Raw genomic sequence first — 288,358 nt, 5'->3', positions numbered from 1 at the left:
GACCATAGTGTATCAGGTGCAAAGAAATTTTCCTTTAAGCTCTGTCAGGGCCCTCAAGTGGGCACTACACAACCCTAAAGAGAAATCACGATGTACAGAAGAGCGAGTCACAGAAGCTCTCTATTGACACACATTTCATGGCAATAAACTGCAGTCGAGGCCCTGTGCAGTCCAGTGAACTGTGGTCAGGATACTGGGTTTTTATGATGTTTGCTTTGCCTGACTCAAAATCATTGAGCCATTTGAGAAAAACTAATGTTATAAAGGCATCAACCAGCCTCAAAATAGTAAGAAAAACAGAGTTGAGATATTCTGGGTAAACTTAACTTTCATGATTCTAGTAAATTTAATAGACGTTTGTTGCACTAGGAGATAAAACACAGTAAAGTAGATTTCAGGTGCTGGATATCAGGATAAGGAAAGCAAAATGCAAGAAACCAATGAAAATATATAAATTGCATTAGTCAAAGGCAAAAAGGACAGTGTCTCTAAAGATGGGAAAGTTTTATAAATACCATTAAGCTTGATTTCAAATGGAGGTAAAGTAGATGTGGGTTTTCCACTTCCACTACTGTCCACCTCCCACATTGCTGCTGCTCTTGCTGCTGCACTGAGTCCATGCTCTGCCTGGTTAGGAGCTGCTGGGTGCTGTTTTAACTCTGCATAAGCATTGGCTGGGGTATTTTACTTCTAGCCACAATGCTGTTCCTGTGCAAACTGCAGCAACATAAAAACTTTGAGCCCTTTACCTCTCTCAGTCTATGAGGACAATTGGCCAAGAAGTTCCGACATCACTAGAAGCGAGAGGACTGACAGATGGAAAGGCACTGCAGTTGTATTATGCCTCTTGCTCCTAAGAAAGTAAAAAAATAAATCAGAGAACACCTTACTAGCTCTGCCCAGTGATCATGGGCTTTTTTCTCACCAACAGACCGAATGTTTTTATATGGCTGTGTAACAACAGCATGAACCCAGGAAACCGTAACTCTTGGTACATGCAATGTATATAAGCTGTGTGGGCTTTTCTGACAGAATCACCAACAGACGGTTGGACATTCAGTAATTATCTCCAGCACACGACACTGCTGTGTTGCAGCTGACAGCTCCCCCCTGGGCTGTCTGCACCAGATGTGTTGTCACAAGAATGCTGTCCTTCAGAAACCCTAATGAGAGCTCTCATCCCCTCCTTACATGTGAGTGGTAAGATCAAGCCTTGTCAAGATTACTTTGTGTTTCTGGTAGTGCAAACCTTGCCATGGATACACCCTGTTTTCTACTAGTGTGATTCATGACCAGCCCACACTGCCCAATTCCTTTTTTATGCAGGTGCAAATGCATAAATACAGCAATATCACTGTTGTCTTTGAAGGAATTCCCATGAGTACTGGGGGGACAACAGGACAACTGATGATGGTGCGACCTGACTTTGATGACAGTTTAAATTCTGTAGCACTATTCTATGACGAGTACTATGGTCAAGGAAATGTTGGCAGACACTAATTCTCTCTCAGGTTATGGGCAGCAGCCTTATTGCCTGTGCAGTGAAATAGTGAGAGCTCATGGATTAACAGAACTGGTTCTAGTTAGACCCTGTATGTTTGCTGAGATGCTGTGGCAGCTGGTGACACAATAGGCAGCTCTCCTGCATGTAAGCCACTATCCCACAACGATTCCTTTGGTCGGGCTGATGGGATGCAAGTAGGTTCTTGGTTTTACAATAGTTAGAAATCCAAGGAGCTATTCACCGGAGCATCTAGGTCAAGCTGCATGTATTTGGACTGACTAAATCCCTAATTTGGACTAAATTAAAGTCCCTCTTAATTTTTAAGACATCATAGTATTTTTTTTTTTTTTTGACTCATTGTCTTGAACCAATGTGCAGCTGCTGTGCTCTCCAGAGCTGAATGTCTATGGTGTGTCAGCTGAGCCTTCTTTTTCCTTGGTTATATTAGCCGGTAGAGCTGATGCTCTTTATTATTTAGTGTTTGTAAAGCTCTTTCCAGCTCTTTGAAGGACACAAGCTGCTAATTACTCAAGCCATGGTTGTTATGGTGTCCAGTGATTCTGCAGGAGTAGGGTACTTGCTTGCTTGTTACTCAGAACAACTAAAGGTCCTATGAAAGAGTTTTTAGAAGAATCTAGTCATGGCATTTTGCTTATAGTTAGTCAGCAAGCAATGTTTCTGAAAGAAATGTCAAACTGTGCAAGATTTGACTTTTTGATATGAAAAAATAGACTGAAACCAGTAAATTGTTTGGAGGATGCTGTTTGTCTGCACTGCCCTGGGGTAATGTTGATAGAGATCATCTGTGGCAGGTGAATGTTAGAGAAACCCTGGCAGTCCGCAGAAAACTTGCACCAGATCCGCAAAAGTTCTTTGCATATGAGGCACTTCCAAAAAACACTTGTGTACAGGGTTCTGTGCCATTCAGCTGCTCTCCTGATCCCTGGCTCCACAGTGTGAACCTCCCCTTGGCCCTCATTACATGTGAAAAGAACTAACAACAGGAATAGAAATGACTTTTACTCACGGAAAGTACCTCAGTAAATGGACATTTTTCTGATCTGCCAAAAGTTCTCATAAAATGGTGCATTGATATAATGCAGAGAGTTTGAGAAAAAACCTTTAAGAGGGACATTCCCTAACCCCCCTGGATGCCTTATGGTTCAGGGCCTTTTCCTCAGGATTAGTGAGGGAGATATTTCCCCCATAAACTTTGAAGCAGAGAGGCAGAAGAGAAGGCAGTGAGAAGAACTTTACTGTCGCAGGCTTAAAGTTCACAGGGAAAGTGACAGAGCACAGAGTGGCACTGCTGAATGTGCTTAAACTGGATGCAGAGGGGACCACAGAAGCAGATGCACCCAAAGAGTGAACAGGTCTGTGAGAGGAGGCCAAGCAGGACATACTGGGTAAAAATGGAGGGCAGAAAGATGAAAAGGCAGAAAGCAGAGGTGGGGAGGATGGAGGCTGAGCTGGCTGCGTGCACTCCATGTCCACTGCCTTCACACACATGCAGGTCTGCAATGCTTGTGCAGTAGTATGAGAATTGACCTCTTCCTCACAGACCACTGTTTTCCCTTCTCTGAACTGTCAAAAACCTAAAATACATTCGTTTGTTTCTGCCCTTCTTTAAGTGCATTTGCACATAGGCTTTAAATTAACCCCTGCTGTTTCAGGATAAATCACTTCAGACCTGCAGACTTCAGCAGTCAGGAAGACTGAAAGCTCTTCTGGTGAGCAGGGCTCTAACAGGACACGTGCCTGAATAATATCAAGAAGCAAAACAATATAGTTATAAAAGGAGTAGAAATGCCATGTTATATTTGTATAAAACTTTATCTCCCTCTCCACCTTCCTTTCACAGCATGTATTTCTGGCCTGTAAGGAGTTGGCATGACCTTGGGGCGGTTTATGTGACGTAATATTGCCCTCTTCTGGCTACGTATGGAAATGACTTTTTGGGTTCAGGTTAACACAAAGTGCCAAGCCTTGCTCCTGCGGGAAAACGCAAGATGGCTTGAGCGACAGCAGCTACAAGACGCGTCATGTTCAGTGAGGCTTCAGAAACCTCCGTGATAACTGCAAAGTGCAGCAAGCAGCAAGCACTGCAGCAAGCTCTGCAACCCTGCGTGTAGATGCACTGGCAGGGATCACCACGTCTCCCTGTGGCTGGAAGTATCAAGCACTGGTGGTTCCTCAGCTCAGGCACTGATTTTCCTCAACCTCACCAATCTGGGATGCAGATAACTAGAAATGACTGCACTATGCTTTTTGCATGTATAAATGCAAGCACATGTTGCAAATAACCACTAATTAATGTTGCTGGACAAAAGTGCTGGGAAGTCTAAGTTAAGCTGCACAAAATCAAGACAGTGACAGTTTTATACAGAGAAGGTTTTTTTGTTTGTCTTTGTTTTCTTAAGAGAATTTTCTGAGGTATGCTTTCATAAAAAAATCTTCCTATCTTTTCACGGGAAAAGACCTTGTACTTCTATGAGAAAAAAAAAAAGGTCACAATGCTGTGTATTTTCTTGTTCTCCAGAAATCTGTCTTTATAGCGAAAATAAAATCTTGAAACTTGCATTAAAACTGGGAAAATTGACAGCACCATCTACTTGAAAAGCTTGAGCTGTTCATTTACACTTGAGGCCAGTTTGGCCCTGGCCATTCCCTTGTCTGTCCTTTGACTACAGAACACTCAATGTACTCTCTTATGATTACATTTAATATGCACAACCCATTTGGAGGCCATTTCCAAAATGCAGTGGAGCCCATTAGAGCTCATAACCAAATTCCACCTCCTTGTTTGTTTGTTTGTTTTGTTGTTTGGGTTTTTTCTAAGTCTATGAGAAAACATTACATGGAAAATAATTGTCATTGCATACAGTAGAACATGCCAGTTTCGGTGGATGAAGGTGAAGTTCTGATCTGTGTCTCACTTTTGGAGTACACAGCATAATTCGAATGTTTGGTAACAAAGAGTTTTTCTCACAGCAGTAGCAGAGGAAATCTTGGAAACAGAAATCAGATGCAACAGAGGTGTTTGTTTGCTCTGGACTGCAGCCATTCTGCAAGTATCTGAAGAAGGAAGTCCTCTCCTAGCGAGGGACCAAACTTAGGATTTCTTCTGCTATTGCAGTCAGACAGACAGTGCCACCCAGATGCTGCCAGGAGATGCTGAGGCTCTTGTCTCTCACAGAGGGCTGATGCTCTGCTGTTGCAAAGGCCTTTCATAAGCTCCTTAATTGGGGTGTTAGAGTGGCCAAGACTTTCACCACGCAGCTGAGGTGGGCTGCAGGTCCTGTATGAATAATGACTTCCACTGAGCTGCAGCTAAAATTCCACAGGGTTTAAATCCAGCCTTTTTCTATTTCCTCAGTAACTGTTTTGCAACTGTACCTGCTCAGTTATCAGAAACACGGGGTGAGTAGCATCTGACAGGGGGATTGCTTTGTGAAAATTAATATTAATACACATATCACAAGTCTTAAAAGCTCATGGCTATTACAACTCCCCTAGCAACCAGGCTTCCTCTGGCTTTGGTTTCAGAAAGGCTTTCTTGCATTGTTCATTCAGGTTTTAGCTCTTGAGGATTGGAGCTGTCCTTTTTTTTCAGCTAGATAAAAGTATGCTCACCAAATGATACGCAGTGCCCAGTGCACTGAGCAAGCAGGAGGCCTACAGGCATGTGAGATGAAGCCAGTGATGTACCTGGTCTCCTGCCACTGCTGTGTCAACTAAATAGCTTATCCCTTTGCATTCTGCTCAGGTTCTTTTACACCCAGTGTAAAAGGAAGTGCTGGGATAACTGTTCAGGCAAATAACGCTGTTGCATATGTTCAGATTTCTTAATCTGTGTCTGCTGTGTGCTACTGAGCAGCACTGGATTGCCATTTCACCCATCTTCCCAAAATCCTGAAGCAGAAGGCAGACATTCATTGCATCCATTCAGAAGCTGGGCTGTGTTGTGCAGGGCAGGACATTCTTTCAGCCAGCTTTGAAATTGCTTGAGACTCTGAATTACTTGTTCAGAGCCACTCAATGTGTTAAATATAGTGGAATTTTATTTGTTAGCTGTCAGAAGATATAAAGCTCTCACCATTAGGGTGGAATATACAATCTAAATGCAGAATTAGTAAGCTATTTGGTGGTTTAAATCACAATGTTCATATGGAGGTCACTACAGGCACATCTAAACAGCGAGACCTGAGAGAACATCTATTTTGAGCCCTCCTGTTATGGAGCTAGGACAAAATCTGGCATCTTTCCTCTCAAATTCTGATTTCCATGGAATCAAAACACAGTACAGAGCCAGGACTCATCCAGCCATCTCCACCCAAGCAGAGTCCTGAAGACAAACACTCAGCCTGTATGTAGGTCATTTGGTTTGCTTATATTTATTTATATTAATCCTGGCCTTCAAGCATACAGTGTGCAGAATTCCCACTAATGTTAACAGGCTTTTTGGGCTGGTGATGTCCTTCAGAATTGTATCTCAAAGGCCCCTCTCTGGAAAGAGCTTTGTGCCAAGTCTGATAGAATTTGTGAGGCTTCATTTGAACACAAGCGTCCCACCATGCGTTTGTATGTGCAGGTTAAAGAGATGTCTGCTACATGCAGTGACATGGTAACAGAGACAAAGTTCTTTTTTTCTGAGGGAAGGAAAACCAGTAACAACAGAGGGTCATGCTGCCATCCAGAAGGACATTGATATGCTGGGGAAATGGACTGACAGGAACCTCATCAAATTCAGTAAGGAGAACTGCAAAGTCTTGCATAACCCCTGGCACCAGCACAGGCTGGGGACCACCTAGCTGGAAAGCAGCTTTACAGAAAAAGAGCTGGTGGTCACCAACTTCAACATGAGCCAGCCATGTGCCCTTGCAGATGGTTAATGGTATCTCTATATAATGGTGTGTGTATATATATATATATATATATATATATATATAATGTCTGCATCAAAGGAGTGTTGCCAGTCATGGAGGGAAGTGATCCTGCTCCTTTACTCAGTACTGGTGAGGTCCCACCTGCAGTGCTGGGTCCAGGTCTGGGCTCCTCAGCACAAGAGAGGTATGGACATATTGGAGAGAGTCCAGCAAAGGACAACTAAGGTGACAAAGGGAACGGAGCATCTCTCCTGTAGGGAAAGGCTGAAGGAAAGGCTGAAACAGCTGGGATTGTTCAGCCTGAAGAATCACAGAATTGTAGAATTGTTTAGGTTGGAAAAGACCTTCAATATCATTGACTTCAACTGTTAATCTAGCACTGCCAAGTCTTCCACAAAACCATGTCCCTAAGTGCCATATATACACATCTTTTAAATGCTTCCAGGTATGATGACTCCACTACTTCCCCGGGCAGCTTGTGCCAGTGCATGACAAACCTTTCAGTGGAAAAAGATTTCATAATATCCAATTTAAACCTCCCCTGGCACAACTTGAGGCCATATCCTTATCCTATCACTTGTTACTTGGGAGAGTACACAGACACCCACCTCTCTCTATCCTCTTTTCAGGCAGTTATAGGGAGCAATAAATCCTCCCCTGAAACTCATTTTCTTCAGGCTAAATAACCCCAGTTCCCTCAGCTGCTCCTCATAAGACTTGCTCTCCAGGCCCTTCACTAGCTTTGTTGCCTTTCTTTGGACAGGCTTCAGCACCTCATACCCTCTTCCTTGTACTGAGGGGCCCAGAACCGAACACAGTACCCGAGGTGCAGCCTCACCAGTGCCAATGAACACCTCCCTGGTCCTGCTGGCTGTGCTGTTTCTGATACAGCCCAGAATGTCATTGGCCTTCTTGGCTGCCTGGGAGTACTGGTGGCTCCTATTCAGCTGTCTGTCGACCAACATCCCCAGGTCCTTTTCCACTGGGCAGCTTTCCAACCACTCTTCCCCAAGCTAGAAGCATTGCATGGGGTTGCATGGGAAGAGAAGGCTCAGGAGATCTCGTCAATGTATATAAATACCTGAAGGGAGGGTGCAAAGGGGATGGAACCTTTCCAGTGGTGCCCAGTGCCAGGACCAGAGGCAATGGGCACAATCTGAAACATGGGAGGTTCCCTCTGAACATCAGGAAACACTTTTGTACTGTGAGTGTGACCAAGCACTGGCACAGGTTGCTCAGAGGGGTTATGGATTCTCCCCCCTTGGAGATACTCAAAAGTCACCTGGACAACTCACTCTATATTGTCCCTGGTCGGACCAGATGACCTTCAGAAGTTCCTTCCCACCTCAGCCATTCTGTGATTCTTTGAACTTTCTCTGATTAAAGTCATAAGGCCTACAATATGTAATACCCTGATTCTTCAGAAGTTTTGGCTTATCCTGAAACCGTGGTACACTTTGTTGTAACTGTACTATTTTGAAGCTGGCCATGAGCCTGGCAGCACTGTTTGAACTGGTATGTGCAAACTTGTTTTAAAGGTCTATGGGCTTTAAGGCATGAACTTAATGTATGACATTCTTGAAGTGTTCACCTTTAAAAAATAATTCAGCCTTCACTGGCCTTTTTGGTATAAAGTAGAATGCTTCACTTGCAGTATGTGTTTTGTTAAAGTCTCAAAAACTGAGTTTCAAAGTGACTATTGCAGATTGCAATATTCATTAATCACAGATGGTGTCCTCTCTATGCAGGTGAAATAGGGTCACTGCACATCTCTATATATACTTTTTTTTTTTGGTGAAAATTAGGAATCCAAAGCTCTCCCCAGAACCAGTTGAAGATTTTCTTTTCACTCCAGCTGAGTCACTTGGTGTGGCTCCAACGACAACTTTGGTGCATGATTTCAGCTTGGGTTGACTTACTGGTATGAATAGCACATATAGGTAAGGCAGAAGATACGCAAGAAGATGTTCATATTCTTCAAACAGCAGAACAATATACAGCTGTTATGATTTTGAATTGTTACTCCAAGATCTCCCTTGATGATTTCCAGAATCATTCCTAATTCTTTTTTAAGTCAGAGGTATGAACATGGAAGCAATTTCCCCAGTAATCGTTTCTCTTTGCTGTTGTTTATGACATCCTCCCTGCAAATACCATCTTCTGAGGGCATTGCTTGCAGGTGAGTTGTATATAACAAACACAACAGCTGCAATCTGTTGTGCAAATGATTTGCTGAGAGCACTGTTACTGTTGTGTCACAGGCTGTGAATATAACATTTAGCAGTTCGCACCCGCATATTTCAGATTTCTAAGACTAGACTTCTGGGCCAGATGCCCAACACTATAGATTTAATATATGGCAAAATATAATAATAACTGGAATTTTGTCTGGTACATATTCCTGAATGGTGTTTGTACTAGTGAAAATCTAGTGCACAGCCTTCAAGAACAGTTAGCGATTGCAAACAAATGGCCCTCCTAAGAGCAGCTGCTGATTTTGTCAACAGATCTTTTCATGTCTTCATTTTCTTAGTCAGTTGTAGGACAGATGGTTCAAGTATTTAGCTGCAGGTACAATTGTAGCTGGGGTAGGAAGGGTATATATTTTAATGCCTAGTGCAAGCAACTTCCCAATCTATTTAAAGAGGGCTATCATTGTTACCAGTCAGCAAGAAGAGGAGATGAGCAGCACTTTCTGAAATAGAGCAGAAAATTGGGGTGGTTGTCTTCCTCCTATCCTGCTCTGCTCTACAGTGCACACTCAGGATACACTCAGTGAGCAGTGCACACGGTGCAGAAGTGCTCATATTTCTGGAATCCAACAAGGTATAGATTTAGAGCATATGAAATAATGGCACAATAATGTAATGTGTTGATAGGAAAGAGCTGTCGAAGTAATTAAGATGTGATTACAGACAGAATAGTGAAAGTCACCCACCATCTAAGCACAGAAAGGAGGAATTTTTATGAGGAAAACCCACATTTTTCCAATCTAGCTATAAACTTTTATATAAACAATATGGGCTACAATTTGCCTATTCGTATGTAATGTATGCATAATGAAAAAATTGACATGGGTTCTAGGCATATCTGTGAGCAGGCAAAAGATAACAGTTGTGAGGCACATACCTACATTTAGTTCTGAGATCAGATAGAGTATATATGCCATCAGTACACTGTAAAGAGACACGACTGCTCGGGCCATGTTCAGGATCTTTTTTCTAACTTGCTATCAATGAAGTATACATATGTGGGTGTGTGTTCATGTTCCCCTCATGTTCTCCCTAGCAGGTTTTGAATCCTGTCATGAGTTTTTGGCATGATTTGGTAGTGATCTCAGAGATTATGAAGACAGGTGTTGCCTAGAGAAGCCTAAACATGACAAAGCTATGCTGTGCCACATGTGCACAGTGAACTCGTAAGTGGAAAGACCAGCCAAGAAGACAGAAACCATAGGAGAATAACATGGAATAACACTGATGGTACTCAGTTTTAGGGCTTACCCCAGGGCTGGCAGGAGAGACTAGAGCAAGGCAGAAGGTACTGAAGTACAACTTGTCCAGCTGGGCAATGGAGCTGTCCATTTGTGTCTGTCCTTCCATTTTGCAAGGTTATCAAGAGTCCCATCTTATTTAGTTCATCTCTCCCTTTAAAAGTCAGTTGTGGCATCTAGATCCTAGCCAGAAGCAGGAAAGCATCTTCACAGGATGTGTTATCCTATCTTAAACTGAGCGCCTAAAGTAAAATGAACTGCCTTCCTCAAGTGCCTATTTCTTTCCACTGACTGACTAGGAAGTTCAGTAGCTCAGGCTGCAACCCTAACTTACAAATGAATCGAATTAGTCCTGTCTGGGCTAACAAAAGCAGGAATGACTGTGGTATGCAGACATGTCTTGCAGAGATTGCAAAGCCTGCAGAAAGTACTAGCAAAAGTTTGATCAATTCCTGTGCCAGAACCAGGTCCCTGATTACAGTCCAGCAGACAGTTAACTGCACTTAAAGTTCCTTCCTCATTAATATTTCAGAAGTAGGAAGTGTTGCTATAATGCTGTTTTTTAATGTTGATATAAATGATTCACAGCATTTACAAAGACCCTGTTTTGTCATTGCAGTTATTGACCAGTTATGTCTACCACACTACCACTGCCCTCTAAAAGATCACGGAAGGTTTTATTTTTAATGAAAATAAGCTTTAAAAATATCCTTTGAGAACCTGTCATTTTCCTTAATGCAGTCAGCTGAAAATACCCAGACTTTCCAAACATGTTCATTTCTGATTTCCCTCTCCTCCCCTCGCTGGGTCACGTTGAGACCTTAGGCCAGTACTTGGGTTGTGTAGAGTGGCCAGGGATGTCTCCCTCCTGCATGACATGGTGAGAGGCATTGCAGCAAAGAGACGTCGAACGCCAGTTGAGAGGGAGAGGTTTTGCTGGAAACACATTCCATGTGGCTCTTGCACATCTGATGCGCAGTGAAATGCAGGTTACAGTGAGTAAAATGTACAGTGTCCTCAAGTGTATTCTTTTTGTTGTTTTTTTTGCTGCACAAAGGCCCACACAGAATCGCTTTAAAAATTACATATGAAATTCTTAAATGTGTATGTATATACATTAAATGTAATTGTATGCTCCTGCTCTCTGCTTCCCAGGTAATGATCCAGTCTGAAGGCTACAATTAAGAGCACACACTGCCTCCTTACCTCCTCAGAGACCGCAAGAGAGGCTTACTGTTGTTTTTTCAAATGATCAAATCTCCTTTCTGCCTGTCAGCTGTGAGGCAGACCAGGAACTGCTTCAAAGTGACCAGCCTGCAATCCAGCTGAACCAAGAAAAGAATACAGAGTTCCTTTAGCACTGCAAACACAAGGCAAGACCCCGTGGGTGCCCCGTCACTGTAACTCTGACAGTTGCAGCAGAGATTAAGGGCAATGTCTGCGGCATCCTTGCAGGGATTGCAGAGGGATTTTCTTTGCCTGTGTGGGTTATTCACATCACAGCTTGTATGGGGTCTCTTCAGCTGTCACTATCATGACTCGGTACTCCTGTGAGGCAGATGGTGTCCAGATGGATGAGCTATCTGCCTCATCTCAGCCAGCTAGAACAGACAGGGAACTTGTGTGAGGGCAGTAACCGGTACTGAGGGAGGTCATTAAGGGATTGCTTTGTAGAAGATGAGCTTTGACATCCAGGACTTGCACATAGGTACCGTCTTTGACCACTCTGTCTACATGTGAAATATTCTGTTGTCTTACAAACATTGATAAAATAGGTACAAAGACTAAATCAGTAAAAAAGTACCAGCTGTTGTAATTAAAGGTTGTACAATTTTATTTTATTCTTTTTTTCAGATATAGACTTCATTTCCCATATGTTTTTCGCTATTCATCTTGGATCAGCTAGGTTAGGACCAAGTAGGAATTGCTATTCTTATCTGAGAAACAAAGAATTTATTGGCATTTCATATCATAACAGACTTTAACAATCATTAATAAAAATTAATTAACAATTATTTATTTGCAATTGTTTTGAAGAAATGACTATGAAACTGTGTTATTGTTGATGTTATTTTTCAAAGTAATACCTCCAAGGTTGTTTTGGGAACAGCTTGATTCAGTTTAGATGAACTGACTGCTGAAATCATAGCAGCACCCTGAGCTGCCTGTCAGAACCTGCCCTCACTGTGCCCAGTTCCTTGCATTCAGCCTCTTTCCAGAAGCTTTTTCCTCCTATTTCACATGCAAAAGCCCCTGACCCTGTGTACGTACAAGCCTGGGAGGAAGCGGTTGTTAGCAGGTGTCTGCCCTGGCCCTGCCCTGCTCTGCCCCAGGAGGCCAGGGACATCGACAGGGCAGCTCACCCCTGAATAATCCGTTATGGCTGCTTACTGCAGCAGAGTGTGAGGCAGCCCCTCACCTGGCTGACAGCAACAAGAGTATCCAGCAAAGTCCCTCTCTGCGCTGAAGTATTGACTTATTGGAGGCAGACTCCTGCAGTCCTGAAATACCTCTTTTGCTAATGTCCTCCCTCAATTCCCCAAGAGCCGTCAGGGTTATGGATACCCAAACTGATAGATGTCTGATACACGTTTTTTTTAACAACTGAATTATGAAATATTCAATAACCCCCAGGGCTACAGTGCCCAGTCTCTAGCCATGGCCTAGCATAATTGTCTTCTGAGCAGCTGCCTCTCAGGGCCTGAGGGCTTAATTTAGAGTCCAGTGAGGTGAGCAGGAGCTTACTTTTGGCACTGGTGATGCTGGATCTGGGCCCAGATCCTTTATTGTCTTATTGGTATAGGTGATCCTCAAGGAGCCTGTGGTAGGAGCATTAACTGTGTTACTGCTGTACCGCCGCCCCAAACATGAACAAATGTTTCCTGAATATCTTTCCTCTTCATGTATTTCTTCTGAAGGAATTTTGGGTGTTATTTTTGCTCTGAGGATTAGGATAGATAAGCAAAGGTAGAACATCCTGCTTTGGATCTGGTTTGAGCATCCCTAGGCAGCATCACGTCATGCAGAGCAGACCTATGAATTTTTGGGTTGTACCAGATCTATTAACAGGCCACATTTCAGCCTGCATTATCCATTACAGTTAGACAACCCTGTGTTACGTGGCCGATGAAACATGAAACACAGAGGGCTGCTACATAACCTTGAATAAACACTGGGACTAACTCTGCTCAGAGGACCGAGGAACAGCTTTCACTGGTATAAAAGTGATATATTCCTGTGTGAGCAATGAGTTAAAAATGCAGAATAGTTGTTTTCTCATAGTGGAAGCTCATATTATCTGATGCCAGAGAAAAGGGGATAAAGTTGGGCAAACTGCAGAAAAATTTCCCATGTCCTTCACAAATGTGCCTGTGATCCCTGGGCCCACGGTTTATTGGAGATAAGGCACTCTGGCTGAGTGACTGCAAGTGTGACATTGGACTCTGCATAGGGAAAAGCTGAAAGAGCAGCTGACAGAGAAGGGACAAGAAACAGTAAGGGAGGAAGGAAGATACAGGCCTTGCGGTGCATGAGGTCTCATTTCTTAGGGTTTAATCACCTACAGAAAAAAGGGGACAGGTTATCAGTCAAACCTGATCAGGCAAACCTGTCTCAGAGCTGCAGACTATTCAACTCTATCTGTGTAGCTTATGGCCTGGGGACTTTGGATCAAGCATCAAGACACACAGTTGCAGAGAAAATTCCCAATTTGAAACTTGCCAGTTGGCCCTGTTTGTGCAATTTTCAGCTGTGAATTCTTCTTTACTTGGTTCTTCTGTGTCTTTAGAGCATGTTCAGAGTCACTGACTTATTTGTGTCCTTCTTTATTATCACAGATCAGGTGAATGCTTTCTGGAAGGCATCATCCCTGAGGATACCAGCACCGAATCAGTCTTGCATGCTCTTGTAACACACCTGCAGCCAAGCACAAAAAGGATTCACAGCTACCAAAGCTTTTCTGGCCACTGGAGGAACAGCTTATCTCAAATGCTGTTCTTGGAAATGAGAGTGGCTTATAGCATCTGCCTTGTTGCTTTCACTGTAGCATTGCCGAAACGCACTGCCCATTAAACAGTGTATGACTAATACCCTTAATGGTTACATTAGAGGGAGCCTCTTACAACTATTTTTTCTTGATTCTTGGAGGTGAAGCTGTGGTATTAAATAGGGCAGCGAAAGCCAAGGGTATTGGGTCAACCTTCAAAACAGTGTATGGCAGAACTGCAGAGCAGAGCATGTTAGAGAGGTTACAGAGAAGAGAAAACTGGCTGCAGCTGGATCCGTTAAGTTCTGAATGTTTATCACTGTGCATTAATACAGTTTCTGTGTTTACTCAATATTTGGGCTGCTGAGAGTTGAACGGCCAGATTTATAGCTTAATTGATTGACACAGCTCCTATAAACTCAGCCAAGTTTGTACCACCTGACAGTCAAACACTGAGGAATATTTTTGAAGTGTAATCTTGATCATTACTTGCAATGAATACAAAGTAATCATCAGACCTAATGGGGAGATTGTCACAGATGCGAGCACAGAATAAATTCTTTTTGAGGCAACAATGAACATATATTGTTCCATATCTGACTCCAGATCTACTGTTTTCCTTTTTGTTCAAGAGGTCTGACAATTAACATAGTTTCCGCCGTCCCGATTACCATTTCTCTGAGACTCAAAGCGGAGTGCCACTGCAATGGGAAAACTCAGTGGGGGAAGCTCAGACAAAGCTCGTATTTTCTGATGTTCTATAACGAAATAAAGATCTTTGGTTAATTAATTAGTGTAAGAAGCACAATGAAGTATCAACACTCCTTTCCGAGCACTTATATTAAAGACTAAGCATTACTCAGACTGCCTCATTTTGGAGGGAAAGTTTGCTTCATTTCCATTCCTATTAACACACATTACAAACTCCCTGAGCAGAAGAGCAGGGAAGGATGAAGACACAAATGAAGCTAGACTGCTGCCCCATCCCCAAAGGACCAGGAGGATTTTGAGATTTATTGCCATGCTTTTTTTGTCCTCATTGTGTTCCTAAGTTAGGAGGAATACAAAATAAAAGACCAAAATCAAGGAACTTGCTGATCAAGGATCTATCCACTAGCATTACTGTGTCTTGTGAAGGGACAGGAATGAAGCCAGTACACTAGCTAGAAATTTGTGTGCTTGACCTCTTTATAGCTCAACTTCCAGTCTTGCAGCCCAGCCCTTACATTAGAATAAAGTTTGTCTGTTTCTAGAAAAATATCTAGCAATATAGATGTTCTTAATGCAATGTAACAAACATTTCAGGAGCAGCAAATCTACCTCCAAGCTGGCCTATCCTAAACTTCCTACCATCCAGCCTGGGGCAGAGAGAGGGACACAGTGAAAATACTCTATATCAGGCTGCTAGGGTGGCTTGGGGACCAATAAGGTCACACTCACACTGCTGAGAGCAAATCTTTCCTTGGCTGGCATCAGGCACTGGATTTGCAGTGACCAGCAAGAAGCTAGAAGGCAGATAGCTCTGAAAGCATCCATTATTGTGACAACCTGCTTCAGAGTAATTGTTCAAAGGTCCTGGGTGAAGATAGCAGAGAGAGAAGCACCCAGACTATGTTTTTAAATCCCGATAACCATACAACCACAGAATAAATGGAGTGGATGGTTTTCAATTTTTGTTGCTCCTGTTTCTGTGTTGCCATCAGCTGCGTGCTCTGCATGAAGCACATAGATGCCATGTCACCTTGTAGGGACAATCTTTGTCGGTGGTTAAATGAGGCTGAATTTCAGGTGGAGAGTTTTTATTCCCTTGTTGTGATCTGATTAGCAGAATATTCTCTAGGAAGAAAACACAAGTTGTAAGAATTAATCAGCTTTGATTTGTGATACGCAGTGAGTGGTGGTGCTGGACAAGCAAAAAGCCATCTATTATTTCTCCCTTTTTCTTCAGCTGTCCAGATTTGTTTGATGTTACGGAGACTAGCAAAACTAGTCAAAATTATAATTCCTTTCTGATGCCAAAGCGTGACAGGGGTATCCTCTGTCACTATCAACAGCTTGGCACATGAGAATGGGTGATCAATGCCCATCACACAGGTTTTATTTCATTTGATTATGTCATCTGTAGTTTCAGCACTTTCCCTAGAGGACTTCATCATCTTTATATTTAAAGGGTATTTAAAAAAAAAAAAATCTATTACTTCAGAGGTCTAGTCATAGCTAAGAAGGCAAAGCATTAACAAGAAGGGCAGAGACAGTAATTTGTTTTAAATACTGATTCCCTTTTGCAGCTGTCTTTGACAGCGACCTACTAAAAAGTCATTGCATGGAGTTAGAGTGTAGCAATACGTTAGGTAGGACTCCTGAGATCTCTTTCAGGCTGTTTTCCATGATTTTACACACAGATCAGTTTCTTTCAGGCAGTTTTCGAACACACAAGATGTCCTGTTTTGGGCTGCGTGTAGGAAGGGAAACACAGCTGTCAGGGGCCAGGGGTTGTCTTTTAATTTAATCTTTCTTGCTCTAATTCACTGAAGTATGTTGTTTATGTTTGCATGCATGGGGGAATAACCTTATTTGTGTTCTGACAGTCGTGCTGTTTTTCTGGAGGGGTTGATTGCCTCTTAGAGAGGCACCAGGGTCAGCAAATAGCTACATTTAAATATATAGTTATTTTACATTTAAAATAGTCAACATACATGTAGACAAAGCAGGCACAACAGAGGCAGTCAGCTGGCTTTAACTCTGCCCTGTCATAGCACTATACAGTAACCACAAAATAACGATGATTGCATGGCTGGATTTTTTATAGTCAGTTCCTTGACACTCAGTTTCCCAGTTTATATTGCTTGAGCTTTGGATAGTTACAGTAGCCCCTTAATGTATTTTACCTTTGAATTATTGACAAGTGCTTTCAACCGTAAATCCACTTACATGTAGAATAGATTTCTGAAGCGATCATTATACTGTCTTATGTGTCTCTCTTATTACCCTTCAGAGACAATGTAATATTTGCATAGTTAAATTTATGCAAGAGTCTGAAGAAAACCTTGACTATGGACTCATAATAAAGTATCTAAAATGGGATTGTTACCTGGCTTCCTCCTACATTTTTTACATTTTGCTTACTATATCACGTCTAGATTAGTCTTGCTTTTTTCTGCCTTTTTTAATTGATGTTTCTCCTAAGAAGGAATTTTACACATATTTAATATGGCATGCAATAGTAGTGGGTACAAAAATAAACCTGACACTTTTTATTTAGAGAGAGAGTTGATAACAATGCAATCATCACATTTTTCTGGCTGACAAGGGCAGGATGATTCCTCTTACAGTGTCAGGCTGGGTTATTTAGTTGATTCTGGTAAGAATTTTGGTCAGTCAATTTTTCTTAACCCTGTATTAATTTTAATGTAGTTTTGATTTGATTTCAAGGTATTGGAAATTATTCTAACTACCAATGTTCAGGGTCTGGGTCATCTCTTGGAGAAGTCATTCTCCTGCTTTGGACTATCAGGAATTTCAGGAGATTTTACTGCTAGATATTTATAGGTGAAAAATGAGACTAACCCCTGTATTTCTGGTGAAATAACATGTACTGTCCTGTCACTATAAGAAATCATCAAATAAGCACAGTGTGCTTGTTCCAGGCACAGCTACTGCCTGATTCCCATTACTGCCTGATTTCCTGGGGTCCCAGGAAAGGATATTTCCCTCTTCTCCTCCACAAGCCTGGAAGATGCACCCTGGGCAGCTAGCAGAGCCTTCAAGGTCTACAGCCAGGTGTGCTGCTGGGCCTGATGTAACAGTGCCTAAAATACAGTTTAGAGCTATAAATGTTCTTGACTTGCCTTCTTCCAGAGTAGGGAAGCAGAGCCAGATGTGGGAGTGAGCAGAGTCCCCATCAGTCCAGCTGAGCTCCATGGATGCTCTGCCTGCCCAGCTGTAGTTCCCCAATTATTGAGGTCTCCATGTGCAAAAAGGTCTCATCCACACATCTGGAATCCACACATCTCATCCACTCATGTCTGGCATACACAGCTCAGGGAATACCCTACACACATTTTGCTGTTTCTAGTCTTATGGGTGAATATAATTCCCAAAGGACTATTTTTAAACCTAGTCCTGTATATTTGGTGCTTCAGCATCAGCTTTTATAGAAGTGCAAAACATGGTCTTGATGTAACTACGCTGTGTTATGTATTTTCAAGCTTAGAAGAACCTGGATTTAGACGCAGGATCACTGAATGGGTGAAACTCTTCATGCTAAAAAGCATATGAGTACACTTAGAAACTAGTTAATCTTGTGTCAGCTGAGTTGCTTGCTGGGAATCCTTTGACAAAGGCCTGAGGACCATTGTGTCTCATGTTTATGCTTCTCTGTAAATTGTTTTCCCCACTGTAAATGTGAAATTACATAAACCCCTGCCAGTGATGACTGATTGCATCTACTTTGGGAATGCTTTTAAGGGTACGTTAGGTTTTCCAAAGTTACCTATAATAAGTGATACTTGGAAAGGAAAAGAATAGCTTCTTACATCAACTGCTGCAAGTGACTGCTCTGAGATGTTAGATCCTAATTCACTCTTCTCCTTCCTTTCCTCCCTCCCAAAGGACTCCCAAATAATTTAAATTGTTGTGCTGGTGACTGATCCATTTGGTCTACTACTTCATCTGCTTCATTCTTCTCCCTTCCCAAGCAGTGTCAGTATCTGGATTTAGGTCTGTGATCCTTAAATGGATGAAACTCTGCACACTCAGCAACAGGCGAAAATGCATTTATAAATGGGTTAATCTCTTTGCCAGCTGAGTTTATTTTCAGGGAATCTCAGCCCTCTCCCCTCCTGGATTTCACAATACACAAGCCCATGTAAAGCTAATGATACAAATCAGGTCAGCTCTGAGATTAGAGGTGTGGGAGCAAGGCAGAGAGAACAAAATCAGTGCCTGCATGCTGTTATGATGCTAATGACATGGTTACAAAGGGTGATTTTAATCCCAAGTGTCCTGTGTGTTCTGCAAAAACGTGCCAAGCCAACCTGCCAGGATTTAAGAAAAATCCACTGAAATGAAGTGAACCATGGCCTTTGCCTTTCTGTCTTTTAAGTGGCAGATGTGAGTTTAAAAAAACACAGCCAAACAAAAAACAAACACAAAACCACCCAAACCGAAAACTCATTCAATGCAGAGATTTAAAAATAGAAGCTAAACCAGCTCTTGGCTAGAGGGCAGATAGCCTGGCTATAAAAAATAATAATACTCCCCCCCCCCAAGCAACTATAGCCAGAATATATTTTAGAAAAAAGAAAATGTTCCATCTTATCAGTGAAAAAGGAAAGCTAGAGAAAACCCATCATGTTTCTGCAGGATGATCAGCGTCACACAGGTTCTGGCCTTCACTGCCTACAACTATTTTAATTCAGCATATGCAAAGCTGTGAGCTGGCTAGTTGTGCAGTTCCATGCTGTAATTATTACAAGCATGAATAATTAATATCTGGGGAGAGCATTCTTGGTAAAAATGCCGTTTTAAAATTCTTTCCCAAGGTGCTTTTTTATGTAAGTGCATGAATCCCAGATTGCTACTTCTAATTAAATCAGAGGTTTCTTCCAAGGTGAGCACGTTAGATAACAGGGACAGAAAGCAGGGTGGCCAAGCACGCAAATCTCTGAGCTTATTTTTAACTTCTTCATCACACTTGGTCCATCTTTTCCTCAAATAGATCAGCTACTAATAGTAACAGTAGGATATTTTTGTAGGATCAGTTTGGATCAGACTGTCAGCCAGTTTATATTGGGAGGCCAAGTTTTTAACACTGATGGGGGATTTGGCTTGAAAATGACAGCCACAGCTCCAGGACTAGGATATAATCAAATGCAGCAGACAGCACAGCACAAGTAAGAAGCTCCCACTAGGTATTTCAACCTTACTGGATACTACCAATGTTTGGGTCCTACTAGCTCCTGCTGCTCAGGTGCTTTTGTTCTTTTGCACTTAAGTTCGTAGTGTATTTATGCGCTTTATTAACAGTGTTTTGCTGATTTAAAATAGACATGTAGTGCAAAATTATACTGATGGTTGTCAAAAGCTGAGAGATGCCATGTATTTGGCTAATAATAAAATCTAAGAAACAACCTGATATTTCACTGAAACAGGTAAATTAAAATTATTAGTCCTCTTATAGTCCTCTACCAAATGGGTACAAATCAGCTCAGGAGCAATGGGGGACTGTTCTACTGCTGCAAGATGAGAACTGTGCTTCTGGGTCAAGACTCTGTTGTTTGTGGGGCAGTGGTTTTAGTGGTCCCAGGTGGGAGGAAGGCAATACGGGGTGGGGCCAGGAAGTACCTCTGGGATGAGGGGAGATCAGGACCTGCAGGGAGAAGGTGAGTTGTGGGTCAGACCCCAGAACCTATGGCTTCTAGCATAGCTGGCAGAGCAGTGGGACATACCTTTGTAGAAGGCTGGATGAAGAAGAGGATGGGAACAGACAGGAGGAATGGAGAATGTAAGCCAGGCTGACACTAGTTTTTGCAACATTTCTGACTAAATAGGAGTAGGAAAATGCACAGATGTACAAATTGTGTGTGGGGATTTTACTATATTTATCAGAGATAAAATGGAAATTTTCCTCTATGTGCTTATGTTTTCTGTCTTCTAGAGCTGCAAAAGGAGTAATTAACTAGCAAAAGAGAAAAATACCACAGGCTGACGTCACATGAATGATGACATCTTCAGCTGATGACAGCCTACTGATAGGTATGTTTCAGGAAAAACAGGAAAGGAAGGGAAAGGAGAGGAAAGGGAAGGGAAAAGAAAGGGAAGGGAAAGGAGAGGAGAGGAGAGGAAAGGAAAGGACACAAGGGAAAAGGAAATAAAAAATTTAAATAATGACTTGGCTCAGCTCTTGATTATATTCTATATTCTGCTTAAAGTTGGGCTGTAAAGGTGTCCATTTAATGAAACAAATGGGCTTCTCGCTATACAGTGACTGCTCCAACTTCTTTAAATCAGTGGAGCTACATCTCTGTAACCTCATTTTGGTGACAAAATATAGTGTTTATGCCAGTGATACTGCAAATATGAGTATACCGAAACTGGCAACTCAAAACAAACAGTACTGAAGGCCTTAATATGGAAATCTTCTGTCTTTCAGTATCCACAGTTTTAATTTTGCATGTTGAGGTTTTAAAATTCGTTAAACTATTCTTTGCCTTATTCATTTGAGTCATTCTTCTACCTCTTTCCAGCATTCTGTTTCTGATTAATAGTTATTAAGTAGTAACAGCAATGATGGGAAAATGACTATTTTGTCCTGCAAAATTCAGCAGTCCTAATAACTGTTAGTATTTCCACAGTTGAATGGGAAGATGCAGAATACAATCTGAAGCAATGCTCACCTTTTAAAATCTCTCTCTAAAGATTATTGTGTTTCTTGTTCATTTTCATTATAACTGTGAGCTACTATGTTTTCTCAATAGTTTATTTTAATAGAGCTACTATTTCTTTGTGTGCAGCAAACAATAAAGCTGATCTTTCTGCTTCAGAAGCAATCTATGCTGTAGAAATAATTAAAGCTATAATTGCACAATATGCCAAAAAGAAGGGTAAATTGGATAATTCAAGCATCTGGTTTTGTTCACAAATGCAGTGCAGAGATCCATAAACCCATTTAGGGCAAATACAGCCTGCTTTGTATTTAAATTCAAATGTACAGAAGAGGATGGCTATTTTTTTGTTAGAATGATTGGGTTTCAAGGTTCTTAACAATGAGGCTCAGTACATATTTCAGGTGAAACCATGGAAACAGCAGGAGCCATTTTACTCAAAATAGAAATACCACAAATGACCTTGACATTTATAAGTTGATGCTGCACATTGTCATTTAGACTGTGAACGATGGGCATATTATCATGTCATCTTTTCCAGAAGTGTCTTCCACAGAGTATTTGAAAACTGGGGACTTCTCTCATCCTCCCTTTTTATGAGTGCAAGGTAGGAAAGTAGGGAATATGCAGGAAGACATGACTAATTGTAAATGATGGCAGTGGAGCTTGAAAGAGTGCCAGTTGAAGGAATTTATTTGCAACTGAAAACTGTAGTTTGAATTCTGTCTGAAGACCCACCACGCAAAACTTGTCCCCTAACGTAACTGAGTGTGAATGGCTCTTTGCCGTCTACTGCTGTCTCTCTGCTGTCTGTGAAAAGAGACAGAAACTTTCTGCTTTACATATCTGAACACTATTAAACATTCCAAAATACTGCTGAATTCAAGGATTTCACCTGTTCAAGGATTGCTGGACAGCATGGTTCCTTAGTCTACAACCCCTGCACAAAACCCTAACTTCTACCGTCTTTAAACAGTTAAAAACTGCAAAGGTATTTTGGCTTTTTGCTGTCATCCTTCTGGGAGCCATATTTCTCTTCATGTTTGAATTATATGCTTGTTGCTGGAACATAATTGCTGACCCAAGGCCAGTGGGGGATGGGGGTGTCAAACTCCTCAGCACAGGGCCCCTATTAACAGGGTCCTACTGGAAATCACATCTTCTGAGAGGTGCTGTCTGCCACCGCTTGTCCCTGTTGTAGGACCCGCTGCCAGGGACAGGCACCTCAAGTGGTGGTCAGCACATATGCTCTGGCATCTGCACACTGTGACCTGGCTCTTGCCAGTGAGGAAGAGTGAGGCAATGCTGTGTTTGAGTGCGGTTGATGTTTTGAGACCACTGGGTTAAGTTCTTTGCTGGCACTACTTCAGAGGCACTGACTGGAGGTCATGTTTGGGAGGATGGGACTGGCCCTCCCAGTTCTCCAGCCTGTTCTCCTTTGAAAAGTCTGGACCACATATTTTTTCCCCAGGTATTCAGGATTCCACAGATATAGAGTCGAAGACATTCCTAAAGAGGTTTCAGATGCATATAGTTTTTTTATTTCTCAGGAGACAGTAAGGGGCTTGAAGGAGGCAATAACCTGGAGGGTACCCTCTGACTTTGGACAGCATTTCATCTCTTTGGTGTAGCTAACACTTAAAAAAATCCCCTTGTTGAATTCACCACTTCTCCCATCTGCTAATTCACAGAACACAAGCACGTGTCAGTGGTAATTTCTGCTTACACAATGAGCAGTAAAGGAGCTAGCATTGGGGACCTTATAAGGAGAGAATTGAAATGCCTTCTGCAGCTTGGATTGCTTTCTCTAGTGGTTTTATACAGCTCAATTGAATTCACACCCTTTCTTTCAGTCTTCAGTTCAAACCTCTCTTTATTTATTTCTAGTGTGAGTGCAGTCTCCATGTGTGTGTGTACACATGTGCATGTGTTTTTAATGGTCTTCTTTTTCACTTTGTTGAGTATTATTTCTACTTCTAAATAAGAGTTTTAATACTTAAAGAAGCCTGCTAATACTGCCCTTGAAGCTTTACTTCATCTTGTCCTCATGCTGAAAGCAACTCTTCCTTTAGGTGACAGATAGGAAGCCCATTTTCTGACATTTCAGATGCATCGACAATAGCTGCAGCGGCAACAGTGACAGACAAAAAGCATCTGAGTGAAAATCTGCTTTCGAAGCATCATTTTAAGCAGGATTTCCCTTTAATTAATCCTTATTTAGGATTAATTTTACATAGCCATTTTATATGTAAAATAATTTAATTCTATTCACCACAGGTAATATTATATATTGAAAGTGAACACACTGCAGCTCTGCAGTGTGTCCTCGAGCACTGCACAACACCCGGGACATAACGGTCCACATAGACATTACTGTCTGGGTGAGAGGAGGACTATAGTGCCTGGCTTTGCCTGGATGGATTCATTCTCCAGAGCACACTTGGGTCAACAGTCTTCCCACCCTGCTGGGTCCCTAACTTTTTTGCAACTTGTATTATTTTTCACAGATACAACAGACAAAATAGCACTTAGTACCCTGGCCACAATCATGTTGCAAACCAGGGTGAGTGGAGGAAGGGACCAAACAGAGCCTTCTCCCTCCACAGGAGAGTGGAAACAGCATTTGCAGAAGAAGGAACTTCAGTCCCTGAGCCCCTCTTACAATTCCATTTCTGGCAATGCCTTGCTCTATTCTAACCAGTATTTCTAATGAAAATTTCTCATCTTCCTGTTATGATTTTACCTGCTAATTAAAGCTAAAATGAGAATAGGTCTTCCTCAGTATGTCATGACACTAAGTATCTTACTAGTATCTGTGATTCTAAGCTGAAGAGCTGCACAGGCTGGTGACTTGGCTTATCTGATAGAGAATATAATAATTTAAAGAAGCACTGCAACAGTCACCTTTCTCTTACTGACAGCAGCAAGGCATTTGAATCACATCTGGAGGCACCAGTAGAGCCTGCAGTAGGAGACTGAGGGAGAAAAAGTGGCGCTAGCTTGCTTTCCCCCTTTGAGAAAGTGCCCTCTCAGCCTGTCTCTCCTCTCCACCTGTCTGATGACACTTGGGAAATACTAGAAACACCAACCCTGCTGTGTACAGGACCCACCAGGTCAATGGTCACCACATCTCCACTCTGCTGCCATTGCCCAGACAATGGATACTGGATTAGAGTCAATGTTCATCCTTGGTGGCGGCTCAATCCTATGGGTAGAACAAACCCAATAGTATTGTCCTGAACATGGGAGAATGACTTTGTCCTACAACTCAGATGAGAACTTGAGCCACCGAGATTATTGCTCAGGGCAATAGTAGGGTGATCTTAAACATGGAATGGGAGGCTGAAATTTATCACTGGATTTTGTACATAAGCCTCTATGACTGCCATGCCTGAAAGCTTCTTTGGCTCAGCAGCTGCAGAGGCTATTGGTTGCTGAAATAAGCTTTCACAGTGCCCACATTAAAAACATGTTTTTAAGGATAAAAGGTGAATAATGTTTCAGCATATGGTTCCTCTTAGAGCATTTCCTTTGGTTCTTTTTTCAGCCTTATAAAAATAAATACATAACTTCAGGATAATTTTGCATGCATTCCTTTAAGAGATCTGCAAGCTTTATTTGTATAGGGACCCTAAGGCTGTAAAACATGCCTTGATGAGCAAAATATTTATTCCTAAAACCCAACAAAGCCCTGCTCTCATATCTGGTATAAATCTGTTTTGAACTTTGGTGCATATTTACCAGCTGCTTTCCTGGCTACTTTTTTGTATCTCTGATTTTTACACTGTATTGCTTCAGACCAGACAATTGTGAATAGGTCACTACATTCGTTTCTGGTTTTCATATTCAAAGTAGAGAACTTGGTTTAAGTGCTGGAGATGTACAGTAGCCCCAGGGCTTTGAAATGGCTTTACCACTCCAGACGTAGGGAGTAGAAGTCTTACGGACTTATCTCAGAGTATAATTCTCTTCACCTCAGCGGTTTTCTCCCTTTTCAGGCCTACTGAAACAGGAGGAACCTAGCCTCTGTACTCACAACTGAAGAACATTTTTAATATTCTCAGGTTTACTGAACCAATTACAATGCCACATTTTAGATGGCAATGTATTTCATGAGAGTCTATTCTCATCACTCCTTCTTCTGTTACTCTTATTTTGTGCTGTCTTTCTCTATATTATTCTAGGTTCAATAACTTTATTGCCACTTACCAATTACACTCCCTCATGAATTTATTTAAAATTATCAGTTCTGAATTACATGCCCTTTCACTGGACAAATGCTCTTTCCCTTTCTGTGAAGGCACAGTCCAGAAAGGTATATTTTAATGTGACTACCCCTGGATACACAGTGATTTACTTAGAAGCTTGCAATGAGATTGATTTTTTTTCTTGTACTCTGTTTAATGGTGTATTATAGATTTTGTGGGATTTTTGGTGGTTTGGATTAAACTCTACATTCTGCAGTTAGTGTTTGTGGTCAGGGCACACTGCGGTACACAGCAGACTAAAAGTCTACGGTGTCACAGTAACTGGGATTGGGGGATGATGACCCAGGAGTTCCCAGACATTTTTATGCTCTTGTGTACTGACTTTTGGAGAGGATATTTTTACTCAGTGGCATTCTTCCATGTTTCTTCTATTGTGGCACTAATATTTTATCATTTTGCCAGTGTGTTTCCCCTGAAACTAATGAGCAGGTGGGGGAAAAAACAATGATCAAATGTTCTATTTTAATTCATAATTTTGAATTTGTATATGGGCAAGGAATTCATACAGATTCAAACTGTTATTTCAAAGCATTTTGACTTTGTCACTTAACATTTAAAACTAGCACGCTTAAAGGCATATAAGTGTAGAGAGGAGAATGATGTTTAAGGATGGTTAAGGTCATAATGCATATATTAACCAAATATAAATGCATTAGCTTATACATGAATACAGAATTCTTGCCAAAAGGCCACTGAAAGATGACATTGAAATAAATCAGCAGATGCTGAGAAATGAGGTCTCTATGAATGAGAGTGAGAGGGAAATCTGGTTTAGTCTTTATTCATGGTTTTGATCCTGGGTTCAAACAGGCTTCCACAGTTTCAGATGAATGCTTGTATCATTTTAAAAGCAGGGTGTGGAAGAGGAACTGGGACTTTTGAGGAAAAAATGTGAACATGAAGAATGAAATGGCATAGAAAGGCACAGTACAACTCCCTTCTTCCTCTCCCACGTAGATTGGGTAAGTATCTCATGTGTCCTTAATGCCTGATACTGCTGTGGCAGTAGGGAAAAAAAAACAAAAAGACTTAAAACCATAGGCATAGATCTTAGGAAACAATTATAAGCACTAAAAGTGCTTTTGCATTCAAGGCATATAGCATATCTCATTTTACTGCCGCTGGGCTATGACAGCCCTGTATACATTCCTAACAAAATACTCTGGTGTTTAATAATCTGGTATATCTTACTTGTAAATAACTTGTGGGAAAAAAAGATACCTTTGATGATTAGGTGGTGGATTATCTGCTTTTAGATATTCCTTGCTTAGGGGAAGAGTGCAGCACTTAGAGCACTGTGCTGCAGGGTGAACGGCGGCTCAAAGCTGCCCAGAGCCCCAGAACCCTGAGGTGTTTGAATGAGGGGCTCCAGTCCTGCTCCAGAGTGGAGGAAAGGGCCTGCTCCTCTTCTCAGCACAAGGACAGAGAGAGCCTTCACAGCTCTCCTTGGAACTGAGAGACTGCTCATACAGAGGTCCTGTGCTGACTCTGAAAGCTTCCTGCATCCCCCCTCTTCCCTCTGCCCTACTAGACAAATTCCTAGCACAGTCTGACATGTTGCAGGAGTGGGAATTCTTTTGCCTCCTAGTTTGTCACTTTGATACAATCTCCAGAGGTTAATGTCATGTAGTGAAAGAAAACATGCTTTAGTCTCTCCTTGTTTCTTCTATGCCCTCTTCTATTTTTTTTTTTTAATTTTATTCCTTATGTATAGGAACAACTGAGACATTTTACACTTAAATTTATTTTTCAAAATATGAGTTTTTCTGTGTGTATTTGCATAGGAGACAAACATAATCGCAAGTTAGACCCATTTTTCAGATGCTCAACTAGCTTTTTCAGACAAACACACTTAAACGTTGGGTTTTTGCTTACACAGTTATCTCAAGCAGATTCCCTGTAACTTACCTTGGCATCTTCTAAAAGATAACAGTAAGCCTCTGAGAAACATCACTATGACTAATACAGGTGGCATGGCCTTTATCCTGCTACTCTGCTACCACCACCCTGGCTCCACTGTAGATCATGATGCTGCTCCCTGGGTGGGAGGGCATGGCACAGAGGAACCTATAATGTAGAATAATGACTTCCATGAGAAAAGGTAGCTCTTTCTTCTCTGATACGTACAGTTTCAAAGCTGACAGCTGTCACCCCTGAATCTAACCATTATTTCTGAGACTGCCTTTTCTTTTCTTCCTTTCCCCTATTGCTTTGCACCTCCCTGGCATTCATGGTTTCTTTATTTCATTCATGAACTGTAGCTAGCTCTTCTCTGGAGACCAACAAACGTTAAGGTGAATTTATCTAAATGGTATCTAACTGTGGTTAAGCTCATTTCTCATACTAAATGAGCTCTTTAGTTTAGGATCTGCTGTTATGAGTGTTCTCTCCGACAGCCCAAATAAAAATAATGAGCTGCTGCCTCCCAGCAGTGAGCTGCCCTTGGGAGTTCATTAGGACACAAACTTGGTGAGGGTCCCTGAGGGGTGAAGTCACTTGTCCTTTCACTTCATGCTTCCCAATGCTCATGCTCCAGGAGGACATAAAGCCCATTAAACTCCTAATGCACATCCTGTTTTGCTTATTGCTTTATTAATATTAGGCTGGGAATGAAGAGCAGATGTTGCCCCAAAATGGCAGCAGTGTTAGGTAAAAGGGGAAGGAAGATAAGTGTGTTGATTTATTGCACCTGTGGCATGGCATCGAGTGGAAAACCTGTTGGGAAATGTGAAATACTAAAGGAAAAGCAGAGCCATCGACTCACACCCCCTTCAGCTGAGTTCTTCCCTCTCTTTGTGGCCTGGAATAGATCAGGCTGAGGCACCACGTTGGGTGTCAACAGCTCCCTGGATTAGCAAGGACATTTAAAGCATCAAATTCATCACAACTGAAGTGTGACCTTAAAAAGATGGTGCCTTTGTAGATATTTTCTTCTCTTCTGAAACTGGCATAGCTCGTGAGACCAAGACAGCCTGCATTAAGGAACTGGTCTTCCCCTCTGCTCGTGGTTACTACCCCTCTGATGAGAGGTCATGTCCCCCAAAGAACAGCAGCTGAGAGTGCTGTGCAAGTGCTCACCACTGCAGCAGGGGCAGCCCACATAAGTGGGAAGAAGGTTGTCAGCTGGGAACATAGGAACTGTTAAGGTGAAGGGTCTGTCTTCCAGTAGTCCTGACTTAATAATGTCTTTCACTAACACATAGAAACCAAAAGTAGGATGTCAGCCCATGTCCTTAATCTAGCAAAATAGGAACTATGTTCTTTTGCAGTTGTAGCAATAAACAGACCATTCTGCAACACTGATTGCTTTGTGCTTGAGTGATACCATATATTTTGAATTCACTATGGTGAAATTTTAAAAGCAGAAAGTTTGCATAATAAGTCTTATACATTTGTATTTTATTGTGAAGTTGGGTACCATAATTGCACCTTCTGTAATTAACCTGTCAAGTGAAGATAGTAATAATGATTTCCCATTCATCACTTGGCACTGGATGCTCATACCCACTGCAGACTACAAATACTCTTTGCTGAACTAACCTGTTATTTAAGTATTCAGAGCCAAAAGTAAGCAGGGAAGCCATGCATTTTGGCACCTGTACTCAGCTGAAGTAAATTCCTGAGACAAACAACTTCACCTAGTCTTAAGCACAATTTTATCTCTTGATAGGTTTGCTACTGTGGAAAGATTTGAAATTGTACCTGTTTTCAGGCTTTAGTGTTTGCAACTGCTACGTTATTCTGCAATAAACTCTTCCCTGAGCCTCCTTTTCTGCAGGCTAAACAACCCCAACTCCTTCACTGCTCCTCATAAGACTTGTTCTCTAGAGCCTTCACCAGCTTCATTGACCCTCTTTGGATGCACCTTTATGTCTTTCTTGGAGTGAGGGGCTCAGAACTGAACACAGTGCAGCCTCACCAGAGCCAAGCACAGTGGGATGTTCACTTTCCTGGTCCTGCTGGCCACACTATTTCTGATACAAGCCAGGATGCTGTTGACCTTCTTGGTTACCTCAGCATACTGATGATTCATATTCAACCTAGGAAAAACGAAGTATTGTTTTGGCTGTGTTGAGTTTAGCTGTTTGAGTGCTGAGCAAACACAAAGAGGTATCAAGCAGAAGCTTGATAAAAATTCAAAATAGTATCCTATGAAACTATCTTATCCATCAGGATTATAAATAAGTAAACAAATGTAGTGAGTCTCTTTTTTTTTTTTTCTTCTCTTTTTTTAAAGGAGGGGAAACAAATCAAGGGTAAATCCTCAATCCTGCCAGAAAGCACTAGCTGTCCAGAAATGTCTAGGATATTGTACTTCTTTGGTGTATTCCTTGGCATTATTTTATGGTAAAACTTGGAGCAAAAAGAGGAATACCTCATCAGCTCACCTTGCATCAAACCACAACAAATGTCACCATTTGCAGGAATATCTAGATTTAGTACTAGATCTTAAAAATCAGAGTTGGGAGAAAAAACAGTGCAATTCATAACACTAACAAACTGAGAAGGGGAGTAAGAAGAAACTCTGTGGGGAGTAAACACCAAACTTTTCCTGCACGAGCACAGGTTTTGTGCATGTTTCCCATTTTCGGAGATAGTCTACCTTGGAGACAGGACCCTGGATAAAATGGATCATCAGGTGGCCCAGCTTCCTATTTTCATAAATCATTAGGTAAATAAAATAATCACTGTGTCCTTTCTTCTCACTTTGCAGCAGACGCTGTAACTGAGGTCTCGTCTCCCGAATACTTCATGACCACGGTGTGTACCGCAGACACCCCGAACGCTGCCTGGGGCTGACCACTGTCCCTATATCTCTTGGGGCACTCCGCTGACTTTTCTCAGCCACCGCCACGAAGCTGCGGCGCTGCGCTCGGCAGCTCCCAGGGCAGGGAGAACCCCGACGCTGGGCAGCCGCTCGCAAAGCCAGCCCTGCCCCCGGGCTCACCCTCCAGCAGGGGCTCCGCAGGCTCTTGCCGGGGGGGTGTTACTAGGGCTGCCGCTCTGCCCTGTCGGTGCAGGTCGCGAGTGTCCCGGAGCCGGGGAGACTGGAAGAAGGGTGAGTACCAGGCGGCATCGCCCAGCCTTGCCCGGCCCGGCGGCGGTAGCCGCCGCGCCTGCGCTCCACTGAACCGCCCGGGGAGGCGGAGGCGGCCGAGGGGGACCTGGCGTTGGGTGACGGGCGCGGGGCCCCGGTGGTTACCAGGCTCTGCCGCCTGCAGCTCCGCAGGCACGGTGAGTAGCCCCGTCTTTCCGCGCCGCCACAGCCTGGAGGAGGGAGCCCGATACGCCCCGCGGCTCCCCTCTCTGCCCACACCGGCGGTCGGGGGAGAGCAGCCTCTGGGGCCCGGCTGCCCGGTCTGCCGCTACCTCCCCTGCCCGCCCTTCCATGCGGCCGCACCGAGCAGAAGGCTGCGGGGAGACAAAAGCGGACAAAGGAAGCAAAACGCGTGTTTCGCTGCGGGGTGGGCAGGGCTGCGCATCACTGGTCGCTCGGCGGTCCCGCGTGTCCGCGGGCTCGGGGGACACCCAGAAAAGCTTGGGCGGCGAGGTCGGCTCCGTGGTGCTGGCTCCTGGGATGCCCGCCTCCGGTGCCCGGTATCGGCTTTGTTCCCCTCTCCTCCGCCCGCTGCCGCTCCCCGGGCCGCCGAGTTGTAGCGGAGTATTTATTTCAGCGTGTTTATTTTTAGGCTGGAAAATAAAAGGCTTGGCACGGCGACCTCTGGTTGTCGCATCCGGCGCCCAATAAAAGGGTCGCACTCTGGTCGAGGCCCAAGGACGTGTGTGTCAGCCCCCGTTCTTATGTAAATCCGTGTGCTGACCCCAAGGACGCCGTCCCTGGGACACTCCCGCGACCCTCCTCCCCGTGTGGGCAGCGGGCGCTCCCCGGAGCTCAGCGCAGCCCCTGGGGTCGGGTCGGCAGAGACCGGGGCTGCGGTGGTGGGGCAAAGGGCGGTGGGGCCGGCGCCGCTGACCTCCCGTGCTTGCTCTCCGCCCCGCAGATCGGCAGCACGCCCCGCAGATCGGAGCTCTGACACCGGTGTCGGCGGCGCGGAGAGAGGAGGATGCGGCCGGCGGAGCGGCAGCAGCGGCGGCGGGCGGCACTCCCCCGCGGCGGGCGGGCTGCCCGCGAGGCCCCGGCGGGCAGCTGCTGAGCGCGGCGCCGCGGGCATGCTGCGGCGGGGGGCAGGAGCCGGAGGCAGCGGAGCGAGCCTGAGGAAGGATGGAGCCACAAAGGACTTGGGCTGACACGTGCGGCTAGGGCCACCCCTTTCCCTCCCTCCTCCCCTCCCCGCTATGTTGCGCTCCTGCCGGGCCCCTCAGCGCGCTCGACGCACGGCGGCGATGGAGCCTGCTAGGCTCCTCTGAGGCCGCGGCCGGACCCAGCATGGCCTCTGCAGGGACCCCGGCGCAGCGGCGCTCCGGGGCGGAGCGGCCGGCGGTGGCGGCGGGGGGCCGGACGGAGGCGCCGCGGGGCCGCAGCTCTCCCGCGGCCGGCGGGGCGGCGCCGCTGGGCCGCGGGGCCGCGCTCGGCTCCCCCCTGGCGGCCGGGGGGGGCGGCGGCGGCGGCGGGACTCCGCCGGGCCCCGCCGCGGGACCGGCTCCCGAGGACGAGCGGGGCGGAAGCGCCAGCGGGAGCTTCCCCGGGAGGACGGAGCGCGGGCGGCCGGCGGTGCCCGGGCGCGGGCTGTCCCCGGGGCCCCCGCTGCCGCTGCCCCCGGTGCTGCTGGCGGGCCCCCCGGGCAGAGCGTGCCTGCGGGCCGTGCTGGCGGACTCGCGCTTCTTCCTGGTGTGCATGTGCTTCCTGACCTTCATCCAGTCCCTCATGGTCTCCGGCTACCTGAGCAGCGTCATCACCACCATCGAGCGGAGATACAGCCTCAAGAGCTCGGAGTCGGGGCTGCTGGTCAGCTGCTTTGACATTGGGAGCCTGGTGGTGGTGGTCTTCATCAGCTACTTTGGGGGGCGTGGACGGAGGCCGCTCTGGCTGGCTGTAGGGGGGTTTTTCATCGCCCTTGGGGCTGCACTCTTCTCCTTACCTCATTTCATCTCTCCGCCATACCAGATCCAGGAATTGAACTCCTCTGTCAGTAACGAGGGCTTGTGTGTGACTGGCAATGGCACCGCCAAAGAGCAGTGGGAGTCGCCAGCCTGCGTCAAGGACTCCGGCGGAAACGACCACTCTCTCTATGTAGCTTTATTCATTTGTGCCCAAATCCTCATTGGCATGGGCTCCACACCCATCTATACCTTGGGACCAACCTACTTAGATGACAATGTCAAGAAAGAAAACGCCTCGCTTTACCTAGGTAAGGCATCTAAGAACCAGGGTGCTTTGAAGGCTGAGCCCCAGAGCTCTCTGAGGGACCAGTCGCAGGTGCTGCTGCCCTGTGCTTTCTGAACAACAACCCTGCTAAGCTTTCCTTCCAAAGTGAACTGTTGAAGTAAAATTGCCATGCTTTCCTGTTTTTAAAATGTTTCGTGGAGTGGTGAACCACAGTGACAAGTGGAGCTAAGGTAGTGTGTGTAGAGGCTGCTGGGCTCTCACACTCCTGCATGGGGAGCAGAACGCCAGAGAAGGTTGGCTTCCCTGACACTTTTCAGCACTTGAAATTAGCAGGTGATGTGTTCAGAAAGCAATGTTAAAGTTTGCCATGCCCCTTCAAGTTCCTTTTTGCTAATGCAGAAGCTGTATATTCCTAAATTTTGGTCAGAGTGCCTCAAGCCTGGAGTCTCTATGATGTTAATGTTTTATGAGCACTTTGAGAGATTTTGGCATGCTTTGTTTTACTTTCCCAGCATTTGTTTAGCTAGCAGTGAATTTCGGCTGGCATTGATAAGTAATCTGGCAACTCAAAAAGAATTGATAAGCGTTGATAAAACAGCAAGTAAAACCTTTAAGAGCTCGGTTACGAGACCTCAAGGGACACAACAAAATGACAGTCCAGTCTGGCACCTGGCTTTCGAGAGGTACAGACAGGTCTTACTGATAGTTGTGTTTTTATCACAGGAGAAAGGGGTTTCTCAGAGAACTGTATACTCAACTTTTTTGGAGTTTCAACATGATAATGAACACCATACATTTTTGATAGCTTGTACAATACGTAAGAAGATTGACTGTTCTATGACTTTGCATTAGTATCCTGCAGGATTCTGTAAGAAATGAACCTCACATTCTCCTTCAAATTCTTTTCCATTAAGGAGAGGCACTTGCGGGGCTGAGAGCTGCCAAGGGCTTTTGGATGCTCAGCATTACCATCATATGCAGTTCAGCTTACTTTGATTTAATGATAACAGTGGAGATAATCATTCCATGTAAAACAGACATGCATGAAAGGAATACACTCAGGAGTGTGTGTGTGTAATTACTTTATTAAGTGAAAGTAGTGATCCAGATGAGTATTTTTATTCTTTTTGACCTGTTGTTCAGCAATTTGTCTGTTCCCTGAACCGTTTTAAAGCCATGCATGGTCTATGTGCCGTGTGTTGAGGGAGCCTGAGGCACTTTTGGTTTTCAGAAGGAGGGAGAAGTATTAATCTGGTTTTTTTCTGGTGTTTTCACAGCTTTGCTAATCTGCCCAGTGAAATACTTGTCAAAGTGTTTTTCCTCTCTTCCCTCTGAGAAAGGTTAAGTGGTATGGAAATATAGATTAACCTAGAATCAACTTTGTTGGCAGTATGAAAAAGCAAAGCGTCTCATTGGTGAGGTTAGTAATTGTAATTTGGAGCAACAGAGATGAGACTGAAACTTTTGCAAATAGATGATTTCATACCATCCTCAAGCACATGGGAGAAAATGAAATGGAAAAGCTGTAGGTGAGAAAGAAGGTTAAAAGTGATAAACTGTGGAGAGGAGGAGGAAGTCTTTACCAAAGGGATCAGAAAGGTCAGTGGTTAGAAATCCTCACTGTGCCAGCTACTGAAGGGCTTCTAGAACAGGAAATCGTAATAAAGTGACTCAGGTAACTTTTAATTGCATCAAAGACCAGCCTTAAAGTTAACAAAGGTAAAAGACACCAGCAGCTGTTGGAAGGCTATATGTGACCCTTTACCAGCCAGGCACTGAAGGCAGCTTTGATCTATACTGAGAGTCCCCTTGTGGAGTTGAAGTTTATATGTTGTGATTCAGAAGAGTGAAGCTGAGGTACCTGGCTACAGTATACATGAAAAATTGGTGTCTGATTGTAACCACAGGGAGAGGAATTAAAATAAACACAAAGCATGTTTAAACATTGAGTAAAATGTACCATCACATCTGTTCAGACTTTAAGCTACTCAGGGCTAGAAGTGATGTTGCTTCCCATTGGAAATCTTTTTTAAATAGTGTGAAATTCGAAGTAAACTTGTAACTTGTTCAGATTTGAATATTTGCCTCACTATAGACTTAGGCAAATGACTCAGGGGCAGGAGTAAAGTCTGAGATCTGTAGGAATAAAAAAAAAGAGCGTTGTTTGCCGTGTTGATGTGAGCAAACATGTTTTTTTGGAGCTTCTCAGTGGTTTGGAATGCTTCCTGTTCTCAAGGAGAGGGATTTGTGGACGGCTGTCAGCCCAGCTGTGTACAAGGATAGGATAGAGGTGACTAGGGCATGGCTCTGCAGGCCAGCTACCATGGTATGATTTTATTACTGGGGCAAGCTATGCACATGATGTCAAAATGTAAAATGTGAGCTAACAAGAAGTCTTGGAGTGGGCCATGGGAGCTGAAGTTTTGAAAAGAGAAGAAAGCCTGTTGAAACAGATCCCAGTCACACTGATACATGTGTCTGAGTGAGGAGAGTGCATTTAAAAAAAGTAACCTCTAACACAAAGTGGAAGGTCACTAGCATGTTTGTAATCATGCTGGCATTGCATTCTATGGCTTTCTTATATCGAAGAAAAGTAGCATATATAAACATGTGTTCAGATGAGAAACATTTGTTTACAAGCGTGCACATGATGAAAGTTCCATTGAGCTGCAGAACTGGAGAGCTCTTCAGTCCTGAGAGTGTGTCCACTAAGGGTAGGTCAGTAAAGCCGCCCTGAGTATTACTAATCCTGATTCTACAAAAACTCACCTTATGTGGCTGTGGAAGCTATCTTATTTATTTTCCAAGTTAATCCAGCTCAGGGTTCGAGTGGCAATAGCATATCCTCTTAAGTGGAGGCATGCAAGCTCCATGTGGACAGCTGTTTTAACATTCCTGGCTGGAAGTCCTGCTCTCAAAAAACATATTTGATGCTTATACATAGTCTCTTGGCTGGCTACACTAAAGTCCATCTGTCAGGGTGGCACAGGGCCAGTTTACAAGGTGTTATGTCATTTTTAGTAAGACAGAGGTGCCAAGCAGGGATGTGTATTTGGGCTGCCTGCATAGCAATGTGCAAGCTCGCTCTTCTGTGGCATGTTTCTTCCTTGTGAAGGCAGTGCCATCTCCAGGTCCTCCTGCCCCTTAAACCTGGCGGTACTTTGATGCCTCGATGCTAACTTTGAGAAAATGTATGACATCAGGCTTGGAAGCAAGTGGTGGTTGTAACAGGTGCCTAGGAAATACAAGAACCGGCTCCCTTAATCACAGATAATCCAAAATGGAAGTTATACACTTTCTATAAAAACTGGGCAATCACTAAATTGTCCTTGTCCTCACCTAAGGTCTCTTCCTTCTGTGCTCAGTTGTACCATAGCATGTCTGTTGTCGGCTGCCTGACGTGTGCAAGTTTTCCTTTTGATTAACTAAATTAATTTAATTGCAATTTAATTAGGAGTTGAATTGGACTTTGCAAGTCTTGGTGTTTCTGCTACTTGTCAGATTCTAGCACTTAAAACAAAGCATGTTTTTCCTAAAAACTGTGTGTTTTTTTTTTTTTTTTTTGTAGGGAGCCAGTAGTTTGTCTGGAATGTGAGTTTTCCCTGTGATTGTATCATGACTTTTAAAAGCAGTTCCTTAAAATTAATTGTGGCACTTGGAAAGGGAAGTTTTATTAGTGGCATTACAGTGCCTGAATAATTTTTAGTTATTTTGCTTCTTTTGCAAGTGGGTATTGTAAAAAAGGTATTGACTTTGAAAATTTATCCATAGAAAGGCAATATTTAGTTTTACAGAAATATTTTAGCTTTCAGGAGCGGCTTTCACCAGTACCCCAAGAATGACTAGTGGATAAATTAGTCATTGTGCTAAGGATGTTTTATTTCAGTTTCCAGAACATCGTAGGTTAGGATATGGTATGAGAAAGCGTCTAAGTTGGTTTAATTTCATGCAAACTCTCCATAGTTTTGGGAGCAAACTGTAATTACAAAATGCAAAGATAAAGCTTTTATGGGATCAGAGCTGGAAAATTGCATAAACCTGTGTAAGTGGGTTTGCTACAGATAATGGCTTGAGAGCCAGCGAGGTAAAATGCTTTCCTGACCCGGAAAAAGAATAAATATTTAGACTAGCTCCAAAAATATTTTGGACTCTGGCTCTGTTTTCATGAGGATCATTTGTGGGTTGCTGTTTATAGCATTAGGTAAACTGTTTCACTGTGACTGTATTCTGCTTGGAAATCACCTTCTAACCAGTGTTTTTCAGCTGGGTACCCCACACATCTTTTACAGACTTACCCGTAGCCTGTATATATGTGTATATGTTGATTGTATTTATTGTATTTCTAGTTAAATCTACCCCTATATCCATGTCCCACCTGGAAGGAGAGGGCAGGAGTAATTTCACATACTCCTTAAGAAACCCACGATCTGTGCCTGCTGGGTCTCAGGGCAGAGTCCAGCTGCTACAGAGCTGGGCCATAACATGCCATTGTCTGCATATTTGCACAGGAAGCACTGGATATTTGATTCACTTCAATTCGTTTTGGTCGGGCCACTTCTGGGGTTACAGATGCCACTGGAGGACAGGAGCTGGAACCTGCTGAGGGCATCTCAGTCCTCTGGATGGATGCTGCAAGATCACTGAGGATTTCCAAGGCAGGATCAACTTTCTGCCTGAGCAGAAGGGACTGCCTGGAAGCAGTGAAATGGCCGATCAGCATTTCATTTTGTTCTCATTATTTAGCCTATGACCACTTGTGGTTTACATTGAATATGCTTCCTGCTACCTGATACCCGAAAAGGCTAGTTTCCTACAGGGTTTTCTCAGCATTGATCTCTATAATTGGTAAACCATACAGACATAGTATATTTATTTTTACAGCATGCCTGTGAGGAGGCAGGATTTTATGAAACAAAAATTGAAGCAAAAGGGCATGTTTTTTCGTTTGCTGTATTTCCCTTGTAAAAGAGCAGTGTGCTGAGCTTATTCCTCAAATACAGGATCTGAGCTTATTTGGTTGAAAGCCACATCTTCGTGTATCTGTACGCTAACACTAAGACTTGGCCTATCAGCAGTCTTTTTTGTACAAGCACATGCTTGCTTCGTTTGCACACTGCTGGGCAGAGGTAGTTTCAGGCTGAGCGCACTGTGCTCTTGCCTGGGCATAGAGAGCATCATGACGTGCAGGTGAATTGACTGCAGGTCTGTTTGTGCACACCGGTTGTACTGTTTTCCTACACAAGATGATTTAGAGGGTTCAATATTGTGCTTCTCTGGCATTTCTGTAACATCTGTTTGTTAAAACACTGATCAGGCACCAGACTTGGTTCCTAATAATTATTTAAAGTAGCACTATGCAGTTTTGTTGCCCTTTCCTATAGCTGAGGAAATAGAGAGGGTAAGTTTTACTTCTCCACTTTAGTCACCTGCTCCATAGGTGGACTCACACTTCTTTTCTTTTTCATAGTATAATCCTAGATACCATTTTCTTAAGCATTTAGAGAAGGTGGGTTTCTATGTCTAAGTAGTGTGTGCATACAATGAGTTCAGTGAAAGGTTGGGGCAGCCTTTCCTCTGGTTTTCTGCCTGAGGGATTTAGTGTCATGAGTGATATACCTTCCCTTGCCCTGCCAGTGTCATGTCCTTTAGGGATGATTTCTGCATCTCTTGCATTGTGACCTTGCCATGAGCTATGTCATTGTTCACAAGCAGCTGTATTGACAAAACATCGCTTGAAGCAAATAGCAAAATGTGCTTTGCCTTTCATAGGAGCAAGAAGAGACTTATGCACATCCTTTCCTGTTAGTCCCTTTCTTTTATGTTGAAGAAGAAAAACTGAGTTGGATCCAGGGGTCTGAAACTCACTGAAGTCCCAGGCTCAGCTGTTTTCTTTGCTTAGCACTTGTCTAAATGCTTCACATATCATTTCTGAGGCTGACAATACCTTGAACTTGGGAATGTTGTTTTCTTGGGAAGCATCTCCTTTCTTCTTTGGTGAGCTCTGCAGCAGGGCTGGTTTGGGCAGACAAGCATCTGAACCTGCCGTGGTCCCCAGAGAAGCTTGGAAATTTAGATGTGAGAGTGGCTGTTGACTAACAGCTTGCTTGTACCTTCTCCCAGGAGCTGAAGGCTTGGGATCTAGTGTCTGATTACCCTAGGGCTGGAAACTTTAGCTGTCTGCTGGATACACTGACTATTTTGTAAAGGGTCACTGTAACTACTCCTCTTGCAAGCGGATTAGAGATGCTTTGTGTTTCATGTATTTCCACTTTCATTCAGTGACTGCCTCACCTGGGAGGGCTTAATTGCAGTGAGAAGTGCTTATGCAGTCAAAAGAGAGGAGACCGGATTTCTCTCTACGTACCGTCATTCAAAGGTACATAAGTTTCTGTCTTGGCTGTGCAGGGAGCGCAGGCCATTATATAACTGAGGCTTGACCTGCTGTTTCATCCTGAAGGCCAACAGCTAAAAATTCCAGTTTTAAAAATAGGTAAATGGATTTCATCCATGGATTTTAAAAGAGAAGTAATCAACCGTATTAGACTCGAGTCTCACGCTGTCTTTTTAATCCTATTTTAGGTCTTTTTTACCCTGGTAGCACTTTCAAAACCCCTTCTTACTTGGGAAACATGAACTCAGCTTTCATTTTTTGTTGTTTTTACATGTGTTTCCTGTTTCTTTTGAAAAGAGTTGAGAAGTTATGGTGCAGAAGTGGCGCAAACTTGTACTGGTCCCCCCTGGCAGTTGTTGCCTATGGGGGGTCAAAGTAAGTGTTAGTGCTGTCTGGCACTGCTGATGGATGTGGTGGTGCCAGATGGACTCTGAGGGCAGGGCAAGCCATCGCCTGCCTTCCTATGAATCCTTGCCAGACCTGTCAATTTCATCTCCAAGTCCAAGTGTGCCTCTGCAGCATCCCATAGCAGCTACAGGGGATGCTGGGAGTCATTGGAGCTGTAATCTGAAGGCACTGAAGCGACACAGTCAGAAGAGGGAAATGTTTTCCCCAGGAAGCCTCTAGGAGGGAGGGCTCTGCACATGGAGCAAACATCTGAGTCCTGGTGTCCATGCTTTTATTCAAGCGCAGTTGTGCTTTTAACACAGCTCACTTGGACTACCTGGGCACGTGGGCAGGAGCTAGCAAAGTTGACAACAGACAGCTCTGCAGTGTGCATGCAAGCTGATTTCACTTGTGTCAGTCAGATCCATACCCCAACTCCTTCCAAGTGCCGAGAATGTTATGGGACATTTCCTGTGATGGGAAAGAATATGTCAGCATCTGGCAGCTTGGAGAAGTATAGGCTGTGTCCCTCTTTGCTGCTGAAGAGTTAAGAGTTTGGGCACCTGTTGTGCTGTCACAAGGCCAGAAATTCATTCACACTGCATGGCATTAAACGGGAGAGCTAGGAAACCCCAGTCTGTCCTCTTCCCTTCTCTTCTGCCACAGGGAATTTGTTCCTACCTGAGGAACTGGGAAGTGTGAACTCAGAAACTCGAGTGCTGTTTTATGGTGCCGTTACACCCAATAGTCTAATCTGAAAGTACTAATTCTCATGTTGGTAAACAACTTACTTGGCAACAAACACAAATTACACCAGTGAAAAACATCATACTCTGGTATGAATTGCATTTTATGGTGAGTTTGGAGGAGACACAGGAGGAAACATGTTTATTTTTACTTGTGATTTGAACAAGTAGATATGAAAATTATTCAAAGAAAATAAACAAACTGTATCACGTGAAGTATTTGCAAAGCAGTACTGTATGTCTGCTAATGATATGCTGCTGTGCTTTTTCTATTTCAACACAGGTTCTTTTTCAGCAGCTTGCTTTCTTTTTGTTAGTTTGCTGGGGTGTTTTTTGGGTGCTTCCTTTTACGTGCATATATTGATGTTGAAACTTTCTTTACATTGCACCATGCACAGTAGGACCTGAATCTGATGGTTACCCCTTTTGTCTTTTATCACTGATGCTTACAGAATTAGAATGAAAGCTTCAAGAATGTCTCAGCATTGATTTTCTTAAAATCTAGTGCTCCACTGAAACCAGCTACCAGCTCTTCAATTCTTTGAATTCAGTAAACTTTTGTAAATTAGCAGCTACTTTCCATGTTTATGTCTGTTTTGAATCAGCTTCTTCTAAGTGATGAAAAGTAGATTCTGGATGGATTCTCCTGTGATTGTATACTTTCCTTCTGGATTAATTAAGATATTCTCTAGAGTCAGAATATTTCAGATAATCCATATATTAGGTAGGTGGATCTTCTGATAACTTCTGATTTGCTGTTTGATACTCAAGCTGTAGCTTACACTGGTGTTTGTCACAGATTTGTGCACAGCAGTTGACTTCAGGTGTCATATAGGCACTGCTGAAGTCGCGTGCTCTCAGTCACACCTTGGTTCCCACTTCTCTTTTTTTTTCCATCCCTCATTAGATGAAAGTCTGAATATCTGACCTTCCCGGAAGTCATTTTAAGCAATGTGTTTTTATAGATAAACCAAAGTAGACAGGGAAATAGTTGTGAGTACACTGTGGTGGTTGTTAACCTATAATTACTCAAACAGAATGTGTCAAACAAGCCTCATTTGTGTCTAAGAATGTCTAAAGGAAATACTGTTTAAGATAATATCAGATGTTGCTATGTGTTAAGCTTTCCCTGTACTTAAAGAGATACTGGTGTAAGCAGGTGAGCTGTTGGCTCAGTAGACTTTGCTATGTGTAAGACAACTGAAAACACTACCTTTTCCATTAAACGTCCCCAGGGAATCAGCTCATAGACTCAGAGGTCAAAACCACATGAAATTCATGAACAGAATACCCTGAGGATGCTGGTTAGGTGGGATTTTTCAGCTGAAGAAAAACAAGGAAATGTGAAGGACGAGGGGAGGTATAGTGCCAGTGGTGTAGGACCAGCAGTGCCGGGGTGGTGGTGGGCAGAGCCAGAAGGGGCTCAGGGCCATGGGCATCTGCTGGGACCACTTCCAGGTGTAATCCTTGGGAAGGACTGAAGCTGCTGTAGGTGTCTGTGAAGTCCAGGAAAGGCCCTGGCAAGGGTGGGGAGTTTTGGGGAGAACAGAGAAGCTTTGCCTTTGCCTATTTTTTTTCTCACCGGCCCAGCATTTCCTGCTCTTGCCCAACATGCCTCTCCACACTGTTCAGTCCCTGCCATTGCAGTAGATGCAGTTTAAAAATAATAACAGAAGAATTTGCCACATTGTGATTTTTCTGTTTGTAGCTTCATCCTGGTGAATGAAAAAGAGGCTTAATAGAGAGTGCAACCTTCTGGGGTGCAAATAGCTTCAGTAATAACCCTCCCATTTAAATTAAGTAAAAAATTTGCAGAAGACCAATACATAGTATTAGAGTCTGTAATGCTGTAAACACGATGAGCAATTTATCTTAACTTGATTTAATACAGCTGCCTAGTGACAGAAATAGAGGGTATCCCTAAGGAATTTTATAGTCGTGGGGGAATTTAGATTACACATGAGCTTTTGAGTCTGCAGTATTGTAGTGGTGAGGCACACGAATTCAGGCATTTATTTGGTAAGTTATATAATTGGCCTAAAATAGGAATTTCAGAAAACTGTATTTCTTCTGCTTATAGCATGACTGAGGGAAGGAATTGGCGTTTTTGGGTTGTTTGAAAAAAGTACGTGTTAGTTTGCTACTAAACCTGCATTGTGTTATTGGAGGAATATAAGTCCTGTTACACAAGGAGAATAAAAAGGCTCAGAACTCACCACTGTACCACTGTAATGTGATGGCATGCTGTAAATAATTTTTCAAAAACATAGGACTGAATTGATGCTTAAGGGTAGTAATTGAAATTATAATTAATAAGTAGGAATTGCACTTTTCTGATATGTGGAAACTCTGTATATTGACTGAATATTTTAATGGGACAGTGATTATAACGGCAAAGATATAGCTGGCTGGTGAATTCCTTTGGCTGCAGAAGCAAAGTAGGCAGTAGTATCTGCATGTTTACTTCCATAGCTTCTCCAGATGCTCTGGGAGAAAGAAGATGATAATTTCTGAGAGTACCTTCTACATTTAGGACTACCTCTGCAACTGGGCCTATGAAGAAGTATAAACCTTTCCTCATTAGCTTTTGCTCCTTGCCTTACTTGAGATTTGTTAGCAATTGATTTTTGCTTAGATGTGGACACTTATTATGCTTACTGAGTTTACAGATAATTGCACTGACTTTGGGCACTCAGAAGCAAGTAGGACACTGACAGCAAGTAAGGAGGCATTTTACCTTGAAAGCAAAATAAAAAGAGTGGGTAAGACTACCACATCCATGCATTTGTGATGATTAAAATAATGTCAGCCTACTGTAAGAAATGAAGTAAACCTGATTGATTAGTATTTGCCAGACCAGCTAATGGGAAGAGTGTTGAAAAATGCTTTTAAACGTGGCGAGTCAGAAGCCTTGGGTGCATATATGCCTTCTCAGCCTAACATAAAGGTAAGAGGTTCAATTTACTAGAGAAAAATAGAGGAATATGTGAACTAATTTGGAGAGTTCCTGCACTGATATTTTTAAAGCAGCCTTTACTCCTTTGGGTAAGTAGTCATATTTTAAGTATTTGGAAAAGTAAAAGCAAGCTGTTTATGATCAGAAAGATCTATAATTAACTTTCCTTCAGCTTTATTTCCCTCTTCATCCTCCCCCGCATCCCCACACTCCAAAATTAAATCCTACAAAAAAGAAGAGCTTCCCATGGGCCTGATGTAGTGCAGTGCTTTCAAGAAAACCCGATGTTTTAATTTTCAGAGTTGTGCTGTGTATTTATACCTATTTTGAGTCTTGCCGAGACTGAAGGAGGGATTTATCTTATGTCACAGTTTCAGGGTATGTGAGAAATAACATCTCATTGTTTGCCCAAGCTGGCATACTGACATCTTATACTAACTGTTGGGTCAAGATTTACCACTTTCCTCTAGGAGGAGAAGATATAACTGATGCAGACAGTGAGAGGAGTGCTGGATGGACATGGTAGAAGAGTTTGATAGCCATGAGGTTTGTATTAGCAGATAAGCATCCTACACTATGAGCCAGCTGCTTTTTGTTTGAATTGTGCCTGACAGGAAAAAAATGGTGCAGTGTGTAAGAAATGTAGTGAATTTCCTTTGTCTAGTTTAATAAGATGCTCAGAACAGTTATTTTGTGGTCTGAGCATTAGGATTTCTCCAAAGAACAACTGCTGTACTAAGCAACTCTTTGAGTTTAGTGATGAATTAATCCCAGTTTGCATGGCCTGTCCAGAGATACTAGAATTAGTTGCATAGCACTAGAATAGATTGTAGTGTAACCCTTGTGTCAGAGAGTCCGTGCATGCTCTTAGGACTGCTGTCTGCTGCTTCTTGGGATGTGGAGTGTGTGGAGCAGCGTGATGCTTATTTTTTGTATGCAGTTCTGCCCTTAATTTAGGCTGTGTTGCACTCCTGTTATATTGAAAACAAAAGACTTTTGACATTTTTTGCTTCTCCCCCATTTTCTTGAGCTACAAAACGGCGTGGAGCTCAGGGAGCTGGCAGCTGGTGCCTTTCTGATGTGGGAAGTTTGACTTGAAGAATATATGTGTGGGTGTGATGATACGAGGCAGCCTCCTGGTACAACCCCTTGGTGATGTGATGCATAGTCGTCTTGTACATAGTGCCAAACTAGACAGTAATCCTCTTACGTGGGATTCTGAAGCAAGTAATAATAGAGTGTAAGTCAGTGCCATCAGTTCAGAGCTGCTTTTTTGGTAAACATTATCTGTCACTTATATCTTCTTGATTCTTTAGTACTTCTTAAACTGTATATTAACTGAGTCCTTCTCTCCAGCTGCATATGTTAATGCTTCACAATAGTAATGTCAGCTGCAATCAAGACCTTTCTATTAATCTTTCTAATTGATGCACTTGCTTTAAAAAGGCCACAGAGATTTTGAGTTCTGTAATTCAACTCATATCCTCATATGAAAAAGTCAGATGAGGAAATAGTGTGAGATTAGTCTGCATAAAATGTGTCCGTTGTCTTATGAGGCACCCTGAAAGCAATCAGAGTTACTATCTGCAGGCTGTTCATCCCATTTAGAGAACACGAAGTTGGCTGCTGTGAAGCAGGGCAGACACGACAGGCGTGTGCCGGAGGAGAGAAGCAATTAGCGCTGCAGCAAGCACAGTCAGAGCAGAAAGGAAGGTCTGGAGGTGTTTAATTAATACTAATGTTTTTGTACTGATGAGGGCCAGAGTCATGGTAGGTTACTGCTGCCTTGGTCTTGTCGTTCCCAGGTCTGGCTTCTAATGAACATTACATTTAGAAAAGCTTTTCAGAAAAGTTAATAAATCACACTACCTATGGCGCATTCCCAGGCCCCCTGAAGATAAGGAGGTACACCTAGTATTGAATGAGAGTGGGATCCAATCTGTAACCTTTTTCACTTTTAGACAGATAATAAGTTCTCTTGGGATTTTTGTACCAAATTTATTTAAGTAATCTGAAATAATGAAAATTCATGTAGTTTATTAAACATTTTTTAAGTCACCAATCCAATTAGGGAAAAATAAAACAAGGTTTCTTTGCCGTTGTGAAAACAGTTTGGGAGCAGGTATCATTTTCATTAATCTGAGTTTGATGGCAGAAGTACTTCCAGTGGAAAAATGTTTATCCATCAGTGTATACTTTTTTTCGTAATTTGACATTTTGAGATGCATTTTTTCTCTTTAATTCTAATTTTTTACTATTCATTTCATCTTCCATTCATTCTTGAGTGGAAAGTACTAATAATATCCCATTTGGTTTCAAGACTGGTCTCTGTGCAACTCCTCTTGCTCCTGTTTTCATCTAGCACATTGTTCAAGACACATTTAGACTCTGGAAGGCTGGAGAGGATGAATTTTTCCATTTGGTTCCACTGAGGATACTAGCTCTGCGGCTTCAGGCTTACCCAGTCTGACATTTTGTAAATGTTTCCCTGGTGGGTTTCAGTAATGTGTGTTAATAAAAGGATGATCTCTGTGGTGATTCCCTCTTTGTGCAGGGGCACTAATGACCAGTTTGAGTTGTAATCACAGACAATTTGGATGACTCCCAGGGGCCATCCACAAACTTTTCAGTTTTGTTTAGACATTGCATGTGTTTAGGTAACCCTGTGTCACCTCTTCTACCAATGGTTATCTGTACAGACAGTTTTATTGTTCCATTTTGGGAGCAAACTTCCATATCACATTGATGCTAATATATTGTCGTATTGTGCTGAGCGCCTGTTGCTACATATATTCATATATTGTGGGCTTTGTGTGGTTAAAGTATTCTCACCATACATTACTATATGGTTCAAGAGTTATGTATCAAGGTAATTAGTCTGTACTTTCTATGAGGAATAAATCAGAAGTACTGGATTAGAGTCACAAAGTTTAATGATTGTTTGCATCACAAGAAAAAAAGGAATATAAACATTTGGATTTTTCTGGTTTGATGGATTTTTAAGTGTATAGCACTTAATTTCCTTAGTCATCTGGGATTCCCCAGCTGAATGTTTTTAGTACAGTGGTAATAGCTTACAGGTCTGGTAAACGAATATAACAAGTTGAATTGTGAATTACAGGCTTCCGAATCCCCTTAATAGGATCAATATGCTTTTAATATAAAGAAAAAAAAAACCCCACAAAAAAAAAAACAACCAACCAAAACCAAAAGGCGAGTGTTAACTTGAATTGGATCTGGATGCCATGTTCTCTGAAGGCTGTCCTTTAGTTTCTGTCAGTCAGTAGATGTGCTTTCTCCTCAGCATGGCTCAGCAGGTCTTCTACTGCACCGCTGTTTTCCTTCCACTGTGGGTGTGTATTGCTGCTGCTTCCCTGGCGCTGGGTTGAAGGATTCTGTCACTCAGTGTGGGTCAGACCTGCTGCTGCTCTGACACAGAGCTCCCTCACCACCACGGACCAGGTTCACCCCGGATCTGCTCCCTTGCCTTGCTGGCCCTTATGGGAAGGGGGAGGACAGCTGGGGCAGCCAGAAAACAGCTCATATAGCTCATGTATTTTTAGTCTTCGGAAGAGAGGATTTTTCTTTTATATCATCTTTGGAATGATGGCTTCCTCATTGCACATCTGTCAGTGCAATATTTTCTCTGCAGGTTTTTTCCCCTCTATTGTTGAAAATGTTTGAAGCTCACACACTGTAGTTAACAGTACATTAGACATTGATGCTCTTTTTAGACACTTGTAAATACAAATTTTCAAGGTAATGTTGTAACTAATAGTAATACATTACTCATTAATGTGGTGCTTATGTAGAATAGCAACCAAATATAAAACTTACTTGTTTTTATGGAACACTGGATAGTGAAAATAAACGATCAAATAAATAAAAGAAAAATGATGAGAATTCATCATTCCTGTAACAGACATGCTTCATTTCTTTCCTCTGTAGTAGGATATTTTTTCTCACAGCATCTTGCGTAGACAAGCATATATCTCCCGAGGACTGCTGCCAGGCTCACCTTGTGCTCCCTACCTGAAACATTTCAGTTTCACTTCTGAAAACCAGGAGACATTAGACTCATGCTGAAGTCTGCCTATTGTAATTGGCTTTCAGATGCTGTGACGATGAGTCTAATAATAAATAAATAAATAAATAAATAAATAGCGTAGAGTAAGTAACCTTTGAGATTAAAGTGCTGCCCTTTCACTGAGTAGCCCATAGGGAGACTGATGTTAAAGCCTAATAAGGTGTTTGATTCAGAATAGATTATTCTTACAATGAAAGGTCAAAGATTTTTAATTTAAAATTAATAAAAGAGGAAGGTAAAGGAAATGCAGTAACATTTTTTTGTTGTTGCCTTAAAAATGGCAGTAAATGGGAGTAAGTGGTTTTGCACAAGTGTTAGCTGGTAAAGCTGTGTGAGGGCGCAAGGCAGGACACCACACACGAGTGAGAAAGGGAACCTGCCTTGAACCCCACCAGTGGGGAAGGGCTTATTTTCAAGACTGACTTGTTCCCCAAGTCAGTGCTCCCGTTTTCCACCCAAAGGTCTTCAGGATGTTCCTGAAACTAGGCAATAAGGAGGAAAAAAATGTTTCATAATTTTGTTTCTTCCTGCAACAACCTGCAGATATTTCACTGATTTCTGGGGATTTTTTTCCCCTGTATCACATCAATGTAATGGAGAATATAGTGTGATCTAAGCTTTTTACTTTTTGGTTGCTTTTTTAGGGCTATGCAGACAGTTTATTTTTTACTTCATCTCCTGAGCCAGTTCTTCTACGACTGAAACATCATATATTTTCTGTGATTATATGAAAACTAAAAAAAACCAAAACCAAACCAAAATGAAACGCACTGTTAAATACAAGATTTTGTTTCTGGACACTTGTAAAGGTACAGCTGAAATGAAGGGGTGGATTCATAAAAATGGCTAGGGAAGGCAGTGTCAATCAGCCGTGTGCTGCATATCTCAGAGATAAAAGCCAGGGATGGTAACTCTGAATTGTGCATCCTCTGGAAAAGGAGTTGTGTGTTGTTAATAGTTTTCTACACATTTTTCATATGTGTGAAACTGCGAAGTAACATTTTAGTTTGGTTACTCTGTTATATTTGCTAAGAACAAATGTCAGATTCTGCTCTGGTATCTCTGCTGGTTTGTCACTGCAGTGTTTTGATCTTTTAGGTGCTAGTTTATTCCCAACGTTTTTAGTATTTGAAAAGCATAATACTCTGTTATTATCATTTGCCTGTTTTGAAGGAAACATTTGCCTGTGTGTTTTATTATATGACTTAGCAGATGGTGATTTAACTGCACTTAATCCAGCAAGAATCCTCGTTCTGTAAGTATGTTTCTGGCTCAGAAAATCTCTGCAAAGCACTTAGAAAGCAGTGAGCAAATTTGGGAGTACAAATGGAGTAGCCGTGATGTGTTTGACAAGGGTTTACACAGTTTTGTGGGTTATAATTGGCAGCTAGACAAGGATCTGTCACTGCAGTGTAGCACTTGGTGACCTCAGTGATGCAGCGGGTGAACTGCTTGATTTAGGGGAGGAGGAAATTGTGTCAAGAGGTATCTCAAACTGAATTTACTGTGCAGTGTTTGATTCCTGTATTCTGTGTATGAGTGTTACCATGATATACCTTATAAAACAGCTGAAGAACTGTACCTGTATAAAAGGCTACAGTAGATGAAGATCTGTATTTCTCAGAAGGTCTGTATTTCTTTCTCCAAAGACCCTTTTATCATAGAATCATAGAATCATAGAATAGTTAGGGTTGAAAGGACCTCAAGATCATCTAGTTCCAACCCCCCTGCCATGGGCAGGGACACCTCACACTAAACCATGTCACCCAAGGCTCTGTCCAGCCTGCCTTTGAACACTGCCAGGGACGGAGCCTTCACAACTTCCCTGGGCAACCGATTCCAGTGTCTCATCAGCCTAACAGGAAAGAATTTCCTCCTTATATCCAATCTAAAGTTCCCCTGTTTAAGTTTTAACCCATTACCCCTTGTCCTGTCACTACAGTCCCTGACGAAGAGTCCCTCCCCAGCATCCCTATAGGCCCCCTTCAGGTACTGGAAGGCTGCTATGAGGTCCTCACGCAGCCTTCTCTTCTCCAGGCTGAACAGCCCCAACTTCCTCAGCCTGTCTTCATACAGGAGGTGCTCCAGTCCCCTGATCATCCTCGTGGCCCTCCTCTGGACTTGTTCCAGCAGTTCCATGTCCTTTTTATGTTGAGGACACCAGAACTGCACACAATACTGCAGGTGAGGTCTCACAAGAGCAGAGTAGAGGGGCAGGATCTCCTCCTTTGACCTGCTGGTCACGCTCCTTTTGATGCAGCCCAGGATACGGTTGGCTTTCTGGGCTGCGAGCGCACACTGCCGGCTCATGTGCAGTTTCTCATTGACCAACACCCCCAAGTCCTTCTCCGCAGGGCCGCTCTGAATCTCTTCTTTGCCCAATCTGTAGCCGTGCCTGGGATTGCTCCCACCCAGGTGTAGGACCTTGCACTTGTCATGGTTGAACTTTATAAGGTTGGCATCAACCCACCTCACAAGCATGTCAAGGTCCCTCTGGATGGCATCCCTTCCCTCCAGCGTATCAACCGGACCACACAGCTTATAACCTGTTCTGTTTTGTCTGAGCCATTTGTGGTCTGAGTGTAGAGTCAGCACTGATGGCAGAAGTAGACTTTACCAGTATGACCTGTAATTAAGGGTCCAGTAGCGTGTGAAGACAATCTCTCTTCTACAACTGCCTTACAGTGGAAGGACGCCAGATCGATTTTCATTAGACTTGGAACAGCTCTGACAACAGCAGAGACCACTGGTAACACTTGCAATCACGATTATTCCAGGTAACTCCAGTATCATTCTGTCAGGACCTCCCTGTCAATCTCTCTCTTTCTCTGTGAAAAGAATTTAATAACCGAGGTTAGGATTTCCCAAGGAGCCTAAGGAAGTCAGGGGGTCTGACTTTCACTGAATTTCAGTGGGATTTAGGGCTCAAATTTAATTTTCTTTGCAAACACAAGCCTAAAGTTTCAACAGGTAACTTGCTTGTGGTAAGCTGGTGGAAAGCTGTGGTAGTTCGCAGATTATATACATAAGTATAATCAACTGAATTTTCCTAATGTAAATAACAAAAACCATGTTTCCTATGAGAAGGGATGCAAATGGCTGAAGAAACTAAAAAAAAAAAAGTCACTGAATTGCTTGAGAAAACAAATCTGTTATGAAATCTATTTTATTTTCATAGGTACTTAATACTTTTTCCTAACCCTGGCTGAGCAGTCTCTGTGTCTTCAGGCATCAGTACCAGCTCCTGTTTTTTTGGGATGTTCCTGCTTTTTGGTCAGCCTAGCAGAGATGCCTCAGGGTGGCTCAGGACAGCCTGGAGCTCCCCCACCTGCCTCAGTCTGTGTCAAGACCACCTATTCTGGGTCTCTCTCTGCTAAATGGTCAACTGATACAGCAGTGAAATATGTAAAGGGCAGGGGGCCAGCTCTCATCCTTCTCTTATCTGGGTAAAGACTTTGGAGACTTCTTGAGGCAGCATGGCCAAGAAAGGAAGGTGAAGAGGTTTCTTGTCTCTTGGCATCCTTCTTCGCAAAGGATGATGACTTTTTGCAAGATCTACTGTTAGAGATGAAAAGAGAATTTATAGGACAATTTCATGCTTTATTGAGCCAGAAAGGACTTTTAATGTTCATTTACTCTGATATCTGTGTTGAATCAGATTTCATGAGGGCATTGTCCCTATGCAAAGCTCTATTTATATAAAAACATTTAGCTTAAAATGAACCACTTACAATTAACATAAAGTCAGCCACATTCATAAGAATATAATGTAGTCAATTATCCTGTTAAAAAGTTACTGCCATGAGAGTGTGCCTTAAGTTGGAGAAAAGTCATTTGTATGTAGCCTCTAGCCACCACATCTGTCTGCTAAATGCAAAAGCATCTTTTACTATTGGAGAATAACAATATGCCTAATAATCTGCTAAACTAAGTAGCTGAAAACCAAAGCTGTCATGCCTAGTTCTACTCATGGAAGACAGAAAGACACAGGAATTAACACTAATTATTTAAAAAAATCACAGACTAAATAGAAGGATATTGGCCAATTTTCCACAAAACGTGTCAGCTGAGTAATTAAATTGCCTAATTAGTGTAAGTAAGTATAGCTGATTTGGAATTTTTCAGGTTGTGTAAATAAACCATGCATGGTGTTTGGAAATGTATTTTTGAACATCAGGAAGAATCCCTATAGTATAAATACATTTCTCTTGGAAATGCTAACACCGCAAGTTAGTAATACTTACATAATTTATTAACATATGAACATAATTTACTGTGACTGGGAATAAGCTGCAAATGGAGCCCTAAATCACAGTGACAATTTATATCTTAAAAAGGAAGACAAATGTAATTATGATATTAACAGGAACTTTTTATAAGAGCAATAAATTTTTCAATGCTACACTTGGTGTTTAAACTATGCTATTTACTAGCACTGATAAAGATGTTCTGATGGTTTTGCCCTGGCAAATTATGATTCAGTTAAATATTGATTTTGGGGATATATTGGTTTAATATTTTTACTTGTGTAGATTTATTCTTTATATTTATACTTGACTTACATGGTATTATTTTGACCTTAATGTAGGAATACAGCTTAGTATTTAAAAAAAATCAAGTTTTTTTTTCTTGACACCACAAAACCAAACCAAAAGAAACTTAACAAAACTTCACATCCTTTGATCTAGGGGGTTTAGCAGGGCCTTTTCAGGGATCAACAACAGCAGCTCTGTGCTTCTGTATTCTGTATCATCCACTGTGTCTAGAGTACTAGGGTCATTTGGGAACTATTTGTTTCTTCATGGGGCACCCATTAGCTCCTTAACTATGGGGAAGGAGGTGCTGGGGCATTTCTTGTTGACATTTCTCTGTAGTCTGGGATATCTGCACAAGGGTGAAGATAACCCTTTCCTTAATGTAGGGTTATTTCTTCTTTAATTCAAAGTATTAAATCCCATGAGTCTTAGTTCAGTGAATCCAAGTCAGGACTTAGAAGCTCACAGTGGTCTTGGTATGTGGTGTTGCCACAGGGATATATGGAACTTTCTTTTGCTTTGCGGATGCTAAGGCCATCTGGTCTGTGGTTAGGCTTGTTGTGGCCTGAGTTTCCTGCCAAACGTGTTATTTAGATAGTATCAAACTAGATATCTAACATTGGCTATTGAAGATCTGGCTAAGCACTGTTTTCTTCTAGGTGGTTTTAATTATCCTGTCCTAATTCTATTAGAAGTTGTGATCAGAGTCATTAAGAACATTTTGCTGTTGCATCAAACCCAGAAGCTTTTTTGTAGTGGGCAGTGGTGGAGAAGGAAGGGGAAGCCTTTTATTTCCATCATCAATCTGTGGTTGATAAGGAGACTGCTTGAATGGTAAAGAAATTAATGCTGGTGCTGCAGAAAAATCTTTGTTGTCTCCAAGCAGAACATGAAATTGGATAATCTCTCATGTCTATCTTATGATCCCTCTATGGAGACACAGAGAAGTAGAGACCCCTTGCCCAGTACCCAAAGCTCAAGTTTTTTTTTCTAGACCTAATTCCAATATCATGAAAATGCCCAAATAATGTTTGTTCCTTTGAGAATAAAGAGCAAATTTTGAAACTTTGGAGGTTTTCATAACATAGCCTCTGCTATTTATAACTGTTACAAATAAATGGAAATGTTTTTCAGCCTCTTTGACCTGTAATAATATTTTCAATATGGTTTCAAATATGGCTATATGACTCTGCATTTTACTTTGCCAATTTTTTTTTTTTTTTTTTTTCAATTGAGTCTATTGCAGCATTCAGCCTTTTTGAATGTAGAAGAATAACTTCTTAAGCAATACAATAAATGTTTATAAAACTAACAGGGTCATCTGCAAATTACTGGAATAATGTGCTTTTGCTTACAGGCAGATTGTCAGATACAAGTAATGAACTGTAATTCCTGTTGTTTCAGTTGAAAGATGAAAATGTAAGTGCAATTTGCAAAGAAAACAAGAAGATATGCTATTTGGCTTGCTTTGCAATCTTTTAGCAAGAGGTAGTCAAGGGAAAAACAATCACCATTTTCAATAATTAATCTGTGCCTTCTAGACAGAAACAAATTTTTAAAAGGAAATTAATTCTGAGAACATGATTGAAGTAATTTCCCCCTTTACTTCTTTCTTCCGTTGTCTTGCTGGTGGGACAAAGGCAAAGTCAATATATATAGAAACTCTCTGACTATCACACCTAACCTTCCCTTTCAGCAGATATTTGGTCTATCTCCATTTCTTCCTCACAGTTTCTTTCCTAGTCACAAAAAGTCTGATTTTGGATAATGCTGACGTATGTAAAATGTGTATCAATCCTGCCTCTGAAAATCAGATATTTACCAGTGCCATTACCTGGTTTATGAACAATAGCCAGTAAATCCCAGATCCATAGACATTAGGTATTTAATGTACATAGATTTTGCTAAGGAATTGGTACTTATTCCTGGTTCTTCCCATGGGGCATGATGGCATACTCTTAACATCTGGTCCTGTGCCTGATATATCTCACCAGGCCCTTCTCTGCCTTTCTTCCAGGAGTGTGTGCATTCTCCCGGTTCAAAGACAACCTAAATTATATATTCCTGTCTGCTTACGCTGTTAGACTGCCTGAATGTGATAGAAATCTAGGACAGATAGAAACTCTCTGAAATACTCTTCTGGGTTAGGTTCTGCTGCTCTTGTAGTTATGGACCTGGGCTTTCTCACTGCAATTTTAAGTTCATAGGATTTAAAAATACTTCAATATCTTTCATTTGCTTATTTATGGTCTGCGTAGTAAGAGACCTTGCAGAAGCTTGGAGGCCAAATTTCAGATTTCACAGCTTGATATATCTCAGTTATGATAACCTAAAGAAAAAGGTATCAGATGCAAATGAACAACCCAGCCTCACTTCAGTTTAATTAGAAGTAATGCTAAAGAAATGAAAATTAGTTTGAAGAAGTTGAGATCAACAGATTCCATAAGCACGTGCCTGGGGATAGTCCCTAATGAAAATTAAGTGTAAATGTGGCCTCAACTGCCAAAGCATTAAAAAAAAACAAAGCCAAGCAATTAATAGGCAGAGATCGAGGTATTCCCATTTGACATGACTTAACAGAAAGAGTAAGTGTGAGTAAACAGGCTGCTTCAGTATCTCTTAAAGACAGCCAACAGCTTCATAGAATCATAGAGTGGTTTGGGTTGGAAGGGACCTTAAAGCTCATCCAGTTCCAACTCCCTGCCATGGGCAGGAACATCTTCCACTAGACCAGGTAGCTCAAAGCCCCATCCGACCTGCCTTTGAACAGTGCCAGGGATGGGGCATCCACAGCTTCTTGGGGAGCCACCTGTTCCAGAGCCTCACCACCCTCACAGTAAAGAATTTCTTCCTAATATCTAACCTATTTCTACCTCCTTCTAGTTTAAAGCTATTCCTCCTTGTCCTATCACTACATGCCTTTGTAAAATGTCCCTCTCCAGATTTCTCACAGTCTCCCTTTCGACACTGGAAAATGCTCTGAGGTCTCCTCAGAGCCATCTCTTCTCCAGGATGAAAAAGCCCAACTCTCTCAGCCTGTCTTCATAGGAGAGGTGCTCCAGCCCTTGGATCATCTTCGTGGCCTCCTGTGGACTCGCTTCAATGGGTCCATGTCTTTCTTCTGTTGGGGACCCCAGGGCTGGGTGCTGTACGACAGGTGGGGTCTCATGAGAGCAGAGTAGACGGGGAGAATCATTTCCCTCTATCTGCTGGTCATGTTCCTTTTGATGCAGCTCAGCAAATGGTTGGATTTCTGGGCTGCAAGCACACATTGCTGGGTCATGTTGAGCTTCTTGTCAACAAGCATCCTCAGGTCTTTCTCCTCAGGGCTGCTCTCAATCCGTTCTCTGCCCAGCTCGTATTTCTGCTTGGGATTGCCCAGAAACCACGTGCAGGACCCTGCACTTGGCCTTGTTGAACTTAATGAGCTTAATCAAAAAAAGATTTCTTCACCTGATCTCTGGCTGCTTGGACAATTTCTCAGTATTCCTCCCAGTCTACCCATCCTTGCTTCCACCCTGTGGAGATGAATTGCTGTATAGGCACTGTGACTCCACAGCAAAGCAGGTGACTTGGAGCAGCATTGCAGTGACAGTAAGTATGAGTGGTACACTTCGGGACAGGAAGCCTATTTTAGCTTTCTTGTTTGGGTTTATTTTCCTGTGGGTTTTTTTTTTTTTTTTGTGATATTAGAATTGGATCCTGTGAAAATGGTTGCAATGTTTTAGAATATGACCACAAATGGAGAATACAAAGCATAAAGCTGCTTAGCTGTTTAAGCCAGGGAGTGATCCAAATGATATTTTAGTAATAAATCTGTAAGAGAAAAGTGAAAATGTAATGCTTTTCACCTGGCATTGGCAAGTCAACTGGACATACTTGGATTTCAGCATTTTTAATGGAGTGGTAAGATGGACCATTCATTTTAGGTATTTATTCATAGTAGGAATGTAAAATTATGCTGTGGTTGTGCTCCTCTAAAAATTTGTCTCCTAAATCTGTGGAATCTGCTTGGGAAAATAGAAAGATCAAGGGAGGCTGCTGGGGTAGTTTTGTTGCTCTGTTTATTGTTTTGAGTGGAGCACTGGATCTAAGAGACTTTTAAAGTCATGGTAACATTAAAACATTTTGAAAGGAAGTGATTTAGAGATTTGAGCTGTACATTATCATCTGAACTACAATAATGCTCAAAGCATTGTTATTTCCTGAGCAAATAACCACATTAAAGAAGAAAATCCTGAAGCATGTATAGATAGGCTTGGCTGTGTGCTCATGAAGAAAAGCGGGAAGTAAACTGAATTCCTGACTTAAAACCTTTTCAGAAGTCTGCCTGACTTCTGCTCGCAATTCTCTGTTTTGTGTCCTCAGGCTCAAAAGAGTGGTTAAAACTTATGGTTTTTGGGGTAGGTTCTGTGTGAGTGAATTTCGACAGGATGAAGTAAATATGCTGTTATGAATGAGACCAATGTTTCTTTGAAAGCTGCTTTATGTTTGTTCTTTGCTATCCCATCACGGTGCTGGGACATGAGAGGGACAGGGGAGAGCCAAGACATGTTCCCCATTGAAACCTCTTCCTGTCAGCTTTGTTCTGTGGGGAAATTAAAACCTGCTTTACACCCTAAAGAAACATCCTGCTGTTTATTCTCCAGTGACGGCATAGCTCAGCTTTCAAGAGAATGTGCTGGTAGCAGGACTAGAGAATATGCTATGGTACCATAGCATGGTGATGTTTCTTTTGCTTGCAAAATCCTGTGGTAACCCCACGTAGCTATAAGTGTGGGGCTCTTCTTGTGAATTCATATGAATGTTTTCTTCTTTTGTTGTTTTTATTCTCCCTTGTGCTGTGTCTTTCAGGATGAGTGTAGGACATTGAGTTATGGCTTTGATGAAATAAATTATTCTCCGGGACTTCCCAGTCTATAACTATGGGAGATTCATTTTATCTTTTATATCTCTTGATTTCCCAATCAACACCCTCATACTAACGACAGTTAAGTTTTTGGAGGAAAAAATTGAAATCTGCAGATATAGAAGGATTATACTTCTCTGTCACTGCAAAATCTACTAAAATTGCCATCCTATTCTGACAGAAAAACCCATGCATATCTATCTGTCTGTCTGTCTATCTGTCTATCTATGTATATAGATATAAACTCCTCCAGAATGCACACTGTAGCTTTTGCAGGATTTTACGAATTCTAAAATTTCCATTGAAAATAGAATAAAGGTCAAATTCTGCTTGCCTTACACATGTATGAAATGGACAGTTGTACTACAGTGGTGCGCTGCCAAGATTTGAACAGTGAGACCTTTCAGAAATGTTCCTCCTCATCCAGTGATAAACTCTGTGTGGTGACATGTGTGTACACACAGAGGAGATGAGAGGAGCTGAGCAATTATTGTCTTTGTTTTTACTTTTTACACCAAAGTGGACTTTTAAGAGCCCAGAGGCCAGAAGGCCTGTTCTAGCTCACTAATGTTGTATACTTTCTGTTCATCTAAGCATAATATGATGCTTATAACTGTTTGGTTCTAGCATTACTAATCTAAAAAGTCACAGTCAGAGGCTTAACTTTGTATGCACTTGAGGATGCCATAGGCACATATGTTACATATTGCCATATGCAAAATGTATTGAAGTTGTCATTTGGTGTGATTGGAGGAGGAAGAGGACATTCAAAGTATTTTTATGACCTCTGTCTCAGTGTATTTTTATTGTGTGGGTAGATTAAAAAAAAAAAAAAAAGTCAATCTTTGGCAGCAAAGTTATTTCATGCATGTGATGAGAACACAGGGATTTCCAGACTTACAGAGTATGTGGCCCATCTTATTGCAGTTGTAGAGACTTTGCTGCAGTAGTCTCCACGTAAAGCTTTCATCTGTTGAAGAAGAATCTCCTATGAACAGAAGCAATTGACAATATTATAATTTTGTCAAATGTTGTCGGAATGGCAGCATTGCAGATGTCAGAATGTCAGAATTTCAGCATGTCCCAGGATAAATTTTCAGTGGAGAAGAATGGTATTGATTAATCTTATTTCACTTTGGTAGGTAAATTCCATATGTAATTCAATTACTGTTGCGTTGACTCCCTCTCTCTCTCCCATCCGACATCTTTGCTGCGATGGATGTTTGTGGCTAAGCCTGGCTAGCCATAGCCAGCTGCAGTTTTGAAACTGAACAGCTAGAAGTGGGTGATCTGTAGGTATTCTTTCCTAGAGAAGTGTACGTGGTGACTTGCCAGCCTTAAACATGCATGGCTGATGCAGTAACTCTGAGGGGTATATTTTTTCATTTCAATTAAGACTAATCAGAAGAGAATCAGATGCATGTTGTAGCCCATATGTCTATGTTAACAATAGTTTCTTCATTCAACCTTTTGAAGATGACTTATTCTTTGGAGTATAGCTAGAATATGTAGCGTATACATAATTTCTATTTTATCATGGGAAGGGGGATATTGATGCTATTTTATAGCATACTTTTTTATGACTTAAGAAATTTGAAGGCAACTTGCAAATCTAAGCACCAGTCAAGGTTATGGCTGAGAGGTTAAAAGACAAATCCTGGATTTCCTTAAGTGCATTTTAAGAAAGCATCTAGATACTGTGTGGCCTGCCTCTGCATTACAATATTCCAGCTATATGTCCCTGATAAAAATATTTGTTTTGTTGTTGAAACCTGTCAGCTGTTGAGTCAGTGCAACTCCCTAGATCAAGATCGTAGATCGTGGCCCAAAGAGACGGGACCAAAAAGAGCTATCTGAAATGGCAGGTAGGGGGCTGAAACGAAGGTGCTCCTACATTATCTACATGTTTCAGAACTTTTTTCATCCAGAAGCTGGAGACCTCCTAGTGACCAGAGTGGAAAATTTATGCAACAGCTCTCCATAGAATTTTTCATTTGTGAAGTGGGTTCAGTTTTAATGATGCCCTGATTGAACCTTTCCATATAGTTTTTTTTTTCCTGTATTATCCAGTAATCTTGGTAGCCTGTTTGGGAATCAGGAACCTCTTTATTCCTAGACATTGGGGTGCATAGCTGTGAGGTCTGTGACCAGAATTTCAAGGGTTCAGGAGTCTAGAGCAGCCTGCCAGAGTGACTCTTGGAGATGGTTCTCTCTTCATTTCCAGCAAGGTTTGGAGGTTTGGGGCCGATTTTTCAAGTACATAATTTTGACATATCTATCTTTAGTCCTATTTAGAAGTCCAAATCAGTTTATTACCCTCATTGTCTGGGTTCTGATAGTGGCCAGTACTATGTGCTGAGGAAGATGCTGTAAAGTGTCTTAAAATTTCAACTGTGGAACTAATCTGCTCACAGGTTTTATCCTGCCCTGGACCAGGCACATGGGGGCTCTCTGTTTTCTGAAAGATCCAGAAAGTTACATGTTGTCTGTTAGTTATATTACAAAATCCCTTGAAGCCTGAACAGCATATAGTAATTTTAAAATGCTATTGAAATTGTCAACAGCACTCCCCTGTCTAATGGAGCACGGTGAACACTGTTTTATATTTACTGTACAGTATTTCTGCTTATGAAGGAAACCCTCTGAAGTTACGTTGCTAGGTGTACAAAATACAGTGGGTAGTCCTTCTAAACCTAAGCAGTTGCTGCATTTTGCCTGTTTCAGTGGTGGAATTGAAGCTGAATAAATGCAGCACAAGTATTTTTTCTGAATACTGAAATGAATGGATTAGGTCACTCTTTTACTCTCTTTGTGTTTCCTCTGCAAACTTTGGAGCTCTGAATTTGCTGTAGTTGTTTGAATCAATCTTCCAAGCAAACATTTGTAAAACAAAATTTATTATAGTGGATAGAAGTTGTTTGGTTTTTTTTTTTTTTTTCCTTTTTCCCATCCTTATGGATGTGGATTTTGCAAGTAAAGTTACTGTGGGGTTTACTAACCACTTACTGCGAAGGAGCAGTGTTACAATGCCTGATGAAACATTTGAGGCATACAGAAATTGTTTACAATCAGTCCAGAAGGGAACATGGCTGGAACAAATTTAAATAGTGAACATGGTTCTGGAAACCATTCTACAAAAAGGACTTCAGCAAAATCCAATTATTTGAAATTGCAGTTTCATGAAAACTGAAAGTGTGTTTAAGAAGGACTAACTTAAAAGTAGTAAGTGTGTTTAATTGTTCTGTAGTCTGGAAGCATTTTTTGCTATAGGCAGTTTACTTTTTGTGGCAGCTTTTGTGATTTTGTTCCTTTTGCAATACAGCTCTCAGATAGCAGCCCCTTTTTACTCATGAGGATATCCTTTTTCTTCTTTCTCTTATTTCAAAATGTAAGATGAAAATGTATTAGTTCTTTTCATTTAATCATGCAAATTTAGTGATTTCATTTTGCTTATTTTGTGAGATATAATTTACTATAACTGGTAATGCAGAAACCTAAGCTCTAGCAACTCAGTTATGCTTTCTCAGCTGCTGCAGTCCAGGGTGCAGCATGTCTGATTGACGTTTGGACCAAAAAGGATGGAGGCTGCATACTACCGTGGAGGATGACTGGTCCACAGAAACCATGTGGAAATAAAGAGATTTTGTGGTGAAGACTTTCCCTTCGTTGCCCTTTCTGTAGATCGGAATAACATTGGGTAGCTTCCAGTCATCAGGAACCTCCCCAGACTCCCAAGACCTTTGGTAGATGATCAAGAGGGTTCCTGTCATACCATCTGCTATCTCTTTCAGTACTCTGGGGTGAATCCTATCAGGATTGTGAACTTGTGAACATTCAGCTGATACAACTGGTTCCTTACAATACAACAGTCTTTGCAAAATGGCTGTGGTCATGATTTTGTGGTCAGGATCATATGGATCTTGTAAAAGGCGTCTGAATTTAAAGTTGTGATAACCGACCTTGGCTTAGGTAAAAAATTGATTTGGGATTTACAGACGTAGAAGAGGAAAGGAGCAGAACTGGCAAGGCTTAAGGGCAAGGCTAGTGACAACAGCCTTAAAATTATCTGCCTTTCAAAACCTGGAATTTAGAGTGGGATTCCTAATTCTCAGCAATCAGTTCTTGTCAGCAAACAGACCAGATGTTTTTAGCTGCTCCTGCTGGTGTCTCACAACTATGCCTCTACTGGGAGATGCAGAAAGGTTTCCTGTATCCCAGGTACAGCTGTGTCCTGCCCCCATTCTGAGATGTAGTCTCCCTGCCTCATTTTACTTGCCTTTTAAATTAGGACATCTCTTTTAAAATAGCAGTAAGATTTTAAATCTAAAAGATCAGATATTCTAAATAAGGCAGACGTCTTTCAGGAAATACAGTATATATGGTCGTGTGGTATCAGTATGTGAAACAGTGATAAATCTGTGGCTACATAAGTAAAATCGTAATTCTGTCGATCTCTGAAATAAGAATATTTGATTTTATAATTTGGATTGTTCTTTTAAACCCAGTAACTAAGATGGTTTGTTGTACTTTGTTCTTTGGTGTCTTACACAGTTTTTATCCTTTGCTTTTCTGTTTGCTTACCATTAATTATGTTTTTTTCTATGTATGTATTAAGTTTTGTTTTGATTCAAAGGAAATGTTATCAAATATGAGAAATGCTGAAGTCAAGTGTGCTTTCCCTCCAAAATGCCAAAGTATATACTTCAATCCGTAATTTGACTGAAAATACACATAAAAATTTCTAGTCAATATGCTACTTACGCAAAAGTTGTTATCTTTGAAGGCTGTTTTTAGCGTACAAAGCTTCCTGTTTTAAGAAGCATCTTTTACTTTTGGATTTTATGTGTAAATTACCAATGAAACATTCATTTTACTGATGTACGACCCTGATCTTTTATTTCCTCAGCCATCATGTACGTAATGGGAGCACTTGGTCCTGCAGCTGGATACTTGCTAGGAGGACTTCTTATTGGTTTCTATGTTGATCCTAGGACAACCGTTTATATTGACCAGAGTGACCCAAGATTCATTGGAAACTGGTAAGGATCAAGCATTTTTCAAAACTAATCTCTAAATGGCCAGGAGGGAAGTGAGACAGGTTGGGAAAACATATCCCTTGAGGGCTTGTTTAAGGCTGTAGAAGGAGGCCCAGGAAGAGGAGGCTTCTGTTGGTTACTACAAACTAGTCTCTGACAGAGAGGAAATGCTTGCCACAGAAGCTCATAGGCACATTGCATGGAAAATCTTCTGCTTCTAGCTGCTTCTGGACTGCCTCTGACCACTGTGAGGGCTGACTGATGGCAGGACAGGATATTGGTATTGCAGGAGGCCATCAGGGATCACAGCTGACCAGGGCTGAGCCCTTCCTGCTGGAAGATGGATTAATCCCTTATTTGATATTCCATAGCAGACAGCATGTAACGCTGATCTCTGCTGCCTGGATGGGAAACACTAGACTTAATTTACCCTGGTACAGAAGAAGGAGATAGGATGGCATCAGAACATGGCCTTTCCAGTCTTGCTTCTCAAGGTGATATCTTGTGTTTAGGCAGCAGATGATGTAAACCGTCACATTACTTTCTAGTAAATAGTATGCTTCAAGCAGCACTGAGATGTGACAGCTATAGTTGTTGACTGATATCTTCAGGCAGTCTTTGAGATATGCCTCCTTGTAAATGTTTCTTTGAAGAAGCACATCTTAAGGAGGCTTTAACTGTCTTTTCTCAGATAATTCATAAATCTGCCTAGAAGTGTTCATGGAAGCCCAGGAAACACTTAAGTTCATTTTCCCTGAAGGAGACTTTCGGTTTGTAGTTGTGGAGTGTAGCATTCATTCTTGTACACTGAATTAGTGTTTGTCACTGAGCCATTGCAGTCAGATCATCTCCATTTCTGTTTATCCTGCAGTGATGTCTCCTGACAGTTTGATGTGAAAAATTCTCTCTTTGTAGTGTTCATAATAAACTTTTGAAGATTTAGTCCTGCTTTATTTGTCTTAGTCAAAGAGCATTACTTTTCAACAGAAACTGTGAACAGACCCATAAATATATTTGTTAATTGAAATCACTGAGTCTAAACAAATGTGGGTTAAGCTTTGACTTTATCTATAATGCAACCACTGATACAACTGCCTTATCATCTGGGCATACCTGTGTGAGTTAACAGCTTAAACAGCTCTGGTGAAGGTAAAGTAACTAAAGCAGCGTGGACACATCAGTTTGATGCTTCTTGGGCCGTTTGCACCAGGCTTTGTGGATGGCCAATACTGGTTGTTTAAAGCTAGCTTTGATAAACATCCAATGGTGTCATAGTCAAATGTGTAAGAGAGATGGGACAAAAAATATGCCTGTCCTTGCTCATGAATTACAAGTTTAACTACACTTCATCAAAAGCAGTGAGTGGCATGGCCAGTGCCAGGGATGGATCCCCAGCATCCTGTGGAAATACTGTAACTGCTGAGCTCCATGGCAAAAATGGTGAGAAGTCACCTATTGCAACCGCTTCTCTAGGCAGGCTTACAAAACATCTACTATGCAAGGCCTTGCAAGGAAAATAGGGAAAAGAGCCTAATTTGTGCATTCAGATTTTATGCGAAATTGCTAAATACATTTTATATATCTCCAAGGTTTAATGTCACCTGAACAAATGTGTTGGTGATTTTAACTTCGCATGGGGGTGCCAGCAGAAGTGATGGAAATATGACTGAAGCAAGGGCATGAAATCAGCTGTCATAGCCTTTCAGCAGGCAAATTATATCCTAACCAGCATAGACAAGTAAAAGCCATTCGAAGTTTCCTTTTTCCATCATGTTGATTATAGAGTCTAGCTTTCCCTGAAGGGTGTTCCAGGTGCTTGTATTACTGTCTTAATTTTGGCTATCTCTATTTTTATTCTTAAATTTCTGAAGACTGTCCCCTGCTCAGATCTCTGGCAATTTGTTTCACAGTCTGTGGTGGCCTCTCATAAAAGTTTGGTGGTGTTCATACCATCTGCACCTCATTCTCTTTTCTGTTTCTGAAGCTTTGCCTACCCATTAAAACAAAGACCATCATGGTGTAAGGATTGATCTTTTGTCCTTAACCACTCACTGCCTGGTTGCAGAGAACTCTGGAAGTATAGACTTTCCTATTTTTCAGTGGTAAATAGATTTCCACTAAAATCTATTTTCAGAGACCATGGCATTTTCTACTTTTATTTATGTAATCTAACAATTTGAAATATAAGAGTAGCCTCGCACTCACTTCAGATGACACACTTTTAAAAAGTAGGGTGCAGTTGAGATAGGTTAATGGGCAGTTGTATTGAGATTTCTCAGCCTTGTCTCCTATGAAGTGAATTAGTGTCTTTTGTTACCATCTTTTCTTTATTATAGCTGTAAGGTTTCTAATGTAACTTATTGCAGGGACCCAGTAAAAAAACCCCACCGTATTATTAAATCAGGTAATGATGCCAGACAAAATAGTGAGTACAGTAACTATGATATATGGCAACAAAAATTGCAGTAAAACCTGTTTTTTACTTAAGTTGTTCCTTTGTCAGAAGTATATTGCATGTATGCAGGGTAGTTAACTTGGTTTATCTTTTGTGAAACTTGATAAACAAAGTAAGTAGTTATTTCTCAGGGTTATTTCTGATCTGAGTCTTCCCTGATTTTCAGAGAACTTGTGCTCCTGGGTTTTACACACCGGGGCTTCCTGTAGGTGCTCTGGGCTTTTACATTCCAGCCATCTGTGCCAGCCCATCAAATGTTTAAAATCACTTTTATTCAAATGTGGTAACTGTAGGGATATCTGTTAGAAATCATCCATCACAAGGCCAAGTGTAAGTTGTCTTTGAGAATTGTTAATATGCTATATAGGGACCTCATTAGTTGTGAAGTAGCCCTTGGCAGTCTGTCAGCTGCTTTGAATCAAATTTTCTTTTGCTGACACTTCTCTGAGTGTTTGCCTGGTTCTGAATCTGTTTAATACTTGGATCTTCCCATATAGTCTTTCATCAGCATTCCACACAAGAAGTTTAAAGGAATTCCTCCAGCACTATCCAGTCCTTGCTTAGCTTTAATTGCTTTTATTTGAGGTCCTAGGGCTTGTGCATATGCCTTTGAGGTATTCTCCTGCATATTTTCTTTAACTCTAGAAGACAGAAAATCAGGGGCTTTTTATTAATACAGATCCTGTTCTGACCTCTCATTTCCTGTTGTAGGTGTCCTTATTACAGAATTATAGAATAGTTTGGGTTGGAAGGGACCTTCAAAGGTCATATTATTTTTGATAATGTCTTTTGTCTGTTTTCTAATTCTTTAATATGTGAAGGAATATGTGAAGTGTAGACAGCACAGGTAATTTCATCCAGTGCTGCATTTGTGACATCTCCAGCACTTGGTATGCTACCATAACAGTCCCTGTGGTTTTAAATTTCATCTTGTGCTATATCAGCCCCGTCTCCTTTGCTGTTTCCTCCTGAGTGGGTGGTTTCAGATTTCTGTGTATTATTGCCACAGTTTGTTTCTTTGATCAGTGCCATTTCAGCTTCTGACTTTGAGATCCTAAAAGGGATGTTAGTTCATTTTTATACAGTTTAGTGATTTATTCCCTGTCTGATAGTGCTGAATAATCCTCCTAAAAGTCTGCTTTCTAATCCATGTATGTTATCAGCTAAAATGAATGGAGGATTTTCTGTTTACATAATATCAAAACTAGTCAAAACTTTCAGTCACTTAGATTTGCCTTGCAGAAGCTTCCCCTGCAATATTTCTAACAAAACTGGCAATACACATGGCTGTTTATTTGGTGTTTCTCTTTGCATTTATTTTTGCTGTTTACCACACAAACCATTACACATGCATATGAATTTCATGGAGCAGATTCTCCTGGAAACGATGCTAGAGCACATGAAAAACAATGAGGTGGTTGGTGGCAGCCAACATGGCTTCACTAAGGGCAAATCATACCTGACCAATTTGGTGGCCTATCATGGAGCTACAGAACTGATGGATAGGGACAAAGCAGTTGATGATGTCTACCTGGATTTTTGCAAAGCATTTGACACTGTCCCACATGACATCCTTGTCTCTAAACTGGAAAGACATCAATTTGATGGATGAACCATTCGGTGGATAAAGAATTGGCTGAATGGCCGCATGCAGGGAGTTGCAGTTAACAGCTCAGTGTCTAACTGGAGACCAGTAATGAGTGGTGTCCCCCAGGGGTCAGTGTTGGGACCAGTCTTGTTCAACATCTTTGCCAGTGACATGGACAGTGGGATTGAGTGTGCCCTCAGCAAGTTGCTGATGACACCAAGCTGTGTGGTCTGGTTGGTACACTGGAGGGGAGGGATGCCATCCAGAGGGACCTTGACACGCTTGTGAGGTGGGCTGATGCCAACCTTATGAAGTTTAAGCCTGCCAAGTGCAAGGTCCTACACCTGGGTTGGGGCAATCCCAGGCACAGCTACAGGTTGGGCAGAGAAGTGATTCAGAACGGCCCTGTGGAGAAGGACTTGGGTGTGCTGGTTGATGAGAAACTTAACATGAGCCGGCTTCAGTGTGCACTCGCAGCCCAGAAGGTCAACCGTATCCTGGTCTGCATCAAAAGGAGCATGACCAGCAGGTCGAAGAAGGTGATCCTGCCACCCAGTTCTGCTCTTCAAAAGAAGAAGGATGTGGACACGTTGGAGCGAGTCCAGAGGAGGGCCAGGAAGATGATCCAAGGACTGGAGCACCTCTCCTATGGAGACAGGCTGAGAGAGTTGACCTTATTCAGCCTGGAGAGGAGAAGGCTCTGGAGAGACATTACAGAAGCCTTCCAGTGCGTAATGGGGTCTAACAGGAAATGTGGAGAGGGACTTTTTGTAAGGGCATGTAGTGATTGGACAAGGGAGAATGATTAAACTGACGGAGGGGAGATTTAGATTAGATATTAGGAATAAGTTCTTTACTGTGAGGGTGTTGAGACTCTGGAACAGGCTGCCCAGAGAAGCTGTGGCTGCCCCATCCTTGGAAGTGTTCAAGGCCAGGTTGGATGGGGCATTGAGCAACCTGGTTTAGTGGAAGGTGTCCCTGCCCATGGCAGCATGGTTGGAACTAGATGATCTTTAAGGTCCCTTCCAACTCAAAGCATTCTATGATTCTATAACTCTAGAATTCTATATTCTCTAGATAATACAGTATCACTTTACTGGAAATTACCCTAGAAAGGGAAAGTAAAAGCAAGTATCTACTTCAGCACTTGGTATTACTGTATAATTTCCAAAAGTGAAAAATTAGGGGAACTCAAAGCTGACACTGTTTCATAACATTTGGTAGGTTCTGGATGAATACCTTTATGAGTAGACATGCCAACAGAAACATCTTCTAATTAAGGGTTTTAGTGCAATGAAGGCTCTCACCCACTCCAATCCTTTACTCTTAATGTCAATGTTCCATATTTCGCGAATATGTCTTTCCAGCCAGTACAGCCTATAAGAATCACTTTGGTTTTTTTTTCATTTCTTGTAATGCATTAGCTTTCGTTTCTGTTCCTGTCTCCTGGCATTAGGTGGAGTGGATTTCTCCTTTGTGCCATTGCAATGCTCCTTGTGATATTTCCCATGTTTACCTTTCCGAAAAAACTCCCTCCTCGACATAAAAAAAGGAAAAAGAAAAAGAAGATGAACTCTGATGATGTTTCAAGTGATGATGAAGTGATGAAAGAGAAAACAAATAGTAAAATACAAGCAGACAGTGCAGTTCCTGCCTCTATGGGATTTGGAGAGAATGTTAAAGGTGAAGTTTGCTTTTAATTTTTAAATACTTTACATTTTATATACAAGGTTATCTAGAATTATACAAGTGTAACTGAAGGCAGAGTTAACGTTCTGTATTTAATAGCATGTTTTGCTATCGAGGTTTTAATAGGTGGTCATCATCTAAAATTACAAAATGCAGTGATGAGTGTAAGACATCCATTTACTTAAATTATTGAAATGTTTAGTGTGCACCTGTAACAAACAAGTAGCCTATTTCCTCTAGGTATAGGACCTCTATTACTAGACATAATTATGCACCTTACAGTTTGTAACTGTCATACTTCCTTTAAGTTGCCCTTCACAGAATAAAGTGAAACAAGTGAAAAGAACTCTAGTATGTGAGTTCGATTGCATTCACATATTTGGGTAAGCTAATTAAGAAAGATTATTTGTTTCATACAGCTTTCCTGGCTATTTTGCACTGCAAGCTATTTATTTGCAGAAGGCTATGACAGATGAAACCTGTGCAAATTCTGAAACATGAAGAGACTAAAAGACTGACAAGTAATAGAGATTTTTATTTTACTCAAGAAGTAAACCATTAATGTAAAATCTAACAGAAAGTATTAAAAATTAATAAAATGCTGCAGGAGGAAGGGTAGTGTTGTTAAAAGTTAATTACTGTGAGGCATATACATTTGGAGTTGACAATATAGGCTTAACAGTGTCATAATATTGAACAGCACAGGACAAGAATGAACGTGCCTTAATGCTGTTGTGTCCTCCCTGGATTCCATGATACAAATGCTGGTTGTGCCATTTTGTGGTAGCCAGATGAATGCAATGGGACTAAGAAAAACCATGAAATGTCCTTTGTACCACTAGATGTAATTTAAACTCAAAACTTCAAGTGTTTCTTTGATGACATGAACACTAGTGTATCTTTTTCATTGGTTATCAGTCCAGGATATAGTCATTGGTAGATGACTGTAGATGGAAAACATACAGGTATTCTGCATCTGAATGAGTTTGCTGGTGCTAGTTCTCTGTTTCTGTACATAGTTTCACCTTCCAGGTCGTGTTGTGTCACTATAGGCACAATAGATACACAGAAAACAAGTATTCTTTTAGGAGAACGTTTCCCAGTACTTTTTTTTTTTTTTCACAGAAATTAAAACTTCTGTATGTCTCATTTTAGATCTTTCTTTGATATGTAACTGCCTAAATGTGTACCGTACCTTCAACAAAATCCTATACTAATATATTAAAGGATCTACCAAGTTAGAGCTTTTCATACATGAAACTTCATTTTCTCTAGAGGAAACACTTCACCAGTGAAGCAGCCTTATATTCCACATGTCAGAAAGATATTAAACGAGTCGAGATAACGCAGACAAAAGTATTTTGCTGTAAGCTGATAACAGCTTTCCCATTAGGTGTCATTTACCCTAGCAAAGGGGGCCTGCAGCAAGAATGCACTATCATTTAATTATTTTTCAAGTTTAAGCGGGCTTTTTGGCATGAGATCATGCCTCAGGCTTCTCAGTTGAGGTAATTTCATTTATAATGAGAAAGAAAAAAGGATCGCATGTGTCTTAAGTCATTTAGCATTGCTTATTCTGAGATGCAATGTACATTTTATACTTCCCATTGAATTTCAGGGCTTCATCTTTTTATAGCACGGTGGACAGAAATTTCACTTAGGCAGTAGCCGGGAGACTGGTGATTTAGTAGGTCATGTCTTCTGTTCTGTATTAATAAGTATCAGTGATGTTGTAGTCTGTCATGACAGAGGTCAGTGCCATCCCTGAAAATCCGTGCAGCTTTAGTAAGGGAAGTCTCAGGGAAGAAACTGTTTTGATCTTCTGATATGGTGTCATCTTACTGGGAAGCCTGGCAGAATGATTCATGGCCTGCTGTCACTTGTCCTAATTTCACATGGGTTAGTTCTCAAGATGAATGAAAAGGAATCAAAAAAGTATGACACATGTATACGTTACCTAAAATGTACTCATCTAATGTGAAGGGTATTGAGTATTTTGTAGTAGGTTGTTTGTTTGTTTATATATATATATATATTTTGAGTTTTGTCCTTATATACAGCCTTTACTTAAACATGGAATATGAAATATGTCTGTCTTTTCGTGTCTACCAGCTGTCATATGCGCTTCCCACTGAGTCCCTGTCAGGGACAGAGACAGGTTAATAACACTTGTCAGGGCATCAGCAAAGGTAAAAGAAACTCCTGAAGGGGCTGGTGGCTGTAGGGTAAGCCCACTGCAATGCTTTCCCAAGGATCTGGACTGGAGTTTCTGTAGTATCTGGAGATTAGTTGAGTCAGAAGAGGAGGAGAAGACAGTGGTCTGTGTGCGGGGCTCCTGGTGAGCACTTTAAATGTCAGGGAGTTCAGCAGTCTGTGGGCTGGAGATCCTGCTGTGACACTGACCTTGAGCAAGTTGCTCCCCCCTTACCCTTTCTTAGGCTGTCTTGAAGAGCTTGAAATAGAAAAGGCTGGCATGACTCCATGCAGTGATGAGCAGCGTTAGTTGGAGCCTGGAGAAGCTGCTCTAAATCAAGTAACAATCAGATCAAACTTGCTCTGAAACTCCTTACTTTTGATGGGATATTAGGGGCTGTTCAGCGATTTGGCCACCATCCAGGTACTTAAGGCATGTCCTTAAAATGCTTGAGGAATCAAGCTGAATGCAGTTGTTTAAATGGTATGTTTGTAGATAATGAAATTAAATACATGGGAAAATATTATTCTAGAATTCAGTGATTAGCCCCATGCAGGATCTATTTGAAGTAGTCGTGTGTGACTAAAAAATGCTCATTTCCATTCTGATAAACAAACCAGAAATTCTGTTTCAAATCTTGGCTCTGCTTTGTACTCCAAAAGAACGGAAGCTAGCCCTGAGACCTTGGTGCAGAGGCAGCCTCCTTCAAAGGCTGTAGACATGGATAGTATTGTCCAGGCTTGGAGCATCAACAGAAAGGAGGTCCTTTAGCTAATAGCTGTGTCACCCTTACAAGGAGCTTAAGTGATGGACAACAAGAGGACAGTGCTGTAGACTGGGATGGTTTAGTCCTTTGGTTGTATTCATTGCATCACCTTGGGCTGGATGCACAAGAACAGGGATAAAAGAAAATACGTAAAATGATGAAAAAAGATGAAGTCAGAATTACTTCATTTTTTATTGGAATTCTGTTTATAGTGCTTCAAAAGTTTTGTTTAGAGCAGTATTTATGAATATTTCTATTGCTTGCAGATTTTTCTCATGCTTTTCTGTTACCATGAATCAAGCAGTGGTCCAGCACATGAATGAAAGAAAATGTATTCTGACTAGAGAAAGAATATTGTCAAAGGCTCTGAAAGGAAGAAAATTGCTGGTAGACTGGCAAACTAGTCCATCAAGGCAGGTTTTAATATACTCTTAGTTACATAGGAAAGGAAAGGAAAAAGGAAAGGAAAGGAAAGGAAAGGAAAATGGGAAGGGAAGGGAAGGGAAGGAAAGGAAAGGAAAGGAAAGGAAAGGAAAATGGGAAGGGAAGGGAAGGGAAGGGAAGGGAAGGAAAGGAAAGGAAAGGAAAGGAAAGGAAAGGAAAGGAAAGGAAAGGAAAGGAAAGGAAAGGAAAGGAAAGGAAAGGAAAGGAAAGGAAAGGAAAGGAAAGGAAAGGAAAGGAAAGGAAAGGAAAGGAAAGGAAAGGAGGAAAGGAAAGGAAAGGAAAGGAAAGGAAAGGAAAGGAAAGGAAAGGAAAGGAAAAAGGAAAGGAAAGGAATAAGGAAAGGAAAGGATGTTTTAAGACTGGAATTACTACACAGAAGTGTAAATAAGTTTACAGACATACTAAATGATCATTTCAGTTTTAGGAATGTAGTTGATAGAGATTTGTTTGTTCAAATGACAGAACGAGGGAAACTGCAAATTCTCATTGGTTTGTTTCTGGTGCACACTTGCAAAAAAAAGAAGAGATGTTTCTTTAAGACCTAAAAATCAGAACCTGGCAGGTTTAATAGTGGCCTTGAAATCAAAACCTAGCCCTATGTCTAGTCACACAAACATAATATGACATTGGAATGTTTTAAATCCATGATTGATTATGTAGTACAAAAGATCCTTGAAGTTTTTAGTGTTCTTGTTTTTTTGCTAGAATTAGTATGGTTGAAAGATATGAGACACTTATAACGCCTTTTTATTACAGGTTTCTGAATTCAGAAGTGTAATACAGATTTTGTCACACAGGATTTGACTGTAATCATAGGAGGAAAGCAGGGAAAACCTGATTCTGAATAATTATTTTTTACTGGAGAATTTCTTACCATACAGCACTTTTCCATGTATAGCCAGACAGTTGCTGTGTATAAATCACAAAGAGCTTCAAGTCTCAACTGCTTCAGGTGGTGTCTGTTAGTGCAGCATGCACGAATAAGCTGTTCCATTTCATACCAAAAATGATAGTGATCAGCAGAGCTGTTCCCTGAAGAATCCTTCACATGGGTGTAAGAGAACTTGTGCTTATTCTAAGACACTGAGTTTTATCTATTTATCAGTAGAAATCCAATTTCAAAATACTAATTAGTTTTGAAATTAATAATGACCTTTAGACTGAGTGCTCAGATAAGATGCAAGTAGGAGTCAACAGAAGGTACAGCTCTACATCCAAACACCAGAGCAAAATGTTTGTTAACTCTGCAGTTCATTACCTTATTAGTTCTTCAGTATCTTTAGATCAAAAACACTAAACCAGACATTTTCCTGAAGCTCAGTTTTACCAGGAAGTGCTAAACTTTCCCAGGTATTACGATATTAGGGCCATGCCCTGTAAAGTAACGGATTTAGCAAAGGTCTTTAATTTACCCCTTGGCCAAGGACTTCCAGTTCATTTCTACAAAGAGCACTTAGTTCATCATACTAGTGAAATTATAGTTCTCTTTCTAATACCCAGTCTTCTGAAAGTTACTATCTTAATTTTATTCCACATTTTCAGCACTGGTGAGCAGCTGCCACCAAATAGCTCAGTTTAAATCCTGGCATTCCCTCTTTCTGCTTCCTGACTCCTTTCTTGCAGCAGCAGCAGCAGTATGGTCATAAGCTCTTGCTTCTGCTAGAGAGGGAGAAGCACTCAATCCTGCACCTTGTCCCTGTGGAAATCCTGCTACAGCTGCCCTGCTGCAGCCCTGTGGCAGCCGTTTAAAACTTCATGTAGCCCCATGAGAGGCTTTGCAAAAGCTGGGTTAGAGCGTCTTGGCTGTTACCCTTTGATTTCTTTTCCCATCTAAGTCCCCATCAGCTAACCCAACCCAACCCCAAAATAGACACAAAGCTGAAGCTGGTGAGATTTGAGGGCTGACATCTGATGGTATTTTAGATCTTTCTTTTTTTTCTCTCTCTCTTTCATTTCCTTTTGAACAATGAGATGAATTTTGAGCACCTCTATTTTAAACATTCAGCATATTTGCCAACAGTTACTGATAGTATTTTATCTACACTTGCCACTGTAATGTAGTTTCTGAAGGTATACAGTTGTGTTACAGTTTCCATATATTCATGTTGACTATATTGTCTCATTCTCCTGTTATCTTGTTTCTTTCTGTTCTTCTACTGCAAGCAGACGCATATATTTGTAAAAAAAGCTGTAGGCGGTAAAACCCATGAAGATTCTAATATATGAATACTTCTTAATGATTTATTTATTACTTATTTCCAAGTTTTGTATTTAACATTTAATACATTTCTTCATAGGGAGCAGTAAGGGAGCATTTGACTGCATTAAAATTATAAACCCTGTACTCATAATGAACTCAATATAAATTTTGACAACTGGCATAAGCTAAGACTGAATGCAGTAAGACAACTTATGTGCTAATTTGCAGCCTGACAAGTTTTGACATGATAAGAGTCTAAATTCTGTTTGCTTTAATACATATAGCCTACTGGAATCAATATAGAAAGTAAGACAGATTTTTGACTTGACAACTTTTAACATCATTGAAATTCTCACTCCAGAGCTCTTACTCAACGTGTTACACTTCTAATGGGTGCTGTTGTCATTGAATTCAATGGGCTTTGATTCAAGCAGCATTCAGTTTTTGTACGAAGTGAAAAGCAAATAAAAAACCCCAAACCACAGTAGGTTAGATATAATACTTGAAGAGAAAAGATCTGATCTTGGTATAAGCTCAAGGAAAAAGAAAAAAGTTTAAAATCACACTGTCTAATCTGAAAAAAGTTGTCTTGAATAGAGATATCATCTTGTGACAGGAAGAACTTCTTTACTGTAAGAGTGACAGAGCACTGGAACAGGTTGCCCAGGGGGGTTGTGGAGTCTCCTACACTGGAGATATTCAAGGCCCACCTGGACAAGTTCCTGTGTGATGTACTGTAGGTTACCCTGCTCTTGCAGGGGGGTTGGACTAGATGATCTTTTTAGGTCCCTTCCAACCCTTGGGATTCTGTGATTCTGTGATGATAATTTGACATCACTACAAGACTCACTTAGAATTATTTAGGAGTTTCTTTTAACTACAGTGCCGAATTTCATGGGGTTTTGATATTCAATTTGAGAATTATTGCAACATCTGTGAATACTTCTTCAATTTAAGTTAATGATGTGTTCTCATTTTTAATTGTTTTACCCCTTCTGAGAATATTAAATGAGTTGTGTGTAAGCTGTGTTGAGATTCAGTGATATCACTGACATAATTTTTCAGTATGCTTTGTCTGCATTTACAGTAGATACTTCTAAATTGTATAGAAAAATATTTACTTAAAAATATTTTTGTTCTTTTTTAAAATTTTGATATTATTATCTCAGTTTTCAAGCATGGTCCTCGAAGCAGAGTTACAGGACGGGGAGTATGCGATCTGTTTTCCTCCTGTGGAGTGCAAAACTCAGTGCCGTTGGTTCACAAGTGTGACATGTTATCTCAGAGAGAATTTCAAACTGAGACATCAGAATACCTCCAAAATTGCTACATTTTATTGCTGTTTTGTTTTTTTTTTTCTTTTAGAGTGTTACTATGTAGACCCTGTTTCTTCAGATGGTTTCGTTAAAACAGACTTCAGTTGCCTGCGTGAAAAGTAGGACTACAGCCCTGGGGCGATGCAGTGAGATAGGGTAAAAGCAGACAGTGAAGACTGCAACCTGAAATATGCAGTCTCCCTTCCACTTAGCAAATGTAGCCAGATGCTAGCAAGCCATTCTTGCCAGTCCATCTCAGAGAAAATGAAGTTGATTTCAGTTTACTTTTGTTTCTAGCTCGTTATTGATAACATTTGTTTGTAATTTTTGTCATTTTATAGAACTTCCAAGAGCAGCTGTCAGGATCTTAAGCAACATGACATTCCTTTTTGTGAGTTTGTCATACACAGCTGAGAGTGCCATTGTCACAGCTTTTATTACCTTCATTCCCAAGTTCATCGAGTCACAGTTTGGCATCCCAGCTTCCAATGCCAGCATCTACACTGGTAAGGCATTGCCACATAGTATAACCTTGCAAGGGTTGGTTTTCTTCAACTAATGAAATGAATCAATGTAGGAATGAACCAAAAATATGCTTGTTGGAACAGGTGATTGGGTACAGCTTTGTGTATTCTGTTAGATATTCAGGCAATTTTTTATGTTTGTTATATGTGTTTAGTAAAATGTGAACCCATTTATATTGTTAAAGGGCTGGGGGTTTTTACATAAGCCTAGGCAGACGTTTTCTAATACACTAATGGTCTTCAAGGAGGGGAAAAAGCAATAAAAACAGGCTAGAGACCCAACAGGCATTACGGCAATTTGTGATTTTTGAAGATTTTTGAAGGCTGTTCTTATTTTCTGCGAATTTTACTTCCTCTTTGATCTTTAAAATGCCCTAATCTTTTTTTCTTCCCCAGTGACGAGTTAAGATTTATCTGTCCCAACCTTCAGTTATCTCTCCCCTCCAGACTGGTGGTTTTCTCCTTATTTACTTTTTCTCACTGAGTGCATAACAATCCAGTCTAGCCCAGAGAGCTCCACAGATCCTTTCCCACCTGTGTTTCTAGGTCTGAGACCCCTGTTCTGCAGGTGTGGTTCTTTCCCTGCTGCTGCAGCAGCAATGTACAGCCAAGCACAGCTTCCAACAGAGCTATAAAGTACCAAATTTTAAGCTTTGTATTGCTCTGCGGGAGGGCAAGGTGCGAACTTCCCTACGGAAAGGGGCCAAAATATTGTGCAGAATTGGGGCCCATGTCATGTAGACCATCTTCCCTCTCTCCTAGGGGCATCAAAGACACTTATCTTTGTAAGCATCTTTTTGACTTCTCCGTAGTACTTCCCACGTAGAATAGCTGCTAATTGCAAAGCATGTTAGTTCTTTGCTCCTCCATGTTTCCAGATACTCTGTGTGGAAGGAGTGGTGGAATGAATAGTGAGTTGTGGGAACAGGGGTTAAGTATGGGGTGAAGCTGCCCAGGGGCATCAGTCAAGGAAAAGACAAAAAGTAGCAGAAGAAAGAGAGAAGGCGCACAGACCGCACGTGGGAATCATGTGTCATCTGCAGTGGCTGGAAGAAATATGAGTCTCTCTAGACTGCAGAGGGGAAACATCAAAAAAGCACCATATAGTGACTTCTGTTTGAGAGCTTGTTGAGATTTTCTTCAGGGCATGAAATCCGTGTGTACTGCATATAGGGAGGAAACATTGATTGATGGGAACCTGATTCTATCAGAAGTTTAGGGTAGCTACACATGTGCTGTAATGAGTCTTGATGGGTTTGATACTCCATAAGTTGCTTTGTTCTCAGGATAAACCAAAAACATTATTGTTAGACAAGATATTCAACAAGCCAGTACATTAAAAGAGAAAAAAGTGATGCGACCCTTTCCAGAGTGTGAAGCTATGTTGTTTTCCCTATTATAAATTACTTGATAAAGACTATTGTAATGAACCAGAAGCAGAAGACGGAATAGCTTAGGCTGGATGTGCAATATGGACAAGTGAGCGCTGCTTCCACAACCCCAACTCCTAAACTTAGCATTAAAATCAACAGTTGTAACTAGTTTTATAAACTCTTTTTGTAGCTACTGGCTAATTAGTTAAAGACATGTCCAGTTTACAAACTTCTAGCTAATAAAAGGAGGACTTAACATGTTATTTATATTACTGCATCTACACTTGTATGTGCATTGCCAGCTGAGTACATGTGTTTGCTGAATCCCTTCATGTGAGTAATGTGAAGTTATTATTTGTCATTTTCTATCTCAATTCGTAAGCAGCAATTCTTTCATTAAGTCTCAATTTCTTTCTGTTTTTTTAAACAAACCTGGCATTAATCATCAGCAAAAATGCCATGAGCCAAACTTTATGTCTTGAACTTGTGCAGCTTGTGCTCCAGTCTTGTCTTGCTTGGAGTTTTGTTTATTGTGTGTAGAGAAGGTGGCATTTAGCCTCCAGGCTTTAAGTCCAAGAAAAATGTAAAAAGAACTCTGACTTTATAGAGTACAGGTAGATCTTAGACAAATCCAGGTTAAAATTTCAGGTGCTTTGTTAGCAGATTTACATGTGAAAGAGAGAATTATGATTCAAATAATTTGTAATTGAAAGAACTGCGCACTGTATGTCATAGAGCACTGTTCTGGGAACATCTGCTAAAATGGTTACAAATGTATGGGATCTACCTTTAGCTTTAGAAAAGGTATAATATATACCCCAGACAGAATTAGTTTGAAAATGTCCATTATGTTCCCTTTGGAAGTGTAGCCTGCTTAGCAGATATCGCAGTTTTCTGTTGCCAGACTATTAGTGGCTGTTAAGATCATCTCTTGCTGCTGTGGCAAACCTCAAGTGCTGCAGTATCCTGACAACAGCAAAAAGGACAAAGCTTGAAAATTGCTGACTGAAAGCCGATATTGCCTTGGAGCACTGTATCCAGGAGTGTATTTAGCACACGCACGATTCCTGTAAGCCAAGCTGTCATTATAAAATGAAGGAGAGTTCAGTGCAACAGCTTAGTATCGGATCTTAAGCTTTATTCCTCTAAATGCCTTTGCAAAAGAAGAATGTGTGTCCTGATTAGATGTACATGCTTTGCTTTGCCCTGGAAACTCGCCTGGAAGTGCTGCATTCCTTTGACAGTACATCACTTCTGATTTCACATTCTCTGTGGAAAGAGAGGGGCATAAGGATGAAGAGTTTGTACTTGGGGCAAAAGAACCTGCCAGGCTTCCTGACAGGAAGGGAATGAGTGCCTCTCTTTACGGCCTTCACCACAAACAACAAAATCTGTTCTTGCCCTTCCAGTTTCTCCCAGAGAGAGAGCTCCATCACCATGCCTACTTTGCATGGAGAATTGGTCTTTATACATCTTGTGTGTAGGCTTTCATCCGACCTTTCCATCTTCCTGAACGAAAGCGAGCCTTGGTGGGCAATTTGCTCGTGTTCTTCTCATGTTTAATGTTCTGATCTTCATGGTGTGGCAGAAGATGGATGAAAACAGCAGTGCAGGGTAACTCACTAATAGAAGAACCACTAACCTAATGCCTAGCAAAATACTGACATGCTCAGTTTTTACAAGGTACTAGACACAGACACAGAGTCTCAGTTCTAGTGAAAGGCTTTTCCAATATCCATGCCTTCAAGAGAATAAGAAAGAAAATGTAAATTCAGGTCCAAAAGAGGTTAAGCACTCAAGCCCAAGCTATAAGGTGGAAGAAAGAATAAAACACTGAGGTTAATTTATTGTCAATAAGCTCTTACCTTGGCCTAGGTCATTAGTTCATATAACTGATATAGCCATGGATTAGGTCCATGGTATTTGATTCACCTAACAGAGGTGTTTTAGAAGACATTGCAAGTGTTCCTGGTCTGCCTTTGGTATGGATGTCAGCTTCTCTGACACAGATTTCATAGAGCAGGGCATGCCTGGTAGACTCAGATGGCTGAGTTACAATTCTTACCCAGAGAGAATATTCTCAGAGCAAGTAAAAGGATTTGCATTATTTCTCTTCCTTGTTCATATTCAGTCATTGAATGTGAGAGATATAACAGCTCAAGGGAGATAACAGCTTTGAACTTTGTGAAAATCATTTAATTCTCCTAGGAGGACTTAAACATCTAATTTCTGCTCTATGAGAAAGACTGGTTTTGATTCTGTGGAGGGTTATTATTAAGTATCTTCCTCATGAAATGACATTTTATTTTATAATGCCATTGGTGATGGCAGTATAATTAAAGCAGCAGCTATTTTTACCTCTTATTTGTATTTTCATGATCTCAACATTTTTATGAAAATAATGTCCCCTTCAACTTTAGACAAATTGTCAGGGAATGAGAATACTTTGCAATAATATTAAGGTTACTTGCAAATTATAGTCCTGATGGCTTCTTTAAAAAGAAGATCAACATCTTTAAGTTTGGATTATAAAGTACAGCTCCTTCCAAGTAGATGAAACTGCCAAAAGTTGTTCAAATTCCATACTTACGGGGAATGCATCATTATTAGCAAAGACCTAATTTAAAGACCTTCTTACATGTCAGTGAAAAGCAAAAGCTAAGCTAAGTGAAGATGTGCAAGACATTCACAGATTTAATGCCTCCTTAGGCCCTGACAAATGAGGATGGACTGGTGATGTGCTGCTGAACTGCTACCTTATAACTACAGCAGCAGAGCAAGAGGAATTTCATAGGCACATCTTTTGTGTCTTAAACTTATGCAAATACTAATTCTGGTATCTTAATTTCTCTAATTGTGTTTGATCAATTTATACTCGATGTGGCTGTGCCAAGATGAATGAGGGTGCTGATGTAGGAAAGCTTAAGTAAAGTATTTAGAAGACAGAATTAGCAGCCTGGCTCATGTGTGCACTCCCAGGTGGGCAGACTTCTGGGGTATGGCCTGAGGTTAGCACTTGTGATTCACTGGCATTAATTGTGAGAGTAGGGAGAAGAAGATTTGTGTCCAAATCTGGATTTCATCAAGTTTTCAGTACTTAAACTGAAGCAATATGTAGCCCTTCTCCCCATTCTAAAATAAACACAAAGCAATGTTTCTGCTTGTCAGTACAATAGTTCTCTTATAGCGCTTTGGCTGCTGGTAATATTATAAGGAGGCTTTTATTAATTCTTTGACAACACTCCAGAGGTTTGAAAAGTCTGACTCAGTTTGCTAACAGAGAATTAGACAATGGAGATCTTAGTGCAGCATTTGCAGTCATCTAATTAGGGAATGAAACCAATATTTATGTTTTATACGATTTCTATAGGTCCTGTTTTAATGTTGCTTGAATTTCTTCCTGGCAGGTGTGATTATTGTTCCGAGTGCTGGTGTTGGTATTGTCCTTGGTGGCTACATTATAAAAAAATTGAAACTTGGTGCAAGAGAGTCTGCAAAGTTGGCTATGATCTGCAGTGGTGTATCTCTGCTGTGCTTTTCAACTCTCTTCATTGTTGGATGTGAAAGCATTAATCTAGGGGGAATAAATATACCTTACACTACTGGGTAAGTATCTTGGAATCATCTGTGGCAAACCCATCATTTTCCAATAAAAAAAATGATAAAGAAATATAAAAATGCTGATGGCTGATATACTGAAGAATCCACGTTGTTCAAATGAGAATTTGGTGAGTATCGTGATACAAGCACACACTGTTACTGTGTGTGGTCCTTTTCTTTTTACATCTGATTTATAGTGAAGGTTATGTAATGACTCACCTTTTTGAGGGGTGGGAAAATGCAGCAGAATGGGCTTCAGTGGTTTTTGCAGGAAAGAAGGAATAGTGTCCCATAGAGTGCTCAGACTTTAGCTGGTCTTTCAAAATGTTTTCTGACCATGAAAATTGTGCAAATACTAAAGGGATTATAAAGATTATTTCTGAATAGGTTTGTTTATTATCACCATAATAGCATCTTAGGTCTACACTCCCTGTTTGAGAGGAAACACTTGGGCATGTGCTATCAATGTTAGCGGTGTGAGCTGCTTCTGAACCACTTACTAGTTTTATGAATGCCCTCAGCACTTGCTGGGTCATCATCAAGAAAGCAACTAAATCAGAACCCTGAAAGTTATATTGAGAAGGAGGAAGCCTCTAATGAAGAAAAAGTTGTGGAGGGAGGAAAGTATTTGGAGTGAGGGATTTAAACTGAGACATTAAGAAATGCATGGAAGGGCGTTTGGAAAAAAAATTGGGGATATTTGGAAGGAAGACAGTGTCATAGAAGTTGTAAGAAGGTGTTTTGCTGGAAAGTAATTCCTCAGAAGCCTGATCATGATCGTTAATTTTCTTGCTTATTTTGTTCATTACCTTTTCCCCCAAACTGCTGCCTTCACGTAGCTTAAACACTAGAACAGAGTAAGCATTTGAAGAGCACGAACTTACCTGAAGCAATTTATCCCTTTGCTTTTAGATCTGAGACATCTGCCTTTTATTTATGGCCAGGTGCCAGGTATCAGATCCATGTGAATATCTTGCTTTTAAGGGCCAGCTCTGGACTCTTAAAATTTTGAGGTTTGGAGGAGAATGTAGAAGTGTGAAGCAGGAAAAGATATGATCAAATGGGGAAAAGAACTGCAGTGGGGCACTGAGTAAGCCAAGTGAAAAACAAAGAGACAAAATGGGAAGCAAGAGCAGAAGAAAATAGGCATTGTTTAGACAGAGAATATTTCGCATTGCGTGTTGCTGGGTGTTATTACATTGCTGTCAAACCTTAATCCTAGGACAAAGAAAAACAGCAACTGAAAGTCATGAAATGATGGAAAGCTGGTTTATTCCTTTGTATTCTTAATAACCTAGATTTAAAGCTTGGTGCTGAGAGGCTGATTGTAGAGGGGAGTAGCATGGTGATATATTCTCATCTCAGCATACTGGCCTGAAGAAGGAGAGAACGAGGTTGAGAAGGGGTTGGAATGCTTTGATTGTCCACCTGCTATGATGCTGGTGGCAGCCTTTGGGTGTAGATGAAGAAATGAAAATTATGAGGAATTATAACATAATTTCAGATAGCAGTTAACTGAACTGTGTGGTAAGTCAGAATGTCCCTGCCTGGCTAATGAGAAGGCTGTAGTCTTCTGATTGTGAAAAAATGCTATGTAATTTAAATCTATTTTGCAATTGAAGACAAGGCAAACTATTGCTATGTAACACATACCCTTCACACTGGAACTGTAAGAGTATCTAATTTTTTTTTTCCAGTAAGTAATAACATTTCCAGTAAATACATAGCATGAATTGAAATAGGCACTTAATTCACAGCTGTTCTGAAATTCTGCAGTAGCATTACTTTACCACCTTCATCTAATTGTTCTTAGCGAGAAAAGAGGCGAGACATGATTATGACAAAATTCGCGAAGGTGTTGAGGTATATCAGTTCTTTCAAATCAGTATGCAGAGTATCATGTCATCAGAAATACCAGGATGTTATATAGCATGGTATATAGCATGGTTCAGGAGTTTGCAGCCCCAGCCCTACAGGATTTTTTAATGCAGGATCAAATCCAAATTTATTATCAAAATGATAATACAGAAGTAGCACTACACATCAATTCAGCTTGAATATCTGACAAGATAGACATTCTCTAAATCCTCATGATCAATCATTTGATAGCTTCAAATCATTTACTTGGTAAGCTCTTTAACTCAGACATCAAAGAATGGTATTGTTCATGTAGCAAAAAAGCATGCTTTCATTTTGAGGTTTAATAAAACACATGCTTCATTCTCTAGTTCCAATGAAGTGCAGTGTATGGACATCAGAGACAGTTCAACAGGCTAGATTGAATAGAAGAAGCTGTACAGCTCTTGGTTCAGAGAAATGCCATGCATGATGCTCTACCTTAACATGTCTTTGCCAGTTTGATCTGAACTACCTCTGCTGACAGCACCCCAGAGATGTTAGCTACATTGGGCAGTGTAGACATACCCTGCAGGAGAATTGTCTCTGGACAAACATGTTCACTTCTACTGTCCTTTTCTTTTACATTCAGAATACAGGGTTTGTTTTTTCTTTAGATGAGCTGAAATGTAAACCAGTTCAGAGGAGAAGGATAAGCTGGGGTATAGTTAACATAAAAGTATGTACATGCTGGTACTTAACAAAGTAGGCAATGATAATTCATAATTCAGTGTGTTTCATAACTCAATATTTTTCTAACTGCAATGAAGTGGATAGGACCTAGAGGCATGCACAGATTAGAATACATTTGCAAGGATTTTCTGCTGGTTTATGTTAGAAACAAGCAGTTTTGCTGTTATTGGTGTGTCATCAGCAGTTCTGCATCATCAGGAAGGTGAAGGGCATCTCCGTATTATACATCTCAACACTTCAGAACCTGCTTGGAGGATTGCCTCTGAAGGTGTGTTTGGTATTTGAACACAGTGTAAGGAGCCTTACAAACCACAATACAGCATCCCTTTTCTTGCACCATAATCATTTGAATGGGGATTCCTGAATCGGTGAATTGTCTTCTTGTCCAGACAGCTTTTGAGTACCTCTGAGGAGGGTAGCTCCACAGCCTCTCTGGACGACCTGTGCCATTCACTTCTCAGTTACCCTCACAGTGAAAAAGTGTTTCTTATTCAGAGGAAACCTCCTGTGTTTCAGGTTGTGCCCATTGCCTCTGGTCCTGTCACTGGCCACCACTGGAAAAAGCCCAACCCAGTCCTCTTTGCACCCTCCCTTCAGGCATTTAAATACATTGGTGAGATCCCTGAACCTTCTCTCCTCCAGCCGGACAGTCTCAGCTCTCTCCGTTTTTCTTGAGAGGATGGATGCTCCAGTTCTTTCAGCACCTTAGTGGCCCTTTGCTGGATTCTCTCCAGTATGTCCATGATTCTCTTTTACTGGGAAGCCCAGAACTGGACCTAGCACTGCAGGTGTGGCCTCACCAGTGCTGAATAAAGAGGAAATAGCAGTGATCAGCTCCTTTGGTTGTTTGTAGATCTGTCTTTTCCATGTTTTGTGATATAGGGCAACTAAAACAGGCTTAATTGGGAGCTCACTCACAGTGACAGATTACTGAATTAGTTCAGTTTCATTTCTTATGTTTCTGGTATGTGATGAATCAAAGCAGACTCTTTTTGATTGCTTTCTGTTGATTTGGTGCATTTAAGGTTTAGTTAAAGTGTACAGTTGATTTACTGAGGTACTTTATGTAGAAAAAAATAATTCTGTTCTTCCTTTTGTACCACCAGTTTGGGTTTCTGTTATTCTTGTATCTCTTTCAGTCCAATCAGCCAGTTGGATCCCCTAACTTGAAAGCAATGACTAATTGGATCAGAACAATAACAATAAAGGAGTCCAACTAATACAGTGAGAGGGTCCCTTGTTTGACAGCTACACAAAAATTGCATCACTGCTGCAATTCCAGCTGCTTGCCAAGAAGGAGACTGCAAATCTCTGTCATCAGAAAGTCCTTCAATACCAATCCAAAAATATTGCTATCAAATTAAGATAATCTTTTTAATCATATAGCCAAATATTGTTACAAAAATTCTGTGGTGAGGGCTTGTCTCCTTTCCTTTTTATTTCCTTGGTCCTGTAGGATACTACATTAATAAAAAAAAATATGAACAAAACCATGTGCAAACCAATTCTTTGTTTAGCTGTTACCAAAATATAGTCAGTCACTGTGGGGTTTTGTTTTTTTCCTAAACTCCATTTCATTTAGATTATGGCATCATGGGAAGAGAGTCTACCTTTTTGTTTTCCAATATGCGTACATTGACTGACAGCACAATGAGATTTCAGTCCAAGCCTGAGTATCTGAAATAACAAGTCACAGTTCTAAAAATTCCAGGCAATAAATCTTACCCTATACTTTTCCTTTTCTTATTTTACTCCCATACCATAAGCCTTCCACAGAGTAGCAGTTGAAGAAGAAAACAGGATTTAGAAACAAAATGTTAGGAATTAGAGTAATTTTTATTGTTAGTCACACCTAATAAAGCTCTTCTCTTTATTAGCTTTACTAGCATCATGTCATGGAGACAAAGAACAGTCTCCCTGAGAAGTGAACAAATGCAATTTGTCAGTTGGGATTCTGGGTTTTGTCCCAGCACACGTTTAGCAAACTTGCAGTTGAACCTTGTTAATGAAAGAAGCTGTGTCATTGTTTGCAATTGAAAGAGTAATTCAGGAAATGCTGTTGTTTGGGTCTGGTTTTTGTCAGTGTGCTTATGCATGCCGGCTATCCTTGGCTGCTCAGGTGCAGTATCTGTACCCTCTGAAACAAGCAGGGCAGCTATTTCTTTGACATTCTATGTGTCTAGAGCAGTGGGTGCATTGAAACTAAGCTGTTTTTCCCACAGGCTACAGTTCACAAGCAGGACTTACTAGCTTAGGTGCAATTTCCATAAGACCGATAACGGATAACTCTACAATGTGCAGATTTCAAGTGTCAAAGCTCTGGTTTTCTTTGTGGAGAGCAGGTAGCCTCCCAGTGTGAGGAGGCAGGATTAGTAGAGTACTCTGGTTTATTTTACTGCTGGAAAAAATTATGCCCTCCTGAGAGAGGTGTTAATAGAAATCTGTTATAGTATGTTCTAAATGGTAGACTAGTGTGATGAGAATGGGGTTACATAGATATGTGTAAGTAAAGATTTCATGTTCCCAGCATCTGAATTCCTTCATTATTTTCTCATCATTGGCAAAGGAGTGAACAAGGAGTAAAAAGTGAAGGTAATAAAGATGAAAATATGAACCTATTACAACTTTTACTCTTCTTCACCCAACCTGTAGCTGTGCCTGGGATTGCTCTGAGTGAGGTGTAGGACCTTTCACTTGGCATGGTTAAACCTCCTAAGGTTGGCATCAGCCCACCTCACAAGTGTGTCAAGGTCAAGCTTTTGGAAACAGAGCTAATAGGTAATTTTTGTATCATGTGCTCTTGAAAGGTTGGAAAAAATACGCCTATGCAAGGCATTTGCTGTAAACAACAAAAAAATCCCCCTTACAGTGATGTGCAGAGGTACAAAAAGTGATGAAAGATGGAGAGACACAGCTTGCAGTAGCTTGTTAGTAATCTGAGCATATTTGCTTTGCGTATCATAAACGTAAGGCTTCTTCTGGGACAAACAAAAAAATGCCCCAGAGATTAAATTATCACAGTGGCCTTATTTTAGTTTCCAGTTTCGTGCTTCTCATTTCTTGCATGCCTGATTTCATTCACCTTTATTTTTAAGCTGATTTCCTAAGCTCTGTGTCATGGTAATGTTCAGCAGTGCAGCTGAAGCGAGTGTAAGTGGAGCAAGCCAGGGAGTTCTGTTTCCTGCCTGTGGAACAGCACAACCCATCTGCCACTGAGAATGGGTTTGGGTGGTGGTGGAATGATAGGTCAGAAGAATGTATTTCGCAAAGTGGGAGAGGTTGGGGAGGGCAACCCAAGCTGTACCTTTCCTGGCAGCCTGGGTTGTCCCTGAACTTGTCTATGTGCAGGGTGGCAGAGCTCTGCTGGCAGCCAGGATGTGGGCACAAGGGTCTCTCAGCCAGGCTGGGGAGTCCCTGCTTACCCCAAGTATTCAGGCATCTGGGACATCCAGTTCATCAGGCTGCTGAGGGGTGTGTGAAATTCCAAAAATGCTGCCTCTCCTGTTGGTGTGAAAAAATTCTGTCACTGTGCTGCTGAAATCAGTATGTTCTCGAGGAATGTTTTGATGATGTGGTGTTTTCCGTTGGAGAAGAGGTTCTGTTGAGAGATTACTGGAAGAGTCTGCCTGTTGCTATATGGTGTGTTGATGTGTATTGCTTTCTGGAATCCAATGTGATATAATAAGACAAGTTTCAGCTGGTAGCTGAGAAGGCAACACAACTAATATCAATCCTGGATATTTAATTTCTTGGTCAAGCTGCAACTTGTTTCTAAAACTGTGCCTTGTTTGTTTATGGCACAAGAAAGAAAACAGAAAGGCTTTGGTTAACATCAGCAAAAGCAAATAGTAGTGTATAAATACATTAAAAATGAGTCAAATGGAAGCCACTAAGCAGCGGTCATACTTTTTAGTGTCACTAATGACAGGAGATGATGTGACGGATGACACAGGTGACAGTTGTCTTATGTAGAATGTCTCCCAAGCCAAGTCTCTGGTCTAGCAGGGTGTAAAAGATGGGAGCAAAAGAATATCATTTATGGTCCATGGGATAGTTGGGGTGCAGCAAGTCTGATGCTAGCTGTTTACCTTTACAGTGGTCCTGCCCACACATTGCAGATGTGAAGGCAAGCAAACGGCAACCCTCATGGGGCTCCCCAGCCATGACAGTCTGAGCATGTGTACAGGATTTTGGCATTGCAGCCACCAACCCAAACCAGATTCCTGTTCAGCTCCTGCATGGCTGAAGAGGAGCTAAAATTCTCTGGATATCTACTGATGTGCTTAGAGCAGAGACACTTGAGGTAGTTTTAAACAGCAGTGGTCATTGAACAATACTGAGAGCAGGATGAAACAAGGCAGCATAGTTAATTCAGTATTAAGTGAAGTTGTTGTGCATACCAACATAATTCCCAAGACAAGATATGATATGCTTATCAACTACTTCCTCATTAATGAGGACCTTCTAGATAATAGAGATTGATAGCTTACATCCTCTGATATTAGCTCTATATACACTGGGTCCAGTTATGCCAGTCTGTTTTTAATTTGGAAACAAATTAGTATCCATTTTCTCTTTAACTCTCTCTGTTTCTCTGTAACCAAAATTTGCATATACAGTTACATAGGGGTTTTTAACTATTCTTTTCTTTCAGTGAGGTTGCCTTTGTGCCTGTTGATGCTTTTCCTCCTTTGGTACTCAAGCCCTTACCCAACCTAGGAATGTTACAAATCCAGTATCACCGTGCGCTTTCCTTCAGCACGGGGAGTAGCTGGGTGTCTCTTCTATGGTTTGTGCCTGAAGCTGGACATTTTTAAGTGACCTGAGAGTTGCTTTGAGCAGGGCTGAAGTGACATGGTTTGTAAGACAGGAGTTGGTTAATTTGGTGACTGTGTGACTTAGCCTGTGTCAAAACCTGTGGTGGTGACAGCCAGTGATCACTTGTAACCAGAGCTGATTTCTTCCTAGTGGCAATAAAAAGCACCATTTTGTTGGGGAAGCAAAACTGCTTCCAAATGACTTGCTCTCTGCAGACAGGGCCAGGATGTGCCATGCAGAGGTCGTAGCTTAGCTGGAGGAGAGGGTGAGTCAGGAGGGACTTGGAGCTGTCCCAGTTCAGTGCTTCATTTGGCCCTTGTTGCACAAGCCACTGAGCTCAGATGAGTGCCATGAGCTGCTGCCTTGGTGGCGTCCCTTTGCACCTTCGTCCTGTATGAGGATGTGCCCAAGCTAGCATGGCACTTGCCAGTGAAGAGTTGATACAGTTCTCTGCTGTGACAGATGAGATATGCTCAACTGCCTGTTTGGAGCAACAGTGATAGATAGCCAAGGCCAGGTTGGATGGGGCTTTGAGCCACCTAGACTAGTGGAAGGTGTCCCTGGGGAGGTTGGAATAAGATGATTTTTAAGGTCCCTTCTAAACCAAACCAGTCTGTGATTCTGTGATAGTGAAGAGCCTACTTTTTGGGGTGTATGTGTCCTTCAGCTTTGAAATTTCCTTTAGTTCCTTCTGAGTATACTGCCAAACCCTTCTGGGGAGGACAAAGAAAGTTGGGCTTTGGCAAGATTTTTGGGAATCATCTAGGGAAGTGGAGTAGTGGTTCTCTTACAGACATTCAATCAAAGCACAGCATTCCTCCAGATCTAGAGAGCTTCCCGTAGGTTTCATATGAATAATACAAGCATTAAGTTTTCTGAGCAGTTGTTGGTATGTGGGCAGAGACGCCTATTAGTTCACATAATGCTTACATCTTGTCACTGAGCCTTTCACTAGTAATCAACAACAAATGGCTGCATCTCAGGATAGATATATAAGATAACTCTTAAAGGGCAAAAAAAAGGAAAAATTCAACTATTACCTAGGCAAATAAGGTACAAGTTTTAAACTTTGGTATTATTTTTGTATAATGTTTTTAGTTAATGGCAAGAATGCCTTGGTTGTTCTTCTGTATAGTTTTAAGTCATGGATACAACTAGAGTTAATGCAGTCTTTCTGTGATAATAAATTCTCAGTTGCAGCATTAATGAGTAGGATGTTTTCTGCCTCTGAACAGGAGGATATCTTTGCTTTCTCTACTAGCATGTTCTTTTTCCTTTCTTCAGTCCCACTCTTGCCATGGCCCACAGGAATCTGACTGGGAGCTGTAATGTTAACTGTGGATGTAAGATTCATGAGTACGAGCCTGTCTGTGGATCAGATGGAATAACATATTTTAATCCTTGCCTAGCTGGCTGCATCAGTGGTGGAAATCATAGCACAGGGGTAAGTGCTTCACCCTCCCAAACACCCGCAACCTGCAAGTAGCCCCTTGGGACTGATGGGGATCAAAGACTGCTCTGTTTCTGGCTCAGACATCCCCCTTCTAATCTTCAGAGGAGTTGCTCTAAAACTGACTAGTCCATGAGTATTTCCATGTTCTGAGAGGCTGGTAATGCTATTACTGCATGGTCTCCCCCCTCTTCCTTTTAGTTATGTACAAATGTGAGGCACAAGTTTATTTGTACTAAGTAAATCCTCCAGCCAAGTGAGTGTAAAGTGCCACAGCGTAGGGAAGGTTGGTGTTTCCATTACAGACTTGGATGTCCTCGATGGCAGTGGCCTGTGTGTCTGCTGTTTCTGCAGGAACTCTCCTTTCCTGTTCCTGCACGAACAGTACTTGGAGAGGCTTGTTCCTGCAGGGGTTGGAGCAGGGACCTTGAGTCAATGTCATCTAATTCAGCTTTCTGCTAGGCATAGGCAGCCATGACATACTGCCTTTCTGCAATCTCATCAGTGTTACTCATAAGACCTGTTTTGGGTTTTTTTGGCTCCCTCAGTGCATGGAAGGAAAAATTTGACTCTTCAGGTAGTTGAGAGTGTTTAAAGCTCCTGTTTAAGTTGAGCAATGGGCTGTAAAGGCATTGGTGTTTGTGACAGCCTTGTCATTTTTCCTGTGTAGCTGTTTCACCTGCAACAGTGTGTTGATAGGTTTTTTGTTTGTGTAGACTGCCAGTGTGTTCTGCTCTGGTAAAATAGTTCGGCCATTCTCATAACTTTCTTTAAACCTCTCCCAGGCTAAATGAAGTGTCATTGAACTCAAGTAACCAGAATGTAAAGGAGTTAATAATCTACTTTCTTTCTTGGAAATACATTGCCTGTTACAGCCCAGTTTTCCAGTTATGCTGGACTCAGAGGGGCATCCTGCTGGGAAAATCACACCGCAGAAATTTGGCAGTTTCTAGGAGTGGGCAAAAGAAAACAGCTGAAATGTAGAATCTGACCTAAATAACAATAGAGCATTATATTTGTACAAACCCCAAACCTTAAAATTCTGTTACAGAACCATCCTTTAATAAAGAATAATTATGACAAGAAGTAATGTAGATAACGGATTTTCTCAGGACTTGACTGTGCTTTCCAGAAAGCTTATTTATAATGCTTTATAAATAAGGATTTGCAGTCCTGAGCCAGCCTGTGAAGCAGAAGGTTGTTAGGTGCAGTGCTCTGCTTTCTAAGTTGAATAAATAATGGTCTGAAATGGCAGGTTCATACACAGATGCCACAGAACAGATTATTTTCCTTTATATTTTTGTTTGTTAAAAGTATCTTGCTGTTTTTTAGCAGAAAATTGCTTTGGCCCAATTGGAAAAGTCTGTGATGTGAGCCTGTGGTTAACTTTCAGTGTCTATACAAATCTTATTTGTACTTTGGTGGACTGAGACATAGGTTTGATCTTTGCTATATTTCACCTGATATCGAACTGGCACTATTAATACATTTAGTAGGGAGGTAATTTGGGAGTGCTTTTCACTACAGATTTTGAAACAAACTGTCTCCCCTTACAACTTAATAAGAAATGCTTCATGGCCTGAAGTTTTAACTTGGTAGCTAGCAATGAATAGAATAGGGCCAACACTGGTAGGAAAATATGTATCTTCATTAAATAATGCTTTATGTAGAGTACTTTTGGAAAACCATAATAACACACAAACCGTATAACACATGTCACCATATAACACACAAACTGTTGCTAACCTGTAACATGTGGATTTAAGTTTAGAATATACAGTGTTTTCAGAATTAGCCATTTAAAAATTAGAAATGGGAGAAAAAGATGCCAGTGTGCAGTTCTTACTGGGTTTTATATGTATTCCCCTACTGTATTGTTTCCGTTGTGCCATGACTTTTTTATTTACTGCATGGACTTGGTTTCTCTGGTGATAAACCCAGATTGTGAATTAAAGATGGCTATTTTCTGTATGATGTATGATGCCTATTTGGCATTTGCATTTGGAAGCAGTAAGATTAAGGTGAGGGACTGTAGGGAGGAAGCAGGTACTCACTTGATATTAGAGTGGAGCCTTTGGAAACTGGGTTCTGTCATTGCCTTCATTGCTAAGTGATGTTGGGCAAGTCACTTAAGCAAAACATTTCCCAGTTGCTCATTAATCTTGTATTTTTCATATTCCAGAATGAGGGACATGAGCGATAACCAGAAATGTCATTTGTAGAAGCACTGACTGCCTAAATTATATGTGAAGGCACAAAAAATTATGTTTAGAATATAGAAAGTTATATATAATGGAAAATGTTCTGCAAAAAAATGATTCTAATTGTTTCAAATTAGTCACCCACATTTATGAAACTTTTGATCTGTTTCAGTTACTTAGCTACAAAACAGAGATAACAGCATAAGTGCTTCATCTCATAACTGTTTGGAAGATAAGTTACTCCTTTTTGAAAAAGTTAAGCTATAATGGTGAGTGTGATAGAAAAATACATATGAAAAATGAGTCATTCTGTATTTGTAGAGGAATATGTTTAGTGTGAGGAGAAAAATACCTGGAGCCACATTTTGAAAGTGGGAGGTAAAAATTGATAAATTGTTATGCTAACTCCCATGGGGAAAAAATGTGAGGCTATGTCAGAGCACAAATACAAAGGTATACATTAAAGTTGACAAGCAACCATAATTTGGATATTTCCTTGTGTCCAAGTGCTTAAATTTGCAACCTTAAGATGGTGTCATAATGCATCTTCTGTGCATATGTGGTCTTAGGTTTTATGATTGAAAACATTGAAAGGAAAATCTCCTTTGTGTAACATCACAAGACCTGTTTCTTCTCTAGTGACAGAGTATTCTGATCTGCTGCACACCCCTTTGCAATTAGATTTGTTGAAAACAGTAGTAAAATAAGTATGACAGGAGGCTATTACTGATCTAGCTCTTTGTCATGGTTTACGCCCACTCTTCCTCACCTTACTTAAATCATGATCCCCTTTGCCAATAAAATGCTACTTCTTTATTCGGTCTCTTTATCCTAATTTCAGCCTCTCTGTTCATTTAGGAGTTTTTCCTGTCCTCCGGTCTCACTGTTTAAATCTCTGTTTTCCCCTTATTCTCTGGTTTCGTTCCTGTGCACATCCCATCCACATCCACTCCTACATCCAGCTGGAAGGTCCTGAGCTCCAAGTGTGAAGTGGAGCTTGTTGCTCTTTAGTTTAATTTGGGTGTACTTCCACTGAAATGGCAGAAGACACTTCCTAAATATGAAGGTCAACAGCCTGCCAAATTCCAGAAAATGGCATTGCTAGTGTTGCTTAAAATGGCATTGCTAGTGTTGCTTAAAGAGTGTTTCCTCACAGTTTTTGTAATACAGTAAAAACACACGTTTTCTCCAACCTCCCTGTCAGAAGTGATTGAATTGTTTGGCAGAATTATCCAAAAATCTTCCAGATTGGGTTTCTTTTTCATGAAGCCTAACTGAAACAATGGTAGTGCAATCTCATTATGGAGAGTCCTGTCCAGCTTTAAAAATTCTTGGATGGTAACTTCACTTGTACTTGTGGTAATGATGCTAGAGACAGAAGATTGGGATGTACCGTGGGACTGTTATACCATGTCTCTGCGCAGTGTCTTTCTTGCATGGTTTTTTAATGTGGAGATGTTCTTTTCACTCTCCCCAGGTAAGAAATTACACAGAATGTGCCTGTGTCCAGAGTCGCCAGGTGATCACTCCACCAACGGTGGGCCAGCGTAGTCAGCTCCGGCTGGTTATTGTCAAAACCTACCTGAATGAGAATGGCTATGCTGTTTCTGGGAAGTGTGATCGAACCTGCAACACGCTTATCCCGTTCTTAATATTTCTCTTCATTGTTACCCTCATAACAGCATGTGCCCAGCCATCAGCAATCATAGTGACACTCAGGTGAGAGCTCAGTTATGGTTTTTTTGCTGTGCCTGCTATCACCAGTGCTTGTGTCAGAAGAGGCTGGGGCAATGCAGCCGAACTCCTTCAAGCTTATGTATCCTTAAGAAGTGAATAGAATAGGGCTGACAAGGATAGGGTGGAACTTGCTTGTATTTAGAATATGTAACAGGATAATCCACTTTAGGAAACATGCAGTGCCCAGCAAATTTCAGGCACTATAAAGAGACAACAAGTAAAAACATCAAGTAAGAAAAGAATTACTCCTGAAGAAGTTTTCAGCCTTCTTAAAGCAATGGTTTGGATTTTCAAGTACAAATGAAAATTAGTTCCTAAAATTATCAGGAGTGGGCACTTCAGACTTCCAGTTGCTCATGCAGCCTTAGTTCAACTGCCATGTGCACGGCACTGGCATAATTCAGAGACTTCTGACTTTATTCCTTCTGATTCCGGGTTTTCCACCTGTATAATAATTACTATAAAACCATTGTTATTACGCTGAAATTACGCAAAAGTAAACTACAGTCAGTGAACATTAATGTTGCACTGAGTCTAACAATAGAGAGGTGCATAATGGACATATCCAGCAGGATTTTGTAATGTTCAGAGAAAAAAAAAGATGGCCCACACACATGAACAGTGACACCCACTGTCTCAGACCACGTATTGTGCACAGTGCTTCCGTCCAAGTCCTGTGACCCAAGTTGGTTCTCTGATTTCTCAGTTTCTGAGTGAGTGCTTGACTCCAAAACCTTGATTTTACAGCTGCACACACTTGTGTGTTTTTATCTTATATTTCAATGTCATTAGAAACTGCCTAACATTAATTTCAGACCTTTAGGTTAAGATTTAGAAATATTTTTTAATTAGAAGAAAATTTGTGGTTTACTAAAGTTGTAATTGCATTGTGGAATATCATCACTTTGTATCTGGTCTTTTGAAAGGTTGACATTTTCCCTTGGAAACCAATGGAAGACGTCTTATATTACTCGTACTGAAAAGGAACAGTGTTCAAAGAGACTGGATGTTTCTAACAATATTTTCCCTGAAGCAGCTCAGAAGTACTTAATGCTGCACAGAGATCTGTTACATTCAGAAGCTGAGTCCAGCTTTCTGCAAGTTAATTCTCCATTAAGTCTAATTTATCTAAAAAAAAAAAAGAAAGTAAAGCAAGGCATTATATGAAATAATAGGAAATTATAATGAGAAGCCATAAACATTTTGGATGGATTCTCTAAATTTCCTTAATGGGTTTGAATCAAATTCTTCAGGCTTTACACAAGTAAAGAAAGGTTAAAAGGCATGATTGAGATTTTGATTAAACAGGAGCAGGAGGGGTTGGCAGCATTTTTTTCCTAGCAATAAGAGTTAACAATATTAAAAGCTAAATGGAAGAAATTTAAACAAGGATCTTTTTATAGCTCAGAAAAGAAACAGGACATCCCACAATGATTATCTGTTATGACTGTTTCTTCAGAGGAATTTTTGTTTTGCCTGCTAGGTCTGTAGAAGATGGGGAGCGGCCCTTTGCACTAGGAATGCAGTTTGTTTTATTACGAACTCTTGGTAAGTTTTACAGTTATTCAGCATTTCAATAAAGGTTCCCTGTATTCAGCTTAAATGTACCAGAAAAATACCAAAATTCCATAAATCCTCAAATAATTGTCTAATTTTATTAGGAACTTAAAATTACTAGCTTCTAAAAATATTGTAACTAGTAATATATTTAGTTTTCTTTTTTTAATCAATTACTGACTTTCTGGAACATTTTTGTCCCAGAAATATTTTTACAGTTTCAAATTTTATTTAAAAATTAATAGTTACTAAATTTAATAAGGATTTTTTTTTAAGAAACCAATTCTTACTGCTTTTAGCAAGAACAATAGCTTTTTTGCATTTTTTTAAATAAGAAGCAATTATTGCTTAGTGTCTAATTTCAAATGTTTCAAATCAAAAAGAGTACATGTTAAAAGTCTATTCCACTGAAGTAGTTTCTTTCAAGCTATTGAACTTCTATAAGGAAACACTCTGAAAAGAGCGCTCTGGGTTCATCTACTACAAAGCATATGACTAGAGCAAGCAAGGACTCTTATAAGAGAACAAGAGGAAAAGCCTGTATAACTGCATCTGGAAGTTTCCTTCGAGGAAGGGCATTTTGGACTTGTCTTAAAGGTGTTGTGTTTCTGGAGAAAGCAGGAGCCTTCAGTGGGCTGGCTGCCTTTTTAGCAGTCTTAGAAAAGTCCATTTCTATAGAAGATTGATTTGAAAGAAAATATTTATAACAATTTTAGTGGGCTTACTGCTTCCATGCATCTTTAGTAAGACATTTTGTAGTCTTTGGGGCATTTTCACCTAATCTAAAGCAGCAACCTCAGCCCTTTCCTAGCTCATGGTCAATGGATGTTCAGCAAGGAATGCTCTGAAGACAATTGTATTTTGGTCTTTTCCTGCATTTTATTTCCTGAGAGTATTATTGGATTTTCTTTTGGGGGACACATAGCTCAAGAAGAGGTGTATGTGGACAGCAGGTTGCTTGTAAGTGCTGCTACATTGTCTTCTTTGCTTGACTTCTCTCCCATTTGTGGTTCAGTTCATGTGTAGGATACGTAGTGTTGGTGGGAAGATTGGCTGACCAGTTTTCCATATCCTACACTTCATGAGAACAGTGATACAGAAATCTCAAAAATTATTAACCTACACTGTTCAACTAAGGCAAATAGATTCTTTAGAAGCCCTCCACTATATGCTAACACATTATTTCTGTTGCTGTTTTCTTTCAGCTTACATTCCCACTCCAATTTATTTTGGGGCTGTTATTGACACCACGTGCATGCTTTGGCAACAGGATTGCGGCGTACAAGGATCTTGTTGGGAATACGATGTCACCTCGTTTCGTTTTGTCTACTTTGGGCTGGCAGCTGCTCTCAAGTTTGTGGGATTCTTTTTTATTTTCCTGGCCTGGTATTCCATTAAGTGTAAAGAAGAGCAGCTTCAGAGACAGAGATGGAGGGCTTCACCGGTGAACACTGTGAGTGAGATGGTTGGCCAAACTGGACCCCAACAAAACTATGCACGAACTAGATCCTGCCCTACCTTCAGCTCCCGAGGGGACATCAGTGTGGCACAACGAATGAATTGCGTAGCACAGACATACCCTGGCCCTTTTTCAGAAGCAATAAACTCCTCGTATGAAAATGCATTGGAAGAAGTCACCGCTGAGATATAGACCCCTGGCTTGGTAATGTAGTGTTTAGTTTTGTTGGTTGACTTACTTATGGCGCCTTGTAAAACACCTGTGCCTTCTATTTTTAACCTAGATGTAACATATGATAAAACCAACAAAGCTTAATGCAAACAACTATAGTATGTTCCTGAGGGCTGGATACCTCATACCAACCTAAGCTCTTATTTCTCCCCTCCCAACAATGGACTTTTAAAAATTGTGTTTGTAATTATTTCAGATGTGTCCATTAAATGTCCATGCTCTGATCTAATATCAGTGTAAGGGTGAGGTACTATGGACAACAGAAGTCAGTGAAAGAGTGACAAAAACTCATATCATTAATGTCTAGACGTCACAAAATTGCTTAAACTTATCGTCAACATCATATCCACAAATTGTATTTTTAAGAGATGAGTAATTACTGTGAGTTCTGCTACAGAGCACAACTGAACTTGTTTAAACTATGCAACTTATTTGGACAGTTGTATGTGCAGCAAATTATGTTTAAAGTTTGCTTTTAAAGACATTACTGCAACTGAACTGAAAGGGGCTACTTTCAGACATAAGCATTAAATTTTAAAAGAACGTAAGTTTTAAAGTACTGTTACTAACATGTTAAGCCATACAAAAGTTATGCATCAGGTAACGTTTGCAAAAGTTGAGTCATAATATTTTTATCCTGTCAAAATGTGCATTAATTTTCAATGTAGTTATTCTTCACAAAGTACACAGGTTAGGAAAATATAATGCTTGGAGTAAAAAACTTCAGTATTAATTTATAGTAACATTAAGATGTAGGAATCACACACACATACCAGAGCAAATATGGGCATATTTCTCTCATGTTATCTAGGGAGCTGTTACTAGCATCAGATCCATACTTTTCCTGAAGAAGAAAATAACCAGGTATAGCTTGATAAGAACTTGGCTGTGCTTCAGAAACACGTGCCAGTCTACTCCAGCTTCAGTGAACAACTGTTTAGGAGAGCTAAGAGCCTCATTTCATGTTTGAGTGGCCACCTGGGATGCAGCAGGCCCCTTGCAGCCTGTGACGGCATGGGGTTTGGGCTGTCATCGCTTGCTGCCCTGCTGTGGGAGTGAGCAGAGAGCCTTTAAGTGGCTTCGAGCAGCCTGCCCATTGTGGTGCCTGGTATGAGCATGGCGGGACAGGCCTGGAGGTCCTAGCTGAATGGTTTGTCCAACAAGTGGACACCTTTCCTTTTCCCAGCTTCATTAAAAGCTTCTGTGAAGGCAAAGGGCGAGTCATGTCTTCTTTGCCCTTCCAAGGGAAGAGCTAACAATAGAAATTGTCTGCAAGCGTGGACCTGCAGGGTGTGACGTGGCCTTTGCATATTCCTAATTACTGTAGTGTGCTTTCTGCGCAGGAGGTGCTGAGACTTTCTAATCAAATGTACTTGGCATTTCATTTCTTACCCTGGAGGCTTTGCAGTGGCATGCACATGATGTACTAATGATGTCTCAAAGGGCAGAGAATGATTTCAGGTGGACAGTAGGATATCAAAGTTGTAATTTGCCCTGCAGGGAAAGTCTCAAAAGTTTAGGAAGTTAAAAGCACTCTTTCAAGAAGACTCATTGATAGTCAGGTTTGGATTTTGCCATGTAGAGAGCTTGCATGAAAATAAATAGAAAAGAGCAGAACTTCTATGTATTTTTGAACAGAGTTATTCCTGGTTTAATTTTTAGTTGAAATGTGATCAAATGTTACACGGAACCAAGTCCTTGAAATTAAAGGCAATACTCTCCTTGGTATCCATTGAATTGTCTCGGGAAAAGCAGATTTCCCTCTCTTCCTTTGCTGACAGCCTTTCCTAATCCCATGGCTCTTTTTGACTGGCATATGGGACTACCCATGGGGCTGTTTTCCTTGCTTTGAAACAGCAGCTGCTTATTTCAGAGTATCTCAGTCCATTTATATGGCTTGGAATAATTTCCACTCACTCTGTCTGCAAACTCAGATGCTTCTACCCCAAACTACAACATAGAGGAATATTGTTCTAATCACCTCCTCCTATTAAATACATACTAATAGCTTTCTGGGATCAAGCCTGAGAATTTTTTCTCTTGTGCAGCCACCAGATACAATACGTCCTCAGTCAGCATGTGCCACCTGAGATGTTACCTTCTGTACTTCTCAGCCTGAGAAATAAATTTCCTTACCTCAAATGTATTTGGCATATTTCTTTTCGCCATAGGAGGACAGAATAGATGATAAAAATGTTACCTTTTTTTCTAGTCTCAAATGCTTCTTGCACCAGGAATTTCCTGCCATTGCAAAAATTGAAGCAAAGTAGTAGGACAAAATGTAATTGCAGCCCGTCACCTATCCCTCTTAATCACTTGCCCATTTTAATCATGGGGTGAGATAAGAACAACAGTCTTCTCAAATACCTCAGAAACATTTAGGAAATTGTAAAAGGCTGGAGATGAATCATCTATCCTGATCTATTTTATTTCATTCCTTGTATGTGCTTCTTTTCCATGTAAATAACAAAGGAGAGAAGATTAGTCTTGTAGGATTGTCAGGAGCTGACACTGATGGCAAAGAATGAGAGTGATAGAAGTGACACATCTGCAACTGCTGCTGCTTCTGAGCTGATTTCAGGGGAATTCAAAGCTTGTTGGAATGGTGGCCACCTGTTTTCTTTAGGAAATACTGACACTTCAGCTTCTAAAAACATATTTTTTTTTTTAAATGTTTGAGAAACTGAATGTAGAAGGAAAGATGTTCAGTTTGGAAATACCAAAAAAGCCTTGTTTAGATACTTTCAATAGCCTTTTAATTTTCCTTTCAAAATCATATGCAAAACAAAAAGTAATTTGTTACTTTTCAAACAAATTTGCTAGTGTTTTTTGAGATAGATGATTTTGACAATATGAATATATTTCCACAAAATCGTTTAATGAAATCAGCATCCTCTGAAAGAAAGAAAACCCGAACTCTGGTCTGTTGTCGATTGATTCCTGGAAGAGGTTTTAGCTGTAACAGTCTAAACCAAGCCAGTAAAGCGCACAGGGGAAGCGCATTAACTTCTTAGAGAACTCAATTTCAGCATTGTCAACACTGACTGAAATGTGGGCTGAGACCTGCTGAACGAACACTGTTTTCTGAGGTTGTCATTGCTGAAGGAAGAAGCACAGTTGCTAGAGAAACTGTGTGCATCCCTAGCAGTAGTCATGGTTGATGTATGGTGATAAACCAACTCACAAGAAGAAAAAAGGAACTTTATCTATCACCTAGTGAAAGTGGCCATGCTATCTTCCTGCTGTGAAATCCTCTTGACCATAGAATATATAATTCCATTAACTTGTAATTTCTGTCACCTGCCCTCTCTACCCCCAAATACTAAAGGCTGCATAGTAGCCATAGAATACTCACAGGATGCTATTGGTAGTAGCAAACCCAAGTCACCTACCTGAAGTTAACCAGACAGGGATAGTATGGAGCAATCATATTTTTGTCATTATCTGTAAGTCCACAAATTTGTTGTCATTATCTACAAGTCCATCATGCGAAGGCACAATGCTCAAGAACAGACTGATTTCCTTTTACACCACTTATTCCTGATTTAGGGTGAGGGACATGAGAGGAGAAGTAGCCCCATGGGCTACTTTTAGAGGGAATTACTTAGAGAAAACTAGCCCCCTATGGACCTGACTGAACAGGTCCCTGCTTAGCTTCCCATTCATCCTTGTTTCCCCAAAAAAGGGGAAAATCTCAGAAAGGGCATAGCCATTTCCTTGGATGCTTATGAGTTCAGCAGCCTACGGAGAATGGTTCACAGATCTTTTGGAGGTTGGAATACGTGGAGAGTTGGACTCTCCGTGTTTCCAGTTCTAGGCAAAAGCCCTGTGGTTTTGTTCTCTGGTCTTCTCCATGAGCATATTGGATGGAATATGGCATAATTTGTAGCTGGTGGCATTTTGTATCTTTTCAGTACAGTGTGAGAGCTGCAAGAAACACATTGAATATTATGTGCAATTTATACTTAATTGGAAACATTTTGTTCTTTAAGCAGACATTATATCTTTAAAAGTGCACGTAGTAACATGAAAATCTTCAGAACTTGCTGTTCTATAAGTGAAGAAGAGGCACAAATCTCCTCCTAAGTATTAGAACTATAAACTTGAAAAGCCCCAGATTAGTTACAAACACCTGAGTGTAGTGTTTTGAAAAATACTGATTCTTCTTTTTAATAAAATATAGCTTATTTATTCTTATCATTAACTCTCCAAGCATTATGGCTCTGATCCAGCAGAACACTCAAGTATGTGTGTAAGTTTATATACTTAAGTAGTGCACTTAAAAATAATGCATATATGTAAGTATTGGACTGAATCCCATTTTCATTTTCATGCAAAAAAGGGATCCTGTACCCAAAGAGGAATTTCCGTGCTGAGGTTTTTTCACCATGGTTTCAGTGATCATTATAACCAGAACAGCACAAAGTAGCACTTGAGTACTCCCTGGAGGCATTCATGTGTGGCTACTTTTGTATCTGGCAGTGGAGGAAAGCCTTCATTTTCAAATAGAATTCAAATTTAAAATATTTTGTGGACATGCTCAAAGATACATTCTAGCCTTTCCTGTCATTTTTTTCTCAATTTCTGGCTGAAAATGTGTGTTAGGTGGGGAGATAGATTAAATAAGGGCATCTTTCTGACCTTAAAGCTAATGAAATTGCTTCAAGTAACGCTTTAGATTGTGCACTTTCACAGAATTTGGACTAAAGCTTCAGATGGCAAATTTTCAGTATCCGACACAAACAGAGCAGAGCACTGTCTGCTCAGTGTAACTCAGAATGGCTGAGAAGAGGGGTCAGCAGGTCCTGTACTGTTCTTGCAGGTTTCCCCCCAAATGCCTGAATTATTGCTGCCTTATTACACTTCCTGTGTGTGTAATATCACAACTCTTCATGGTGTTATATTGACATAAAACTGATGATAAATAGTCCAAAGTGTCTTACTTCTATTTTGGAGGCAGATTCTCAGTCTCACCAGTGTGATGATGAGGCTGAAGTATTGGACCAGTAACTTGGGTTGGACATTACCAAGCTGGTGCTTTAGCAAGCATGTGTGAGCTAAGACATATTAAGTGCTTGTTTAGCATTTATACTCTGTTCACTGGTTGTTACTACTCTGTTACCAGTTGTTAGATCAAAGACAAACTATTTCCTAAATAAGTTTATCTTTTTCTGTTTTCTCAATAATATGTAATTTATAGCAGCATAAGAGATGCTATGCTGCATGCTGCAGTGTCGGGGTTCCCCCAACAGAAGCCATCCAGCTGTGGTTTCCTTCCAGGGGCTTTAATACACCTGGCACTAGAGATTTACCTGAACTGCAGTCTGAATCAGCATTGCTTTGGACAGTGTTTGCCCATTGTAGATTAAACCTGTATCAACACATTTCAGGTTCTTCACATTGAAAACATTTTGTTTTATGAGTAACAATTCAAAAAGGTTACATATGTACACTGTTGCAGAGTAGAGATGTGGAGCCTTCAGCTTGGGCACTAGGCATGGCCAGGGTTCACATGATTTGTCTTCTTTACACTGAATATCACAAATACATGTTATTATGTGGCCAAAAGTTTGAAAGCCTACCTGATTATCAGGAAGGAATTTTTTCTTATCCTTTCCACAGAATATATTACATAAATTAAGGAGGACAGCTAATACTATCTATAGCTATATCCTTTATGTTCACTATGGTAAATAACTGTACTTAACAATCCCCCCCCTCCAGTCCTTTAGATAAGCTATTTTCATTTGACTTAATACAGCCTTTTAAATACAGATAGCTCTGCAAGTTCAAAGTAACTACAGACATTTATCGGTTTCAAGTGTTATGAAACAGATGGCTATTTATTCAGGTTTCATTCTACACTTCTGACATTATCTTCTATGTATTCTTCTACTTACATTATCTGTTGTGTGTACTGTGTTGTCTTAACAAACCAGTTGTCACAATGTTATCCTGTAACAACATTTTGTTCATGATATAGAACAAGTGAAAAGCTGTGGAATTCATGAAGGGCTACAAAAAGCATCCAAAACATTGTTCACCTCAAGGAAGGATGAGACAGCTTGATAATCTTTGGACAAATGACTAAACAACACTGTGGTGCTACTAGGTACTGAAGTATTTTACGATGTATTCACTATGACTTAAATGACATATTCAAGGCATGTCAGTGATGCAACTGCATGTGTTTTTGTTCTTAAAGTCTGTACTGCTCCAGCAAAGACAGTGTTTGTAATTCCTGGTGGGCCAATTCCTGCCTAGCTCTTCTGTGGGAAAGTCATTTCAGGAGGCTATATAGGATTTGGCCCAGTGCTAACAGCTAAGGTAAAAGCTGACCACAGAAATCTAATATAGGATGTATTCATACTGCTGTAGCATGTTATTTCATTTAGTGGCTTTGCTTATGCAGAGGCTGCAAATAAATTCTATAGTAATGACAAGAAACATCAGGATAAATTCTGGGACCCATTAACCGAGCAATGTTAGTAAGCAATTCTTTTTTGTTGGTAAGCATTGAACCGAGGATTCAGATCTGAAATACTAATGTTTTTCCATGGAATACCAAAAAAGAGAGGGGTAGATTAAGAGCAAATTCTACCTTTAGCAATTGAAAAAGGTCAAACCTGGCCAACTTTAAAGTGAGCTATGGTTTAAAAAGAATTTCTTTTTCATATTGAACTCTAAAAGGTAATTACTTTATGTTACTGTGCCTGGACTGCTCATACAGAAGAGGTATCTCTATTGCAAATAGCACTAAGAGGTACACCTCTGACTGACAGGTCAGAAATGTTACCTCTGTAGCAAACCCTGTATTTGAAGACAGGGAGGGTAATTTCAAAACAAAACAAAAAGTGCACAAAATCATCTGGAACTGAGCTTTGATAAAAAAAAAAAAAGAGTGAATTTGGAGTCAGTGAGATCCATGGTTGAGTGAAGGGTTTTCTCCAAGAAGAAACTGCTCTTTTTCCCAGTTGAGCAAACAGGAGTTTTGCCCTTGGCTGCAGTGCATACTCCTACCAAACGATTTAAGCAGAACGGCAAAGGTCTGGGTAGTATGTTAGGAGCATGGAGTGGGCACACCGCCTGTAACTGTTTAGTTTTTAAAAAAGCTCATTATTAAGCAAATGTGTAGAGTATTAAGGAAATTTGTAGAGTATGTCTGACCGTATGAGTGTGTGGGTGCTGTGCTGTGGTAAAAAGAGACTAATTGGTTTATGCGGTTTGTTTTGCATACTTTAGGCTCTTGTATGGGGTTTTTTTAATTGGTATTTATTTCTTGGCAGAGCTTAGAATAATTTTAAAGCTGTGTAACACCTCATTTAATGAAATCTGTTGTCAACAGCTGTTGTAAACATGTGTTTACAAAACAAACTCTTGAATACTTGATATTTGGAAATAAAAAATAGCATATCATGTGTGTTTTATTTCTGACCAAAAAAAGCAAGCAGCAAAAAAGGTACGTTGGTAGCAGTGCAGTCATTCTGGATCAGGTGATGAAGTATTTGGTCTTTTAATGAGTCGTCAGACAAAACCAAATCTTACCACTGAATTCAGTGACCACTGAATCCCAACTAAGTACTGGTCATGCAGAAATAAACTGTAAAATTCCCCCATTTCCTCTTTCCTCTAGCACTAAATTTGATTGATACTAGTTACATGCTGAAAAATACAGATTTGTTTCAAATAGATATTGACAGTTAGAAAAAATACATAAGGTACAAGTCCCTGTGCATCTATGCTACTCAATACAAGAGGGATAGGACATGAATCCAAGGACTGGACTCTGGATGTCCACACTGCTAAGTGCTTAGTTCACTCCTGGGCTCTGATTTGGACCACACCAACAAACTACCTCCATGTGGTTTGTGGGTAAGTGTTATACCCAGGTTTCCTACTCTCTGGACTCACTTTAATTTAAAAGTGTAGGTGTATCCATGGATGGAAATTCTGTCCCAAGGCAGCCGTGTCTTTCAAGATCAAAAGAAAAGCAGGTTGAAGTTGAAAGTGTCTTTCTAGACATGTTTCATTACTGGGCCTTTATACTCAAACTGTTTTGACCTGCTGTGCTCATCACGGCTGGATGAGCTGTGACTTGTTTCTATTAAATGTTCTCACTTCTTGGTGTACTGTGAATATTACGAGCCCCCACACCCTTGCAATGACCAAGCAAAACTTTGTTGCCACAGGGAAGCTGAATTCGCATTGGTTCAGGACATGGCTTGCCTTTTGGAGGTATCTAAGTGCATTTGGTTTTAGAATATAGGCAAAAACTGTGGTGGTGCACAGCACCTACCAGAATCAAACCCTCAGCCAGCAGCGCAGCTTCAGCCAATGTATGTGACGAGGGAGGAGCTACTGTTTTCATGAATGGTAGAGAAATCTATGGGGTCCAGATCCTCTCAGACTTCTAAGTTCAAAGTAAGTCTTAACAGTTTTAATTTCCAATACATAAAAGCACACAAAAAAAGCACCTTGCAGATCCCCCTGAATGTCACTTGTGTCCAAGACTAGAACTGGTAAACCAAGGAATGTGCTGTGGATGAAATTATCATCAGTATAGTTCACGGGTATCATTGCTAGTTGAAAACTGAATAAATGAGCTACCTTGGCAGGGGCTGGAAGCACAGCAGGGTGGTACAGAGGTCAAGGAGAGGCACCGTTGTGCTGCTCTGCACTGACATCTGCTGCCTGAGCAGGAGTAAAATTACCCAGGGCAGCTCCAAGGGGGCTCAGGCTGTGATTGTGTCCCTTCAGGTGGGACATTATGTTTTTGAAGTAACCCTGTGGATTGCACCCCACTTACTGCACATTGGTTCTCACTGAAAAAAGGTGTCAAAGCACACAAACTGCATTGGGTTTTGCTGAAACCAAAAAGGGATGTTTTATTACAGCATAACACCCATTGGGCACCAGCCACCCATGGGTGCTCAGACCTCAAGACTATTCCCGATCAGATCCTCCCTGAACAGGGCCGTTGCAGCTATTGCCTTCTCAGCCATCACTGTTTTACACACAGATGCTCTCTTGTGCCGCTTGCATGACTTCCAATGTAGACAGCTGCAGGCATCTAAAGAGATTTTGGTGGAGACAGTGGCGGTGGTCTATGCTCAGACCTGCACTCTGAAAAAACCCTTCAATCGACTGCCACATAAACCTAGAGGTGACTGAACTCCAGACTGATGCTGTGATCCAAATGTGTGAGGTTTTTTGTTTTGGTTTCTGTTTGTGTGCATTAACACCTCAGGAACAACAGGATTTGCCAACCCATAAGACCACTAAGTCATGTCTGAAGTTCTGGAAATTAAACATGCCTGTCTCTGAGGGCTTTTCTTGAGGGCTTTCAGTTGGTAGGTCTCAGAAAATGTCTCACACAGACCAAGGGTGTAAGGACAGTACTTGCTGCTTTCTTTGAAACCCCAGAAGAACAATGGCACCACCCAGAGCTGTGCAAGCCTTAAAGTTACTCCATTCCAGCTCCCGGCCTTCTTTAGAACCTAACTGTGTACTGCTTTTCAAAATAGACACACCTGCCACTATTCTTGCTTCCTGCTCTCTGCTTGCTTCCTGTGAGGAGCATTTGCCTATAAAGTCAGATTTAGGCATCTGTTTTCTTCCTGAGCCTGCAACTGCCTAATGCCTGGAAGAGGCTGACAATCAGCATGTGCTGCACATGGACTCATATGCCTTAGCTACAAGACAAGTACTGTACAGAAAGAAATCCAAAATGTATTAGGATAGCAACTCACTGTTTAGGACACTTACTTAAGGATATGACAGCTTTTGGCTTCTTTCATTTGGTCTGGTTTTATATTTGGTGCATGTTTCCAGAGAGCAAAGTGCAGAGCTCATTGCTCCCTGTACCTCTTAGCTGCAGAGTAAGTCTCTCTTATATTTTTCCCCCTCTATATTTCTGTAAGTGAGCTTAGAAAAGGCTCCCACCTGGTTTAGAAAATAGATAGGACACTAAGCTTCTGATAGTCTAGAAGACTGGGCACCTTCCTGGAAGAAGGAAGGTTGACCATTTTCAACCCGAGGAAGATGTGATCTCTTCCATTTCCTGAGTATTTTAAGCTCTCATGTAAGGAGGAAGGACAAGTAGGATGAATGGGCGGACCACACTATTGCACAATTCCCTTCTTTATCTCTAACCAAGCATTAAAAGAGAAGAAAGTATCTTGCTTTCAAAGTGCGCTTTTAAATAATGGAGGGCACGTGGTTGGTGCTGACTAACTCCCTGCACAAAGGTATGACAGGGAATTGTATGGGACCTTGCTTCGACTTGCCTTTGTCCTTGAAGTCCTCCCAAACTTGCTGGCTCAGCCTGCTCTACATGCTGCTTTGAAGTGCATCCTGTGTTTGTCAGTGTGCTTTCCAGAGGTAGACATCTCTCAGGGGTCTATCTGGCACTGCAACAACTGCTTTTTGAATACTTAAGTTGATCCACTTTCCTGATTCCCACAAAGATCACCTGTAACTTCATGTCTGCAGGAGCACCAGTGTCCAGGGACTGTGTAGAAGAAAGAAGAGTTCATGAAGCATAGCTTCAGAGGCTGATTTTAGCTATTAAGCGAATCTTACTCATAGGCCTTGGAGCAAATACAGAGTGCAAGTAAGAGACAGTTTACCTTGAAACCCGTTCCCTTTTGTTATAACTCTTGCACAAGGAGACACTCCTCCTGACTAGAGATCTGTGGTCCACCCTTGTTAAATCCTGTGAGTCTGGTTTGCTGTGCTTTGCTGTCACAGGGAGAGCACTGCAGGGAGGAGGGAAAGGTGGCACAGGGTAACTTTATTTCTGGGAACTGCAGTTTGTGCAGCTCAGTGCATAGACTTCAAGGAATAAAGGACTCGGTGAACTGGGGATTAAAAAAAAAAATCACAGCATGTCTTACACAAAAAGTATGTATTATTCACATCCTCAGGAATAATTTATAAGTAACAGAATGTAGTGTGTTATTTCGTTACCCATTGCTTTAAATGTGGATGGATTCTTAAAACTGAAACTCAACATATTTTTAAAATAAATCTCAATTAGGAGGAAAACTGGATCACCTGGACTGCTCTGGAGCAGGTAAAGTAAAACACCTTTTATTTCAAGAAATATTGCTTCTAGACTTTCCCGAAGCCAGAATTGTACTATAAAAGTATCACAGAAATATTATACAAGATTTAAAAACACAGTCTGTATCCTAGTAACTTAAAACCTATGTACAAATAGCATCATTCATGACCATAAATACGTTTTCTATCAATCAGCCCGTGACACATACATCAGACAAAGAGCTAGTAATTTTAACATATTTACAGAGTCCATCAAAAAGACTGCTTCTTAAAATTATTAAAATCCTACTAAAAGAATCTCCTTTTTAAAAAGTTTCAACTTAAAATACAATGCGATGAATGTAAGTTTAATCTGGAGTGCTTGCAACAGCCAAAAAATAGTACACTAAATAACATGTAACAGATAGGAAACACACCCATGAATTTGACACTATGGAATTACATCGGTTTGAGGTAATTCTCTTTTGTTGTTGTTGTGCTAATTGTTTAGAAACTCATCAAGAAGGAAGGGAAGATACTAAGTTTTGAGTAATACAGATTTTCAGTCATTTTTGTATTATACTTTATAAAATTTAATGTTTGGTAAAGTTGAAGAAAAATTTAGAATACAACAACAAAAATTATCTAAACTACTATTTTCTCATGTGCCTTTTTTTTTTTTTTTACCTAAAATAACGTAAATCTAACATGATTTTATCGTTCCCTTTAATACCTGTTGAAAAGAAAATGTAAGCCTCAAAAATGATAATAATGCTTTCAAGATATTGTTCAGGATAATAAAAATCAAATGTGGTGACAAAAGCATATATGTATTGATGTAAACCTTTTTACCAGTATCAGAAAAAAAAAGTCAAAAAACCTCACAGATTTTTTAATACTGACAATACCAACATATAGGGAAACAATCCAATTTAAACAAATCCTTCTACAGTTAAACAATCATTAGCCATACCTTTTTGAGAGTAAATTTAATTAAAGTAACAAAAACATGCAATACTTTTGCTAAAATAATATTCAAAGCATCTTTTTCTTCAATCCATGCTGTTTACCTTCTTCTTGTCAACCTATTTATTGGTTTCCCAATTACACGAGAGAATGAGCAAGCTAACACATAAGGTATTAGGTTCATATATGGTACGGCATACAGATTTTAAAAGTGCATTTTACTTAAAAGCATGACATTAGGAATTTCCAGTGGTTAAAATAACTTATGAAAAAGACATTATGCAGAGAGACTGCATAGACTGAGACACTCATTCATGGTGGGATCATTTGGAAATGAAGTAGCTTGAACATCTTCTTCATAGAAGTAACTTTTAGCTTTTGGAGAATGTGCTGTTGCCTTTGAACGTTAACACTGTTTCTTGTAATAAATACTGGAAATCTTACTTCCCAGTGGGAAGAATTACTGTGAGTATGTGTGTGTTGAATAAAAACAAATGCACACAGACAAATACTGAACTGGGCTCAATTTAGCTGCGAAACGTATCTACAATAAACCTGGAATGTCAGTTGTCATGATTACCTTTATTAGTTTGCTAATAAGAAAAGGGAGAACTTATTTAATGGTTTACAACTTGATCTAATCCAAGGAGAGTGGAGCTGAGGCACTGCCTTCTACATTTAGGATTTGTGAAGTTTCCCCTGCAAGACTCTGTTCTGTTTTTTTTAAGGAAGTTCTTGTTTTCTGGGTACCGACAGATGAATCCCTAATGGATACATTTACAGCCTGATGAATGAGGGGTTCATCAGACCTTATGGGGAGATACATTTGATCTTCAAATATATCTTCCACAGCATCACTGTTCTGATGAGTGTCTTTTTGAGGAATGCTGATGGGTTGTAGCATGAAGCTATGCCGGGACTCCAACTCCATCAAACCATTTCCACTGAAATCCATATCAAAACGGTCTGATTCTTTATCCTCCATCCATTTTTCAGCTTGATGATTATTTCTCCAGTGTGCATCATTCAAACGACTTTTCTCAGGGATATCATTGTTTAATTCAAGTTTCCTCTCCTGGCTTACATCCACCGTGCTCAAAGTGAAGGCTGCAAAGTCTGTTGGCACAATAAGCTGCAACTCTTCTGCAGGCAGGCCGCTCGATTCTTCAGCAGAAGTCATTTCCACTGAGGTAGATGGAGTGGATGATTCATCCCCATCCTCATTGGTTCGAGCAGTGTTAGCCCTGTCTGTTTTATTTTGCTGGTAGTAACTGTTCAGCAGTGCAAACATTCTATCTACATCCTTCAAGTAATTAGTCCAGTCAGCAAGACTAAGTCTATAGTTGTATCTGTATTCATATACACTTTCATTCACACTGTACAAGTCTTCCAGTCCTTGCCAGTTGATGTCACCAGTGAAACTGGGCAGGTTAGCCTTCCCATCCATCCCATAATTGTCCTCTGTTGAAAGAAGGAATAAAGCCTAATGGTGAACATCAGCTTAAAAGAGCAAGGAAAATTTCCACATGTGTTTCTACTCCAATTTGCTCAAAAGTACCACTACTCATACTGTAACTAGCTCAAAACGATGCTCCATGTCTTCTGCCATCAGATTAATTAATTTAGCTCCTACTAAACACACAGCAAGAAACTCCCTGTCTTCTGCTGCATCTTTGGACCAAGTGAAAAAGAACAAAACCTGGTCTAATGGACCTTTGTGATGACATTCAGAGACAAGTTATTTCAAGCCAGGAAAGTTGCTTCAATACGTAAATAATCCATTCACCTTTCCTGAAGACTCCACCAAAACGTGCAATAACTGAATTATGGTTAAGTATGAAAAATGGGACTAATTCTGAAAGCCATCAGTAACCTGAACTTCAACAATGCCCACAGGAATCTGTTTTTTGGGTAGCTTGAAACATATGTCTACAAAACAACCAGCCGCATTTTATTTAATAAATGATAGCTGAAGGTAAGCTTTTATTTACTTTGTAAACATTCGCTTTTAATTTACATTGAGCAATTAGGAGAAATAAAAGCTGCAAAAATGTGGTGTGAATTAATTTTTAGCACTGCACAACTCTGTAAAATAGTGTTAAACTATGCATAGAGATGGAATCTTCTAAAGGTTTTGTCTGGTTGGCTGGCTGGGTTTTTTTTATAAAAAAGCTTTCGAAGAAAACATCTAACAGCTTTATCAAATAATAAGTCTGAATGAAGGGCACAGATATAAGTCTATAAGTATCTGCATTTTATAGTGATCACAGCCAGAAAAAGCAGAGACATAAAGGAAAGTCTTTTCCAAAAGACTTTTGAAGTACTACAGTGACTACAGCGGCTCAGCTTATCAGCTGTAGTGTGAAGCCCATTTTATCTTGACAAGTAACACTGAACACCACTATTTCATTTAAATCACTGTGCAGACTGTGTTCAGTCCAAAGATTTTACCAACAAAGTGGACTACAAGGAAAAACTAATCAGGTAATGCAAAAGCCTGTCAGGGGAAGTGGCCAACTTGTTCTCACAGAAGATGTTGTAGGCAATATTTATTAATCAGCCCTCTGAAATGACTTGCATCTTTTCTGGAAATGGTACAGGCAGGTAGGCTGGTAGCAATTACCTCTGAAGTTGAAGTGCCTATAGTCAAACAGACTGAACTGAGCATAGATATTTATCTATATTGAGTCCTCCATCCCTACAGTGGCATCTCTGTTAATTTGTTTGTATTTTAACTTGCCCTTTCTCATTATTCAAGTAAAACAGAAGATATAATGTTTCCTATTACAGCTTATATTCTTTGCTTCCTCACTTGCTTGGGATTTCACAGTAGAAAGAATTTCTCCACTATTAGTCCATCATACGGAATGTCAGAAAAATACCATTATGGTCAGAACAAAGAAGATTTTCTCCCACCAAAAGGATATCACTGCTCTTACTTGGAAACACCTGGATCTTTGCTCTTAACTGATATTTTTTTCACTTAATACAAAAGCTGTAAATACTTAAAAACATAACATTTAAATATTTTTTTGCAAACACTTGGCAATCTTCCTGTTACAGGAAGCAATGCATGCTTTTTGGATTCGGTAGGACAGCTACGACAGAGCATCTTCCTTCTTTCTTTTCCTGAGGTAGATGAGAAACAAAATCATGGCATGGCCACATGAGAGCCATCTTTTAAGTTGACTTACAGATAATTTGTTTCCTGAAATAAAAAATAATTAAATCGTGCAGAGGTTTCAAGAAAGAAGTTTCACAATTCCAGCACTTAGAGGCATAAAGGGCCCTAGAAAACATCGTAGGAAGGGATGCATTTTTCAGGAACTGAGTCACCAAACCCTGTAGGATATTAACCACACTGCAAATGCGACAATGTTTAAATTCTGCTCTGTTATTATTTTTACTGATGGTTTCGTATTTTTTTTTCTTTGCCAAATCAGATCCTGTATAGGAATACAAACTGCTGTAGCAAGTCAGTGGCCAAAGTGGTTTAGCATGTGATGGCACAAACTGAACGAGGAGTGCTGCCATTTGACCAGTAACAGGTTTGGGGATGGACCAGGGCAGTGGGGGGCAAAGCAGGAGTTAGATGCCTTTGGGCCCAGAGGAACCTTTTCTGCCTGTCCCAGGCAGTGGGACAGAGGGTTGAGCTGAGCAAGCTGGGGTGGCAGGGTAGGCAGTGGGGAAGTCTGGGGAGCAGCCAAGATCAGGGTTTCTCAGCAGCCTCAGCAGAGGGGCAATGGGGCTGTGCTACAGAGAAATGAGATCAGCAAGGAGCTGAATTCCTACAAAACAGCTCAAAGACTGCGTCAGAGCTACACGGTCCTTCACGCTGAATCTATTTTTTACTCTCTAATTCTGGCATTGTTTCTGCACTCTCAGGAGTCTTCACAGCTGGGAAGGCACTGGAAATTCTTTCCGTGATCTTCATGTCAAGCAGAAGAACTTGTTTAAACACATGTATTCATACATGTTAAACAAATAGGAAAACAAAATCTTAAGATCCTAGGCCTGACTGTAAGTTGGTTGGGTCAGCAAGTTGCCTCACAGCTTAATTCCACAGCTTAGCAGTAAGCATGAAAAGTTTCCCACTGAAATTGAAGTATACAGGGGGGAAGGAGAGAGGAAAGAAAAGGTTTTCCCCTGTAAGAAATCTCATTAAAAATAGATGTGAAACAGGAAAGTGCAGATGAGTGCATGTGAGTAACAGCATGTCAGAGGCTTCCTCGATCAGTATTTTGGAATTCCTTAGTTAGACCCAAAAGAGAGAAGTTGTTGCTATCTGTTCACAGCAAAACTCCCTCAGATTATTTAAAAATCACGCAGTAGCTAAGCTTTACTCTCCAGTTATCATACTCTGAAGTCACATGATGCCATCTGCATCTGTGTTGCCTCAAAACTAGTAAGAGATTTGGATATATCTTCACTGAGACTAAAGACTAGTAGGTACAATCATCTCCTTGGTGGCTTTGAAAAACCTCTGACTAGCAGGAGAGGAGGGAGGAGTGTGCAATTCCCACATCCTGTTGCCAGCCATGTCTGGAGAGACATCTGTCCATTTAAGGGCATGGATGACACCAGCTCTTCCCTGCTGAAGCCTTCTCCCTGTGTGCTAAGGCAAAAGCAATATACTGGCTGTTTCCACACAGGCCTCTTGTCCCAGCAGCGTGCTTGCAACACAGTTTGGGCTGTACTAATGCAGAGCATTTTGAATGGGAACAGGTCTGAGTGGAGAAAACACATGATCTGAAGGAAGCCTGAGGGTAGTTCAATGACTTGGCAGCATAGGGCTTTTTCTTTCTTATTCCACTGGCTTCTCTGCAGGCATCAAGAAAAGAGATAATTTTGATGATTCCTGATAAATTGTGTTTATTCATTTAATTTTCTTTTGTTTGTTTTAGAAAAGAAAACCAATTTTCACAAAGATGGCAGTTGAACCAAAATGCTGAACTTAGGAACCTGTATATATTGAGAAACTGGGTGTATATTGCACTGGCACAGAGCAGCATCACTTCTGTTATACCTGCTAATTATCCCAGTAGCACAGTATTTATTGACGTGGTATCATAAGTTAAAATGTTTCCACTGCTAAACATTGTAACAAGATACAATTTAAGGATTAATCCTGTGTGTTCTACTGTTTAATGCAATTCTACAATTCAAAAATGCCATTTCTGTTAGATCCGTAGTTAAAATGAGGAATGCTTACAAAGATATCTTCTAATGAAAGGCTTAAAATCATAATTACAGGGATTACTTTCTATCATTGTAGTAACCAGTCCCCACCAGGCTGAAACAAGCAATGCAAACAACTGGGATATATCCAAACAAAAACATCATTTTCCTAGATCCTAAAATTACTCAAGTAAGAAAATACAAAATTGGCTGCAAGGAAAAATTAGCTGCTTAAATTGGAGATCTATAAAACATTGAAATACATTATCTTTCATTGTTCACTGGCTGCTGAGAGTTAATGACAAGGTTCTATTCAGTAGACCCTGTGAAAAAAAGGTTTATGCAGACTTGTATACTCCCTGGAGCCAGTTTACTTCTCAGGTAAACAGTGTATACGAGGAGCTACTCCACCAAAATGAATAGAGATGAAAATGTATAAACTTGATATACTGTGAAAAGGTATCAAATCTAAATATGACACAACAAACTTTAATCTGTTTTTCACCATGAGCACAGGTGTCGCTCAATAAACAGCAAGCCCAATCCTGTTAAAACCTGAGGTTTTTGAGTCTCTTCAGGCTTTTGCTTTATGATTGACTGGTCCCTCCACCAGGAGAAACTGGGCTCTGCATGACAAACATGTAGGTATGATATAGCTGCAAACAGATAAATATACTTGCAAACAGCAGTCTTTCATGTATTCCTCAGGTTCAAGAATTAGGCATAAAAAAACCCTCACGTGGTGCCCTTCCTCAGTTCAAATAGTACAACCTTTAAAAGAAATTTTGTTTCATGCTTGTGTGATCTAGCCTGAAAGTAACACCCCCAGCGAAAAGGTGCCTCTTCTTTCTGCTGCACTTATACTGTATGGTCTCCTGCTGGTTTCTAAGCACATACTGCTCCTATTGAGCATTGCTTTTGTTTAAAACACCATAATAAAGCCAGTGGGAAGATTTTACTTCATTTCCATAGGTCTCATTAGGCTCTTTGGATACATATACCTCCAAAAGGTTTTTAAGCACGTTTGGTTTATGTTTAAAAAGCAGCTGCACAGACTTCCTAAATAAAAGCAGAAAAAAACCCCAACCCAATAACAGGAAAACAACCCAAAAGAGGTGATACTTCTTGTGTAATTTTCCCCAGGTAAACATCTAAGGAATACAGGCATGAAGTATGAGCTGTATGAAGTCTTGCTATGACAATGAGCTACGTTAAATGCAGAATGGTACAGCTAAAAAATAAATGGCCAGGTTCAGTGTAAAGTAGTTAGAAAATGCATGCATCAAAAGCTATGCTGTGTGCAACATGGCAGGGTACAGACATTAGTTGAAATGAACTGGAGTCATGCAATTATTTGGAAAGAAGCTGCTGAGGAGAATAAAAAAGTGTGAATACCTGTGTGGATCATAGCTTCCTCCATCTTTATTTCCTGATATAGGAAAATACAAGAGTAACTTTTGTTAGTGTTTAGAACTTGTAAAACCATTCACAATGTAGTTTTCCATGCACAGCATCTAATTCCTAAAAAGAAATGTACTGTGTTAAATAAAGACAGAGCTGTAGTCCAACAAAGATTTCCTGGAAGTTTTTTATAAAAGAATGGAAAACCCACAGTTTTTCAAAAATAATAAAACCCCCAAACAATTAGATATTGTAAAAGAGAGAAACATTTGTAGCTGAAGAAAAAGATACAAAGATGCAATACCATAAATGATGCAGAAGGGAATATTCCTGTAAAAAAAATCACAATATTCAATTAACCAAATTCAAGCGCAGTGAATTCCAGAGTCATGAAGTATAATACCAGCTATTTTCATACTCAGAGTCTCTTGTAAAGAAATATTGCTTTCCTCAAAAATGGAGGAGACTACTGCTGTTGAGAAGTTTGCAATGTTAAGTCTCAATTGTGGTGCAGAGCTTCCTGAAGTTGTTCATATAGGCAGACAGCAGTTGGGATAAACACAAGATTTAGTACCTCACCTGCTACTGGGAGGCAAAACCTAACCAAATAAACCCTGCAAGAGAGAAAAGTTATGATTGTGAAGACCTGCATATGCTTGTTATCAATAAGCTAAAATAACATGATCAACTTTCTGCAGCATTTCTGTCAAATGTTTTTTGTCTAGTATAACCTGTGCCAACTTGCAAAGGAGCTTCCTAGTCATGCAGCTGTGCAGGATGTTGTATGTGGATCATCCCAAACTATTCAAAGCAACACTTAGGAGAGTGACACTTCATGGATTTCATTGGTATTTAAGCAGATAAAAATACATATCTGAATAAAATAGAAATAAACACTTTTATTTTTCTTGTACCTGTTTCAAGTCCTTTTGGCCTTGGATTGCACTGCTTATAACCTTGACAACTTCGCAGTTCCATGAGCTGTATGTGTAGTTGATTCAAAATGCCTCTTTCCACTGTGTGTACTGTATTCGTCAGCTGAGAGATGGAGAAATGGAAATAAAAAATGCTTGTTAACAGAAAAAAACCCCACCAACCCATAGAGGAGTCTGGTGAAGCAGTATTTTGTAACAGGGAAAGGGGTTTACCTGATATGGATCGGTGTTCATATCAAAATACTCCAAGAAGCCAGTTGCAAACTCACAAAATAGAAAGTTGTGGGTGTCATTAACTGTTCGCAGACACCAGTAAGTGTTGTTATTCGAGCTTGTGCAAGCACAGAAAGAGCCCACTATAAGTTAAAGAAACACATTATTAATTTTGTGAAAAATGCTCTGATTGCATGAAGCAGAAACATGTTACATAGCAGAGGATAACCTAGACCACATCTGCACATGGACATGAGACTTACAGTTCCAGAATGGTGCTGTTTGCCAGTGGTTGTTGTCGTGGGTAAAACACGTCAGTCCAGGAAGGCTACACTCATCTCCTTTCTTCTGGCGCCTTTTCCCCTTCCTTTCTTTCTTCCTTCTCCGGTTCTCTTTGAACAGCTGCAGTTTGCCATCCACTTCCTGCGCTGCTTCTCTGTTTACAGAGAAAGTTGGGCATGCTGACAGAGAACAGTCTCTATTTGGCTAACAACAGCACTAGCAGTTTTTATATATTTCTGGCTTTTTTAAAGATGGACTGATGAGAGTATGCCCCTCTTCTAGCTCATCTTCCACCCCAGCTGTTATGACAAGGCATTCTCTTCAGTAAGCATGAGAAATAATGCATAAATATTATCCATAAAATTTCACAAGTCTGTTCAAAACTAATGAGGGTTTCTTGTGAGTGCTTGTTATATGTAACCTTTTATTTCCCTCCTCTCTTCCCTTCCCCTATCCACAAAAAAAAAGAAACCCAGCCCTCTCCCAGATGTATTTCTCTGGTCACCAAAAAGCCAGCTGAGAGGGTGAGAAGTTAATAACAAGCTTACTTGAAGGGATGAAGATGGCTCTTGAGTTTCTCTTGGGCCTTTACTCCTTTCTCTTTGTTGTAATAACTACAGGGAAAATTATTAGGAATTATCAAGTCATGAAACCATTTTCAACATAAAACCAAACCAGAAACATTCCGTCTACAACAATCGCTTAGGGAAATACACAGAATGATTTTCACTTCATTTGAAGAACATGCGAGTGATTGTATGCTAATTTATAGCAAAACTACAGCTGGATTCAAATATGTCAGTAGAATGCAAACATATTTAATCTGAAAATGTTAAAATGTTTTTTAATTCACAGTAACTTCTACTCTTCAAAGGATCTAACTAAAATTAGTACCTACAGTGGTTATAAATATCGATAAAGCTTATGTTCTTTCTTTGCCATCTCAAAAAACTTAGAAAATGTGTAAGCCTTACCAATCAGCGTAGCTTTTGGCTTTGAAAGCTGTCTCTCTTACCTCTGTTTACTACAATCACATTCGTCTGGTTTTCTTCTTTTTAGGTGTCCTCTAACTTCCCTCAAATTCTTAATTTTGTCTTGGAGAGCTTCAATCTGAAGAGAATATATCTGAGTCAGAATTATTCTTTGGACAGGTAGCAGTGCAAAGACTTCACTCAGATTTTAAAATACCTCTTACCTCCTTATCAATGTAAGCCTTGTGGTCCTTCCAGGCTCTGGCGGATTGGTACAGCTCCCTCTCACAGTGAATAGTGTCATTTGGAAGAATAAAACATCTGTAGCCATGAGTTTAACAAACAGGAAAAAGAAGGTCAGTGCTTTCCCAGTTGCCTACCCATTTCTTTTTTCTTCCAACATTCCTAACCAATTCTTTGTGATATTATGTTAAGAAATAAAGAAACTCTTCTCCTGTTGACTTAACAATATTAACAATTGCTTCAATCTGTTTTCTCTGCAAATTAATAACTAAAAATAATCCTCAACCATGACAGATGCTCTGTGCCTGCTAAGCAAAAATGCAATGGCAATGTCATCTTGGAGATTCTTAATCCAATTAGAAATTAAATTGAACCTGACATAAAAACCTGTTCAGAAGTTAAAGCCTCTTGTTAACCAAATGTACCATTGCTTATTTAATCACCAGCTTCTGAGAAATATACTTCTCTTGCCACATGAATGTGACCCATCTTCCAACTATGCAAAATAGTCAAGAAAAGAACATATAGTTGGTGGGCTGAAGATCAATATAATCAATATAATCAATATAATCAATATAATCAATAAAGAGTAATAAAAACCAAAGTTAGAGCAAAGAGTTCGAACAACTGGCTTAAAAAACGCCAACAGAAAAAGTGTTCAGAAACATTCATATGTGTGTTTGAAAACAACAGCTCTACCAAGAGAAAAACACACACACGGAAGACCAAGGAGATGGACTGAGATGGCAAATCCAACAGACTGCAGGCTGGGGTTCCAAACTTATCATGGTGACAAACAGAAATTCCTTAATTGTGGAAATATTCCAATTTTATAGATGGAACTTTTCTTGGGTCCTGCTTCATCAGAACCCTTCTTGCAACTTTTGAGAAGAACAGCAGAAAGGAAGATGTAGATGCTTATCTCTCTGCACGTTATCCCATTATGTGTTTTTCTTCACTCAAAGAATTCTGAAAGCAATACTGTATTCAGTAAAGGTCAAAACACTTCATGGAGAAATAGTAACTTTCACAGAAAACTAAAATCATTGTGGGTCTTTTCAGGGATAAACAGGTCTATTGTATTTTAGCTACTGTTAGTGGCTGCAAACAACTAAGCATTAAGAAAGATGATGTAACTGGTCTAATCTTTCCTCATCTAGAGTGGGATTTCAGTCATCTCAAATTTAGGCCTCTCTGCTAAGCTGGTAGCCTAGGCTTCTTTATAAAGAACAGCAGGAGTTGTCAGCTTCACAGAGTGATTAATCCATCATAAGATGCACATTTCGATATGGAGGATGAATCTCCCTCTGGAGATGCCTACTCCTCCTCAGAAATTAAACCCAAACTAAATGCCTCCCTTTAAAATACACATGCTAAAGTTAAACTATTCCACCTACTAACAAATACAACCCAGGTTTATCTAAAATCTACAATGATGTTTTTCAATTCCTAAACATTGTAACTATAAAATCATTAAAAATTGAGAGAAAACAAATAGAAATTTAAAATTCTTTCATTTTAAGAAAAATAAAAACACAGAAAAGCAATCATACTTGTGTGTCACTCTGACAGAGTTGGGTTGACCTATAGCATCAGCACCATCAGCGATCATTGAGTCACCAGCAGCACCACCAGTTTCCTCTGCTTCTCCTTCGTTTTCAGCATTGTGACGCTTGGTGATACTTTTGGTCTTTAACACCTGCAGTTCTTCCTCTTCCAGATTTATGTCATAGATTTCACCTTCAAATTCCACAGACAAGGACCGGGTTTGGCGAGTGTGAACAAATCGGGGTTTGTATTCTGAAGCAGAAGAAAGAAACATTCCCGTATGTTGCATATATATATCTACATGACCTATGCCATGAACACAAAACATATTCCAAACAGCATGGATGTTTTGCAGTAAAAGCAGTGGTGGTGAGGTGGGTTTGTGTCTTTACAGAAACTTTTTAAATGATTTTTCGACACATCAGAGCCCATGCTTTCATGAGTAGCATGAAATTTTGATAGCTTCAAGGTTTGCATTTCAAGCTAGTTTGACCTTATGCCACAGTAAGCATCTGTATCTCCAAATACAATCAGTATCTCAGAAATCAGATGTCTAGAAAGAGACTCAAAAAATCAGAGACCACTTTAGAAAATGAAAACATTCAGTACTGTGAAATAAAGTCACCACCTGTAAATTGGCATGTGACATGTTTGACTTATGTTTTAGAATAAAAAAGAGTTTTTAAAAGGATAACACTTTTTTCTTTTTCAATATAGGCACCAAAAGAGAAAGAATCCATCATGCATCAGTGTGTATATATATATATATATATATACATATATTTTGACTTGCACATCATCCATATTTATGTGCACAAGTCACAGACCACCAAAAACTTGTTGCACTATAGAGCTACAGTGAGATTTATTAGGTCACTTTTACCCGTTGAAAGCTCTGAGCTTAGTAGGGTTACAGCTCTTTTAGTTACTATGCATGTGAGTCAGATTAACTAAAACAACTCTGAGGGGTTTTTGACGTTATATACAATAATATGTTTGTCTGGGCTCAGTCTGGAAGACCTTACAATTTTTGCTTCTTATGCTAAATGTACTTGTTGCAAATCAAGCTGGTAAACTCCACAGTTGATACCACACCAAATCATGCTCTGTCTAGCAAACACACTCACACAGAGGCCTGGAAATACGTAACTGCTTGTAAAAATCAGTTGTAGGGCATTTCCATTGTTACATCTATGCTGACTACACCTCTGTCACCTAAGAGTATGTATTCATGCAGCAGAATAAAATGGAAACTGTAAGAAAGTACTGCCTTTGGCCAGTAGTGTCAGTTCTACTGCAGGTTTTATGTTAGTGTCTTTGAGAGACTCACACGGAGCCTTTCCTGCAGGAATCTTTTAGAAGTGCAAATAGTGATCCTCATCCAACTCTTCATTCAAACCACCCTGTCCTAAACTGTTTCAGTGATTGCCTGCTGTCAGGTGAAAAAAAGGCTTCCCAGCCAAGACATTCATCTTCCTAAAGAAAGCCCCTCATTTCAAAGCATCTTTCTCATCTAACCTCTTTAATAAAATAATGTAGAAAGATTCATAGGATCAGATGGGACAATTTCTGGCATCTTAACAGACTCTGATGATAGTACTTACGAATCAAGATTAGAAAATATAAGTAACTTATGTAAGTATAATCTAAAAATTGAGGCCTGAACTCATCATTCTGTTAACAATGTCTCATCATCATAAGTCTTTCCCTGCTCTGCTCAGAGGAGTGCTAAGGTAGATTTGGAGAAGGAGGAGGGAAGAGGTGTAAGAATGCTGTAAAGGAGAAAAGTATGACAAACGGACTTTTTCTGATGCCTTCTTCAGTTATTTTCTATCCTTTCTCTACCTACTCTCCCAAGTAATTTTCCCCAGTCGCAATCCTCATTCAGCCCTTGCTGGTGCCCTGGCAACACCTCTTTCCAAGACCTCTTTCCAAGGTGCCTGACAGGTACTTTGAAAATATCACTTGGGGTAACATTCCATGGGGTGAGAATCACCCTGTCAGTCTGTGACATGCAAACTTTTCAGCAGAGGTCTGCCTGTACGCGCTGTGAGGTTCCTTAGATCATACCGAACAAATGGAAAAAATTATATTAAGGCAGCATTTAGTCTGAACAATGAGACAACTCAAGACAGACAATATTGTGGTTGAATGTACAAAGAATACCAGGGATTCCTGTTCACCTCCAGAGAGGGGGAGGCTTTAAATCAGGAAATATTTGGAATTATATTGACATTATTTTCTTATTTCATAGACATCTGTGCAGCATCTTTTAAATTTTGTGTTTCTCATACCACTTCAGTGTCTTCCCGTTTTAAACACCAGCCTTTATTTCGTTCCCCAGTCTAGTATTCTATATAGAAAGCAGGAGAATACAGCCTGCTCTTGGACAAAGTCTGAAATCAGGGTCTGGTTGCATTGCTGTAGCTGCAGAACTTCATCCCTGGGCAGACAGAAGAAAATACTTGTTCCATTTAGAATAATGGCTTTTTAAAATAGGCTTATTTTGTAGAAATCGTTAGCAGAAATAAATCCTGTCCTAAAACCTGCTTGTACATTCCATTCAGCTCATGCTCCACTAGAGGACACTGCTACCTCACTAGTGTCCCCGCCGGAGAGTAGCAGCTGAGCAGTTATTTCAGTGCGAAAGCGGCCGCAGCATTGCAGTGTCTCATGTAAAAGACGTCTTTGGAGTATCACGGAGCAGAGTGTGAGTTCGGTGTTAGCGATGTAAGAAACCCCTTGCACTGGCCATCTTGACATGTACTGGTACCGATTCATCCGCAGGTGCCACGGGGTTGTCACCACCACCATTGCTGCTACCACCACAGCCATCACTACCACCACCGCCACCACTACCACCACTGCCACCACTACTGGCAGCATTAGCACCAGCACCACTACCACCACCATCATTACTGCCATCACCACCTCCATCATCATGACTACTACCACCACCGCAACCATCACCACCACCAGCCTAAACACTATTCCTCATTGTGATCCAAAGGACAAATACTCTTCTTATTATTACTACTACCATTATTAATGTTATTCCCAAGGCAATTATGTAAAACCTGCCAATTACAGGTGTATTCATTAGACACAAAGCTGAAAGCAAGGGTATACCAATAAGCCATTTCCTCCTGCTCTTTGCCTCAAAGTCCAAGAGATCAGATTAACACTTACTTTGCGCATTAGGGTTTCTCAAGAACTGTCTTTGATTTTTTCTTTGGGTCCTGCTGTTCCGGTAATCAGTGTCTCCACAGTTGCAGTCTTTGTCTTTACTGCTGTATCCCCGGGAGTGAATGCTGCGGGTCCTTTTCCTGATGGCAAGTATGTCGCCAGATACCTTACACTTGTGAATTCGAAGTTTGCCAGAAGCATCCTCTGTGCACTGCCACTTCTGTGAGAGAAAGAAACAAAGATGATTTCCCAGCAGCCTTCCAAACCCCTGCTACTTTTGGATGGATTATAAAACAAGACAGGCAAATTTCTTTAAAAATTAAGCAGTCCCTTAAATAACAAACTGAGAAGAGAAGCTAAATTTTAAGGACTAAATTCACTCATATTCTTCTCAACATCTCTCTCATGCTGGGCAAACATAAGCTTGAATGAAATCACTGCAAATCTGCATAAGAAAATACAACTGAGCCAAAAAAGATATATAAATCAAGAGTATCTAGACTAAACACATCCCTGAAAGGAGCAAGTAAAAAGTCTTAATTTACTGAGCCAGGGAGTACAGCTGGCAGGGCTGTTTTCACCAACTCTTTCATTTCTTCGAAAAAACAAACTTTTTCTTTGTTCTGTGACTTGGAATTTCTAACACAGTTGAGGGGAAAATTAAAGATCTCCACAGATGAAGAAAAACTGGCTTAATTTTAGAGTTCCTTGGAAAGAGAAAAACAAATTGTGGGTGTGATTTATAGAAAAATACATAAATTACTAACAGCGTGTAATATATTACCTTTCCAGTGGCCAGAATTAGGACCTGCACCCTAAGACATGCCCCTGCAAATCATGACACTCACACTTGCAACCATTGCTGGCTCTTTATGTTTCATATGAGAAGGGAAAAGCCTGAGAGCACGATACCCTCAGCCAGCCTCCCTATGCCCAGCAGGTGCAAGTGAGGTGAAAACCTTAGGGATGGACAAATAAATTAGCTTATCCAACTCCTTTGGATACCAGAGTCTTGAGATTTGTATCAGACATGGTAGGAAAAGGTGCAGTCTTGAAGGAGTGCCTGTAAAAGGCATTGGACACATGCTGAATATCAGAGCAACCGTGGAAGAATGAGATGAAACAGAGCTTTTTCAGCTTGTCTGCACTGTATCTGTCTGACTTGATTATCAACACCACTGAACCAGATGGAAGATTCCAGGTGGATTTTTCCAGTGGATCCCACCATCTTCACATTTCAAATTAAAACGCAACTGGGACTTTCATTTCCTTTCCATACTGAACCACCTTCAAGAAGCTGAATATCATTATTTTAAAAACACGGCTAGGTGCTGACAGACCAGAGCTCCTTCGGCTGTGCCCAGAGCTTGCCATATACAGTGCTCGTAACACCCTACACAAGCTAAGCAGCCTGTGAAGTTTTTAAGTCAGTTGTAGCCTGGATAATGAAACAGAGAACTAGAAATAGCTATGCTTATTTATAATTTTAGTACAACTATAGATGACTATTACCCAGTGAGTTTTGTTCATTTTTGTTCACATCTTTAGCCCAAATGACCAGAGTCTGCATACAAAGCACGTAAGTTTGGCTGGATAGCATAGAGAACAAACCTCAGTAATGTTACTGATAACTGGAAATTTCTAGTTGCAGTTTCAGCTCTTTCCCTATAATGTGTCATTTTTTGGTTCCCATGACTGAATAGAGTAGCTTTCTTGTGCCTCATTAATAATAGCCAGACAGCTAGACGCTGGCCCTAATGGAGTCCCCAGTTTAACTTTGAAATGGATGCTGATATCAGAGCATACACATTTCAGTAAGTCTCTTCATTAACTAAGGGCTGCTCTGGACTGGTTTTGAGGTGCTGTCTAGATGCCTGAGGAAGGAATTAAAAAACTGAGCTGCAGGTATATTTGCTGACCTGATAACCCAAGGAGTGAGCTGATGTGGCCCTGAACAGCAGCACTGTGAGAGCACTCTCTGTCCTAACATGTGGGCTGAGTTAAAAGACAAATCCAGTGCTGCCTGTGGATTGGCATGATTGATCCCAGAACAGTAAAGCATGTGTAAAAGGCCATAGACTGGCACAAGTCTGATGGCTGCCTGAGAAATCACACTCGTGCCTGGACTTTCAGCGTAAACATACACCTACAAGTGACAGGGTGACTTTCTACAAGTAAAGGTGCCTGAGAGCTATAACACTTTGCAGGATTTTGTTCTGCAACAGCATGTGCACTCTTCCTACCACAGCAAGAGAAGATTGTTACAGGATAAGAACTAACTGCACCACTATATTTCGTGTTTATTAGGTACATATTACATTTATAAACATATGGCACTAGTTTTTTAATTATAGCAAGAGGTTCCAGGAGTGGCTTCAGTAGTCATTTAGATCATTTTCAACAGTATTATGACTAACGTTGAAACAAGACTCTCTGTGTCTACTACAAGCCAATAATAGTTCTCTATTTAAAACAGGGATTAAATGTGATTCAGTGATTCAGTTACTCTTTTTTTTTCTTTTTTTTTTTTTTTTTTTTTTTAACTTTAAAAGATGTCATTATAAAGATGCTTCAGAGTTCTAAGACGGAATTTTTAGACTATCCTGAATCTTTGCCCATGCCAGTGTAATCGGGCATTGAGCATGCATTATGCAGTAAGTCATAATGGTCCTTCTGCTCATCCTTAAATCTATAAAATGCATTAATGAAGAAGGTTCTGGCTGATGCACTGCCCCTTCCCCTCCTCTGTTTTCTACCTTCCTTCCTGCTATGAATACCAAAATATTGTTTAATGTCCAGGACTATTAGGTTTAATTTCTGGGTCTCCATTTCTCCTTCAATTAAAAAAAAATTGGCACATACACAACTAAATATGTCTTCATTAAATTTTAATTTGCATCTGTGTTCTTATTTTCCTTCTGACGGTGATGTTTCACAAGATACCTAAGCCCATCTAACAATTCACTGTTGCCATAGGAATATGGGATAGTTCTTGCTTCTGGCTGCATGTTGACTGCACTGATTTATTCTCTCCTCAGTAAGAGAAAAGGGAACTAACTCAGAGTTAAAAAACCAAAACAAACAGTGGAGAAAAAGCAGGATCCTGCCATTTGGCTGCAAAAAGCTGCTATATCATTTCAGTCATGTTGTGAAACTTAACCTGTGTCAGCCTTTTCCCTGTCATTGACTTATCATGTCCTTCTTTCATTTTATTTCATCACCTACTCTCCAGCAACTATTTCCCTCTCACGTTAGTTCCCCAACTTCATTTTTCCTTCTGCCTCAATTTAACTTCAGAGGGCAAGCAAAACATGGAAGAAAATACCCCTCTTCCCCCCTGCCCCCTGGCAGAAAACTGCAGAGGCAACTCAGGAGATGTTAATGTGTAAAAGGACTAAGCATCTCTGAAGAGTGGGCAAAGACTTTGGGTTTGTCTAATTTGAAAGAAAGAGTCTAAGGGGCAACCTCATTGCTCTCTACAGCTTCCTAAGGAGGGGAAGTGCAGAGGGAGGTGCAGGTCTCTTTCCCCTGGGATCCAGTGACAGGACAAGGGAATGGTTCAAAGCTGGGCTAAGGGAGGTTTAGACTGGACGTTAGGAAGTATTTCTTTATTAAGACAGTGGTCAAACACTGGAACAGGCTTCCTACAGAGGTGGTCAACACCACATAGCCCAAGCCTACCAGTGTTTAAGAGTCATTTGGACAATGCCCTTAATAACAGACTTTAACTGCTGGTCAGCCCTGAAGTGGTCAGGCATTTGGACTAGATGACTGTTGTGTGTCCCTTCCAACTGAACTATTATTTCTTCTCCCCTCCCCTCCCCTCCCCTCCCCTCCCCTCCCCTCCCCTCCCCTCTCCTCTCCTCTCCTCTCCTCTCCTCTCCTCTCCTCTCCTCTCCTCTCCTGTCATTCAGAAGCTCAGGATGCTTTAAACTGTCAAGCCTGAAGCTCAAACACATATGTACACACACCTGCCCCTCCATGGGGAGGCAAGCACTGGACTGCAGCATGACTGCAGCAGGAGCTTTTCCTTGGATGATGTGATCCCCATGATGCATTTTCTTCTGTGGATAGAAGTTTGCCCTTATAAAGTCATTTCAAAGGCAAAGGGGAGCAATGGGGTCATTAAAATGGTATTGTTTGTACTTGGTTGCTTTGCATTGTGTTGCTACTGGCATGCTTCCAGTTGCAACTTACTGCTACATGAGCAAGACAACAGTAAATGACTTCGTAACTACCTTGGGTCTCAATTTTCTGGTATTAATCAGAAATCAGGTATTAATTTGTGCACAGCCTTAAAATTTAGTAAGTCTATTTCATTACTGAATATAATTAAGACATAAAATATGCATTTGGCATGAATCATTGTGATGTGCTGCCCTGTAAATATCTACTTAAGCACGATTTCAAATCAACTTTGTTTAGTTAATAGGTTGTGACAGCTTTGAGAGAGTTGCTGCTCCCTTATATAGAGGGGAAGTTAATTAGTTCATGAAAGGTGTCTTAACGGTAGGCAAGCTAAGGGTTTCTATGAAATGTAATTACTGGGTATTTGCAGTAGACACTTCAGTGTTAAACATCTTGTCAGATTTTATCACGAAGCTATGAAACCCTGAAAAACATGCAACCGGAAATATAACACAGCCACAATATTTTTACAGGTGCTTTTTCATTTTCGTAATGTATGACTGACTTTGAGTATTATTGCTCAGCCTAGGGAATGTTAAGATATGAAAAGGAAGACTTCATGAATTTAAACATGTCCTCAAGATCTCATTTCCCTTTTCTCCTGTCTTGAAAGGTATGATCTAAATTGCAAAACAGTTTAGATGAAAATGCCATTGTGGGTTGTGTATGTTTATACCATTTTCCTCTATTAGCAGTAACCAGATCTGGGGGAGTGTCAGGGGACCTGATGAGATAATACTGGTAAGGGAGTCTGGTTTAGGGCTGTGCTACTGCTGTAAGAAACGAGTCCTGGTTTTGCTTTCTCTGTGCCATTCAAAGAGGCCATGTCACACAGCACATTGAAAAGTGCCCTATAATTATTTGGCTATGGTAAATAGCACAGTGTATTTCTGCTGACCTGAATACTGAGAAATGTTTACAGGCTAAGGCCATGTCCTCTATGCACTCTCGCAGAGCAGTCATGAACCCTGATCCAGACTGAGGCTCCTAAATGCTCCTGGAAATATTAATTTGTGTTGTTACAACTCAGCAGTATTTGAACGCTGCATGACAGTGCAGCTGTTTAGCAGGGCTGGTGTGCCAGGTTAGCTCAGTGGATTTGGAATTGCTGCATTTTTGTGGAACAAAAATCTTGTCCTTCATTTTAGAACAGTGTTGACAATGCTCATAAGGGCAGATCCCAGTTTTTGCACCACTCCCTCATAACTGGACCATGCACTATTGAATCATGCACAGCTCCAAAGTCTACTGACATGAATATATTCAAAGACGGCTATTTATATACAGCCTTACCCCCCTGAGAAAGTGTTCCCAAAAAGTGCAATAGTCAGTGGTTCAATAGATAAGGAAGCAATTTTTCCTATAAGAACCGATGTAATATAAGGGGAAAAGTATGACAGTCTTTAGAAATACATTCAGTTAAATGTACAGTTAAATTACAGAACTGGAAGAAAAAAGAAAGAAGAAATTAATCACTGTATAACAGAAATAACCATGAAAATTGCTGATTTTGAGCTACGGTGTTTAAGAAATAGAAGAAAGAGAAATTAGCCTAGGAAGACTACACAATTTTTTCATTCTTGATGCATAGACAAGATTTATTTTAAGTGTCACAGTTATAGCAGTTCTATAGCTATAAAAAATGCATAGGCTGCACTGTCAGCTCCAAAAGTGTAGGCACTTAAGTCAAGGCATCAAATATTTCACTTCCATAGCATTCCCCACCAAATCTGTTATCTTGTCTGAAGTTACAACTCAACATCAACAGACTTTAGTTATCATCCAATAAATGTCCATTCTCAGGTACAAACAAATAGGAGCCAATGCAGAGGATAAATTCAGCTTTTCAGTTATAAATAGCAATACCAATAATAATCCATTACTATTTGGTTATATATATATAATTTGCAGAGGACTTAATTTATATTATATTTCACTGGATACTTTAAAATAGAAACCATGTAAGAAGAGAAAGAAGTACTACAGAAAGTGCTAAAAATTATTCTTGTGTAACCTATGTTTTCTGTCTAAACATTTTCAGTATATAGAATTGTTTTTAAAGGTACCATCCTACCATTTCTGTTAGAGAACATTGATAAGATAGTGGCAAAAATGTGAACACAGTTGTGCATCCAATGAAACCAGTAATCTTCCCACACTGAAATATTTATGGATTTTATCCAGAATGGAGATGGTATTTCAGATTAAGAATTGCTTAAATTTGAAGAATTGTCAAATCTGGAAAAAGCTGCCTTCTGTTTAACAGGAAATTTAAATATTTAGGCTGAAATATGAAATATTTAGGCTGAAATATGAAATGCTGTGCTTGGAAGAATTATTTTTAGAGATAAAGGACCGTATCTTCATATTTGGTTTTAAGTCATAAACAGTGGGATTTTAACAAGGGATATCACAATTCTGGCAATTCCTATGAATTCTTGAGCAACTAGGTTTCAGGCATGTTTCTGTCAACTATGAGGGATGAATCTGCAGCGCCTAAAGTGAGCAATAGCTGCAAGAGCTGCTCGTGAAAGCACTGAAATATGTACTTAGTTTTAAGCACGACTGGTCCCAAACACATATGCTTCCAGTTAAGCCTCTGTATAGATGGTCTGCTAAATGATGTCTAAGAATAGGTGGTATCAGTGGGCAGATGGCAAAGAAGAGCCAGATTTGAATCAATGTTCTGGTAAAACTGGTTGACCACCAGTGCCTTTTGAATCCTGCAAGCACCAGGGGGTTGTTCTGAAACTGGGAGGATCTATGAGTGATGTTTATATGCTATATCATAATTTTAGTTAGGTTTTAGTGGGTGCTTGGGGTCTGGCTGTCAGTGGCTGGCCAGCCATCTCACACTTCTGGCCAGCTATTACCGGCTTATGTGTTTTTATTCATACTCCACAGCTGGTCATAAAGCTGACCTTTACAAATGTATGGTCTATGATATTTATTTTATGAGAACATAGATACTTGAGCCAAACCAGACTACACCTAATAAGCCCCATTCTAATTTCCTTTACAATATTATCTGTAAGCTGATTGATGGCAAGTATTGCTTTAACGCTACAAATAGACATGCTTTCAACTGAATGCTGATATGATAATGTGATAAATATGAATATGAACATGAACAATAAACTTACATCCTTACACTAGATTTTTAAATGATGAAGGATATGTGAGAAAAAAAAGAGGTATGTACAGATGACATAACCTGCTCTTTGGATCAGAGCCAGAAGAATCTTGCACATTTACCACAGAGCTGATATGTGGATTCAGCAATATGTCTCCAGTGACTACCTGTAAAGCCTTAAATCACTGTAAAATACATTGAGATCTAATTCACTAAATTCTCACTGCACTGTTTTGAGGCGTATTCTCCAAATAGAACATTATTTCTTTAGGGAGTTTTGGGGATACACTTCCTCAGGAGGAAACACAATATTCTGCACCTCTAAAGCTGAGATGCATAAAAAAAGAGCACGAGGAAGGTTAGCTGCTTCGGCATTATACCTGTCTCGTTCAGTTCGTGTTCATGGGTATGCATGTCATACAAACACAGGCAGCATGACACGTTTTTCCATTCTGCCCACTGTCAGTGCTCGTTGGAGCTGGCAGCAGACCACAGATCTTTACAAGTTTCAGACCTTTGCTGTTCAGAAACTGGCAGGTAGTGCTGAGCAGATGGTAGGAGATGTATGCCCATAAAATAAACAGACTTGCGTCTGGGTTTGGTTTCTGAGTCATCCAGCCTAAGAGCTGAAACGTTAAACACAAAGCTTCACAGTCCTCATTTTGGGTGGGTTGTTGGGTTTTTTTCCCTGTTGGGAAAATTTTAAAATAAAGCTGTGGGTTGTGTAGTTTTTGTAAGAGGATAAAAACACGTGTTTGGCTACGGATTGAACAGTACACTGGAGACACCCGGCCTGTCGGTCACAAGAGCTCAAAAGGTAACTGCTATCTGGGAAACAGCGTTAAGCCCCAGAAGTCAAAATTATGCCTCAGGAAAATCTTTTATGACTCAGACTGGTGGAGAGAAAAAGAATAGATACTTAGGAATTAACTCATTATTTACATGTTCAGGTAAGCAAAGAGAGAAATAAAAAGTATAAATTAAAACACAGTTAGCATGGTTTTGTTTGATACTTGCTAAGTATCCAGAAAAATTTCATGGGTGAGAAGATGGAATGAGTTCAACAAAAATAGTTGCCAGAAGACTTAAGAGCAGCTTGCCTCTAAACCTCCTGAACTAACATATATTCTCATCTTAGGTTATTTCAGTTGAAATCTGAGAGGAGATGTGTGTCATGATAAGGTTGCATTAATCTAGAGAAACACTTGTTCACATGCTATTATTTCTGCTCTACTGGAAAATTAAAGAAGTTTTAGTTGAAACCTTGCATCAATTGTTTCCCATTTTAAAATGACAGGGAAGGAAGCAATGTTACAGACGAGTAGATATTTTTGTACTGTATAGCTTATTACAGTAAAGCTTAGAGGGGAAAAATGTACCACTGAAATATAAAAAAGCCCTGCAAACAATTCAAATGTTAAACCTCATCAATAGTCACTACTAAACCAACAGGGCTCAATCAGGTGACCTCAGTAAGTTACACTACATAAACTGGTGACAAATTTGGCATATAAACTATGAAGGAAAACTCCTGTTTCCATTATAATTTCTAGAGCACTCTCTGCGATGTGAAGGAGGGACTGCAAAGGAAACTTCTACCCTGCCCTGAGGCCCAGAGCTGAGCAGAGAACCCGCCCCGCTGATGCTCCCTTTGCAGGGGGAGTGAACCTGGCCTGGGTGTGATGGGACTGGCTGTGCTGTGAGTGAGTGCAGGTCAACAGCTGGGTCAGGGCGGGAGCTGAAATCTAGTCTGTAAGTGAATACAACATGGGCAGGTGACCCATAACTCACAAGATGGACAAAACTAATAGCACTTCCCAAGTTATGAAGCAGAGGGGAAAGAAGAAAATGTGAAATCCTCAAGCTCAGGTATTAAGCAAGCAAAAATTAAGAGCATGCGCAATTGCTGGAAGCAACATCTGGAGGTCATTTAGACCAACTCCTCTTCAAAGTAGGAACAACATTATTAGGTTTGAAAATATCCCTGGATGGACATTCCACAGCCTCTTTGGGCTCCAGTGCCTAATCACTCTTACGGTAACATTTCTTTTTCCACACACCTAGTCAGATTTTCCCTTACTGCTACTTGTCTGTTGCTGATACCCGTTTTGCTGTGCACTTTCAAGAAGTGCTTGGCTCTGTCTTCTTTCTAATTAGCCATTAGTTGGGGGAAGCAATTAGATTCCCCTTTTGCTTTCTGTTCTGCTGGCTAAACAAAGCTCTGCCTCTCCTCAGTACTTCCTCGCCGCCTCTGAGGTCTTCCAGTGGACTTACCAAAGTCCCACTGCTAACGGAGGTCCCAACACAAATGCAGCACTCCAGCTGCAGCCCACAAGCACCAAGGATAGGAGAGTACTCACTTCCCATGACCTGTTGGCTGTTCTCTTGTTAATGCAGCTCAGCAGGCACGGTCCTCACCTCCAGGAGGACTCACTGCTGGCCCAAGTTAATGACTGTTTAAAAGTAACTCAAAAGTAAACATTTCCATGCAATTGTGCATATCTCATTTCTGATATGTTCTCATGGAGGGGAGTGAACTTTGGGAAACCGTCCTCCTGTAAAGGGGATTATAGAAAAATAGCCAGGGGAGAATGCGAGACCTGGACAGGCTGGAGAGTTGGGCGGGGAGAAACTGGATGAAATTTAACAAGGGCAAGTGTAGAGTCTTGCATCTGGGGAAGAACAACCCCATGTACCAGTACAGGTTGGGGGTTGACCTGCTGGAAAGTAGCGAAGGGGAAAGGGACCTGGGGGTCCTAGTGGATAGGAGGATGACCATGAGCCAGCAATGTGCTCTTGTGGCCAAGAAGGCAAATGGCATCTTAGGGTGCATTAGAAAGGAAGTGGTTAGTAGGTCAAGAGAGGTTCTCCTCCCCCTCTACTCAGCCTCGGTGAGGCCGCATCTGGAATATTGCGTCCAGTTCTGGGCCCCTCTGTTCAAGAAGGACAGGGAATTGCTTGAAGGAGTCCAGCGCAGAGCCACAAAGATGATTAAGGGAGTGGAACATCTCCCTTATGAGGAGAGGCTGAGGGAGCTGGGTCTCTTTAGCTTGCAAAAGAGGAGACTGAGGGGTGACCTCATCAATGTTTACAAATATGTAAAGGGTAGGTGTCAGGATGATGGAGCTAGGCTTTTTTCAGTGATATCCAGTGATAGGACAAGGGGCAATGGGTGTAAACTGGAACATAGGAAGTTCCACGTTAACATCAGGAAGAACTTCTTTACTGTAAGAGTGACAGAGCACTGGAACAGGTTGCCCAGGGGGGTTGTGGAGTCTCCTACACTGGAGATATTCAAGGCCCGCCTGGACAAGTTCCTGTGTGATGTACTGTAGGTTACCCTGCTCTTGCAGGGGGGTTGGACTAGATGATCTTTTTAGGTCCCTTCCAACCCTTGGGATTCTGTGATTCTGTGATTCTGTGAAGTGATGAAATCTGTCAATAATGCTAAAAAATGTACATTAAAAAAAAAATCATAGTGAAAATAGTTTAACTCAGCTTTACATATGCAATTTATACCTACATTTTCTTAATGAAACAAAACTTTATTTATTTAGTTATTCTGGTCATTCAAAGCCTTGCTGATCTGCAGCTAAATGTAACCCATAATCTAAATTTCCTATATCTTTTTGGCAAACAGCCATTTAGAACTTACAAAATTATGGAATAATGATAGCAATTATACAGAGATTTAAGATTTCCTTTTTTTTTTTTCCACTTTTTATGTTTACCTATATTCAGATAGCCATTGAACATAGAAAAAATTAAATTTCAAAACCTGTAATTTAAAAATGTCTTTACTATGCCAGCAGGGTTTTCTTCTCTTTTATTTTTTTTCTAATTTTTTAAATTTATTTAGAAGTTACTAATGAAATAGAAAATAAGTTGAAGCAATTATGAGTACCACATCCTTGGCGGTTTTAAAACTCATAGGTCTCAGGATTACACCTCATTTTAATACAGGAAAAACAAATTTTCTTCCTTTTCAACTTCCATTTGTGTTCTCCATTTCAAATATACTAGACATTGACCAAAGTAAATTAAATCGCAGATCAAGCTCTAAATGTACTAGACAGTACATTGGTGTATTAATTCCCCAAATGCTTAATCTTAGTTCCATACATTTAGCAGCTGCTTCCCACAGACCAGTAATTTCACTATTTAAAAATCTGTCAGCAATCACTCATTCTGTGAAGGTAGGTTTAATTTAAGTGATGTTAACTGCAACTGGCTAGAGTAAATGTAGGAAGTATTATAAACCATCATAATTAAAATGAAGATTTCTTTTGAATATATTCATCTATGTAATTGAAATTAAACAAACTAATCTCATAAGATAAAATTAAGTTAAGACCCACATAATAGTACTTCCTCTTTCTCTTTTCCAAGAAGTGCGAAATGACTAGGAGAAATGTGCTGGAGGAACATCATAGTAAACCATGATGCCTCATATTACACACTGGAAATTATCTGGGCTAAAGTAAAATTATTTGGATTATTAAATTACACTTTTTTAAAAGAACTTTTTTACATGGAATAAATACTGTGGAGACTTATTTCACACTGCAATGCCTCACTGAAGTTCATGTTATTCCAGTGTTGCTCTTTAAATTCACACCCTTCCTATTCATAGAATCTTAGAATCACAGAATGGTTTGGGTTGGAAGGGACCTTCAAGATCATCTAGTTCCAACCCGCTGCCATGGGCAGTGACACCTTCCACTAGACCAAGTTGCTCAAAGTTCCATTCAACCTGGCCTATTCTACTTTAACTTCCCTGCAAGTACCTCATGTAGTCCATCCCTGAGAAAGAAACTGCCCTTGCTTCTCAGGGCTGGTGAAGGAGGAAATAGGGCAGGAGAAGTGGCTCCATTCACCATGGGTTGAACAAATCCAGAGGATGCATTATCACCCCTCATGATGCTCTGTCTGACAGAAGGTTTCTGTAGACACATCTAACTCCAGCATCCCTGCAGGAATCCTTCAGGATGTTAGAAGTATCAGGGGCAACTTTGATCTCTCTGCTTTAAAAAAATAATTTATGAACACCAATGCTGGGTCTGAAAATCGGTCTGAAAGAGATCAGTTCAGCCCTGTCCTTCATTCAGCTGTGAGGGATGGCTGCTGGGCTCTAAGTGCATCTTCCGCACTTAAAGGAGCTCAATGGGAGTTTGTAGATGCATGAGCCAATACCAAACAGCATGGCTCTCATAAGCTCCTTGCTGGCTCAAGGCCTTCTGCTTCCTTTGATCAAACAGGATTCACCAATATGGGATGGAAAGACAAGTCTACCACAGTAGGCTGGGAACAGGGCTGTGAGCAGTGTTTCCTGCTGCTTCAGGTGTGATATCTGGTCAGGACACTTAACCTCTTCTATTCACATGTTGAAAAGTAAAGTTGTCCAAAACCTGGGGTTTGCCATAAGAGGTAATAAATATAAGAAATAACTGCAAAGAAAATATTTCGGTATTTTAAAACTAAACATTTTAGCGTCTAACAGTCTAAATGACTCCATTGATCTCCTTTAGTTTTTATAAAAATACACAGTTTTTCAAATTTAATCTGTGTTTACAATGGCAGTGTTTAAACTCCTGAAAACTTTGCCCTTGGGTGAGACTGTGATATTGTGTATATCCCTTCAAAAGTGGCTGCGTTTAAGGAGCATGTGTGAAGTGAGAGCTGTGGCAGAGGACCTGACCGAGCATATGCCAGCCAAAACATATTCCAGTCCAATCTGGGATTAACTGAGATTCACTGTAACACTACACTCGAATGAACGAGAAGGGGAAAGGTAGAGACAGAGCATTTCTCTAAGTGAGTAAGCTCTCCTCAGCACCCTCAGGTTTGCTGTGAAGAGCTCTACCTGCCATGAGCGAAGCACCATGGGTGGCTGCAGATGGAAGCAGAGCACAGTGAATGCTTTATGCCCCCGTTCAAAACAGTTTACCAATATTTCAGCACCAGGTTTATAGCTGCCTGCCATGGTCTGAGCAAACATCTGAGGGAAAGGCACAAGCGCCTGCCTGGGAGAAATCAGCTCACACTCCAGTGGGGAGGTGTGTGGGGATGGGGATGGAGGGGGAGGATGGCAGGGCAAGCACAAGACGCTGCCTGGGGCCCCTAGCATGTGCCTGGTTGTAGGTGGTGTCAGTGGGAAGGCATGCAGCTCCATTACACACCTCCCCAGTAAATTCATCTTCATATGTTACCATAGGTATAGCATTAATTCAGAATGGATTGAAAAGAACTGGAGACAGACTCACTTTTTCTTAATTTAGCTCCCTCCCTGTATACACACTACACAGCTGCAGGTGTAAGCAAAGCAGTCAGTGGTGCAGTAACTTCAGGTTTTATGAGCAGGCAACTACACCTTTGTATCAGAGTCGGGAGTTATACTGAAATCATTAAGTCTACAAGAGGGAAAAGCAAGGATTCGGTATGGATATCACTGTCTGAATCCTTACTGTGACCTTAAACGGCAAGTGTATTTGAGCAAGGAGCCCTTCTATTAAAGGTGTTTCAATAAGTAATAAAGTATGATGATTACCAAGTGTGCTGTCCACTTTATCCCAGCAAACAAAATCATGTGCAACCATAGGACTAGCCAGTTTGCTTCAGTAATTCTGAATTATCCCAGTGAGCACAAGTTTTCACTGCTTGAGAAGTTTATCTCCCTTATTTATAATTATCATTGAATTATCTTGCATATTGAGCTATACACTGAATAAAATTAAAATTAGTTATCCCATGTTATCTTTGAGCATGGGAGTTTTACCACAAGCCCTGTACTGAGACAGCAAACTATGGACCAGCACTCCAACATCTTAAATTGGACCATTGCTTAGAACAATTTGTGTCTGGTTTTCTTTGCTGTGAAGGTATTGAGAAGACTAGTCTTTTAGCTATCCTCCAAATGCATATTCTTTGAATTCTTTTCACCCATAGAGAAAATATGTATTTCTCTGTGGCACCAAAAAGACTGCAGTTGCTTGTGGCTTACCTGCCCTGGTTGTTCACAGGCTGTCTGGTATTTTGCTTGCTGGCATAATTCTTTTACTCTCTCATATTTTGGTAGCTGATTAGACTGCTGAGTGTTTTTGTTGGGTTCCTCCTTCTTTCGCAGAAATTTGCTTTAAAAAAAATAAAGTCGAATATTTTAGATACATTCTTCTAAACTCTGGAGATAATGAATTTAACTGGAAAAGCAAAGCTACTTGAAGATTTTACATCTTCTCAGGGGAAAAAAAAACAACACATTTCTGTTACTGACCTTAAAGGTAGGTCATGTAGTGAAAAAAAAGACTCAGGTGCTTCGCTGGAAATTACCCAAACAGAAATAAGAGAAATAAGGGCTGCTGAAATATGTCTAAGTGATTCAGTTCAGCACCATTCATATACAAATGGACGTTCTTTCACAAAGCAAAACATGTTGAATCAGTACTTGCCTGTCTGAAAAGCCCAGCTGAAGACACTGCAGGGCTCCCATACTAATCAGCTTTAGCCTGGCTATATCTTATACATTACAATGTGCTTTATATGCACCATTTTGTACTAAATCACCCCAAACTTCCATAGTCTGTAAAGCCATAAAGTGCCATGAGGAAATTGCTGTAAAATTTTAACCCAGAGAAAAATTTCACAGCAGTAATTGTCAAGATGAGAGTAAAGAGTGTAAAGAGGTATCAGTGAAATGAGGAACAGTTATAGATCTCATTTACACATAAACCTTTTCTTAGCTAGAACAAAAATGAAGAATGCTTTGGATATATGATAGAAAATACAAAACTACTTGATAAAAGGATTCTGCTGGATTTGAAACAGAGATTTTGCAAGACAATGAGTCAGATAATGAGACATAAATGGGCATAAGTACAATGTTAAAGAAATAGGAGGTACAAGTTAAGAAGTCACCAGAAAAGCATGCTTTCAAATTTCTTCAGAGACAGGGATTTGGGAGCACAGCAGCCTGCAAAGCCAGTGGTGGGAAAATAGGAAACAAGTCAGGCCTGTAAGTTTGCTTGCAAAATTTACTACTTTGCTGACCATAAAAAAGAAGAGGAGGGAGCAGAAGGGAAAACATGTACAGGAGAATGTTCCCAGCAGGCAGGCTGTCCCAAAACTCTCTCACCCCTAATAATTACCCTCTTTCCACCAGAAATGTGTCACGCCAAATTTTGGTCCTCTTGTTTGTTCGAAATCTGAAAGCAAAATAATAATATTTACTGCTGCCACCTAAGTATAGCACTGCCAGTGTTAACAATATCTTTTTGAGAAAAACCCACCTCTCCACTTATATATACACCAGCAATTTTATAGATGTGCTATTTAAGAGACTCTTCAAATGCAAAAGCTGTGGTCATTGCCATGACACAGCTCATTCTCACAGAATCTCTTTTTCCACTCTGTTGGTTTACTTAGGTGTTAGCTTCCTAACTGGTTAAAAAGATATAGTGCTGGGACTCACCTGTTTCCTGGTCTCTCCAAGTCCAGAAGCTTTAGGACGGATTTGCCATCCATATCTGGAGGCGTGTCAAGTCCTGCTATATCCAGAATTGTTGGAGCAAGATCAATATTCAGAACTATCTGAGGCACCCTGCAAATCAACAGAAAAGGTCATAGTTGTCATATGTTCAATATGTAAGTCTTCACATTCTCTTGGAAACAGAATGGTAATTAATGTTTATCAGGGCTTTGAAGAGGTAAAGCTCTACAGAAGTGCTAAGTTTAGAAAATCCGCTTTGAAGTGTACAACTCAGAATGACAGGCCAGCACTGTAGACTCTTATCATAAAGTTAAGCCCAATAAAACATGGAGGAGCAGTAGCCATACTACTCTTATCTCACCGACAATGACGGCATGATGCCATCCATTTTGATAAACCGGAAGGTGAGCAATAAAGATGAGCACCTAATTTTTAAAAGCAAAACCCAAAACCTAATCCTACAGTACCACACATCATACAATTTTCTCTTCTGCATTGTAACTTAATACTATGCAAAATGAAAGACATTCCTCTTTATTAGACTCATTGGTCTGCAAAAATATGACATCCTTTATGAATTGAAACTGCTCAAAGCAATAATTCCATGCTCTTAAAAACATTTTACATTAGGCTCAACAGCTGTGCTAGAGACATAAGAGAACATACACTGATCCCGGCTCTACACTTGGACCACGAATAAAGAAAGGAACTCGAATATCAAAGTCATATGGCATTGACTTCCCCTTCACCAGTCCAAACTGTCCGATATGGTAACCATGGTCAGCAGTGTAAATAATGTAGGTATTCTCCAGTTCTCCCATCTCTGCAAGCATTTGGTATAACTGCAACAGAACACAGGAAAAAATCTGAATTAAATGTAGCAAAACAAGTTTTGTGCATAATCAGGTATAACCATCATTTTACTCCCTTAAATTTACTGAACCAAATACGGCCTTGATGAAGTTGCTGAAGTGGTCGTTCTCGGGATGGACACTTTTACATCTCGTCTTTAGTGTGCTGCCAAAAATATCAACTTACAAGTTTAATTTCGCATTTGTCAGATGGGAAAATTAAACAGGTCTGGAAAATTAGAGTAGCAAAATATGGTAATACTGGTGAAGTTGCATTAGTGTGTCCAAAAGTCATTCTGTACTCAAACAGCTCAAACACACTCAAACAGCTTGGGAAAAAAGTCTGCTACAGCTTTAGGGCAAATGGTACTTAGATTTGATTTACTGTGTTAGTCTACAACTTTCTCATTCCTTACAGTTGTGGGCTTGGGAAAAGGCTGTAAATTTTTATTAAAGTTTAAAAAAGTCTCTCTGGGGAAGATCTTTGGTCATGGTGCTTGATTTTGGAACAAAAAGTCGTGCAAAGTACACCTAACAGTTTGTGTATCATGTTACCTATAATTAGCTGTACGCTGCATTGCCTAACTTTTGCAAACACTAGCAGACTGACACCTGAGTTGCTGTGATTTGCCAATTCCCAGATTTCAGCTGAAGGACGAACTGTGAAGGGAGTGTGTGAAATGAATAGAAGTTGTCATATGTGCACCTGTGTCTATCCACGTGTACATGCAGGTAATGCATCTTCTCTAAATACCAGGCTTTATATTAGGCCCAGTGACTTTTCCCTTTAAAAAAAAAAATCATCAGTTTATCCATCGGGCAATTAAAAGAAACAAGCCAGGAGCTTGGCACTATGTTGCAGAGAACCAGAATTCATTTCTACTGGGGATACATGGAGTAATTCTTTGTAGCTCAAGGTCTTTTCCCAGGCTGTAGTTGGTGAAGGTAAAGAAGGAAATAGTTTAATTTTGTTACCAACTAAAAAGTTTGTATTCACAGCAGTTTCTCGAACTCACTCTTTCCATAGAGTCGTCAACAGACATCAGGGTCTGAAGCCTTTTGCGCTGCAAGACATTTGTAAACTCCATGTGGATAGGCAGCATGGGCCCTGTATACTGCATGATCCAGTGCTTATCCATGTTTGGTGCATAGTTATAGCTGGGAGTGCTGGGAGGAAAAGAAAGGATCACAGGCATCAGAGGAAGGTGGCAACTTCCCTAATACAGGAATAGCCAACAAACAGTTAAACCACAGATTCTATGTTGTATCTGATATTTCCAATGTGAAATATCAACAAACATCACTTCAGTGGCTTCCCAGCTTCATTGGTTCATACATCACTTCCTCAAAATTTTTAACCACTTGCTTTCTGAGCTTTCTTTCAGGCTCAAAGACCACTACAGATCCATATTAATATTTAAGATATGCCCAAATGTATTTCTCAAAGTAATGTGTACACATTAAAAATGCTTATCTGAATAGTGCATCCCATAACAACAAGCAGAAAAATGAAGGAAAGTCGGAGATCAAAGATGACTACTTCCCCTTAGTATTAAGGTAAACTGCCCTGATCTTCTAGTGGGGAAATTACCTTTGTATTAGCACAAGTTAGACAAAAGTCACAAGGAAGATGTTTTTTTGACAGATGAAGAAATTCAGCAGTCAGTTCTAAAGAACAGCAACACTCGTGTTATCAGAGAGCTGAGAAAGTGCTGCAGCCAGTGACATTGACCCCAGACTCATGTTCTGTCTCCAAGACAGGCCCTCACCTGAGCTACGTCCCAGCGACACCCAAAGATGTGCAAATTCCATTCATACCAAAATAACATTTATTTATACATTGAATACTGTTGAAGTGTTATTTTTATAATGTGAATGCAAAGCACAGTGCTTTACCAGCATAACGTGAACTGTGATAACAATGTTGAACTAATACCGGTAGTGATACTATAGTACTAAGAAGTATGTCGCAGAGTCCTACTGAGGCAAAGAATGATGCTTAAGGAGTTTGCATAGACATAAAAGGAAGATATAAGAGGTGTTCTATCCACAGCCAGTGAATTTTTGAAGGACATCATGTAAGAAACAAGAATCCATTCACAGATATATCATCTTTAAAGAAAAGGTACTGCAAAAAATATGCCAAGTAATTTTGCTGTATATATTTGCACATTACAAAAGTTCTCCATTAATCCTGCTTTTATACCTAACATACATGATAACTTAAAGGTGAAAATAAACCAAAAAAACCCCTGTCCTGTAACAGTTTCATCTGTGGATGAGCATTTTCCTTCTCTACAAGTTGCAGAATCTAGGCTTTGCCATTTTGATTTCCAATACACTGCAGTATATGATAGAGGCATTGCAGCCTTACCTTTGAAAAATAAACATAAATAGAAAATGAAAAAATGCTGTTGTGTGAATTAATTTGATTTCTGCAGTTCTCTTTTCAGTTTATAACACAAATTCAATTCAATATTGAGTTATTGTTTAGATACTGATAATTCTAATACGTGCATTACCCAAAGGTACATTTTCCCCACATAAGTGTTTATGTGTAGCTGTCTTTTCATAAGAGGTAGCACGAACACTATCAAAACATTGTATATTGCTAACTTAAAGTCACACCTTTGACCAGTCCTTCATTTAGCTTTCATTTTTCTTGTCATGGTTGTATACGACCACAGAATGGTGGAAAGTATTTATTTTAGTGAAGCAGCTGATTTTACTTTATCAGCTATCCTATGCATAACCTATAACTATATATTCTGAGGATAAAAGCTCAATGGACAACACTGATAGTCAACTGCAATAATTTAATGGAGTCCATACTTTAATTGGAGACTGGTTTTGAGAATCTAGGTAGAATGTGAGAAATATGTGTGTGTCTAGTATATACAGCTAGTTTTGTCTAACCTATTTAACCATTAGCCCTGGGCAAAACAGAAGTGAGACAGTGGTATCACAGGATATGTGAACTTTTGCTTAATATTAAGAAATATGGAAAGGTTAGATTCCTACTTAGCAAAGACAAAACATAAACTACAACTACTCTTCTGCTGGAAAGTCTCTTATTTCAGGTTGAAAAGTAAAAAATTTTTACATTTCCCACGGTTAAAATCTGATTTTTAAAAGAAGTGTTTCTACTACCACAAAATTAATGAAATTGAGCCCAGGAGCACAGCCCTCTAGGCTGCTGGCCAGCCAGCAGCCCTAGCAGATGGACTTATGGAGCCCTAGACCTTGAAGAAGAGGCAAGTCTTCAGAGTTTTGAGGTATTAGGCACACTGACAGTGCAAACTTTCCTCTGTTTCTGTGTAATTTTGTCAAACAAGATGCTTTCCCATGAAAGAGCTCAGTTTTGATTAACCAGCGTTTTCCAGCAAAAGCCTGGGTTTTTTTAGTAGACTCCTGAGTGCGCCTGCCACAGAGGGATGAGGTGGCTGTGAGCCGCACTCAGCCAGCAGCACTGTGACAGCCTGCCCCTGTGCCAGGAAGGAGAGCCAGCTGCTGAAGCAAGCTCAGGTCTCATGTTCCCAGGCCATTGTGAGAAGCCTCCTCCACATAATGGATAGTCTCTAAAAGCAGCACTCAAGAGTTTAGCAGGGCGGTTACAACCTTTCACAGACACTTTCCAAATGCATTGTGAATTTTCTGGGTGAGAAATGCAGTAGGCAGAGAGTGAGCAGAATTTTCCTCCCAGACACTTCAAGGAACAGGACCTTCTGAGAAATATCTAGTACCTGTGGTTGATGGAGAAATGTGACACAGGGGTCCAAAGTAGAGGAGAAAGAGTACTAAGGAAGAGACAGAAAGGAATACGGATCATCTATATTCTCTGCATACACCTTTTGTTGTGCCTTGCAGAAATCCACCAGACCAGCACTACTTGCCAGGCACAAGATCTGACATTGCCTTCAGATTTGTCTACCTTTTTGTGTGTAAAACAAACAAACCCAACAGAGGTGAATTCTGGGGAGAACATTGCTGATTTTTGAAAACCTTTCCAAGCAGACAGACATCTTCCCTGTCAGTGATAACTGTTTATCACAACATTTTTTCTTGAAGCAGTTGGAGATATCAACTAAATGTTCAACTGTCATAAGCCCTTGAAAGTCATCATGGCACAGTCTGTCACTGTTTCTATTCTTCCATTTTTGGGAACAACATTACTGCGTATTGACAAGTACTGCTGTAAAGTAACATCGACATCTGCCTTTCCTTGATTCCTCTTTGCACTGGGAATATGAGATTGCAGATGTGTCTTCTATTGCCTCTTCTCACTATTGCCTCTTCTCAGTAATGGAGCCTATCTTGCTTTGAGCACATTTTGTTGATCCATGATCAGCAGACAATGCCAGGTACCCCATTATTTTCAGGTTATCCATGGCCTGTAAGTCTGGCAAGGAACTATTGCTCACCTGCCTTTTGATCTTTGCTGGCTGCTCTGAATAGCTCTCAGATGCTGCCCCAGAGTGCAGTTTCTGATTTCAAGGTCATTCTTGCTAGTTGATCAGCAAATAGTAAAGCACTTAAAATTCTGAATGTGTGCCCGGAGACTGTCTGAGAGTTCATTTTACATGTTACAAAAATAGATACAGGAAAAAGTGCTCCACCTCATGTAACTCTGTTCTAAAAACATACTACACGAATATTAAATTTGTAGAGAGGGTAAGGACTGAGAGAGCAAATGATTAGTTTACAAAAAAGGTACAGTATTTAGCATTCATACAGGCTATACTAGCTTGGACAAATCTAGATCACTCAGTTGCTCACTTACATTTGTCCAACACATACTGTGCAGAACGTACTACACAGAGACTTCTTGAAACTCCATGATTGGGCAGGACACTGGAACATGCCAGGTTCATAAAATTTCAAATTGCTGCCCTTAGTTTAACTAACAAAAAATATCCAAAGACTTAACAATAACAACTGCTGAACCCAGGCAATTTCCCATAAACACATGCTCAGTATGATAACAATAAATAAACCCTGAGATTTCATAATCATTCACCTATGTGAATAAATTTACAGAGAAATCATCCCATTTCATGTGTACATTTGTAAAAAAAAACAGAAAAGCAAATTAGTATTAGCCTTCTCCAGTCTCCTCAGGAAAGTAATAACTTGTGGTTTGGGTTCTGTTAGCACTTAATGTCTCTGTATCAACATGTATTATTTTTGTTCATGCTACACCATGGAAATTGTACTTCCTGTCTATTTACCACCTGTTAAACTGCAACAGGAAAACCCCCAGTGGTGATATTAGGTGTTCTGTAGGTTACAGAGGGAATAAATGCCTGTAAGTACTAGTGCACTTTTCTCTTTAAAGAAAGATTCACGATGAGATCTATCATTTGTTTATCTGTAAGCATCGGTTCAAACAGATAATTAAAGTTATAACGAGAGGAAAGGAATTATATTAGCACTCAGCTTTGTGGGCTGAATCCAAAAGCCCTCAATACCCTTTAGATATATGAACAATCAGCATTTCATATCACACATTTTAATTACTCTGACAGCATATTTGTATTTAAATTTTAACTTCAAAATAGAGAATGCATCTTATTTGGCTTCTAAGGTATCGCAATAACTTCAAGTTTGACAAGAAACAAAAAATCCTCAACAACACAAAAGAACGGATGTTCGTACTTGAGAACCTATTGAAATGGGGTCCTCAAATAGCAAACCATTCAGGAATGATTTACACTATCTTCTACTAGTAACTGAATTGCTTTTTGTGTGATATTCCCTGAGTCAAATGGAATACAATCCTTCTGCAAATCATTACTACAAAAAAAGTATTTTACAAGTTAAGCAAAGAATGGGAGATTCGTCTTGGCTAATTCTGTTTACACAGTTGTGGTATCTGTGTGGAAAAGAAAGAAAGAAGAGTACAGCATGTTTCAAAAGCTCCCAGAATTCAGTGCAACTTTAAATTAACATTTGTTTTCTAAAAATTTGATCCAAATATATACACGTCCCTTATAGATGGGTTAATGTGGAAAGAAACAAGGATGTTTGCAAACATTTGTTAAATTGCTCACACTAAAAATCTGTATTTGCCTCTATTTACAATCTCCTAATTCCCTCCTGTTCCTATTCAACAAAAGAAAATTCTGCCCACAAAAATACTGCCTAAAAATGTTGGTTTTGATTAATTCCATAGAGCTCTCAGGGGTTTTTATCCCAAAAGTGTTTGGCTAATCTTCTGTTTGGATTGGGAGTCCTCCAGTTCGTGAAAATAATACAGTACTTGTACACCCCAGGAACATTTTCATTTCATGAAAATAGAAGTCAACAAATCTTTAAAATAATATCCATGTTAAAACTCATTGTTAAAATTAATTGGCTTTGTTCAAAATTAACATCTATATTATTCCTTGAGATATGATTAACAAACACTGCATCAGTGATCATGTTTCTTGGGAAAAAGTGTAAATAAACAAAGGAAGCAAATCCTTTGTTTCCAGGGAAAGTAGACTTCCAGACTTTGACAATGTTCTTGGAAAGCAGGAAGCCTTGGTTCTGGGCAGAATTAAAAGTCAAAAAAACACGATCAGTGGCATGGTCAGTATTAATGGGAAGCTGAATTTCATCACTCTTGGTCTATTTTTTCTGCCTTTTAAATGGAGAATCTTTGAAACCCAGGGATATTTATATATTTGGGGATGTGAGGTATGAAAGTTTCACTCTTTAAGTGTAAACAACGGCTATATTTCACAATGAAGAAGAAAAAAAGTTGCTACCCATTAAATATAAAACCTTTTTATTTTGGGAAAAAATATTTGTTGCTGATACAGAAGTTAATTGTGTAACTAGAATCTTACTGCATTTCTGTATCACACTGTTTCTTCTAGTCCTGTACGCTGGCAATGATGTGTGCTATGATTTTAATCATTAATCTCTAAGTTGGGACTCCAAGTAGGCCTCAGGCCAGCAGTGGCAACATAGACTAACATGTGAAGAAGATTTATTACTGATTCAAATGTACAATCCTACTCTAATGGGTAAGTGCCCACAATACAAGAAGTACCATCATAACTGGTGGATGTGTGTGTCTCAGACTCAGCAATTAGAAGGCACCCTGAACGCAGCCATCTCACACCCCAGATTCACAGCTAATACTGTGAATGGGATGCAGAGGTGCAACAGAACTGTTCTGCATGCTTCACTACTGCAAACACACGGCTACAGCCAGACGTGGTCAATCAGCACCCTTCACAGTATCTTTAAATATAAAGCTTTGCCTCTCGAATTGTCTACATTTTCTCACATTATCTTGGGAAACTTTCCAGTCTCTTCCAAGATACTACTTGTAGCTGCTCCTCCTTAGATTTTCAGCTTGGCAACAGTATAGCTTCCAGTCTATCTAATCTGGCTGTCAGTCCCCCTGCCAGCCCAAGGATCTTTAACTCAGCACAGACATCAGTGTTTCAGATTTCCATTTTTTACATTCTTCAGTAAACCTGCCTCCTGCAGATTTTTGCTTCTAATGTTTGTTTACTTCACAGCTTACAAACAGCTTAGGTATGATTCACAGTTCCCCCAAGACTGGTTCACACTGGAAGGTAAAGGGAAGCTAAAGTGCCAGAGGCCCTGAACATAACTGGGAATTCAGGTTTTCATTAGACCATCTTTTTGGGTCAGTGCTTTCCCACTCAGCTGTCTGATGGAACAAGACTGCCCTGTAACAGCTGCCAGGGGTACCTAGAGAGCCATCTCTTGTGTCATAACAAATATTTAGCAATATTTCTAAAGGTCTACCAACCCTGCTCCCCAACAGATGATGTTCATTACCACAGCAAAAATCTAGGTATTGCTTTCATCTAGTACATCTCCTCAAATCCCATTTTCTTCCACAGAAATGACTTCTAGAGCCATAGCTAGAGCAGATGCATTAGTATCATTTCTTTTCAGACAATATATCACTCATTATGGTGATAGTAGCCAGGATAAATTTTCAGAAATATTTTTAGGTGTCACAAATAGGACATATTTCAGGTGGGAGGGTGAGAGAGAGAGCATGGATGCTTAAAAACAGTAGAGTGTCTGCTGCTTCCAGGATGATATAGTCTGTGTTTCATGTTAAACTGGAGCTAATGAGAATTAGCAGGAACCACTTAAAATTAATGATTAAGCAGTGTATACATCATTACCTTTCTTGTCCTTGCAAGACTCTTCATGCCACTCAAGCAGGCTGTTTTTGCTGAGGAGGATAGGACTGTAAGGTAACACTGGTTTGTAATTCTTCCTTTTCTTTTTGTCTTTCATGATTTTTCATAAATCTTACTGACTTTGCTGCTGCTTTCATTTGATTTTCTTTTTTCCACATTGTTAAGTGGAGAAACGAGACCAACAGACGCCTGCATTTGAGGGCAGAAATACTTTCCCTGAGCTGGAGCATTTCCTGCTGCAGCTTCTCCCCTCTTCATATGGGCAAGTGGAAAACTTCTTCTAGACAAATATTTTATTTGCATTTGGGTTTGGTTTATTTTAATTTATAAAGGCAATATTTCAATCACATGACAGCTACTTTACCAGCAAAGAGACATCATGTAATTTAAGGGTCTGCTTCAGCTACTGTCCTTTTAAGCAAAACTTCCCCTCACAAGTGGTTGACAGGCTATCTTAATCCTTGGTTTGTAGGTATAACCTTCCATCTCAGTTTTTAAAGCCAGCAAGCAGCTTTTGACCTGGTTTCCCTTCTTTGTTGGAGGTAGGCGTTACAGTAACATGATATAGCAACTACATTTTTAAAAACAAAATCCAAGGTCAGATGGCTGCCACCCAAGGTCAGAAAGGGATTCAAATGTTGCTTGACCACCAAGGAAGAAAACCTAAGGGTTAAACGTTCAAATTACACAAACCTTGGCAGGAGAGATTTTATTGTTCTTGTGCTATTTTCACAGGGAACACAGAATATTTCCATGAGAACTAAACTTCCTATATCTTTTAGAGCATGTCGATACTATTTCTTGCTAGGGAAATCAGTTATTCGGAGGCCTCAGCCACTCAGATTGGCAGTTTATCTTCAATTTGTCTCGTTTCTTAGTCTGCAGACACATGCAGTCAGTCAATGAAATAAGAAACACAAAACAACCCAGCAAGGATCTCTTAAGGTCATGAGAGAAGAAAAAACTCTGCAAGAAGGTTGCCAAAAAATCAGCAACACCAGAAGACAAGAAGCAGCACAGCTGAGTCTCATATTCTGGGCTATCTCACAAACAGCCTAGCAGAACAAGGTATTCAGACCCCAGTAGTCCACGCAAAAAATTAAGTACAAATGAAACTAAGCCTGCAAACAGATAATTAGGATCTTTACTTGATATTTGCAGATAGCATCCAACCTGTAAGGTGGAGATGGCGTTATAATTTTGGACACTAGCTAAACCCTTGGTTCTAGCAGCACAAGCTAGAAAACAAGTAGGGTGAAAACACAAAGCAGTAGAAAGTGCCAGGAGCATGATAAACCAATGCAAGTTCCTACAAGCACTCTTTTATCAGAGGACACTGAGCCTAAAATGAGTTGCTTTGGCCTCAGGAGAGGTAGGGTGAGATACAATGATTCAGTGCTTTTCTTCCAGACACAGTCCCCACAGCTAAGCGGAAACAGTTTCAATTCTACCCTCCTGAATGATGGATAGTCCCCCAGCAGACAGGATGGCTTGCCTGAGGCCAGGCAATCTGTGCCACTAAATGGGAAGCAATCTGTTGAACAGAGCGACAACTAGATATAACTCTCTTCCTATGAAAAGGGGTGATTGAAAGAAGACATGGGAGAGGTCCATTAAATTTGATGTAGTGACTTCCATTATTCTTCACAAGATGGGAAGCAGGGGACACCCTGCATGGGCAAGCTCCAGGTTAGAAGGAAAGAAAAGGCAGTCCTTTGTCCCCAGTGCATGGGGTGACACCATGGAACTTGTTGCCACAAGATGTGGGGCTGCCACTGCAGTTCAAATAGTGATCAGGCTGATACAGAGGGAAAGGGGAACACTGGCCTGATGCTTTCCCTGATGCTTTGCCTGAACTGGTGATTTTCAGAAGCTGGAAAAACAGTGAAAATTAATCTCTCCCAGTTTTTTGGTGAGGTTTTGTCTGAGTGTTGTCCCCCCCCGCTCCTCAAACAATCCCTGCTGCTTTCTGCTGAATCACGTAAGTCAGGATACTGAGTTAGAAAGTTCTTTCATACAACCCAATACGGCAGGTTTTATGTGTTCATATCTATCTTATTTTACCTTTTGGATATAAAAAGGTGATAATAATTCATCAGCATGATTACCTGACAACCAGTTTAAAGTGAATATATACAAACTTGAATCTCGTCATTTCTGTACACAGGTAGAAATTATCGTGAGCATCTAAATAGCTATGAAACTGCTGGCTGGTTTGCTTTACTTGCAAAGTCTAGATTCAGGAATGTGGGATCATTAAGAATATAGGATAAGAAAAATACAGTTAAGTATGTAAGGTCAGGGAAAGTGGCATATCTAGAAAGTAGCAGCCAATAAGAGGACAAAAAAGTACAAACTAACAAATATTTAACCATGTGCCATGAACGATGTCTTTCTGGCCATAACTAGTGATGAGTTTATGCATGCAGTTTATGCAGTGACTACTACTCCTTGCAATTTTAAAGTAGTTAATGTAACTATGAAAAACATCCCCTAGTGTGAGCTAGAAAGTCCAAATTGCAATTTGTAGATCAAAGAGCTTTTTCACTGTGTGATGAAGGTGATTTCTCCTTATTCTCAGAGGTCAAATCAATGTACAGTCCAGGTAAAGTATTTTATTAGACTTTTTTTCTGTGTGGAAACAGGTGCAAAGACATCGTTTAAGCACAAATGGAAAAAGTGGTCTACATGCCCATGGTAGACAGAAAGGCAGTGGAAAGCTTCCATAACACCTCACTATGAGGAAAAGAACCCAGAATATGCTTAAGAAGGTATTAAGCAAGATGTGGAATCTAGGACTATCCACAGATTTTTACCTGGAGTTGGTTTCAGTTCTAGAAACAAAATTAAGAATTCTTCAAAAATTATTATTGTAGCTCAGTGACCAGAAAAGATTAAGCATATTTAATTTAAAAATGCAGTCTTTAAAAGGCTGTTTTGGGAACCTGCTGGCATCTAGTCTATAAACAAATCTCCTGCACTCAAAAGCTACAAAAGGGTGTTTTTACTCTCAGTGTGTTCACTTGGTTAGAGCCCAGGAAGCACATATCTTGGAGGAAGACGAAGGAACTAATATCTTTCCAACAGATCCTGACCTGTGTCTACATATTTTCAGGGTATTTTAAGAAGCTGCCCTTACAAAGCCAAATACTGACCTTTTAATCTCCCACAACTTCCCAGGAGGAAAAGAGCTTCTCTCTGCTTTAATAATGGCCAGAGCTGTCACTCTTCTCCCCGAGAGGAGCAAGCATGGCAAAAGAAACAAGCAAACATTCGCTGCTTACTATGAGTTTCTTACATTTGAATTCACTGTTCCTGCAACGTCTCCATAAACAAGTATCTCAAAAGAACCAGCTACAAGGAGTGGGTCTGGCAGCATGTGAATTTGACTTACATATGCTGTGAAGCATTGGGGTAGAGCTCTGAGAACTGTGGTGCAGAATCCTCGGGGCCGTGGGGCGCAGCGTGGCTGATGACCATCATTATGGGCCTATGGGGATATATCCTCTTAGACATTCTGAAGTAATTAATGCTCTCATTAGTGATTAGGTCTGTGAAGTAGTCCTGGAACATACGATTAACACAAAGCAAAAGTTACAAAGTGCAAGATTAATTAGATCACATACTATCATGTTATTATGCTATTTTCAAGCCCTCATTAAAGCTCAGATCAGGAAGTAAAAACATGCCATCAAAGAGATGTATGATTCAAGGGAGCATAGAGGAGACTGAGCAGTAATTACTTTCTTAAGCAGGCGATGCCATATAAAATGAGACAGTATTTTGCAGATCAGATACAACAGAAGGCATTAAGTAAATATGATTACCAGATTTTGTAATATAATGCCAGGTAACATTTAAAAATAACAGACTATACTGACAAAGATATGCTTCTTGAATTTCACTGAGAAAACACTTTCACAAGGTAATGGCTCCTAACTGCAAGAAATCATTGATGCTTGCATTAGTTTTCTGTTTACATAAACATGTCTTGCCCACATTTTGTTTGGAGTGTGCTTTTACATATGTACAAAGTGGAAGAAAGCTACAACAGGCAGCAGATTGCAAAAATCTTTACCAAAGAAATTGAAAAAGCCAATGCAGGGAGCAGTTGAATTCCTGCAGGCTCTGTTAATTTAATTGTGCAACTTTAAGAAGTGCAGCTGCTGAGATTAAGGTTGTGACTCGCTAATAAACTGGCTTAACCTACAGCTAAGGTGGCAAATGGAAGCCTACAAGGGGAAGGGAGGAAATGGAACTAAGAAAAAAAGATGAAAACTTAAATTAAACCACCTGCCACCTTGGAGTATTCACTGTTGGCCTGGAGGTCTAGCGCGAGCTTCATTGAGAAAGTCCTGAGACAATGTTTGTAATTTCAAGCACTTCCAGGCATGACTAATCTTATGTTGTGGATTCGAGGCCCCAAACAGCTGCAAAAGCAGAGCCTGAGGGACAAGGTCTGTGTCGCATGTCAGTACTAGGACAAGCCAACCAGCTGTGACCTCCATGCTCACCCGTTCCCTGTCCCCTCTGCCCCTTCCCCTGTCCTGTAGCATGCTTGGAGCACACCCGGTAGCCCTGGCTGCTAAAATCTCTGCAAGGATATGGAAGAGACAGTGAGTCACCTTTTGGTTTCCCCTTTTGGTTTTCAACGAATGCGAGGCACCAGGGTTGTGATAATTTGGGTTTGTGGTCTGTTCAAGTGAAATGCCTGTATGACTGTTCTCCAAAAGCATTTACTCCCCTCCTATTTCCCTATTTATTCTAGCTACGTACGCAGGGTGTATAAGGAATGTATAACTAACCAATATTCTTTATTTCTTTTTTTTTTTTTACTCTATATACATATATAATCATGTAATTTCTACGTGTGGGGAAATCAGAAACAGGCATTGCAAGCTTCCAATAAAATCTCATTACATGGGTCAGAAACCGCAGCTGCAACATCTGTATCATCTTCCGTAAGCTACAGTCTGAGGAAATTCCACATTGCTTTCTCCAGGCTGGAAAGTCTGTGATCTGCACTCCTAAGCCTTTCTGAGAAACTTCACAGCAGTGGGCAGGTTACCTTGGCATACTTTCCAAACTTCGTCAAGAGCATAAACAAGCTCTGAAGTTTTCCAATGGCTGTATTCTCATGCTTATCTTTTCTCATAGTCACACCCAGCATCTGACACCAAAGGCTCACAGCCTTTTTTTGGTGTCCACTGTATAATGGAAAGCAACATTAACCGAGGTCTCTTATGTGGGCAGTAACTGACAACACTCAGCTCCATTTAGATTTCAGTAGTGCAAGGAGCACAATTATTTTGGGGAAAGGTCTTTATTTCCTATTTGGTTCTGCCACCAAACCCTCACTTTCTAGTAGAGGGAGGAGGAAGGGAGAAAGGAAGGGATGAATCACCAGGCTCTATTGAAGAGCCCCTGTAAACTTTCTTCCATTGTGTGATTAATATTCTTATGTAGAAATTGATCTGCTGTGACATGGAAAGAAAATGACATCTCAATTTCATGGTTGTAATTGGTTAATTAATTATCTGGTTAATAAACTATCTGAAAGTTATCTTAATATGGATTAATGATGTGACATTTATGTGTCTGGAAAATACCTTTGCATAATCAAATCCATGCTTCTCTTTGTTACCATTGCGAGAAATGGTGTAATTATAGAAGCGAGAGTTCTTCACTAATCCAACCCACTCTCTCCACCCAGGAGGGATGTAGCTGCCATTGTATTCATTGAGGTATTTTCCAAAAAAAGCTGTGAAGGTAAAAAAAAAAAACACAAAAAAACACACACACACATGAGGCTTTGCAATCCAAGACACAGTCTGCGTCAAAAGCATGCATGAATGAAGACAAAATGTGTTAGAATGAGTCAGAGCTGCTTTATCAAAAATGTTCCTTTTATACCTCAGAGGATTTTGAAGTTAAAATTAAATTATTTCCAGAGCTTTTATGAGAGTTGAAAGCCTTCGTGACTCTTAATCTTTTGGAATCTAGTGCTCACGCGAAATATTTTCAGTTTTCTCTTTTTTTTATTTTTTTTTTTTGGAATAAGTGTGTTTCTCTTGGTTTCCACTTGAAAATGGAATAAAAACGCATTGCCCAGAGGAAACATCTGAGAAACACCTTGTGTTTTTAAGCTAGTTCTGTGATGTTTTGGAGCTGTGTCTGACTTTTGAAAGTTTGGGCTTGGCAGCCTGGCTGCATTTCCTGGTTTGATAAAAGGCCTGGGAAGTCCAGATCTGCATCGCACCAGGCCATGTTTGTGTAGAGCAAGAGGGAATGCCCACCCTGCTTTGCTGCCACAGCTTCTCTAAAGCAAAACTAACAAAGAGACGAATACTTGGAGGTCAAGCACCTCTACCTGGCCTGCCAAACTAAGTGTATTTTTTTCCATTAGCTCCAGGTGACAAGTCAGAACCCACTCAGACTGAACCTTTCAGCTTTCTCTGTTGGGCCCAGGAGGGTTTGCAGGTGACCCTGCCAATTCCTCTAGAAGGAAGTAAAAAGAAAAACAACATCATGGTGCAGTGGGCTCCCAGCTATCTGGGAGCTGTGAATTGCTTATGCCAAAGATACACAGACATCAAAAGCCAGCCAACTGGCTTTGGAAGGGAAGATTAATGCTGGCATGGCACCCTGGCAATTACAGCCGCATTGCTTCTAGGGACAGATGGGTATGAAAGCTCTTTAGCTGCTTGTGTATAGTCTTTGGCCTGGATAAAATAGTCTGGATGGCTCTGCCCTGGTTTTCCACTGCCTGGGAAGTGCAGTGACAAAACACCTGACAGGGCCTTCAGCTTGGGTTTTTAGGGATTTATTAGCTCCAGCTCCGTCCCACTAAGTTAACGGGGTGTCCGAGTAGCTCCACTGTTTGCATTCTTCATTTTCTTGTGGTTTACAAGAACCTGGAAGGTCACCTGTGACAGCAGTTCTGCTGTGCGTGCCCCAGCAGTCAGGACAAAGGTACTCACAAAATGAGACACCCCTGGATAGGAGGGAATGACAGAGACCTCTCCCTTTCCAGCGACAGAGCTCCTCTGGGTGATTGACAGCTGCCCACCTCTCTGCACCTCTCATGGTGGACAGCCCCTGCCCTCACTGCCAGACCTGGCTCGACCAGCCCGGCCTGACTGCAGAGAGGTGCTATCTCCTGGGCATTGGGACACACATCAAGCCCCCACACTTCTTTCATACTAGGAAATGAAGTCACTTTGGAAAACCTCGCATTCAACCTAGACACATTCAGTCTAACCAAAAAGGCACATTGTTGGAAGGGCTTAAATAAAGCAGATCTGATTGATGTGGGCATGGTGAACTTCCTGGGAAAACTGGTGGAAAAATCAGAATGTTCATAATTAAGACTTGCCTGAGGCAACATAAATATGGTGCAATCAAACCATATAACTGCCAAATGTCACTAACCAGAGGTTACGGTCATATATAATGTTACTTTCCTATACCACGTGGAATGCGACATATAAACAAGTCCTACAGATACTAGACCAGGCTTCCAGCTCTTCCTCCCACAGCTACCAAGAAAGCAATCCAGCCCATCTTTTTTCTCTGGAGGCCAAACAGAAGTCAAGAAGCTTGAGGTGAAGAGGGTGAATGTGGGGAGAGAATATGTACCCAGCTCTGTTGCCTGATGGAATGGAAACCATACCTCTCCTTGAAGGCAGCCAAACTGGGTTAAACTCTCAAGGAGTCAGATGTCCAGGGGAAGTGTAAGGGTAAATGCTGAAATACTGTGAGATCGGAAGCCAAGGAAATTGTAGAAAGGGAAGACAGAGACAACAGTGAAGAAAAGTATGGGAAAGTGATGTGACCAAGACAGAGGAAGCATTACCAACCCAAACAAAATCAAGGACAGTCTGTGGTTATAGCAGAGATCTGAGGTCAGCCCTCCTGAATGCCATCCCAGATCCACCAGCAGCTACTACGTGACCTTGGGGAACCTCCGCATGCTTTACTCCTCTCTAAGGGACTCTACTGCCAATCAACCTCCCACAAAGATCAGAGGTTTGCAGGCTGTGAAATGGCAATTTATCATGTAGAATGGTTTGATAGCCCCACTTATAATTAACATTGACTAATCCAGAGACCTGAACTATTTACAGTCTTGCCAAACTTTGATCATTAGTGATGATAGTTTCCATGCTATCTGACTCAGGCTGTATTTTGCTCTGTGGAACGTTTTAGCTCAACAGTTCAGCAATTTCCAAGAAATTGGCTAAGGAAAAATAAATGGATTTGCCCATTTAAAAATCACTGGCAAGCTTTTTTCTCTCCTTCTTTCCTCTCTCTTTTTGATATTCAGGCATTACCTGAGAGAAAGCCACCAGTATAAAATGCAGAGATGAAATGACCTGGGGCATAAGGACGAGAAAAGATAAACTGAATTTAGAAAAGGAAAGGGAAGCTTGGAGCTGGTGAAGGTCAATTCATCTTGGAATTTCCTTGCTTTAGATTACTAAGTTTTCTAACTTTAATAATGTTTTGTTAGCTCCCCTGTGGCCCCCTGAACTCCAGATTTTGGTCCATGTTATGAGACTTTGGATTGACAGCCTGAACAATTCACCTTTGTGTTGGCAACAATTTAGTATTTTATCATAAAAATAATCTCAGAACTGTCAAGTTTTAAGCAGCCTCTGGAGTGACGGTTTGCAGAATTAGATGTTTCCCTCTGCTGCAGAATAAAGCAGTTCCCATGTCAAACATATAGTAAAGCCCTGCACACTAATAGGAGCAGGGGTAGCCATGATAATGTATCATCACATTTGCCACAGTGATTTAACCAAGAGTGGTTTGTTGGTCAAAAGCTCAGGAAGATATGAGCTTTTGATAGATGAAGGGAAAAACTAGGTTTTTACTGAAACAAGATTTGAGTCCCTCCATGGTGGGGTTTTCTGAGTACCATTGAGTATAAGATAGGGCAAATGAGTCAGAGCTGGAGCCCTGTGCCAGCAGTTAGTGTCTGGCTGTTCACGCTCTGAATGAAGACAAGTGCCACAGTAAAGGGAAAGCACAGTAGTGCCCATGGGGACAAATAATAACAGCATGTAATCATGGTGGGTGTTCTGGTTGTTTTTTGTTAACCAGAGGATTGTAAACAATTAAAGTGCTACAGAATATGTTGCAGAACTGCCTAGAAGCCAAGACCATGATGTGTAAACGTCCTTGCTGGATCTTCACATGCTTGGCTTGTAAAGACAACCCACATCTTTAACTTAGCTGTAGCCCAACACTTGCTGAATTGTCCAAGTCTGACTGGGAATGCTCAGCTTTAGAAGCCACTTGAACTCAGCAGTTACAGGGTTTAGGAAATAATTTCTGCTTGTAATTAATAAAATGGAGATTATGGCTCAATGAGTAAAAGCCTCATTAAAAAGTAATGCCATTTCAAGGGACATCTTTTCATTATTGCATTTAATGGCCCCCACAGGGATAACAAGAAAGATAAATACCGATTTTTGCATTTTAATAAGGCAGTTTTTATCTGCATTCTGGCAGTTTTGCTAACTGTTCCCAGGACACATTGTTAGTTTTTAATAACATGTAGAGTAGCTTAGTATATCAGAATAATTGTATTCTGCATGAGTATGTTCAATTAAGTTTATGCAAACAACAACATGGTGAACAGTTATACAGACATCGATGCGTCTCAGGAGTGGTTGCGGAATATACATGTTTGGTACCTAACATGAATAGACACCTTCATAGAGGCTTTGTTTTCTCTTTGGCCATCATCTGATGATTCCTGAACTGGTCTGAGAGTTATAGGGGTTCCAATGGATGGAACAAAAGGAGAATTTGACCCAGAGGATCTCTGGAGTTTGAAGTCAGGGTATTTATAGACAAATGTGATTCAAATTTTCATAATTTCCAGATTCCCAGTATTTTTTTCCCCAGTATCTTCTACAAGCATTTATGACTAATGTTTACAGTATTACACAATAGAATTAGTCCTGTAACTCCTGCTGGCATTAGTGGATTAGAGTACAGGTGGACTGGGCTACATCTACTTGGTGAGACATCGCTGCACTCCCATGGATCAAAGGATATATATTATGTTCTACGCCCTTGTTATTTGTTGAGGCTTACGGGAATGTTTCCAATTTAAAACAAACCCAAGCCTTTAAAAAAGCATGCTGCAGTAAGGTTTAGTCACCGTGACCCAGACGAGAGCTTTAAGTAGACAGCCCACTTCCTTTAACAAAGTCAGGAAACCATTTACAGGAGTTGCGAAGCACTGTTTATATGACATTTCAGGGCTGACACACAGTGATTCTGTGCTTCTGGGGACAGAGCCCAGCAAAACTGCAACTTCCGGATTATTCCAGTAAATTCCTCCTTGCTTTCTTCCCATTATACAAGTGGGAGATTCAAAGCCGAGAAGTTTGATTTTCCCTTCTGTGAGAAATTACAGAGGATTAGTGTATCACGTCATTAAAGTGCAGAAAGCCAGTTCAGGATGCCAGCACTGCCTAGGAAATGGAATAAGCACTGTCCCAAAAATGTGGTGAGGAAACTGAGGCACCAAGAGGTTAACCTTCAGCTAGACCTAAGTCATGCAGGAAGCTTGTGGCGTTGCCAAGAATATTATTCAGATTTCGCAGTTCCCAGTCTTGTAACTTAACCGCAGGAGAAAACCTCAGGTTTTCTACTTCTTCTCCAGCTTTGTAAGTCTTTCCCAGTTGCTGCCAGGTTTACCATTATAACCAAAAAGAGCATTAAAGATTTTATAACTCAGCAGTTGCAAAAGGCATTAGCCTATAACTTGATACAGCACTCGTTAGACTGGGTGATGTCTTTAACAAAGCCTGTATTATGGGCCAAGCTGGTAGCACTTTCCAGCACTGATGTTGTCTGACACTTCTCATTATAAGACCCTGTTTTCAGTTGCTTATAACTTTCTCATAGTTGGACTGAAATTTTCCACACTGGATGTCTGCCTCAGGCTGATTTTTTTTTGAAACTTCTTAGCCCAAACAGTAGCCATCTTTGAGAACAGCAGTAACGGAAAATGAATTACGTTTAACATCTGAAAAATATTAAGTGAGCTTTCATTTGATAGCACTTCCATGCTCTGCACTGAGAGCACGAACCCTGTCAAAGACATGACGGACTCTCTGTCAAGGAGGTATCTTTTATCATCCTGGTGAGAACTGTCCAAAGTTTTCTGTTTTCAAAAAAGCCCTGCAGTATGCTTGCACTGGAGATCTGGGCACCTCAGGGCTTTATTTCTTGTCCACCTGTGAGCGGTGTCAGTAGTGGGGAGAAAGTTGATTGAAATGCAGAGGGCAGGAGGTAACCAGATAAGGACAAGCAGTTTGGGGAATGGCAGGAGACCCAGCAAAGGAGCTGGGTAGGGCAAGCAAAAGGGGCAGTGGAGGCCTGGGGGCCCAGGACTGGTAATGTCAATAATAAGAAACTGGACAGTGAGTGCAGAAAGGAGAAAGATGCTGACTGACAAGGCAAGGGGGGTGGGAGAGGAAGATTTGCTGATCAGGTCGCCAAAGGACATTGCTAATAGTAAGCAGTGGAAACAGGACATGTCTGTCCAGGACTGACTGGACCCAGGAGGGGATGGTGGGTGGGAACATCCTGAGGACATACAAGCATGGGGGCAGGAGCAGAGGCTGAGGTGAATGAAGTTCTGCAGGGCCAGAAAACTGGGGTGAGAGAACCAAGGAGTAGAGACTGCAGCACCTAACAAGGTAGGAAGGAGCCAGAATTGCTTTTGGATAGTAGAGAGGCCACAGCAATGCCTGAAAGGACTCCTGAGTCTCACTGGTACCTTCCTTTCAGCATACTTAAGAAAACATACAGCTTCCTTCCCTCACACCCATATATGTTATAAAAACCCATCTTGCTTAGTTACTTAGTAAGAAAGCAGTAGAGATTTTGCAGAGGGGATCTGAGACCCCCATCCTTGCTGACGCAGATGCCAGCATCATGCCTTTTGATAAAGCTGGTCTATCTTTCTAAACCAAGGAAATTTCACCCTCCCAAAAGTGGTTTATTGTCATGTAGTTATTCAACCACGTGAATAAGAGATGCAATTGTTGCACAGTGTTCTACCCAGATTTTCCTAAATGAAGCACTTGAATGCATACATTTGCTAAAAATCTTTTAGTGTACAGTTTTCTGTACAATATTTAATAGTACAGAATTCTGTTTTAAGCCTAAGTAGGCAAAAGCGATGTGGGTTTTGATGAGGTCCTAGACAGAAACCAAAGTAAGTTTCACTTCACATGATACTATAGAACTAGAAAATCCTGCATGTTATTTTTTTTTTGCCTTTTCCTTCTTCTATATTTCACTTTTTGTGGACTATCTGAATATGTTCAGTATATTTCATTTTTATGGATACATTTCTTAGTTTGACTGAAAGTGCAATTTTATTCTGTAAAGTGAGGCCCATTTTTAATAATTTAAAATATTTACAAGTTAAATTGTATTTGATGCTTCCCAGCCTCTTTTATATCAATTAAGAAAGAATCTGAAAGCTCAGAGTTTTCTCTCCCTTCCTTTATTTTCACTTTCGGAATATTCTGAAAACCAGGACTCACCCCCTGCTCACTCATCCCCACTCCTGTACCATATTTTGTCACTCTGTTTTGAAAGGGTGCATGAGGCAGGATACAAATTAGGTCACTGAAACGATGCAGACTAAAAATAGCATGCGCTGGCACTGAATTATACTGTAAAGCTGTGAACAGGAAACACACTGGCTTTGCCTCCAGAGGAAACATATTGTCTGCCCACACCTTCAGCAGGCATAGTTTTTGCTCCCTCTGTGAAAGATTAACTTTCCCCTGTGTGTCAGAAGGGAATGGTGCACAGTTTAAATACTCCTTAGCATTCAGTTTCCTGTCATCGTGGCATTTTATTGGTCACTACACTAAGAAATGTACCCATAAGTGACAGATGTCAACTGACACACATCAGAAGCTGACATGTACTGTGGAACATATTAACTAGATGTCAACCAAGTGACCATTTCTGTTCATCACTACACAGAAGTCCATGAACAATGTCCAAATGTGTCAGACAGTGACATCCTGCTGTCAAGTCACTTCCTGAGTTCTGAGTTTTACAAAAGCAAGTAGTTAGAAATTTTTGAGTTGCTCAATTTTTGTCCCACAGAAGGCTGAGAATACCATCAGGACACCTTCATGCATGAATCCTGAAAGTTGTTCTGCTTGGTTGATATTTCCGAGCAAGAAATAAAATATTGGGAAAGAAATCTTCCCAAAGGCAATTCTAAAAAAAAAAGTAAGCAAATAATTGCCTGCTTTGGTGATCTCATCTCTTTCAAGACAGATTCCATAAGGGGAGAGCCTGGTCTTGAGTCTGGCATGTTGCTGTGAGGCTGTCAGCAGTTGCTGAGCCTGGGCAGACTCCTGTTCTCTCCTGCACAGTTACGCTCGCCGTGAAGGGCTAAGAGGAGTGCGGATTAGAAGGTAGTAATTCTACAAAGTAACACTAAGCAGAGAGGGCTCTGAACACATAAACATGTTCAGTCAAGGTGAGATTTTTAAAGTTGCATTTCTCTTCGTATCTGCAAAGGGATGAAACTTCAGCAAGTAAAAATCCTGCAGTATACAAAGTGTGACATACTGTTTAACGACAACATGATTGTCATATTTATGTCTCCTGACTATTGGCTGCGTTGCTGTCATATCTTCATTTTCTAAAATACTAAGATAATGCTTAGCTACTGCTTGGTTATTAAAACGGAGGAAGCCAAGGTTGAGGTAGTGCATTCCTGAAGTTTTCCTTTGTGTTTGTGTAGGTGAATGGCAGTGTGAACTGGCACCACTAAAGCACACATCTGAGAGGCAAAGCTATGTGCTGTAGGGCTGGCAGAGAACAGTAGAAGGCAAGGAAAGTAAGGGACTTCAACAGAACCACAGGGAGGACTGGAAGAACAGCAAATAACCAGCCGATACTTTTGAAAAGCGCAAAGCAAACTCTCTGAATCCTGCATCTAATAATCTTATGAATGAAATTTCTGAATCTAAATAGCTGAGGGGATGCCTACTGACATTAACAGCTATAAGGTGAAAGAAAACTTCCCAAGCTTTCCTCAGTTTCCACAAAATTTGAAAGTGATTACAGAATGACTCTTTTTCCTTCCCAGTATGAGCAGCTAGAGCCTATGTAATTGAAACAAATATTTCCTCCCTCTGAAGCTCTCCAGAATTGCTTTGTTTTCTCTTTCTACTTACTTACTGTGTCTTCCCTTCTATTTCCTACGAATACCAGTTTCATATTACCAATTTCGTGAACTTCCAACAATCAGGAAGCTGTGCAGTTGACTCATCGCTGCACTCTAGCATACAGCTTGTGAGTAAGGGAAACCATAAACATTGAAACATCCTTAACTGTTTTGGGATTTTTTTAAAATGATGATTAGAAGCAAAAGTGATTTTGGTTTGGCAGTGTTGTTTCTGAATATTGTATGCCCCGACAGTACCTGACACAGTCCCTGTTTATGATTTAGCAGTGACAATCACCCTTAAAATGGAATATTTTACATTAAATGCAACATCTCCATTAGGTCACATCAGAGTAGAACAGAAGTAGAAGAGTAAAACAGAAATGGGGAAGAAAAACCCATTCTGTTCTTTGTGAGGTTTTCCCAATGGGCTCTAATTACTGCTGTAGTTTATTAGAGCACATTTCAGACCTCTCTTTAAATGCCCTGCTGTGCTTGTGTGGAGTCCTCGTGGCTTCAGCAGGACTCCCCTCACAAGCAGTCTGCTCACATGTGATCAATTGCAATATAGAGGGTTTAGTTGAGGCTGTGGCAGGTTTAAACAGCAGATGCTTTATAGATGTTGGAAACTATTTGGAGTGAACAGAAGTAAGGGTATTATATAAACACTCTCCCAGTCCTTTACTTCTATCCACGTATATAATAATTTCATCCTATGTAAGAAGTAAGAGCTAAATTCTCAACATTTCAGACACTGAACCAGGTTGGAGGTATTGCACATTGCCTCTTCTGGACTGGAGCTCTCTGGACCAGTGCCTAATTAGGACTGTCACCGAACTGAGTGGCCTTGGGTCACCCACGTCTTTTTCTCCTCCTCAGTTTCCAACTGAGGAGGATGATGACTTCCTCTTAAAACAAACAGAAATGTACAGGAAAAATACCCATATCGTCTGGAATATCATCACAGAGTCACCAGTAGCCTATGTGGCATGTAGCTACTTTCTCTCCCCAGTTCCCTCTTTTTCATTCCCAATTATTCTTCACTCCCAGGTATTCTTGAGTCATTACAACTTTACCAGACTTTATCGCGGTGAAATGTGGATTATTAGTTGGTTGGTGAACTTTTGATGGTTTCTTAATGAGGCAACACTGTCCTTGAAAAATGTATTATACGATCTGCTGATAATTAAGCCGCTATTTCAAAAAATAATTGTGAGGTAATTAGAAAGTATGCTCATCTTGCAAGGAGTAAATGGTTAAATTCTTTGGGGCCATGTTATTATAGGGTTGGACAATGTACTTGGTCAGAATTGGAGTTTCACACAAATATTCTCATTTGTTTCCATTTCCTTTTTCTCTTTCCTGCCCCTTGTTAAAACTCACCTACCCTGACAGGTTTAGGACTAATGTTCTCTGCCTACTTTTGGAAAGGGATTTTTTCCCCTTTTCCTTTTCTTTTGATCTTTTTTTTCTTTTCCATTTAATAGGGCCAAGTCTGTATTTAGCAGACATCCACACATGGCTTCATAATACAAGGCAGTGCAGAAGATATGCCCAAAGCAGAGTGTTTCCCCCCAGCAGTGCAGAGAGGGCTAGTGACAGAGCTATCTAGTTAATGCATGAAGCCTTCAGTTGTGCAAATATTAGATTACAAATCAACAAGATAATAACTTTTTAAAGAAAGAAATCCACATGAAGCGGATCAAACAGAAAGGATTTCTGAGACATAAGCCATGAGACAGTGCTTATATTTTAGGGTGAATTCAGCACCTTTTTTAGCAGTGATTGCCAATTCTCTCTTGTTCTCCAAAGCCTTGATGCTTACCCTTACTTGGGTTTAGCAGTGCTGTATTCAGATGGAAACTTCACTAAAACCAGCTTAATAGAGATTGAAATATTATTCCGCACATGTCCAGCACCAGGTTCAAAGAAGTTAAGTATTTGTCTGTTTTTGCTTTTTACACAGAGCAAAAGCTTTCCAGAACTACAGATGCAGAGGCACAGAATTAAGAAGAGTGAACTGTCTGTGTAGTGAAGATGGCAAATAGGCAGATAAATTAGAGGTTTTGGATATAGCAGCATTAGAAGAATTAGGACAAGCAGACACCACGGAGACATTCGCCTGCTCTATGTTTTGAAAGAGATCCGTTCTTGTGCCTAAGTCACCGATAGAGACAAATTTCTTTGCTGCCAATTACATTGTGAAAAACACAGTTGGCACCAAGATCTGTGCCTCGTTGGTCCTGTAAAGAGGAGTCTTTGTAGTCAAGCGGTGCTTCTGGACAAATTGCACTCTGATGACCTCGCACTACTCCTTTACCTTATGAAGGGGAAGTCAGGCTGGAGCCTAACGTGTCTACAGATTGAATCTTAGGGGATAGGTGATGCAGAAATGAATCAGGTTTTACATCAAGCTGAAGCACAGACGAGAGGAATAAGAAGAGTTCTTTGTAGACAGGAAAGGGATCTCCTGACCACGGAAAACCACCAGGAATTTACAAGAAAACTATCAAATCTTATTGGTGCACAGTAGACAATCCTTTTTAAAGACATGTTTCTATTCCTTTGCAGAAAATGCAAATGAAATATCACCCCATGGCAAAGTTTAAATTATACCATTCACCTTGTTTCACTCCCATGACAGGCACTTCACTCCTGTGAGGTCTTTGGCACCAGTCTCCAGCCTGGCCCTGGCATCTTCTATAACAGTTAGCAGCTGTCCACAAGCAGACCATAATACTGACCATAATCATGGCTGGAACTGCCAGTTCAGACCCACAATACCACTAAAAAGCACCTCTTTCACACTAGGTTTAACTGCTCAACAGCTAATTTCCCACCTGGGACATCCAAATGTGAAAATATGCTGCTCATTACAAGTGAGCTTCTTTACATGGATGTTAGTTGCGGATCTGGACCAGCAGGCAGCACTACCCTCCCTCTCCATAACACTAAATCTATGCTCTGTAAACTCAGTTTGGGACAACAGTTGCTTCATTTTAGGCAGTGATTTGAGACCCGCTGCTGAATATCTGTCATTTTCGCTTTAAACAAAAAAACTATTGTTGTTTTGTTTCTTACCTGTTCTATACCCAGTGTTATTGAGATACACAGCAAAGGTACGTGGCTCATGAGTAGCCTGCCATGAGGGAGAAGAGCAGTTTTCATTGTTGGTGTATATGTTGTGGTTGTGCACATACTTCCCAGTCAGCATGGAAGAACGCGATGGGCAGCACATTGGGGTGGTTACAAATGCATTGATAAAAGTGGCCCCTCCATTCTCCATAATCCTCCTGGTTTTATTCATCACTTGCAAAGACCCTGCAATAAGAGGTACTGATCATCACTGTGCTGCAAAAAAAAAATAGTTAGAATATATTGGCTGCTATTATGCTATTAAAAGTAAAGTTTCAGTGATTAGCTTGCCTTTGGACATCAGTCTGTTCTATTCTGTAGCTTAGGTAATTTTAGAAGATAAGGGTTTTATTATATCACCAAAAATATTTTTCAGGATTCCAGAAATACAGAGTTCTTTTAGCTCAGGCTTCAAAACACTAATGTAGAAACAGAATGTTAAACTTTAAAGCTCCATCAGATTTATAGGTGCATAGTTCTTCAAACATGGTTGTAGGAAAACAGTGTGTCACAGAGGTTGTGTCATTAGTCAATGCACCAGTAAAATACGTAAAATGCTGCGATTACCAATGAATCTGCTACAATTCTTTCCATTTTATCAAATAATATGAGAGAGAGAGAGAGAGGAAGGAGGTAAAAGGAGTGAAAGATGGTGGGAGGAGAGACACAGAATTCAGCAACAATTTTCTAGAGGAAGGTTTATGTGGACGCAGGATCAGCATGTCTGGCTCCAATGCCAAAGCGCTGTGCTCAAAATCAGCTTCTGGGGATAAATCTGTGTACAAAATATTGGCAAAATTCATCACCTTTCTCAGGAAATTACATTGATCCAGTTTAAAGTACAAAGACTTTTTTGCATCCTTCAAAACATTTTAATGAACAGCAAGGAGACAAGCAGGGCTTGCAGACTTCTGATTGCAGAAACACCGAGCAGCTCCTGATAGGGCCTGTCAGTATTTGCTGACAGCTGTCAAACTTTGATTTCTGTTATCTAACAGAGCAGAGATTGAAGGGTGAGGGTGAACCAAGGATATGTCAGTGTGTGCCCAGGAAACGTATTGACATTGTGAATTGTGATACTTGCAAAATTTTGGTGGTAAAAAGAGGTTTCAGGAATTTTACTTTTTTTTTTTTTTTCTTTTCTCCTTAGTTTTACAATTAATTTTGCACAGTTAACTATTGCAGGTTTAAGTTTAAGTCCATTGGTGCCACTGATAGAGTGAGAGTTTTTCTTGATAGTTTTGTTTGGGTAACTTGAAAATAAAATTCTAAAAAAGTTAGAATTTATCTTAGTGGTTAAAGTTAAGCATGCCCTGTTTTGCCTTTGGACTAAGGAGTCAGTGCTAAATACAAAATCTTTTGCATCAAAATTATTTGGTTAAAAAGAGGAAGAGACAGCTCTTCAGCATTTCCCTTGCAGTGCCAATGTCTGTGTTTTTAAGGATACATTTAATACCCTGCATGTAAGTCACCATCATTTTGGACTCTTCCTCTTTCACAGCCCTTCCTTTCCAAATGCAGAGCATCTTCATTCATGCTTTCCTGAACTTAATACATACAAAAGCCTTGTGTTTAAAAATATAGAGAAGTAGAGGAGTAAATGAGAGGTCATTGAACACAAAAATCGATTTGTATGAGTGGGTGCATTTCAATGAGTTGTTGAGTAAAAGTCAAATGAGAGATCATCCTCATTCTACCTGTCTTTGTCTTGGATCACAAGCTGGCTTTTTCTTTTCAGTTTTTGTTCTGTTTTGTCTTGTTCTGTTTTTGCCATACCTCTCCTGTTTTTGAAATGTCACAGTTTATTGCTGAGAGCTTAGCTGTGAAGTGCTTCGAGGTCCTCAGATGGAAAGTGCACTGTTCAGGTACAGTAATGCACAGTAACAGCAGAAGAGCTGATATGCACTTTCATGCCTCTATGCATTATAAATGACCAGCTGTTAGAGTGCTTCCTCATTCCTCTGCTTGGTCAGCCTTCTGCTCATGCAAACCTGCTGTTTATGCGTAAGTTTTTCTTCCAGGCATGCACTCACTAGCACTGATAATAGATTTAACCCCTCTGGAAATTCTAGAATAGGCACTTTGAAGCAGGTGAGACTTCCTCATTTGGAAAATAAAACACAACTAGGAGATAAAACTTGCTGATATAAGTTATAGCCCTTTGCTGTCTGTAGCTCTCGTCACAGCTTGTGCTCTTTACCATCTGGTCCCCAGTCTTCAGGGCACACGTACCCAGGCACTGTCTGACAGAAGGAAACTTGTGCTCTACCTGACCAATTGGGGAGCACCTGAGGGGAACCAAGTACCTGGAATGGCCGCTTTGGACACAGAAGTTAGCAAATTTTGTTAAGCAAGAAATTCAGCGTCACTTCTCAGGGGATTTTCATATATCAAGAAATATGTTTAGTAACCAAGGTTTCACAGCAAGACCTAAAGTAGCTATGGATTTTTATCCACGTGCATCACAGGTGGGCATCTCTACAAAGAGACAGTTAGAGCCACCTTGTCTTTACATAGGTTGTATGCAAGGCTCCAGAAAGGTGATGGACTTTCTCATGTCACAGCACATATCCCCATTTTGTCATTTTATGTTTTCTGGTGCTTTAGTTCTAGTGAAGATGGAAAGCAAACCGAGCAAATTATGCCTCGTCTGATGTATCCAGATTATGCTGTGATCTCTTCAGCCAGTGCTGTACTCAGTGGATGGTTTATATGGATTTCACTGGGTGGTGCATTGGGCTGTGAACAAGGGTACAGAAAAAAGTAGTTGTCTCAAATGGACTTCTCCCTCTTTTTTTTCCTAACCTTTTCCCACTTCCCTGCAATCTCAAAGGCCTCTAGGTTGGAAACACTGAAACTACCAATGTACTCATTAATTTTGACTCCTTTCTGACAAGTTGCTATTTACAGTGAGGATTGTAAAAGTGTTTTGGGGATCATGGTTTGAGTACTGATATGTGCAAGTGATAGAGAATCTGGAGAGGAGAGGAAGAGTGAGCAAAATGCTGGAAATACCTGTCCTCAGGCCTGAACAGAGTATAGACCTGACCCCAGTGGGAGTTGGGGCCACTGCCCTGAAGAGCAGCAATTTGTTTTCTAGAGGGAGGCAGTAGTTCTGGTCAGTTCTGGTTCCTGAGAGCTGGTGCTCTGCCTTGAGCAAGATGCCCATCTGTCTCAGTGCTGGGCAGTTATTTCTCTACCCTCAGGATCCTGGCAGGGCAGAGAAAGTGCAGAGGCACAATTTAACCAGACATTTCCCAACTTCTGGGACCAGGTGTTTGCTGAGTTTCTCCAAGAGCTGCGGGCCAGGCTGCTTCACACCACGTAAGTTACCATCCACCAGCTGATCTGTAATATCCTCTGTGACACATTCCTCCTAGCATAAATAGGAACTGACTGGAGCTGTGGAGCAATTTGTGCGTTTTATCTGATAAGTTGAACGAGACAGTAGCTCTGCTAAACTTATTTGTATTCAGAAAGCAAAACTTAAGGGGATGGTACAGATCGATAGGAAGATGTGCATACTCACGCTTCGAGCACTAGCTAAATGTATGCTCTCTGCCTCTTGTAGATTTTGCTTTGGATAACTCCTGGGTATATCATCTGCACTCAGGCAGCTGAACATTTTGGTTCAATGCTTATACATGCTCTGGAGACAAATTCTTCCTGATTGAAGTCTATAATGTACTTTTATGCTTTTATGTTAAAACATTCATTTAGAACAGCTTTTAGAAATGTTCATGCAGGGAATACAATAGCAAAGAATCCATATCAAGAGACTTTCAGTCTTATGATTTTTGGATACCAGTGCCCAAGTTTTATTCCGTCTGTGGCAGAAAGGGTTACTTTGCACTGACCTTTGGGAAACTAAAGTTTTTTTTCTCAGGAATCACTGAAGGGTGAGGGGATAATTCACACATGGAAAACAGTATGGCTTTACTTTTCAAATAAACAGAATGATTTATTAGCAGAAGCACGAATAATGCAGTACAGTAAGTCTTGGGGCTGAATCCTGTTTCCTGTGAAATGATCTATGAAAAGGGGAAACCTGTGTCTTCATTCAGTGCAGTGGGAATGCATACACATCCAGACTATTGCTCAGCTGCCTGTTAATAGGAGCCAGAGTGCCCTGCAAACATCCAGAGTAGCTTTCAAAGAGAGGAGCTCCACAATATGAACAAAGTGGCTTGCCACATCCTTCCTCCTCTTTCACCACTTGCAAACCCTCTCACAAGACTGAAGACAGCAAGTCAGTAACACTGCTCAGAGATGTGTCTGCTGACCTACCTTCCCCAGTGTCTTGGAGAAAGTAAGCTTTTTTAGACCACAAAAAGGAAGACATGACTTGACCCTTTTAACGAAGATTTCAGAGCAACTCTTTCAAGAAGAAATGCATTCCTATTGTAATAGCTGTATCTTAGGTCAGAAACAGAGCTGGGAACAGCCATTCATTATGCGGCATGGCCAAACAGAGCAGACGTTTGAAAGAGTGAGAAATAAAAAAGATAAGATGTGCTCAGATCTAAAGGCCAGGTCTTGGATCCCTGCTACATAAAAGGACTAGCTCTCAGTCATAAAATAGAGTTCATTAATTGTGTTCTCACAACCCTGAAGGACTGTGTAAATTATTATTGCATCATGACAATACAAGCAGGCTAGCAACTAACAAATTGCTTTTAGATCTACACCACTTTTTGTCTACAACTTTCCGGTTAAAAGTATGTGATTTTAGGAAAAAAAAGAACTATTTTATTATAAGTTTTCTGGAATGAAGTGTTTTGATTTTTCAATGACATATGGCGTTTTGTTTAGAAATTCACTATAGTTTTATTAAAAAAATGTCTGACATTAAAAAACACTAAGCATGTAAGATTTCACTTTCAATTGATTTGCCAATTTTTCACCTTTTTGATCCTATCTTCCACCCCCAAAACTAAAATATTTGCTTGGGGGTAACCTAAAATGATCCTCTTGCTCTCCTTGATTTTTCACTTTGGGCAGTGAACCAAAAAATCAGTTATATGCATAACTACCATTAATATCTTTCTAACTTAATGGAAAACATTCATAGGCCTCCTGGAACATCATCCAAGGGTTTTAACTTTTTCCACCCTAAGAAAAATATATATAAAAATCACTTCTGGCTGGTATGCCCAGGTTGTGCTCAGATATTTAGTATACTTGTGAAAGCAAAACTATCCTATCTTTATACATATAGCATAGTTTAAAAGCAGATGGATTTTAAATGGTTTGATAATTTATGGAAAAGATAAGTATCTGTCCTGAAACCAGACCAGTTTGTCTATGTGCATAAACATGTCAGAAGACATACACATATGTGACAGATAGATAGAGAATACAAATACTCACCTATACAGCTCTGAGGGAAGGGTTAAAACCGTGTAAAGTTCAAATTTTGAGGTGATATAGAAAGCCACAAAGTGAAAAAGTTTTTGATGCAAGTTTTTTTATCTGTATACCCTTGCATGTATTATTAAATCCTTTTACGGTGGTGATTAAAGCCTTTCTCGGTGGATTTTGATAAGCATACATTTCCTAAAGTCTTTAATTAAATGTGATGAGTGTTATTAAATTAAATTAACTCATTTTCCAAACTTGTCCCACATTCCGATATTGTTGCAGTACTAGTACCTTCTCTGAATTCAAAGTACTTTCTGCTTGGCAGAAATTACTGAGAGACACATGATGAATGAAGCAGCAAATAACAATTATTTCTCACCTAGCTCCACATCTTGATCATCTGTGAGTACGAGGATGATATTTGGTCTGATATTTTTTCTCTCCTGCAGCACACGTCCTCTAAACCTTGGGGACTTGACAGTGGAACAGTGATTTCTTAGCAGTTCAGTACTGAGCACTGTCAAGATGAGTGCAAACCAGGAAGACTTCATAGTAGTTCCAGTATTTCAATGAAAAGACTGGTCCAGAAGTGCCTGAGCTCTAGTTTTCAAGACCTGCAGGGAAGAAAAGAGATTCTATTCAAGCAATAAATAAACTTTCAGTCACATAGTGAAAGGATGACACCTAGTAAAGCCAAGCCCGAAACATACCATTTAACAAGATTATAAGCCATATTGTTGAATAAGAGCTCTATTCTGTCATTCTCTAAGAATAAATTCGATCATTCCGCAACTATGCCTTCTCAAATAATTTTTGCTTGAAGTCATGCCACTGCCTGCATTTTGTATAGGCATGACTTCTAGTATACGCCTCACAGTGCTGCTTCTCCTACACCCCACGCTTCTTTTTATGCAGCTTGTTCCTTATACTCAGTACCTGGGAGCAGTAAAAAATTGCTGGGATGCAGACGTGTTCAGAACATCTGTAGGAGGAGCCCTGTAAGAAGGAGAAAGCAGAAGGCTTGTCAGTCAAAGACCTCAGTACTGTGGCTGTGCTTCAAAGTCTCCAGAACTGTTCACTACAGCTTATTTCTCTGCCCTGAAATAAAAATGAAATAAATTTGCATTCCCCCCAGCTTCCCTACTTAATTTAATACCATACCTACGCAGTCATTAGACGGCACCTTAGCTGCTAGAGATGAAGGACATGTATCTCACGTCATCAAACACAGGTACTTTTCCAGTATTTATAGCCAGCATAAGATTCCAAGAATAGGAGTTAATTCCATCATATGGCATGTAGTAGAGCGATAAAGCTATTTTCGGTTAAATCACCTGCATGAGCAACTAAACCCTTACAAAGCAGAGGGGAGAGCATGGCTGCCTTTTGCAATCTGCATTCGATCACTATGTGAAAAGTCATCTTCTCACTGACAAGAAAGCTCATACTAAGTGACAGTCCAGCTGATCTTACCCAGCATTGTGAAAAAGCGTAACTGTCCCTCAATCAATCAACAACGGACCTGAGTGCCTCATCCGTAAAGCGCAGTACCTCTAGTACAGCCTCATCCTTGATACTCCGCTTCCAGACTCAGCTTAGTACATTATCAGAACCTCCTCTCTGTACCTGTCAGTCAAACAGCCTTGCTTTTGTAAGACCTGATGCAAGCACAGAGGCTTGTCTTTGCTGCAGCAGATTTAAACCTGTGACTGAAAATGACTGATTTGTGTGGAGAGGAGTAGGTAGCCACTTACACTTTAACACTTTTGGCATTACTGAATGAAGCTTTGCAAAATCATCCTGTTACACAAAGGAAGGAAGGGAATGTCTGAGGGCAAAAAGGAAGGGGTTGGGAAAGAAACCTCAGAGTCTTGCCTACTCCCTCCAGGGTGTTGACCTGCCACATACATTCCTTCTGGTTTTATTCTGGAGCTATGGATAAAGCACAGTGATATCTGTCAAGAAAAAAACCCCAAACCACAATCCCACCCAAGCCCAAGAACATTCAAGAGGTCTGCCCAAGGGGAAGCCTGCATGGGAACTGGGATGCACAGTATATAATTAGACTGGAGCATAATTCACCAGGAGATCTGCGTGCACCCACACCTGAGACTTCGCATTCAGACATGCAACATGAGCTACAAACAGATTAATAAGTAGAAATAATTTAATGAGCAACAGAGAAGACAAAAAAGGCCTCATCACTCACCTAGAAATGCATTAATAGGAAGGTGCTCTAAATTTCAGGGGAAGAAGCCAGAGGAGAAGCAGGGGATGGGACTTGGTGTTGGACTGCTAGAAAAAGGATCTTGTTCTTGTTTTCACATACACCTTTTATTTTAAGCTTCACAAGCTAAACAGTTTCATGCTCCTCACTCTGGCAGGCTGCAATTACACCAGAAGAGTGTGAACATCTTTAAAAGGAATATCCAAGCGTCTGTGGCAAAGAAATCTTGTCTTTCATTGTCTCTACACCAACAAACAGTCCAGCCTCCCACTTCACATTAGAGCACTGCAAAGCCAATACAGGGGATTGACATTTTAAAGTTAAATACCATTTCAGTGATTACACAACATTCAGAAGGACACTGGAAGTCTGTAATTAGTCTGAACTGACTTTTTAAAATAGTTCAATTTCCATGTATTTGTTCTAAGTCACATAAAAGCTGACAAAAGCCCCCAAGACCAGGGTTACCGGAGAAGCCAGCCTTCTTCTGACAGACACCAGACACCACATGCTCTTGGTGCAACAGCAGAAATACAATTTCTCTAAATGTCTGATCTTTAAATAGCAAACCTTTGACTCACCTCACAAAGCACGAAAGGCTGTGTGAAGTGAGACTCAGTGTTTAGTTTCTTACCTCAGTTGTACTGTACAGCAAACTTTTTCAGACAATGTTGACCCAGAAAGCACAGTCATCCTGACTGCACTGAGCAAACATTGGCACCAACTTGTTTGAATAATCCCCCAAGGACAAAACTGCAAGTTCCTGACAATTACACCTCAGTGCTAATAAAATTGACACTAACCCAAATGAACATTAACAAGTATTCTTCATTTCACCCTTTTGGAGCTTTATTAGTTAGTTTTAAATCTTCCTTTTGCTTTAGCATGTTAGGGCCACATTAGACAAGTCTTTTCTAGGAAAAAGTGTGAAGGGTTTCTTTACCAGGTCTTATTTTTGGTCTTTGCAGGACAAAGGAAGATATCAGGACTAATCTACGCTTATAAAATTAATTACTCATTGAATGTTTCTTGCACAAAAGCACAGTAATGCCAACTTTTCTTGCTCATTTCAGTTTTGCATATGATAAATCTTTATTAAAAGGTGATCTTTGATAACTTGCCCTTTTAAAGTCTGTTTCCCAGCCCTAGAAGGAAACAAAGTAAAGAAAACTATCAAAATATAGGCTTGATAGGGAAGACAAGGCTGCAATGCTTGTGTGGGATACTGGTTGGTAATCTGTAAGTGCCCCTGTGGACATTGTAATTGTCTAGAGAAAAGGATGAAAATAGGAGAAATGCTAAAAGGAATCTTTTCAAATCCACAGGCAGAAATAAAGTTTTTGTGCAGTGTTCAGAAATCGAGGCAGTAAAAATCTATAAAATGCTTTTCTCTAGCCAAGTAAACAAGTGATGATCATAACTTCTATATATGCTATTTGGGAAATGTAAGTGATATTTTCCCTATAGAATGTACATGGAACAACTGAAATGTAATCAGTAAAAAAATGAAACCAGAAAATTCCAAGGAAACTTTTTTTCCTCATCTGGATGTAATTTTTCATTCAGTGATTCCTTTTTTTTATCCCCCAGGAGCACAAATTCACAGTTTGTACTCACCTTTCATGGGATAAAATCTGAAAACTTGGATTTTTGGTTGGTTTTATGCTGCTATTATTATAAAAGGCAGTTCACGGACTCATTGGTGTGGAGAATTACCTGTGAAACTTGAATTACATTGGCAGGGCACCGCAAAGAAGGGCTACAGTACCACTTCATGTGATGTGGCATAAAAACTAGGAGGACTTTATTTCTAGGTCTCTTAAGAGGATGTTTAGTGACTAGGAAGAAAAGCAAAAGGTAGCATCGTATTTTTTTAAACAATTCATAGATTTTATATCCATTTTGGCCGAGATTTTTCAGTGCATTGACTGAAAGTGCTTAATCTGGATCACAACAACAGATAGTTTTGAAAAAAGAGAATTTTCCCTTTGAAAATCCACTTTGTTTTCATGTCCACATTTTTTACTATGATCACTAAAAGTGCCATTTTGTGTTTGGCCAATACAAATCTGTCTAGAATCATACACTTTGCTTTTGAAACAGGGCACTGAGTATCACAAGAATACTCGATTATGAGCTTTAAAGGCATATGAACTTCTCCATATTTAACATTCTACAAATGTGGCTTCCACATACCCTTACACAGGGCATCTGGCTTACATGAACAGATTTCTTTCTTGCTTATAAATCTGAAATCAAATGTGGGGATAATTAACAAGGGCAGTGGCTATGCAACGCCCCACATTCATGGCCAAGTGAGACGACTTTGTCTTCTCTGCACTACAGAGCTGGTGTTTTCTTTTGATCATGATATTGAGGACATCACATCATCCAAAGTCATAGGTTAAGGCCCACTATTCTAGTGGCCTTTCCTTAGAAACAAATACGGATCCACTATGGACAATAAAGGAAGCCGCAGTAATAACAAATGATAATAGTACTAGTAATAATGTGGACTGTGATTGCGGAGCTTAAGCACCAGAAGTCTGGATTCTGTTCTGCTTATATTAGCAATACATGTGCCCAGTGAATTGAGAATGTAAGGTACCACAGGGAACCTAAATCAAGAAACTCTTTATGCAGTAGCAATTTTGTGGTTAAGTGTTTTGTTCCCCATTACTATCCAGTATCCTACTGATTATTTCTCTGTACTTAGATTTCCCTGCCTCCAAAAAATTTGCATAGGTGTGTATTATTAAGATATAGTCCAAAAATGAATGTTTTGCTGCTTAGGATATTTCTAAGATTTGCTGACAAGTGCTAGGAACTTGCACAAAAATACATCAAAAACACAGAAAAGAAGCAGGCGGCCTTGTCATTGCAAGTGATAAGTTGCTTCATTTCCTTAATGCAAAAGATCATTTTGGATAATTTCTTCTTACAGGTTTCTCTGATAAATAAATGGATAAAACCTCTCAAACAAACAAGACCTCAGCTATCAATCACCACAAGAAAATGAGTTTTCCTTCCTCACACCAAGCAGAAAAGCACTTTCTTCCTATGCATTTTGCCTATGACCTGCTGACAGTTTTAGCTTTAATGAACATTTTTTATAGAAACATGACCCTAGTGTTCTCCATTTCCTTAAAATCAGACTCTCCATAAGAAAAGCAGAAAGGCAAGGGACAACAAGAATTCTTATAATTCATAAACAGCAGAGATTTCGAGTAAAAAGAGTATAAAGAGTAGAGATTCTGCTGTTGACAGAGTTTTGTAATTTCCAGTATGATCTTGAGGGTTGGTCACATTGGTGAGAGAGCACCTTGTCAGCACCATTCCAAACACCTGCCAGTCTGCCTGTAGCGCCAGAAATCGCCGTCACTGTCATCAAGTTAACTGAAGGTGGCTTCACACATCCATACCCTGCTAAGGTCACATTCCATGGTTTATGCCTACCGTTTTCAGTTCCCTGCTCTGAAGTCAGCTGTGTCCACCTAGCAATGCCCTGCACTCTGGAGCATTCTGCGTATGTGGAAACTCCAAAGTGAAAGGGAGTGAAAGATGTTTTCTCAGCCACACACATATGGCTTCTGTGAGCCTTTGATGTTTGTGTCAAAGGATGGATGGACTTCTTAAAGCCTCACATAGTCTATGCTAAATGAATCATAACAGGTGTGTGGTTAGAGACCCAATAAAATTAGTAATTTCATAAGATTAGTAATTGCATGAAGATTGTGCAGATAGATTGAAATTACATAAGGTCAGGGAGGTGAGATGTTCATCTGACCAAAGCAACATAGTGGTTCAGAAATCTTAAATCTTTCCTTAAACCATACTGCCCTGACAACTAGAGGGTTGTAACACCCTACAACAACAATAACAACCCCCAATTTCTGTAATACAGTGAAGCACTTAAGTGGAAAAACTGTTGAGAGATGACTGTTTAAAGTTTAGTAATGTTAATGCTCTTCTCACATCTCACACTTCTGTCTTATATTTAAAAGGCAAACACTGCAATCTCAGACTACCAGGCATGACCGCGTAAATCTGCAGGTCAGTTTCCTGTGGGAATAGCAAGCTTGCAGCCATGGGAAACACATTTACAGTACAGCATAAGTCAGGAAAAAAGTAAGACCTACCATCTCTTCTTAAAGGTTAATCCCCTAATCTTAGTTGTAAAGTAGAGGATTTGCAGCGAACACAAAGAATGTAATTCCTATCGGGGTCTAATCTAATAATTATCTATTGGCACACTTTACTAATCAATCAGTTATCTGCTCTCCTTCCAAACATAATATGTGTATTATAATGATGTATCGTCAATGCCTCAGGCTAGATTAATTTAAAGTAACTATAATTTAAAGCAATTGAAGGCAGAGAGAATCATAACCTTGTATTACGTTTTTACATTGTAATTTCACAAACAGTTACAGACAGGAAAGGAAAAAGCCTGCAGTGACTTGAAAGTATAATGCACACTTGCTAACCCACTTTTATAGCTTTGTACAGGTTAAGGAATATTCTTCTACGTAAAAGTTTCCAACACTTCATATGTCAAGAGTAAAACAACAAACTCCAAATGCGTTTTAAAAATACGTAACTGCAGAAGAAATTCTCTGTATTTGAGAAAAGAAAAATGCCTTTGATTTTAATGCTGTTATTATAGTTGAATAAAACATCAGTGAAAAATAAAAATAATGTTTTTTGTATTAGATTCAAATCTGTGAAAGTTTCAAAAGAAAATTCCTGCATATTTTTCAGCATGCTGCTAAGTTACAAACTGCTAATAATATGCAGTTACTTCAATTTATTTCTCACCATCTGATTTACTTTGTTTTAGAATTTCATATTTCAACACAGCCAAGAAGAGCACTTGTCATACAAAAGAGCCTGGTATAATTGAGCCAGATGACGTGCCCCACAAGTAAAATCAGCCATTCATGAAAGCTGGTCACCAGAGGCCATTTCAAACAATGCACATTTCAAAGTAATCTAAAGTAATCCCTTTTCTCTACTGATTTGGTTTCCAGGCAGTCTTAAGCACATGTGTGCAGCAAACAGGAGGCTTATTAAAACCTGATGTTATATTGGAAGTTATAATGCCATTGCCTTGTGATTGAATTCCATGTCTGTTAGTCTTCAAAGAGAGGAAAAAAAATCAATTAAATTTATATGCTTATTAAACATGAGTGTCATGATACGTGCACTTTATTAGCACTTGCTAAATAATTAAGACTGAGAAAGATAATTAGATGTGCACTAGGGTCCAAACAGGCTCCTGATATCAGGTTTTTTTTAATCTTTAAAGAAAGTGGCTTTCCATCTACCAGGCAATATTATTACTAAGAGACTCCAACTATTTTTCAAACATAAAGGGTAAATTCTGTGTATGAAAGAATTGCAGGTAATTTTAAAATTCCATTTTAAACCCACATATCTTTGCTCTATCCCTGCTCACTTCAGCAGTGTGGGGCATTATGAAAACATACCTTACAATAACACAGTGCCGATTCAGTAATCCACTAAGTAGTCTTGGTTGGGAGATCATATAACAGAGGTGAACAACAGCGACACAGTTTGCACATTTCTTTAAGTTTCTATTTAAGTCCATCAGCTTTAGAAACGGCTCATGAGCACAGATTTTCACATCTCCTTTAGGTAAAGAACTCTTTCAATTTAAAAAGCTTCCTTCCTAGATGTGTTTACTTCCCCTCAAAGTTCTGCAATTCTCTTTGAAAGAGGGACTTTTTATTTTTTATTTGGTAAGTTTGTTTTCCTAAATAAATGGACGCGATCAACTTGAATACAAATACAGCATCTTCAGCACAGAGTATCTACAGATCTGCGTATATAGGAGAAGGCAGAGAACATGTCCATCTCCATTATCACAGGGAGAGCTTAAGGTAGGCTGTGCCATCATGTGGATGGGTGGTGGGAGCAGAGCCTAATGCATGGCTGCTCTGGCCACACTCCTTGCTGACAGCACAGGGGGAAGGATCAGGAGCTCACGGGGACCAGAGGAGCCTGTGTTAGATCTGAAGCATGAGGAACTGGCACTATGAATCTATATAGGTGTCTGTACATAAACAGATAGCAGCACCTGTACTCCTAGGAGAGGATCTCAGACATACTTTAAGCTGCAGCGCAGTGTATTCAAATGACTTTTACTCTTGGTAAGTTCAAACTGACTTTAGTAGGAATTCTAAGATAGACCCAACAGATCAGGTCCTGAATACTGATTTTGAAGCAAGATTTTCCTCACTAGCGTACTTCTTTTTGTCAAGCAGCTTTTCCAGTCCTGGCACAGTATAAACTTTACTTTCACTGATATACATGTAAAAGCTCCTTGACAGATAAAGAAATCTGTTTTTAAATAACTTCCTCCTTGACAAACCTGTGCTATAGAGAAACCAGCTTACTAATAATAGTAAACATAGACCAAATAAAACAATCTGTTACAAAAAGCAGATGCTTCATATCCTTTTCCATAAAGACTAGTTAGCAGTGACTTGAGGCACTGCCGAGAAGCACATCACTCTTGCTATCAATCTTACTTTTAATCGCCTTTATAACCAGAAGGCCCAGTGTTCCCCAGACTGGTTCACCTGGGGGGGGGGCACAAGGTACAGCCCCAGCCCACAAACACTGGGAACTTGTGTCTATTGCAGCAATCCTTCCAATCCTGTCACCTTGCTGTCCCACAGCCCCCACTCAAGCACACACCTGCATACGTTTGGGGGGATTCCCAGTGACCTGCAACTGACACACTGTGGGGAAACTCAGAAAGTCAGCTCCACATGGCCATGTCCTACCAGGTGAAAAAGGATTTGCACAGGAATGGCAGCAAATATGAGCAAGGAACACAAGTGATGGATTTACTGCCAAATCAGGTGTCCCAGGTCCTTACTTAGACCCCAAAACATATGTTCTGCTATGTAAAATAAATATGCCTGCTGGTTTCAACAGGACTGGTCAGCTCCTTAAAACAACCTCTTGCAGGGTCTTTGATACAACCCTGGTGCAAAGCTGCTTTAAGATCTTTGCTAAATACTTCAAGAAAAGCTAAACACATGAGAAAAGCCAAAATATAAGAATCATCTGGATAATGAATTTCATCTGAAAACTAGTATTCCTTTCAAAAAAGCCCAGAATCAGAGTCTGTTCAAGGACAGAATATACCATATACAGCTTATCTGTCTGAGGAATATAAATTCTCTCAGCCTGAATTCTGGTAATCTGTTCTCAAAGAGCTGTTTGAAAATAATCGTCAGTCTGAGATCTAAGAGACTCCAGAAGGACTTGTTGAAATTATTCTGTGAATAATTTTATGTCAGAAAACATTTTGAAAGGCTAGCACATATAAATGCATTTGCATTTTCCAAGGGAAAATGCCTACAGAAAGGCTCTCTTCATCTTTCAAGCTCACATACAGGTACTTTCAATTTCACCATCGTAGCTTCTGTAGGTGAGAGAGCAGTTTTAAAGGATGCAAGAAAAAGCTGAATATAATCAAGAATCCATAATTTTATTCACAATGCATTTCTTACTAAGCAAAGTTCCTATTTAGCATTGAAGAGACATGATTTTATATCATATTTATAAATGATATGTATAACATATCTTTACAGATAATTAATGGTAAGCCTGCTCATGAGCCAAGCTCCGACTAAGATGCCTGATGCAACACTTACTGAAATATTTTCTCTATCAGTGATGGAGCAGGCAGTCCACCTTACGTCCCAGTGTCTGACTGTGCGTTATGCACAGAGAGGGAAGACGGGAATGGAAACTGGTAATCATTAGGTAGAAGCATCTGAATAATACAGCATGAATCAGGAGCAGGAAGGAGCAGGATGTATCTGAAACCATTCCCACCTAATGGAGAGGAGATAGAAAGGCAAAGCACAGAACTGTAGTGCTTTTCTTCATTTTGTGTAGGAAGGAATCTGGGAGGCATCCCAGTTTACAGTGATTATTGTGGGGAAACCATCAATGATTGCTTTACTGGATGGTTCGTTGTTTTTTTTCCCCTAAATGCAGGTGAAATGTTCTTATGTGAAAGGTGTCTCATAAACTGCATCAATGACCCAATTCAGGAATGCTTAGACCAACATATAGAGAATCCACTTCTTTGTCCTTAGCAGGCTCAGCTGTGAGGTCAGACCAGGCTGCTTAGGACTTTACCAAGGTTTGAAAACTCCAAGGATGGACGCTGCCCAAATGCAGTGGGGCCCTGTTCTACTGCTTGACTGAACTGAGGGTGAAATTTGATTTTCCTTACATTCAGTCTGAGCCTTTTTTGTCCACATTTATGTCCACTGCCTCTTGTTCTCCTGCCATGCATGACTATCAAGAAAGAGGCTCCACCTTCTCAATGACCTCTCTGTAAGCACTGAGGGACTGCTGTTAGACCTCCCAAAGCTGTCTCTGCTCCAGGCTGAACAACCCTGCTCCCTATACTCTTCACCCAGGACCAGGGCTCCAACCCCAACCATCTTGGTCTTTCCCATATCAGGGACCTAGAACTGGACATGGTATTTTAGATGCTGTTTAGCAAGTGTTGAGTCAAATACATTTCAATATTTGTTTAAAGTGGTATTGCTATTAGGGAAAAGTGAGATGAACTAAGTGAAACAAAACTTTCACAGAGCCTTTCCTTTCAAAGTAAATGAATCAATAAAGATTTTCAAAGACCTGGATTGACTGAAAACATTATTTTTCTATTTCTGGTTATTTCTGAACATTTTATGTTTTTCTCAGGACCAGAAATGAATAGTGCCAAAAAAACCCCACAAGTTTTGTTACAGGTACAGGCTTCCCAAGATCCAGAGGGCAGCAGTACACTAGGAGGCTGTTTTCTTAAGGACACTGGCACCAAAGCAAGTCCTGGAATTCAGTGTATAGTAGTATCACAGAGTAGCATCCATGTCTCTCATTGCCCACAAGTCTAACACTCTTCCTACTGTCTTCTTGTTCCATTTATTTTATCACTAGACACAGTTTGTAAGAGATGCCTGACATCTGTCCCTCCCATTTAAAAGTCTTAAATATTAAAGGCCAAATTCTGTTCCCCAGTCATAGGAATTAGACAGAATTTCAGGCCTTATCCAAAGTCCCTTGAACTGGGCAGAAGTCTTCCAACTATTTCAGTGGGTCACTGCTTCAACAGAAATGAAAGCTTGTTTAAACATTCTTTTTTTGTGTGTTTGTTTCATTTTGTTAATAAAGCAGAGTGATAAAAGCAGTCAGGATTTGGAAAAAAAGTGCAACTCTATATATGAGGGAAGAGAGATTTGAAATCCCATCTGTCCCAGGCCCCATGTAAATGTAAAGAGCACAGCTGGAATGAAACAAATGATCTGACTGGTTTCTGATGAGCTGGGTGGTGTAAATGTTTCACACTAACCACACTGCACACTCATAATATAGGAGCTAATTCATCTGCCATGAATACATACCTGTGTATGTTGTCCTTTAAAATAAACAAGCAAAAATGAGTCATTTATCAAGAGTTAAATGAATATTTTTCCAGAGGGACCCTTTCTGTCCCATATGGCTGATTTTAAAGTCTAAATGCAGGCAGCTTTTAAGCTACAACCTCTGTCTCACTATGTGAAACAGTTATTGCTTTAAAATATGGAATTTCAAATTTTTAGAGCTGTCAACAAGTTCCAATTGTTCCTGAAAGTATCATTCAAACTGCTTAAGAGTTTCTTAGAAGACTGAAAAACTCTAAACACAGGCTGCAGGCAGTGAATAATGATAATTTTCCAAAGCTTCTATTTACAATGGCACTGCATTTACAAAATGTGTTTATTTCTAGATTTTATTTAAGAAGTTTTGATGGAAGGTTTATAACCGCAATAAAGCAGTTTTATAGGAAAAGTCTAGTGGAAAAAAAAAGGGAAATCATAACCAGCCCTTCATGTATTAAATTTTACAAATCTTTTTTATTTCTTAATATCTTAAAATCTATCAAACTCCCATATTATTCTTGAAGATATTATTATGATCTATTAATGTATTTCCCAGAGGTTTTTTACACTAGGAATGAAGCGATTAACATGAATTTGTGTCCACAGAAAGGCAACTCTGATCATAAGCTCTTATTAATAGAGACTGAGTGTCACAGGTTTCTTAGACTATGATAGCTTCCAGATAATTTCTCCCCCCCGATTAGAGGTGCTTTCTGTGGATTACTGTGAAGAGCAAATAGTGCCTCTTGGACAGCAGATGCAGAAATTCCTAGCTTTCCTTAGCATCTCCTTTAAAAGCAGAGTGGTTTCAAGCAGACGATGTACCCTAAATTCCCTCCCCTCGGCTGTGGGCTGTGGGCTGACAGCACCCATACAGCACGTAGCATAACCCACTGCTTGGTCACCTGCTTGGGTTATCCCACCTTCTTGGGTCTTCTATTTTACTAGAAGCTCCTAGGAACTTACCTTTTCCTTAGCTGGTAAAATATGTTTAGATTATAGATATGTTAAAACTCAGGCAAAAAATATGCCAAAGATTTCAGGGTATAGAGAGAAAGGATCCGAAACACAAAATGCACTACACTAACGTATCATATGGCACTGGATTATGTTTCCATTGTCTCCTGCATTTAAAACTCTGTTGACCCTTGGTCAGAGGCATTTATCTTAACATTGCAACTATTTGTAAAACTCCTGCATGATTTTCTCTCTCCAAACTAGGCCTTTATTACAATATTGAGTTACATATTCAGGTTTTCATGGAATAGAAATGCAAAGAGATATAGCAAAATGCCTGAGTGCTGGAATGTGTTTCCTATGTTCGCTAATGTAATTTTTATGTATCTGCAAATTAAATCCTCCTGTGTTTCAAGTAACACCTATAGCCACATTTTCAGGGCACAGCATGGGCCCTGTGGGCCATGGCCAGGAGCACCTGGGCAGGGATATGGCACCATGGATGATGGCCTGGCAGGGCCAGGGGGATTTCAGGGAGATGAAACGGGGCTCCTCCATCACTGTGACATGGGTAGGTGATGGAGGAGCCCCAGGGGGCTGGAATGGGGTCCTGACTCATAAGCCCCAGGGGGTGGGCAGAAGCAGGCAGGGCCAGGAGTACCTCATGGTCATGACATGCACAGGCAACAATAGAATCAGTTGTAAACGAATGAAAAAGTATCTACGCAGCTGAATGAGAATCAAAACCCATTATCTATAACTGCAGGAAGGTTGCCCTCAAAGCTGCAATGGACAAGCACCTTTCACAAGGCAATCATTAAGGATAAATCCACAGTTTTGTGGTGAAGGTTGTAAACAGCAACAAACAAAATTTGTGATACAGTAGAATGGAGCATGTCACAAATCATCACCTTTACCAGTATAATAAAAAGGGATCTATTTATTACAAATTATCCTATCTTCTATGGTTTAACATTGAGTTCAGTAGTCTATACAAAATACAAATCAACTGTTAACAGTCAAATGATACAGATTTTAGCTTACAGGTGAGGACACAATGGGAAGGCAATTTTAGGAAGCACATAACCGTAACAAAATAGGAAAGAGCTTTTGCTAATACGTTTTCTTTTTAGCGTGAAATTGCTTAAAACCAAGGCAGCTGATTGACTAGTGTGAATCATATGCATCTCCTAGACAGTGCAATGAATGTCACAAGTTAGCATCTAATACCTGCCTAAGGCTTATGGCTGAAAAACTACGCCTTCTGCCATATGTTATGGAAATATCCTGCTGAATAGGACTTTTGAACAAATTTTTAATGTGTCATTCTCTGTTTGCAAACTTTATGTTGGATATAAAACCTTCAGTATTTTTTCCTGCTTTCTTACGCAATGTCTTTATGCAAGTTTCTTGATTCACTGTGCAAAGAATTAGCTAATTGATTATCACTGGTATCAATAAAATAACATTGAAACTAAAACATAGAAGTATCAGCTCAACTACTCTGAGTCCAGGTTAAGCTTTCTATTTACTCCGAGACTTGAGGCTCAGAAGAAAATCCTTAACTGTTCAACCTGAAAATAAATTTCAGTACAATTTTATGTGGTGGAAAGAAAAGCAAACAAACAAAAACCCACTGGAAGGCTTTTGTTTCCATTGCAGTGTGAAATCAAAAAATCCGAATTCTTGAAAGCTAAACTGTCATCCTCTGTCCAGCTCTACCTTTAATGAAAGACATAGTTCAGATCATACATCCCTATGATATTAAATGACAGTCAGAAGTACAAGACCTCCCTTAAAACCTGATAATATTACTGCTAAGGATGTTATACCAGAAGGGCTTTCCAAATCCAACACCATTCTGTAATTTATTATGGATGATGACTTGTCAAGCTAGACAGGACAAAGAGCTTTGATCCTTAATAATCACCCAGCTAAGCCTCCTTGAAGATGTATTCTTGACTTGTTTCCATTCATCAATCTTACATTTGAGCTAAGACTGTCTTACACTTAGTTCATCTCTTTACCTGTAAACTTACTAACCACACACTATTCAGAAATTATTAAAGAAAATTATAAGCTGAGAATGCTGTGTTTGGGTCAGTGTTCAAGGTATTACCATGGTTTCATTTACTGCTCCATACTGTAGGAATATCAGACAGAGTGTATATCCTGGTTTTGGCTGGGATGGAGTTAACTTCTTCCTAGCAGCTGGTGCAGTGCTGTGTTTTGGATTTATTATGAGAATAATGTTGGTAACACACCGATGTTTTTAGCTGTTGCTAAGCAGTGTTTATGCTAAGTAGTGTTTATACTAATTCAAGGACTTTTCAGCTTCACATGCCCTGACAGTGAGAAGGGTGGAGGGGCACAAGGAGCTGGGAGGCGACACAGCCGGAACAGCTGACCCCAGCTGACCACAGGGATATTCCATATCGTATGATGTCATGCCCAGTATATAAACAGGGTGGCGGAAAGCTGACCGGGGACCACTGCTCAAGAACTGGCTAGGCACCAGTCGCCAAGAGGTGAGCAATTGCATTGTACATCCCTTGTTTTGTATATTCTAGTTATTTTATTATTATTGTTATTATTTTTCCTCTTTTTTTCCTTTCTTCCTTTTCTGTCCCATTAAACTGTCTTTACCTCAGCCCATGAGTTATCTTACTTTTATACTTCTGTTTCTCATTTCTTGATTATGATCCTGGCGTGCGTGGGGAGTGAGCAAGCAGCTGGGTGGTGCTTAGTTGTTGGCTGGGGTTAAGCCATGACACTGTATTTTTTCAGAAGTGTATAGTGCTTGTTACCTTAGGAGCAAAATAAGGGAGCTGCAAAAGATTTACCGATGTTTAGCTATTTACTTAAACAAAATTCAGATTGCTTCATATTACAGTCTTCATCTGCGTTATGGTTCTCTGCCATATGTAAATATAGAACATTCGATATTTAAATACTCCTCAACACCCTTGGCTTTTCTATCAGAGGGCATTTAAATTGCATAATCTACAGGGCATTCAGACTTCAGTAATGACAATGCTAGTGGGAACTAAGCTATGACATATCGCTTGCTGCTGTTGTGGACTATCACGGCAGATGCATCATTTGTTAACTAGGCATGTCATCCATTGCAGCAAGTGGAGCACATCTTGAACTGGAAGTTAGCACAGTTGTGCCAGTGGATGAACTTGCTGATCCTACGATCAGGCTGTTGTTATTATCTCGTACTTTGTTCCTAGGTCCCTAGACTACATGCTCCCACAGAAAAAAGAGTCCTCACAAGATGCTTGTGCCTCAACGAACAGCACTCGATGGCATTCAAGCAGGAGTCACCATCTGTATGTTTTGGTTCATTACTGGCACAGGCGCAGGTAAGATGTTCTTTTCTATCCATCATTACTAGAATTGTTTTTGAATCTATCTAACAATATCAACTCACATCTGAACCTAATTTTTGCTCAGCATCCTTCCCCTGTCCTTGCAGCAGGAAAGGAGCTTAAAATAACTGTCAGCATAAAGTCAAGGTTCCTTACCAGAAAGGAAACCATACTGCACATGGGAGGAACCAGAAATTGCTAGTAGTGAAAATATTTTCCCAAGTCTTCAGTGCAACACACTGGAACTTAAGTAAAAAGAAACTTTTATGGTCTTGTAATCAAAGTTTTCTCTACTTCCATGTCTATTACTGCTGTTGTCACCTGTGCTGACAATGAAATATCTCCCACTTTTGGCAATTATTCTGTATCTTACAATAACCAGTGGTTATGATTAACGTATTATTCTTATTAACTGGCCTTCTAGAAAAAGACATTGACAGTTGGAAGACAGGATACAGCCATCAATATGGCATGAAGCTTTCTTTATTTACAGATCTTTTCTGCACTCCACAATTTTTCTTTGATAGTCAGTGGCTATGCATTCAGTGCCTTTTCCCTTCCTCCAAGAAAATCTCATAGTGTAAGCACAACAAAGCTGTTGGCTATAAGGAATTAGCAAGTAATCACCCTGTGGAGGGTCTCTCAGTCTATGAATGCTACTAATAAGGCAATAAGTATGAGAGTTTCCTCAATGTGTAATTGCTTACTCTTCATCTCAGCAGGTTTTTCTTTACTTAATCATCAGCAAAATAACCCATGTAAATCACAAAATAGCCTAGTTGTTTGATCATTCCCTTTCTTTGTGTTAGCCCTTTGATATTTAACCTCCCATTTTAGTCAGCCTTACAAGGATGTTTTCCAGAGAAACAGTATGTCTCATTTGATGCTAAATTAATCATTTGAAGAGAACATGTATGTTGCTAGGCTGGCAGTAAGTGTCTGCATATGAAAGCAGGCCCAGTTGTAGGCCACAAGTTGCTTCTGCAACAGACCAAGAGCCCTTCATTTTCTTGACCTAGGGAGCTGGTCAGATATGATGGCTGCTATAACAAAGACATTTCTTGTATACAAAAATGCCTCTGCAGTCATACCAGCTAATCAGTCTGAAAATCTCAATTTTATTTGGCTTTAAAATACTTCAAGATAACAGCACAATGCGGCTGACATGGTAGAAGAAAGGCTAACACTTAATCTTTTCCAAGCCATGACAGACATGCAAATTAACATCTGACTGGGATGATAAGCCTTTTGGCAAACTCTAAGAATCTTTTCACCTACTAACTGTGATTATGATAACCATTCTATGATTCTATGAACTAAAGCAACAACTAACTCCAGAACAAAGTATTTTCATGAGGTAAATAAAACACTTGCACCTTTATTGTAACAAAAATAAAGTCTTTGCAGTAAGCAATAGGATATGTTGTCCCTGCTTTGTTCTGCAAACATTTATCTTTTCTCCCAGCTTATGAGAAAGCAAGTGAACTGTATACTAACTATAGCACATTTAGCTGTTATTTTCCAAGATCAAGCAGATGGTAGTGAACTGTGTGCAAGAGGATGCTGAAAAGTAGTAACTTAGGATCCACCTGGATTCAGTTCGAGGCCACCATGATGGAAAATTAATACTCTTACACATATGTGTATGTGTTGCATAAGAGGTAAAAATACTTAAAATAACATTTTACATTAAATTTCAAATGACAATTTCAAAAGAAGGAAAACCTAACAGAAAGAATATTCTTCTCAATAACAAGATAAGCTTTTAGCCACAGAGATACACAACACTCCGTAAAACTGCTCCAAGATTAAGGTATATAAGTTATGTGGCAAATATTATAGGGATCTTAGTTTCTATCCTGCCTCATGGGATGAAAAGAAGTGTTTAACTGATGGGCTCCTGCTGGTTTTGAATGAATATGCAATGCTTCATTAATATTTATCCCTTTTTCTTCTAACCATACTATATATGATCTCTTTCGGAGTTTCAGGAAAACCAGCAATTATCACATCAAAGGTCATCAGTCCACCAGGGAAACTTCAATCCTTAACTGGTGGAGAATTGCTTTAGCTTTTGCAAACATCTCAGATCAGACGAGCAAGTGTTTTCCCTCCTCCCTTCCCTCCTGTGACTCTTGTTGGTTTTATTTAATCAGCTTAGAAGACCTCCTTAGTTTTCCTGTGATGCCATACACTATCCTAGACACCCAAAAGATTTTTATACTGCTGTTATATTTAAATAGAGGGAATAAAAGAATAACGATTTAACCATGCTGCACAAAAGGTCCAGTATGAAACAATCTGAAAGACTCCGCTTAAGTTTACCAAAAGATATTGTTGTTAAGCTCCATTCTGAAGTTATCGCAACACTCTCTTACTTCAATAGTAGTCGTAGAAATTAAAGAAAGAAGGTGCTCCATGCAGATGAAAATGGAAACAGAAATGTTCAACTTTTACTGAACAGCAGGAATCAGGAGAACTGAAAAATTAACAGACTCTACTCCTGCCAACAGCAAACATTAAATAAAAAAGGTATGTGTCAAACCCCAAGATAAATGAAGAAATTGTTTTCAAAATGATTATAATTTAAAAAATAATAAATGCTGTGTTCATGTTACTTATCTTTTGGCTTTATTGCCCCTATGGTTGTGCATTTTAAAAGTTTTTTGGCAATCCTAAGTCCTAAAAAACATTTATTTTGTCTTCCAAATGAAAGATAAGTTTTCCTAGGATCACACCATGCCAAAAATGAGGTGTGTGATAAAGCAGAGAGAGTTGGCAGGGCTAAAAAAGTGTTTTCTTCAGGGCTGAGGAAAAGAGAGTTCTGATGACACACAATGGGAAGGGCACCACATTCATCTGCGTTTCCAGCTTCGCCAGAGAATGGATGACCAAACATCATTAATTCTGCATATTACTCTTTTTGGCTTTTGTACCTTTGCACAATAAATTGATTTAGGCATGTAGGAATCTTGATGCGAATCAAAACATGACTTCAGTGTCATGCAGCCTGCTAGCTTGGGCAGGTTACCTCCACTAAAACAAAGCATCATTCAGTGCTTAGAAAAAAAATTATTAAAATAAATCAACAAATTTGGCAGAACTGTCAGGGAATACTGCTCCACTTTGTCTGAGGTATCATTTCTTTCTGACTGCTGTTTCTGGCTCTGATCCTCTGCATAACTCCTGTGGCCAAATCCTATTAAATAAGAGTCTTTCCTACTTTATATGTGAAGATGTGAAGGGAATTAGCCTCCAAAATACTGTAAAGCAAACCCGAATAATTTTATCCAATTTACTGCTTTAATGTATTTAGTTAATTGATTTGATTTAATAATTTAATCCATGTTCCCCACTGCCTCCTTTAAAAATAGAGAGTAGGAGGGAACACTCTTATGTACTGAGGCGAGCCAGCTATATGTTTCTGAAGCATGTTTTTCGTTCTGATAGAATTACAAGTTTGTAATTCCCTGTTTCTGTTCTTTACAATAAACTAATCTCACATCTGTAAGGGTGGAGACCCATCTAAGAAGCCACAGAACCATAAAAAGCTGAAATTTCAGCCTTTCCCAGCTCTGCAGGCCTCCTTACCAAGACATGAGCTGGTATGTCTCTCAGGCATGAGAAACTTCCCTCACCAGGCACTGTATCACATAGCGTATTTGGTGAGGATACTGTTCTTGTACTCATCATGATAGGGCAGAAGGGGAGAAGAGGGAGACAGGCAGAAGAGCTGTTTCTCCTCCCAGACCACAGAAAAACCAGATATCTTCTTCTTGGATGCTGACAAGGTTGGGAACATTGGTATTGCTACTACAGCTCTGCATCACATAATTGCCTTGAGTTCCTTGGACACCCTGCTAATGCGGGGCCTCCTATACAGTTAATTTACTTAAGATAAATATAATAATTTGGTTTTACTGTACTTTCATATTACTGCACCTACTCCTTGGGTGTTCAAGAGTTCAGTGTCGTTGGCCTAACAAAGTAAACTCAGGAATTAACTAGGAGCATTACTATATAGAAAATGGACTTTGTTAAAAAGTGACTCGAAATGTTAAACAACTGGTTTGTTCAAATAGCTAAAGTGACTGAACATTTGAGCTTGACTTGAGAGCATGAATATTCTCACAGCAAAACACAGCCCACTGAGGAATTTTGCCTATGGCTATGGTATGAATGAACTGAATCATCCCTTGAAAAAGAGACATTTCTTCGATCTTCAACTGAGCATGTAAAATACAGAAACTAATATAGTATAGAGAACAAGCTGCCATGTGAGCAGTGAAATTTTACTGGTTTGTTTTATGATTAGTATATTTGGTGACACATATCGTAATTTTCGCAATTTCTAGTTACTGCTCCATTTTTAGCCCTGTTAATTTTGGTACAATTCAGATAGATAGATTTGAGAAGCACAGAAGAAGGCAGCCACAGAATCAGCTGAAAGAGTTTCATTTGGGTGTGCTGAGAGTTCATTCACATAGCAGAAAGGAACTCCCAGGTAGGGAAGCATTGGCTGCAGACAAGAGACATATCACAAGTCTGCCATGTGAAAGCTAAGTATGCTGAACTGCCCTTAAATTAGATCCTTAAAGGTGAAAGTAACAACAGAAATCACAAAGGCTTTTCTGAAGCTTTCTGTTATAAAGATGGAGACATTATTCTTCTAGGTGAAAAACCCATTATCAATATCAAAACCTTTGTCCCATCAACACTCAGTTACAGTACTACATCATGAGTGTTCATGGCCTGTTAGAAACATGCTGAGGCTCTGAAGCTGCTACAGAGCATTTGACTTGGGGAATTACAGGACAGAAATGTCGTAAAGACCTGCTCTGGTTAACTGTTTGTGGATGGTGTGATAAGCACTGATTTTCATCTACAAAGGCATGGACGTAAGCATTGTACCCAACAGATCACCTCTTCTCAGTTCTGTAACAGGGACACCCTGAAGATAGATTAGTTTACCTGCTGTATACACTTAAAGTTCTGAAGCTTTAGGGAAAGATGCAAGTTTATGGCACAGGGACTTTTGCAGCCTGCACTTTCTTTTTCCAACAGGCTGAGGAAATTCAGTTGAAGAATACAGTGTCTGGATTACGCCAATGGAAGAGCACAGGTTGTACAATACATTGGGGTTTGCATTTTAATGAATTTATAGTAAGTCTATAGCCTAGCACTATCACAGTGAAATAAAAAAAGAAATGTCCCCAAAGCTTTATGTGACATATGGGTTTCTTACTTATTGCACGCAGGCACTGCATACAACAAGACAGTTGCTTGTCTAAATATAAGGCCATGACTAACTGATGATTAATTAGCTTAACTTACAGCTCTCATCAGAGTTACTAATTTCATAAGTAATTTCTTAAATGACTTAGCTCATGTAGACAAACAGGCAATTATTGACATAGTTCAAATAATTAAACACTCTTAGCAGAAAGGCTCAAGGAAATACAAGGAAACTGAAGTCTTACCAAATGTCCTTTATGAAGTTTTCTCTGGGGTCACAGGCAACAGATTTTTCTGGCTCCACAGAGCTTCCAGAATCTGTTTCACATGGCATGTCTTTCTTTGGTCCTTGTTTTGTTAAGAAAAGATTAAGGGACTTGCCCAGGCACATAGCAAGACGTGGTTGGAACTACCTGTATTAGTGGGAGTTCCCAGTGCGTTTAACAGACAATACCGACAGTAGTTTCCTTCTCAGTTTGGGCAGTGTCTTAATTTTGCCACTGTTTACATTAAATGCCTAGGAAGTTTGGGTCAGAATCTTGTCTACAGTTATAATCTAGAAATACTTGCTGTATGTGATTGTTACCATCTGAATCAACAGGGCTATATGCTGTCAAATATCAATCACAAATGCATCAGACTGCTATAGTAATAAATAGGACTATCCCAATAAAACTGTTAATCACCTTTCAAATTGTGAAGCTCAATGTTTTAAAAAGTTCTTGACTATAAGTTGATATAGAAATTAAAAATAATTGCAGTCCATAGGAATCTTTGCTTCAGCATATTTAAGGTGTTTTTCTTGTTACATTTTCTCTAGTTATGTTTATCTTGTCCATGGGTCTTAGTTTTCCATCATCTAACAGAATGTTTCAAGTTTTTGGGTTTCATTTACACAAAAGCTAACATTATAGTTTCAGAACCTCCACTGCTTGAAATAGGACTTTTGAAAAGAAAATTAAGGAAATCATTATACAATCATAAAAAACCTGGAGGAATATCCCAAGAGTTTATTGTCCAGAATTTTCTACAAAAGCAGCAAAGAACAACTTCATTTGGAATTGCCTCTATGAGGTACATGAAACATGAAACAGCATGTTTCAACTGCAGGAACTTTCACAGCCATCATAAACTACTAAGATTTTAATAAATCTGAGGTTAGGCTTTCAAGATTACTCTAGAACATCGATGTCTCACTGTCATATGAAGAAATGTGTATGAATATTAAAAGTTTGGACAAACTGAAATAATCAGTGCTGGAGCACTACTTCTTGCCATAGGCTTTCAAGAGCTGCCCAGGTCATGGTGCCAGTGTCAGTCTAGGATTGATGCATTAGAGAATCCTGATGTGAAGTACAGTTCAGACATGAATACACATCCTTAAAATCAATCTCTTGTTAACAACTTGAAAACAGCTAAACTACTTAACCTAAATAAGCACTGATCTCCCTGTAACCTACAGGTAGCCAGAGTGACTTTTGGAACATGTGGATTACACTGACTGAACACAGGTCCAGCAATTCTTCCTGGCACTTCAAAAAGACATGTTAGTTAAAATTAAAAATATAAATAGTAAAAAAAAGAATTAACAAACTGTCTGAAATCTTGTGGCACTGTGCTTCCACTAATGAATAACAACCTCTTCCTCTAGATAAACAGACCATGCTATAGAAGCAATTGCTTCACTCCCCCAACCTTTTGTCACCTGCCAGGCTCAGGGTTACCACCCATGCCAGCTCCATTATAGGCTTGGCGGGGCAGCATGGAGCACAGATTAATAAAGCCCAGCTGGATACAGGTTGACACCATCAAAAGCCTCTGTGTTTCCCAGGGAACTGGCTTAACATGGAGCCAGATAAGATTCATATGGGGTTATTAACTCCAGTTCTGTGTAATGCAAAAGCAGCTGTACTGATTGTGGAGTTGAGATGCTCCTGGAAGCAGTGTAGCCACATTCATGTGGCTCTGAGATTCAGTTAATATCTGTGTCATGAATAATCTGCAGCACATGGATAATCAAGCGCTGACTGTACCCTGCTACTGAATCGGTGCACAACCAACACATCTAGTGAGGCAGTACTGAGACAGAACTTAAGAGCTCTGAGCCTAAAAGAAGTTCAAAACCTTCTTTATTTTTGAGGGTGTCAACAACTTGTTTTGCACAGAAAACCAAGACTGAATCTTATTATTTAAAGGAACGAATTTTATTACTTAGAGTTACCCAAGCACAAAAATCCATGAATCACTTCAGGTCTGTTGTGGCCGGTTGTTAGTGCTGAGCCTCTCTCCAGGCTCACGCGTGAATGTGACCCTGAGGACTTCACCCTGCTTAGCACTAAACAACTTCTGAAGGTGGCGAGTGTATACTTTCTGGTACTAATCATTATTTGGAATTGTTTGGACTCTACAGGACTAGTTTTCTAACTTCTGGTTTTAATATTTTCATTGGAAATGTGTAAGTGTAATAGACTTATGTAATGCTTAATGGCAGTTAGTATTACTAAATGCTTACCGAGCACCCTGAATATCTTAAACACGAGAAGGATACTCTAGAGTTACTTGCCTTATGAATACAGGCATATATATCCCTCTTATGATAGGTAAATGCATATAAAAGTAAGTTAGCCATACACTGGATTTTAATTACCCCGAGGGACACATAATAGGTTGAATAGGTTGGATTTTATTCACATTAAAATCACAGCAACAAATTTAATCCAATCACCATCTTTACCGCACATATACATCTGTATCTACTTAAATAATTACACTAGGTGAGATTCACCTCCACATTGTAGACGCCTAGATTTAATTCTCAAAATGTCAGTGTCACTACATGCAGTAAGTGTCTAAGCTCCACAACAGGCAGGAGAGAATCTAGTCTGTTCAGTTAGGGGAACCTGGAAACTATTTGGCTGTCCAGGTGCAGCTCTCCAAACCTCACTGGCTATATTGACCCAAATGTTATTTCCTGTAATGGGAGACCAGATCTTCACACACTAACACCTACATCTAGGTCTCTGAATCCCACACAGTAGATGAGGTAATTTGTGTCATTTCTGAGTTACTGCCTACTCTCTTCTACTGAAAATATATGAAAACCCCACAAACTTGAAAGAGTTTTAGGATATAATGTACTGTGCATACACGGACTAAAATCTCCCTGGAGATGCTCCTTCAAGTTGTGCTTAAAGGTACAACTATTGTACAACTACAAAAGGTGCAGAGAAAGAGGAAGAGGATGAAAGAGTCACCCTAGGCAGAGTTTCTTAAATTTTTATGATTTCCTAACTTGCGTCTCAGGAGTCAATGATCACTACAACAAAACAAACCTAGAGACTATATCTTATGTTTTTATCTACACCTACCTACAGGCCCACACAAACATTAACATATGCATTATTTTCCTTTCTTATACATGCATTTAAAACTCAGTACACTTATTTCCTTGTCAGGGTAGAAAAAAACATATTAGTGTCCTATAATCTGCGTCTGGGAGGAAAAACAGAGGCTTGGGTTCAGAAGCATCAACTGTAGTCCTGAATTTTAACAATACAAGCCAATGTAATACCATTGCTTTTGGAAGAGTGACACTGACATCAGACTTCACTTGTAACACTAAAAATATTCACTTACTGCTTTTCCTTATGCTTTAAGGAAGCTGTGCCTGAGTACCCAGTGCTACTGTGAGAGAAAGCTGAGCACAATTTTTCCCTCTAATGTGTCTTTTTTTTAAGTTTCTCCTGAAGCCTATTATGCCGTGGACAGTGCCCTATTCCCCTTTCTCTGCTCAGCTGTGCCAAGCAAGCTAAGGAAGCTTTCAATATCTCAGATTTTGCTGTGAAGGGCTTGGGGGCAAACTATATTGCATTTTCAGACCATATTTAGTCTCATCTTCCATCTGCCATTTTTACATCTTCCACAGCTTTCTACAAAGATAAAAAGGCAACCGGGAAGACCATAAAAAGGAAAAGATTCAGGGATGTGTTTAAAGTTACGGAAACTTTGATAAGAAAAAATGTGAAGACAGGAAAGAGAGAAGGGAGACAGATGTGAGAAAGCCATGTCCATGAAGAAATCTGTGCTGATTAAGCTAATCAGGTTCAGTTAAACCTCTGCATGGACACTTCTGGGAACTGTGATACATATGTGAACAAATGAAAACTCTCTAACAGTACTTGGGTCATTACAGCATGAACCAATGTGCTCTTCAGCAAGCATGCAACAAATCACATCAGTGTCCTTTCAGAGAAACTTATCTTAACTTCAGAAGAGCAATTAAATTAATCCATACCTATTGTGCTGCACAGCTTAAGATACCTAAAGTTCCTTGGAGACATAATGCTAGGCTTCTGGGTCTGCTCAGTTGTCACCTCGTCTTTGTTGTACTAACTGCCTAAGATCCTGCCTTTTAGCTAAAGCTGCTTGGGAGATGCAAAACAGGCATAAGTCTCCAAAGAAGACAATTTATGAGGCACACATTGGCCACAGCAGTTCGTGGGATGTTGGGGATCCACCAGAAAACTGTAAGTCCGAGATTCAAGCTCTCCTGTTCGTGATGATGTTTGCAGCAATAGCTCCAGTGCCACGAGAGTGCCTCAGTTACCAGGCAATGGAGACAAAAGGCTCAGTTAACTTCTCCTGAGAAAGCTGCTCCAAGGCAAGATCCATATGCTAGGGAGGAAGAAGAGGGGGGCTTGGTTCTGCAGGTTAGACCACTTGATGTGGGGACAGACTGCTGGCATTCTTGAGACCTTTCTGCTCTTTATCAAATGACAATTTGGGGATAATGTATAAACAGCCTAGGAGCAAGCACTGAGACCAAGGACATGACTTCAGGCTCCAAATATCTGCCCCTCAGAGAAGCCTGACTATAGCCCTGACCTAGGTTTACGCGTTTATGCAAGAGACAGATAGGCATCTAGGGTATCTGTCCCTTTGCCATCCACTATAAATTGTTTCCATTTTGCCTTTCTCAGATCCCAATCTGGGAGAAAACATCTACCACACAGATTGTAGGTGCCTGATAATACTTAGCAAATTCTATTCCCAGAGTGTCATAACCTTAACTCTCTTTGTTGGCTTTTGCCTTAGAGAATAAAACATTTCTCAGAGCATTCTTCACCACTAAAATGTACAGGAGTAGCCATGTGTAGTCTATAACTGTTTGGGAAATATCAGGATCCCATCTGAGTGGCTTAATGCATTTTCTGATTACCTGTTAAAGATGACTCACAACACTGTGTAAATCTTGGTATTGTTACATGACTTGCTTCATCACTCAACAACCCGGGGAAGGAGGCAGGAAAGCAGCACTTCAGCTCTGCTGAGTTTCAGATGTCTGATCAGGCTTCCTTGCTTAAGACCAATGTTTACAAAATTTTATAGAAGCTGGGTTTTTTTTTAGAACTGCAGTTGTAAGGCTAATTTGACCTACCATATGTAAAATATATTTGAACAAAAAAGGTGCTTAGGAAACAGTAAATATATAAATGATTCTTTTCATTTCTTCTTCTGATCAAGAAGAAATTTTCTACCTAGGTAAAGTCAGCTTCAAAATTGTTTGTTATTCAGCTAAAGGCATAAGAATTCCTTTGGGAGGTCTGACTAAATGAAGCTATAGATTTCGGAGCTGGAGGTTTAATAATTTCCTCTGCTGTATGCCCAAAGGCACAGAGCTGTCTTGGGCAGAGGCTATGGTTTGCCAAACTCATTGAATGAATGTTAAAAGGACCCTGATCCACTCAAACACAGAAACAACTTGTCATTACTTGCACTGTCAATACCTGAAAACATGTGACCTTTGCTGCTGGCAAGTAACATCTTATAGCCCAGAGGCACATTAAATGAGCTTAACGTAGAATCAGTTTGACACTAACATTAATCTAGGGCATGTGGACTAAGAAGAATCACAAATCTTCTTTTATAACTTGAAGCAGGTCAAACATCTCCCTTTATAGAATCAGCATTTGAGTTCACACAGCTAAAGAAAATATCCATTATTTAAAATCAACATCTCTAAGACATATACAAGATATTTTAATTAAGCAGCTGCATTCTATCCTGCTTACTTTTCCTCTGCAGTTTTACCAGCACACATTATTCTACTCCTTACTAAACTCTTGTTTAGTTTGCTAGCCCCAATAAAATTACACATCTCTGAAATGGCTGCATTTCAATGACAGGTGAAAAAATCCCTCTTATTTCCTTCATATAGTGAAGTTACAGTGCTACATGAAAATGTATTTCTTTATATTTATAGAAAAGACCTAAGTCTGCAAACAGAAAATTAAAAATGCCAGTGAAACATAAGAGCCAGAAATCTCTTCCCTTCCTACTTAGAAAGCACACACATTTCAAGTTTGTATTTTAAAACTCTGATCTATGTAAGCATTTTGTTGCTATTCAATGCACTGATCAAGAAGGTACATAAATTGTTGTCCTGCACTGAAAATTCATCTTGCACTGAAAGTGACTCCTTGTTTAGCACCATTTGCTTAGTGAATAACAAACTTCATAACTAATCCAATGGCAAAAAAAGAAAAGTTTAGTCTTCCTTTTTCTTTCCCACCCCCCACCCCCTCTTTTATCCTTTCTGGCCAATAATGTTAAAAAAGCAAATGGGCTTTTAGAATCATTGGATAGTTAAGAGTTGGAAAGGACCTTAAGATCATCTAGTTCCAATCCCCTGCCATGGGCAGGGACACCTCACACTAAACCATCTCACCCAAAATACATCATCTTGTGTATTAACTCAATGGTTAATTGCATACATGTCAGATACAGTGGGGCAAGTGCCCCAGCAGTAAATGGCTTGTTCAGATATTATAATGGAGATACTCTAATAATTAATTTTATATAGGGCATCTAAAGATTTTACCCGGTAAATCATTTTTAAGGGAATATGTCAGTGTATCCTATATACCCCTAGAACTAGTGACTTATAAGTTAGAAGTTATGTTTGTAAAATTGCTTGCTAGACAGTGGAAGCTGTATAACTTTTAATACATTCACTTTAACCATTATGAATCACATGGGAACCTCATGATATTGGTCTTATGACAGAGTTGCACATTAATAAAAATCACCACAAATTTTTCAGAAGTGCGAGAACCTGAATAAACAACTCTACCTTTGGTATGTTCTTGGAATATGACAGATCCACTTAGCTCTGTCTCATTACCTCATTTTCAAGCAAACACCTGTAACCATCCCTGTACCATCTATTCCAGTTAATATCCTTTGAGTTCATAGTCAGATCTTTGCTGCTGTTGTATTTCAGCATCATGCTTCACCTTCATCTCTGTATCACCTTGTCGTGGTTTAAACCCACCCACACAGCTCGCTCATTCACTCCCCCCCTTCTTTCCCTCCCTCTACTCCCGGAGGGAGGGAGAGGAGAATTGAAAAGAATGCAGCTCCCACGGGCTGAGATAAGAACAGTTTAGTAACTAAGGTATAACACAAACCACTACTGCTACCACCAATAATAATAATGATAAAGGAAATAACAAAAGGAAAGAATACAACACCTCAGCACCAGCCAACCAATAACTCACCCCACTCCCCCCAGCCGAGCACCGACTGATACCTCATCCAACCCTGAAGTGTCCTAGCCCTTCCGGGTAACTCTCCGTTACATCCTGGGCATGACGTGCTGTGGTATGGAATACCTCTTGGCTAGTTTGGGTCAGGTGTCCTGTCTCTGCTTCCTCCCAGCTTTCCCTCCTCCCTGGCAGAGCATGAGGCTCAGAAAGTTCTTGGTCAGACTAAAAGATTTGTGTTATCAGCTCTGTTCTCAGGCCAAAAGTCAAAACACAGTGCTGCACCAGCTACTAAGAAGGAGAAAAATAACTGTTATTGCTGAACCCAGGACACACCTCTCTTTATTTTTATCCCAGCCTGTGCCATGTGTGTGATTGATACAACATTCAGACTGGGAGAAAATCTCTCAGCAGAGACCCAGCAGAAAATCTCAGTGTACCTGGGAATCAGACCATGCATTCGGAAGGTGATACAATAGCACCTGGTAGTGACTAGAACGGAAATCATGAGAAAAAGATAAAATTTACCAAAATAACCCCAAATGTTCTCAAAATACTTATCTTCTTTCATAAGGTAAAAAATTCACCATGATCCAGCTGAGTAACTTGACATGTAAAGGCCATTCGCTATGTTTGTTCTGAGCATCAGAGAATATAATCCTTCTATAATATTTAGCGTAACCTAAGCATGAGACACTGCAAACATCAGTTCTATGGCATCATGTCCATATTTACAATTTATCTAAATCACAACCTAAATTCAAAGTCCAGGTTTCCATAGAAAAACTATATTCTTTTGTTGTTTTATGGTAATCTGGATGATTTCAGTATATATGCATAGTTTTAAATATTCAGGAAAACACAATGTACATGATGGTTTAATTTGGTACTATTTCAAATATGAAAAATTGTGGGGAAGGCCTCCTATCTGAAAGAAAAAGTTAATCTGTGTATAAGAATCTAAAAATGCTGGTGAAGAATGTTTTAATTTCAATTACAATTCCCGTTTCATCATATCTTTATTTGCTTTCAATTAGTTGCATGGTTGAACATTGTCACTCAGTCATGTCTCCAGCTACTTAGAAATATAGCATTAATGTTTATAAAGACCAGCTTTGTTAATCAGTGATTATATTTTATTGTCTTAGTCATCCTAATTTACATCTTGCGTGATTTCAAAATCCCATAGAAGCTCTGGACCTAATAAGCAAGGGGTCTGAGAACTCTTGTCAGTTGGAACCCGTCTGGATACATTCCTAGAGGTAAACCTGCCCACTGTATGATACTCAACTGTTGAGCTACGAAGCCTGGGATTTCTCTATGCCATTTATGAGCATCCCATTACTGCATTATCCAAGCAGCCCGTAACCTTAAACGTATTTATTTTTTGCAGGTTCCCTATGAGATGGTGAAGCACTGTTTTCCCTGTGGCGGTAACTGTAGTACTATCATACAGGAAGTCTAGACTGGTGCAAGAAGGTGAGACTAAATTCTTCTAAATACCAGGCTAATCAATTAATTATCTTCCTCACTGCAGTGTAGCAGCAAAGGACCTGAGAAAAGGATGATGACTTCTTAGAGAATCACTTGTGTACACCTCATCTCTTGTCTGTACACACTCCTATATATTAGGAGCTGCAAAACTGGCTGTAAACCCATGCGTTTTTCTTGCACATGAGGAATAAAGTGCAAAACGTGGTTGAATTCTTCCTCAGAAGTAAAACCCTCACACTCAACATTTCTTTAGGTGAGAGCCTGTGCTTCACTAACACATAATTTGGTTGCTTGTAAAGAACAAAACCTACCAGGCCTTCATATGACACAGATAATAGGCCATTTTCTTCTTCCATCTGGGAACACACTGAGGAGGCAGTAGGGAAAATGATTGCAACTTGAGGCAACAATGAGCAAAGAAATGTTGTCTTAGTTCTGTAAACCTGCAAGACAACAACAAATGCTGGAGAGTTTTCCCATTAGGGTTTCTTGGCCCTGAGTCAGTAAGCTGCTTCATTGCTATGTCAATAGCACATATACATACATAAACACATGTCCAAGTGATTTTCCCACTGCAACTAGGTTTAAGCAGTTGCAGATATGTCATTTTTTTTAGATGACCAAAAAAACCCTCTGTGAAGAAATGTTAATCTTATCCATACACTTCACTCAAAAAGCATTTACAATTTTAATGTTACTGTATCTCACTATTGATGGCACATTAGGCAGTTCTGTCTGTATGGTTTTGCTCTAGCTGTTTTCTTTAGTCATTCTGGTTTTAAAACATAAAGCCATAAAAAAGTTCTCTTTCTAGTATCCATTCTTTGCATTCCCTGACTATAGCATGCAACATAGTTCCTGTGTGAACCTCATGATGTTCAACAAGGTCAAATGAAACGTCCTGCCTGTGGGTCCAAACTATCCCAAGGAGAAATATAGGCTGGGCAGAGAATGGTTTGAGAGCAGCCTTGACAAGAAGGATATGGGCTTGTTGGTTGATGAGAAAATAAACATGAGCCAGATTCGGTGTGCGCTCACAGCCCAGAAAGCCAGCTTTAAGCTGCTGGGCTACTGCATCAAACGAAGCTCGGCCACCAGATCAAGAGAGGTGACTGTCCCCCTCTATTCTGCTCTTGTGAGACCCCACCTGCACTACTGTGTTCAGCTCTGGGACCCCCAGCACAAGAAGGACGTGGTCCTGTTGCAGCAAGTCCAGAGGAGGGCCATGAAGGTGATGGGAGGGCAGTGGCACCTCTGCTATGGAGATAGGCTGAGAGACCCAGGCTTGTCCAGCCTGCAGAAGAGAAGGCTCTGGGAGAACTTAGAGCAGCTTCTAGTCCTTAAAGGGTCCTACAAGATATCTGGAGAGGGACTTTTTACAAGGGCATGTAGTGACAGGACAAGGAGGGCTTTAAAGTGTGAGAGGGTAAATTTCAGTTAGATATACAGAAGGAATTGTTTACTGTGAGGGTGGTGAGGCACTGGCACAGGTTGCTCAGAGAATCTGTGGCTACCCCATTCCTGGCACTGAATAAGGCCAGGCTGGATGGGGCTTTGAGCAACCTGGTCTAGTAGATGTCCCCACTGCATCTAGATGATCTTTAAGGTCCCCTCCAACCCAAACATTCCTGTGATTCTATGATTCTATGATCATTACAATCTTAATGATGTTAAAAGCCCACTTCCTAATAAAGACATTTGCATTTTTGAAAGAAAAACTGTGGGATGCCTCTGGATCAAGCTACTGGCAGGAGAAACGGGTAGCTGAAAAAATCTCCATTCTTCTTAAACATGCATCAGAATGGAAATTTTTGGAAGGAGTAGAGGAAATAGTGACACACAATTCTTTTACAAAATCCACTTTAAAAAATGACTGCATGAAATGTTAGAATTATTTTCATCAGACTTTGTGTGTCTTATTTCGATGCTCTTCCATAGGACCAACTTTCCACTAAGGCATGTTAATGAAACTGATACTGGATAGGAAGCAAGTGACGTGGCTCTTATAGGAAAAAAGCACCACCTAAATGTGGGAAAAGGTTCACAAATACTTCCAGAGACTGGCATTTATAAAACCTTAATCTTTAAATCTTAAGAATACAATTACACAAAAGTTCCTGCCTTCAGTTTGGTGCAAGGTAGGGAAGGAAGTTTATGGATCTATTTTTCTCCTGCCCATCTCTTTTGCTGAGCATACTCTCAGCATACTGCCCACCAAACCACAGACTACCACTCCCTTATTAAGCCATGCAGTGCAAAGAAACTTGCTCCTAAGAAAGCCAATGAAGAAACCTAATCAGCAGCTGAGAACCCCTTCCACTAAGGAGCAGGAGGAAACAGAGGAGAAAAACCTCATACTTCCTCTTTGTACCTCTACCAGTGTGAACTGATTTAATACGGATGAGCAGCCACAAAGGCAAATAAGTGCCTGTTGCTTTGGGTAAGTGACATGTGGTAGGTTACGGATATACTAAAAGTGAATCCCAGAATCTTCATGTTCACAGCTTCTAAAGTGAAAAATCCTAGATCACAAAGTTTCTACTGTATTGACAGGCTGTAAAAAACTCCCTCTGGGTCTTAATCAATGGTGTATGTAGAGAAACATAAAATGTGTGTGTGTGAGTGGGTGACGGAAAAGGAAACCAAATGGCAAGAGCATGTATTTACTAGGTCAGATCAGAAATGTGCTTTGGGCAAGAAAGTCACAAAATAAAGAGAAACTGAAGGGTCAAATTTGTGTCTCCTTGGAATATCTCATTAGCTATACCCATTACAGTTAAAAGCTATTTACCCTAATGCATTTAGGGGAAACACCCTTATCTTTCAGCTAATAGTCCCCTTCTGCATAATCCTGTTTTCCAAACTGAAAAACTTGACAGCATGAGAGGAAAAAATAGTTGAGAATGAATCAGTTTTGTTTCCAAAAGTGGAATATACTAATGAGATAGAATTAAGGTCACTGATGACAAAGGTCACTTGGGAGGGATGCAGAAGCAAATAGTTTAATTCATGCTTTTCAGCAGATAATCTTTGTGTGGGTGCATGTCTCAACATGTATACGCATGTACCTCAGTGACAGAGGAGTTTTCCCAAGGGATTACCCTATTTTTGGCAGGTATTTCCTTGTGAACTTTAAGCAAGAGACAAAGAAAAAGCCTCTAGACAAGGAGATAAAGACGCTTCACAAGATCATGGCTAGAGAAAGGCTGTCTAATTACAGATTCAGCATGACCTGGCTGCATTCTGTGCAGACAACTGATGACAATGAAATAGCACAGCACAGAAAGAGGAACCCTAGAAAAGATCATGGTTCTGTTGTACACCTTTTAGCATGACACTCAGCAATACCTTCTGCTGATAGACCAGTGGATGTTTCCTCACTGTGCATGAAGGGTAATGTGGTGAACTGTAAAAAATTATACTTGCACTTGCTGTATATCTCTTTTTCTCAGCTTCCCAGCCTCTCTTAATAGTTTACTGCCCACTGGAAATTTTCCAAGTTATTCTGTGAGTCCCATCTGACCATCTACCCAAGTTTCTTGCTTGGAGACACCAATGGTCAGCCCGGTACTCTTGACCTATATATAGATCTCTCACACAGATTCACTGTAACATGGAGTGAAATGCCATAAAGCAAGCCCCTCCAGTTCTTGTTTCAAGATCCTGCTCATTTCACATGAAGTGAAATGGATTTTTCAAGCCCTCATACTTCCCCAAAATAAACTGGGGTTCGGAAGCCTGTTTGGAACTGGGACTAGGATATGTGAGTGTGCAGTAATGAAACTACATTTCTAAAAAACCTGACCCAAGGGTTAAGCTGTATTGAATGTAATTAACTGAAGCTGGCTTTTGGAATGTCAACCGATAATGTGCCAGGAAAGTCTTTGCACAGTGTCATTAATATATTATATACATAAGAGACATGATTTTTAAGCTTCAGGTCAAAAAGCCACCTTTTTATTTTTCTTGGAACTTTCCAACTATTTTATCCATAGTGCAAATGATAACACTTTATTTCATAATAAATATTCTAAATTCCTAATACTGACAAATATGAACTGCATTTATGTATACTTCACAGTTATAGTTTCATTGTATGAGATATCATGACCTTAAATCTGTAGAGAAAAAGGATGTTTATAAATTTTTCTTGTGAAATCTCTCTACACCAGCAGATGATGTACTCAATGAAAAGTGAACCTCTAAAGTTTCAGGTTAGATAAACAATATCCAAGCTTTTATTTTTATAATTTTTTTATATTAATCTTTGTATCTGAAAAAATTGCTTCAAAGTCCTCCAACATAAAATCTTTCATAAGATTATTTGTGCTTCCTGCATTTGGACATAATAGTGATCCAATTCATTCTCTTCAACAAAAGCAAAATCACTCACGCAAATCATATTCTTTCATAACTTCCACTTCTACGAAAATCTAAGGCCAAATTCTTGGCCCTACTCTAATTGACCTTTTCCAAAGCAACCTAGGAAAAATATAGATAAACCTATAGATAAATCTAGTAAAAATTTAGATAAAGCTGGGAGAAAACAAAGATGGAACTGGAGATAATGTTTAGATTGATGGCATAGGACAGCCATGATATGCTGTATGCAAGTACACGTTATGCGCTTTATATGGGACCAATATATAGCCATACATCTGGAGGGAAAAGAAAGCAGATTGAATAATCTTATATTCATTCTAATTGCTATAAAACCTTATCTGAAGATCTGGCAATTTAAATATTCTGTAATTAAAATAAACTATGAGCTAACATGTCAAATAGTAATGGGTTCCAAACAAAATTCCATACAAAGACTCGCACGTGAAATAAACTTGATGTATACCAGCTGTCTTGCATTGCTGGTAATGTCTTAATTTTAAATCCAAATTTACCTCTGCCACACATATACCTGCTATTAAATCATGTGCTTTTGTAAATTGTTTAACCAGATATACTTTATGTAAATGAGGTGACAGAACATAATACAGATGAGGGAAAAAATGAATCTCTGAGCATTTCAAGCTTCCTCCTCTGTGCTCTGTCTTGTGGCTTTATATTTTTTATCTGTTAAGTTGAGACATATGATTTGATACACAGCCTAGTGCCATAATTCCCACATCACAAAGTCACCACACAACTTGCTGTGACCTCCTAATCCTACCTAAAAGCCAGCCAGGCCTTGAAAGCACATAACTACTGCAGATCTTTTGGAATTGCTTTGGCAGTCACATAAGACAGCTTGCATAATGCTTTTCTTTACCATGACCAGCTGCATACAGTGAGATTAGCTTCAAGTTTTCATAATCGTCATGTTCATATAAACAAGGGAAAATTCCAAACCATTACTTTTTGTTTCATGTATATATTTCCCTGCAGTAAAAGCACACTTTTAGCTTGACATAACTTAAGCCTATGAAGTATTCTTTTTCATAAGCTCAAGAAAGGCATACATTTTGTTCACAGGATATTATTCAACAACCACAAAACATACAATTTCTGGATGTCTTAAAAAATAGAAAATTAGTAGTAGCAAACTTTAGATTGAAATGCTATCTGTGTAATCATTTACTCGCTCACTAAAATGTTAAGGGTCCTTGGGTTAGTCTTGAGCCTTTAAAGTTTGGCAGGATAGAACCTCCAGAAGATTTACTGCAGTTTAATTATTGACCTGACATAATACTCAGGCTATGTAGCACATGCTGATGGCTTGTTTGGTTTAATTAATTACCAAATAAGCATTTTATTTTTGTACCTTTGAAGATTTCCTGTAGTTAATGTGCCTTGGTTAATTCTCATAGCATTGGACAGAAGTCTGTATGTGTTGCTCAGTGAATTGATTATAGGCAAAACCTGCAAAAAGCAGAAAACACATTAATAGTAATAGCTCCTAGGAGTCACACATTTTAGCTGTAACACAAGCTCTGTTCATACTAGGTTTGAAATTTGTTTGCAAAACTAAACTTATTCATTCCTATTTACTTTCCTAAATCACCCTTCAGAACCAAGTTTATCCATGCCTAACTACTTTCCTTAAAACTTAGTAAGATGCCACAGGTAAAATGATTGAAACATTAGAGAGCATACATTAATTTTTCAAGATCCAGACTTCCTTGTGTTTCTTTCATTATTAAAGTACCAAGCAATGTGTACCTGATTTTTCAGTTCCTTAATACACTGAACACTTATGTTCTTATAAGCTGAGAAAACTTATGGCAGGTATACTTCTACATGAGAAAAAAATTAACTGTATTGTGAAATAACTGCACAGAAATGATAAGCTATATTTTATTTAGCTGTCAAAATCAAATGGAAGTGCTTTCCTTTTGTATTCGTGGGAAAGCTCTATCAAATTTAACAGATGTATTTTCAAGTTAAGAGTTATCTTACTGTTTGGCAAACAAAATTTTTGTATCTCCAGCCTCAGATTCTAATGGATGGCTCAAATAGCTACATGGCCATCATTAAATTCTGTCACTTGTCAGGATATTTTCTGAGACTATCTGTAACATTTTAATAGAATTTTCAGGTTTGGAGATCCCTGTCTTGGTTTCCATAAGGTTCATTAATTTATTCGTTCTTTTCTAAAATGAGGTAATATTGAAATAATGCATAAATTAGCATGATTTTGTCTTTAGGTAACTGAAAGGTAACTACCAGTATCTACTATATTAATCTAAATTCTTCGCTTATCTTCCTTTGACAAGAAGCGATTCAGATCTACTTTCTTCTTTTCTGACCAGAGCTACTATTAAGATGCAAAATCTCACAGGTGATTCCGGTCAGAAGAAACTTTCAATGACAGAAAAGAGCACTGTTTCACGGGTTTTCATGGACACAGGAAATATTCTGTTGACGGGCTGTAGCTTCACATTCCCTTAGCCTTGACTAGTCACAAGCTTCTGACAAAGGAGATATCACCACCTTCTCCCACCTGGCTGTGCTTGTCTCTAATGTATGTTAGCACACATGCTCCTGGGGTTGAGGGGAAGCAGGTGAAAAAACTAATATGACCAAGTATTCATCCTGCCAGCCACAAACATACCAGCATGCCAGCAAGCAGGTTAGTTTTCTGATGTGTCAGCTTTGTCATCTGGCTCCCTGTCTTGTCACACCACTGCCAGTGCTGTCAGAGCAAAGGAGCAGAAGCCGGGGCAATCACCCCAGCAGTCAGCATGTACATCATGAAACCCTTGCCTTGGACATGGGGTACTAATGCTACCAGACAAGTCTGTCCTTTCTAAACCAGCCTGTCAGTCAAAAAAGCCTCTTTCTGGGGTTTAGTTTCCTCTGTTGTGAAGTCTCTGTCAGTCTGTCTGCTTCCCTTCTTCAGGATCAATCTCCATCTGGTGCACCACCCTTCCAGGCAGGGCCAGCCAAAGCCTGGCTGCCTCATGCTTACGCACTCTTGAATAGCTCTGGGGCTTGACTTTGGTTCTGGACCAAGCATGCTTTACTGTTTCTTACAGCTGTTTTACAAGGGAAGTGGCAGAGAAGTCTATCTGTCTTCAGGATAACGAATACGGTTAGATTCTTCATTTGAGAACTTATGAAAGATCAAACCTGGCCTTATTAGGAAAACTCTGGTGACTTGCACAGACACTAGTAATGGGAATGATGAACACATATGGGGAGCATTATTTCATGCACAGCTGGGTAACTGAGACAGAAAAAAAACCCAAATACCAGGAAAAAATGGGGCATTTATAGCTTTCAGGGAATGGAATGGCAGGAGAAGAAAAGAATCCTCCCTTCCCCTTCAACAAACCTAAAATGTAAATCAAGGAACCTGAAACACATACACCCCTAGTGTGCTGGTACAAAATGAAATGTAATCTTTTGCTTATCCAATGCAGAACAGGTCGATACAGTGGCACATACAGTACATGGCAGTGTACTCATTGTGTCAGTTAATCAGAAAGGACTGTGAATTTTAAATCACTGTCTTTTAGGTAGTCAAGACTGTGAAGGTCTGAGTAAGTTTAAATAAAAAGATGCCAGTATTTGTGAACTTGACCAATTACCTTACAGTTATTATTATGCTGCAAATAAGTACTTGCGATATTACGGTCCTCTGAGTCTTACCTGTTTCTTACACAAGAAAGAAATACTGTCTTTATTTTCCCACTCTTCCTCAGTTCAGTCTTTTTTTTCCTGTAATAATTGAACCAACAGAAAGTTACAACAGTTTCTAAGCAATAAATTCCATGATACTTTTAAAGAAAACAAAACCCCAAAAAACCAACACAACAACAAATCACTTGCATTCATCTATACATTATTTCTAGGAATATATCCCAACACAAGAAGAAAGATATTTCGGAGAATAATGGTTTTTTGAGCTGTCCCATAAGCCTCACTGGGACCACTGCCTCTAATTTCAGCACAGAAGGGTTACAGCAAAGTACATTGCTACTGTAATTTTCTTCATTTATCAAGAATTCTCTTCCTTCTTTTATTCTTCTGTTGAGAAGGTTATATTGATAGTGTACAATATCTAGAGAGGGCAGTAGCTCTATAAAGCTGCTTCTGCAGGTGCAAAGCAGAAATCCAGCAATACTTAGATTCTGGCCAGTAAGTTCAGTTAAGCCTGCTTCCTAATAAATCAAAAAGCCAAACCAATGTGCTGTTAGGTTTTCAAGCTGGTAGTGGTTTTAAAAACCGGTAGGTCTTTTGGGGCTTCACCTTTAAAATTTATGCCCAGAATCTAGAAACACTCTTAGTGTAAAAAAAAACCACACAGGCATGAAATAATTAGAGACATGAAAACTGTTATTATTGTATTACCTAATATGTGGGGTTTGCTCTCTTTCTTTGGTCTCTCCAGCTTTTAATAATGTATTTTTTGTTGAATGGTTTCCATTTTTTAGCAGTGCTGTAATAGCTAGGATAATCAGACTGAAGGGTTTCTTTGTCATTCTCACTAGCTACTGTTGAACCTTTTTGCTTATCATTAACATCACATAAAGTTATGGGCAACTAAAGAAAACTTGCCTTTCTCTCTGGATACCCTCACTGCTCTTGGGCATGTATATTGCTTGGGCCAACAGCCTAGGAATTAAAAAAAAGCACTCATAGTCAGTCATACTCAACACAACTTATCTGTCCCGATGGCCACATAAACCCTCCTTTGACCACATGATAGAAGCCAGCAATGCCCTGCTGACCTTCTGAATGCAATAACTCCTAGGTGAACAGTGCTAGGGATGGGTGAGTGCACCAAGGCCCCTTCCCAAGGGAGCTGGCTGAATGCACAGTAGTGTTACAGCAATTTCCCTTCCCCAGCAAAATCTATGATGAATAGAAAGGCCATGAAGCCACAGCTGACATTTTTTCCACTTACTGTATTAGCTCAAGCACATGATGCAATGAAAGATTAGCTATCAGCTACAGCATGAGAGGACGTGAAGGAGGGATAGGTATGCAAACACTAGAAGACAATTAATCATATTATTCCCTCCATTTTGAAGTAAATAAATGAAGACTTGCTGGTTTATTACAGTTACTTGTTGTAGTTACATGGAAGGGTAGGCTGTGATACACAGGCCAGATTTTTTGCCTCGGTAACAAGTGCAAATCCCACTGAAAGGGTGACTGCATGTAAGTACCAAAGGATGAATTTTGGCCCTTAAATTGCTATAAAAAGTAGTATTTTTCTCTTATTATTGTTGTTGTTATGGGAAACAAATTGGGCAAAGAGCTTTTGGAAGGAAAGTAGTTTCTAATGGCCAAGAATGTAAGAGTGAAGAAAATAAAGGAAACAAATTATTGAGATGAAAATAAGATAATGAAGAAAACAGTTGTCAGAACAACAAATTAAGCAGAGGGAAGACGCTTAAAAACCAATCCTCACATCATTCCTCCTCACAGTCAACAAGCTGACTGCATGTGAGCTATCCACCCCTTTTTTAGGATATTTCCTTTCATTGTGAGAGCCACAATTTTTTAAAACCTTTTTTTTTCTTGCTCACCAGTGCATTTAAGATGCTAGTTTCAAGTACATGTGATAAGACAAAATCAAGAATCACCTAACAGCACCAGCTACAGTTAAACATTAGTTTTAGAAGCCTCTATCTACACATGTAAAAGAGTAAAAACATTAGATGATGAATCAGAGTGATGATGAAATAAGCCATTAGATGATATACAAAAGAATAAATCCAAGGAATCTTTCCACTTACTTTACTGAGCATTGAACTAGTCCATACAGAACAAGAAAAATACACATAGGGATGGCAGCTACCATTGTCAAAATGCCCAGATCGCTGTTTTTCACCTTCATGAGTATATGAAAATACAATGCTTTCCAGGAGGTGCACAAATGAGTTAATTAATACTTTACATTTTTGGCTGGATGGCCGCACACAGAGAGTTGTGGTCAATGGCTCAATGTCTGAGTGGAGACCAGTTAACCAGTGGTGTCCCTTAGGGGCTGGTGTTGGGACCGATCCTGTTCAACATCTTTGTCAGTGACATGGACAGTGGGATTGAGTGCACCCTCAGCAAGTCTGCCAACAACACCAAGCTGTGTGGTTCGGTTGATACGCTGGAGGGAAGTGATTCCATCCAGAGGGAATTTGACAGGCTTGAGAGGTGGGCCCCTGAGAACCTTATGAATTTGAGCAAGGCCAAGTGCAAGGGCCTACACCTGGGTCGGAGCAATCCCAGGCACAGCTACAGGTTGGGCAAAGAAGAGACTCAGAGCAGCCCTGCGGAGAAGGACTTGGGGGTGTTGGTTGATGAGAAACTGAACATGAGAGAGCAGTGTGCACTCGCACAAAAGCCAACCATGAAAGCCAGAAAGCCAACCGTACCCTGGGCTGCATCAAAAGGAGCGTGACCAGCAGGTTGAAGGAGGTGATCCTGCCCCTCTACTCTGCTCTCGTGAGACCTCACCTGGAGTATTGTGTGCAGTTCTGGTGTCCTCAACATAAAAAGGACATGGAACTGTTGGAACAAGTCCAGAGGAGGGCCACGAGGATGATCAGGGGGCTGGAGCACCTCCCGTATGAAGACAGGCTGAGAAAGTTGGGGCTGTTCAGCCTGGAGAAAAGAAGCTGCTTGGAGACCTCATAGCAGCCTTCCAGTATATGAAGGGGGCCTACAAGGATGCTGGAGAGGGACTTTTCATCAGGGACTATAGCAACAGGACAAGGGGTAATGGGTTTAAACTTAAACAGGAGAAGTTCAGGTTAGATACAAGGAAGAAGTTCTTTAACGTGAGGGTGGTGAGGCACCGGAATGGGCTGCACAAAGAAACAGAAAATGCTCAGTCCTTGGCAATGTTCAAGGCCAGGTTGGACAGAGCCTTGGGTGACATGGTCTGGGGTGAGATGCCCTTGCCCATGGCAGGGGGGTTGGAACTAGATGAACTTAAGGTCCTTTCCAACCCTAACTATTCTACGATCCTATAACATTAAGGAGGAAGTTATGCCATAAATTTACCCTATGGAAAAAAAAACACCATTACTTCCTTTAAATGTTGCTGTATTTAAAGAAGCGTTTTAATTTTTTTGTCTTTATTTCATTTTTCTTCTTCAGGTTTCTGTGCACCATTTACTACCTAAATTCTGAATACAGCCTTTGTCAGGAACCTTGCCACAACACATTTCTATCTTGTGATACAGATGGATACTTAACAGCATCCCACAACGAGGAAGGCTTACAGCATGCTGTAATGCAAGATTAGTATTTACTGCTTTGCCTTTGAACAGCAGGTGTTTAGATGCTGCTGGATGGTGTATCATTTGGGAATTTTCGGGAGTGTAGGTGTACGTGTGACAGTGAGAGAAATCCTTCCTACATAACACAGATAACCAATAAAATAAGAGGGTTAGGGTGCAGAGCTTTTTTCCATACCTGGGACATACTAGTGACAAAGAGTTTTCCAAATCATTCCAGAAGTGGTAATACATGACTGTTACCATGCCCTGGGGCTGCAATCATCTGATTTAAATTCACAAAAGAAACACAGTCACAAAGCCTCCAAGGAAGACCCGAGAGACTGTGGGGAGTGTTGCATGTGATTCACTCCATCTCTGAGTCAGTCCTGAATTTACATTCTCAATTTCATGGCAGAAGGGAGTTCTTTCAGGAAATAGGAAAATACTAGACCCGCATCTTTCTACAGACTGAGCCAGAGACATGTCCATTACTTACTCAGACCAACACTGTATAAAGAATGTCCCTATGCAGCAGCTTCCTGTTTCACTCAGAAACAACTTTATTCCAGTGGAGAACTCAAAAATGTGTGCATAAAGTGCTTTTGTGTTTCCAGGGTTTAAATATTATAAACACAAGTTACAAGTGCAAGATGGTTGCAGTTGTAAGTCACTGAAAACAGAATTACTTGGAAAATGCTTAGGTAAATAACTTCACAAATACCAATAAATGGACAAGAGAATCCAGTTCCAATTATCCAATACTTTTTTGCTGGACCATTTACTCAGAATGATTGCGGACTAGTCTGAAGAACTGCAATTTATCTGAATGTTTCATTCTCCTCTGACCTTGTATTTCTCATTGCCTTCAGTAGGAACTGTAAAAAGTATTTCTGAATAAGGAGATATCATAATATTTCTCAGAACTGAAGTTCCATTACTGACACATAAGGGAGCTCCAGCATACACAGAGCTCTCCTGCTGCCTGGCACTGTTATCATGCCATCATCTTGCTCATAATAGATTCAGAAGTCAGAGCAGTAAAAGGCACCAAATGCCAGCAACTTACAAACATTACTGACTTAACCACTCATTCAGCACTATTGCCGTAACAATCAAAACATCTATTGTTTAAAAAAAGTGGATGAGCCTATGCAGATCAATACAACCTCTATTTCTATTTGCAAAACAGTAATGTTTAAAAGTGATCTCATATGCTTTTATATATTCAAACTCAGCAGGATTATCTCAGTTTCTCAGTTTCTAAAGGGCTTCTATTACTCACTGCTAAAGATTCCTTGCTAAGAGAGCTTCCATTGTCAATATACTGGACATGCTAGGGGCAATTCTACACCAATCACAAAATGATGCCTTCCCCCAATTTCTGGGTGAAACAATGAAGAAGTAAACTTCTTGGTGTCAGCTTCTTGAAGTGTGCAATATTGCTTTTAACAATATCCATGAGCAAAACCCTTAAATTAAATAAAATTAAATTATACAAATATTTTTTTTCTGAGACAACAGATTGTGCTCATTTAATTTTTTGCCATGACTTTGGTGGATATGACTAAAAACTTACCATAGTATTTTATTCTCCATTTGGAAAAATGTGTCAGCCTGATGCAGCAGTCTGTTTTGCTACATAGTAAAAATACATTTGCTATAGGATTTAGGTCTGCTTCCAAGTGCTTAGGTAGCTATCTAGTGACAAAACTGGACACAACTCTTATACTTCAAAATAACAAAGAGAAAATTCTGCTTCTAATTTCTAAACTTAAAGAAACCAAATTAAAACTTTGACCATTAAGTAAAGTAAAAAAATCATAAAGCCGAAGTAGCAGACAATACAAATATAATAATCTAAATGTATAAAGAAGATTCAGATCAGCTCTGACACAACAAGGCACTTTAACTTGCAATTTTTCCAACTTTTATTTAACCAAAAGGGTTACAGCCTTGGTGGATAAAGGGAAGGGCAACTGATATAATTTATCTGGATTTCTGCAAAGCGTTTGACAATTCTTGTATCTGAATTGGAAGATATCCTTGTGTCTGAATTGGACAGACATGGATTTGATGGATGTACCACTCAACAGAGAAGGAATTGGCTAGATGGTTGCACTCAAAGAGTTGCTGTCAATGGCTCAATGTCCGAGTGGAGACCAGTGATGAGTGGTGTTCCTCGAAGGTCAGTGTTGGAATTGGTGCTGTTCAACATATTTGTTGCTGACATGGACAGTGGGATTGAGTGCACCCTCAGCAAGTCTGCCAACAACACCAAGCTGTGTGATTCAGTTGATACGCTGGAGGGAAGGGATTCCATCCAGAGGTACTTTGACAGGCTTGAGAGGTGGGCCCCTGGGAACCTCATGAAGTTCAACAAGGTCAAGTTCATACTCCTGTCCTTAAGTCCACACAATCCCAAGAAGAAATATAGGCTGGGTGAAGAATAGATTCAAGAGCAACCCAGAGGAGAAAGACTTGGGGATGCTGGTTGATGAAAAGCTCAACATGAGCCGGCAGTGTGCACTCACAGCCCAGAAAGCCAACCGTACCCTGGGCTGCATCAAAAGGAGCGTGACCAGCAGGTCGAAGGAGGTGATCCTGCCCCTCTACTCTGCTCCCGTGAGACCTCATCTGCAGTACTGTGTCCAGCTCTGGGACCCCCAACATAAGAAAGACATGCACCTGTTGGAGCACATCCAGAGAAGAGCCGTGAAGATGATCAGGGGGCTGGAGTACCTCCCATATGAACACAGGTTGAGAGGGTTGGGCTTGTTGAGCCTGGAGAGGAGAAGGCTCCAGGGGGACCTTATAGCAGCTTTCCAATACCTAAAGGTGGCCTATTAGAAATCTGCAGAGGGAATTTTTACAAGGGCATGTAGTGATAGGATCGGTGTCTGCCCTGAAGAAGGGTAGATTTCAGTTAGATATAAGGAAGGAATTATTTACTCTGAGGGTAGTGAGGGGCTGGCACAGGTTGCCCAGAGAAGTTGTGGATGCCCCATCCCTGGAAGTGTTTAAAGTCAGGCTGGACAGGGCTTTGAGCAACCTGGCCTAGTGAAAGGTATTCCTGCCAATGTTATGGAGGTTGGAACTAGATGATCCTTAATGCCTTTTTCAACACAAACCATTCTATGATTGTAGAATTAGTTTGATTTGGTAAATGTGTCAATGAATGCCAATTGAATGGAAGTATAGGCTTCAGGGATATTTCCATTATCATTATTCCAATGGAATTAATCACTGAGAAAAGTGGAAAAAAATATGACTGATTTTGGAAAGACCAAAAAGGTGGCAGAATCTTCTTGTAACAGACTGAACCTGAGAGGCACTTATTCCTCAAAACTAACTTCTATGTCAACTTTTATAACGTCTCAGGGTGTGAAGTATTCCTGTGTTTCTGCTACCAATTGTGGGAGAATAAAAAATAATTTACATTTAAAAGAATATCTATGTTAGTTTAGGTACGTGGGAGACTTCGGCAGCCACAAAATACACTTAAAGTGTTAACTGATACTCAAAATACATGAAGGAGGAGGTGGAGCAAGAAATTTCTCTAGATGTGACTTGATGAGGGTTAATAAGCCCTCAATTATGTGTGCGCTTTCTTAGTTGATATAATACAGCATCTCCCTTTGCCATACTGTTATGGCAGACTTTTATGTTTTTTATACAACCAAACATAGCCCTTTTGGTTTTTGGGGGTGTTTTTTGTTTTTTTTTTTTAGCAAGAAACACAACAGACAAGGCTGCTTCAGACAGAAAAATAACTCAGGGGTTTTGTAAAGCAGGCTTTCCTATATTTCAGGACTTAAAATAACAAAGTCACTGTGACTTGAAACCTGCTTACTCCTTGCCTTCTGAACATAGAGAACAATGTCACTACAATCAATGAATCAAAAAGCAAGACGACCTTAATTTAAATATTTAAGGAGGAATTTAGAAAGTGAAAAATGTGAAGGCAAGGAAGGAGGGAAGGAAGGCTACTTGCTGGAAACTGCCTCTTTGATTTGGAGAATGCACAAGATACTGAAAAAGACAGAAAGAAAAAGAATTATAAGTCATAAATCTTTTATGTTGTGTTGTTAATATCAATGCTTTTAAAATGTTTTTTTGTTTGGTGGTTTTTTGGGTTGGGTTTTTTTGTTTGGTTTGGTGGGGTTTTTTTAGCAATGTGGAACCATTCCACAGGCACAACTGAGCTCTGCCTTCTGTTAAGGGCTGCAGCACCACTGAAGTTTGAACTCATTTAAGCAGTTCTGTTGAGCTTTCAATTCCCCCTACCTTCTTTTTTTTTTTTTCCATGTGATCAAATAGCAGCATGACTGTGACTGTAAAAGATAATTCTCACACGACATGCTTCTCAGTGCTTCGGGGAAAACACACACACACAAACAGATTTGCTCATGTCTGATTCAAGATGTGAAATAAAAAAAAAAAAAGGCAAATCTATGAGAAATTTTTTTTTTAAATTGGAAACACACTTAAAAACTCTCCTATGTATTTGTTTTGTTTAGACTAATTATGACTTCTGCTTTATGTTACCACAATAGACACTAAACATTTGTAATACATTTACTGAGGTTAAAGGAATTGTGGGATGAATTTGTATCTATTACACCATTATCCTTAAGCAACATGGCTTTAGTAATCAGTTGGAAGATATTTTTATCAGTCGAAAAGGTGACTTGTCAGTCCTCCCGTAGCTATTTTGCATCCTCAGTACATTACATAATATGTAACGATAGTAAATTTTGTTCCTCAAGGAAAAATCTTCCTTTGTTGAAAGTTTATCTTACCATACTGATATAGCTGGATTAAAGATGGAGGCAAAAGAACTTGTGGATTGGCTGGGAGTTATAGTTTGCACTGATTCTACATACTAATCAATATGCTCATAATAAACTGAAAAATAGGCAACTCCTGAAGTAAAATATGACCAACAAAGTGAAAAACAAGTGAAATACTCTAGCTATGTGTACAGGGATTTACTTCTGTTGTCTACAGGCACACACAGAACAAGCATTCACTTCCCTTATTAAAACATAATGGTAGAGCTAGTTCTTCCTAAGACAGTTTTTTTTCTATGTCTTACTCACAAAATCTAAATTAGATTAGAGTCAAGCTTCAGCTATATTAAGTCTCCTTTTCAAGGAGTTTTTTTTTTTAAGCATATATCTTCTGAGTTTCTCCAGCAATATGAAGGACCGTGAAAACTCTCAGTCATAAAAGCGATTTTAGGTCTTAAAACTTGGGCCTACACTCTTTCATGCAGATTTTGTATTGTACGCTGTTAACTCTTCCTGAAATGTAGAAGCTGGGTAATTGATATCAGCAGTCTTGCCTTAATATCACTGTATAAAGGATAAATAACACAATATGAAAACACCAGTAAAACTCAAGATCCTCACGCACAATTCTGGAAATTCATACTCTGTTAAATTAAGAAGTCAGTTCATCCAGCTGTCCCATTTTCTATACCCCCATCTCTGGCCAAGATAATTGATCCTCTAACATAGACAGCAGAATGGGAGATCTGTCTTGATGGGAGAGCTCCTCATCAAGAGTACTTATTGTTTGTAGCCCGCATATTAACTTCCATTGAAAAATGGCTACTTCAATTTACATCAAGATGCAGAGTAGTTAAGGAGATGCTGTGGAGCACATTCAGTTTTATTTGTAATCTCCAGATTAACAGAGCAACAGCTGGGAGGAGTGATTCTGAAATCTCTCCAAGGCATCAGAGATCATGAATCAGTGCAGAAAAAAAGATTTGTGTTGAGGCTCCAAGCTGCAAGTGAGGATTCCAAGACTACATTTCAGACCCATTGCCCTGTTATGCAAAGATTAGACCTAAGCAGCTAGCAAGAAGGAAACTTCTGCCTTCTCAGGGTCTTGGTGTCTTAACTTTCTATGCACAGGAACAGACAACTCATTTTCTTGAGGAGGTTCTAGGAGGTCCTCAACCATTACATGGGCAAAGCTCTTGGGTTGAAAGAGGACTACCAAAGAAATTAGAAACATCCTCTAGATTAGAGTGGTCACACACGTCTGTTCTATAGGAGTATATTTACCACACAGACGCAAAGCTGGTGTGGGTCTAATGTTCCTTTTGTCTGAGGAATGCTGACCATGTTTCAATATATTTATTCAAGCAGGCCTGGACTGATTTAAAAAGTCAATAAATGCCATTGCAGACAAGCCATTAGTTGCAGAGATATTTACATGTTCGTGATGATGACTGCTATCACATATTGGTTACCTATGAGTAGCTACAAGATGATGGATAGTGAAGAAGCATGGGTAAAATCTGAATCAGGCCATGCTTGCTAGAAACTCAATTCAGTGAAAACATCAAAAATAGCAAGACAGTAACCAGATTTTATGAAATAAATGTTACTGAAGTTTAGGTTATTTTCAATGCTAAACCTTATAAACAAGTATCAGAAACAAGTTTTCCCCTTTACTGCAACCCTAGAAAAATCCATGAAAGTTACTTTCTCTGAATTTCCTCACATTGGAACTCTGACAAAGATATCCCAGATGTGAACAGAGATTCAGGAAATAAGTATTCCACTCTCAGTATTCATGAACTAGCTGAATGGTACAGGTGGTCACATCACTTGCATAATATATGAATTGGTAGTTGATCTCTCTTACATGCCAAACAATATTTTCACAAAAAAAAAAAAAAAAAGTGATGTAGATACTTTTTACCCAAAATTATGACAGGTGAAACTAAAATTATATTTCCTAGAATACTACCAGAATCTGGTATATGTAATGTGCTCCAATTAAATGCTTGGCATTGAATGAATTGAATGTTCAGTGATGAGAAATGCAAAACTGTAAAGGTTGTTTTCAGGGCTCTAGACTGTGGGCTGCGGTCTGAAATTGATCTAGTTATTTCAGGACTCACAAAGTTCCATTAAAGTCCTCTCAAACTTCTTATAAAAATTCATAACTGACATAAAGTCTAAACTCAAAATAAAAATCTTACACGGTTTTAGCCTGTATGTTTTAAGTAATACTTTTCAACACTCTGTTTAGTTGGGCTGCGCAGAAACACATTGAATTTGAAAGAGATTCTTTGAAGGAGATCTTAAAACTGTCTTTTGTGACAGACCTGGTCAAACCCACAAGAGGACTATCCCAAGTGAACATGTTTTCGAGAAATAGTTGTTCTACATCTCCTCGTGACCAAATCAAATAGCAGAGCACATTGCCCAAGACATTGTGCACTCTCCCTCTTCTGGGATTTTCAAGATCCAACTGGGCAAAGCCCTGAAGGACTGGATCTTATCTCATAGCTGAACCTAGTTTGAGTAGGACCTACGACCTCCTGAGTTCCCTTCCAAAGTTAATTTTCCAGTGATCATTCTGTGAGTATATGAAATGTTTAATATGTTTATGAAAACCCTGTTTTAAGATTTTTTTTCTTCACAGGAAAGGGTGGCTTTCCTTATTCTTGACAGAGGGATAAAGAATTTACTTGAATTCAGATTATTTATGGAAGAACACAGTGATAATCATATGATTGTGTTTTGTGGGAGCTAGAAGTGACTCGATTAAATTGGGAACGAAACCAAAATTAAATATGAGGCTAGAGAATGGCTGGTTTTTGCCCTGCACTACACATTCAGCTCTCACACTATCTCTGCACATTGTGGTGTCCCTCATAACAAAGCTCCATGGAGCACAGTTTGCTGTGGCACAACAAATGGAAACATCCCAAACTGCAAAATTCTGTAATGGTTATGACTGGGACTGGGGGCAAGAGAGAGGTTCAGACCTACCTCTTCTCTCAAGGGTGTGGTAACTGAAGAACACAACAGCTTTTCCAATAGAAGCAGCAGTGTCCTGAGGGCATAGATCCTGTTGTCTCTGAAACTCTTACAGGGAGACCGCCAAAACATTTTGGAGTGAGCGCACCAAGAACCGAGAGCAGACGCCTCACCAGCCAAGAGCTAGTCTCACTCTGTGTATGTTACAGAGACGCAGAAGATGCCCAGATAGAGATGGAAAACATGGCAACATTTCTAGGTTTTTGCAGAAGCAATGCACTCAGTATTCATAAATTGCAGATGTAGCAATTCTCTACATTTGATCTTACTGCCAATAAAGAAGATGCTTGGGAGGAACCCATTACCCAAACATATTTGTTCCTGAGATTTGTTAATCTTTAGCAAGAGGACTGGCAAAATCATTACTAGCAAAATAGAGCTGGAGACATGACAGAGGATGGCTTTACACTTCATCATCATTGCCACAAGCTATTAATTTCTCTCTGAAAACCCAGTTTAACAGTTTTGATTCAGGAAAAATGAATGCCCTTAGCAGGGAAAGTAAACATGAACCATGGAAAGTCTTTCTGGTTAAGCTGGAAAGGCTGCAGCCAAGATATTTCCCACTTAACCTTCATCAAGGAAAAGGTCAAAAAAGGCTAATGTGTTTAAGCAGGGCACAGGAAAGAATAGAACAAAACTTCCTATGAAAAAGATTAAGTTCACATTCTTTTGGCTTTCATTAAAACTATTCCACATCACTCCACACTTACTTAAAGCAGTTTCCTGACAGCATTGAACACAAGATCTTAAAGTAGGAGAATCAAAAGATAAAGGTGTGAATGGAAAACAGTTCGTGTACTGTATACAAAACAGGGAAAAACATGAAGGATGCATAAGAAACAGCAAAAGAGAAATAATACCTTTAGCCTTTGCAAATTATGTCATATGTGGTACCTAAGGTAATCTCCCATCCAGTGTACTTCTACGTACGTGTACTTAAAGTGAACAGTTACCATGGCATATACAGTTTGACCAAAACAGAAGATTTTTGTTTTACATGAGGCTTCTAAGGGAGAAAAAAAATTCATCCAAAAAAGTAAGCTGAAAATTAAGGTCTCCAGGTATGTCATTTCCAGACTACTGAGGAAACAGATTAGCTCCTCTTTGACACTACCACTTCCCCATGTCCATTGCAGCAGCTAGAGGTATCTTAGAAATGTTTGATGATGCAATAGCACACTCAGAATTTCTCCTGGAAGAAAAGTATACATTTGAGCACACTAGTATGTGGATGGATCGATAGATATGTGTAAGAAGCACACTGAAATGCCCTGAGACAGGGAGAAAGTGCATTTTATTTTCATCCTCTGCTTGCCAAATCTGGTCTACATTCCTTTGGGAGATATATCAGTCATGATTCAGACTCCTACTCTGTTTTAGAAGTTGCTTATTAGAAGTTGACACTCAGACTCATTTGCGATGCCTGTATCTGTAGTGCCAGCATGGCAGTTTATTGCCCACCTGAATTTTCATCTTCCATTGTTCAGTCACATTGTTTCTATTAAGTGTGGATGTCAATGATTCATGATGAAGCGAGACAAAGAGCTTCTTCAAACAACGAGAGTGGCCCACACAGAGCTTTGAAGATAAGGGCTGAGACATGGGCTCCTCGTATCATACCAGATGTGACACAACAAGGTGTCTGGAAGAGAGAGGTGAGGCATTCTGGGAGAACTGCTCTGCCCTGTGTTAGGCTCTCACTTAAACATTTTTTCTAAAGATGAGTTGTTCGGCAGTAAGGTAAGACTTGAAAAACTCCGGGCCCATAATTACATGCATCCTGAGATTGACTCCAAACTGAATCCAGCATATTCTTCAACTGCAAGCAGGGAAGAGTGGCAGTTCTGGCAGCTGTAGGTGGCTGGAGACTAAAAAACCAGTGAATAGTTCAAATAGCTACCAAATTCAACACTCTGGTGCTCCACATGTCTGTATCTCTTCCACTGTTGTGATAGCAATAGTGTCATAGTTCAGGCTTCAATATTGGGCTGTATTAGTGCAGCAAATGTAGAATGGCTGAATCGCTGTTGCTCATTATCTGAACTGTCTGAGACAGAAGGGCAAGTATCATTGTGGCAAATTCAAATTTGCTCTGCAATGGACTTTGCACTGGAGCTCCTGAGGTGTGCGCATGCACTCCATTAGTAATCTCCAGCAGAGGAGTGAAGCAGGCAGGTCAGAGCAGCAGCATCACTCATCCCAATTGGAGTTGCTGATGCTTGTTTCAATGACCTCAGTAAACAGTCCATAGTATGCAGAAAACAGCTTTATTCAAAGCAACTTTGAACCAGTACCCAAAGGGAAAAATTACAGAAAGTCAGCAGCGTGGTAGGTGTACTCCTGAGTATGACTGCAGAACTCACTCAGCACAGGAATATGTTCAAGCTTCTTGGCACATGATTCTCTCCAATAATCCTGTGGGTTCTGACAACAATTAAGGACTCTTACATGGCACACAAAATGAGGAACACACAAAATAACAAGATATTCTCACATTACCCATGCTGTACAGCTGCCAGGAGGAGCAGTGAATTCTCCAGGCATAAATACAAGGTAGACAGGGTTCCTCAAAATGGACAATGTAAAGATATGGCTCACAATGTCACTGTCCAAGACAGCATGGACTTCAGTTTTATCTATCTGTGCCCTTGTTTTACGTGGCTTTTGCAGACCATGCTGCCAAGTATTCTCCACTCTAAAGGATTCACAGAAGTTGATAGAATTCTTTTTTATGTTAAAGTTAGCCATGGTACTCAAGACCCAAAACAAGTATCTGTAACACAGATCTATTTCTTGAGATACGGTTATACTACACCTCAAACCCTTCACAAGTTGCTGAGGTGCAAAAAGTTGCATAATTTGTGAAGAGAAGTTTGCAGAGCAATTTAGTGAAAAGGAAAATTGGGTATTAGCTGCATAGGATGGAAAAGCCCTAAAAAAAGGGATGGACCTGTTTCAATGTCTTTTTGTGGCTGCACATCTTTGAACTATTTGTTATTTTCTTGAGAAGCCTGGTGATGGCTGACTATGCATACCTCAAAGTCTCTTCATTTTACCCTTCTGCACTTCAGAAAATCCAAGCTTTAGGGGAATTCTCCATACCAAGCATAAGGAAACAAAAAAACCTAACTCATTGGTCTTTCACACTTAGGAGTTGAGTTGCAGAGCAGTAGAGCACAGGAAGCCTCCCTCTGTGGGCCTATATACCGGCAACGGACTGAAGTTTACAGTGAGATAAGAAATGCCAACCCTCTACTGATATAGAGATAAAAGAAACTACTGGAATGCCAGGCAGATTAACTTGTGTTATCTTCACAACATTTTTATTGGTCTAACTATGGTAATGCTGCCTAAATCCGACACAATGTTGGCCAAGCAGATAGTGTTACAGTCTCAGTTCATAAATTGGCTTTAGATGCAGACTAGATAACAACAAGGTAAATTCATGTGTGCTTTACTAGGGATACATTCAGGAATTCAGGTATTACAGCTATTCTCTTCAATGAAATAGTAGAGAATGACATTAAAAGAAACTTTGCTAAAAATTGCTACAAAGGTTGGCTGAATGCATACTTCTTTCTTTATTGATGCTAAGATACCAAAGCCCAAGTATGATTCTAAAATCTCCCACTGTTGGCATTCTTTCAGTCCTTGGAAAAAGCGATAGCTAAAAGGTATCACTATGCTGACTATTTACAGCATATTCAGTTTACTATTGCATTACTGTTCTCTGATTTGTGACTGGCATGCCCTGAGGCAGTCAAGTCAATGGGAGATAATCGTTAAAAGATTTAGCATGGCTAAATCCAGTAACATTGCTACTGAATCTTTTGCAATTATGTCTTCCATTCTTTCAATATCATACCCCTGTAAGGTCATCCATTATTCCACACTACACCTTTAATGCTTCCAGGCACCAAAATCTCTGATCACCCTAAGCATTATTTGACCCACAGGCCTTTGAGACATTCCTTATAGGAACAACAGTGGGTGATTTTTAAAATGCTTTACTGTAACTTAAATTATATAAGTTAGGAAAAGAAAATTGTATAAACTAATAAGAAAAGGCTACGCATTTTTCTTGTTGGCATAACCCAGCACTGTAACATGACACTTTGGAGTGCAGTGCTCAATTTCCACAGTCAGTACCACAATTACATTTAATCTAAAAGGAGCATCCTAGTCTATTTGAGTGAATTGCAGCTTCTGCTGTTCAAATGAAAGACCTGCTTCATGCTTTCTCCTGTGGAAAGTATAGGAGACACCTTAAAGGGCTGTGTAGGAATTACATCACAGCTGTTCAAATAGACAGTGTTTATCATTGCATTGTTGATCCGTGGGCCAAGCAACAAACTCAAGATGATATCAAGTCCCTCCAGCTTAAGCTCCTTAGCAATCCTTTTAAAGCAAGTGGGTAAGCTCCATCCCTACATGTGCAACTAAAAGATGCAGGTGCCTTTGAAGATTTCCTCTTGGATATCCTGCCTCCCCAACTGCAATGCCTGGAGGTCTTCAGAGGGACTCCCTTCATTGATCAGAGACAGAACATGCCTTTAGGAAGCTGCTCTGTAAGTATTTAAGACCCAGGGACACCTCAAGTGCCTTGGCTCTCCAGACTAGATCCCATTTCAGAATCTCATTTACCTTAAGGCGGCAGTTCAGTGGGCACTTGTGTTTCTTCCTTTCTCCCCACAGCCTATTTGTTGATTTTAAAAGTCAGAAACAGTATTCAGGGCCCTTCCATATTCTGAATGACACTGCAGCCATCCTCTCCATAAGCAACAGATAGGCTTTCATTGAAAGTGCGCATTTAGCCTTCTGTTCATGGTGACACTGGCACATTATTGCACGTCTATTATCACACCTCCTGTACATGCACACAGTGCCCTGGTTCACAGGGTGAGGTGTCACCTTGTAGCTGAGTGATCTTACAGCTCACACTCCCCTGAAAGGGTTGTCACATTTCTACCCCTCACCCCAAGCCACCAGCTCCAACTGTTTCCCTGGTACCATGTGGACCCTTTGTCCACTTGCTGACCTGAACCACCTCACTCAGCAGACAGCCAGTGCAGCTTCCTGCTGCTGTGGTGGGCTCATTCAGCATGCCAGATCAGCCAAGAGCCAAGCCTGGCACGAGGGAGGAGATGGGAACACACGGCTGGAGGCAGAAGGCTGGAGGATCAAGAATGGGTTTCTCCAGGGCAGCACGCCATTCCACTGGCTGAGAGGAGTCAAGGATCCTCACCCTCTGTTGCAGTAAGACCTTTTTAACAAAAATGGGAGTTATCAGGAATTTTGGGAGGAGCTCATTATGGCAAACCTTGTTTAGGAAAAAAAGGGTTATTTTGGTTTTTTCCCAACTGCCAGGCTGGCATAAACAAATCCACCTTATTCACAAAGTCTGTGTGCATTTACATAGCGAGATTTGGGATTTTCGTTAGTTGCCTTCACATTTCTGGAGCTGCGTGTAAGTGAAGCTTCCCCAGCAACCAGAAGGATTAGATTTAAAAAAAAAAAAACAACACAGAAAGGAGAGATCTGAACTTCTCACGTTATATCTTGACTCTAACACTTGGAGCTTTACAAAGGAGGCTAGATATCATGAGACTACTGATAAAAGTCAGGAGAGTTGGCAGTTCTACAGACATTTATGGGCTTGGTAACACATTTTTCTGTTTTTAAGTGAAAACAGACAAAACAGTGCACATACTAGAATAATGAACATCTTGGCACACTGCAATTACAATACTGGAACAGACCACTGTTCTGTTTTTATGGATGCTTTTGAGAAAAACAATCCCTATGTTCAGCTCCCTGTTACATTTATTCTCCAGAACTCTAGTGCCAAAAGCTTCCCCATCTTCTCTGTAGGCTTTCCAAACAGCATTCACCTCCTGTGAAGCACCACAAAAATACAGCTGCTGTGGAGCAGCTCCTCTCCTTACTAAGATGGGTTAGAGTTACACCACTGAGAAATGGCAACATGCAGTGTCATAATTACATTCAGACAGCATCCAGAGAGATTTTTTAATACGACAAAATTATTGACTTTCAGTATTTTGCTTCCATTTGGAAACTCCATGAAACATTCTGTAGATAATCTAGCACTGATCTACAAAACAGTCTAGGTTTCCATAGCATGGTACCACATCTAGAAATCTGCAAGAACACAATGATGGCATCATCACACTAGTCTGTGATAAAATTGGTGAATGGGAACATTTTTGTTTGGAGTTCCAGCAATATTACCAACTTTGCAGGGAGCTATAAAAATTACAGTGTGGAATTACAGTCAATTGTAAGTTAATTTTTGCTATAAAATAAATTGAAACAAAATTTTAAGAAGGTCATGATAAAATCTTGGGTGAAAAGGTCAACTAGTCCAGAAATGTTTCTCTGTAACCAAATAGCCAGTGATGGTTAAGGCTGGGAAGGCTCAGAGTTCCACCATTAATAGAGCACACACAGTAACAAAGGCTTACCAAACCTTTTAAGCAGGCTCTGAAAGTGGGAATTAGAGTTCTGGGAAACCACTGATAACAGATCTGCTATGTGCAATGCATAAACCAGAATATGAAACAAGTATTAGTTTTCCTGGAAAATAAAAGTCTTAAGACTCAAAAAATTAAAATGGAATTACTCTTACCAGTTAACAACTTTTGAGCATGAACAAGCAATACTAAAGCAAAGACCTTGCAGGGGCTCTCAGAAAGAGTCTGCTGACATAACTGAGATATGCTAATTCAGCTGGAAAGTGTCTGGCTTGGCAATTCATATATTACTGTGTTGCATTTTGAGGTGACACTGTTGAAGGCTTTGAGTCTTTCTACTTAGCGTCCTCTGCAAGCACACAACAATGTTGAACGTGCCCTACTTCGTAAGAGCAGCAGAGTTACTGCACTCTGATCATAAGGAAATGGTGAATCAGTGTTGGAGCAAGAAAAGTGGAAGACAAAAAAAAAAAAGAGGGCGGTGGTGGGGAATATTACATTGCTGGTCCAGCTGGGAAGGCAGAGAGATGATTTAGCATTTGTTGCAGGGAAAGGCAGGCAGACTTGCTGCCACTACTGAGGCACAGCAAAGGGGATCGTATCCCCTCCCACTCACTTCTCCCGCTGCTTTGCGCTTGTGTAGCTGCAGAGGGACAAGGTCTACAGGTAACTGTAGTGCAGGGACAGCCACAGCTCCATGGACTATTAGCTATGTACATACACCCCGCCTTCTTCATCTGGAGCCTCAGAGCAGCTCTACCTGTGGTGGAGGTGAAGGAAACTAGTATGAGAAAGACAACCACCGGGTGACACGTGTGTCACGTAGCTCTCTTGTGAGCTGTGCTATTCAGTGCCTTCTAATTTAATATCCTCAAAATCTCTGAAGACAGCAGTTAAAATTTAAACCAGCGTTCTGAAAACACACTCTTGATCCCATTATCAGTGTCGTGGATGGGATTACAATGAGGGTGGTAATGGTGGAAATGTTTTAGGCGAGATCTAGTATCAACAGCATGAGTGGCCACTAATTGGATTCTTTCAGCGTCACCTCAGAGTTGTCACGGGACCCTCGTTCTGTATTGAACACTGCAGCTCTCAAGGCACTCAGAAAGGAGCTTTCTCAATTGTTATCGCATCAGTCTGCCATCCCACTCAAACACAAATCCCCCAAAGCACTTTCTAAAGCTAAGGGAATCATGGAACCCATGACTCCAATGACATCTGTGACAAGTGTCCAGCCTCCCCCAAGTGCTCCTGTTACACAAGGCTCAAACTCCTGATCCCAAATGAACAAGCATATAACATTAAGCGCAGTATGTAAGTTAAACAAAGCTAGATAATAAACTGCAAACTGTCAAAATAGCCTGCAATGAAGTGGTCTAGTCAGAACAGAATTTGCAGATCTTTCAAAATACTATTTTCCATAGCTGTGTAACTTCCACTGAGTGTGGGTTTTATAATGGCTTCCACATTTCAAAACCCTGTCCCCAGCATCACAACATTTTTAATACTATTTTTATCAGTTCCTGATTGGAACAAGAGCTGTTACAATAATTTTCACACTGATACTTGCCATCTCTAGGATACTTCTGGATTCCTACATGCTTTCTTTTTTTCCCTAACGACCTCTCATTTAGCCTACTTTTTGAAGATGTATTTACATGTCGTTTGGAAATTCACCAAGGGAGGTTTTTTTCAGGCAAAATTACACCAATCATAATTAATTTTTTCCCCCTCTGAAACAGAGACAAAAATCAATGAAAGGCCAAGGAGACATGCCAAGCAGCAGAAATTGAAGTTGCATATTATGATGGAACAAGCTCACCCACCTCGATTATAAAGTGCTAAGCAGAGGAAGCCCCTGACAAGCAATAAACTGACACATAATTAAGTCAATTCAGGGCAGAACACATTCTGGCTGGAAAACATTGTCTTGGGCTCTACCTCAGCGCTCAAAGCAGGAGAGGAATAAAAGAGGCGACACTTTGAAAACAACTCTATGGATACAATCAGTACCCCACCTAGTCTTCACTAGCTGGGGGAAAAAGAAACCCACCAGCTTTTGTTTAGTGCATATTCGCTCACATCACAAACACAGTTGATAGTACAGACATGCCTGGTATGTTCAGCATTCCGTATCAAGCAAAGATGAATTAGCCGCAACAAAAATGTGTTGCAGCTTTCATGCAGCAGTTTATGGATCTTTTTTGTACCTCTGGAATTTTTTACCTTGAGCAGATCTACTGAGGTTGTACTGGTCTCAGATCTTTGTCTCAGATTATTTTTATCTGACTGTGAGTAACATCTTTGTGAGTTCTGAACATTTTTACAGCTGCTAGGATGCTAATGGGAACTTCATGTGTGTACCCAGTACAAGTGCTCTCAGGGAAAAAAAAGCCAGTGTCAAAGGAAGGTATGTAGAAGTCACCATAAATATGTCTTTGAATGTTTACCATCTGGAACAGTAGATTACATTTTGACAAGAAGCTGGACTGCCCCGTGGGCATTGTCTTTTAAACAGCCCCATCATTATAAAGGAAGGAAAAACATGATTTGCTGTTCCTAGTTTCTCATCAGGATTTTCTGGCAGTGCTGGAGAAACTCGTTTTTTTCCTAGTAAAACAATAACAAGTTGAGCGTGTGTAGTTAGCTATGCACTTTCTTGAAAAATGCATTTTCTTATAGATCAGCTGATGTGTGATCTGACAATACCCACCACGAGGGATGCGACTCAGTCAGGCTGTGACAGCAGCAGGCTATGCAGCTCATACTGCCGCACCTTTGATTTGCTTCCCTGTGCAAGGAAACTGATTAGGCTTCTCACAGGACACACTGGGAAGAGTGAAGAGGAGAAATCCAGTATACAAGGCTTTAACGCAGAGTCATAATGAGGGTTTCCTTTGGTTTTGTTTTTAATTTCAAGCTTGTAAAACTTTCCACCACTTTTTACAATGAGAAAGAGTGAACTAAGAGAAAAATCAAAACAGTCAAATGTATTCACATACTTCTGGTCTGATCATGCAGTTATAGTGGGGATTTAGCTATTTCTCTGTTTCAAATTGCTGTGGGTCCCTTCTGAGGACACATTCCTACTGACCAGTGTGTTTGAAAATACAGGCTGAGAACAACCTGCAAAGGGGCCAAATAGCCTGCTCAAAAAAAAAAAAAAAAAAAAGTTAAAAAATGTTGGTTTGAGGCAAAAATATATGTGCAACCTGAAACATGAGTTTATGGGCAGTGTTACACAGCTGAATGCCAAAATCACAAAACACCAGCTATAAATCCCCTTCCTCAGCCTACTAGGCAGATCTTATTTCAGAACACATTATAGACAGTATTATTTATAGAATATCTCACCTGTAAATGGTGAGGACAGTGTTAGATTTCTTTCACAAGTAAGAGGCCAATAATTCATAAGCACCACAGGTATCTGAGAGTCAGGGTGAAGATCTGTTATAGCGAGAAAGAAACAAATTCTGTTACTCTGCACAGGAAGACAATAGATATATATACAATATATCTTCTATTAAAAATAAGGGGGGGGGGGAATAACCCATCCTCTAGTTTCTCCGTCTAGTTCACTTAGAGTAAAACAATCAGAACATCTTAATTCTCTGATAGGCTAACATACTGTAATTACTGATAACATTTCTGACTTCATAGTTAATTTGCTGGGCTTCCCACGGTCCTGACATCAATGAACTTAATAGTAGAATTAAATAAAATGATAACAGGGTACTTCCATAACTAATTTCTAATTACATTTCTGACATCCTTCCTAAACATACATTTTTGCTTACTTCAGATGGCAAGTTTAGCATCTACAAATATAGCGAGACTTTAATGATCCATTATAGTGATGCTACTTAGTTTTCAATGACTTGTAAAACTTTCACAAACAGATCTGCAAATGAATTACATCCATCTGCTCTGCCGCAGCTGCAAGAGCAGCACTACATTGTACCCTGCCTTTTCCTACTTTACTGGTTTTCTCTTTAAGCCCATGTGTAAGCCAAACTATCTCGATGCCGATCATCAGAAGTCCAGCCAGGTCTCTATAAAGGAGTCTTCAAACTTTACAGACATCTCAAACGCACTTTCAAAAACACTCCGGGCTGCCTCCCAGCTGAGCTCCAGACAGGCTGCACACTGCTCAAGCATCCTCCTCCAGCCCTAGGAAATACTCTGCCCCGATCCTTTCCGAGCCTGGCCACCAGTTTCCACAGATTTACGGAAACACGGGGGGGGGGTATTTCATACCCGCCGAGACAGCAGCCAGCAGCCCCCCGCTGCAGCCCCCCCGGGCCCGGTTGCCGGCGGTCCCGGCGCAGCCCGTATGTAAGGGAAGCGGAGCAGCGCCAGCCGGAGAAAGGGGGGGGGGGGGGGGGCAGAGGTGGCACCCGCAGCGCTGGGATACTCCTCTCCAGAGGAGATTTTCCAATCTACACCTTCAAAAGCGTGACCTTAGCCGCGTTAAGAGTGTTAGCTCTATGAAGACAGCCAAGCATCAGCCTGTGCTCGCTGTTATCTGTCAGCCGTACAATAGCAGCATTGATAAGGCAGCAGCAACTGGCTTTGACAAGTGTGCTGTGCTAGCATTCCTCTGAAATCCGTGAAGGAAAAAGAGGGAAAAAAAAAAAAAAGGCGAAAAAAAAAAAAAGAAAAGAAAGGGGGGAAAAAAGGGAAAAAAAAAAAAAAAAGAGGCATGAGGTGCCTTTTACTTTACCTGACCAAAGTGTGGGGTTTTACTTTTCCCTCTGAGCTGCTGAAAACGATTGCTCCCTCTTCTCCCCAAAAGCTAGGTAGTTCTTCTTTCGCTCGCAGCTCACACTTGGGGAAGACCACACAGCTCCAGCAAGGCTGCCTCTCTCCCCTAATCCCCACTCGAGTGTGATGACACACACTAACCCCAACCATCTGTTGAAACACGTCCTCAAGCACTCGGCACAGTGGTGTGTCAAGGCGGGCTGCCCAATCCAATCGCTGGGGCTGGGTGGCTCTTAAGGAGCTGGAGGCAGAGACAAGGGCAGAAACTATAGGGCTGAGAACTCTTCAGCAAAGTAACCTGAGATTTTGAGAAAGGGCTGCTATTGAAAAAAAGAGCAGAAGGGGGAGGTACTAGCAGGAAGGTAGAGGGAGTGGATTAGTCTGGTGGCCAGTTGTGTTACTTCTCACAACTCCTTGTATTCCCAAGGGACCACTGGGACCCCCTCACAGTGGGATGCACAGAAGCACAAGAGCAACACTAAAATCTCTTTTTTTTCTTTTATTTTCTTTTTTTTTTTTCTTTTTTTTTTTTTTTTATGGCGGGTCTATTGAGGGCAATCTCCTCCGGGAGACGCTTTCCTAAGAGAGATAAAAGATGAGGTTGGAAATCCTGATAAAGTGCTAATCTGGGAGTCGTTTGCACCGCAACGTGACATTTGCCTCCCGAAATCCCAGCTCTTTACCGTTCCGCGATTACCCCGTGGCCGCCTCCAACCTTTCCGGGGAACGGCGGAGGGAGCCTGCAGGAAAACCAACGGGCAGGGGAGAGGCGGGGAGAAGGGGGCAAATCCGAAGGGCAAATATTGTTAGTTCTGCCCAGATACCTGCAAGTCCAACCCACGAGCCCGCGGTTGGTTCCCCGCACCTGGTGTAAACTCCCGGGCTCCCCGGCGTGTCCACAGCACGCCCGCAACCGCTCCGGGGCTGCTGCCGCCGCTCCGCCACCGCGGCACGGCTGTCACAGCCCCGGCTCCGCGCCGGTCCCCCCGCACCGGGCTCCCTGCAGCGGGCTCTGCAGCGGGCTTCCCGCACCGAGCTCTCCGCACGCGGTTCGGCATCGGGCTTCCCACACCGCCCCTACCCGCACCGGGCTCGGCACCGGGCTCCCCGCGTTGGGCTCCCTGCACCGGACTCCCCGCACCGAGCTCGGGGCCGGGTGGCCGGGTCCCCGCGCCCCCTTCACCCCGCTCCGGGAAACGGTCGCAGCAGCCTGTTGATTTCCCCCAGCCCAACCGCTTCCGCCACCGCCTCGCCCCCTCGGACTTTCCCTTGCGGGGTGCAGCCCGAGAGTTTAAGGCTCACTGCCCTTCCCCTCGCGATCCTCCACCCACCCCTAGCCGGGGCTGGGGGCTCTGGGCAGTGCCTCGTTAGGTCTGGACTGTGTCTGGTTTGTACCTCAGTTTCCCTCGGCCACAAAGCCAGCATTATCACAGCTTCTGCCCTCCCAGAGACACTGCCAGGAAAAATACACTAATTTACAGAAGATGTCCGGGAAGGATAGATAAGGGACATAGAAAAGCTGCTAAATGCCAAAGAAACAGTTCTTTCCTTTCCCCTCCCTGTAATATGATAGCACGGAAGAGAGACTTAAAATCTCAAGGGTTTTTACCTCATTACCAAGTGCCTGACTTGACACTTGCACTAAATCTACATTTCACATTATGACAGATGTTGTGTTTTCTTTGAACTGAGAAGGAGGAACATCGTTTTGGCATTAAAAGTTACTCCAAAAGTGTTAACACCCAACTTGAAGAAAGGTTTGCAATTGTGAAAAGACACTCTACCCAGCTATATGAAAGCCATATGAGAGTCTTCAAATGCTGATTTGGCTTACTTGTTCTTTAATACCTTATACAAAGCTATTTCTGAAATCACTAGTGGCAAAGTGAATACTTAATAAAAAGTGAGATTAAAAAACTGTGGTTTGTGCCTAGTTAGTTGTTATCAGAACAGACCTGGAGAAGAAAGGAAAAAGAAGAAACTGTAGTCACAACTGCATTCGCTCAAATTAATCCCCAAAGTGATGATACAGTGTCTGTTTCAGCCTGTTAAATTGAAACTGCTTTCACAGAGATTGGATATTCACTAAAACACTACTCCTTAATCTGCTACTTCCAAATAAATAAACAGCTAAACAATATTTTTGACAATAATATGTAGTGAAGTAGGGATGCAACTACTGTCCCTGGGGTATCGTAAGCTTTATAATGTTGCCAATTACGTCTTCAGGGCAAGGGTTTGGTTTGATTTTGTTTTATTCTAGCAGAATGTGGTCTGTAAGCAGGCTGGATAAAGTTACACACTTGGAAAACCCTGGAGACGTTATTAAACTCATTTGCATTTTCTTTAGCTGTACTTCTTACCAGTGTTGTATTAGTAACTCTGCATTAAACATGTATAGTGAGCAGAGATGGGGAGTATTAAAAAAAACCCAAAATTGTGCTCCATCATCCTGTGTATTGACTCATTGTCTAAAATGCAGCTCTGCTCATGACTGCTCCATTTGATATTGGTCAGATTAGATGCAAAGTCAACAAGGTTCAACCTCTAGCTACTTCTAACCACCATGAATGACAGCTATGTGCAGTACAATTATTTTACATTGTGTTGCATGTGTGCTTACACAATGTTGTATATCTTTTTTAATATATCTGTGTGTAAATATACATAAGATACTGAACATTCACAAAATGTACAGGCCCAGTTCTGTTATTTTTTATGCCTGTGTAAATCAGGGATGCTTCTGCTGATGCTTGTCAAGTAACAAGAGTGTAAAACTGACACGGTTAAAAGGACCCCTAATTGCTCATTTTGTACACAGAGACACATGAATGCCAATATTTATCTTCAAAGACTGTTCAGTTACTTGAAATATAAAATTTCATCTCCAAAACCAACGTTAGCAGTAACCCTCAAACTTTGTGCACGATCATGTTTTCACATAAAAGCTACTGCTGATGTTGTGGGATAATTTAACCGCTACTCTTCTGACTACAGCCAGATTTAGTTTGCTGTGACAGTTTATAAAAGACTTTTCCGCTGCTTCTCCTCTACCCAGACTGCCATCTGCAAAGAGTTTCGGTTTTAAAGGCTGAAATGAAAGCTGCACTGGAAAAGCTGTACCTGAATACTGGAAAAATAATGCGTCATAAAAAGGTTCTCAACTTGACTATCGAACCTGAGAACTGCTAAGGTCAGACTGACCCCACCCAGGTAAGACTTGTAACAAAGTGAATAATGCTTTACCCAAGTAAAACAAGTCACTCCTAATATGCAAGATTAACTGTAGGCAACTGTGATATTGAGAAATAGTCTTGTTGGGGTTTTTTTTTTTTCCACAATTAACATGTCCCTCACTTATTAGCTCCAATTAGTTTCTATGGTAGCCAGCAGCATCTTTAAGCCAGGGCTCTGAGCTTCACTCAGTGTTGCTTAGACTAAACTCACCACCTTCCCTCCAGCACAGATGGCCTTGGCAGTTTAGTTTGTCTTTGCAGACATACGTACATATCCCCACATGAGCACTACTGCTCAAGAACCTCATGTAATTCTCAGCTCCAGCATTTTCAGCTCTCAGAAGTAATTGAAAGGGATTTTTCATGGTTCCTGCAGCAACCTCAGTCTATCTCCACTGACAATATAAAAAGAATTTGCTTTTTTATTTCCTTGAATCATTATAAATCTGCCCTGGATTTAATTAGTTTAGAAGAGATTATATAGGAAAAGGAGAGATTCTAGAACAAAACTATATATCCACAGACAAGTCCATGGTCAAATTCTAGCCTAAAATGTATAGGCTTATGTTGGGCTTGGGTGATATACCGACAAGATATAATCAAAAGGCCTCTAAAATCCTGAGTGGGGAAAAAAACAGTTAAATAAGGAATTACTGACAAACACTTCTCTTTAAAGATCCCAGCAAATAGCAGGTTCAGAGAAGCACAGAAAGATACACTTCCTCATATGGAACACAGTGAAGACCTGGAATTCCTTGCTGCAGAACACAGTGGGGGAAAAAAATCACATGTATTCAAGTGTTTTGGCAAATTAATGAAAAAAAAAATAAATTAACAGTCTACTGACAGCAGTTGAATACAAATACAGAACTTCTGGTCCAGGGAATCCCTGAATTGCATGGGCAGCTATAATTCTGTGCTTCTATTCTTACATTTTACCCGAAGCGTCTACTATTTTCCACTATTGAAGATTGCCAAGCCTAGTATACCCATGATTTAGTGTGGTACAGCTGTTCTTTCTTTCTTAAAGAATTTAGCTGTTGGTAGTTTTTGGGCCACATCAGGGGAAGTATAAGAGAAACTGATTCCTTTTAAGAACTTCAGCCAAGGTTTTTAAAGGTTGGCTCATATATCTGTGTTCAGGAACCTAAGTAAAAATGATCTGATCAAAAGTATTGAGTATACCGTAGCTGCTAGTGAAGCCAGCAGTTAATTTTATTTTTCTCCATATGTAAGCATTGCAAAGTCAGACATGGGCTCATGTAAAATTTGCATGCTAAATCCCAAACTATATTCTGTGTGAAACTCTGCTCTGTTTCCTAACCTGGAATCACCTGAATTCCACAGACACATAGTCTTTAAAAAGCATTCCCTTTGCTTTTAAAAGAGATTCAACCATCCTGTGAATTCGGTGCATTCACCCATGCTGAAAGCTCTTGCCCAAGGCCAAGTGAGATTCAGGAGTCAAGCATTCCTTCACTTCAGTCTTCTGAATTGCTTCATTGGGCTCCCAGGGTGCACCTACCAAACTTGGAGAGCTTTGAGTAGCATAGTTAAAGATCAACACTTTCTTCTAAAATCTGGGCAGAGGAAGAAGAAGCAAAATATTTATAGGACGTGCAACCAAATGGAGTAGAACACGCTACTGCTGTGCTTGTTGAACCTATTCATTTGAACATAATATTCCAACAATGATTATTCTGTACAAGGTTAATGTGCAAAAAATACTGCAAGATTCAGTGAGGTATATACAGTGTGAGTACCGGAAAATGCAGAATTCTGTATCCTAGAAGCATGGATGCTAGTTCAGGTGTCCCAGAGCAATTTCCATATTTTCTGGGATATGTATATCAGCATATACACATACTCTCTCTGTATGAATCCACACATATGATAGGTACAAAAGGACTGCTTTCAAAATGCATTAAGGGTACAGTTCCAGACTCACAATTACCTTCCTGCGCATAGCTGTTGTGGGATGGCAGAGTCTAACCTTCTTCAGTTTTTAAAGGAAGCTCTCCTGCCCTTCTCCATCTTCCTGGCAATGGAATTGGATGGTATGGAAGCTATCCCCAACTACAATTTAACTCACATCTGCAGTGCTAAAACTGGTTCGCCTGAGGGATAACCAGAGCAGAGGACAGAGTGCAGGAGAGACAGACAAAACTTCATAATTGACTCAGCTCATCACAGGACTTTACAATTTGTCAGATTGTTGTCATCTCCATCATTTGTCCCCAGGAGAAGATTAATGGTTGCAATGATCTGCAGTCCCAAATTCGTATTGCTTCCCTTCCATTCCCTCCCAAAATACTGATTCTCCTCAGTTACTGTTTCTCCTTAGGTAGCTCCCTTATTCATGGTTGCATAGAAATTCACTACCAAGCAAGGCCACTGCAATAATGAAAAAAAGGACAATGTTCTTATTTGTCTTACAAGTTTCTTAATGACTTACTTCTCAATCATCAGGAGAGACATTAGATTTGTCATTGCTAAACTCTTTTTTCAAGTATCCAAAAATAAAAAAGAAGAAGAAAAAATCCCAGCAAATGAAACCCTGCGTATTTGTCATGTCATGCTTAGGGAAAAAAAACCCAAAGCCAGAAAAAGTTTTTCCAAGCTAGAGCCTACTATGACGATTTAATGTGCTGAGAAGACGTGGTTCTTCCCTTCTGAGCTGCCAGTTGGCCAAGAGTTCCAACTCCAGCACAGTAAACAAGTGATCAGTGAGTCTGGGAAGAGCTCAACAGTTGGAAAATAGGGGCAAATAAAGGCAGGAAAATCAACAGACTTAAGCAGTCAACACAAGGTAGGTGATCCTGTGCTCAGCAGCATGGAAAGCGCTAAGGGGAGAGTATATATGGAGTCTGTAAGGCTTTAAAGTGTGAGAACTCAGTGAGCAATGTGCTCTCAGAACTTCTGCTGACTTCACAGTTTTGGACAGAGTTCAATTTCATTACTGGAAAAAATTGAGGTAAACCATCCAATAGTTAACAAAAATTGAAAAAATGCCAACAATTTAGAAGTCAGAATGTCTCATAGCTCTTAATGTTAATTATGAGCAAACTGATGACCAATGGTCACCTTTAAGTCCTTCCCTTTTAAGTAATTCTCATCTTTGCCCTTACTCAAAACTCAGCCTGAAAAAACTGCAATGACAAAGAACAAAGGACTTGAATTACTCCTAGGTTAAACTCACCAAGATCAGTAAAACTGTCATTATAAAGGTTCAATCTTACAATTCCCCCCTTGAGTATGACTCCAATATTGCATATAATCAAGGTATTACTTGCCTAAAAAAACAACTATGTTCTTGATGTTGTTCTGGGCAGAGCGTGGGAATACACATAGTATAACATACAGATTCATTTTTTTCCTAGAGTCAAGGAAGCAACAGCCCCTGTAGCCCTTTTATTTTTATAACAAAAAAGCATCAGCAAATCCCATAACTCTTGAGGAAAATATTTCATTTAACCGCTTTCTGATCTCATCTCACACATAATGATGAGAATATTTGGGAGCAGAAAGACCAGACACATTGCAGGAGCAGCTATACCTCTATATAGCAATTTTTATACAGTAGCAAGGTCCTTTCAATCTCACTTCTGTTTTGACTGAGAAAACAAGCCAATATGATTAGGTTACCTCTTGTATATAATTAACTTCAGAGTTGCACCTGCTAAGACAATTAAACTCAAGGAAATTGGCACCTAATTTAAGCACCTACAAATAAACAGGTAGGCTAATGAAGCTCTAATAGCTGGTAGGCTCAAGGCTCTTTCGATCATAAATCTTGACCTAGTCATAACACCTAAGGTAAGCACATACTAATGTCATATAACAGTCCTAAGTCACCAAAAGAATGATAAGCCACTATTCACTACATAGGAGAATGCATTTGCTGGAACCAAGTCTTCCTAACATTGTCTCAGGTGCCACTAGTACCTTCTAAACATAGGAATGACTTAAATGCCAATATTCATCCCTAAAAAAGTATGTGTAGACATGTCTAGATAATGTTTGCATGCAGAATCAAGTATATATGCATATAAAAATACATGTATGCATAGGATTATATATATACAATTCTACATCTAAGTTCTTGTTGCTGGGTCTAAAGTAAGGATATCATAGATTGCAAACCAAACACAAACGGCATCAAAAAATATGTTTATAGACATGACCTTTAGATAACAATTCGAATGTAGCCAGCTACTTCAAGAAAGAAAAGAAATAAAGTTAATATGCTTATCCCGCTGACCCAAACCTCTTGTCATTCCCTTTCTAAATGACAAAGTCCCAGAATGTTCTCATTCTACTGCTGAAACCTCTAGTTCACCTCCTTAAAACAGCTATGGCTCACATCTTGTGTCAGTAAAAAAAAAATTATCTCAGAGAAAACTCAAAATGTGAGGATGGAGTACAAACTGAAATGTGATATTGAAAAGGGTCAAGAGAGAACTGTTAACATGGCGTGGAGAGCTACTGGAAGGCATCATGATTGGTTTGCAGGTCAAAACAATCCCTCTGGAGGTACAAAAGTCCCAAGAACAGGTGCAGGTCCTGTATCAATGTTGGTGAGGTCTTGAGTGAGGGAGAAAATAGAGATATCATTTTTTTCCAAGCAGAGCTAGTTTAAGCAGATGTGAGTGATGCCATCTGAGGGGCCTACTGAGCAGCAGACTGTTTGGCTGTATTGACTGGATGTTATTCTGTAGTCCCAAGGGTGAAGAAAGGATAGGTGAAATTCAGCACTGTAGTAGTGACAGAAAGATAGAAAAAGATAAAGGATAGAAAAAAACCACAGTACTTTCGAGAACAAGAAAGTATTAGTAAAATTTCAGGAAAGCAAAAGAGGCTGAGGGCATTCAAGCTGGGCAGCAAGGAGCTGGAGGGTTTTCAAAGAAAGGGCAAGTGTTTGCAGGGCTTAGGGAAAAGTTTTAGGGAATAGTTGCAGGAAACGGGTGTTAACAGGGGTGTTTGAAGCATTTCACAAAAGATAGTCTAAAAGAACAGACACTGGGCTGCAGAGCCTGCTGTCTGTGGCATTTCTGAAAAGCTGTGGGTAAGAAAAGAGATTCCTGACCCTTCTGACAGACTGCCCTCTCTATACTTTCTCTTCAACTCTGTGGCACAGGGGGGTCTTGTTCCTTATTTTCATGGCTTCCTCCATGCTCTATCAGTACCCACAGCTCTCCCCCACTGCCATTTAACACAGCAGTCTTGTTCCCTGTCTCTATTTAGGTAGTCCCTTGGCACTTGCCAGGCTGTGACCACTATAAAGTGGATGGGACACAGGAGAGAGGAAAGGGGCAGGACTGAGAGGGGCAAAATGGAAGTCTGGCTGGAAAAGCATTTGTTGCTCCTGGTGTTACTGTAGGCCTGATCAGCCCTTTAGCTCTCCCTCTCCTCTCCATCCAAGCAAAATCTACTACAGCAGCAAAGGGAAAGTCCCAACACAGTCCCATCTGCTGTCCTTAGGTTGACACTTACCCAAAACCTCCTCTCATGGCAAATATAATTACTATTTACTCTCAGTGGTAAATTTAGGGCACTGAATCTTTTCCAAGCTTGTGTCAGTGAAGTCGAGTTTAAAAAAAAAAAAAAAAAAAAAAAAAAAAAAGAAGCAGGAAGTTGTAATATTTGCTGGCTGGTTTATTTTGTTTTTATTCAAATTCCACATTTGGTTGAAAGGAGGGAGAAATATTTTCCTCTTCCTTCATTATGGTATTGATGAGTGGGAAGGTGGAAACTCGTTACTTAGACTCGTATAGGAGGCAGAGCCATTTTTTGCTTCTGTATGGTCCTAGGAAATTCTGAGTATTTTTTATAGTTGGCTCATTCTCCTCCCAAGGCTGTACACATTGTTCTAAAAGGACAGAAATGCCATTTTGCAACTAGTTTTGAAATTTGTTTTCATTCCACACTTTAATAAACCCAAAGCCTTTCTAACACTTTCTTCAAATGGAATGCTATCGGAAAGTCACTTTTACACTGAAAAATCAGAATGTGCAAAAGAACTGTAGGAAGGTCTGTTGTCTGACATGCAGTCCAATACCCAGCTCCACCAAGGCAGCTAGGAGCTGCTTTTCAGCTGCAGATGATGCAGCTTCAGAGGGCAGGTTCACATCCCGCAAAACACACTGGAAGCAACAATCCATCCTTTTCCCTTGCTCCGCTCCTCCGAGTTCTTGTTCCTGCTGACTCCTTTACATAAACACTAGCTAACCACTTTTTACTTCTTTTTTTTTTAATGCCTAAATTTCAGTCACATTGAATCAGACCATAAAGCTACAAAAATGCTAGTGCTGACACAAGAAAAGGCACAGAAATGTACAGCCAAGGGAGAGATGGAAGAAAATACATTTCCTTTCAAAGCCAGTCTCATCTCAAATGGCGTTAAGCTGATCTTAACATCAACTTTTGGAACTCAAACAAACTCCAGGTAAGTCAGACTGGAGAAGCTCTACAAGTGTCATTTGCTGAAGGATGGCATGAGGGATAGAAAGTGCTCTACTAATGGGCAATTGTCCTACTACAGGAGATGAGACCTGTCACTGAAATGCTGAATTACCTCAAGAGGCAATCATCAGAAACAAGCACTGGTTTTAAGCATTAGCTCAGATGCTATTTGAACCAGTTTCATCAACAATAAAGAAGTTTTCAGTGGAGCCGAGTTCGATTTCCTCATACTGGTAGTCTTAGACTGAGGTTAGTGCCTCTGCCATATTTGTCTGAGAGACATGAGGAGGCTGACCTTTCCTGTCAGGAAGATAGCTTGACATGGGAACTCCATAAATAGCCTTGGCTTGTGCTGGATATATATTCTGCCAAAGAGTGCCCTTTTGAAGTAATCTTCTTTGGGTCTCAAGAAGGCCTGGATATATTTTCCAGATAAAGGAATACAGAGGTTTTTAAACCTGCTGTAAGGGTTTTTTCAACCTGACTATTATGTGCTATCACATTACGTGCTAGCACGCTTTGCTTCATAGGTAATCTACCTGAACTTCCTGAGAAGAAAAAGGAATTTTATATATATATAGATATAGATATATATGGAAATATATATATATATACACACATACACACACCAGATTTTACTGCATTAAAGATTTCCCCTTTTAGTTGAGAGCCCCAACAAAAGAAAAACAAGCTTTTGACCTGTAGTTTTATAGAAGCAGCTGACAGCCTGCACCAAACTTTGTGCTTTTACAGCCTTGCCCTGCTATGGGACCAAGCAGATTGATAATCTCACTGAAAGAAATAATATTTACCCTTCTACAAAATACCTTTTCACACGAATCTACAGCTAAGTTTTAAGACAGCAGTACGTGAATCACACATAGTAATGTGACAGCTGATCAATAGCTATGTCACAGCAGTAATAATATAGACATGGTAACAAACCATGCATTAGAGCTGATTGCAGATATTGATCCCTGCCTGTCTCATATGCTGATGCAAAAGCCCAACAAGTGAAAGTAGTGAAGTTTGTTGACTATTTTAGCCGTAGTTTCAGCTAAAGATCTGATCTGCTCTCCTGTTATCTTTCTTTTATTTAAGAAAATCCAGCGAGGATTCGATATTTGACCACTGAATGACAGTAATCATTGGCATATTTTTAACAATAAAGCTTTCCACTTGTGATGAGTTAGTTACTTAATAAAATAGAAGTTAGTAATTTTTATTGGTACAGCATAGTTTCCTGTGGATTTTTTCTCATTCCAGTGTTATCCCTGAAATTAGCACAACCTAAGGCAGCTTGTGTTAACTCTTTCTTATGCTAAATAGCCCTTGTTAGTTTAACAGAACAAAAGCTTTGATTGTAAGTGCAAATATGTGTGAGAATCTAGAGTCAAAGCACATTGGTGGCTGTTTTTCTGAATGACTTGCCTTGGTGCAAGTTTCCAAATAAAGATTTAATTGCACCCACTTGCATCAATTACAATATCAAAGCGCAGAAGTTATAAAAACAGAAGGTGCATACACAATGGCTATTTCACAGTCTGTTTTGAAAACAGATTAAACACAGTTATAATGATCATTTCTTCAAAAGAGTTTAGAGATTATCAGAAACTGAACAGATTGTGGGGTTTAATTGAAAACTCAGTCTGAATTCATTGTATCCCTCCACCCCAGCCTGGTCTCCTTCACAGCATTCAACAGAATAGTTAACGAGTGGTTTTAACAGGGAGAGATTGGAAGCCAGGAAATAAATATGGTTGCAGTACCCAGTTCTTAGTATTGCAGTACCAGTGGTACCTTTGGGTGATGTCATTTCCTGCACTTATGCTTTGATGCACCACAAATCTTAGCTGCTGGATGTGTAACTTAGCAATTCATTATACCAACCCAGACACTCTTCACAGGCCCACCGGATTTGAAAATAACTATCTGCACATTTCCAAGGAGAAATGTCTCCTATATACTTGAAAGGCCTTTGTGACTCTGAAATTTCAATATCTTTCTCAAAAGCATAGAACAAATAATGCAAAAAGAATAGAGCATCTTTTTATATTTTGAATATTAATAACCACAAAGACATTTGTTTAGACCACAGAAATTGCCTGAAAGTTTTCTGATGCAGATTGTACAATACAGTGCATATTAAAGGTAAACAACATCAAGAATACTTCTGAGAAACCCAGGCCAAAATTTGAACCTCACCTAGGCAAATTAAAAATGTTTAATTAATATAGCTCAATAGTTACTTGATCAAGATATAAGTTCCACTACATACCAACTGGTGAAAAGTCAGGAATATATTGAAAAATGTGAAGAAAATGGATATAAGGGATGACAGAAAGAACTCCTTTATGAACATATGTATTGGTTAGGTCATTTCATCTTTTTTACACAAAGACTGTATTTCCTGAGGTAGCTATTTCCAGAAGCAGAAATACATTATAGACCTAAGGCCCTTCATATAGCATGTTTCCTCAAGACTGTTTCATTGGAATTTGAATCTAATCCTTTTGCCAAAGCAGCAGCCACTGCTGAGAGTGCTTCCCATCCTGAATTAAACCTCAGGATAAGATCTGGATCATCTGGACTCTTCCTAAACACACCCATGTGGTCTCCAATTGTCCCCAGTGTCAGGTCAGGGCTTACAACTGCTTTGCTGTCATACTCCCTTCAGCTACTTAGAAACTCTCTGCTGGCCCCAGATCCCACCCCTGGGGCACCCCAGTTTTATGAATACAGAAGACATTCCCTCATACCTGCATAGCACTTGCCTCAGCAAAAACCAAAAGCCCATCTCAGTGTTTCAGGCAAGTGAAAAAACCTTTTGGAAAAATTGCTGCCTCCTAAGTTTACCTGGCTTTTTACTCTCCTAATTCTTAAAGCTGAATTCTAACAGTGGTTTAAATCACTTACATTTCTGTGAGGAGATGAGGCATTTTAACCACACTGACATTTAAAGTATTTGGTGATATATCCATTGCATAATTGAAAATAAAAATTAAAATATTCTAAAAACATTCGATAGTTTAGTGTATCAAGGACACCAGCTAAGGACATTGAAGGATTAGCAACCACAGCCAAAGATAACCAGGTGGCCAATTCAAACACATTACAAAACCTTTCTAAAAAGTAGAAAACTGCTGTGGTTTTACATCAGATCGTATTTCCATGCAGTTCTGTCACTGTCTTTTTTCATATTGCAAGCAGTCTCAGAAACAAGTGTAGCAATCACCTACATCTCACACAAGTTCAAGTGCTGGCCTGACAGGAGCTGTGAAAGACATCTTCTCCACGGTCCCTGCAGAGCCGCTTCTCATCCTCTGCCGGGAAGATCCTGTGGCTCTGGCACACGGCAGCAGCCTGCACACAGCCAGCATGGGCCGCCTCTCACAGCAAATGTTACTGTGGGAGAGACAGGCACAAAACCCTCTCATGCACAGAGCTGGAACCACAACATATTTTGTTCATGAGAGACTTATCCCTGGTGGTTGGCATCAAGTCTTGGGTTTCGGGAAAAAAAATGTATAATCCTAATTCACCTACTGTCACAGAGGGCAAGCGTGTAAGGTGCCCTAAATAACAAGGGCCACAATGACACCTAGCATGCACCTTACGTGCACGGCAGAGAAGAAAAGATCTCAGACACTGGGTGGTGTGAGGAACGGGGTGCCTGTCACGCTGGTGTCTCCCCTCAGGATCAATAAGCGTGGGCCAGGCAAGTGCCTTATGTCCACTGTTACCATTGAGATCACAACTTTTAATCATTTCCCTTCACTTTCATACTCTCTCCAAAGCATCTTACTACTGTTTTCCTTGGTTTAGATGTATATGCTGTAGTCTTGAAATAATAAATAGACACTGGGAGAAGGGTACACTGGTTTAGAGAGGAGATGATTGAGTAACCCAGAAACCTTTGAACAGAAGGGCAGAAATTCCATGAAATTTATTTTAATTACCTGGTATTCTGGGGCCAAGATGTTTTGAAATCAAATTACTATAGTGAGCCTTTAAAATCTATATTTGGATAGATAAACAAATAGTGCTGAGCACTGCTATTGCCTCTACCTTGTAAGGGATGAGCAAAGGGCTCCCAGGAGATGTGTAGCCATTCACTCAGCTGAGTGAGTCAGTGGCTCTGATAAGCCATCAGTGTAAATGAAAAGCAGGGATGAGAACTAGCTCTGAGAAAGACCCTGGCATAGAAGTAGAAGAGTTACACAGCCTATGACTGCGCATTTCCAGAAAGAGCAGTGAAAACTGTGCTCCTCCACACACCCTCCTGCCTCAGTAATGCTTGATTTCGTCTTTAAAACACAGAACTAATGAAACTTAAAGGGAAAGTTTATGAATTAATAAAGGCTCCTAGCAGAAGAGGGAGAATGTTTTTGGGCTGCAGCAGAACAGAAATGAGCACAGAGACATCCTGCTAACCAAACAGTGCAGCTAACCTCAGGGGATGAAGAGTGAGGTGTTACATTTAAAGAATGCATTGTAGAGGTTTTGTCATTTTACACATATAGGGACAAGCCCAGCAGGACAACGCTGGTGTGCGGCCAGGAGATTTACTCTGAATTCACACCAGTGCGACACAGCAGAATTAGCATCGCAGTCTCTGGGGAACAGCTCCCTTTTGGTCAAAGTATTTTACAGATAGGTTGCCAGGACTGAAACCCAGTGGAAAAAGCAGTTCCTAAACTAGGACTCACCCTCTGGAAAAGAAGGAGGGGTACCAGAGATACTGGCAGGGCTGAAAGCTGAGATGAGCAGCTGTAATCTTGACTGCTGGATGCTGGATGAGTTGGGGAGGAAAGGGGGGAGAGACAAGGGTCAGAAATAGTAGAGTTCACTTGGGAGAGGGGCACAGGAAAAACAGTTTGGGAAATGCTGTGGTGCTGTAGCAGAAGGTTTTTTTTTTTTTTTTTTTCCCAAATCCCTTCTTTTCCATTGTTGTTTCGGTGAACAAAAGCAACCCATGAAAGACAAAGGCTTAAAACTGAAAGGCCTGGCACATTTTTCCTCATTTCAGTATCAACGATCTCCTGTGATATTTGCAATTCTTACACCATAAATAGACATGCTTGAACACAGAGCTCATTTCCTGGTTTCTCAGAAAATGACATCCTCTTCCTACTTGCCAATTTCCCACATCTCTCCGTGCTTAGTGCTGGTGGCCTGCCTTTCCCCACCATTGTAGTGGTTGTTCTCTTTTCCAGCAGCCACAGCCTCTCATTCAGTAACCTTTGCCCTTCCATTCGATCGGTGCCAAAATGCCACCTTTAGAAAACTAATGTACCAGAGAAAATGGAAATATGAAGCTGGGCAACCAAACATGCTGTTATCTTCGCCTTAGCCTGTTTGCCACTGAGGTTTATTTTCTGGACTTCATCTGTGGGTTTTAAACTCAGGAAAGATTTTCCAAAGGAACTGGGAGCATCTGAAGACTTGGTATCTCCTCACGAGCACAGCCCCCTTTAAAACTGAACCTCTACCAATATGATAAATTTGAGGCAGAACAAATGTTTACTGAAAAAGAGTAGTACTTTACCTGCAGGCTTCTTTGAAGTATTTCTGCCATTAATAGGAATGTCATTGAATTATCTTGCCATCCCCCAAATCAGCTTTCTGCTGACACAAGAGAGCTTCACCTTCTTTTTGATCCTACAAGTGAAGCCATGTGGAAATGATTGAGAGTGACGTCACGAGTTCAGCATTATGATTTAAATTTGGGATCAAGCAGGAGGAGGGGAAAAAAATTACACGCATCCATGATTACTGTGTTTGGGTCATTCACATGCAGGCTTAAAAAAAAGTCTTCTCCCAGTGAATATGAAAAGTACCATGGGATCCTTGAATAGGAACTATTGCTTACCCTCATATATATATATCTCTCAAAAAAATTGGCTTCTTCCCTAGTCTTTCATTATGTGACTTTTTCTTTGCTGTTGTCAGTACTGGAGGTAACTGTTTTGGTGATGCCGTATGTAAATAAGTGGAGGTGAACATCTGTACTCATATTGTAAGCTGAAAGAAATGCACTTGAAATCCAGAGTTACTAAGCAAAGACCTGCAACAGAATCTACCTAGGAGTGACAGCGCTGAAGGAGAGACGGAACTGCCTCCTCCATTCAGGAATTTCCAGGATGAAGGCAGAGAACTGGCAGCACAGACAGCTGCCTTGGGCAGCAGCCTGAAGGGAGAAACTGGTTGGTCCATGCTTTGTCTGCCCAGCTCACAGTCCCATGTACGAGGGAAAGCTCAGTTTCATTGTGTTCTTGGGTTAATATGTTGAAGAGGCTACTTCCAGCAGACATGGAGAGTAGGCAGCTACACACAATCCTAGCATCTTAGCAGGTTACAGCTAAATCCTTCCTGCTGAAGGCATTACAAATTCTAGCTATATCCAGCTTCTCTGCAAGACATTTGTGACGGTGGAGTATAGCTGGGGAGACCATGATGCACATCTCGCCTTTCCAGGCACCTCTTGGCAACTCTCAGTTAGAGGGGTGATAACCTGTCAGTCTCCAGGGCTAAAAACTGGCTGGAGGATGCAGTCCCTTATTATTGTTTGCTAAACAAATAGAAACATTTGCCTTGCTGGAATTGCAGTAATCTTTCAATGAGCATTTCAATATAGCTTCAGCCCAACACAGAGTGTATATAGAGTACGTGTAGTTGTCTGTGCACAATGTAAAGTTCTCTGGAAGTCTAAGTCCAGGGCCATCTTTGCATTGCTCGGCTTCACCACAGTGGCACACAAGTTTCCTTCCTTGCCGCCAGTTTTCTTCCACATCTACCCTGGCTTTCCTAAGCGTAGCAGACCATACAGCTTTGATGGACCCACCCAGTTAAAAATCCTACCAGTCCCCCAGGCCCCTGAACCTAACTGCTGTAGCAATTTAATTTAAGCCATATACCTTCTGGGACAGCAATTCCATACTTTGAAGCAATCCAGTGAAAAGGAACTCACTGGACTTAGACACCGACCTCAGTGAGTATTTTGCCTGTGTGTGCACAGCAGAACTGAGCTATTAACAAAGGACTAGCTCTTTGAAATATGCTTTGTGCTTTGATTTTTTTATTTTTTTTAGGAAGGAATTGAAGAGAAGTTAAAAGAACATTCAGATTAAATGACCAAGTATCCAAAGCACTTAGAAGTTCTCAAATTAAGGTGTCATTTATAAGGTATGTGTCAAATACAATTTAAGATTATAATTGGGGATGTAAAAGGGAATCCTGAAGTCTCTTAGATTATCATAATTCTGGCTGAAGCCATTGTCAGGGAATTTTATGAGATTTCAGCTGTTTTGGTAACATCTACATAGGGGAGTTTGACCGCTTTTTTTTTTTTAAAAAAAAAAAGGAAATAAAGGAAAATTGAAAAGCTGATGTTACCTCAGTGCTACCCAGCAGAAGTCTATAGCAGATTTGGGTTTCCAGGTTCTTGAATAGAATAAAGAAGGATATCATGCCCTTTTTTAGACCAGCAACTAAGGGACAGAGAAGAGAAATGGTTATTTCTGATGTTTATTTCCTGGTCAGGGTTGGAATGTTCATAGCTACTCCATTTTTAAAATCCCTCTTCTATTTCTATGCTAACCCAGTGTTCTTTGACTCCCATTCCTCTGTGTGCTCATTTTGCATGTTTATTCTTGCCTCTTTTTAAACTGCAGCTTTCTATTTTAATTAGGTTGTTTCTTCCTCTTTCTCCTGTTTTATGGCAAACAATATGTGAAATTCATACACAGTCTTTTTTCCAGTCTAGTAAATATCAAGTAATGTTAGGGGAGACCTGCCCCTCTCTTGCAGCTCTGGGAAGGTACATGATCAACCCAGCTGACATGTCAGAACTGTACGAGGATGGAGCATGTTTAGTGCACTGGAATTTTTTGCAACTCTGTCATTTTCACATATGTACTTCAGCCAGTTGCAATTAGGTTTTCAAAAGGATGTCAAGGAATAATACATTTTTATTCTTTGTTGCCAAGTTTTTAGTCTCTTATTGGGAATATTCTATTTTGTATAAATAATTAAGCATCCAAGCCAAAGCAAGACTGGTTTTATAGCCCCAATGATTGTTGCATTTCTCTTATTGTTCATATCCCCGCTTGAAATTGGACAGCATAGCAATTTTTAATCTGGTGTTCTAGATTTCAGGTAAATGATGTAACCAGCAGGCTTTTCTCACATATCACTGAAAATAATTCCAGGAGAGCCTTTGTTTGTTCTAAAGTCAACCAAGTGAATTTTCACTTCTTGGCCACATGTAGCCTTGAAGAGTGTGCCTTCTATAAATAAAAACAGGTATAGGCTAATATTAGTAGGAATAGTTTGAAATAATTCTTATAATCCTTCTAGAAGAAACAGTCTTTACTTCATAAATGTCTGAAGATCTGAATTAAAATCTTTGTTTCACAAACACATATCTAGGGCTTTAATCTGCTCCTGCTAATCATTTATTTTTCTTTTTTCTTTTTTCCACTGCTGCACACATCAAGTTCATTATAGAAGATCAGTATGCTATATCATAAGCCAACAAAACACTATACTACAGCACTCTGTGTTTGTTTCATGATAAACAAGAGGAGGTTTTTAACCAACACTTTTGTAATTCAAAGGAAATTCTCAGTTGAAATCATTAATCTCTGAATGCTCTTCTGATGACCAGCCTCTCTTCTCTTTTGGACACATACAGATGCCATCTAGAATGCTTTGCTAGTTGTCCCTCTGCATTTAGCCTCCATGTAAGAGGGAAATCAAGAGCAATGATCACCTGAGAAATAACGACACTATGTGTGGTGTCACCATCACTGTGCACTTTGGGGACAGGTTGACTGAGCTCTTAAAACCTCTGGGTTTGCAAGATGATGTCAAGCATGGAAAGAAACGGGTATTTGTAAGGGGAGCCTGCTAGTTCCACTTAACTTGAAGTGAAAGTCTCTCAATGTGGAAGGGAGGAAAAAGGTGAAGGGAGAGGGAGAAATTGAATGTTATACCTCCCATATCAGTTTTACCATTTGTTCTGCGGAAAGATATTACAGCACAAGCCATTTGATTTTACAACTTTTGTACCACACATTCTTTGGGGAAAACACTGTGAGACCTCGAAGCTTTTGGGAGTAATACAGAGTAATCTGGAGAAAAGATGGTGTGTTTATGCCGTGTTTTGTAAATGACCACTAATTCCTTAAATTAGTTTGTAGTTAACTCTCTCTGTGTAAGTGTGTAATGGAATGTGGAGTCAAGCATTTTACTGACTTCAATTTGTGATAAGTATGCTAGTCAAATGCTGCGGTGATGTGCGTTAAATGAGTTGCAAAGCAATGGCTGAGTTATGCTGTCTTCCCCGTGGAGCACTAATAAAAAACTTTATACTTTACAAACCATCATAACTCTGTGTATGCCACATGAAATAAGGCATTAAAATGTTTTAGAGTGCTTTAAAACTTTTATTGGTACTTTTTTGGTATTGCTCCACCTATAAAGCTGGACTTTCTTAATTACTAAGGACATGGGTTAGAGGAAAAAAAATAAAATGTCTGGGAAATATTGAACCCTTTAAATTTTAAGTACTCCACCTACAGTAGGTTTTGCTGTCATACAGTTAATGAACTATGCTTAGACCAACTGGTCATCTATCCTAGGCAGAACATACATACAGATTAGTCAGTACATTCATTTGAGGTTTCTGATTTAATTTCAGAGTGAGTTAAGTTCTTGGTTTGGAGGAATTATTTTATTCTTCCCAAGACCTTGCTGCTCATTAAAAGATCACTGCACGCAGAAGAGTCATTAGCTATTCTATACATCAAGAACAGTACCCAGTCAAAGCATTCCTAGCTGTAGATGGACGGGCCAGCAACGCTCTTGTCAGAAAGCATTCTGACAAGAATTGTGAAAGGAGGCAGTTGGATATTCCAACTACTTTAAAACTCACAGAGGAGCATATGAATCTATATCCTATACATCCCAGAAAAATCAGATAGTAATATTTTTTTGAAAATGCTGTTTTTCTGTTCCTCTGGCAGTTTGTCTGATGGACATGTGCTTGAACAGAGCACTGGAGCCCATCACACTTCCAAATGAGGCTTGGAGCCATAGATGTCTGTGATGATCTGCAGTTTAACTCTTTCTTGCAGCTGAATTTTTCTGCCTTAGCAGGTACCAAACTTGTGATGTATAGATTTCTAAACTTGTACGAGGGACTTAGTTACGCCTACCCTATTGGCCAAAATTTATGATCCTGGAGACCTCCATAAAGCAGCTTCTGCTTTACACGTCAATGTGTGGAGTGAGGAGAGGGCAAACAGCTGTGCCAGACCCTGCTGAAGAGGGGGCAGATGACTGGGGTGAGGATGTTGAATAATGGGAAAGCATAGCTAGGGCTATCTCCCACTGCTACACCCTAACACCACTGGAGCACTGTTGTAGAAGCTTCTCACGGCTCTCACCTGCAAGAACTGTGTCTACGCTGTGGGTTTTTTTTCATGTATTGATGATATAACTTATGTTACAGTCCCACTATGCATTTAAGCTAATGTATCTTCTTTTCTTCACTCAATCAGCAAGCTACAATGGTCTCAGAAACAGCTACTCTGTTTCCTCCTTCCTTCTGCATCTAGGTTATTTTCTTCAGCTAACCCAGACAGGCAAATTCAGGGGAATGGGAAAAGGTGCAGGGTACCCTTTCTGCTTCCCTCTGCAGAGAGCAGCAGGTGGCTTCGGACGGCTAAATCTCCACCTGCTCCTCACCCATTTTTAGTGCTGAGGGGTTACAGAGACTCTGAAGTGCCATCCGGGTCTCCTAACAGCATGCCATCCCAAAGGCAAATCCAGGCAAACGCTGAGGATGATTCCTTGCTTAGGATACCACTGCAGTGCAAACTACCCTGAGGGAAAGCTACTAGGACAGTGAGAACAGGACTTTAAACAGGCCCATCAGAGGCTACATCTGCACTACAGCTGGAGGTTCAGCTGCAGAATACCAAACGAGTTTAAATGCGCTGCTGAGAGGGGGATGGTACTGCATCAGTAAGACACCAGGACTTTGCCTATTTGGTTGCTGCCAGCAGTACTCCACTGTTATCAGGACCTGAGATCAACTGTAGCTTTAACATGCATACGTACCTCTGATTGCAACATGGACAGGAAGTAAATGGTGGGACCTGATTATCTCTGTAGAAAAAGGGAACCACCAAGTTTTCTGTGGTGACATTATGGTAGAAGCTAGTCAGAGTTTCCACTCACTAGATCTAGGAGAAGGATCTTTACCCTAATATACCAGAAACTGTCAAATTTAACCCTTACGATCCCACAATACCTCTGCATATAAGTCTTGCTAATAGCTAAAAATCAGGGCTTGGCAAGAACAACTGCACAATTACTTTATGCATAAAAACATAAGCAAAGCATTTTTAATAACGACTGAAATACCAGTATGCATTTTTAAGGTTTGGTGACTAGGCCATAAGGATGTCAGTGTAATTCTTCTCTCCAGGACTTTGCACTGCTCATCCAATACATGCTCATGGAACGTAAATATGATGTGAAACATCTGCATGACACTTGTGGAGTGTCAGCTGGACATTTATACTTTTCTATATGCAGTTCATAAGTTTTCCCCTGCAGCCTCTTCCAGGGACCATTCTAAGTCATTTAACTCTTCAAAAAGAGTTAGGAATTGCTGCCTTAGTCCATAGCATAGCAAGAAGAAACATAACATACAATTCTTTAAAAAAAGAAGTATCTCTCACTGAAATAAGCACACACATCCTGTGTGCAAAACCAACCAAAATTTTCTTTTTCTTTGTCTCAGATCCAAATTACTCATATATTCTTTTTTTTTTTTTAAAGAGATGTTATTATTAAAGTATATGTGCTTCCAACACCATGGCAGATTCTCTAAGATACCTCTTTCTCAGGTCAATGAAGCTGGGCAGAGCATTTCGTGGTGGTATTTCTCTGCCTTCAGCACACACTCTCACTGTGGTTTCATGTGCTAAGCTGGCATCACCTTCTGCTTGCTCTCCTTCGCCCTGTACCTTCCACTGTCTGTCCCTCTGCCTCTTCATCTCATGCCTTCCTCCCACACTTGCCTTGTGGCAGAGTCCATTAGCTGAGAGATTTAACTCACCAAAACCAGAAGAGAATTGCCCATGCTTTTGCTGCCTTTCCTGTCAGCCTGGGGAGGTTGAGCTGGCTCATGGAGGGTGGTGCCAAAATGAAGCAGTGGGACAACATGGCAGAGAGTGGGGAAGGAGCAAGATTTACAAAGGGGGAACAGTACCTCAGTAGTACTGAGAAATTTTACATCTTACTCCATGCGTTCAGGTCTATCTCCATCAGATGCCTGAATCCTCTCTGGATTTTACAAACCTTATGCTCCAAGACCAAGGCAAGATCTCAGTTTCAACAAGGAGCTCTTAACTACAGCCACCATCTGAGTGCCCAGGAAACAACAAAATATATCTTTTTGTTTGTTTGTTTGTTTGTTTGTTTTTTGGGGGGGGTTGTTTGTTTGTTTGTTTTTTTCTCTCCAGAGTGTTCCCTCTAGAGTTATTAGGTATTTCACAGTGGCTCCGTGGAGTAATAATGGTATCTGGAAAAAATATCATAGATTTTTAAGTGTGCACCTGAGACCAATTATGTCAACCTTCCTTTCTAAGTTTCCTCAACATGCCAAGACTTTCTAGCTGCTTTTCTATTAGTTGCCAGTATCACAGGCAGCTAACAGATTCACAGGCATCACATGGCATCTGATGAATTTATCATTACCTCCCATCTTTAAGCCTGGAAATTCAAAATTACCCCCATCATAGAATCACAGAATGTTTTAGGTTGGAAGGCACCTTAAAGATCATCTAGTTCCAGCCCCATGCCACAGGCAGGGACACATTCCACTAGAGCAGGCTGCTCAAAGCCCCATTCAGCCCCATCTTTGAACACTTCTGGGGATGGGGCATTCACACTGTTGAACATCCATCATTGCTGAACATCATTTGGGAAGCCAGTGCACAGTTAACTGAAGTGATTAACCAAGTCTGTGGAAATCTAAGCTTGTATCACCTAAAATCCTAATTATTCATTTAACTGCACAACTGCAGATGGCAAAAGTATAGATATCAGATTACAAGGAATATATATTCATAAACTCCAAACCTAACCCTAAGCCACAGTTACCCCTGCTCTTTCAAAATATAAAACAAGAATGATTATCCTCTTTGCTGTCTTCCTTGCAAGCTATGAGAAACTTTGGGTAAGAAAGTAGTGAACTAAATGAAATAATTTTATTCTACTTACAATGAACCATATAGTGCCATTGGTAGTAACTACCAGAAAATCACAAATTGAGAAAAAATCATTGGAATTCTTTTATAATGGGATTTGTTAGAGAAGCATAAAAAGATTGCCACTTAACTGTCAGTTGTAAAAAAATGATCAGTTAAACTTTTATAGTCAGCTGCAAAGTGACTTCAGTGGTATTTGGGCATCCTGGCAGTTCACAAATAGGTCACATAAATGCTTAGGCACCCCAGTATCTCCAGGAATCCTCTGATTCTGCCTAAAGGACCCATTTAATGGAAGATTGCCTTTCCTATGTTAGACAAACTTACTACCTTTCTGCAGCTCAGAGTTCTGGTTTTCAAGGCTGTTGGATATTTGGAGATCCTGTTGACATCTTCGTCTCTTCAGCACTGCCTGTCACCACATCTTACTCCCATTGTGGAGCTGTCAGAATGGCTCTGACCCTCTGTCAAGTTACACAGGGGAACCACAGACTAAGTGGGTAGCACTGACAGATATGCATTCATGTGGATATCGCTGGCAAAGTTAAAAACTATTTTTGGCTTTTCATTTTTAATATCCACACGTCAGCAAAAAATGAACTGGAAAGTGAATAGCCATCTCCAGTAACATTAAGAGGTTATAGTTCTTACAGTGTTTTCTTTTTAGGAAATGTGAATACATACAGTTGGATGACAGCTCATAATACCCCATATGTTAGCTCAAAGTTGAGAGCATCAGTAAAACCATTGTCCATTAAAACTGCCTAAGTGCTTTCCTGCTTGCTTCTGGCATCTGTCCTACAATAAAGTACCTTACCTCAAAATAATCTCCTGTTTACTCATGGGGACCACTACATTGGCTGGGAGGATGGAGTCACTCAGCAGAAGAGAAAGCAGCACCAAGCCCTATGACCAGCTTAAGCATATTTGTATATTTGCGTATTTAGACAGAGAAAGGAATGGAAAGCATTCCCCCACCCCCACCTTTTCAGTGGCTGTCATTTTGAGCATGGCTAGAGGTAGGATGAGGTTAAAAGTTCAGGAAAGACAGAGAACACAGAACAACCTCCGATGCACCAGCTATAACTGCAACAAGGGGCTTAAAACCCTTCCCACGTATTGCCATATACAGTACTCACCACAAGTAGTCTCCTATACTGTCTGGCTGTGATTACAGTTCATTTCTCAGCCAGGAAGGGGGTAGGACAGTGCTGAGCCCGGGCAGGCGACTGTGCTTTCAGCACGCTTTGCTGGATGGATGAGACCTGGCATTCCCAATTAGGGCACTCACACAATGCTGCAGCCAGGCCGTGCCATTGCCATGCAGCCCAGCTCCTCGGCACAGGCTCCCTTCTACAGCCCCGCTCCGCCGGCACAGCAGCTCCAAGGTAAGGATTGTGCTCCCTGACCTATATTTGCGTGAAATAACCACCAGAAAATTTATACTTATTTTCTGTATGCACTGTCCTCCTCACAGGGAAGTGCCTATCAGGGTTTCTGTACAGCACCGTATTGAAAGCATGACGAAGGACTGCTGGTTTCTTCCAGGCTTGTGAGCTGCCACCAGAAAGCAGCACTACAAAATGGAAGGGGCAAGTAACACCCTCTCAGCCAACAGCAAGCAGATTGCCCTGGGGAGGCAGGGAGATGCCTGCCTGTAAAGCCAGCAGGTATTTGAGACTGCTTGCACTGGAAAAGGGATCTGCTTTTACTTTGTTTGGGGTAGACATCCTTTTTTCTCATAAGGCCAGAGTAGATTTGATAACGCTCATAAAAAACGCCAAGTGATTTTCACAGCAAATTTTGTTTGTGGCTGAATGACATTGAAACACAGGATTCAACAATTACCTTGCCCCGAATTTGCTAGACTTGAGTTTCTGACATTAGAAATGAAACAATTGGCATGCACTGGCAGTGAGGGAGGCCAGACTATACACTATGTATTCCTGAGGTTCAACATTCCCACTTCCAACAGCACTAACAACAACCCCAGAGACCCCTGCCTTTTATTTCTGCTTAACCTGAGTGGGAGGGAATAATTTTTTATTCCAGTTGATGGGGGGATTTTTCTAGTATCTCAATTCACTGGCTGAATCTAATCCTTATCTCAAAGCTTTACATGGTAGTATGTAGCTACTGACTCTTAAAGCCTTCTTGCAGCTATCATGAAAACTGTTCTCATGAATATCACCAGCTTTGCGGGTAACTGTGAAGAGCCTGATACTCTGGAGAAAACTGTTAAAAATAATTTGATCACTTCCATCTCCAGCTCTCCACCTGCAACCTGCCACATTTTAGTGGCACTTTATCTGTTATACTGTTCCCTGACTTCTTTACCACAGTAGGGAATCTGCCAGCATTTTTTCTTTTTAGTCAATATTATTGAGGTTTTTTGTTCACTGATAAGAGGAGATTTGCTGTACTGAAATAACAACAGAGAGCTTCTAACAGGTGCTGTGATAATTGTTCCTTCTAGCAAAGATCTAATTCATATGATAATCTGTCATCGTCTGGCATATTATCCTAACTGATTTTTAATGCTATATTGATCCCAGCTTTCATAATTGGCCTCTTCAAATAGTCCACTTTCTTCTTCTTCGAGAACAGGAAATTGCAGGTTTTGTTTCTTTTAGCTTCTTTTAGTAACTGGTATATGCTGCCATGGAATTTAATTCCCTATAACTTAAAAACCCCCAACAATAAAACAACAAAACCCCCAAACTAAACAAAACCCCAAAGAATCTACATTTCTAGAGCCTATATAGCCTAGTTAGCCTATATAGTCAACTTGAATGTAATCCTGAAATACTTCTACAAGCCAAGATTTCTGTCTTGAGAAAAGAAATGATAGCTAAAGAACTTGTGTGGTAGCAATTTGCCTATCTACCTTTAAAAAGCAATGATTTGATAACTTCACACAAAGGGTGTCACTCCTCATAATATCTCATCTAGAAAAAAAGAAAAAGAAAAAAGATGAAGAATTGTCAATAAAACAAACAAACAAACAAAAAACCAACCCCAAAACAAAACAAACAAAAAACCAACCAAAAAAAAGAAAACGGAAAAGAAAAAGAGATGCTTGCAGGGTTTTGAGAATAGCTTTTGAACGGCTGCATTCTAACCTATATAAAACAGCAGCCACAGATGCAGGAGTTAAGCTAACAAAGACTTGTGGTGCTCTGTGACCCTCATCATCCCTGTGTGTCTGAAAACAGAACTCAAAACTACAAGGTTACTGTGAATGTGGAACATGGCAGGCAGTCAGCTTTTTCACCAGACTTGACAAATTCATAAGAATAAACGAAAAGAAAAACATGTAACTAGTTCTTTGCACAGGGATGGGGAGAGTGGGGAGAATTTTAGGTCATCTAACAGCTAATATAAACTACAGGGTGGATTTCTTCCCGAGCTAACCTTGTGATTACGTTAATCATGCACACTAGGGCTAATGCTATACATTACACTTCCAGGATTTCAATAGCGGGTTAGAGCTATAAAGGAGGGAAACAGCCCCCAATATTGGGCACGCCATTAATAGAAATAAAGAACAGGAAAATAATTGCTGAAACAGCTAGTCAGCTGAATACCAAGGAAATAGTGAGTGAGCAATTATCAGTTTGTAATCGATGTGACCATTACCCTCTTCTATAGTCTCTTTCTGAGCACATCTTTTGCACCTGGCACTTCAGCAAAACAGCAGCTGAAAGAGGACTCTGTAACATGTCCATAATAGACTGCTCCCCTGCCTTCAGGAGCAAGTGGCCATTTCAATGGCTGCAGATGTTAATGTAAGAATGGACACTGCTAGGTACCATTCTCTAGTAGTGCTGGAGTCCTTGTAGTCAACAGCTTGAGCTCTTTAATTCATGATACAGTCTTTATGCTAAAAGGTCTCAAGAAAACACTGATAGCTGCTGCTTCAGATATTCCCAGCAGACTGCATAAATGATGTGCTGGTTTAGAAGATCGCCTAGTTGTCCTGTATTTACTTACAGTAAAGCCTTTCATTGTATCTTTCTGATGCCGTCTGCCTAAATGAATAGATATGCATGTCAGCTGTGTAGCTTGCTGAATTCTGAACACAGAAAAAAACCCAACTTATATTATAACTGGTTCTCATTAAACTACTAAATGGGATACTAAAAGGTAGCTTAAAATCAGGTGCGTTTAATAAAGCTGTATTTGAATTGGCACACATACGTGTCCCATGTGTTTTTCGGTTTGCTAGCGTTGCAAGTTTATCATCTCTATTACCTCTGCTTAAATGTTACTTCACTCCAATAAAAACAGGCATCATTTACAATTTGTATCAAACATTGCTAAATAAGTCCACGGCCAGATTCGTTAGCTGTTTGAGGCAGTATAACACACCCATTGAACTTACTGTATCTTGGAAAGTGATTTATATCTTTGGCTTAGATACGGGTTTGGAGGATTAAAACAAAACAAAACAAACAAAAAATAACACAGGGGCATGAAAAGAGGATTTTCTGCAGAAGATACATTTTTAGTTTGAACAGAACTGTACAGAGCACACCTTCACCACAGTTCACTTGCCTTGTTAAACCTACAGAAGTCCCGGAAAATAAATCATGAGGATGAGTTCCATCAGTGCAATTATAGAAAAATTCCACACTGAAGAAAGCTGTGTGATGGGATCTGCTGAGAGAGTGTTTTCCTGTTTCCTCACCAAAATTTCTTTGAGGTGGGAGAGCATGGAGACCTCTGTGGCAAGCGTTTCCTGCAGGCTCCCAGCCCAGCCCAGGATGGGACTGACACCCTTCTAGGTCTGGCCGCTTCTGACTCTTCAGACGCATTGTTATGACTCAGGTGAGGGCAAGTCCTGGCTCCGATACAGATCCCAAAACAGACTGGTATCCCAGCAAGACTGTGTAATACACATTAATATCCAGACTGCCGTAGGTAACTTTGGCCATAGGAATGTGGTGTCTTTGCAACTCTGGAGACATTGATTTCCTCAGATATGACAGATTTGTTGAAATATGAATAGTAGTTTTACAGATTTGCCTCAAACCACCTTTCACATTTACAGTCATAGAAGCCACTCCTCTGACCTGGGACTCCACCATACCTCCACACTACTTTGTTTGGTTGCTTACATGGAAATACTAAAGTAGGAAACTATTTTATGTAATTTAACAGTGAGAAAGAGAGCAAAGGCGCCAGCATTGTGTGATCATCCAGCTTTCTGGTCCACCATCAGTAGTGCTGATGGTGCACCAATCTGATCATTGGTGCTTTATGGTGGCAACTACATGCAACAGGCTTCAATCTTTCCTTTTTCAGATTATGAAGCTGAAACAACTTATTAGTAAAAAAAGGGATCTGAATTTTAATCAATAATCATGCCCATGGTAAGATAAATTTATGCTTGCAAAGGCTTCAACAGATGTTTTTCATTGTAATGGCTGAGATCCAGAATCTTTTTACATTCTTATTTCTTTCCTCAAACTGAAATAAGACCAGAGGTCACTCTAAATTATTTTTTTGTGTATGTGTTTTTGTGTGTGAAGAAAGTGGACACACGTAAAAAAAAAATCCCTCTACATAGGAAAAATAAATCAGAAATACCACAAACCAGGATAAACTCAGATTTTCTGAGTGATGCAGACATTTGGAAATTAAAGCCATCTGAAATATTAATTTAAAAAACATCCCAACTTCTTTTGAAGTGCAATTTCTCAATGAGGAAAGCAACTTCTTTGGCTCAAGGAAGGTGCAGTGGCACCACAAAGCTCATGCAACTTTCCCAAATATTTCAGAAACCCGTATAAGCTCATCCAAACCAAAAAGGAAAACATAAACCAAGATACTTGACTCACAAACTAGCCACTAAAATGTCAACTGGTTACAGAATGCTCCACCTGCCAAGGCTGAAATCTAGGACAAAGATCCCAGAGGGGTCAAAATCCTGTAATCCTTACTCAGACCGAAATACTATTAACTCTAAAACTACCCTAAAAAAGGGAGAGAAGACCTATGCTATACAATGAGAGTAGCATTAAATGTTTTTTATGAAAACAGCATGCTTGTGGAAGGTGCCAGGCTGCTAGTCCCAGAAATCGAAGGCAGCTATAGCTGAGGCAGGAGTAGGACGTGCTTGTTCGTCAACCTGCCATGACCTGAGGCCAGGACAAAGAGTTCAGTCTCCTTGCCTGCTTAAATCCTTGGCCTGGGAGCTTTCATAGCCAGCAAGGGTGCTAATTAGAGTCAACTGTGGTGTTGACACACGTGTATTGGGAACCGAGAGGAGACCAACTTTATTTTTACAACAGCATCACACAGAAAGAAGTTTTGGTTGGTTTGATTTAATAATTTGATTAGAATTTGAGCTGATAATCTACAAAGGATAGGTGTTGTATCCACTGCCAGTCCTCTAAACTAGCCAGCTTTGTACAGGATCAATTTATATAACAGTCCAGACTCTGCGGTGACATAAATAAGGGCATAAATTTCATTCCAAGTGTAAATGAGTAATAAAGTAGTTACAAAGTAGTATGCCTGTACGCTGATTTGGCATTCCATGTGTGTGCAGAAGCAATTTGGTATGCTATGGGAACAAAATTCAGCCCTGGCATAAATCAATGGGATTTATATCTATTGAACACCAGAACTGAAATAGGACTCAAAAGCATTTTAGACAGTGTAGGAATTAGTGATGGGAAGGATATGTGAAGGGCGTATGGATGGGGAACAGTACAGAAAGGGAAAAGAGCAGGAAAGAAGCAAGGAAAGAGGAAGGTGGAAGGTGAAGAGGACATTCTCTGTTCTTTTTACTGTTCCTTTTCTTCAACTGGAACTTGAAATAATTATTTTTTTTTTTTTCTCTCCTGCATCCAAACTGTGCGATAAATTGGGGAACAGCTTGGAAACACTTAAAAGCCTTTTAATGATCAGTTACACCTGATGCGTAACAATCATTCAGGTCAGTTCTGAACGAGGTCCAGAGACCTCTGTGGAATTTCCATCTGCTTGCCGCAAACAGCTGCAGGGGCATTTGGCCGCCAAGTACTCTTGAATCCATAGAGTTATAGTCGAGGAGAACTGAGCCAGCATTACAGTTTTCTAGACCTAGTTTCCCGCAGCAAACAGACCCCAAGTGATAAAACTACAGTAACACAAACACTCAGACACATGAAAAGAAAGATACTGCAAATCTGGGTGAAAGCCGAACTATTAAGATGTAATACCGGTAGCTGAAAGCAGGCATGGTTTTTACCAGGTGGCTAAGGAACCTCAATTGTAACTCATTTTATTGGGCACGCTTTGCATTGCAAAAATTGAAGGAAAGCTGTATGTCTCTACTGCTGCCTTATGTAAACTGAAGCATTCCTTGCAGTGTTCATTATTGTGCTGTGTAAGCATGGAGGAGACCACCAAAAAATGGTATATTCTATTGCATATGGTATGTGGTATATTGGATTATTCAAATAGTCTGTAAGTGGGCATGAGGGAGCAATGCAGAGGTCCTGCAAATTGTCACCACACATTTCAAACATTTATAAGCTCTCAGGTGTTGATCAAGTGGTTTATTTATATACTACGTGCACAGTGCTAAGGTCCTCAGCACTAATAGGGAACAGAAAGCTTTTCGTTATTGTTTTTGTTAGACTTTTTTTTCAGGCTGAGCACTTGCTGCCAGCTTTAGGCAGCAGTTTTTGATATTTCAGTAAAGACTTACACTGATGCCACTTTTGAAGAAACTTCCACTGTGCAAAACTGCAGACATTATAGGCATGGGCATTTGTCTCACCATTATGTATAAATGCAGCTGGATCATAAAAATACTGTCTGATACATATTCTGAGGCTTCCCAGAGCAGGAAACAATAACATTCAGGATAAAGCATGAGTATGTGAGATCTCCACTGTCAGCAAGCTGTACAATTTCACTACATCTGTTTTGTGCACATCACCTGCATCTTGTTACCAAACCCAGTAGAATCTACTTAACTGTATTCAAGTCACATTTAAATTAAGCAGCACAGTCTCTGAAAATGTTTTTTTGCAACATACTGAAAGGATGCTTATAGTTTATATTGGTAAGTGTAAATTTATTACAATTATTCACCTATTTGATCAACATCCATCCACATACTGTCACTCGTAGCTGGAAGTTTCATCCACATATACTTTGAGAAACACATTCAAAACCACAAAATGGTGTCATGTGTTCTCCAGTGCAAAAGCTGTTTTCTCCTGTACTACTGGAGAAAATTGTAGAATAAATACAAACTGTTCTTGGGCTCTTAAAAATGCTCAAGTATAGGCTTCCAAAAGCTATCAGAAATATAAACACACATCACAGCACATCACTATCACCCACCAAAATGTTGGTTGCTGACAATTATGGCAACAGGTAAAAGTTAACAGCGAAATGGTGATAAATACCTTCACATTGGTATATGGGCTCTTAAGAATTTTTTTCAGATCCTTCCCTGAGAACAGAGGGAATGGGAACAGCAGAGGAAGCTCGTCTTTCTTACCAGAATAAGGTTGATGAGATTGCCTTTGATTAAACTAAGGACATTTCCGAGCCAGCTTCAAATAACATCCAGTATACCTAGCTCCTGTCTAGACTCCATCAGAGGGCAAAGGCTAGGTTAAATGGTAGGTTATCTAACCACCTGCTTGAATTAGACAGATCTAGGTTAAAACATGCACTACAGTAATCATCAGCCTTTAGTTCATTAGAGTCTAGGGCAAGGTTTATGCATGAGCACACAGTAATGCACGTGCATTGTCAAAGCTGGCCTACGAAATGTTGCAGGGCTGCCTTGACTCCCAAAAGGCTCCGTAAATTCTTGACCTTTCTGCAACCAAGCAATCTAAGTAGTCACACTGACTTGCAGAGCCAGAAGTAACTGGCATGAGAGAAAGGTCCCACAGGATCCCTGGCCAGCTCAGTTCTGCACAGGACAAGTTCTCCTTTGCAAGAGCAGACATGACCCCCCCTTCCTGCTAGTCTCACAGGTGGTACTAAAGTTTAATCATAGTGATAGAACAGGGGATAAGAAGAAACTGATTGGCATATAACTATGTTAATCACGGTACCCATGCACTTCATTCAAGATTGAAGCTCCACAGCTGTATAAATGAGGTGTTTGAAAAGGAAAGAATTTGGTGACTAACCTTGAATCTACTGTCTTTAAGCAAATAGGGATTTACTTACCAGAGACATACTATCATTTGTTGGCGAATGTCATAAAAAGGTGAGAATTCAATACTTTAAAGCCTAATGTGCAGCATCTTAATAAAATAGACTGCCAACCATGCAGCAAAGTTCAAGCATCCTCTTTAGATCAGACTGTATTTACCCAAGGTTAACAGCTGCCCTGTTTTCCTCCACCAAACAAATCCATGCACTACAGCTGCCTGGAAGCAACTTCCTGGGTCATCAGCTTAGTCACCCGCTCTCAGATCATGAAATTCCTTCAAGTACACAAAGTCCCTAAAAGCAGATTTATTTTCCCCTCTCTCCCTCCTTCCCCATCTTACTTTGACTGAAAGTTTGTTCCAGAAGCTGACTACTCAGGTTTACACTGAACCTGTCTATACCTGGCAGAGATCAGGGAAGGAGTGTGGGTAATAGAGCTAATTTGGCTTCAGAACTCAAAAGGTGATGGGGACACACCAGATCAAGCAGCCCAACTTATGCATGAAATAGCTATGAAAATGGTGAAAATCTTTTTCTTGCTATTATCTCACACAGTATCTTTGTGAAGATCACAGGAGAGATGAGATGCAGTATTCATTTTTACATTACCGCAGTGGAGCACAGTTTGTCAAAGTCTCCCAGGAATCTCTGTCTTAGTTTCCCAGGAGCAATCAATCGCATGTTCCAGAGAAAATCTTATCTTCTCCTGGCTAGTTAGCATCAAGCTGAGGAACAGATGGTATGATCCTTTAGGAAAATGGAGATAGATGGACTGAGGCAAATTAGACCATTCAAATCTATTTATCCGATGAGAAACAAAGCCCTGAGCTGGCAGTGGCACCAGCAGGTGTGAAGATGAGTAGGTGACATGAGATCAGAAGGCACTTGGTGTGGAGATGTACATCTCCTTCACAGCAAACTTGTACAATGCTGGCCAGCTGCCCAGCTGAAATTAGCACCTTCTCAAGGTTCAGCTATCAAAACAGAAAGCTAGGTAAGACTGGGTGATGCTGACAGAAGAGGGAGAAGACTTCTGTTAGAATACCTTTCCAGGGATTATCCACTCACAGGGGGTTTGTTAATCTTTTCTGGATTCCTGCCTGTAGCCACAGCAACTGACAAATCACCGCTTTCTCCTGTGACCAGGCAAGATGCTGTTCACACTTTGTTAATAGAGGTCTGGCAACAGTCCTTATGATTTGATTATTTCAGCTTCTACTGTTGAGCCTCCCTGAAAAAGCTCCAGTGAATAAAGAAGCAACAGCCTAGTTGAGGTGTTCCCAAAATCATCTTCACCCTCTGAAGTATCTGGTCAAGAGGCCTTCAAAGACCACTGCAGAACTGGTCCTTAGCACCCACTGTAGGTGTTTGTTATACAGAGAGCCTCCTTATGTGTTTCCTGTCTCTTCATTGTGGCAAGGCAGAGTGGTATGTGTGGGTACAGGATAAGACCTTGGAGGCTGCACGACAGCCATGCTCCTTCAGAGCTAAACAGCTGCATTGAGTGTTGCACCAGTAAAGCTCCTTCCAGTTCATGAACCAACATTTGCACCTGTGCTTGGGACTGACTGCTGTTTTGTCAGAAGTACCTTGCTTTTGCACTCATAGGTATTTAGCTCTGCCCATGAGAAGGGTGGCTGGGGGAACACAATGGACCCTGTCCCATTTTCTGAAAGGACTTTCTGACTGACCAGCTGGTTAAACGGGAAAGGAAAATGGGCAGAAGCAGATTTCTCTCACTCCTCTCCTCAGTTCTATGGAAAAACTAAAACAATTTTATTAAAAAAAAATAAAATAAAGGAAGGAGAAAAAAAAGCAGTTGTCTTCTCCCCGCAGCAGGAGTCACAGTGTGAACAGCTACTGAGTGACAGAGTAAGAGTAGGAGGCTGGGCTTCACTGCCTTTATTCCTAGGTACATGTGGCTCACAACAAAGGCCATATGCCCTGATCCTAGAAGTCTTTAGTCTTTTAACCAGTCTTCAGCATGCAAGTAGCTCTATTAAGCAGCATTAATTATGACAGCATATGGCTGTAAAGATAAAAATGAGAACTCTCTTATAAGTCCTTTAATTAAAATAGCTATACAGATAACCTCCTAGACAATGTTTGTAGACAGGGAGAAAAGATAAATTAATAGCATTTTTTTGGTGGGTGAGTTATTTGCAAGGCACTCTTGATCTCTGCACAAGCACTCATTCTTCATAGAGATTGAAAAAAAAAACCAACTTTAGAATAATACCTGTTAAACTATGAGGTTATCTGTCAATTGTTCACTTTGACTATTCACTATCAATGACATGAAATTTGTCCCATGAAATATTTTCTGCTATCTCAATGGGACAAGAAAAACAGCTGAAGAAGGCCAGGATAGGTTTGTGAATGCCACCAAGCGAACTGCTATTCAACAAAGACATGAAACAGATTCTGCTCTTATTACTCTTGTTATTTCTAAGTGACTATTCAGTGTAAGATGGATCAAGTTGTCAGTTACAAATGACATCAAACAAAAATCTGTGTGGCTTATTGATGAGTTTATTTGCAATGCTGCATTTTCTGTTCTTTGCTATTGCTGAAAACCAAAGCATATTGAATTTGCTTGTCATAATGAAGCTGATTCTTTACCTGCCATATTCTGGCACTGAGCAATTTCATATATATTTACAAATAAAGCTCTAAGGTGTAGTTAATGTCTCATTTTTCCTCCTCAAAAACAGCAGAAGTCTGAATATTTAGAATTCTTAGAAATAGAAGTCTGAATACTTAGAAGTACTTAGAGCACTGAGCAACAGAAATGTCTGATGGGATCTTTGCCATTAAAAAAAAAAGATTGTTACTTAAGAAAAAAAAAGTTGACATAGAAAAATAATCCTATTCCCTGTGTACATTTTGACACAGGCAGTCCAGTTAATCAGCAAATCCAATTGTTTAAAATATTAATCTTAGTAGTCAAAATAAAGGAAACTGTTACTTCTTATCCTTGCACTTTAAGAAAAATGCTCACTTTAACGCAAGAAAACAGAGACCTAAGCATTTCAGTAGAAGCAAATGGCAAAAAAAGCAAGTCGTATTTTGAAATATCTCTCAAATTTTGGAGAGAAAATACAGCTTGGGCCATCTTCAGTCTAGTCTGTTAACTAACCTTATCAGGTTGAAATCCAGCCCTTTCCTATAAGCACCAGGCTTTTGTACTGTTTTCTGACCCACAGTCAGCTGCCCAGCTCACTAAGTGCTTGCATATGCATAAACAGAACAAGGCATCCTTCCCCTGTCTGCCCCCTGAAAGCCTCAATGCTGAAGTAAAGGGGAACCTTTTAAGCAGGGTTTTAATTAGCACCCATTGTTCCTTGGCTGGCAGGACAGGCAGAAAGGCCCAGTGGTTTGAAAACTGCCATCACAGTGGGAATCTAACTTTGCAATTGAATCAATCTGCAAACTCCACAGGACTTGTATGCTGAAAAAAATAAAAGAGGGAGTAGACCAGGACACTGATTACAGTGGTGTACTCATACTGCTGCATTTAAGCATCTGAAAATTTATCTCATATATTTTAAAGAGGAAAATAGAATCATATAAATTCACTAGAGAATGAGACCTGGTCATACAAGTCTAAACATAAAAGTTGAATTCAGCATTAAGTCTATCACTTGATCTTTAACTTGTAGCATCTGTACCACAGATGGTTATTCCTGAAGATGTTTGAAATGGCTAACTGGGAAAAAAGGATTTCAGGAGGAAGATATTATTTAGCTTTAGTAGGCTTGGTATATAATAAGCAGGGATTTAGGTTTAACAGAAATTCTTTTGCCTTCAGTAGAGAGGTGCATGTGTGATGATGCATGACATGATGCAGCTGTTTCAAGAAAACTAGACTGCAATTGTTGACTTGAATACCCCAGATAAGAACCTGTATTAGAGGCTATCTATCTTTTAAAAACCTGACTTTTATGGTTCTGCACCAGCCCAAGCAGGGCTCACCCCCAGCCATTCTATCTACCCTTGTAGCGGGCAGGCAATTCACCTTATCATATCAGCTAATTATTTCTGCAGTGGATTTCTCCCTGCCTTTTCAGGGACCAAAGAGAAGTATATCTCTGACTCTTACTTAAAAAAAAAGGATGGAAAATAAGCAAGACCAATGAAAGCAAAGTGTACTCAAGCTCATTTACCTGTATCATCTATTTTATAGCTATACAGAGAATGAAAAGATTTCTATCTAAACAGAATGAGGAAAGAATGACATGAAATAACATCCCACCTTGTTATATTCCTGTTTTGGAATGATTCATTCTAGGTATTTCTTTGCTATGCTTTAGGAATGATAGGTCCTCTATTTTGTATGACAGGATGCACCATCAACAGCACTGTTTTCAGGACAACGGTCAGTATAACTCAGAGACAAGACCAAGCAAAAAACTTTAAGTTAGACTTTGGAGTGAACAAGATAATTTTAAATACTAAAATAAGCAAAGGTGAGCAATAAAAAAACATTATCTTGTGTTAATTTAAACAGTAAGTTCTATGAGGAACTGTATCTGCTTTCAGTGCCAAAAAATACAATAAGGCTTTCTTATCAGCACAGGTTTTCTTACTGACAGCAGCTGAGATTCCCTGACATCAAGACGGGGGAGCAGCAAAAAGGCCCGCTCTGAGGAACAGATATATTTATGGACCTTTTTCAGCTGCCTAGAATCTGATCTGAATCAAAACATGGATGTAGCCAGGAGCAATTTGGGAGCTGCATGCAAAGCAAACCTCCTGCTGACTTGAAGAACGCTTTTTTAATTGCATGTTAAATATATCTTAAAAGTCCACAAGAGCTGGCAAGGCAAGCTTTCAGAAGCTGAGAAGAATCAAAAGCAAAACTGTCTAGGCAAAAGCAAGCATAAAAAGTAAAATCAGCTTTTTTCTCTCCATTCCTCTCTTCAACGCACAGGATGGGCAGAGTTCAAATAATGAGTAGCTTTGCAATATTTGTGCCTGCAGGCCTTATTTACTATACACAATTCATATCCTGCTCTGAAGACAAAGTTATTAAATTCCCCATGAACTTTTTCATGGGTCTACACATGGTATTGTGTCTAAGGGCCTTCTGAACAAAATGAATTTATTTTTAAAGCATGTTTCTGAGGACAGGGACACACTGCAAGAGGCAAGTGCTACCACTGTTACATGCAGGGGGAACTTAAGGTCAAAAGGCCAAAACTATTTGGGGCATGTAATTTAAAGCACAAGGACCTGATATTTTTGAGAGTACTTCACATTAAGAAGAGCTTCATCTATTCAAAACACAAATAACTTTGTTTACTTCCTACCCAAGTGTATTTTTTTTTTTTCCTCTACAAACGTACCCACATCCATCCAGAAAAACATGCCAAATATAAGTGACCGTTTGAAAAATTTTGGCTTCATTGAATGGCCACAAATCACAGAGAAGCCCAAAATTTAAGGACAAGGTTCATTTTTCGCTTCTTGCCATTCCTACCCTGTTTGCCCTCAGCAAAGAGCGGAGTCCCACAAACCGCAGTGTCTTTGTTAAATGGCTTTGATTATTTCTCAGAAAAGGTGTAGCTTTTCTGTATAGTGAGGATGATGTCCTGTGGGATAAAAGCAGAGTCAAGATCATCTGGATGCCTTTACACTTTGGCATCTACTTTATAGTTAGGAACCAAGCTCATGTATAGTCAAAGAGAGGTAAGGGCCTCCAAAGAGCAATTCTGACCACCTCAGTGGGGTGGATGGCTAGTGTCGTTCAGTGTGACTCCCCCTGGATGCCCCTATGAGCTCACTGAATTGGAGGATGGGATTGTATAGGCAAGGTGCGGCACATGAGAGAAAGATGTTTTGCAGGCAAACTACCTTCTGGCACTTTCCATCTTTCTTTGCTTAGCTTTGCAACATCACATTCTTCCAAGCTGATATTTAAAGAGGAAAATACCTTGGGAATTTACTCACAAAACTCTTGGTGGAAAACAGAAGGTTTCCCTTCTGTTCTCATAACAAAACCTGTGCTGGACGCCCCAGAGCTGGAAGGCTTAGTGCCATCGCATTAACTTCTGATACTTGTGGGTATGGAGAACTTCTTGCTGCTATGGGCTCTGTACAAGCTGGAGCATATCCGGCATGGGCAGCTATGCTGTGGAGGTGTAAGAGCTGTATCCTGTCTGCAGACCAGTAAGGCTCAGAAGCACTGTGATCTATTCTTGTCCTCTAGAGAAAGGTGTGCTGGGGCATGCACAGACCTCTGTCTATTCCCCACTGTCTCATCTACCCTGCACAGCAGTCAGGCCCAATTACCTTAGGTCCAAATCCTCTTCCCACCCCAATTCTTCCTGAAGTATTATTTTCCAAGCAGTCTCTTTCCCTCTTTAATTCCTATTGCCATCTCTAGTTTTCCTGCTGCTGATCAGCCATCCAGGCCTTGTTCTTCATTTAAGCACACCACTGTTTTTTTTCCATGTTGCCAGGAACTGTCAGGAAATCCTTAAGGACATGGTTAAATGGATTTGAAAGCCTGAACAGCCCAAACTAGTCTATTTCAATTACATTTCCAAATCATATATAAAAATTTTCTTTGGAAACCAAGTTGCTTATGGAGTTCCAACTGAGAGTGTTCAACCTACAATTTAAAAAGTCTTAAAAATTGGCCAGAGTTGGGTAACAGAATAGCCCAGCCCTTCTCTGACACAAGCCTAGCCTGAGTCACTCCCATTGTGTGTCAGAAATGCAAATGTATTTATATTATACAGGATGGGATCATTTCATATGGACAACTGAGGAGTGCTTGCCTCAGAATACTCTACACGACCAGCAGGTCGAAGGAGGTGATCCTGCCCCTCTACTCTGCTCTTGTGAGACCCCACTTGGAGTATCGTATGCAGTTCTGGTGTCCTCAACATAAAAAGGATATGGAACTGTTGGAACAAGTCCAGAGGAGGGCCACGAGGATGATCAGGGGACTGGTGCACCTCCCATATGAAGATAGGCTGAGAAAGTTGGGGCTGTTCAGCCTGGAGAAGAGAAGGCTGCGTGGAGACCTTGTAGCAGCTTTCCAGTATTTGAAGGGGGCCTATAAAGATGCTGGGGAGGGACTCTTCATTAGGGACTGTAGTGATAGACAAGGGGTAATGGGCTAAAACCTAAACAGAAGTTTAGATTGGATATAAGGAGGAAGTTCTTTACTGTGAGGGTGGTGAGGCACTGGAATGGGTTGCCTAAGGAAGTTGTGAATGCTCCATCCCTGGTGGTGTTCAAGGCCAGGTTGGATGAAGCCTTGGGTGACATGGTTTAGTGTGAGGTGTCCCTGCCCATGGCAGGGGGGTTGGAACCAGGTGATCTTAAGGTCCTTTCCAACCCTAACTTTTCTATGATTCTATGATTCTATACAAGAAGCATAATTCTTTTAGCAAGGTAGAAAACTCTTAGCTGAAGAAGATCCTACCTCTAATGTTTGATGGCTGGCTGGAGCACTGCTCTAGAAAATGGGACATATATGTTAAAATCAGGAAGACCAGAAACTTGGTCCCCACTTTCCTGTTCTGGAAGAAAGACCTAACTGGTAAAGTCTCTGATAAAAGATGGGAAGTTACCAACCTTTAACTTACTTAAAATTCCCTTTCATTTGCTTTCATTTTCTTGAACGTTTTCCCCAATCAAATGCAAAAAAACAAAAAAAAAAAAAACTAAAAAAAAATAATAAGAAAATTAATATATTATTAAAAAAGGCATTTTGAGGTTACCTTCCATCCAAATCCCAAAGGTATCCTTCCCTTTTTCCAGCTCTTCCCAGACAATTTGAATCTTCGGGATCCCTATGACTGCTGACAGGAGGTGACATCTGGCTGTAAATGTGGTTAACATGGGACACAAGAGACTTGAACAGCAGTTCCAGTGAACCTAATTTGGAAAATGGATTCTAACTCAATACTTGAGAACATTAAAGAGGGATGAAGAGAATTTTATAAAAAGCAAATACATGAGGCACAAAAAAAAATTGTTAAAAAACCTATTTTCCATAGAAAAACAGTATCATTGGAAATGTTTGAACAATCCTAATACAACCCTAGTAAATTATACCTTAATAATGACTTTGATTTTTCATGCCCTAACACAAATGCACCTCTTTTGTTACTGTCTTATTTTTAACTAAGCGGACTTTTCCTACCACATTGTCCAAAGGCAGAGAAAATCACATAATACTCCTACCTATCCTTTGGGAGAAAAAATGCAAAGGAGTTTTTCATCTTTACTACAGATGAGAACACACGGTTTTACAAGTCAAGGTCACAGTTAACTAGTTGTCATGGTGAATGAAAACACATGGGAAATCGGGCATCTAGCATTTAGTTTAGCTTTCTCAGAGAAGTAACATTCAGGAAAGCTTGTCATGAAGAGGCCGTGTTTAGCCAACCCCTGGTACCTTTAACAGCCATCTTTTTGGCACTCATGTTTAAACAGAGTAATGAACCTTTTCCTCTCCACAGCTGTAAATCAATACCACCAATGTGTCCCCTAAGAAAATCATTAACAAATTGTATAAATGCCTGACCAGTCAATAGAAGGATTTCCATTTCAGTTGTTCATGGAAAGAAAAGAAACTCTTTTTGTAATGTATTCAGAGCAAGTTCTGGTTGTGCATTACAACCATTTTCAAGATAAATATTTAAAAAGACATAATTGGCTCAGTGCTAAATGTTTTCTCGGAAGAATAATAATCATATATGTATCTATGAGTTCTTAATGACTATTTTCTCTAAAGCAGGAATTGAAACAAGCTGAAAATGTTACAGAAAATGCAATTCTGAAACGAATCTTTCTTCTTTCTACTTTCTTCAAGTATCTTGAAGGGTACCCGAGAAAACCCTTCTTAGCAAAGTAGCTGAACTACTGTAGATAAGGTTCCCCTAGAGAAACTCTTCTGGTAACTACCTGCTCTAGGTACAAATTAAAAAGCTGGCATGGAGAGCATAAGAGTAGCAGTATGGGGAAAGAGCAGTGATAGGCATCAGCTGAAGAAAGACCAATATATGGTTGTTGTTTGAGCTTTCTCTAGAGGCTAAAAACCATTTGAAGACATCTTAAATGGGAAAGGAAGACAGCCTGAATTTACACTATCAAAGTGGAGAAAAAGAACAAGTTGCTGAAAAAAAGACAGAAGAGTGCAACTGTTACAGGTCTGTGCTGCAGTTCACAATAAAATCCTTTAAAATCAGGACATTTTGGGTGCAAATGACTTAATCTATCAATTTTGATCACAATGGAAGATCCAAATGCCTTCCCAGAGGAAAAAAAATCTAACTACTTAAAACTAACACTTGAATAGCTATTTCAGGTTACATGTCCATTTTGCCCAACCACTCTGAGTCAGAAGGGTTTCCTCACACTCCCATATCCTCCTCCCAAACCCTCCTTTTTTAACTCCATTTCCAGGAAAGAGTGTGTTCCAGCTCTGTGAAGAGGACGGCTCCTTCCAGCTCTCTATCAAGCTTTGTTTGGTTCCCTGCTGTTTGAAAACCAGTGATTTAAGGGATAATCTGATGTGATACCTATGCAGGTTCATGGTAGGGTTAAAGGGACCAAGACTACTTTGAGTATTTCTTAAAAAAATAAAATTCAATATTTCTTGATGGAGCAAAACAGGGAATGAAGAGAAAAAGTGGAATATGAAAGCAAGCACCAAGATGCAGTCTATGATGAGACTGATTCAAAAAATACTGCTTTCAAATGCTGGCTCACAATTGTGTATCAAGCTGAGTATTTTTATATAGAAGTGATGAATCTCATGTTTTTTCCTGGTTGCATGAAGAGCATGAAGAAGGACAGTGCAAAGAATGAGTGGGTTTAACTGATAACCTCTAGTGACCCCAGAGCTCCCAAAGCAGAAAAAAAAATAAGAGAACAAGGATTTCTAGCAGTAGTGGCAAATTCCTTATTAATGCATGCAGACAGCCTCACGTGCAATAGTGACTTTGGTGTACTGCTTTCTGATAGCTCATGTCAGAGCCATTTTGTGATGTTAAAAGGCTAAGTAGTCAAGAGGAGGAAGAAGGGAGCCAGGCAGACTGTTATAATAATTCATATTACCCTTGTAATACTTTGTATCATGGGCTGTTCATGAATCACAACGAAAGAAATTTTGTCACCTTGTCCTATCTCTCAGAGAGAAACTCTTAGATGTATAAGTGCAGAGGATAGCCCAATGCCTGCTGCTGGAAACAACTATATACACCTTCTGCTTTATATTAAGAATACTCTGGACATATCAAGAGTCAGTGCTAGGACACCTCAGGAAACATTGTTTTGTGCCTCATATATGTAACATACCTGCATAGCTACCTAGTTATTTCAGTATTACAGGAACCATAGGAAAAAAATTGTGTATGCAAAGATGAAAGGAACAATTAATTTCTTCTAAACTGTAAAATTTTCATCTCTCTCCATATTTATATTATACTGAAATAAATGACAGAGCAGAGACAGAGAAATCATTATGACTGCCCACATGGTGTTCAAGAAAGGGCCCAGATTCTCCAGGGACAGCGTGCTTCAGGTGTTTTAAGTCTGACAAGAGGACATAGCCCTGATACTAATTGCACCTCAAAAGTGACTGCTTCTTCCAGCAGCTGCAAAAGGAGATATTTAAGCCTCATTAGGTAAATCCCAGCTCTTCTTTGGCTGCTAATAAACAATATGGTATAGATGTCAGACACTAATTCTTCCTCTTTGGAATCAATACCTCGTAAATTGCGCAAGGCTGGGGCTGCAGGCCTAAGGGAGAGTCTTTATAGGTGAAGCGTGAGATCAGTGCACAACTTTTCATCCTTCACCCAAGCAATACTGTTTCTACATTGTACTTTCAACTATAGGTCAGGGAAGGTATCTCTAAAGCCATCAAGAGGAAAAAGTAAGAGAATTTTTGTTAAAAATGAAGCTGAGATGAAGAGTTTGGGGAGGAGACAAGAAACTGAGGATAACCATGAGCAGTGAATCAGAGAGCACAGGATAGGGAAAACATGTCAGGGAGGGACAAGGAGGGCTGGGGAAAAGGTTGCAGAAGCAGCAGCACTTGTATTGGGATTAAATATACACGTGGAAAGAAATCAAAGTACGTAACCTTCTTGTTCCTAAGGTGGAAATCTCAAGTACTTGCTGAATCTTCACTGAAATGGCATGTTTCTGGTCATGTTAGCATGAAGCCTAAATCCAATTACTGTTTCCATTAATAATTCCCAAATACAAAGTATTCCAGATAAAATTTGCACAGAACACCAGACTGCAAACAAAGAACAAATACTGCAAAGTGATTTTTATAGCCAAGATGAATTCATTAGAAAGATAGATATACTGGAAAAAAAAAACAAACTTTTAAAAGCAGAATCACACACTTGTTCAAGAGCCACAGAAAGTACCTTACTAGGAGAGACTTAAATACTTCAACAGATTTAGTCCCATTAAAAAGAAAATTGAGTCACTTGACTACAGTGCATAAGCACATATATGAGAAGCAAATAGAGGGCCCTTTAGAAGTCAAGAAAGTATGATAGAGGTTGAATGCTGAAGCTGGGCATATATATGTAGAAATTAGGTATGTTGTGTTTTCATATAGAATAGGAGATCAACCCCTGAAACAAGAGAAGCTTTAGAAATTCTTGTTGTTTGAAATCCTCATGTCAAAACTGCGTTTTTCTCAGGGGTATGATTTTGCCACATGTGTGTTATGGACTAAGTCTAGAACAAAGAAAACAGACATGCCATTTTCACAGATAAACCCAAATACAGTGCACTTAGCCAAAGCTTAAAAACTGGGGAAAATGGCACTTCAATTTTAGTTGTTCTCACTATGTTTGAATCTTAAGGAAGGTAGATTTGACCCAAAGCTATAAAGCTTGCATTGAGTTGAACTGCATCTTTTGTTTCATGCATTGCTTTATCAACATGTTTTGTCTAGCTCTATTCAGCTCAGAGGTAATACTGTGAGATTTAATGGCTTTGATTTACAGGTCTCATGAGACAATCAAATGATCTTGCCAGAACTTAAAGTCTGTAAATCTATTAATTTATTCTTATTAACAAAAGAACTTTACATGCTCATGTTTAGCTACTGCAGTTTAATAACTTCTTCTTTTCCTAACAATAATCAATGAATGTTCTCTAATATATCTCGCTTCACTGAAAAAAACCCCACTATCTTTATCTGCTTATCTGAACTGCTGAAAAAGCACATACATTCATGCATAAACTATCCAATGAATTTGAAAATAAAGCTTTATGTTTAAATCAGCATCCCATAGTCTGCTCCTGCTCCTGATGATTCCCTGTCTTCCCCATAAGTGACATGAATTGTGATACTGGGTAGTGTGCGCTACTCTTTCAATGACAGTGAATCCTTTGAAGCAAAAATAGTCGACAAAAGCATCATCAGAGTTGTGGATATCCTGGCAGCAAATACTGATGATTCTCATGAGAAATTTTCTTAGGAACCTGAAAAGCAATAGGAAGAATCTGAAAGTTGGGGGAAGCAATGCTAAGCACTTGGCAAAGTTCTCTTTTTATACTTAAATTCTGCTCTTCAAGATACCCCTCCGAGAGACAATGCAGGCGTCAGACTTCACTGTCTGTCATTGGAAAACTGGGCTGCCTCATCTGTATACGCAGAAGACAGAGCAGAAGCATGGAGTTTCTATGGAGATGGGAATTGGTGAGGAAGTGCATTTTCTTACAATTCATCCAGTCTTCCTGATCTTATAAGGGGCCATTTATCTCTCTGAAAACATGGTGACATCTTTGGGAGCAGTTGCAAAAGCAGGGTTAAGGTTGGCCTAGAGTGAGGGAATCTGATATATTTTCACCAGGTCCAACATTTCAAAGTATAATTCACAACAGTTTTTGGTTCTTAGACCTGATAGTATATGCCAAATACTGATAAGCTATTAGGCTGGTTTTGACAGTAAGATGTAATAAAGAATAAGAAGCATTTATCAAGTAATAGTAATGTCATTAACAGTAACGATGCTATCAAACAACTGTATACTACTCAAACTCTCTGCAGAGCAAACCTGTTGAATACCACTGGATCTTTGACAAGCATGTGTATGTGCCCTGACTAGGACATGCAAGCAGGCAAATCAGAGGTGTTTCACATAATTATTTGTACACCTGAGAGATACTTAGAAAATATGAGTTAGATTTCTCCGCTTTCAGAATGCATAGGGTTACTCAAACTCTGTTTATCTCCCTGTCTCCTCTTCCTCTTTCAGGGATTTTTTAATTTAGAAGGTGAAATTTATAACTGGAAAAGGAAATTGTTTACAGGAAGAGAGAGCTACAAAGCTGGATTTTTCTTTTTAAAGCCACTCGTTGGACTGCTGTTGCTTTGCATGGGTTTGAGGCTGCTCCCTTATCTACACATGTATCTTTTGAGAGACTAAAGGACTGGGGAGAAGAATTAAAACATACCTTGATGGAGTCATCAAAGAAAAACATATGTCTGGTTTCAATTTAGTTCAGTTCAGGGACATAATATATGCGGTGGGTGACACTCATTTCCAAGGGCTTGTAAAGAAATATGTTTCCCAATTTGTATTCTTATGTAAAAGAAATTTTTTTCCTTTCAGATCTGTAAAGACAGATGTTTTTACAGGCTTTGTATCACGAGCTGGAGAGGCTGAAGGAGGCCTTTGCCTTCCTTCCCCCGCGCTCTCCATCAGCAGCGGCATTGCAGCACAGCAGAACGTGAGGCTGACCAGTTACCTGTCCTCCCCCCTGGAGAGCACCATCACTGCCCCGCACACCCACAGGCTCCTTTATTAGCACTCCCAACTTTGCAAGCACGTTCTGATACACGTCTGAATTTGAGCTTGATTTACTTAATAAAATAGGCTTTCCAGAAGAAAATGTGGAAGTCCTGGGAGAAGGAGGGAGGTGAGAGGAGGAAGCCCACAGAACTGCAAGTTCTGGTCCACCGTTCTGAAAACTCTCATGGGAGCTCAGGGAAGGTAAAGGGCCATCACATAAAACATGCTCCTCAAAACTGAGAATACATGTGTATATATATATATATATATATATATATATATTTTTACACGTATCTCACAATGACAGATAACCTGATCACAGTGGTTTCATCTGAGATTATTCTTAAATTGCTGAGCTCCTCTGCTTTTTACCTTTTGCAGTTTGGTTTTATTTCTGATAGAAGCAGGGCTGTAAAATAAGTGCTTAGGTAATGCAAAATAATCCATATATATTTTTAAAGGAATATAATTTCATAATTTACTTCAGTGTACAGAAAATAAAATTATGGAGCATTCAGTTTACACCAGTAGCAACTAATACTTCATTACTGTTCTCAGTAAAACAGATCATTTTGTTAATATAGAGAACCATTTATATACTGAACCCTTTTTAGCAGTAGAAAAGGAATAAAGAATTTGACTAGTGATCTTTCAACTAGTTCATGGGTTCAGAAGATATTATTTACAGTGTAATATTCTGTGCGATTTGTAACATGCTTAATAAATCACTTAGTATTGACTTATTAAACGGTTTTTCTTTTTGGATCAACTTCCTTCAGATTTTTAGAGTTACTCAAAAAGATTTTGAAGCCTTTCTAAATTAGATTGCTACCTTTCTCTTCATTTTAGTAAATCAGGGATATTTCAACTGTGGTAGACATACAGTGATTTGTTTGCCACATCCATTGTGCCTTCCTTCCCCCTCCTCACCCCCAATTTCTCAGTTTGCTGGCCAGGACTATTCAGGCGTCATGTCTCCTTTTTACAGTGCACATCACCTCAGCATTTTGTGGTCATACACATTTTACAAACTAAAAGATGCCAACTGAAAATATTGAGCCACCACAAGAAGTTTCTTCTTCTGAAACAGGGATAGCGGGTCCAACATGTGGCCTCTAATAGATACATATTGTAGCATTTGAATCTTTACCAGGGCAGATATTCATAGTTACATCACACCACCTTTGGAAACAGCACAGAGTTTCCTTTAAAGAAAACAAAGTGTCACTGTAGTCTTCAGACATTGCCTTTGCAATCCACATGGCTCATATTTGCAGCAGCTCTATGTGTTACAAAGCACCCCGGGGAAGGCTGGGGGAAGAGTGTGGTCCATTTCCAGACCTGCTCTCCACTCCTTCTGGAGAGCTGCAGCTGTGGGGCACCATGGCCCCCAGCTAGAGGCAAGCAGTAGTAGAAGGCAAGGGAAAAGAAGCCCAAGAAGGGCAGAAGATGGGTACTGCAGATGTCAGAGGTATATGATAGTAATCTTGGTCTCGGATGATACCATACTCACTTACAATCACCTTACTCATAATCGATTTCAGTATGCAGATGCATACACATCGCTCCCTTCTAGTTTTCACATGAAACACTGGGGGAAAAAAAAAAAAAGAAAAAAAAAAAAAGACTAATGTTGGATCTTGACACAGCAGCCAAAACACGTCACTAATCCAAACTTACAATCAGACTGAAAGAGCTGGAGGGCGTAATAATAATAACTACTGCCAATAATTTCCTCATGGTGTGACACTAGATAAGTCAAAGCAATAATAATTCTTCTAATCTACATGCAGGAACCATCAGTGGAAAAAAACCCAGTCCATACTCCAGTCTGATTAAAGTTGTATGACATGGGAAAACATACTGTAAATAAGCCAAACTCTGCTGTGCATGACTGAGTGCAGTAAATCTGACACATCTTTACTATACATGTAAATATTTGTAACAAGAGCTAAATGTCATTAAGTTCCGCATTTCTGCTAAGGTGTTGGTTTTAGAAGACAGAGCAGCTCAGCCTTTTGTGACGAGCAAACCCTTCAGGTAGTTGCTGTCATTTACGCCTCCTTCATCTACCCCAGACTAGAGGAGGGTTTGTTAGAATCAGCAAAGACCATCAAGGAGAGTAGATGAAAGGAAGGACTACAGCTCTGGATGTGGCAGAGGATGGTTCCTGAGGCCCAGTTCCTGCTACCCCTGAGCAAGAAGAAAACCTTCTGGGTCCTCTTCCAGGAATGCACCAGGGAACCCAGAGAGCAGAAGATGAAAAGCTGCAGCCAAACATGGAAAGGAGCATAAGCAGCCCAAGCAAAGGGATATTCACTGTACAGCATCAACTTCCCAGTTAAGCCCAGGCTTTCCAATTCCCTTCTGATTGTCTCTCTTTCACCTCTCTAGTTCAGCTCTTTTAACAGCTTCCCCATTCACCTCCTTTTTCTCATTTCTCCTTGTGTTTCTGTGCCGTCACCTACCTTTCCATATATTTTCCTTACAATCTTTCACTCTTTCTTCACTGCCCTTCCAAAAATTACCAAGTTCTACTGTCATCTTTCTGTCTCCTTCACTTTGCCATTAAACCTCCTCTCTGACAGCTCTCTTGTCTGTGTAGCTAGCAAGCTTTTTCAGGAGGAAATCACTGAATCTTCTGAAACCATGTTGCTGTAAAAACTAACACAAGATCTGTGAGCATCAAAGGTCTGACCTAGAAGAGGGCACACAACTGCACTTCAGGAGCACCTGATCTGGGATTTATGCTGACTCTGCATCAGTGCTGAGAAAGCAGGCTGCAGTTGGTTTGGTACAAGGTTGGATGGCTGGGGGAAGATGACACTAAAGCTGGCATAAAACCAACCAATATAAAGCTAAATTACCAACATGTAAATATACAGTTGAATTTGCAGAATTATTTCATACAGCATCAGCATTTTCGCTCATGTGGCTTTGGTGCTTTTGATCCAGCAGTGGGAGCCCTGAAGCAGGATTTACTGTGCTCTTGAATGACAGCCCAAAGTTGCAGAGCACCTAGCAAGATGAAGCTTACCTCAGCTTGCTCCTTAGGCACTTTTGGAAGAAGTGCTATTTTATTATTAATAGTAATAGTAGTAATAATACTAATAATTACTCCATGTATTAAGCCAACAGCCATTCAGGTGGTGCCTAAGTTATTGAAAATCACCTGGAAAACTAATCAACTTGAACCACTCTCTCTGCTTCCTGGAGGGGAAGGCTTCTACTTTCAGCATGGTTCTAGAGAAAGGTAAGTCTCTGTACCTGAGCTGCTTCTGTTTACCATGCACTCTTGAGGAGCGCAAGGCCACTCTCAAATCAGCCAGGCCACATACTTTTTCCAACATGCCTGGAAATTGTAAGGAAAATGAAGTTAGAAGATTCCTCCCTGTCTGGAGCAGACCCAGCAGTCTGCTGATCAAAATTTCACCATCGTTTCTCGGCAATAAATATTGAAAGCCTATGAAATGCCATTGTGTAACAGGAATAAACTTGAACTGAGAGCCCTGCAAGGTTAGCTGGACCAACACTGTGCTTGGAAATGAAGCTTCTAACTAGGTGACAGAGGATCCTGTGGCTTCAGCATCTTGGGATTTGATATTTGTTGTCTGAACACACAGCTGACCATGTAGCTTACTGCATTCAGCACACCTCCTGTCCTCTAGACTCCTGTATTTCTGCCCAGGGCCACCCAACAGAGCTGTACCCACCACATGTGGCCTTCCAGGGTCTGCAATGTGACATGCCAGGAATGTGGTCCTTGCAATCTGCATCTGGTCTATGATAAGCAGTAGTGTTAGCTAAGAGACCTTGACAGAGGGCCAACGTCTCCTTTTCCCATTTGGACAATATTTCTACACAGGGGAAAAAAAGAAGTAAAGATTGTACCTGGGGTAGCCCTAATTCTATGAGTCTAATCTGCTGCTGTGTCAAAGGTATCACATATTGTTGAAGGCAAATGGGCTTAACTGTGCTCAGCACATAAAAATTAGGCTTTTCCTATGACTCAGAAGTGAGTTGCTCAACCACAGACACCAGAATCTGTGACAGTTCAAGCACAGTCAGTTTTTATATGTCTGAGTTCTTAGACGACAGGGACTTGGCTGGGCTACACTGTGGGTAAAATTAATTGTAGTCCCTCATCATCTTAACTTTGCTGAGGGATAACCTCCAACTTGGAGGGTGAAACAGCTGACTTGAGAGAATGAACTGTGGCATAGCTCAGAGCCACAACAAATTCTTACTAACCATGGAGCTTTTTCGAGCAGATACCTGCATCTGGACTGTGGTGTGGAGTACAATGAGATTTAATAAGTGCCATTAAAACTGGCAGACAGCCCTGCTCCTAGAGAGGGGCCATATATTTAAGAACTATGCAAAATATTATGCAGTATGCATGTGACCAAATTCTTTGTAAAGGAAAATCCCTGGGACTGTGTTAAATTAAATAGGATTATGGCTTTCACTAATCTGTATCCACTGTGACCATAAAAGGGTATTAGTTTGATAATATTTAAGGACTTAGCTCTACGGCAGCAGCAATCAGCTGTCTAAGCTCAGCAACTGTGTTGTCAGTGAAAATGTTAACTAGTAAAGAGGCTGTTATTTACATTGCCCAAATTAAACATGTGACACTCACCAGCTGGCAAATTAAGCACAAGGAAGTTATGCATAGGTCAAGACGTTTTTTCCTTTTGGAATAAGTAGAAGGAGAGAATGGTGAGATGTGACTTCCAGGAGCAGCATTGCTGAGCCCTGCTCTTCTGAAACCAGGGGTAACACTCCCACCAGCTTCAGTGAGTGTGGAGGCAAACCGGTGTGATGCTAATGAAGAACCTCCCCCTTGCACCTAAAGCCTTTTCCCCAAGTGGCACAAATGGATTGTTAGATAATTTAGCAATATAGCATTGTGCATAAACTGGGAGCATTCCTTGTCAAGCTGGCGTTTGTTTAACAGGAGTTACTCAGGTAGTGGTATAACAATGCTACAGCTATCCCAAGTTGCTGAAATCAGAGGTAACTGTGACATACACTGGCAAACACTGACATTTTAATGGCTGTCTCTGAAAAAGCAAACAGATAACTCTCTTCAAGCCTGTTTCTTGCCAGACACACATGTGTATAAATATATATACATATGCTCAACTGGAAAATATTAGGAGCCTTCTTAAATGTAAATCCTAGTAGTGCAAAATGAAAAACATTCAAAGCAGAAAAAGGATCTAAGCCACAGCTCAGTTTAAAAGTCACAGAAATTTTCCTACTGATTTCAGTGAAATAAAGCTTTTCGTTACCTGTATTGAAAGTAGTATTATTTCAGTAAATGGATTACATAATCAGTCTCTTTTTGTACTACTTTTTTAACCACATTTTATTTTTTTAAAGCTATAAAAAGCCTACTATTACATCTTCAATTACCTTGTATGCACAGAATTCATTCTGTTCTTAAGGTATTCAAATTTGTATATTTTTAGTAGGAGGGAAAACTATTTTTAACCTTTCCATTACATGCTCTATAGTCAGCACAGCTAAAAGACAACAAGGTTTATCACATTCTCACATCTCTAACATTGGAAGAAGACTCTACCTGAAGGCCACATTTTTAAGAAATTTCCATATAACTCCTATCGAGGATAACCGTGTTGTCCAAGTGTGGCAGAGAATAACGATGTGAAAATAAAGTATGATTATAGTGTGGGCTGCAGAATGATCACTTACAAGAATATGGAGCATGAGATGCAGTGGGTTGATTCTTAGCTCCTAGACAAGGCTTTCAGGGCTGCCAGGGCAAAATATCCTTCGTGTTTAAGTGGAACAGCCATTTACCAGAGGTCAGTCAGGGACACAAGTGTACGAGAAGCCTAGTGCACCCTTCTAGTCCCTTCAGATTGGGTCTGTTCTTTGCACAACCCCATCAAGGCAAACCTAAACTGTCCCATCATACTAAAATCCTCATACAGGAGCAGCTGGCTGCAATATTAACAGGAAAGACACAATGCCCAAAGCAGCCTTACTCATTTGGGCACCGCAGGCGACTTCTTCAAGGTGAAGCTTCTCTGCAATGGAAGGTGATTTTTGATCACCTTGCTTGCATATCACCTCACTTCTAACTGCACATAGAGTTAGAAGATCTTTCACGCACAAATATATCTATGATCCACCCAGTTACTCTCCATGTACTTCATAAGTTTAGAGTGAACCTTTTATGATTAAAATCCAGTTTCTTAATCTTGTTACTTAACCCACTTTTATTATTTCATTGTCTGAGTTCATTGGTTTGTTACGTGATTGAGTGACCTGGATTAAACATCTAGGAAATCTGGTAGGATACTCCAGCTGATTTTGTTTCTGGCTTAGTCAACCAGCCAGCATTTTAAACAAAAGGGGTTAAAAAAATACAAACGTGAGTTGGCACATTACCAAGTTTCCTTAGACAGTTTCTTCCAGAATCATCAGGAACACTGTTTATGCTTCCTTAAGCTTTCAGTATGCTTTCCAGATGGATGTTTTGGGATCCCAGCTTTGTAAGCAAAACCATCCAACTGAAATAAATGTGTGCCTGGACAGGTTCTTCATCATACCCTGGAGCCACCTGAACTTATGGCAATTCCCAAGGATTCATATAACTGTGCCAGTGTTAGGGCTCTTCTCCAGAAGAAAGCCGTGTCTGCTCTTGTCTTTTTTATTTTTATTAAAACTCAGGGAAAATTCTAGGCCAGACAGCACTATTTTAAGCTAGAAATACTTTATTAGCACATTTACAATAACAATATGAAATAGTTAAATGTTAAATTATATTTTATATAAAATAAGTATCAACAAGCTACTTGGAGATCCATTAAAGTTCACATCACTACTTTTAAACAAGAGATGTTTTCTAAAGGCCTTATACTGACTTGCACCACAAAAGCACCTCTTTTCTATGTAAATTACTACACCACTGCAACGTCACGACTGTAGTTATTAGTGAAGGCTGTTTCCAGAGCTGTGTGCTGTAGGTGTGGGAAAGGGCTATGGGCAGGAGTGTCTCCCTTAGTGAGGAGGGATTCCTGGATGAGGCAAAATCTTCATCTTGTCCTTCACTCACCTCAGTTGCATCAAGGGTGACAATGTGTTTTAGGGCAAGCAAATACCACTGAGACATAAAATATTTTCTCAAGTGTCAATATTTATTAAATTCATTGAATTCAAAGAGAGAATTTCGGTAACTCCACCTGGGGTTGAGCATTGATGTGTATTCATTAGCAATTCCTTTATCTGGGTAAAGACAGCTTCCATTTTACTAAGACAAGTAGAAAATCCTCTGCCTCTATGCCTGAGAACCTAAGCAGAACAAGGACAGCCTGTTGACATTAAAAAAATATTATCTACCACTTATCTGAACAAGAATAGGGCAGAGGTTATGAGTTGTATGTCTCTTCGTAATTGTTTTTACACAACAAGCGTGTTGCCAAGGAACACCTGTGTGTTTTGGCTTATTTTTTATTTTTGGAGGGTTTTTTCTAAATACGAAGAAGAAAAAAAAATAAAATAAAAAAACCCACACACCTTTAAATGTGTCTGTGATCCTTTTCCAATGTGTCAAAGCAAATCCTAAAGATGTGGTGGTAGCTCACAGCTAACTTTGAGCACGTTAGAAATGATTTACAGTGGTACGCACAAATGTATACAGTTCAACTGTAAGAATAGTCCCTGCAGTGCTTTCAGCCTGGGCCAGCTTGAATTCTCCCAGCAGTTACTGGGCAGAGTTCGGGAACTGGCACAGCGTGGAGACAGGCAGTGTGCAGGTGGTCACTGCTCAGAAAAGCGTAATCTGCTGGATGTGGGATGCTCCATGCCAGCATCTCCAATGCCAGAGAGCAGTCACTGGCACTTTTAAATTTACTAGCATAAGCCATGTGCTCTCTTTTCTCTTTGTCAGGAGAATAGGATGCAGAAAGTTAAAAACATCTATACTTGCCAATATATCAAATTATACCAAGTTTTAAGGTGAAAGGGAAAAATAGGCTGGTGATCATATTGCTACAGATGTAGTTTAAAGGATAAATTCATCTTTGTTCTAAATTCACTGACCTTTATTTGTATCTCAGATCAATAACAATAAAATATTGGCAAGTAATATAAGTTTCTCACGACCTTTGAGAAATGCTTTGTCGCTCAAAAAGTTAGGTTTAAAATCGAAGAGGTTTGAGAAGAACGAGTTCTCTTAAGATAGATAGGTATGTCAGGATCCAGCTCCCACAGTATAATATAGTTGTTTACTTCATTCGTAAAAATGCTACCATAAACTTTCCTGGTGTAAATTAATTGTCAAGACATTAAAAAAATCAATTACCAAGCACAGAGCTTTCTTTCTAACAATGTTACATACTGAAAATTCAATCTGGATCATGAAATTATAGCAAGGGCTTCTTCCAGATTTATGTGTGTACCATTTCAAGGCTTTGCAGGTAACCATCGCCTCAGTCCCACTGAAAACAGCGCTACAGAGTAGAATCTGTCTCTGTAAGCACAACTTGGTGTGAAAAAGAAAATGGAGCCCACTTCACTTTTCAGTCATTATATTCCTTTCCCACTGCTACATCTAACATTCACATTACCAGCTATAACTCCACAGAACGGTAAAAACGTCTCTGTTAGAAAGCCATTTAGAAACCATAATTTTTTTTGTACAAGATTCTTCTAGCTATGAATTCCCAGCTATCTGAAGACAGTTTTACACCCAAATTGAATGTCATGTGTTACTTAAAGAATTTGTTAAATATTCTAAAGACCAAAACTGACTAGCAATGATTTACAGACACAATATTTATCACACAAAATTACACAAAGAAACCACAGAATTAAACATAATTTAAACCTCATTCTTTTGCAATGTCACTTCAGCTTTTTGGAGAAGTACATAGAAAGCTATTCTTCATAGGAATTCCATCAAAGTATAAAATGAAAGGATTTCAGACCTTGTGTCAATTGCAAGTCATTGTAAATCACTTTTACTTTACATGAAGCATGATTTCACTGAGCTATCTCCAGTGGCTGGACGTCTCTAAACCACAGCATACTGGCTTTTCCCCCATGAAAATAACCAAAGTACCCTCTGTTCCTTTGTGAGCATGATTCAAGCAGTCGTCTGGACCTAAGGACACACTATCAAATCAGCACAGCAGGAAAATATGACAAATTATCAGAGGTCACAACAAGCAGTAGTATTTGTGAAACAATAAATTCTTCTTAGACGATGTTTATAAACAATGCATTGTTGATCTGAATACTTCGTCAGTGACCTAACATTTAGAGAACAGAGATATAAATAATAACTCATCTCTAGGTCACTAAGTACATCTTTTACCTATCGATCTTACTCCTTGTCTCTTCTATGCTCTCAAAAGACTACAGATTTAGATGGATGTGGGATAATAATGACAAGTGATTAAACAAAGAAGAAAAGATGGAAGTTAGGAATTTTGAAATTTAGGGTTTGGGGGGGAAAGACAGATTAAACTAAAACCAAAATCATTGCCTGAAAAACACACCAATTAGAAACAAAGTAATCATATTAAGCCTCTGTGCCACAAGACTCTAATTGTTCTACTAAAAGTCAACTTAAATCCACTGTAGAGGAGCCTTAGTTGAGACCAAGAGGAAGAATAATGTACCACAATTCAAAGTCAAATTCATCAAATTCTATTAGAATAGTTAATTGCCTGCATTTACAGTGATTTCATAATCTCCCATTATGGAAGCTGCAGGGAGAAGAGAAAGCAGGGGGACATGTGAATTCTTGGCACTGAAATCACAGAATCTATGTTAAAGGCTTATTAAGACTATTTAATCCCTTTCCCTGCTGATTCTGGATTGTCCCCCATTGTACACTTTCTAGTGTTTTGTCTAACCTAGTTTCAAACATCCCAAGCAATGGTAATGTCTTCAGTTCCCTTAGGAACTTCAAGGCTAATGGATTTCACTGGCAGAGACGTTTTTTGATCTGCTGCCTACATTTGCCCTTACTTTATTCCTTTTGATTAAGCTGGTTTCTTGCCTTCTCTTTTTCATGTGAAAGATATGAGATACCCCATGAATATTAGAAATTCCACCTCCTGCCCTGTCATTAGCTGATCCCTCACTTGGAAACCGTAAGCTTTTCAAGTGAGGGATCTAGAGGATTTCCATCCAGATAAAGCCGGTAGCAAGCTGCCAGAAGTATGAACCGTCAGTATAGCCATACTTTCTTCTCTAGCTGCTGCTGTGCCACTAGACGTGGTTTCCATACACAGTCTTCAGCCAGCTACTTGTCACCACCCTCTTCCTAGAGGTTATGCACACCCTCCCACTCCTGATTTTCTGGCTGAGCTATTGCTAGAATTGCTGCTTAAAATAAGCCAGCTTAGTTAAAGTCTGTTAAAACAGTGAATTATTGCTTACCCATCTCTTTCTGGCTGACATGGGCCAGATAACCCTCTTAACTACATCTCATCTAGCTGATGGGAGAAAGAGTATCCCCCAGCACGTTGGTGGTGACCTCTGATGAAGCAGGAGAAACGCAAAAGATTCACATTTGCCTCCCTGCTCCTGGTGCTCTGTGTAAACTGGGAACAACTGTGACAAGAGACACCTACAGACTGCAAAGGGCCAGGCTAAACTTTTACCAGACTGAAGGTGCCTGATTAAGCCAGGCCAACACTGTGGTTTGTTACAAAACCAACTTACTACTTTGCTTTCTTGATAAGATTACTTAAAGTGCAAATACTTTCTTTTTTTAAAAAATCTCATTTTTGGTTCTCTACAGATGCTGACCGTATCTCTGGAAAGGAGGACTCACGCAGTTAGGTTATGTGGTTCCAGAAACCACAGTTGTATGTGCTGTCCTTCCAGCCTGAGGATCAAGAAGAGGGATTCCAGTCCAAGAGAAGATGCAGTTAGTCACTTGTAGTGTTATGCTTCTGCAGAGCAGTCAAACTGTATTTGGTTATTTATATACTTTATAAATACTCTAGATGCTTTCAGCAAAGCTGCTAGACATCTTAGTGATAGAAATAGCTAAGAATTAGGAACCAGTGCATTTTTAACGAATGTAACACACTATCCCTCTCACTGAAATCAGAATTTCTGTCCATAAAGCATAACCGCTATCTGAAAGTTAAATCTTTAGGACTCTTTTAATGTTCTACAAATGGCTGAGGATGGGGTGGTAAATCCCTTTTTTTCTAGGCCTGTTCTAAATTATAATGTTTTGCCAACGTAGCTGTGTCAGTTCTCGGTGTGAAAAATTCACATCCCCAGCAGATACTGCTATGTTTGCAGAACTCCTAGTGAGGACGTAGCTTTGCCAGAAGGGGAGAGCTTATATTGGCTCAACTTACATCACTTAGGGAGGTGGTGTTGCTATGCCAGAAAAACTTCTGTCAGTTTGAACAGTACGTACTGCAGGGTGCTCCGCCAGCCACAGTGATGGTGGAGCTGTGGGGTAGACAAGACCATGATCACTGTTGCTCCATACATTCACTTTTAATTAGCGCATTAATCAACATGCCACGTTTGAGAAATGCATCTCATTGAAAGACTGCTGCATTTATCGACATCCTCAGTCTGCACGTCTGCTAATATATCAGAACTGCTACTTTGACGCCTGTCTTGAAACAAGAAACCATGTGCTACTCAAATGTGTATTCTTGGAAACCAAACAGCTAAATTACGACCTCCCTAGGTGTGTTGGCACCTTTGCTGCAGTCATATAATTTTAAGTTTTCTTGTTT

The 288,358-nt window shown here is 40.3% G+C and overlaps 2 protein-coding genes across 7 annotated transcripts; one reads left to right on the top strand and one right to left on the bottom strand.

Annotated features, from left to right (window-relative positions):
- Positions 1–31,909: 31,909 nt before the first annotated feature.
- SLCO5A1 (solute carrier organic anion transporter family member 5A1) lies at positions 31,910–96,207 on the top strand. The gene is made up of 9 exons (XM_065669384.1): positions 31,910–32,831; positions 61,727–61,859; positions 67,356–67,582; positions 74,850–75,014; positions 79,813–80,011; positions 88,697–88,856; positions 92,541–92,782; positions 94,284–94,348; positions 95,563–96,207. The coding sequence occupies exons 1-9, from the start codon at positions 31,910–31,912 to the stop codon at positions 96,006–96,008; spliced, it is 2,559 nt and encodes an 852-aa protein (XP_065525456.1). The 3' UTR covers positions 96,009–96,207.
- Positions 96,208–106,934: 10,727 nt separating this feature from the next.
- SULF1 (sulfatase 1) lies at positions 106,935–230,916 on the bottom strand. 6 transcript variants are annotated; one of them, XM_065668410.1, is made up of 25 exons: positions 230,611–230,913; positions 229,242–229,334; positions 228,886–229,033; positions 208,878–208,934; positions 207,969–208,037; positions 205,639–205,736; positions 170,513–170,572; positions 169,956–170,190; positions 164,162–164,401; positions 152,457–152,608; positions 150,242–150,411; positions 139,684–139,834; positions 138,483–138,658; positions 137,799–137,927; positions 137,476–137,532; positions 136,335–136,464; positions 122,017–122,233; positions 118,833–119,079; positions 117,261–117,357; positions 117,081–117,175; positions 116,614–116,679; positions 116,047–116,219; positions 115,784–115,926; positions 115,550–115,673; positions 106,935–109,517 (listed from the first exon to the last, which is right to left on the bottom strand). In XM_065668410.1, exons 8-25 carry the CDS (start codon positions 170,125–170,127, stop codon positions 108,694–108,696), a joined length of 3,363 nt encoding a protein of 1,120 aa, XP_065524482.1. In that variant the 5' UTR covers positions 170,128–170,190; positions 170,513–170,572; positions 205,639–205,736; positions 207,969–208,037; positions 208,878–208,934; positions 228,886–229,033; positions 229,242–229,334; positions 230,611–230,913; the 3' UTR covers positions 106,935–108,693. The 6 variants fall into 6 exon arrangements, with proteins under 6 accessions (XP_065524482.1, XP_065524484.1, XP_065524481.1 ...); XM_065668414.1 differs by lacking the exon at positions 228,886–229,033 and adding an exon at positions 114,630–114,663 and having other exon boundaries at positions 109,396–109,517; positions 230,611–230,916; XM_065668412.1 differs by lacking the exon at positions 208,878–208,934.
- Between the last annotated feature and the right edge of the window lie 57,442 nt (positions 230,917–288,358).

The sequence above is a fragment of the Lathamus discolor genome, chromosome 2, assembly GCF_037157495.1.
Source record: "Lathamus discolor isolate bLatDis1 chromosome 2, bLatDis1.hap1, whole genome shotgun sequence".
Taxonomy (NCBI): domain Eukaryota; kingdom Metazoa; phylum Chordata; class Aves; order Psittaciformes; family Psittacidae; genus Lathamus; species Lathamus discolor.
The sequence above is the reverse complement of the archived record's forward strand: the minus strand, read 5'-3'. Positions and strand labels throughout refer to the sequence as shown.

Coding starts and splice junctions, on each gene's coding strand:
- SLCO5A1 (XM_065669384.1), top strand. CDS start 31,910: ATGGCCTCTGCAGGGACCCCGGCGCAGCGGCGCTCCGGGGCGGAGCGG. Junction 67,583..74,849: donor ATTTGGAGAGAATGTTAAAG/GTGAAGTTTGCT, acceptor GTCATTTTATAG/AACTTCCAAGAGCAGCTGTC. Junction 75,015..79,812: donor CAATGCCAGCATCTACACTG/GTAAGGCATTGC, acceptor TCTTCCTGGCAG/GTGTGATTATTGTTCCGAGT.
- SULF1 (XM_065668410.1), bottom strand. CDS start 170,127: ATGAAGTCTTCCTGGTTTGCACTCATCTTGACAGTGCTCAGTACTGAA. Junction 164,402..169,955: donor TGATCAAGATGTGGAGCTAG/GTGAGAAATAAT, acceptor CTCTTATTGCAG/GGTCTTTGCAAGTGATGAAT. Junction 119,080..122,016: donor GAGAAACCCTAATGCGCAAA/GTAAGTGTTAAT, acceptor CTTCTGCTTCAG/AATACAAACCCCGATTTGTT.